General features: G+C 35.1%; 3 protein-coding genes across 8 annotated transcripts; 2 read left to right on the top strand and 1 right to left on the bottom strand.

The window, feature by feature from the left end:
• The first annotated feature begins 97,366 nt into the window (after positions 1-97,366).
• On the top strand, positions 97,367-111,397 carry LOC124353223. Its single transcript, XM_046803126.1, has 5 exons — positions 97,367-97,602; positions 103,843-103,985; positions 108,936-109,009; positions 110,905-110,994; positions 111,196-111,397. Exons 1-5 carry the CDS (start codon positions 97,453-97,455, stop codon positions 111,348-111,350), a joined length of 612 nt encoding a protein of 203 aa, XP_046659082.1. The 5' UTR covers positions 97,367-97,452; the 3' UTR covers positions 111,351-111,397.
• Positions 111,398-116,439: 5,042 nt separating this feature from the next.
• On the top strand, positions 116,440-249,785 carry LOC124353222. Of its 5 annotated transcripts, XM_046803121.1 has the most exons (3): positions 189,961-190,081; positions 197,227-197,364; positions 247,852-249,785. In XM_046803121.1, exons 2-3 carry the CDS (start codon positions 197,315-197,317, stop codon positions 249,086-249,088), a joined length of 1,287 nt encoding a protein of 428 aa, XP_046659077.1. In that variant the 5' UTR covers positions 189,961-190,081; positions 197,227-197,314; the 3' UTR covers positions 249,089-249,785. The 5 variants fall into 5 exon arrangements, with proteins under 5 accessions (XP_046659080.1, XP_046659078.1, XP_046659077.1 ...); XM_046803124.1 differs by lacking the exons at positions 189,961-190,081; positions 197,227-197,364 and adding an exon at positions 116,440-116,661; XM_046803122.1 differs by lacking the exon at positions 197,227-197,364 and having other exon boundaries at positions 189,930-190,081.
• On the bottom strand, positions 135,439-207,987 carry LOC124353221 (orexin/Hypocretin receptor type 1-like). Of its 2 annotated transcripts, XM_046803120.1 has the most exons (8): positions 207,627-207,987; positions 199,993-200,361; positions 160,229-160,402; positions 158,924-159,018; positions 156,306-156,443; positions 140,576-140,716; positions 137,768-137,902; positions 135,439-135,771 (listed from the first exon to the last, which is right to left on the bottom strand). In XM_046803120.1, the coding sequence occupies exons 2-8, from the start codon at positions 200,356-200,358 to the stop codon at positions 135,525-135,527; spliced, it is 1,296 nt and encodes a 431-aa protein (XP_046659076.1). In that variant the 5' UTR covers positions 200,359-200,361; positions 207,627-207,987; the 3' UTR covers positions 135,439-135,524. The 2 variants fall into 2 exon arrangements, 1 of the variants encoding a protein (XP_046659076.1); XR_006921582.1 differs by lacking the exon at positions 207,627-207,987 and having other exon boundaries at positions 135,637-135,771; positions 137,697-137,902; positions 199,993-201,660.
• Positions 249,786-288,358: the final 38,573 nt, after the last annotated feature.

The raw sequence follows: 288,358 nt of genomic DNA, 5'->3' as shown, positions 1-288,358 counted from the left end.
AATAGCTTTTCAAAAATTTTGCTTATCACTGGCAAAATTGAGACAGGCCGATAGTTAGTAATTGAAGCTGGGTCGTCTTTCTTAAAAATAGGAATAACTTTAGCAATTTTCAGGAGAGAGGGGAAACCACTCCTTTTTGGAATGAATAATTTACTAATTGGGTTAAGGGTCTCACTAAATGCTTGCAGCATTTTTTTATGAGCCATGGAGACATTATATTGAGGTCGTTTGATTTTTTGGCTGGGAGCTGCTGAATAATTCGGTGAAGCTCATCCTCAGCGACGGGCGCCAACACCATTGACGATGTGGGGCTTTGTCTTTGCAAGGGGCGTACTTGAGGTTCAGATGGCCGGGGACCCCGCCCATCAGCAACGGTTGCAAAAAAGTTATTAAACTGATCGGCAATCTCCGTTTCATCGTCCACAAGCCTAGACCCAATTTTAATTTTGACTGATTTATGAGTTTTCGTTTTATTATTAATGATGCCCCAAGTTGTTTTTGAAACATTTTTGGAAGAGAAGAGAGACTTTGAGACATCATGTGCTTTTGCAGCTTGGATCACTTTCCTGTATGTTTTTTTGTAATTCTTGAAAAAAGTTTTAAATTGTTCGTTTGAAGTGGTTTTGTAAATTTCGGAGAAAAATTTTAGTTTTTCTCTAGAAACTAAGATACCCGCTGTGATCCAGTTGTTTTTGGAAGTTTTTTTCGCAAACATTGATCATTTTTGTAGGGCAGCAAATGTTAATGTGGAAATTTAGAGTGTCGTTAAACAATCTAAACTGCTGCTCTACAGGTTGGAATGAATTTAGAAAATCCCATCTTTCTTTAGAAAGAGAAGTGTTGAGGTGAGCGATGTTTTCTGGCCTTATGTCTCTTACTGTTTGTTTAATTTTGGGCTCCCTTTTGAGTTGTACCCCACTAACGACGGCTTCTTGGCCATAGTGGTCTGAGACAGCTGTATTCACTACAGACACCGCGACACTTGAGTGGTTGGTGATGATGTTGTCGATAGCAGATTGTGTTGTAGCCGTCACTCTCGTCGGAGTTCTGACTAGTAACTCCAGGTCAAATGACCTAAGTAAATCGACTAATCGAATTGTGGAATGTTGAGTGTTGTCCAACGCGTCAATGTTGAAATCCCCCATCACGACAAATTCCTGACGTTGGTTAGTCAGGCATGTCAATAATTTTTCGAATTTAGAAAAAAAGGTGTCTACATTCCCACTAGGAGACCTATAAATTCCGATCACGACTAATTTTGATTGATGCGTTTGAAAGTTTGATCCCGACTGCTTCAAAATCTTTTTCGATTAATTCTTGGATCGGAAAGGGGGTAAACAAGAAATTTTGTTTAAGAAAAATACTAACGCCTCCTCCTTTGGAGTGAGTTCGACAAAACGCGGAAGCCAACAATGATGTTGTTTTTATTCTTTTGTTTCTACCAATGAGTTCGTCAGCGATGAATTATGCATGAAATGTCACAAACTACTTCATTAAATGCCAGGAAACTTTTTATACTAATTAAGTGTACCAATTAAGTACTCATTAAGAATCTCTTTTCTTCCCAGAGACTTTACGCTTCCCCCACATAAGAAATTACAGAGCCAAACACCCTGATATGCTGCGACAATGCATTATACTGCCTCAAGATTCGGTTGTGCTCTTCAAATTCAGGAATCCAACCCTAAGGTAGTCTATTTTAATTTAGAAACTAATACAATTTCAGAAGTTACAGAAGTAGTGACTTAGTTATTTTGTAAGTATTTTTATAATATCTGGCAAACCTTATGACTGCTAATGAAATATTTTAATTTTAAGACTGTACTGTAGTTAGAAGAATAAAATTAATATGAAATGTCACAGAAACATTTTAAATCTAATCCATACAAAATACTTGGTAAACTTTTAACACGTAATTTCAATACAAAATAAGTAATTCCAAAATAAATGTATTGCGCAAAATAAATAAATTCTTGTAATTTTTTTTAAATATGTTATATTATTTTCATTTAGTTGCTATAAAATTATTAAGTTTACAACATAATTTATAATTTTTATTAGTAAAAAAATTTTAAAAAGCCACCTACTGTGTTTTTTAGAAATGAGAAAACATGACTAGCTACTGTAAAAAACCTCACTTCTTCGACAAGTTCCTCTATATCAACGATAGATGACGTTCTTAAACCGCACCGTGCGCGTCAAAATTTAAACCTAAACTAGCGATGTCGGAGCAGACATGTTTGGACTTGCACGTTCACTAGCGCGTTGCAATTCTTTCATCGTATGGCGCCCGAACTGGGGCAATTCAAGTGTTGGGCGCGGCGCGGGTGTATATATTTTAGAATACGCTATAACGAAATCACCTATTTCGGTCTTAGAGACGGATTATTTTGAATTATATAAATTAAATTACGTCTTAAAACGTACTAGAATTCATAAAATAACTTTTAAAAATACCTGAGGACCATCAGTGGACACAGACATACACTGCACAAAGCCGCCATGGCGCCCAGGCACTGCTGCAACAGCTTCTCCCTCGTTATCTGACTTTCCTGGTACCTTCTTTCCTGCAGTGTGATGTCTCTGTTAACTCGTCCGCTGGAAAGTAGCAGAATATTATAATAATTAAAATCAAATAAGCCGTTGTAACTGATCAAAAAAATAAGGGGAAAAGTATTAAATAAATATTTATAAATTAAGGTAATCTGTAAAATACTGTTAAATTTGTAAATTTTGACCCTCAAACGTTGGTTACTAAATTTCCTCAATTAAAAAAAATTAATATACCGTAATATTTTTATGGCTTTAATTTTAAAAATTATAGTTGTAAAATTATTATAAATTGGTAAAACTCTCGTGGGATAGAGAATTAAATATTTTTCCGTGACAGTAATGACCACAGCAATACTAATGACGTGCTTGTTCTTTTTTGTAGCAATGAGGTATTAAATAACTCTCTATAAAATGTAATTTTAAATTATAAAAGCCTAAATTTGTAGTATCTAAGATTAACTATATCTAAATCTATATAAATATAATATTTTTTTATTAAAAATATCTAACTTGCTTAATATGGTTTATTCAATACATCTGTTCCAGTTTTCAATTAAAAGTAAATGTGACAATTAACTCTCCTCGTTTTCGGACTAGTACAAATTAAAATTAAATTACCAACGTTTAATATAAATTATTAACGAAAATTATTGATAGCATTTTTGGGAAATAAATCTGTTGAAACGTATTCAAGTGCAGTGCCTAATTCAAAGCACTTTCTCACTGTGCATCAATTCAAATTTCTTCCCAGAAACTATGTAATATTACACCAATCTTTACTTGCTACAGTTGATAAGAAAAGGTAATACTAAATGCAATGTGCTCCTGGATAAAAAAATGAAAAGGCAGTCGCGGGACTGACCGACAGAAATGACTACTTCTTATACGGCCTGTGAATATATATCTTACAAAAGTACGTTTGTTAATTATTAAATGGTTATTTTTGTAATGTAAAATAATATGAGAAACAATCAATCATAATTGTAATATTTATCACACTTTAATATATTAAAATTGATCGACTTCTAAATATTACAGTAATAAATATTTATATATTTTTATTACTATCGCTTATATTAGTTTCTAAAATTTTGGTTACTATCATTTTCACTACAATCTTGTATTTCCGAAATAATTACTTCATTTTCATCTGTCATTAAATTCTAAAAATTAAATTACGTGTTTATAATAAATGAAATAAGAAATAAAAGAATCTGGAATAAAAACTGGCTAAACATCTTGTAAACACATCATATATTGTTGTTCCATATCCCGCTGTACTTACGTTTTTATAGTTTGAAATTGTTAGATTCATCTTTTAAAAAAGTCAATTAATGGTTTATTCAGCAATATTTGTAATGTAAAAAATGTTTTTACGTAATTTATTTTTTAAGTGCACTATAAGGTAAGGCCCAATGTAATTGATTAAAGGTTATAATTACAAGCAACAGAAAGAATAATTTTCTTCCAGGATTAAATATTATATTACGGCTTTGATAGCTATAAAAAATCCAAATCAATTGTTTTAAATCCTTTTTAAAGTCTCATTAGGACGAAACCAGTATTGAACTGGAATAGGAATTAGTATTAATCGTGCTGACATTCAATTTAGAATCTGATGAGCTTTAAATACTGCTATTAAATTATTCAGTAATAAGTTCATCAAATAATTGAAATTGAGCCTGTTAAATTTAATTAGCTGTTCCTGCAATCTGTTGAGGCACAGGGTAAGAAAATATCCAGATAAAAAAATTAAAAGTTTTAAAAAATATCTACTTTTAACTGTACACTTTAGCAAATATTAAGTACGCAGTGCCTCATCAGTACTATAATGCACACTCAAAGTCAAAGTTACTATCTAAATTTTAATATAAATTTAAAGACCGTTATAAATCTATAATAAGAAGACAGGAGTAAGCTTCTCAGACCTCTGTATTTAATTCCATTTTCTTGACCAGAGAAACGAGGCAGATTCAACTGTGGCACAAAAAAATTGATTACTAATTTATATATCTTGTTTGTGACTAACCAAAATCAAATTTAGCGTTAGAAGAATAATTCACTCCAACGAGAATTGCTCCTACATGTACAAAGACATTTGCATTGCGTGTGAAGCCGCGGGTAACTGCTGTTATTTCAATACGAAAACAACTAGTGCATAATGTATTGCCAATTTTCAATACCTATTCATGTAATATATATTTATTAGTGCATTTACTTGAATTAGTGTCCTCCAGTACGACCCGATAAGACGTACACTTAACGAACTACCATTCGTCCAATAATAGTTTTAATTTAGCTAAATATTCTGTAATAAATTTATCCTCTTGACAATTCATTATTTTTAACTCTTTTAAATCAAACTATTCCTAATCGACTGTTACAACAAGTTTTATCACCGTTACTAATGGGATTATTAACATTACTGGATATTCGACTGAGTGAGTATTCAATTACGCTACCGAAGGGTGTGAGTGTCAACGCTCGAGGGAGTGCACTAACGATTTCTAACATTCTCTGCTATACAACATATGGATCGACGTCTAACATTTGAAAATATATATTAATTACTTGTATTTGCTTACCTGAAAAATATAAATATTATATATATATATATATATATATATATATATATATATATATATATATATATACAGGGTGTCAATTAAGTCTGGAACCTCTTTTTTAATTTTTAAACCACAATAGAAAGAAATACCAAAGTTCACATGTGCTTACTGGTGATAGTAACGCACACATCTGCTCAATTACCGACCGGATAATCCCTTTGGGGGACGGTCCACAAGGAGTCAGACAAAATTCTTAAATAGCAGCATAGGTCAAGTTTGGCAAGCATAGTATCAAATTAAAGTTCTTACTTAGCAGAGTACAATGCCGCAAACCGGACTTCAAAAGGTGGATTCATTCAGTAGTTATAGCTATTTGAATTTTAAAACAATTGAACAATGTAAATTATTAAGTATTACAAGTAAACACCAATTTTTAAGTACCTGTGATCAAAGTAAGTGTTAAAAATGTTCCCCTCCCATCATCTGAAAATGTAGTAATCGAAGCCAGGAATCAATAATTATTACCAATAACACAACTACTGTTAGAATGTGAAAGTGGCAGATAGTGTCATACACAGCATCCACAGAAACTTAACGTTTGGGCAGGTATTACAGGAAATCAAATTATGGGCCCATTATTTATCAATGGTAATTTAAATGGTGACTCGTATGTAGCAATGCTCCAAAATGAGATAATTACTGCACTACAAGCTGCTCTTGGTCGACAATTTCAAAGAATTTATTTCCAACAAGATGGCGCGCCACCACACTTTGCTCTCCTTGTTAGAGAATACTTGGATACAATATTCCTTCGCAGATGGATTGGAAGACATGGTGCAGTAGAGTGGCCTGCTCGTTCCCCTGATTTATCTCCGCTGGATTTTTTTCTTTGGGGCTACCTCAAAGATAAAGTTTATCGTACTAAGCCTCGAGATTTGGCGCACCTAAGAAATCTCATAGTCCAAGAAGCTCAAGATATTCCTCGTGACTACCTTCAAAATGCAGTGGATGGCTTTTACAACCGCCTAGGACATTGCCAGACGATGGGAGGGGAACATTTTGAACACTTACTTTGATCACAGGTACTTAAAAATTGGTGTTTACTTGTAATACTTAATAATTTACATTGTTCAATTGTTTTAAAATTCAAATAGCTATAACTACTGAATGAATCTACCTTTTGAAGTCCGGTTTGCGGCATTGTACTCTGCTAAGTAGGACCTTTAATTTGATATCAAACTTGACCTATGCTGCTATTTAAGAATTTTGTCTGACTCCTTGTGGACCGTCCCCCAAAGGGATTATCCGGTCGGTAATTGGGCAGATGTATGTGTTACTATCACCAGTAAGCACGTGTGAACTTTGGTATTTTTTTTATATTGTGGTTTAAAAATTAAAAAAGAGGTTCCAGACTTAATTGACACCTTGTATATATTTAAAAAAAAAACATCAATGCTTGTAGTGCAAACAAGTAAAGACTTGAATCCACTATATTTCGGTAGAAAACAATAATAGGAGAATTATTATTTTTATAACTCAAGTTAACTTACAACAGCTATAAAGTTTTCATAAATGTAATTGAAAGATAAATACAAGTTTTGTTTAAAATAAATTAAAACCTTGAAGATGATGAATCCAAGATAACCAAAAAACAAAACAGTACTCAAACTTAAATTAACCTGACTTACATATATTTGATACTAGCAGTTACCCGCGGCTTCGCTCGCCATGCCTTTTGCTTTGCACGTCTATAAGTGCTTTGCACTTTTGTTTCGAGTGAAATATATTTCCGTCGTCAATGTTGAATTTTCCTTGTTTCCTGATCAATGAAATGTGTTAAAATTCTATATTTGTTATTTGTATATGGGTATTGTAATTTATTTATTCCGATCTTAGTATTTTTACGTCATAGTTAATTTTACCTTGTTTTCCCGGTGAAGGAAATGTATGTATATACATATACTAATATATACATAATACTAATATATATATATATATATATATATATATATATATTAGTTAAAAGTATATTTTAACAACACTTTTTACTGGATTCGTTAACTGGATAATTCTTTACTCTGTGCTTAACAGTGGTTGCATAAAAGGTTGAAATAAGAAATTGTGCTTTTAAGACTACAAGTTAAATTAATTTAAAATAGTGGCTAAGTTAATGAAACACATGGTTATGCTGTAAACCAGGTTTAACAGGCTCTTTCAATCTATACTATTATATACTAATCTTCTTTTTACCTGATTTTTCGTGGACTTTTATGTTATACTGATACTTATTATCCTATTCCCGATAAAGACAAATCCAAAAAACATAAACATGAAAACCGGTCCAGCCGTTCTCGAGTTATAAATTATGTAACGCGAATTTCTTTTGTATGCATTTAACTTAAGGTTTTATTTTTCAGCACACGACATTAAATGGCCAGGTAGATTTGGGCTCTTAGTGCGGGAGTCAGAAGTAAGTTATTATCAGAGTTATGTACCCTATTTATTAATCAACCATGAATAAGAAACTATGTTCAACAATGACTGGCAGTGTAGCGGGTACAACGGTTATCGCAAGATGGCCGGATCGAGCAACGTCGAGCGTGGCTGCTACTTGGATGGGTGACCGCTGAGCGATCCTATCCTTGCAAGCAGCCCGCCTGCCCGGCCATTGGTGGTGGTTTTGAACTTACCTTTAAGCCGTTGGTCCCCACGTTGAGTGTTAAAGAGAGCTTCTTAGCCCTAACTTCGCCTGGTAAAAGAAGACATCTTTACTTTTACTTAATCTCTTTAATGTTGGAATGACAGTAGGAATGTCATTAACAACATTCACTTATTAACAAGGATGTAAAGGCTAATGACTTTTTCAAGAATACACTATCCCGGAAATACACATTTTTTGACCATTGTTGCCAACACATAAGAACTAATTTATCGCATCAATGAAGAAACTCCGGAAATACCTCTGGATATGTTAAGAAACTTTAAAACGCCGCCATTTTGTAACCCTTTGAGGTCCGGTTTGCGGTATTGTGTTCTACTATAGTACTGTACATCTCGACCTGTGCTCTAATTTAAGATGTTCTTCTGACTCCTTGCGAGCCATCCCTGTCATGACATAACAACCCTGACAACTGCATAAAAATTAAATTTTTAAGGCTAATATTTATATACCACGTTTCATTGCTTTAAATTTTTCAAGCACATTGTATATATACTTTGTTACGGTTTAGTAATCAAATTTGACGTATATATATATGAAAATTTTTAAGTGACAGTTTCAATGTGTCATTTACATGAATATACTTATACATATTTCAAATTAAAATTAAAATTGTATCTGTGTTTTTTGTTTATAATTGTAGCATGTTAACATTTCCATAACAACTTTTATTCCATCAGTAGAGTACTTTTTAAATCAAAATAAATTGAATAACAAAATCGAACTTATATTGAAAGGGTTGTATAGAAGTAAACCAATCGTCAGAATCAAATTCATATTGAAACAGTGGAATACAAATCAAATATCTAAACTTCTCTCAGTCTCGAACATGAATAAACTTTTTTGGAACATACTTTTTAATATTGTATTTGTGTCAAAGATACTGAATTTGCCGAACCCCTTAGATTTCAATAACATTTTCTTTAGCAGCCTGCCCTAGTGTGTCAACTTTTACGGTAATTTCAGAGTTAGACTTTATAAAATTATTGTTTTCTTGCTGCAAATGTCAATATCTGCAACAGTTTTAATTAACACATTGCTCAATTCTTCCATTTTTCTACCATTCTCAACAATCCATTCGTCATTTATTCGTTGACGTAGTAATCTCAGCGTTAGACTGTTTAATCTCACTTCGCAAATTAGAAATTTCAATAAACAGCTGAACATCACCCAGGCCTAAACAGAGCGCAGGTAGTAGGACTCTTGATATCTTATCTACAGTTCCAGCATGCGTAAAACTCTACTATCTTATCTACAGTTCCAGCATGCGTAAAACTCTACTATCTTATCTACAGTTCTAGACCGGTTTATTTTTGTATGAGCTTCAGCGCCTGTCGTTATCTTATCAATATTAAAGGATAAAGCAGGCGGACTGAGCTCATTGGACTGATTGGTACTATCACAAAAGCTTCTGTCAATGCAGGAAAGACAACCCCACTGAGATTGCTGTTTTAAATAATCATCTTTAGTGATATTGGCACAGTTAAATTGATTCCCTTCACATTTACAACAAATAGCTCTACGAGAGTTAAATAAAACCCCTATATGCACTTAATACAGACAATTTTTTAATTGTTACTTTTGTTTGTGGGGGAGGGAGAGAGGGAGAGAGAGGGAGAAGGAGAGGTGAGAAGGTGAGGGGAGAGGGTGAGGGATATGGAAGTGCGATGAAGAGGTATAGTGGGGGGGGGGGGGTTGGAGGGAGGATTATCTGATTTGATTTTCAAATACTCATTCTAAGTTTTTTAACCATATTTGAACAAAAAGAAGTAAAATTTTATAACATTCATCCAACTTCTAAGACTCACAAATTTACGCTCGAAGAAAGATTATGGTTTGGCATTTGTGTCGAAACGTGTGTATGAAAAGTTTGGATAATTTTATCATCTTCGAGAAAACCAGTTTATCTAACTAATCGGTAGTAAAAAAATTCATCCATCATTCACTGTTGAAAGATCTTTATCACACTCTGATGTGCGAAACCCCGGTTACGGAGTACAATGGGAGAAGACGTAAGGCTTTCTTTGTTCAGTATTCACAGGAATAGGAAAGGTCTGGATTGGCTTCGTAGAAAAGGTTATACTTCTCTGCTCGACATGAAATACACTACACAGTTTGAATGTTCACAAATAGTTACGGCACAGTACAGTACAAGTTTTCTTATTATATATACTTTAGTTATTTAAAATTGAACAATTACACAACTATCAATTATTGCAATTATTGTAACTAAAACATTTTAAGATAATATTGTTTTTCGATTTCAACTATACATGTTTTTTACAAAAAAATATGAACAATACAATGAATATGAGGAAGAAAAGATTGGTTAAGTATTTAATTAATTATCCCTATAATACGCGTTGATTATAAAGTCTGTGCTCATCAGCAATCCATACAAAATTGAAATAAAAAGTTTTGTTTCCATCAAGTTTAATCTTTGCTTTCAAGTCTAAAATGTAAACAAATAATAATAATAGTTAAATTGATTGAACAAGTACTTGTGCTGTCATAAAACAATATTCACACAGAAAATTTGATTACATTTAACAGGATCTTTAAACTTTAGGGACCAGTGGGGCGTAGCCCTCAGGGATTTTCGAAAGAGTAATAGGCCTGTATGTTAACCAAGGGCCTTAATAACGTCCATGTAACATCTCAATACAAGCGGTCCAGTGATTTCTACTTGATAGAGAAACACTCACACAAACACCACTATATTTTTATACTGCAACAATATAGATTAAAAACACAGCGCTTGATCAGTATTGCAATGCAGATAGCAAAGACAAATCTGACATCTAACTTTTGTTCCAGATTATGCGAGGGACGAATTATCCCTTAACGAGCCATTCTTTCCTATACTACAGTCCGAAAAGCAATAAGACCGAAAACAAAACATGTTAAACAATTATTTTGAAATGTTCATGAACTTAGTAATGGTTTCCCCTTTTTACCGGGAGTAAATAATGTTTTTGACCATAGTATGCTTCTCAGTCTTACGTATGAATCGTATGAATTTACAACAAGAAGATATTATGTAAGGGCACATGGATTATTTTAGGAAGATACTATTAAATTAAATATTACCTTATGAATAAAAATCACATTTAAACATAAAATGGAAATGAATTGTATTTGTAGTGAACTATAGGCTTGAAATGTTGATCTTCGATAAAGCCTCTAACAATACACTTCCGAATGTTCAGTACACTTAAACCGTTAAAATAAGTATATTAAATTTACTTAATTGTTTCTGAAACCCGCTCCTGTTTATAAGGGAACGTAGGTGTAAAGATGTCAGACACGAGTTTCATAAATACGTTTCTTGTTGCGGTCAGGTAGAGCTTTCAATCCTTGCTGTACAGACCCTGATTAAACAGGTTTAAGCCCAACTGACAAGTTAATTAACTAACCAGAGCTGAGCTAATTCTCGCCGTTCGAAATGCGAAAGCAGTGTATTTGAGGTCCACTTAACATTTACAATTTAAATACAACACTTTTAAATAAAAAAGTGTGCACCCAACGCCTCAGTAGGATTTAAAGGTCAAGTTCCGTTATTTCACCCCATGTTTTTAAATCGCTACTATAGCCACGGAATTGATTGTTTGAGGTGAACTAATCATTTCAACTTATATTTCTGATCAGCCCCTCTAGAATTTTATATTTTACTGATAGGTACTATCTCGAGGGATGTTTTTCTTTTATTGACATCAGCGCTGATGGCCGGAGGCACTCGTCTCATTTCGATAACAAGAACAGTCTGGGCATGCCTGATGCTGATAAGATAAGACGTCGTCAAGGAAAACAAACAGTGTCTATCTAGTTTAGTACCTCCGTACTCATCTATGATCGTAAATAGTTAAAACTATCAATTCCGTGGCTATAGTAGCGATTTAAAAACATGGGGTGAAATAACGGAACCTGACCGGATTTAATGTGGGAGCAAATGCACATTAAAATTTTTAGAGTAATGTGTTTTGGGAGTGCCGATGGCCGAGCGGTCTAGGACGTTGGACTTCGGGTCTTAGTTAGAGTTAGCGCAGGTTCGACTCCTGTCTGAGACCGTTGCACTTTTTATCAGCACCATAGACCTTGTACTGTATCGACTCTCCCCCTTACTGTTTGATAAGATCCTTACACAGGCCAGGAGGACGGGCAGAATAAGGATTAAAAGGGAATCGGCTTCTCCTTAAAACAATAATAATGTCTAATATCTTATTTAAGGCACTGGATAGTTTATTAGTAGTTTCCTTAGCGGTGCCCAATACTTAATTAAATTTTAACTCAGCTTCAAGAATATTCACCTATTTTAATTTTCTATAACTTTAACACTGCAGTAATTCCAACACGCTTTGAGATGAAAATACAGCCTTTGCAAACAATGGTGCGTATACAATGTACCCAATCGAAATAAGCATTGAAAAACCCGCCTTAATGATAAATATTCTAGACATAAAATTCGCTAATAATGTCTTAATAATGAAACTTAATTTTGAGCAGGCTTCGGCCTGGATGGTATTTAAATACTTAGAACTACTTAAGGGATGAAATTGTAGGAATTTATTGCAGTGTTTCAGTGTTAAATCTGACAGACTTTGTGATGAAAACAACTTTGATCCCCAAACAATTTCAAACCTAGACGCCATAACTGAGATTAAAGACTAGGGCCAGTAATAACATTTCAAAAGTGTCCTACCAGTGTAGTTTCATAAATTGCACTTTGAACATCTGCAGTAGTCCCCGTGCAATATGTTCCTAGTTCCCGCAGACCTACGATATCGCTGTGAACAATGTTCCAGTGAGGGTTCTGTGTTTATCACCGTCTTGTATGAGCTAAAGCAACGACGAATATTTTAACACTACTTTTTAACTTACAAAAATTCTAAAAGTAATTTAACAAATTAATTATTGGAGTGTAACTCTGATGCAAGCGACGAAAGGGAAAACCATTTCATGAAATATTCATGTGAGTGCATAATGTATTTATTCATTGTCAGAATGAACGATTAGGTTAGGTAGGTAGGACGATTGTGATACAATGTGTGCATTGTCTGTTCACAATAAAGTTTATTATTATTGCCATGGCTAACAATTTTAAAATGTTTACTATTAAGCCCACCTGTCAGATACGGTGAATTGAAACGTTTCAAAGTGCAGTGAATACGTAGAAACCCTTACACCCTTTTACTCGTAAATATTTTTAAAATCTAATGGAGTATGTAGGGTATTGATTTTACACTTTGTTGCTTCAATATTTAACCCTATTTAAAGCTTTATTGATTTAAGTATTCGGTAAACTTAAAGCCTATCTGTTGAAATGCTTAAGAGCAGTCTTCATCGTTTTAACCCGTTGATAGAATATTACAGAAATTTTGTTCCGTATGTTGTAACAATTTAGTTTTTACAATGAAAATATATTGTTTTTTTTGTTTAGTAATAATTTGAAATGTTATAGCCGTCAATTAATTGATTTAAAACATCATGTGTATGTCTGACACAGTTTTATCACACCTTCTCTTGCAGAAGCTTTCAATTTGAACATAGTATCTATCATTGGGAAAATTAAATTACTGTATAAAGTTTTATCTCTTAAATTCATTATATATTTTTTAAAGAATGTAACAAACAAACAATTATATATATATATATATATATATATATATATATATATATATATATATATATATATATATAATAAAAATAATATTAAGAACAAGGTTATACAAAACTATGGTTAATTCGCAGCTAAGTAACAGGTAGAGTTTTGCGTACAAGTTTTTGTCGTTTTAGTCATCATTGCAAACATACTACTCGTATTGTTGAAAAAGAGTTAAATAGTTTATTAGATTCAGTCATGGATGAGAGATGAGTGTTTTCAGGATAAAACTTTGTTTAATCTGCTCATCCTAATTATTAAATGTTGGATGGAAGTTTTTCCAACAACTTTATCTTGGGTCTTGCCTTAATTGGAATGTCCTCACTCAGAAACGAAGAAAGCGTAAAAATTTCAATTTTTCCAATAAACTTTTAATGAATTGTAATCTATTAGATTTGCATGGAATATAATATAACATTTTATAAGGTTACGAATTAAAAGGCTAACACAACAAGGTATTCAGTATTTTTTTTTAATTCGTTCAAAAGACAAGATTAGTTTTGCATGGTTTTAATATGTAGATAGGATGCGGCATTTCCTTAGTCCTAAAAAAATCTTCTAGTTTGTCTGGTTCATTTAAGTTCATATTCGTGTTCATTCATTATTTGCCTTATTTCGGCAAAATTCGTGTTCCTTTATATATACTCGTATAATCAATGCGAACGTTTGTGAGCATGTTTGGATGTTTGATACTCACTCATCAAACCCCTAGTGGACAGATTTGGCACATTAATTATACATCAGAATCTAACCTAGGTATATTTAAAATCCAAATTATCACCCAAAATTCCAAGCAGTATTCCAGTACTTGAATTTTGGATTAATAAGTATCAAATGTCGTAGTGGATGTAAGTACGAGTATAAGAAAGCTAGAGCGACAGTATCAGTGTAAACGATAGCCTCGGCCGTTTTACTGTATGCTATGTTATTCTATACTCAAGATCGTAGCAACCTTTCGGCCAGCCTCCTAGAAATGTATTTACAGAATATTAGTAACCGTTCTGTATAAAATCTGTAATTTTGTCAATGGAGCAGTGTAGCGGGTACAACGGTTACGACAACATAACCAGATCAAGCAACGCCGAGCGTAGCTGCTGCTTGGATGGGTGACCGCTGAGCGATTCTGTCCTTGCAAGCAGCCCGCCTGCCCGGCCGTTGCTGGTGGTTCGGAAGTCACGTTTAAGCCGTTGGTCCTCAGGTTAAGTGTTAGAGAGGGCTTCTTAGCCCTAACTTCGCCTGGTAAAATAAGACATCTTTACTTTAACAGGTCAAGTTCGATGGTCGTTAATAGATCTTGTCGAAGAAACGATAGTTAATTTTAATTATTTTATTTATATGTATTATTATATAAATGATTAACGAAACTATTTTATACAATCCTTGTAATAAGAATTAAAAGTGCTACATTTTAATTAGTATTAGTTTATAATTTGATTGGCCTGCTAATTATTTGTAAGATATGCAATGCATGTGACGATTGGTTATTCTTGTTTTCACTGTTATATTTACGATTGAAAAATAAATAAAGCCAAAAAATGAAAGGCCCAAGAGCTTGATGATTACTTACTTGCCGTGACTGACGGAGTCACAGCAAAAAGCAGTTTAATACCTTTCAATACAGAAACAGTCCTTTGTAGCCCAACCTTGTAGTGAATTTCGTGCATTTATTTAATACCACATTTAACACACTGTGTGTCACATATTATGTTAACTCTATGTAATTCTAACTACAGTTTGAAATTTTGTTTTTTAAAATTCAGGCTTAGCTAAAAAATTACGTTAGATTTCAAACAGCTGCTCCTCTTCACACTTGAAAAAAACGTAGAAGTTGAAATAACGCTATTTTGTTTGGAAATCCGCTCAAAATAACGTTTAATAAAATCCAGATAATCGCCCTGGGACATGTGGAATTCTTTGAATTTTATCGTGTTCTGTTATAACAGAATATTTTGGCCCCAAGCAAAGGCGATAATCTTATTCTTGCCGGCAAATAAAAAGAACTTGAAAAAATATTACATGGTTTTGTTTTGTGATTTCAAATCTGGCAATATGTCGTATTATTTTTGACATTTTCTTCGTATACGTGTCAGAGCAACAACAAACTGGCCATTTGTAAAGGAAGTTTAACATTATATTTTTAGAATTGTCCCTTTTTTGTATATTTTACGTTTCTGAATGCACTGAAATATTTACTGTGAGAAACTAAACTACATTATAATATTATCTTTCCTCTTAAGGTAAAGGTATTTCAATTTACTATTGACAATGTGTAGCTGTAATTTGTTTTGTCTCATATTATTATTATACAGGGTGTAACTGAAATACACCGACAAACTTCAGGATGTTGTTCCTGGGGTCTAAACAAACCAAAAAGTTCCTACAAATGTGTGTCCTAAAATGCATCGTTTTCCGTCTGTTTGTGTTTTTTCACATTAAAATTGTTTTGCTAATCTAGTAAAGATCATCAATTTTTTAATTGAAAATATTTAGTCAACAAATTGAAAACGGCATCTTATTTAAATCTTTGGTGCCGAATTTCTTAAAATTACTATATAAAATTTCTTCCTATATAAAAATGTACTAGAATCAAAACATTTTATTCTAAAACAAACGGTACCTCATTTATTCAAGAAATAAATATGTTGTGGCATTTTTATCAACCAAGTCACATATATTATTTGCAAGCTTTTCCAAGTTTTAGAAAATTAAAGTATTTTTCTTGTTTCAAAAGTTGATTTAGGTTTGTACTTAGGCAATATAGAAGTAAAGTTATTTTGTGTTAAAAAAGTACTAAACAAGAAAATTAACATTAAATTTTAAAAACGTCATTGTAACAAACAATTTGCATGACTAAACTTTCATGGTGTAAACATGGTGCTGTCATATTAAGGTACAGTTGATTAGAACAACAATAAAGTCAGATAAGTAAGTTATTTCCTTGTTTATTTTTGACAAGATATCAACTGTTACTTTCACTTGTAGAAACATTATCAGTCAATTGTGCTTTTATTCTATTTAAGATGGCAGAAAACTTCTTGGTTTGTTATTATTGCTGTCATTTCAATGCAATCATGGCAATTTGTTTATGCAATGGTTTAAAATGAGTTTTTTCCTAATTTAAAGTTTTCTAGTTATGAATGAAATATAATTCTCTCTACTTCAATAAAGTTACATTATTAGGAGTTCTAAATAATGTTTGTCATCAAGCATGTAATGACAAAAATTTTATGAAAAAAAAAATTAGTAACTAGGTCTAGGTTACCTTAGAATTGTGTATTTAACTAATTGGTTAGATATATAGTAATAGTAAAGCTGAAAAAGTATTGTAACCTCAGTTTTCTCGATATAAATATTTTGAATTAGGTATAAGGAAATTATGGATAAGTTGCTACCAACTTGGTTAGTTTTTGTTCCATGTCCTACTCCTATTAAAATACAAGCACAACATTACCATTGATTGTAAACTTAATTATTTGATAAATTACGTTTTTATTTTATTACGTTTTTCCTATTATTATAACATTACTGAAAGTTTTAAATTTATATCTTTATACTATAATACAAGTGTTTTAAATTGTAAAAATTAATACAGTAACCATACAACTAAAAGTAAGTCGATTCTGAAGGACTTTTACCTAAAATAGTAGAACGTTCACATTCTGTCTGAGTAAACGAAGAACATAAACTTGCTTAAAGCTCACCTGCAAGTTGTTGGACTGGACACGGAATCCAAACTAGTCCTCGTCTCGTACACCACGTCCCAGTACATTCTGTCTGAGTAAAAGAAGAACATAAACTTGCTTAAAGCTCACCTGCAAGTTGTTGGACTGGACAAGGAATCCAAACTAGTCCTCGTCTCGTACACCACGTCCCAGTACATTCTGTCTGAGTAAAAGAAGAACATAAAGTTGCTTAAAAGCTCACCTGCAAGTTGTTGGACTGGACACGGAATCCAAACTAGTCCTCGTCTCGTACACCACGTCCCAGTACATTCTGTCTGAGTAATATAAGAACATAAAGTTGCTTAAAAACTCACCTGCAAGTTGTTGGACTGGACACGGAATCCAAACTAGTCCTCGTCTCGTACACCACGTCCCAGTACATTCTGTCTGAGTAATATAAGAACATAAAGTTGCTTAAAAACTCACCTGCAAGTTGTTGGACTGGACACGGAATCCAAACTAGTCCTCGTCTCGTACACCACGTCCCAGTACATTCTGTCTGAGTAAAAGAAGAACATAAAGTTGCTTAAAAGCTCACCTGCAAGTTGTTGGACTGGACACGGAATCCAAACTAGTCCTCGTCTCGTACACCACGTCCCAGTACATTCTGTCTGAGTAAAAGAAGAACATAAAGTTGCTTAAAAACTCACCTGCAAGTTGTTGGACTGGACACGGAATCCAAACTAGTCCTCGTCTCGTACACCACGTCCCAGTACATTCTGTCTGAGTAATATAAGAACATAAAGTTGCTTAAAAGCTCACCTGCAAGTTGTTGGACTGGACACGGAATCCAAACTAGTCCTCGTCTCGTACACCACGTCCCAGTACATTCTGTCTGAGTAATAAGAAGAACATAAACTTGCTTAAAAACTCACCTGCAAGTTGTTGGACTGGACACGGAATCCAAACTAGTCCTCGTCTCGTACACCACGTCCCAGTACATTCTGTCTGAGTAAAAGAAGAACATAAACTTGCTTAAAAACTCACCTGCAAGTTGTTGGACTGGACACGGAATCCAAACTAGTCCTCGTCTCGTACACCACGTCCCAGTACATTCTGTCTGAGTAAAAGAAGAACATAAACTTGCTTAAAAGCTCACCTGCAAGTTGTTGGACTGGACACGGAATCCAAACTAGTCCTCGTCTCGTACACCACGTCCCAGTACATTCTGTCTGAGTAAAAGAAGAACATAAACTTGCTTAAAAGCTCACCTGCAAGTTGTTGGACTGGACACGGAATCCAAACTAGTCCTCGTCTCGTACACCACGTCCCAGTACATTCTGTCTGAGTAAAAGAAAAACATAAACTTGCTTAAAAACTCACCTGCAAGTTGTTGGACTGGACACGGAATCCAAACTAGTCCTCGTCTCGTACACCACGTCCCAGTACATTCTGTCTGAGTAAAAGAAGAACATAAACTTGCTTAAAAGCTCACCTGCAAGTTGTTGGACTGGACACGGAATCCAAACTAGTCCTCGTCTCGTACACCACGTCCCAGTACATTCTGTCTGAGTAAAAGAAGAACATAAACTTGCTTAAAAGCTCACCTGCAAGTTGTTGGACTGGACACGGAATCCAAACTAGTCCTCGTCTCGTACACCACGTCCCAGTACATTCTGTCTGAGTAAAAGGAAAACATAAACTTGCTTAAAGCTCTGCAATGTTGGACTGAATAAACTATGAAAGACTTCTGTCTGAGTAAAGAAGAACATAAACTTGCTTAAAGCTCACCTGCAAGTTTGTTGGACTGGACACGATATCCAAACTAGTCCTCGTCTCGTACACCACGTCCCAGTACATTCTGTCTGAGTAAAAGAAAAACATAAACTTGCTTAAAAGCTCACCTGCAAGTTGTTGGACTGGACACGGAATCCAAACTAGTCCCTCGTCTCGTACACCACGTCCCAGTACATTCTGTCTGAGTAATATAAGAACATAAAGTTGCTTAAAAACTCACCTGCAAGTTGTTGGACTGGACACGGAATCCAAACTAGTCCTCGTCTCGTACACCACGTCCCAGTACATTCTGTCTGAGTAATATAAGAACATAAAGTTGCTTAAAAACTCACCTGCAAGTTGTTGGACTGGACACGGAATCCAAACTAGTCCTCGTCTCGTACACCACGTCCCAGTACATTCTGTCTGAGTAAAAGAAGAACATAAAGTTGCTTAAAAGCTCACCTGCAAGTTGTTGGACTGGACACGGAATCCAAACTAGTCCTCGTCTCGTACACCACGTCCCAGTACATTCTGTCTGAGTAATATAAGAACATAAAGTTGCTTAAAAACTCACCTGCAAGTTGTTGGACTGGACACGGAATCCAAACTAGTCCTCGTCTCGTACACCACGTCCCAGTACATTCTGTCTGAGTAAAAGAAGAACATAAACTTGCTTAAAAGCTCACCTGCAAGTTGTTGGACTGGACACGGAATCCAAACTAGTCCTCGTCTCGTACACCACGTCCCAGTACATTCTGTCTGAGTAAAAGAAGAACATAAACTTGCTTAAAAGCTCACCTGCAAGTTGTTGGACTGGACACGGAATCCAAACTAGTCCTCGTCTCGTACACCACGTCCCAGTACATTCTGTCTGAGTAAAAGAAGAACATAAACTTGCTTAAAGCTCACCTGCAAGTTGTTGGACTGGACACGGAATCCAAACTAGTCCTCGTCTCGTACACCACGTCCCAGTACATTCTGTCTGAGTAAAAGAAGAACATAAACTTGCTTAAAAGCTCACCTGCAAGTTGTTGGACTGGACACGGAATCCAAACTAGTCCTCGTCTCGTACACCACGTCCCAGTACATTCTGTCTGAGTAAAATAAGAACATAAACTTGCTTAAAAACTCACCTGCAAGTTGTTGGACTGGACACGGAATCCAAACTAGTCCTCGTCTCGTACACCACGTCCCAGTACATTCTGTCTGAGTAATATAAGAACATAAACTTGCTTAAAAACTCACCTGCAAGTTGTTGGACTGGACACGGAATCCAAACTAGTCCTCGTCTCGTACACCACGTCCCAGTACATTCTGTCTGAGTAAAAGAAGAACATAAACTTGCTTAAAAGCTCACCTGCAAGTTGTTGGACTGGACACGGAATCCAAACTAGTCCTCGTCTCGTACACCACGTCCCAGTACATTCTGTCTGAGTAAAAGAAAAAACATAAACTTGCTTAAAAGCTCACCTGCAAGTTGTTGGACTGGACACGGAATCCAAACTAGTCCTCGTCTCGTACACCACGTCCCAGTACATTCTGTCTGAGTAAAAGAAAAACATAAACTTGCTTAAAGCTCACCTGCAAGTTGTTGGACTGGACACGGAATCCAAACTAGTCCTCGTCTCGTACACCACGTCCCAGTACATTCTGTCTGAGTAAAAGAAGAACATAAACTTGCTTAAAGCTCACCTGCAAGTTGTTGGACTGGACACGGAATCCAAACTAGTCCTCGTCTCGTACACCACGTCCCAGTACATTCTGTCTGAGTAAGGAAGAACATAAACTTGCTTAAAAGCTCACCTGCAAGTTGTTGGACTGGACACGGAATCCAAACTAGTCCTCGTCTCGTACACCACGTCCCAGTACATTCTGTCTGAGTAAAAGAAGAACATAAACTTGCTTAAAAGCTCACCTGCAAGTTGTTGGACTGGACACGGAATCCAAACTAGTCCTCGTCTCGTACACCACGTCCCAGTACATTCTGTCTGAGTAATATAAGAACATAAAGTTGCTTAAAAACTCACCTGCAAGTTGTTGGACTGGACACGGAATCCAAACTAGTCCTCGTCTCGTACACCACGTCCCAGTACATTCTGTCTGAGTAAAAGAAGAACATAAACTTGCTTAAAAGCTCACCTGCAAGTTGTTGGACTGGACACGGAATCCAAACTAGTCCTCGTCTCGTACACCACGTCCCAGTACATTCTGTCTGAGTAAAAGAAGAACATAAACTTGCTTAAAAGCTCACCTGCAAGTTGTTGGACTGGACACGGAATCCAAACTAGTCCTCGTCTCGTACACCACGTCCCAGTACATTCTGTCTGAGTAAAAGAAGAACATAAACTTGCTTAAAAGCTCACCTGCAAGTTGTTGGACTGGACACGGAATCCAAACTAGTCCTCGTCTCGTACACCACGTCCCAGTACATTCTGTCTGAGTAAAAGAAGAACATAAACTTGCTTAAAAGCTCACCTGCAAGTTGTTGGACTGGACACGGAATCCAAACTAGTCCTCGTCTCGTACACCACGTCCCAGTACATTCTGTCTGAGTAAAAGAAGAACATAAACTTGCTTAAAAGCTCACCTGCAAGTTGTTGGACTGGACACGGAATCCAAACTAGTCCTCGTCTCGTACACCACGTCCCAGTACATTCTGTCTGAGTAAAAGAAGAACATAAAGTTGCTTAAAAAGCTCACCTGCAAGTTGTTGGACTGGACACGGAATCCAAACTAGTCCTCGTCTCGTACACCACGTCCCAGTACATTCTGTCTGAGTAATATAAGAACATAAACTTGCTTAAAAACTCACCTGCAAGTTGTTGGACTGGACTGGACACGGAATCCAAACTAGTCCTCGTCTCGTACACCACGTCCCAGTACATTCTGTCTGAGTAATATAAGAACATAAACTTGCTTAAAGCTCACCTGCAAGTTGTTGGACTGGACACGGAATCCAAACTAGTCCTCGTCTCGTACACCACGTCCCAGTACATTCTGTCTGAGTAAAAGAAAGAACATAAACTTGCTTAAAAAGCTCACCTGCAAGTTGTTGGACTGGACACGGAATCCAAACTAGTCCTCGTCTCGTACACCACGTCCCAGTACATTCTGTCTGAGTAAAAAGAAGAACATAAACTTGCTTAAAGCTCACCTGCAAGTTGTTGGACTGGACACGGAATCCAAACTAGTCCTCGTCTCGTACACCACGTCCCAGTACATTCTGTCTGAGTAAAAGAAGAACATAAACTTGCTTAAAAGCTCACCTGCAAGTTGTTGGACTGGACACGGAATCCAAACTAGTCCTCGTCTCGTACACCACGTCCCAGTACATTCTGTCTGAGTAAAAGAAGAACATAAACTTGCTTAAAGCTCACCTGCAAGTTGTTGGACTGGACACGGAATCCAAACTAGTCCTCGTCTCGTACACCACGTCCCAGTACATTCTGTCTGAGTAAAAGAAAAAGAACATAAACTTGCTTAAAAGCTCACCTGCAAGTTGTTGGACTGGACACGGAATCCAAACTAGTCCTCGTCTCGTACACCACGTCCCAGTACATTCTGTCTGAGTAATATAAGAACATAAACTTGCTTAAAAACTCACCTGCAAGTTGTTGGACTGGACACGGAATCCAAACTAGTCCTCGTCTCGTACACCACGTCCCAGTACATTCTGTCTGAGTAATATAAGAACATAAAGTTGCTTAAAAACTCACCTGCAAGTTGTTGGACTGGACACGGAATCCAAACTAGTCCTCGTCTCGTACACCACGTCCCAGTACATTCTGTCTGAGTAATATAAGAACATAAAGTTGCTTAAAAACTCACCTGCAAGTTGTTGGACTGGACACGGAATCCAAACTAGTCCTCGTCTCGTACACCACGTCCCAGTACATTCTGTCTGAGTAATATAAGAACATAAAGTTGCTTAAAAACTCACCTGCAAGTTGTTGGACTGGACACGGAATCCAAACTAGTCCTCGTCTCGTACACCACGTCCCAGTACATTCTGTCTGAGTAAAAGAAGAACATAAAGTTGCTTAAAAACTCACCTGCAAGTTGTTGGACTGGACACGGAATCCAAACTAGTCCTCGTCTCGTACACCACGTCCCAGTACATTCTGTCTGAGTAAAAGAAGAACATAAACTTGCTTAAAAACTCACCTGCAAGTTGTTGGACTGGACACGGAATCCAAACTAGTCCTCGTCTCGTACACCACGTCCCAGTACATTCTGTCTGAGTAAAAGAAAAACATAAACTTGCTTAAAAGCTCACCTGCAAGTTGTTGGACTGGACACGGAATCCAAACTAGTCCTCGTCTCGTACACCACGTCCCAGTACATTCTGTCTGAGTAAATAGAAAACATAAACTTGCTTAAAAGCTCACCTGCAAGTTGTTGGACTGGACACGGAATCCAAACTAGTCCTCGTCTCGTACACCACGTCCCAGTACATTCTGTCTGAGTAAAAGAAAGAACATAAACTTGCTTAAAGCTCACCTGCAAGTTGTTGGACTGGACACGGAATCCAAACTAGTCCTCGTCTCGTACACCACGTCCCAGTACATTCTGTCTGAGTAAAAGAAGAACATAAACTTGCTTAAAAGCTCACCTGCAAGTTGTTGGACTGGACACGGAAATCCAAACTAGTCCTCGTCTCGTACACCACGTCCCAGTACATTCTGTCTGAGTAAAAGAAGAACATAAACTTGCTTAAAAGCTCACCTGCAAGTTGTTGGACTGGACACGGAATCCAAACTAGTCCTCGTCTCGTACACCACGTCCCAGTACATTCTGTCTGAGTAAAAGAAAAACATAAACTTGCTTAAAAGCTCACCTGCAAGTTGTTGGACTGGACACGGAATCCAAACTAGTCCTCGTCTCGTACACCACGTCCCAGTACATTCTGTCTGAGTAAAAGAAGAACATAAACTTGCTTAAAAGCTCACCTGCAAGTTGTTGGACTGGACACGGAATCCAAACTAGTCCTCGTCTCGTACACCACGTCCCAGTACATTCTGTCTGAGTAAAAGAAACATAAACTTGCTTAAAAGCTCACCTGCAAGTTGTTGGACTGGACACGGAATCCAAACTAGTCCTCGTCTCGTACACCACGTCCCAGTACATTCTGTCTGAGTAAAAGAACATAAACTTGCTTAAAAGCTCACCTGCAAGTTGTTGGACTGGACACGGAATCCAAACTAGTCCTCGTCTCGTACACCACGTCCCAGTACATTCTGTCTGAGTAATATAAGAACATAAACTTGCTTAAAAGCTCACCTGCAAGTTGTTGGACTGGACACGGAATCCAAACTAGTCCTCGTCTCGTACACCACGTCCCAGTACATTCTGTCTGAGTAAAAGAAGAACATAAAGTTGCTTAAAAGCTCACCTGCAAGTTGTTGGACTGGACACGGAATCCAAACTAGTCCTCGTCTCGTACACCACGTCCCAGTACATTCTGTCTGAGTAAAAGAAGAAACATAAACTTGCTTAAAAGCTCACCTGCAAGTTGTTGGACTGGACACGGAATCCAAACTAGTCCTCGTCTCGTACACCACGTCCCAGTACATTCTGTCTGAGTAAAAGAAGAACATAAACTTGCTTAAAGCTCACCTGCAAGTTGTTGGACTGGACACGGAATCCAAACTAGTCCTCGTCTCGTACACCACGTCCCAGTACATTCTGTCTGAGTAAAATAAGAACATAAACTTGCTTAAAAGCTCACCTGCAAGTTGTTGGACTGGACACGGAATCCAAACTAGTCCTCGTCTCGTACACCACGTCCCAGTACATTCTGTCTGAGTAAAAGAAAAACATAAACTTGCTTAAAAACTCACCTGCAAGTTGTTGGACTGGACACGGAATCCAAACTAGTCCTCGTCTCGTACACCACGTCCCAGTACATTCTGTCTGAGTAAAAGAAGAACATAAACTTGCTTAAAGCTCACCTGCAAGTTGTTGGACTGGACACGGAATCCAAACTAGTCCTCGTCTCGTACACCACGTCCCAGTACATTCTGTCTGAGTAAAAGAAGAACATAAACTTGCTTAAAAGCTCACCTGCAAGTTGTTGGACTGGACACGGAATCCAAACTAGTCCTCGTCTCGTACACCACGTCCCAGTACATTCTGTCTGAGTAAAAGAAGAACATAAACTTGCTTAAAAGCTCACCTGCAAGTTGTTGGACTGGACACGGAATCCAAACTAGTCCTCGTCTCGTACACCACGTCCCAGTACATTCTGTCTGAGTAAAAGAAGAACATAAACTTGCTTAAAAGCTCACCTGCAAGTTGTTGGACTGGACACGGAATCCAAACTAGTCCTCGTCTCGTACACCACGTCCCAGTACATTCTGTCTGAGTAAAAGAAAAACATAAACTTGCTTAAAGCTCACCTGCAAGTTGTTGGACTGGACACGGAATCCAAACTAGTCCTCGTCTCGTACACCACGTCCCAGTACATTCTGTCTGAGTAATATAAGAACATAAAGTTGCTTAAAAGCTCACCTGCAAGTTGTTGGACTGGACACGGAATCCAAACTAGTCCTCGTCTCGTACACCACGTCCCAGTACATTCTGTCTGAGTAAAAGAAGAACATAAACTTGCTTAAAAACTCACCTGCAAGTTGTTGGACTGGACACGGAATCCAAACTAGTCCTCGTCTCGTACACCACGTCCCAGTACATTCTGTCTGAGTAAAAGAAGAACATAAACTTGCTTAAAAACTCACCTGCAAGTTGTTGGACTGGACACGGAATCCAAACTAGTCCTCGTCTCGTACACCACGTCCCAGTACATTCTGTCTGAGTAAAAGAAGAACATAAACTTGCTTAAAAGCTCACCTGCAAGTTGTTGGACTGGACACGGAATCCAAACTAGTCCTCGTCTCGTACACCACGTCCCAGTACATTCTGTCTGAGTAAAAGAAAAACATAAACTTGCTTAAAAACTCACCTGCAAGTTGTTGGACTGGACACGGAATCCAAACTAGTCCTCGTCTCGTACACCACGTCCCAGTACATTCTGTCTGAGTAATAGAAGAACATAAAGTTGCTTAAAAACTCACCTGCAAGTTGTTGGACTGGACACGGAATCCAAACTAGTCCTCGTCTCGTACACCACGTCCCAGTACATTCTGTCTGAGTAAAAGAAAAACATAAACTTGCTTAAAAGCTCACCTGCAAGTTGTTGGACTGGACACGGAATCCAAACTAGTCCTCGTCTCGTACACCACGTCCCAGTACATTCTGTCTGAGTAAAAGAAAAACATAAACTTGCTTAAAGCTCACCTGCAAGTTGTTGGACTGGACACGGAATCCAAACTAGTCCTCGTCTCGTACACCACGTCCCAGTACATTCTGTCTGAGTAAAAGAAAAACATAAACTTGCTTAAAAGCTCACCTGCAAGTTGTTGGACTGGACACGGAATCCAAACTAGTCCTCGTCTCGTACACCACGTCCCAGTACATTCTGTCTGAGTAAAAGAAGAACATAAACTTGCTTAAAGCTCACCTGCAAGTTGTTGGACTGGACACGGAATCCAAACTAGTCCTCGTCTCGTACACCACGTCCCAGTACATTCTGTCTGAGTAAAAGAAGAAACATAAACTTGCTTAAAGCTCACCTGCAAGTTGTTGGACTGGACACGGAATCCAAACTAGTCCTCGTCTCGTACACCACGTCCCAGTACATTCTGTCTGAGTAAAAGAAGAACATAAACTTGCTTAAAAGCTCACCTGCAAGTTGTTGGACTGGACACGGAATCCAAACTAGTCCTCGTCTCGTACACCACGTCCCAGTACATTCTGTCTGAGTAAAAGAAGAACATAAACTTGCTTAAAAGCTCACCTGCAAGTTGTTGGACTGGACACGGAATCCAAACTAGTCCTCGTCTCGTACACCACGTCCCAGTACATTCTGTCTGAGTAAAAGAAGAACATAAACTTGCTTAAAAGCTCACCTGCAAGTTGTTGGACTGGACACGGAATCCAAACTAGTCCTCGTCTCGTACACCACGTCCCAGTACATTCTGTCTGAGTAAAAGAAGAACATAAACTTGCTTAAAAGCTCACCTGCAAGTTGTTGGACTGGACACGGAATCCAAACTAGTCCTCGTCTCGTACACCACGTCCCAGTACATTCTGTCTGAGTAAAAGAAGAACATAAACTTGCTTAAAGCTCACCTGCAAGTTGTTGGACTGGACACGGAATCCAAACTAGTCCTCGTCTCGTACACCACGTCCCAGTACATTCTGTCTGAGTAAAAGAAGAAACATAAACTTGCTTAAAGCTCACCTGCAAGTTGTTGGACTGGACACGGAATCCAAACTAGTCCTCGTCTCGTACACCACGTCCCAGTACATTCTGTCTGAGTAAAAGAAGAACATAAACTTGCTTAAAAGCTCACCTGCAAGTTGTTGGACTGGACACGGAATCCAAACTAGTCCTCGTCTCGTACACCACGTCCCAGTACATTCTGTCTGAGTAAAAGAAGAACATAAACTTGCTTAAAAGCTCACCTGCAAGTTGTTGGACTGGACACGGAATCCAAACTAGTCCTCGTCTCGTACACCACGTCCCAGTACATTCTGTCTGAGTAAAAGAAGAACATAAACTTGCTTAAAAACTCACCTGCAAGTTGTTGGACTGGACACGGAATCCAAACTAGTCCTCGTCTCGTACACCACGTCCCAGTACATTCTGTCTGAGTAATATAAGAACATAAAGTTGCTTAAAAGCTCACCTGCAAGTTGTTGGACTGGACACGGAATCCAAACTAGTCCTCGTCTCGTACACCACGTCCCAGTACATTCTGTCTGAGTAATATAAGAACATAAAGTTGCTTAAAAACTCACCTGCAAGTTGTTGGACTGGACACGGAATCCAAACTAGTCCTCGTCTCGTACACCACGTCCCAGTACATTCTGTCTGAGTAAAAGAAGAACATAAAGTTGCTTAAAAACTCACCTGCAAGTTGTTGGACTGGACACGGAATCCAAACTAGTCCTCGTCTCGTACACCACGTCCCAGTACATTCTGTCTGAGTAAAATAAGAACATAAAGTTGCTTAAAAACTCACCTGCAAGTTGTTGGACTGGACACGGAAATTCCAAACTAGTCCTCGTCTCGTACACCACGTCCCAGTACATTCTGTCTGAGTAAAAGAAGAACATAAACTTGCTTAAAGCTCACCTGCAAGTTGTTGGACTGGACACGGAATCCAAACTAGTCCTCGTCTCGTACACCACGTCCCAGTACATTCTGTCTGAGTAATATAAGAACATAAAGTTGCTTAAAAACTCACCTGCAAGTTGTTGGACTGGACACGGAATCCAAACTAGTCCTCGTCTCGTACACCACGTCCCAGTACATTCTGTCTGAGTAATATAAGAACATAAAGTTGCTTAAAAACTCACCTGCAAGTTGTTGGACTGGACACGGAATCCAAACTAGTCCTCGTCTCGTACACCACGTCCCAGTACATTCTGTCTGAGTAATAGAGAACATAAAGTTGCTTAAAAGCTCACCTGCAAGTTGTTGGACTGGACACGGAATCCAAACTAGTCCTCGTCTCGTACACCACGTCCCAGTACATTCTGTCTGAGTAATATAAGAACATAAAGTTGCTTAAAAACTCACCTGCAAGTTGTTGGACTGGACACGGAATCCAAACTAGTCCTCGTCTCGTACACCACGTCCCAGTACATTCTGTCTGAGTAATATAAGAACATAAAGTTGCTTAAAAACTCACCTGCAAGTTGTTGGACTGGACACGGAAATCCAAACTAGTCCTCGTCTCGTACACCACGTCCCAGTACATTCTGTCTGAGTAATATAAGAACATAAAGTTGCTTAAAAACTCACCTGCAAGTTGTTGGACTGGACACGGAATCCAAACTAGTCCTCGTCTCGTACACCACGTCCCAGTACATTCTGTCTGAGTAATATAAGAACATAAAGTTGCTTAAAAACTCACCTGCAAGTTGTTGGACTGGACACGGAATCCAAACTAGTCCTCGTCTCGTACACCACGTCCCAGTACATTCTGTCTGAGTAAAAGAAGAACATAAACTTGCTTAAAGCTCACCTGCAAGTTGTTGGACTGGACACGGAATCCAAACTAGTCCTCGTCTCGTACACCACGTCCCAGTACATTCTGTCTGAGTAAAAGAAGAACATAAACTTGCTTAAAGCTCACCTGCAAGTTGTTGGACTGGACACGGAATCCAAACTAGTCCTCGTCTCGTACACCACGTCCCAGTACATTCTGTCTGAGTAAAAGAAGAACATAAACTTGCTTAAAGCTCACCTGCAAGTTGTTGGACTGGACACGGAATCCAAACTAGTCCTCGTCTCGTACACCACGTCCCAGTACATTCTGTCTGAGTAAAAGAAGAACATAAACTTGCTTAAAGCTCACCTGCAAGTTGTTGGACTGGACACGGAATCCAAACTAGTCCTCGTCTCGTACACCACGTCCCAGTACATTCTTCTGCGCTGTAGATCTCTGTGCATGCGAAGATATAGACAAGACATCATACACACTGGAGCGAAATACCTATAACATAACATATCGTTTGGCAAAAAACAAGCTAAGGTCAGGAAGCTGCTACACAGCTCGAACTTATTGATAAAATTTACTCGGTTTCCAAGTTTATACGAGTTTAATTACTAGAAAAAGTGTAATTCATTACTGTATCTTATATTCAGGGTGACTGTTTTCAAACTGACTTAAATAACAGTTTTAAATTACAGCGTGTTCATATGTTAAACTATCTTACTTTGGTAAAAGGGAGTCCACGTAACAGTCGTGTTTCAAGAGACATCAGGAAGGAGATAAAAATACTTTTCTTCGTATCGTGAGTCATTGTATTACTTAATCTGTTCGCTGCTACCTTGTCTCTTACTTTATGTCGTCACCATACTTTTATATATTTTTCCCGTTCTAACCAACTTCAACAAGGAGTTTTTATACAATTCTTCCTGTCTCTATGTCTTTTTTTTTGTATTTCCGAAACCAGAGAACCGATTTCGATTGTACTTTTTAAATGAAAGAGGACTACCCCAGTGTGGTCCTATTTATCTGCATTGAAGAATTATTGAACCAGAGCATGAATTACTTTGGAAATTTTGCATAAACATTATGAAGAAATACATTTCGGAGATTCTAGACGGAATATTGTGCCGAGATGTTTGTATCTTCAACGCCTCTTCTGATACGCTGGCATACCTTGACGCGCGTCAGTGTTTATTAGGCATGTCCGCTGGCATACTGGGCGGATGTATAGGGTGTTCCACAAGTAATCCGACAAACTTCTCAAGTGGTGTCCCCTCATCCAAATAATGAAAAAAATTCATATTAACATATGTCCGGAGACGCTTTGTTAGCGAGCTACGGCCAGCGAAAGGAAATAAAGCAAAACTGATATTTTTATGGAGTAGAGATAGTTAGTTCTTAAATTTATTGAAATTTATGTTGAAATTACTGAGCGATTGAATAAAATATGTCTCAGACCTGTAAGACCACCCATTTCTGAGATATCAGACAAAATATGCAAAATTCGGTCTTGAAAAACATGCTTTGTTTAGATTTGAAGTACATTAACTTCATTAAATTGGTATTAAACATTCAAACTTAATAACCAAAACTCGCAAATAATGTATGTTTATATGAACGTGTTTCAAGTGAATAGTGACTGATTTGTAACTGTCCTACTCCTACATACACACCTAATATTTTACGGATGAATAAGTTGCTGAAGTCTTGAACAACCGAAAGCAGCAACGCAGAGTTCCTGTTGGATACTGAGACCCAAATACGGATGAATTCTCGATTCTCCGTGCGAAGTGCACAAGAGAAGTTTCCTCATGAGGAATGTGCACAATAACACTGTGATTACCACAAGAGATAAGGATGACCGGCTAGAGATAATGATGCTGCTCTGGATTGGTGAGCACGGCTGACTAGCAACTAAGAACGTTGAAGTTGTAGTTACATGAACATGAAGAAAGGTTACCGACATCAAATTCAGGTAGGATACCCGAACTATAGAGTTAATACCATTATTTTGAGCAGTCTAAAGGAAAACATCGGCGGCAAGTTAGGTCTGTCCCGCACTACGTTCTGTGATAAGAACGGTATATATACAGAATGTCGCCAGTGCAGTGGAAAGGTACTTTCCTTATAGTGAATGCTGACCGGAAAGTATCTGAACCGACTTTCCTTATGGTTATCCACATGGATTGAGATGGATTTATTCTATATTCCCATCAGTTATTACTGCTTCTAGAAGAGACAGACTTAGGAGACAACAATGAGCGCTCAATCCCGCTCTAGTACTACCCTGCACCATGAAGAATTGGCAACAAGAAGAAGCAGACTGACAGGCTGCTTGGGGAGCTGCAATGTGGTGTAGGTAAATCATGGGGGCCGTTTGAAAAATATAGAACAAGAATTAGAACTATTCATAAATTAAAACACAGCAATCAATCAATGTGTATTGCAGAGACATGTTTTACATGTATAGCAAACGTTAATACAAAAATAGTCAGAGCAAAAATATTATACATTATCACGACATCTAGATTAGATACAAACATAAAATTCAATATTCATAAATCTTTCAACCATTTTCTAGCTTTCTAACTAGAGTGCCGAAGTCAATCTTGATGGAATCTCCAATTGTGCGATCTTCAAAGTCAAATTCCAAAATCTTGGAAATTTTATAAACTGTTTCTGACGCTAAAAGGCGGGGAGTTTTTGAGCACCTTGGGTGCTGCTGCATTCTTTATCCCACTGGGCAGCTTGTCGATGATGTAAGGGCAGATGTTCATAAACTATCTAAGGTTTCTCTACAAGAATCTTTCAAATTCATAGGAGGGATCACTCGAATCACTTGCCTCTGCAATTTGAACACTCTTCATCAACTGGTTGTTTACACAGGGACCCCACAATACCACTCCGTAGATAACGTTGGGGTAAATTAATCCATAATAAGGTAATATTGTCAAATATTGGGTTTTTGAGTCTTTATAAAATAAGGTACCATACTTATGATATAACTAAGAATGTGGTTAATACTTACATCACTTGCACCAGAGCGCGGGTGTATTGTTTCACATAACCTGTGATTGAGGCTGTGCATATTCCTACATGGTGAAACTGAGTTCCAAGGTACTTCTGGAACACATCAATATCTCAGTTAATGTTTCTGTTCTCTTAACCTCTTCATGCATGACGATGTCATTTGACACCACTGAATAAATAAATATATATAAAATGTAAGATGTACTCCAAACTGTCTCTATCTCTCTTTATGAAGACTTTAAGCATGGATTTAATAGGTCTTCAAATTTCTGCTTAACCCAAATTTCTGTCCTTAATCTACGTTTATATTTCACCCAGTAGACTAGTGGGTTTAATCTATAATTGAAAACTTAAATACATGAATTATGTTTCATTGGATCATTCACACTGTTTCTACGTCAAGAGCTTTAAATTACCCTGCTGTGTAAAAGTTCCTTCTGGTGATAGATCATAGATTAGTTACGGATTAGTTTCTAAGAAATTATAGAGTTTTACATTATTTCATTAAGCCATAAACCATAAACTTGGTACTTGGTATTTTAAGTAGCAATTTTAAATTTATTACAATAAATCAACATAAACAGTACACTGAATTGGTTTCCTAGAATGTGTTGTAAAAATTCCGTCCAAACATTTCTCCTTATTATAAATCCTATTCAATAAATATTTTACTATGAATATAAATACATCCACTTCCATCCATCTCGCTCTCTAACTTTTCTGAAACATTTTATCAATTATAGTAAGTAAAGTCTTACACACAAGGGCACCATTAACCATTTCTAATGATTTTATAGTATGCTCTTTATAATTTGATCCTACAGTAAATTTTTCATTTGCCACTATATAATATATTTGCAAGTGTTAAATAATATTTATTTATTATTATATTTATATTTTATTTAATATTACTTATTGATATTATTTATTTAATATCAAGCCAGCCAAATTAAATAAATATCATATTTTTGATCTTGCAAAGATTTTGGTGACAAATTTTAGGAATCATTACGAATTAAAGATGAAGTGTAAAACTGGATGCAATATAGTATACTTATTAGCGTTTTCGGTCAGACATTACTATTAAATGGTAACAAATCATCAAAAACCTATAATATAGTGATAGTTTTAATTTATTTCTATCACTACTAAGTACAACTGCTCTGAATTCATTAGTTTTTGACTATTTTATGATAATGTTCAAAATCTGTTCCAACTAAAAAGTACTTGACTAATAGAGAGCAACATCATTATGGGTGGTAAACTGACATAGCTAAAGACAGCGCCTACCTCCAGGTCGATGTAGCTGATGTAGGGTTGGTAGGGTAGAACCAGGAACAGGGACAGCGTCCAGACGCCGAAGGATGTCACAAGGGTGGATATTCTGGACAGTCCTTGCATCAAACGGTATCGGTCAACAATGATCATCAGATGAGTCAATATCATCACGTAGATGAACATATCCTGCAAACAAACCATATATAGCCGGGCAAGCTGTACCATGTGTCTTAAGATTCAATTAATTAATAGACATGAGTTATTGATTATATTTCATTTTAAATTCATTTCAGTTTTTGTAGTCTTCAGTCTAGACGAAATTTGATATCGCTAATTTATTTGTTTACACTTGTTAGAAATGAAGTTAAGGTTCCGTCTTCTATACGACAAATTCGTTTTCATGTTCCCGGAATTGAAACCAGAATCCACCATCTGTTTGCTATACCTTTTTCTAGAACTAATATATCAGCCAACTCTCCTATTGCCTTAATGATGCGGCTTTACAATTCAGTGGCTCAACATTTAGATATTTTTAACAATAGTTTAAGTGAGTTTAGAACTGTGCTTGATACATAAATATTTATAAGCATAATTATATAACCCATAGTTTGGCATAACTTATATACAGTAGTTTTTTCATTCTATTTAATAAGTGATTGTATTCTTATTCATTTCGAGTTAATTTTTTATTAATTTTTATGTATACTATTTGTATATGTTGCTTTGAGTGTAATAGTTTTTGTTATGAATACTTTTTACTTGGAAAATTTAGTTATCTTTATGTAAAGTTCATGGTCGATTCAAAACCGAAGAAGGTAGGCGGACACAAACCCTAGAGACTATCTTGATAGGATGATGAAGGTCGTTTAAAATCCTAACAATGCTCTAAGATTTTACGTCCTTTTCCCATAAGCCTTTATCTCAATATTTTGCTTGATAAAGTAATATTAGACAAGGTCATATCTCTTGAGGCTTCAGTACATCTGCCAAATTCTTCCGCGTTTGTAGACTAGTCCGTTTTCCTCCTCTTTGATTTTTGGCACAACCTCTGCTTCGATGTTTGGCATAACCCCTGTTTTGGTGTTTGGCATAACCCCTGTTTTGGTGTCTGGCATAACCCCTGTTTTGGTGTTTGGCATAACCCCTGTTTTGGTGTTTGGCATAACCCCTGTTTTGGTGTTTGGCATAACCCCTGTTTTGGTGTTTGGCATAACCCCTGTTTTGGTGTCTGGCATAACCCCTGTTTTGGTGTTTGGCATAACCCCTGTTTTGGTGTTTGGCATAACCCCTGTTTTGGTGTTTGGCATAACCCCTGTTTTGGTGTTTGGCATAACCCCTGTTTTGGTGTTTGGCATAACCCCTGTTTTGGTGTTTGGCATAACCCCTGTTTTTGGTGTTTGGCATAACCCCTGTTTTGGTGTTTGGCATAACCCCTGTTTTGGTGTTTGGCATAAACCCCTGTTTTTGGTGTTTGGCATAACCCCTGTTTTGGTGTTTGGCATAACCCCTGTTTTGGTGTTTGGCATAACCCCTGTTTTGGTGTTTGGCATAACCCCTGTTTTTGGTGTTTGGCATAATCTTTGCTTTGATTTTGGTCATAGATTCTGTTTTGGGGTTTGACAAAAACCCATGTATTGATGTTTGGCGTAACCTCTGCTTTGATGTTTGGCAGTTATCATCTTCGGTCATTACAGCGTGTTCTTATTCCATCAGATTTAAGAAGTGAGTTGCTTGTGAGTTGGAATGTCCGATCTACAGACAACTGAAGAACAATTCATTTATAAACTACCCGCGGAAGAAGAGCAAGAACACTCCAAAGGTCGACGAATAGCTGTCTGTGACATCGTGCGTGGGATATCAATCGTGCGGCGGTTTGCACGATGATTTCATCGTAAGTAGATAAGCTTAGTCGCAGATGTCGAGTCATCTTTCATTAGTAGGCGTGGCGTAATATAATATACTGTACTATAATTTACAGTATCCAGTATAAGAATAGTTATCCTTCCACAGCAGGAGCGGAAAGGATATCTTTTTTCATACACTATAGCCTGCCTTATGGCCCTATCTTTTCTATGTTTTAATGGTTTCGTTGTAATAATCACTTTCTTTTGAACTTTAAAATTAACCCTTTGTTTATTTATAATTTAATTTGCCTTATCTTATATATTATATTCCAGAATTTCCTCAATTTGCCCCTCAACAATATCTTCCACAAAGGGCGATTACATATAGCCCTTTTAAGCTCGTATGTAAACCCAGGCCTAAATGAGAATCGGTTCTGGGAACCAGAGGCTATTAAACGATCGATTGTATATCCTGTCTCTCCGTCACTGACACTTTTATTGCTGGCAATATCAAATAAATAGCTTTTAGGTAGATTTTGCGTACGAAGCAAAACAACCTCATGTTGCAGTTATCCTCGTGGTATTTTTTTGTCCTAACGAAATTGTTCCTTCCTAACTTCATCTAAAATATTATTCCCAGAGCCCAAAACACCTACCGTTCAGAGTATAAGCGTGTGTATGTTTATGTTTGTGTGTATCGTTTACAAGTCAAATGCTGAAAACGAGTTGAGACTAGGAAATAAAATGTATCCTATATGTCTCACCTAAGTTCGTTGGACAGGTTAGTATACAATTTCGTTTCAATATGGCAACCGTTACAAATTTAACATAACCTTTTTTATCTTAACAGTTTTTGAGATATTGAATGCATAACATTTACAATAACAATAACAATTACAATACCACTCTGACTTCCTATTTCAATGATAATCATTATTATAAATTCTTATCTGTATTGACCTACTCACACTATAGGCCTCAGAATGCTTTCTACAGCAAACTTTCATTGCTACTAGTAAACTTTCATTGGCCACGTACCACAAAGCATTGCTGAGTCACTCAGATACCATCGTGCTGAAGATTTCTGGTGGTCCACTAAAGCAATCTTATTTCCTAAAATTAGGTTTAGACACTTGGTATCTGAAAAGGGGGTTTAATTCGAAACCTTATCTTGAATGTAGGTGGTTTGGAAATACATTTCCAAGATCTATTTTAGAATAGTACAAGGTTTACCGACCTATGTAAATAAGGTATGAGCCTTATTTAGGAAATGTGAGCAATTTTTGAGGAATTTCTGCGGAAAGAGCTGGCACTAGAATATACGATACCGTACCAAAGCAATTCGCGATGTCACCCCTGACGACTCAAGTGCCTTCGCACTTGAATATTAATAACTAATTACTCTCAAAACCAAAACCCCAACTCCGATAAAACAACGATATTAGCAAAGTGATTAATTCTGTTAAAAAATTTAATAACTAAACTTACCATAATATATGACATTAAAACATTACAAATAATTTCTATTTATTATTTAAAATTGTAATTACCAAGACCAACACTGACCGTTCTGTGTTCAATCAAAATTATAAAAACATGTCTTTTTATAAAAACAGTTTTTATAAAATCGTTAGATAACATCTAATTACAATAAAAGTAGTTAAATCAGATAAGACTTTTTCAATTATTTGTTCTCAGCGCCGTAAACCAAATTCATATTCTACTTCTTAATGATAAAAATTACTACGTTCATATAGATGTAAATGATAAGACGCTGATTTGCAAACAATATTATTTTAATCAGTTTTCAATTCAATTTATTCTTTTGAGGAAAATATTTACGAACACATACTACTGAGTCAGCTCAATATAACGTACTTTTGTCTGTTATTTGATTAGTAAATGAAACGACTTTGATTTAATCGTGGCTCTGTTATTCCAGAAAACTCAAAGTTCCAAAGAATAAACATCGTGTATTTGGAACTTAAATATAATACACACTAAGATAATCCATTAGCGGTTTTACGGCAATTATTTGGTTTGGTTATTGCAATTATCATCTCCAAGTAAAGTACACACACATTAACCATCATTACATAGCTTTTGCACCATACGCAAATATTTTATAGTTATAACAATGTCGTAGTATGTTTGAAGATACAGCCTTTAAGGCTGTGTACTTTATTCTAACACATGGTCTCTTTAATGTTCTCTTCTGTAAAACATTATTATTATTATTATTTATTTATTTATTTACGGTAACACCATTAGTACATGGAAAAAACAATAAGATATTCTTATATCCAACATTGTAACTTATGCAGATACTTATTGCAAACTGTACAAAATCTATAGGGAGTACATTATGTGCGGTCTCGTTATAGTGTTTCCAAACTTTCGGATTGGTTGAACTAATAATCACGACGAGGAAAATTAGTATCTGAGGAACAGCTATATTTGTCCATAGTCGAGTCCATTACATTGATGATAAGGAATAATATTTCTGAGAAAGACGTTGGAAGCACTGAGCGTTTTCTCAGAAATCAGTTTGGTATTGTGGGGCTTCCTTATCACTTGTTTGAGGCAGACACTAGATTCTAGGTATCTCTCAGGCAATATGAAATTATATTGTTATTTGGTACACGCTACCTAGTCTGCAGCTGTTATAAGTGATTTAATGTTATTACGAGTACAAATTAAATAGAACATTATGGGATGGCTTTACATTTAGTTGGTAATTAAATTGAGTTACTTTTTCTTCTTAACATAAGTTGTACGTTTGTGTCGTACAACCATGACTGAAAAGAAACGCGTAATATTGAATTTAATAGGTAGCGTAAAATAAAAGAGTAAAATAAAACAATTGTGATATCAGGATTTCGGATATTTGCCATCGTTGTAGGTTTTAAAAGGTATAACACAACGTTTCAAGGATTAGCATTTATCCTCTTCGTCAGGTGGGAGAGGTATTAGTACATACAAAAATAACGAACAGAAAGAAGTGAAGGGAAATAAAAGGGTTTAAACATATATAAAAGCTTTTTTCTATTATTTCACAAAAGAAAACTCACAATTATCCAATAATTAGTGTATTTTTCACGAGGCCTTTCGACATCGAAGATGCCATCATCAGGTGTGAATCAACAATTTAAAAACAAATATCAGCTGAGTAAAACTATCAACATTTATATGGTTAAAATTAAAATAAAATGAAATAAATATTAGTATATGTATAAAAGTTTGGGTCAAAAAGAGAATTTAGTTATATTTTAAGAATGGTGAATTTTGAATCGGTCCAAAATCATTGTTTAAAATTGTATCTTTGTGTTTTGTTATGTACAATGTTTCATATGCGTCGAGTTCTTCTTGTTTGTGGACTTCTTTTAATAATGTAAAGTTTTTAAATGTGTGGTTTGTTTCAAAAGCATGTTTGGCGATAGCAGATTTATCAGTTTGTCCATATTTATAATATCTTTCGTGTTCTTTAAATCTTTTTTTAATAGTTCTTTTTGTTTGGCCAATATAAATTTTATCACAATCTTCACAGTTAATTTTGTAAATGCCACTTTTATTTTCATCTAAAATTTTATCTTTAGGATTTCCAATTAGGTTATTTATCTTATATGGTGTGTAAAATGTTATGTTTATGTCTTGATGTTTTCTAAATACTTTTTTAATTTCTTTATAAAATGGACCATAACTCATGGATTGCCAGTTTCGTTTTTCTTTTTGTTCACTTTTTAAAGTTGTCTTCGATGTTTTTGATAAATTCTTCTTTTGTTTCTTTAATAAACTGTCAATTAATTTAGTTGAGTATCCATTGAAAGCTGCTATACTTTTTATGTTTATTATTTCCTTCATGTATTCATCGTGTTTTAAAGGTGTTGTAAGTAATCTATTAATCATTGTGTGGAAAGCAGCTCTTTTTTGGGAGGGTGGATGGTTCGAATCGTGTGGTATGTATCTGTTGTTGCAAGTGGGTTTTCTGTAAATGTCATATTCTATGTCGCCATTATTCCTTTTCACTAATATATAAAAGCTGTTTGGAGGTCCCGAACACAAATCACAAGTACGAGGATAATCACACATCACAGAAGCAAAGGCTACAGTGGGATACTAACAAGAATGGCGATATCGGCTCTTTCATCGGCACCGTGTAGTGGTATGTTCGAACCCTTTTCTTCGCTGTTTCTGTTCGTTATTTTTGTATGTACTAATACCTCTCCCACCTGATGAAGAGGATAGATTCCAATCCTTGAAACGTTGTGTTATACCTTTTATAACCTATAATGATGGCAAATTTCCGAAATCCTGTTATCCTTTCAAACCTTCCATCGTCAATAATAAACTTTAAACAAAGAATTTTGGTGTATGTGTAAATTTAGTTACTTGAGTTTTAAACACAACTTTGCCTCATTGTAACTTCAATGCCTCTTTCAGCAGTTAATAAATAAACAAAATCAAACATAGAGGCATTACTTCGTTCCTGGTTCCACTGTACATTATTCGATATGCATTATGTAAAACTTAATCAACTCATTCACGTATACCATCCAATAGAGTGCCCCTGATATAAATATTGTATTAATTTTCGAGGATTAGTAGTGACAATCGTATTATGTGACATTGATAATTAGTAACTAATTGACAGGTAATTGAAGTGAATGAAACTGTCCGCTGTAAACTTACCATTGCGGCGCACCGATGATTGTAGTAAGCCTGGAAATTGGGTTAGACTCCAATCAATTAAGAACATCACATATTATTGCCCTCGAATATTCCCGATTTTATATCCAACTTCAATGTATATACCGACATAACCTACGTGTTCATGTATACAGAGTGTAAATTGAGTAATTAAGTCCTGACACAAATGGATACACTCCAAACAGATTAAGATGTCGATTTAAAATCTTCACCATGCCTATTAAAATATGTTTTGGACTTCATGGACGGTAAAATATTTCCTCCCCCCTTTTACAAAAGGAGGGTCACTTGAAATTTTCAAATTTCGACGTCTATCTTGTGACATGTTATTTGAAAGGTAAATTCAAAATAAACACAATGACAAGAACACAACATCTCTACGACTGTCCTAGTAAAAGTTGTGGGCAAACAATCCCTTACATCTAAGTAAATTAAGTCTTGATACGCCTGGATATATTCCAAACAGATTGCGATATCGATGTAAAAACTTCACCATACCATACTTTTATGAACTTTTGAAGCATGAAAATACTTCCCCTCCCTTTTTCAAAGGGGAGTAGAGGGGGATCACTTTAAGGGATTATTTGCCCATAACTGTTGCTACGATCGCCGTAAAGATGTTTTGTTCGTGTCATTATGTTTATTTTGAACTTGCCTTTCAAACGATATGTCACAAGATAGGGGTTTGCAATTTTAAAGTTTCAAATGAGCCCTTTCCCCCCTTTGAAAAAGGAGGGGGGATATTTTATCCTTCATAAACATTGCATGTTTTAGCTACATTGTTTCTAAATTACATTTTTTCCACTTTTTCACGCAGAAAAATCCCAATGCTGTCAGATAAAACTATCCAAACTACTTTATAGCAGTATTTTACTATAACAATACTGTTGTTTGGTCAGTTTTAAATACGCTTTTATTCTAGATCTCTAGAAACCTCACTATCTGTTACACAAAAACTATTTACTTATATTATATTTTGTCTTTACACCTAAAGTACAGCAGGTTGAAATCTTTATACTCTACAGAGCATGTTCCCATGTAAATAAATAGATCGTAAGCCTTTAATGTAACTGTATTTATACTATTATAGGCACTAAGTTTGTTTCAAACATTTGAACCAAAATACACAACAAAGCCAACCAACATTTATGATATTTGATTGGTTATGGTTGGGTTGGTCGGTTGTGTGAATGTTCGTTAATTGTTAGATCGGCAATGTTCGGTGTTACAGAACCTCACGAGTACAACTAGACCGAGTTTTCCTCAATTAACGATAATTGTTAATTATGCTTAATATTCAGCGATTTGTTAACATCAAGATGGTAACGTGTGTGTGTATCTTGGAGATAAACATGTTAATCATTAAGGAGGATAATTGCCGTAAAATCGCTAATGGATTATTTTACTCTGGATTATATTTAAGTTCCAAATACACGATGTTTATTCTTTGGAACTTTGAGTTTTCTGGAATAACAGAGCCACGATTAAATCAAAGTCGTTTCATTTACTAATCAAATAACAGACAAAAGTACGTTATATTGAGCTGACTCAGTAATATGTGTTCGTAAATATTTTCCTCAAAAGAATAAATTGAATTGAAAACTGATTAAAATAATATTGTTTGCAAATCAGCGTCTTATCATTTATATCTATATGAACGTAGTAATTTTTATCATTAAGAAGTAGAATATGAATTTGGTTTACGGCGCTGAGAACAAATAATTGAAAAAGTCTTATCTGATTTAACTACTTTTATTGTAATTAGATGTTATCTAACGATTTTATATTATATTTAAGTTCCAAATACACGATGTTTATTCTTTGGAACTTTGAGTTTTCTGGAATAACAGAGCCACGATTAAATCAAAGTCGTTTCATTTACTAATCAAATAACAGACAAAAGTACGTTATATTGAGCTGACTCAGTAATATGTGTTCGTAAATATTTTCCTCAAAAGAATAAATTGAATTGAAAACTGATTAAAATAATATTGTTTGCAAATCAGCGTCTTATCATTTATATCTATATGAACGTAGTAATTTTTATCATTAAGAAGTAGAATATGAATTTGGTTTACGGCGCTGAGAACAAATAATTGAAAAAGTCTTATCTGATTTAACTACTTTTATTGTAATTAGATGTTATCTAACGATTTTATAAAAACTGTTTTTATAAAAAGACATGTTTTTATAATTTTGATTGAACACAGAACGGTCAGTGTTGGTCTTGGTAATTACAAGTTTTAAATAATAAATAGAAATTATTTGTAATGTTTTAATGTCATATATTATGGTAAGTTTAGTTATTAAATTTTTAACAGAATTAATCACTTTGCTAACATCGTTGTTTTATCGGAGTTGGGGTTTTGGTTTTGAGAGTAATTAGTTATTAATATTCAAGTGCGAAGGCACTTGAGTCGTCAGGGGTGACATCGCGAATTGCTTTGGTACGGTATCGTATATTCTAGTGCCGCGTACGCACACGATGGTTATCTTTGGAACTTTGAGATTAATTCAAAGTCGCTTAATTTACTAACGGTTTCATTTACTAATTCAATAACAGATAAAAGGATGTTATATTGAGCTGACTAAGTAATATGTGTCCATAAATATTTCCCTCAAAAGCAATAAATTGATTAAAATATTATTAATTGCAAATCAGTGTTTAATTATTTATATCGATATAAACGCAGCAATTGCTGTTATTGAGACGTAGAATTTGAATTTGGTTTACGACGTGTACAGTTATTTAGTTGATTTTAATAATACACATTTTCGCAACGCTGTTGCTCGTTAAAGGTCAGTAGAAGTTACATTCGATGTTCTTGGAACTAAATTCTTGGCGAATTAATAACCTAATTGGCACGCGTATTACTTTGTTCTCTCGTGAACGTTGTAGTTGCCGTTCCTGCTGCCGAGCAGCACCTCGCGCGCCTTGTCCGCGAGTTTAACTTCGAGTTTCTGAGTTTGACTATGAGTACAACTTCGAATGCTTCTAGCAGCCATGTTCTAGACTCCTAGTCTACTAATCTTCTCTTTTTTCCGACTACAGCTCCAATGTCAAGCCAAGATGGTGACGCCCGCGCTCATGAGTCCACCTCTTCGTAGGGAAGTCAATTTTAAAGTTTTATTTATTAAGTTCGTACGCAACATTCCCATTGAACTTTGGAACCATTAGGCCCACTCCTATGATATCATTTAGTTCATTATCACTATATTTGGTAGCAATGTGGCAATACATTGTTTTTTTAACATCTAGAAGCGGTGATTTTATGTTTATTTGCCACGATTAAACATATAAATAAACTTTGCAAATCGAGTATTCATTACTACGACCTCAGCTGTATCCAACCACATGTGTATTGTCCATTCGGTACAGACGTAACTACTTGTTGTAACAACTAATTACAAATTTTAGTATTAACTGACTTAACTACTTTTACTGTAATAATTCGATGTTATCTAGACTACTATTTACTAATTTAGATTCAAGAAGTCCGCCTTTAATAAATAAATCCATTCATACAAAGGATTACGAGGCTAGTACAAAACATAAAACTCTTGCTTGACTAATGCAAGAACAGTTTCGTGCGATATTTCACATATCCTCAGTGCAGTATCACGTTATTTAATAGATTCATAGTTCCCACAAAGTGACATTATAAAGTAATAACATTGCAATTATACGGATATATATTTCCAGTCGGACATTTACCACATTTAAGATCTAGCACGTTATTGGTTACGTGATATTCACAGTTTTATAGTAAATGATCGCATGGGATGCACCTCAGGCCGCAGCACGAACGTCTGCTAGCTGAACTTTTGTTGGAGAGCGTGAAGAGACTGGACACGACCCCTTCGCCCTGTATGTTCATAAAAAATGTAAAAACAAGGTAGACGCAGAACTAAAAATCAAAACAAAAACCAAAAACCAAATTCCAAATTCAACCCAAAATTTATCGGTGGTGCACCAAAATGCACAGTGTGCCACCAATAAAGCTGACGAGTTGTCACTTATGACAGGTCCTGAGTTGAGTCCTGATGTTTTTGTAATTACAGAGCACAGTTTCAGATCTGAAGCAGTCAGAAATTTCAGGGTTGACAACTATGAATTGGCAACATCTTTTAATCGAGCACTTTTTAAAGGAGGAGGTGTGGCAATTTTCGTAAAATTTGGTATGGAATTCCTTCCCTTCAGGAACGATCGTATTTGTGATTTAGATTTTGAAGTGGTTGGAGTAAAATTTAACCTAAATCCCGAAAACAAAATTATCATAATTGGTTTATATCGCTCTCCAAATGGATGCAGCAACACCTTTTTTGAAAAATTTGAAATTCTTCTAAATTCTCTCGGTTCAAAGTCGACCAAGTTTATAACTTGCGATTTTAACATCGATGTTTTGGACCACACTGACCCCTTAACCCAGTGGCTACGTGATATTCTTAATTCTTTTGGTATAATCTGGTCAGTAAACACACCAACACGAGTGACCACCACATCAAGCACAGCCATCGACAACGTCATCACAAACATTCCAAACGCCTCAATCTCTGTACTGGATGTAGCCATATCTGACCACTATGCTCAGGAGACCATAATTAATAATTTCAGGCCCAAAATTATAACTCATTTATCCTAAATGAAAAGGGGTTTGGGTTCAAAAAACATCGCCCTTATGAATTCATTTTAAAAAAATGAGTCATGGGCGTTTATAGATAAAATTGAAAATGTTGATAAAGCTTTTACCGCTTTTCACGAACGTTTTGTTTTTCGTTTGGACATAGCTTGTCCGTTTAAAACACTTTAGAGAGCGAAAAAAGGCAAAATCGAATTCGTGGATGACTCAATATATCTTGAAATTACGTGAACGTTTGAAATTTTACAATTCCATCTACGTGCAAACAAAGAACGAACAATTCAAAGCTTTTTATATAAATTTCAAGACCAATGATCGAAAAGCAATAAAAGCAGCAAAAGCACGTGAAATCGAAAAGAAGCTATCAAATTCTGAAATCTTTCCCAAAACTGCTTGGAGCATCATAAAAAGTTTAAACGACACAGCCCAATGAATCAAAACAGCATAAAATTCCAAAACTCATAATACAGAATGAATTAATTACAGGTGCATTAAAAGTAGCAGGTGAATTCAACGCTTTTTTTCGTCGGTTACGTTATCCGATCCATCTATCAAATGCTCCAACCAAATGTCATTGATGGGACCGTATCTTCCATGGCACTGTCTCCAGTGAGTGAGGAGGAGGTGTCCCGTCTGATACAGAGATGCAAACCAAAACATTCATGCGACATTAACGGCATGTCTATGTGGCTGCTCAAATGCTGCTTTCAGCACATTTTGACTCCACTGAAAAATGTGATCAACATGTCTTTCGATTAAGGCATTTTTCCTTCCACCCTGAAAACAGCGAGTCACGCCAAAGACGATCCTTGCCTTGAAAGCAACTATCGTCCTATTTCAATCCTTCCGGTAATAAGCAAAATGTTTGAAAAGCTTTTTCTGTCAAGTTTAGAAGGGTTCTTTGAACGTTTTGATGTTCTTTATTCTCATCAATTCGGCTTCAGAAAAACAAATCCACTATCGATGCCGTCACAAATTTAATCGAAACAGTTGTCGATGGACTGGAGAGACGGGAACATGTGCTAAGCATATTCTTTGATTTGTCCAAAGCATTCAACTATGTATATCATGAGACATTGTTGTGCCAGTTGAAGACATGTGGTGTTCGAGGTCTGCCGCACAAATGGCTTTCGTCTTATCTCAGAGATAGAAGCCAGTGTGTGCAGATTGCGAATTCCCTGTCAGAAAAAGTAAAAATGGCCTATGGTGTCCCGTAGGGACCTGTCCTTGGACCAGTACTATTTCTTGTGTACGCCAACGGGTTGAGATCGTCGCTCCTAACAGGTAAAATGGTTCAATACGCTGATGATACAACGCTCTGTTTCAAAGCTAAAACAAAGAACCAATTAGAAATCAATCCTTTTTTGGAACTGAATGTATGTATTCAGTATTTCTCAAAAATGAACCTGAGAGCGAACAGTTCTAAATCAAATGTGTTAAATTTTTTCCTTCGGCAATGTGAGCCCGAGGATTGCGTTGCTGTGATGGTGGATGATGTCCTCCTAGAGGAAAATGATTCTACCAAGTTCCTAGGGATGTGCCCTGATCGAGGCCTGACATGAGACGATCACATGGAAAGCATCTGTTTAAAGATTTCTTCGGGCATTTATGCTTTACGAAATCTCTCCACTTACTCCTTGGACTTACTAAGAACGGCCTATTTTGGCCTTGTATATCCTCGTATAACATACGGGCTGAGACTGTGGAACAGATGTTCTAAATAATACAAATTTGAAAAAGTATTTAGAATTCAAAAGAAAGCGGTCCGAATAATTTCAAAATTGAAATTCAGAGATTCATGTAAAAAATTCCTTCAGGGAGCTTGAATTGCTGACTTTGCCCTGTCTCTATATCCTTGAGGTTGCTCTGTACTGCCGATTCAAGTGTGAGTTGGTCCAATGCAGGGACGTTCACCAATACGGGACTAGAGGCCGGGACAACTTCCGTATTCAACAGCACAGAACTGCCACGTTCGAACGTTTAGCATCCGATGTTGGCGTAAGATTCATAAATAAGCTCCCTGATGAGGTAAAAAATTTAAATGTTCCTAAAAAATTCAAAGCTCGATTGAGAAACCTATTGGTGTCGAGGGTGTTCTACTCTGTTGAAGAGATTATGATGAGCCGCTGGGACTAGATTTCAAGTTAATTGAAATGAATTGGTCAAATCCTTTAGTTCTGTTCTAAATTGTAATCAGCATAGCTGAAAACGTTTTAATGACTGAAATGACTTTCATTTAAATCGATTTATAAAGTTTTAATTCATTTTAATACATGTACGAGTATATTGACGATTGTATACAAGTTGCTTAAATTGTGAACACAATAAAGATTTATTATTATTATTTTAAGAATATAAAATGAAACCATATTCAATTAAGAATGTTAAGTTCAGCTTCATTTCACATTCCACTAAATCAACATCCATCTGAAGAGATCCAAAACAGTGACTGGATTCCAGATTCCAGGAGTGAAATCTGTCACAGCGTTAGACTTCAGACGCTGCGCTAAGTGGAATGTTAACTGGAGCTGAACTTAACATTCTTATTGAATCAACCCTTCCCACCATTGTTCTACGTTATGTGTAGAAAACTCGGTTGCTCCATCTTCATTTGGTAATCCTTTTAATTCTAATACTTTTTACTGGAAAGTAACGAACCTTTCACATGATTTGTTATATTGATCTATAAATATCTATTAATATGATTTTTCTATCTGCAAGTTTTCCAAAATTTGCAGCGGGAGAGATTACTCAGTTGTGCCCCCTAATCGAATGCAAAGTTTAATTTTTAACGAACTATGATTTAATTAACCGTTTAAAAATAGTTTGAGAAAGTAGTTTACTGTCCATCTTCACCAATAGTTGGCATTAATTAATTTTAGAACTAGAAACAGCAGTACAGATAAACTAATCGAAATATTTTGTACCGGGGGTTGTGTTGGTTTTCTGAATCAATTACTGTAATAATACTCGTACTTTATAAGTAGTATCAAGATCTTGAACTATTTATTTGCTAATTAAAATTATTCTACTATAAAAAATAACGACAAATAAAAAATAGCGCACGCGATGCCGTGAGTACTGGTGTATGCCAGCTGGACAAGAGGGCAGTTTGATTTTAGTCCCATATGAGAAATTTGGGGTCTTTTTCGTTTAAGGACCAGCACCTTACAAACATACTATACCTGACTGACAGTGCATTTAATAGTTTTTTGGTGTTATTAGTTCGTAGCGCAGTAGTAGTCCAGGTACTACTTCTAGTATAAACTCGTCTTATCTTATCAGTGATAAAAGCTCGATTTAATTTCTTTTTCTAAAAGAGCAAGCAGCGCAAAGCGCTGCGCAGCGGGCAAGCATCGCGTGATCTGAGTTTTGAATAGGCAAGCTAGGGTCTTTTGTGCTGGCCCTTAAACGAAAAAGACCCAAAATATAATTACAGACAACCCTCTCAGTTGTACTGTACATTGCGAAAGTGGAGCTTCTCTCATAATATTGTAAGATTTAATAGTAAATTTAGTAGTAAACCTCTGCCATGGCAAGCTGCTTGATATGTCTCTTTGAGAACTCGGTTAACTGCTCGAATGAGGTCGGGCCGCGCACGAGATGTAGCAACATCCTAAGATAAAACACTCTGAATGAGAACAATTATACCGTAGACTCTTCCTAAAGCGACCCCATTTTTATGCCTGGATGGCCAACTACATCCTCACCACGCCTCCTTCTGAATTTACCCCTTGTTTGGTATTGTGGATCTTCGTGGCACAGAAGTGACTTTGCGAATCCATCTTCATTACTGAGCATAAAGAAAGCCAGCAAAGTAGTGTTACCTGAGTTTTGGGCCACTTGTTCAGCAGTTGAAAAAAAAAATACACCCTTTGGCCGTTTTCTAAGTGGACGCCTAACTGCCAGACTACCAATCGTGGATAGGAAATTCTAATATTCGCCAAACGGCTTCTTATGTACTTATATACCGGCCATTCACGTAGTTGTCCACTTCATAATTTGGGATTCTGACATTAAAAGACGCTTGGTCAGATCCTTTATGGAGATCTTTACAAATGTACTCGATGGCTTGAACTGAGTGCCGGTATTAGACATTTATGTGACCGTTCTACGTCCTACACAATAGTAGAGCATAAAGGACAATCCATCTATTATCTATATTTCATCTACTTCCTCTAATCGACAATAAAACTGGATATCCGTCTTCTGCGTTTTGGGTATGTTACGTCGATCGTTCTTTTTGTACGATCTTTAGCTACGATATCGTACAAAATTGGGTCGTTTTGTTGGTTGGAAAGTTCTGCAACTAATACACTATCAATTTCGTCTGGCCGGATTTTCCTTTTTGGCCAAAATTACAAATGACAGTGTGGTAAACCTCGCTTTTACCACCACACTTGCTATGTAAAGTTTCACTGTGTCGAATGTTTCATCTTTTGTGAATAATCTTATGAATTTATTCATCTTTAAGCGAAATACCCTTGAAATTATATCATAGCAGATAATAGGTCCGCTGTAATTACGGGCCACTCGGGGTTACGTGTAAAAGTAACAAATAACCCCGGTCTCTTATAGTTTCGGACATATGCCATTGCATATTGGTGTTTTTGTCACGAATACAACACGTAGAACCTGAAAGTGAAGAAGGAAAGGTTATGTGTTGACTGATATTTGATGGGTCAACATTTGCGTCTTTATTTAAATCGTCTATTGGTGATGAATATATTTATTCATCAGGTCTCAGTCTCTGTTGATCACTACATATGTAATGTAATCTTTCTGAATCATTTTGTCTACATTATATTGACTAAATTGAGTGGATTAAAACAGTTAGCTCTAACCGTGAACCTAAACTGCATAAAACTGCATGCACCTCACAGTTTTGTTACACGCTGTACCTTGCTGAGGTATGGCCAAATAATAACCGTCTTCTCCCAGTTCGAAAATTAAGGGATGCTGAAGTGGAGGTGGATTGTTCCAAATTCCTTGGAATATTCTTAGATAGGTTATTGACTTGGAATGCCCATATTGGCAATGTTTGCTCCAGACTGTCCTCGGGCATTTATGTCTTGAGGTCATTGACCAAATATTGCTCTATTCGGTTCTGAGGACGGCATATTACGGTTTGATTTACCCACACCTTACCTACGGTTTGGTGTTGTGGGGGGGGGGGGGCAGCGCTAATTGTCAGTTCTCAAGAGTGTTTCAAACGAAAAAGGAAGCAATTCGGATATTTGTGCAACTGAAGTTCAGAGTATCTTGCAAGGAAGCCTTCATAAAGTTACAACTGGTGACTGCCTAGTCTGTACATTTCAGAGACTACGTTATTTCGTATACCATTTGTGCCCTGACAAGAGGCAGAGACGCCTATCGAACTGGGAGACATCAACAAGTTGTAAAATTCAGCAAGGAATGTGCCATCGCCCAAGGCGTTAAATACTCGTTTGAAACGTGTTTTAGCGTCCAAAGCATTTTATAGCGCTGGCGAGTTTATCGCATAGGACTGGGAGACCGCTCAATCAGTAGACTGACAAGCGGTAAGTGGGAATATTGGCAGGAGTGAGTGGGGTATGAGAGCATATAGTGTACATGTATGTTTAAGTAGTACCTCATTGTTGTGCGTTTCTAAGAAATTTTAAACAACTAATAAATTGTGATGATGCCATACATTTTTAATGTCTACGACAAAAAAGAAATTTGAATTTGAATCATAGGATCGGTGTAACCCAGAAACTCTTGTAAGGTGGCAGTCTCTGCCTTGCAGCACCGATCTCTGGAGCCTTTTCTTCGTCAACCAAGACAACGGCTGCATTATATCTGCCCGGATGTGCTCTGTGCGGTGGGTGGTCGGAGTTAATATTTAACTTTTAAATATCCGAGTTTAAAACTAAGAACATGACTCGTTGTTTTAAAACTTCGGGCGTATAGATTTTGGCTGTTCAATGTGATCTGTAGCTCGTTAATTAAATAAATGTTTAGCGTTTGCGCTATGTTTGACCGCACTGATAGTTTATCAGCGTCTGAAATGGAATCTATCAGCACATCTTATGGATGTTGGCGAGATGGAGGTAAATGACTACCTTTAACACGACATAACATTTTCTTCTCTTATTTCTTTCACAACAAACGAAGTAATTTGAGAAAGCCTGTACGGGGCAGAAGTTAAAAATTAATAATCGGAGGACCAATTATGAGAATAAAAATAAAACAATGTGCAGAATGGCGGGAAAGTGGGCAGGTAACAAGAGGTGAGAGGAGAATACAACACAAGTGATGGAGTTTTAACTGTACCTTGGAAAACTCGCTGTGTGTAGAGATCCACAGGGGGAAGCAGCAACGACAGGAGTGCTTAGGCGCGACGTAATTGGGCGCGTAGCGAACGGGCGTCACCGCTGGCGGCCGCGGTTTAGAACGACGAATAATCCGCACTGGACACTGTCTTCTCCACTAATACCCTGAAATTACCTCCAAAGGAGTGTGGGAGGAGGATGGTAATGCACATTAAAGAAAAACACTTGAAAACAAAGTCAATACGAAAGGGTCGAGCACAAAGAGTGACCCACGAACTGTAGAGCTACATGGTCTCCGGCCGATGATTCCACTCAGAATGCCGGGAAGCGGCTCGCTCCAGGGGACGCTATCGCCCTGGTTGGTTAGAGGGGTATCTGCTATTCGCCGAACGGGCAGCAGTCGCAAAGCGGAAGAGCGCCCAGAATACTTCAAGGACAGGACCCTTTAAGATATCAGGGGGTGTGGCGCTGATTGGAACAGCGGACGACTGATTTGGGACCACGCTCCCTCTCTCTCTTATACCTAAATGCGTCTGGGCTAGATTATGCTTATCTATATTAAATTAAATATTGAACATACCGGCGGCTTTGAATCATCAGGATTCAACAAATCAAAGTGGCATGATCGAGAAAGAACATGAGAAATAAAGCTAAAGACTAACATCTTAAACTAGGTCTTAACTATCTATCCTAAAGTGTTGAGATGGACTTAAGCTATTGGTGACAAGAACGGCAGCAGGAACACTTTGACTGCCGGGCGTGTGAAGGTACCTTGGGGGGTCTTGAGTTCTACCACACGCACTACACTGTCACGTCCAGGGAAAAGCTTAGTTATTCTAGCGAGGGGCCAACACAGCGAGGGAGAGTCTTGTTGGACCAATACTAGATCGCCAACTTGTAAATTTCGGGAGGGCCGCTCCCACTTAAGTCTTTGCTGGAGGGAATGGAGGTACTCCCTGCTCCAGCGTTTCCACACTCGCTGGGAGCAAGCCTGCACTAGCTGCCAATGAGCCAGCCTGTTATCCGGCAAATCTGCAAGGTTGCGTTCGGGCACAGCCACTAGCGGCGCTCCAATCAGGAAGTGCCCCGGAGTGAGAGGTTGTAAATCGTTGGGGTCACTGGAGAGCGCAGTAAGCGGGCGGGAATTCAACATTGCTTCCACCTGGCAAGTGAGGGTGGTAAATTGGGCAAGAGTGGGAACATAGGTGCCCAGAACTCTTTTCAAGTGAAATTTGGCGCTCTTAATGGCGCTTTCCCAGAGGCCGCCATGGTGGGGAGCTGCAGGGGGGTTAAAATGAAAGTTAATTTTCTGGCCGAGGGAAAAATTGGTGAATTTGGAGCTTGCCAGAGGAAGTGATTAGTTGCTGTAAAGAGTTTCTCGCACCAACAAAGTTTGTACCACAGTCACTATAGATGTCGGTGCATAGGCCTCTACGTGAAACAAAACGTGTGAGTGCGGCTATAAATGCGTCCGTGGACAGATCAGTGGCGACTTCTATATGTACAGACTTAGTCACTAGGCACACAAAGAGACAGATGTAAGCTTTAGTGTGTCGGATAGAGCGGAGGTTGTGAATCTTGACGTTGAAGGGACCACCATAGTCAATGCCTGTCGACAAGAAAGGTCGAGCGGGAATTATGCGGGCTTTGGGTAGATCACCCATGAGAGGGAACAAAGGCTTGGGTCTTTGTTTAAAGCAAGGGAGGCATTGAAAAATGCGCGAGCGCACCACACTACGAGCAGAGAGAATCCAGACATGCTGGGCTAAAAGGGACATGGTTAATTGAACCCCTGAATGTAAGTTTTGTAGGTGAGTGTGGTCTATTAGTAAGTTAACAACATGGTGAGATTTTAGGCAAAATACAGGGGTGGCGCACTTCTTCCGTCAAGTCAGCAAGCTTTAGTCGACCACCAACACGGAGGAGTCCTTCAGCATCAATGAAGGGAGCAAGGCGCTGTAGCTTGATGGAGCAGTTCTTGTTGTCTCGAAGGGCTGCCAGGTCATCAGGAAAAGATTCTCGTTGAACTAATTGGAAGAGGCGAAGTTGAGCAGCTCGCACCTCGACGACAGAAAGAGGACCCACATGATGTTCTTGCCGGCGGCTATGAGAGACGAACCGGAGGAGGAGATACGCCAACACATGGAGCAGCTTGGTCCAGGAGGAGAAACGAGTGAGTAGATCCCAAGGAGGCTGGGAGGCTGCAACGAAGACGGACAGCGGAACGGGCTTCAACTCGTCCAAGGAAGAATCATCGAGCGGAGAAAAACTGGAAGTGGGCCAATCTGGAGGAGGTAGTTGCAGCCACAAGGGTCCGTGCCACCAAAGAGTGTGATGAACAAGTTCCGAAGGGAGGATCCCACGAGAAGCACAGTCTGCAGGGTTGTCAGCACTAGACACATGACGCCAAGAAGAGGGAGGAGGAATGAGCTCTTGGATTTGAGCTACACGATTCGCTACATACGTTTTGAGGCGGTAAGGGAGAGTATGTATCCAGGACAGAGTCACAGTCGAATCACACCACAAAGTTGTAGAGTCAATACTTAATACACTGGAATACTGAGACTGTACATAATGAAACTAAATTAGCCAGGAGGTGAGCCGCGCACAACTCTAATCGCGGGCAAAGTTACTCGTTTTAGCGGGGCAGCACGAGTTTTTGAAATTATTTGGGTCACACTCACTTCACTATCAGTGTTTATGCACCTTATATACACAACAGCGGCGTAACCGGTCTCGGATGCGTCCGAGAAACCATGTAGTTCACATGAGCTAGAGGGGGTGGCCATTATCGGCCGAGGGATCGACACTTCAACAATGTTTTTTAAGTCGATCACAAAGTCTCGCCATTTTAGCGCGAGGTCCGGAGACAAGGGTTCATCCCAAGATACACCGGAAGTCCACAACACTTGCATGAAGCGCTTTGCTATCATTATGCAAGGGGACAAAAAACCGCACGGGTCGTAAATCCGAGCGATCAGACTTAGCACTTTCCGCTTAGTCGGGGCATCACATGTGAAGTTGAGGTTATATTTAAAACAGTCTGTCACAGGTGACCAATGGATACCTAAGATGGAGAACAGAGGGTCCGACGAAGGTTGAAGAAACACAGGGGATTCTTGATGAGAGGCAGGCAATGGTTGAAGTAATTTTGGGCAATTAGAAACCCATTTCCTCAGTTCAAAGCCGCCTAAGCGGAGAAGCTCGATCAGCTGATGTTGAAGTTGGAGAGCTTCGTCTTCAGTGGACGCTCCGGCTATCAAATCGTCCACATAGCTATGGTGTTTCAGAATGTGAGCTGCCTGAGGGAAATTGGAACCTTCATCTTGTGTCAATTGTCGGAGTGTTTTTATGGCGAGGTAGGGTGAACAGTTCATACCATACGTCACCGTGGTCAGCTGGTAAGTAGAGAGCGGAAGGGAGGGGTTTTCACGCCAAAGGATGAGCTGAAACCTTTGGTCGTCTGGATGAATCTTAATTTGGCGGTACATCTGCCGGATGTCGCACGAAAAAACAAAAATTTTTCAGCCGGAAGTGGAGAAGGATATCACAAATATTATTTTGTAACTTTGGACCGGTGAGAAGTACGTCGTTGAGGGATAGGCCTGAGCCGGTCTTGGCACTGGCGTCAAAAACAACACGAAGCTTGGTAGTGCTACTATACTCTTTCACTACCCCATGATGTGGGAGAAAATAATGCGGAGCAGATAAATCAGGATGGGGAAGACATTTCATGTGTCCGAGCGCCTCGTACTCGGTCATGAACTCGATATAGAGCGCCTTCAGGGGGGAGTTATTTCTGGCGTGGATCCGCCTCTCCATAGACTCCAGGCGATGAGCGGCGGTTGACCTTGACGTTCCCAATTTAGTGTGGGCGAGGTTGTCAACAAAGGGAAGCTTGACTACATAGCGACCTTCCGAGTCACGTGTATGCGATGTCTCAAACAGTTTATCACACGCGATTTCTTCTTCCGATTTTTTACTACAGATCGGAAGTTCTTCCTGTGTCCAAAAATCGTTGAAGGGAGGAGTGGAGGTCAGTATCTGTGGTCGAGAGGAGAGATGGCGAGATTAGAGGTTCTTTGCGCGGTAGAGAGACACGGCGCACTTCCAACAATCACATATCCAAAAATAGTGCCAAGAGCAGAAGGCATATTCGCCCCGAGAGAGTGTCGCTCATTGGTAAGCAGTTGAGGGAAGAGAGAGTTGCCGATGAGGACATCGATTGGACCAGGCTTGCCAAAGGTCGGGTCCGCGAGAACAAAAGATTTTGTTCGCATGAGTACTTCCGGGTTAAGTTCTACCCGCGGAAGTTCGAGAGAGATTTTTTCCAGTACATGGAAGGAATGGTTTTGGGCAATTAAGTGTCCCGATAATGTTTCAAGATTGAGATCTAGTGACCCTCTGGTGTTAGTCATGTTTTGGGCTAACCCAATGACAGTGAGGTTAGAAGGCTGGCGACGTGAGCCTAACAGCTGAGCAGCACGCTCAGAAACAAAGTCGGACATACTGCCAGAATCCAATAAGGCGCGGAAAATATATGACTGGCCATTGTGGGCAGTGAGTTTGACCAGTGCTGTACAGAGCAGCACGGTGCTTGTTTCAGTGAGAGAGGTGGAGCGCGCGGCACAAGTCAGTGTTGTGTTGACAGCTAGCGGGGGGGGGGGGGGGTGGGTAGAGGCGCAGTGGCGGAAGAGCTAGGCCTATCGGCGCTGTTATTAAAGTGCAGAAGCGAATGGTGTTTCCTGTGGCAAGTCGAACATGTGTTCTTGGATCTGCACTCTTTAATCGGATGATTTCCCAAGCATGAAATGCACCGCTGGTTACCTTTAACGAGGTTGTACCGCTCATTAGGAGACTTGTCCTTAAACAGAGGACATTGGTAAATTTTGTGCCCAGATTTCCGGCAACAAAAACAAAGAGCTTCGTAGTTTGAATTAATTTTAGCGTCAGTAGCTAACAAATTCATTTGCTTGGGGGAGGCGAACTGAACACGCTTTTCAACCCTCGGTCTGGAAGAGGTAGACAGTATTTTCGTCTCAGAGTGGGTGTGAAGGCTAGCGTCTTCAATCTGGGAGCATTCCAGATTTAAAAATGTTATAATCTCCGTGACCTTGGGGAGGGAATGCGGAGCGGCGCCAGGCTCTCTTTGGGACTCACGATACTGTTCCAATTTCTGGACAGTTTTGCTGTCAAGTTTGCGCAACAAGTGAGCTGACAATAGAGGATTATCAGAGGCGATATCACAGTCCAGGGCTTTCAAGGACTCTGAATGTTCATAAAATGTTGTTATGAACGCTCTAAGTTGTTTAGCATTGTTGCTAGCGACTGCGGGCATGTCAAGTATATAATTTAGATGGAGAGTAGTGAGGCGGCGTATGTTATGATATCTGTCCCGCAACAACTGATAAGCAATGAGGTAATTGGCGGGGGTGAGATTGAGCGACTTCACTAAGTTCAGAGGTTCGCCTTCCAATATGCTCAGTAAATACTGGAACTTAGCGACGTTAGAGAGTGAAGCACTGCGGTGTACTGTAGTGTCAAACAGGTTGATAAATGAAATCCATTTCATAGGAGAACCATCAAACGTCTGTAAGTTTAATTTAGGCAACTTGACTCCAGTTACCGTCGTGGGGAACAACGCGGGATGATCAGAATGTGATGAGGACGCGGGAGTTGTGGGTTCAGTGACAAGATGAACCTCGATCAAGCTAGAAATAGCGACATATAGGTCGTTAACCTCATCCTGATCTTTGGAAAGAGTATCTTGATCCGCTGCTTCACTGTCACCTTCGATGACACGTTGAAGGTTAAGTTCAAAGTCCGCGCGTTTCTTCTTTAGTTCCGCGAACACTGTGTGTTTAATTGTCTGATTTGAACTGGTGTCAAAGGTGGAGCGCTGGTAATGATTTTCGTGACGGTTTCGTTAAGAGAAGCAAAACGAGATTTGATAAGATCTGTTGATTTACGATAAGTTTCGTATTTGAATTCCTTGGGAGCCATTGTGATATCGAAAGGGGCAAAGCAGTTTTACAAATGAGAATTACCAAAGGTTTCCCGATAGTGCCACAAAACAATAAAATGAGACAATTAACAAAGATAATTTAAAAAACAATGGAGGGATACCGTAATGTAAACAAATCAATGTAAGCGAAAGGGGGGAACAAGTTAAGTTGAGATAAGACAAAATTAGATTACATTAAGTGCCGGTATGTCCACCTAAGCTACCTTAATAGCTAATCTAAGTACCAATGTTATGTAACCCTAAGGCGAGAAAATATTTTAAATGGAGCAATTATTAGTAAAAATAATATAAGAGAGACAGTGATAATTGTTATTAAACAATTAAGTAACCCGTGAGAGATATCCTAAGTTAATCAGGTTGATAAAGAGACACAATGTAGAGAACGGTGAATGAACCTTTTAAAATAAAATTGACAAAATACAATGGAGTGTAGAGAAATAAGTAGCTAATATGTAGGTTAGAGATAAGAAATGTTGCTTTCAATAATTTGGCAAGAGTACACCATAGAATTGACCTACAATCACCAATACTATCGATCAGAGAGTTAATCTAACACTTCTTAACATTAATTTACGCTAGAACATGAAACAACAATGATATAATTGAAATGAAAAGGAGAGCAAATCAGTTCAAGTTAAATCTTAAATTGACATGAGAACTTAGAATGGCAATTAATTGGTTGCTTATTTAACAAGTAAATTACAATGGAACAAAGCGAAATGTTATTCAATAGCAAATTGAATAGTGAGCAATATATTGCTTTAGAAACAATTACAAGGAACAATTAAATTTCCACTAGCACAAAGTTACATTAATGGAATGGAGAATTATTGTGAGTTAATTAATACTATCAAAGAAAGAGTGGTCAATTAACTAAACCAGATATTGCCCTGTTGTTAACTAAATACATTACTAGTATATTACTAATGTGAGAGAGAGTATGGGTGGACTCGTGTCCGAGTCTCTATTCAGAGATATAAACAGAGTTCCGTTACGGCGAGAGAAATGCAGTATCAAAAACCGGTACAGCTGACTGCAGCGGAGGCCGTGCATTCAAGTATCGATCGGGCCATCAGCTGTTGAGGGGCGGTCGTAAAATTAGACTGCCTACGGACAATTACGTAATAGTTGTTGACGTCAACGATCCAGTTGCGCGAGAGAAGAAACAATGTTACCAGTACAACACGTTCGCAGCGCCACCATACAAGCCGGTAGCGTCGGTACGGCAGATTCAAAATGGCGTAACGACGCCTGTTACAATTAATTAATTACAACACAAATTACTGTAATCTACAGGACTGATTCACAATAATCCGGCCCGGAGGACCAAAAATGTACGGGGCAGAAGTTAAAAATTAATAATCGGAGGACCAATTATGAGAATAAAAATAAAACAATGTGCAGAATGGCGGGAAAGTGGGCAGGTAACAAGAGGTGAGAGGAGAATACAACACAAGTGATGGAGTTTTAACTGTACCTTGGAAAAACTCGCTGTGTGTAGAGATCCACAGGGGGAAGCAGAGCAACGACAGGAGTGCTTAGGCGCGACGTAATTGGCGCGTAGCGAACGGGCGTCACCGCTGGCGGCCGCGGTAGAACGACGAATAATCCGCACTGGACACTGTCTTCTCCACTAATACCCTGAAATTACCTCCAAAGGAGTGTGGGAGGAGGATGGTAATGCACATTAAAGAAAAACACTTGAAAACAAAGTCAATACGAAAGGGTCGAGCACAAAGAGTGACCCACGAACTGTAGAGCTACATGGTCTCCGGCCGATGATTCCACTCAGAATGCCGGGAAAGCGGCTCGCTCCAGGGGACGCTATCGCCCTGGTTGGTTAGAGGGGTATCTGCTATTCGCCGAACGGGCAGCAGTCGCAAAGCGGAAGAGCGCCCAGAATACTTCAAGGACAGGACCCTTTAAGATATCAGGGGGTGTGTGGCGCTGATTGGAACAGCGGACGACTGATTTGGGACCACGCTCCCTCTCTCTCTTATACCTAAATGCGTCTGGGCTAGATTATGCTTATCTATATTAAATTAAATATTGAACAAAGCCTATTGTACTTAAGTATTTAAAAAAATGTCCGGATAGTGAATGATTATTTTTTAGAAGATTTTATTGGCTATGGCGGCTCCTGAATACTGAGGAGGCCAACTTTTCTAGAAGCACAACACATATAAATGCTTAACTGGCTCATCTTTTGGCAAAACACAGAGCAGAAAACTTATTCGTGGCTCCGATTTGTTGTTGCCATGAAATGTATCAGTGCCCTAGTGACTTTTTCAAAATTAGCTTTAACTTATCTTAACATAAATGTTAGCCTAATGGTAGTAATAATAAGACAATTTTATAATAACCTTTAAATTATATCTACGAATACTTCTAGTATAATTAGTAATGTTTATAATATTTGATGATACCACCTGTTACTGCAGCACTGCTACAGCGTGTAACGTTTTGTGACAAATAAACATTTAAATTTGAATTTGAATTTTTCAAATCGGTCCAGTAGTTTTGGGAGATTATTCAATGCAAACAAACAATCAAATCTTTTCTGTTTATAATTTTAGTATAGATCTGTATCCAGAGGCATCTTTAGATTGCTTAATATTGTTATTATAGTTTCAGAAAAAAAAAACTGAAACTGTATTTACTTACACTAGAAAAAACTTTACAAGAGAGAAAGAAAAAAGGTTCGGATACGTATTAGTCATAACTTTAAAACGATAGGTCTTGTAAAATTCTACAATCAGAAATTAAAGATTTAAGACTGATCTTATGAGGTAAAAATAAAGGGAGTTTCACTACTGCACCCCCTTAAGAGGCAAGGCTATGGATATTGCAATATTTGTTGATTATCTGATGATGTCTAATCTGAATGTGTCAGTTACAAAGAAATTGTACAACTACTGAGAATAGTGTTCAATTTACTATGCCTGAAATTCAAATCTATTAAATGATCTGATAGGATAGCAACTGAGATCTTTTAGTATTTTTGGGACGCGGCGGCGTAGCTTACCTCTTTACATATATACTAACCCTGACAATTAATTACTATATTCTATAATGGCTTCCTTTTTAAATCATAACATTCAACCAATACAATGAACCTGACCAATGACGGACCTGACTTTCGGACCTTGCCTTTGACCTTTTTCTATTTTATACATTTATTTTTTACTTCATAACATTTCCTCAAGACGTCTGCTAGTAGTATCTTAGGTTGTACTGCGTGTTGACTTTTTTATCCTTAAAATACATCATTCCTGACTTTTTTCACCTCTTTAAATCTTTCCTTCAAATTATTTGTAGTATTTACGCCAAATGAATTTCAATACTGTACTATCTATATACGGGTTTTTGGCGCGCGCGCGCGCGCGCGTGTGTGTGTGTGTGTGTGTGTGTGTGTATGTGTGTTGATGTTATATGATAATTAATCACGAAAATTCAATTCGTCCAAAATCTCCAGGGAAGCAACTCGAGCCTACGCGCAGGCTTTTCTGCCCATGTAGGCTAATTTCCTAGGCCACTTTAAATTCATGTAAACATTTAACCAGTATAGTAATAAGATGATGGAAATTTAATACTAAATTAATGTCCAATTAGTTACATAATTTAATAAATAAAACGTACAGTAACTAAATCTATAATTACTTATTGTGGATTTGTTGCTACATTTCATTTACATTTTTCTTAAGAAGTTCTATCTTATTTTACATACTGCACGCATGTAAATATTTTGGAAATAAACTATGATTCAATTCAATAACAATTCATATAGGGCCCGACACCATTGTGTTATAAAAACGATATGTATATTGGTATATAATGAGGAAATAATGCAAATCGCTAACTTAGGCGAGTTCAAGGGTTTATCAAAGTGATGAGAGAGCAAAGATATTAACAGCGGGTGGATTATTTACGATCATACGTTACACAACGGCTAATGACGTGCACACAGACGTAACTAGAGGAACTGGAAAAGTAACTTGTAGTAGAGTCCCTTCATCGTTATTTACGATCATATGTTACACAACGGCTAATGACGTGCACACAGACGTAACTAGAGGAACTGGAAAAGTAACTTGTAGTAGAGTCCCTTCATCGTTATTTACGATCATATGTTACACAACGGCTAATGACGTGCACACAGACGTAACTAGAGGAACTGGAAAAGTAACTTGTAGTAGAGTCCCTTCATCGTTATTTACGATCATATGTTACACAACGGCTAATGACGTGCACACAGACGTAACTAGAGGAACTGGAAAAGTAACTTGTAGTAGAGTCCCTCCATCGTTATTTACGATCATATGTTACACAACGGCTAATGACGTGCACACAGACGTAACTAGAGGAACTGGAAAAGTAACTTGTAGTAGAGTCCCTCCATCGTTATTTACGATCATATGTTACACAACGGCTAATGACGTGCACACAGACGTAACTAGAGGAACTGGAAAAGTAACTTGTAGTAGAGTCCCTCCATCGTTATTTACGATCATATGTTACACAACGGCTAATGACGTGCACACAGACGTAACTAGAGGAACTGGAAAAGTAACTTGTAGTAGAGTCCCTCCATCGTTATTTACGATCATATGTTACACAACGGCTAATGACGTGCACACAGACGTAACTAGAGGAACTGGAAAAGTAACTTGTAGTAGAGTCCCTCCATCGTTATTTACGATCATATGTTACACAACGGCTAATGACGTGCACACAGACGTAACTAGAGGAACTGGAAAAGTAACTTGTAGTAGAGTCCCTCCATCGTTATTTACGATCATATGTTACACAACGGCTAATGACGTGCACACAGACGTAACTAGAGGAACTGGAAAAGTAACTTGTAGTAGAGTCCCTTCATCGTTATTTACGATCATATGTTACACAACGGCTAATGACGTGCACACAGACGTAACTAGAGGAACTGGAAAAGTAACTTGTAGTAGAGTCCCTTCATCGTTATTTACGATCATATGTTACACAACGGCTAATGACGTGCACACAGACGTAACTAGAGGAACTGGAAAAGTAACTTGTAGTAGAGTCCCTTCATCGTTATTTATGGTCAGTGTTGCGTTAGGTCTTCAATGATCCGTGAATGGTGAAAACGTATTCTTACCATAGAGGAAATCGAATATGACATGACAGTATTGTACCGCTAAGTATCGGCAATGATAGTTGTAAACCAAGCAAACCCTCTTTTGTTTTTAAAGGGTATTGTATTTTTTGGAAAATATATTAAAAATATTACAGAATAAAACGTGGAGAACGAATCCTTACACGAAATCGAGAGCGGGACTTGTATAAATTTATCCCGTACTTACATCAAAAAGTGAGTTCCACTAGAACGTGAAATTAGGTCATAACCGCCATCTTTAATTGTGTGATCAATTAAAGTGGTCAATTATGTGACAAGAAGTTTTTTCCATGAAAATAAAATAAGGTTATAATTTAAAAAACGCACTAGGAGTGCTCGCTCACACAGGAGTGTTCGTTCCTATAAAAAGTTGATTTAGATATGAATCGGTCACCAACTTTGATCACGTGACCAAAAGTGGCCAATTCGATCACTAATTTTTATATAAATTCTCAGGGGATAGTATCCCTCATTACGAAGAAGAAACTCCAAAAGCGCTAAGAAAATACGGGAAATACGTCTCCTAGTTATCACACGAGGTGAGTTACCGAGACATCTTATAGGACAAAGAGGTTTTAGTTCTCAGATACTATAACTAAAGTCCGGCCCTGATTCAGTTATAGACGTTTAGTAATTAAAACAAGCAAATAGTTTTCATTGGTGTTGCGGGCCAAATGTTTTCTCAACGAAAATTAATTACATTTAATCACAATAAAAATGAAATACACTACATTAAAAAACACTGGATGAACTAAATTCCAAGTCAAATTTTAGAGCATGTGGGCTAAACTTGACGCTCTTTTAGCTGAGTTGTTTTTATCACATAATATACCAAAATCTGTAGAACTTTCGAAAGTTTGGCCTGAACAGCCAGCAAGTACTTATGAACACACACCGCAATATAGTCTTAGACTACTTACTTAAATATTGCTGCAAACTATAGAGTAAGAGTGCTAGTATTAATTATCTATATTTAAGTTAGTATGACACAAGTTAAATTAACAGCTACGCAGTTCATAGCAGTTTATCTATTTGGTTATTTAACGACTTGAGGTAATTTACTCCATTTTTTTGTTGTATACTGGTCGCATAATTACACAATAGATCCTTTCATCAACAAATTCAATTTTTATTCATCGCTAGGATCTATAAAGGATGTAAAAATCTGTTATTGGCACGAGGAGTAAATGATTCACTAGGGATAGTTATTTGTGGCTAAATATTAGAGTACGGATGTTTGCTTTATATTCTTTAACTAAAACTCAAACACCAGTAACTTCCAGCTGTAAATAACTTATCCTAATCATGTCAGGGTTTGACAAAAATTAAATTCTTTTGTACTGTCTTTAGCAGATATAAATAACGACTGCGCCATACACGATGAAGGGCGTGTCATTTAGGAGTGGTATGGCAAAACGACGCAACCGTTATCCGTAACAGGTACTGAGCGGTAACTTTAAAGGAGTTAAACTGTTAGGCAGAACAAACAGTTATAATACCGATACTGCTGTGAAGACTTAGGGAACATTGTTATGCACTGTGTTATGTTGTACAAAATTCAAGTCAAAGGTTTTTAACCACTGCTAATGCATTGTTGTGTAATAAATAATATGATCTTTCTTTGTATTTTTCTATATCCCTAAACCAAATACGATTCTTGTATTTCTACATTATGGAGTTACAAGTAATTGTAACATTTATATTAATCTTTTCTATTTTTGAGATTTTACTTTCTGTTGGCAATCGTTAGGAAGAAGATAACAGGAACAACTCTCACAACTAATCAAAGGCTCAGTCATAACCGTTATCAATAACAGTTTAATCTGGGCTGGTATATTCGAGTGAAGGAGATTGGCGACTACATGCTGCGCACGTAACTGCTCAGTGATATCGTTATCGACAACTGTTATCGCAGTTTATACTCGTCTCCAGTCAGGAGCAGCGGAACAGGTAGGCGCTGGTCATCCAGCTCAGTCTTGGCGACGTCCAAGGTCATGCAGCAGTCCAGTGCACTTTTCAAACCATATTGACTGCTCGGAATATTATTGGATCTATTATCAAGGTAATCTCTTCTGTATGCAATATTTGTTCATACTGATAACATCATTTAAGTTTTACTACTAAGAAATAAAATTATTTTGACAAACAGTTGTGGCCAGAAGTGATTTATTTATTGTGTTTTGTTTGCACTGCCAACTCGCTTGCTGCGGAGAGCAGAACTGGAATTATTGCTGTGCCACTCTATTTTAAAACGCCGCCAAAAACTGGCGGTTTGAATATTAAACACGTTCTTCGTTGACATGTTTCCGTGTAATTAGATCACGCTGGCCCATTATCGTTGATCATAAAATAATCATAGGTGGTTAAATATTAGTTGGAGAGTTTCACAACCTTGAGTATATTATAAATCGAAATTAACTAAATACAGTGTCTTTAGATTGATTACCAACATGAACCAACTATTTAGACACTAACCTGTTATAAAAAAGTTAAAAATTAAACTGAAAATAAAGCACTATATGACTAATTTAGAGAATAAACTTTCAGGACATGTTTGGTTTTGTCAGTTTTTTAGAAATTAAAATGCTTTGCTAATATTTTAGTTAAAATATAAAATGTTACAAGAGTAACCATTTTTTCCGAGTACAGTAACACATCATCAAACCAACAACGCTTTACTTCTTTTACAAAATAATGTTTGAAGATACTATTTAGTTTTTTCTAGATAAATTTCGTCCAGCCTTTCAGTTCGTTTGCTCTCTAGGGTGTTGTTTCCTGTAAGGCCCCCCATCCACTTACAGTTCGAACTGCAGTTCTTGACTGCAGTCAGAACTGTGAACGGTGGACTGTGGACTGTTGAAAAATGTTCACGTCAGTACGGACTGCAGTCGCGGACCGCAGTCCGTTCGGTGGCGTGGTTGTCGTGGTCAGTCTTTCCGGTTGTTTTGCCGTAGGTGTGTACTTTGTAGTTATTATTCGTTATATTATTTATTATATTTTTAGTTATATTATTCGTTTTGTGGCTGTAGGAAAAGTGCATTCTAAGTTCTTATCGTATGTGAAGTTAAAGTGCAATGTCTACGTTTGAAGATTTGGCAGCATACGCGTGTAATAGCGGTAGCTATTAAAAAACGCAAGAAAAAACGAAGGCATCAAATGTGGAAAAAAGAATGGCTTCAGAGGAAGAGATTTAACCACGTTCACCTTCTTAGGGAGCTTGAAGCATATCCTAGAGACTGGAAAAAAACTACTTAATAATGGACGAGAAAACGTACTTTGATTTTTTACGTATAGTAACACCATTGATTACCAAACAAGATACAAAAATGAGGGAAGCCATTACACCACATGAAAAACTGACTGCGACATTGCGGTATCTAAGCACTGGCAGAACAATGGAAGATTTAAAGTTTTTCAACGAGAATTTCCCCCCAAACATTAGGAAGAATAATTCCAGAGACCTGCTCAGCTATTGTCAAGGCCTTGAATGACTATTGCAAGGTTAGTAGCCTAATGTGTGTTTCAAGTAGTTTTGAAAAATCCAAAATATGAAACCAGATAAAAGTTAGAAAAAGAAATAAAGTAGGTTCTTTGTTGTTTTCGAATGCCAACATACTGTTAAGAAATTTGCTAATCTGCTTATGGATTTGTTAAGGTACATAGCCTACACATTGTATTATGTCACTACTTTTTGCTAATTTTAAATTACAACTCCAGTATCTCTAACGATTACGAGTTCATTTCAGTGTGCACACAACATTTAACCATTTTTATAAAGTAGTAAAAGGTAATGAAACTCATACAAAATTATTGTAAACATTATATATCCATACTTGTATTTGTTGCGTTGTACAAACAACACATTTACTTTTTATAACTAAGGAAGAAAAAGTAAAAAATCAATTTAATTAATGTAAGTATAAAGATAAAAAGTAATACGTACCTATGGTGTATGTTTAACCACAAATGAGTAAAGTAATAATTATAAAAACTATGACACACTGTCAAACATAACATTGCAATCTAGTATTACAAACACATGGCAGCTCACAACAGTACCGCATATGAATAAAGATTAAAGTGTAATTTTAATTGAGTGCAAATTATTTTTCACCACAAACAAAAAAAAAATAATAAATGTAATTTGTTCAACATATAACTCTCAATGTACTCAACTACTGGAGTAGGCCTACTAAAAAACCGCACAGCTTGGGTTGTGAAAAGTTTACAGGTTTAAGCCTACTTGTTAATAATAGAACACTTAATTTAGATTTGTATAGTTGACACTGAAAGCCAGACATTGCTGTATCATCATACATTGGTTCATAGGTTGATCTACCTCCTGAACTTGTGGGGTAACACTAGCTGCCGATGGTGTTGTGGAACTTGAGTAAAGAATACCTGGGTTAACTGTAGCAAATCGTGTTAGTCCACCTAGTTCTGCTTCAAACAGGGCATCATTAATGATTTTCTGCGCATAAATCCTTTGCTCATTGTTCAGCAATCTCAGCTTTTGAGCAACGTTCTTCCCAAAGGCGTCGTAGTGATCTTCTTCTTTTGTTGTTGCCAGTCGTTGTCCAATATTAACCAAGACTTGATCACACGGGGACAATTTTTTTTTTGCCGTTTTAAAAGAATCTTTAGGTTCAGGTGTTGCAGAGGTAATATTGGAAGCGGTTCGAGCAACTTGAGGAGGATTCTGTAGAGATTGGGGCGCTGGTACATTTTCCTCAGCATCTAATGGTTCTTTTGTGAATCGTCCAGCATCTCCTGTAAAAAAAAAATGTTTGAAAAAAATGTCAAAATCCGTGACTTTTCGCGGATTTCCTTTATTTCCGTGCCCGGTAGACACCCTGTCATTACTTAATAATGAACCACAATATCAATAATGATTCAGTTATCACCACAGTACATTCTTAACTACTTATTTATTACTTTCTCAAAATATTATATTGAAAAAATTACAGAGGGGGTTGGCGAAACGGAAAACGAGGGGTGGATACGGTTCTCGATGGGTTTTGATTTCATTAAAATTTGTTCCCGTACAAAACGCTGGTCTGAAATATGACAGCTGACAGTTTATGAATTGTTTTCAGGTACCGAATACAGCCGAGGAGTGGAAACAAATTGCACAGGAGTACGGGGAAAAATGGAATTTCCCCAACTGCCTAGGCAGCATGGATGGAAAGCATATAGCCATAACACCACCACCTGGAAGTGGTTCTTACTTCTATAACTATAAGGGTTTCCATAGTCAGGTACTTTTCTGCATTGCTAGTGCAAACTATGAAATAATTTATTTTCATTTTGGTGTTAATGGGCCGGGTATCTGATGGGAGGAGTTCTGAAAAGAGACAGACTTCAACAAGAAACTAACAGATAAAAGCCTCAATTTACCTGAAGAGGGCATTGTAGACGGCGAAGCTCTTCCATACGTATTCATTGCAGATGACGCCTTCCCCCTAACTGAGGTCATAATGAAACCCTTTTCCTATAGGGTTGCAAACAAACCTAGAAAGGTATATAACTACCGACTCTCAAGAGCACGGCCGAATGGTCGAAAGTGTTTTTTGGGATTCTCGCTGAGAGATTTCAGGTTCTACAAAAACCAATCACCTTCATTGACTTGAAGAAAGTGAATAGTGTTGTTGTTGCGTGCTGCTACCTGCACAACTATTTGCGTAGGACAATCCCTCAAAGGTACTCCACCTAAAGACTGGTTGGATTTAGATGACGACGAAGTTGGTGTGTCTAAGCCTGGACCAAGAACCAGCGATCACATGGCATTACAAGTAAGACAAACCGATCGCCCAATGGCTAGTGCAAAAGAAGTAAGAAATAAATTTGTTCATTATTTTAGCAACAAAGGAAAAGTGGAATGGCAAGACAGATACATCTCTTAGTTTATAATGATTATTTGAAAACAAAATACCTCCGATGACAAACTGTAAGTTAGTTGTAGCATTGTGAATACATTATTTAACCGCAAAACTAGTAATTTAATTCTCTTACCTCGTCTTCACTGACTCTTCCTTCTCCTAAGTTGGAAGTCCCTCCTAGACATTCTTCCTGGTCAATAAGAAACAAAAAGTTCTCTGTAGTACCACAGCTTTGGTACATATATATCGTCTGTACCACTGGCCAGAACGTTGAGAGGCTGTATACCTTTCTTTGTTCCTTACGAAATGCACTTCTGATATTGTTTATCTTCTTCAACACATCGCTTTTTTGTTGCAGTACTGTCAAACCCTTTCACTACTAATAGTAAACTACGGTGGGCTGCTTCCTTCTTTTCCCTATTGTGATAGTCTTTTGACTTAACCTTCCATACACATTCATGTTTCCTAAACTCCTCTATAAACTGTAAAAGATTATCCTTCGACCAACTGGCCATGATTGCCGCGTCACAAACAAAACAATGCGCAACCACCAAACGCTCACCACTCAAATGACGCATGAGGCCGACACGGAGCAGCTGAGCTAGCGCATGCGCATATCTCGCAGCTTGGACTGTCGACTGTGGCCTGTCACGGGAGCCTCCACTAACTAGCAGTTCCGCCTGCAGTCCGATCGTTGAACTGTCGCACCGTGCGACAGTTGACAGTCCAACGATTCGCCTGCCGGATTCCCCATCCACTTACAGTTCTAACTGCAGTCCCGGACTGTCTCAGTCCAGGACTGCAGTTAGAACTGTAAGTGGATGGGGGGCCTAAGTCAAGACTTGACGAATATTTTTAATTCCCATTATAAACTTATTACCTTATTAATATATTGTTTCAAACAGTTTTATAAATATTTCAAGAATGGATTTGCTTCGATCGTCAGTTTTGTATTATATAAACAAACAAATTTTAATTTTTTTAAAATATAATCATATCAGTTATGTTTCTTTTAGTACGTATATTTTAATATAGTGTCTGAGTAGTTAAAAACTAATTTCGATATAAAATATATGTAGGAGGGGTGTATTCATAGGATTAGTTATAATCACTAATAGAGTCCACACTGTATTTGACATGTATTTTGGCAACATTTTGATTTGTCCAATAATTAACAACAGACCTCATTAAAAGTCTCAAAAAAGTAGAACAGGGGTGACCTCAATAACTTTCCGTGATCGGCTACTGCAATGAACGAAGGGGGTGGGGAAAACTCAACCTTAGTCTCCCCACTGTCAAATGTGTTCTGGCATTCAGATCACTGGCCAGCTTGCCAAACTATGTATTTGCGAACAGTTCGGTAAATACAATATGGAACTGGCGCACACGGTTCTACTTCCTTGTGGAACGTCAACTAAATGTCGATATTGTAAACAGTTAGCTCTATACTCGGTTTGGATACAATCAGATCGCCAGTAACTGAAATAATTATTTATTCTCCAATTATTTTACAATTCCATGTTAAGAAGATTATTTAGGACTTATTATAGTAAGTTCAGTATTTTAACTTTGGAACTATAAAGCTCTATGCCTGCTTCTTGCGCATGCGTGAGTCCAAAATATAATCCAGTTTACAATTTATATAAATACGGAGTGTTTCAAAAAGAGTGGCACAAAGTACTGTGGGTGATAGTACTCATCATATCAAGCAAAAAATGTCAAATAAACATAGGTCGAGAAATGTCTTGTCTTCGCCGATAGTCGCCATTTTGTATTTTTTATAAAAAACATATCTCTAAATATAGATAAGCTGAGGAAACCAAATTTGGCGCATAGTTTTGATTTAAAAAATTATCTCTAAATCTAGATAAGCTAAGGAAACCAAATTTGGCGCATAGTTTTGATAAAAAATCTCTAAATCTAGATAAGGTAAGGAAACCAATTTTGGCACATAGTTTTGATTGAGTAAATAAGATAAAAACAACAAAGTGTGTTGTTTTCTTTAATATTAACAAAATAGTGCCTGTTGAAAAGTTTCAAAGTAAAATGACAAAAAACCTGTATAGTTGCCAAAACGTACTTGATTCCAACTGTTTGAAACACTTTTATTACAATTCTTAGGGGACTTATTTCAACAAAATCCGCCAATGCAAAAGCGAGTCGACCACTTTAAAGGTAGGCTTGCACGAGCCAGGAGTAGCAAATATTTTGTATGTTGATAGGCATCAGCTGTTTTACATCAGTTATAAAAAAGATAACATTTTGATAAGAATTCCAACGGTACTTTTTATAACGAAATCCATCCAACTCATAAGCGAGTACGACCGCTAAAGATACGCTTGCACAAGCCAGGAGCAACAAACTGATACCTCTCAACTGTGACATGTTTGGCTCTCCTAGCTTGTGCAAGTTTTGTTTAAAGTGCTCGCTTACGCGTTGACGGATTTCTTTGTAAAAGTGCAGTTGGAATTTGTGTAACTTTTCAAAATAGTTGGTATCATAAATTTTGTTATAACTATCCAGATTTTTTGTTATTTTACTTTATTTTATTTCAACAGACACTGCTATGTTAATAGAAAAGAAAATAACAAAATTATTTGTTATTTATTTATCTCTTATCTATTCCAACCTATGTGCCAAATTTTATTTCTTTATCTTTACTAGTTTTAGAGAAAATATATTTTCCTATAGAAAATACAAAATGGCAGCTAAAGAAAATATTCTTCAACCTATGTTATATGACATTTTTTTGTTTGAAATTATGAGTAGACCTACTATGACTCATAGAAGTTTGTGAACACCCTGTAAATACAAAATATTTTTATCAATATTTTGTAAATTTCACTGTAACTGGTGTAATTTTATTTTTTACTCCTAAAGTTAATTAGTTATTATTTACAAGATACTCCAGCAGTAAAGAGCAATCAACCCCGTTATTAACTGAGATAAGGTAAACAAGATATCGGTTATTCTCAGTAAAGTAAACTTTTATTTACTATCTAATCTCTGCTTATCGGAATTTGGTGACCAGTTCGTTTCTACAGGTGTCCTATATTATACTTTAGAGTACCACTTATACACAAATTAATTAATTAACACTCTTTCAGTGTTTATGAAGGTTTACTATCACTGGTAAAGTAATACAAATTTTCCAATATTTATTTCTTTATTGCAAGGCCTTTCGGAATCAATTATTCCGAAGAAAAAATACTTGTGAAGTGCCGGATGATGGAATTATTGATTCCGGAAGGCCTTGCAATAAATAAATAAATATTGGAAAATTGTTATTTATATCCCAGTGATAGTAACACGTTTTTCCAATGCTCCCAGATTCTTCATTTTTGAAGGGTGTCCACATGAGTAGTGACTTGGGCTGTAATTAATTAAAACAAAAAGTTCAAATTTAGCACGAAGAGTCCCGGGTTCCAATCCCGATTCGAACATCATATTTTTGCACATTAACAGTAAACTCGACAGTCTTAAAATTCCATGCAAAACTTTTTGTGTTACTTCACGAATCAACATATGAAAGACCTAGTTAGGAGAAATAGGTCCTTCCATTGGTATTGTACAATGTTGAAAAATATACTAACTGCGGCTCTGAAAAACGGTTGAAATATATATAAAGGAATATTTTCTTATGTATTATGCCACTTTGTGTAATAAAAACCTAATTTTGGAGCAATATATTCTACATTCTTCTTAGTTCAAGAACTCATTTTAGTTTGTATCGTCCGAATTTCATTTGTAACCGTACAAAACTTGATACGGTAACGAATACGGTTATGCTTAGCTAAATCAAATTCAAATTTGCTCCAGCGTTTGTTACCTTTTAACACTATGATACTGTGTCTTCAGTTTTGAGTGTTTTCGTAATTTTAAAAATATATTTAGGATTTATATGCAGAAATACATATTACAAAGTGGAATTTCAATATAGCAAGTTTAGATAAGTGGTTTAATTTTATTTTTAGACCCTACAGCATTATATCAAAATACCTAGAACTTCTAACGCGTTCCTGTAAAATATACGTTTGTTGTTTTTCCAGAAAAATTACGAGTACTGTGACACGCCTGTTTGTTTATAACCTCCTGAAATGCTGTTTAGAATGTTCCTTGGTGACGTAAATTTAATGTTGCATTACAAAATTCTTCGAACCTTTGTAAATAATTGTATTTACGTGTTGAATGATTCAAGAAAACTGGAGTCCAGTTGGATAGAATTGTCGTCAGACGTTCTGATAAGCTTGTGAATTCTTGGAATTTGTGGTGTGTTTCAAATAGTGAAAACATTTCACCGTTACAAAACATAAGTGACAACTTTTGGATGTTTTTTCGTATTACAAAAATTATTTTTCACATGAAGCAAATAATAATTTATTTGTATGAGTTATTTGAATTATTTCTGTTAAATAAATATCTTTAGCATTAATTTAGAATTCGGTTATTTTGTAGTTTATAAGAGTATTGTCAAATGGTATGTGATATTTGTCTTACAGGCGTTCTCAGATTACCAAGACTTAATATTGTTGATAACACAATATCACTTAGATAAGTTAAATTGCCGTGGTAAAAGTTGATGTACTGATGAACAGTCTGCTCTATCGCTTAGACGTCTCTCACCGACTGATACGCAGGTACAAATATTACTTAAATATCTAACTTATCATATCACTTTAAATAAAATACCCGAAGCACTTGTCACAAGGTCACATAAAATAAGCTAAGGTAAGTTTGTATTAGAAATTTAACCAGAGGGGAATTTATTTTCAGGATAAATCGAAAGAACTTGGATATTTGCAAGATCATAAATATTTGATTCATGAAGTTAACGTATGAGGTTTTGATTGCATAGTTCGGTTTGCGGTGAAACCTTATTAATGTTAGCGATCTGAAGTTCTAGCAGAAACCATCTATCACATTACTTCAAGCTTGACTTAGGTAATTATTTTATGCAAGAAAAAATGCCTTGCCCGAGTCGGGATTCAAAACTCGGATACCTAGAGTATAGGACTCTAACTACCCTGCAGTTTTAGTTTAATTATAGATTTTATATAAAATATCATCCTAAAATGTTATTTTTGCATCTCTCTTCATCATTTATTATTATAACGGAACGGAAAATTATCGAAATAAATAATAACATGGATATTTCTATCTGGTATAGTTTCAAGTGTAATTTTACACGGTAATTCTACGAGGAGTGAAAAAATATGCTGTGTTCTTTTTTTTATTTTGTTGAAGGGATCTCAAAGCATTTTTACTTAAGTAGTTAACATTCCTGGTGATTTTGAGTAATTTGCATGTATCGAAATTGGCCATATATCGAGATAACCCATTACTAATGTGGGGCTGATGTGGAAAAATACCAGTTTTTAGTCTACGACGTCGTTGTGTAACTTATGCTTTGGTGTTTAATCAGCCCTTATCAAAGTGCAGGATTCTTCGTAGATGTGGATGCGCTCTTCTTCAACGCTCCTTAAGGCAATTACTCGAAGAATAATAGCTTTTAATAGTCGAAATGTTTTTTTTGTTATGTAACAATAAAGCTTAAAGAAGGGAGATAAACGTTTTAATCGATTCAATTATTACGTAAAATATATTTAATCTGATTTTTGGAATTTTTATGATTTTTTTACAATTTGCTAGTTTTTAAAACTGTCGAATCCTGGCAAACTCAACGATTAAAGGAAAGTAAAAAACTTGCTTAAGACCTCTTACATGGCCATTTGAATCTTTTATGTGTAACCTGGAAGGAAAATGTAAATATAATATTTTCAACGTGTGAAATCTAAAAATATTAAACTATATAGCAATATATAATCTTATATCTAACACATAACATCTGCTGCAAAGGTGTTTGTGGTCGCACTCCTCCCAAACGGCTTAACCGATTTTTGTTAACAAGAAATTTTGCTAAAACATTTAATTACTGAAGGATGAAGTACACCGACACCTGACATTTAAAATGTCAGTATTTAACACTAAAAGAGTGTAAATAAAGCAAATTATAGTATTTGTTACGGTATTATAAGGGTTTGAAAACCTTGATAAATATTCAAAAACAGAATGATGACCGTCTACATGTTGCAATTCCCCTTAGGCGAAAAGTCCCAGAGATTTACCGCACTCACTGTAAAAGGATGAGCACAAAAAGTTTACATTATGTACGGTACCCGTCCATATATCTTTGGAAAGAGCAACAACACAAGTATCGAATAGAAATAGTTGATAGAGCTAATTATTTAGGATTATCGATCGACCGAAATTTAAATGGAACTATTACGTTGATTTGTTAATACTAAATTGAGAAAAATCAATTATGCTTTATGTTATATGAGAAATTAGATATTGAATTATACATTTCGCCGGCACTATCAGACTACTTTACAACCTGTAATAATGAACCAAAGATTTTCTGTTAGAAATCTTTATAAATTAAGGAAGTGTGATCCAGTAACACATTTATTTGAACAAGAATGTATATTTAACCTAAAACAGTTTATACATTTTTGTACACTTAATCATATTTTCAAAACACATCCAAAATTATGGTTTCAGACTAGCTAAAAAATACACGTTCTTCAAATATAATAACTCTAAGCGTTCAAAATTACTCTAAGGAAATGTGTAGAAAAACAGTTATCTTATGTAGACATACTTCAGTTTAATAGACTCTCAGTTGAATTTGGTAGTGATTTATTGTTTGAAAGTAAACAAAAATTCAAAATGAAGGCAAAATCATTTGTTGTAACCACTCCTCAATGTAAATGAGCTACATTTGATGTGAAAAGTATTGTTTGAATCGTTACAACAACTGTTTTATCTGTTATATTTTTTTTATTATATAAATGTTATAAATTGTTGTTGAATTGTTGTTAGTCATTATTAAGTTTTTTGTTGTTATTTATTTATTATTTATTATTATTACACCGTTATGAGATCAGAAGTATTGTATATTTGTTATTATTTAAAAAAATTATTTTTTATTAATATTGAATTATTTAATCGAATGCTAGGTATTTATAAAACGTTTTGAATGGAGATATACAACAGGATTAACACGAGATGGACTGATAAAATAGTTGATGAATTATTGACTAACTGCCAACTGTAGGATAGCCTTGTAAATTAATGTATTAAATAAAATATATTTAAATTTTCCAAACGTTCTGTGCCAAGCACTTGGAAATGTACGTTTTTTGTCAATTTATGGGAATTAATGGATTTTTGAAGTGTGTGAACTGTGAACCGTGAAACGTGTTAAGGAACGTGGTGTGTTCTTACCTGGACCAACGGGAGGAGAATGGCAAAGAACCCGCCCAAGCAGCCAGTTGTGCAGGATCAGCACGGCGACAGTGGGTGGCAGCACGAAGCAGCTCAGCAGCAGATTGCTGATGGCCAGACTCAGCAGAAGGCCCAGGTTGTACAGTCTGTGTCGCAGCACAGTGTAGATGAGCGCACCGTTGAGGATGGCCGCCCTGGGGTGGGGGGGGGGGGGGGTGGGGGGGGGGGGGGGTGGGGGGGGGGGGGGGTGGGGGGGGGGGGGGGTGGGGGGGGGGGGGGGTGGGGGGGGGGGGGGGCCAATATGCACTGTTATCGGAGTAGAGGGATGGATGACAGTGTTGCTGGTGGTACACAAGTATCAGATTGGTCAGAAATAGCGGCAGGCCGATATTTTTGGCGTATCGACTATCGAGTTTGCCTAAGTTGTGGCGTTTTTTTTGGGGAATGCCGGGCAGGGAGTTAGGGGAATTACTACATTCAGTGGCGCGCCCAGAAATCTTCTCTGGGGGATTTTCAGAACTCTGGGGAGTCGGGGGTATGAAAACCCCTCCAGATAATTAGAGAGGTTTAGTTACCCCCCCCACTTGGAAATGTTTGAAATATTACACCGTAAATCGTTACTTTATAGTACTCCTGGACTAATAAAAGGAAGGCAAAGATCAGGACAGAGTGTATAAAATTTGCAGTAAAACCACTCTACCACCAGTCATCGTGAAATGTACACAGAGATAATTAAAATTTTCTGAAACAAGTTTTATATCAAGTGCAATTAATTTAAAACAAACTTGAATCATAAAGTAACTAAATAGTTTAGTTTAAATCTCAAATCAAGACCAAAGTTAAATCTTGATGTATGTTATCGGATTAAACGTATAGCTATCCGAATTTGAAAGTTGACCATGAACTAACTACTATAACTACAATAATGTGATTTATATTAAAATGTTTCTTCTTTATTTCTGTGATCCGATATATAAAAGAGTTTTACTACAATAACATCCAGTGTTTATATCGATAACAACGAATAAATACCGGCTTTTCAACCAAACTGAAACTTTGGAAATTCATAACTTGAAAACTTCAATAATTAAGACTTAATTCTTATACATGATAGATACAAGTGTACTGTAATTCAACTGTAATGTAATGTTAGAATTGTATGAAAATAATTTTGTTAGTTAATTACCATCTTACATTTTTTCATGAATAAGTGGCCCACAACATTCTGTATTGGTAACATAATAAGCTCTTTGGTGTCTAATTTTTTAAATCACTATTTAAAACTTTTAGTTTATTAAAACGGTCAAATTGAGCAGGTTTTGTTAGTTTACCGTAACGACCAACTGCTCGTTATATTGGACGGTGTTGCCTCGTAGTGACAACAAATGAAAGTAAACTATCACAGTAAAGACCGCTCAGAGTTCGGCAACCCACTCACTACTGTGACAACTGGTCACGCCAGGAGTACTGTAACAGATACTTTGAACCACGTACTCCTCTGTCCTAAAATGCCACAAACAAGCAACGAAAGTACCCGGTACATGTTACTGTTACAGGTACATTTGTACCACGTACTCGTCTGTCCTGAGAGTACAAGTTGCCACAAACAGCAACGAAAGTACCCGGTACATGTTACTGTTACAGGTACTTTGTACCACGTACTCGTCTGTCCTGAGAGTACAAGTTACCACAAATCAGCAACGAAAGTACCCGGTACATGTTACTGTTTACAGGTACTTTGTACCACGTACTCGTCTGTCCTGAGAGTACAAGTTTACCACAAACAGCAACGAAAGTACCCGGTACATGTTACTGTTACAGGTACATTGTACCACGTACTCGTCTGTCCTGAGAGTACAAGTTGCCACAAACTGCAACGAAAGTACCCGGTACATGTTACTGTTACAGGTACATTGTACCACGTACTCGTCTGTCCTGAGAGTACAAGTTGCCACAAACAGCAACGAAAGTACCCGGTACATGTTACTGTTACAGGTACTTTGTACCACGTACTCGTCTGTCCTGAGAGTACAAGTTGCCACAAACAGCAACGAAAGTACCCGGTACATGTTACTGTTACAGATACACGTAGAACCCCTCATATCCGGCCACCACGGGACCGAGCCCCTGGCCGGATAACGATTCGGCCGGATAAACCAACCTACAGTACACAGCACTTGACGAAACAAAACAATTGTACTGTACTAACCGCACTGGAAATAATCAACGAACTGTTTACAGGTTAAACCTATTAGCTTAACTGAGGACAACACAGGAAAATGTAAACAAATAGATACACCAAAATAACGCAAGAGTCGTGGGAGACTAGTGCGTGCAACTGCGCGTCTGCAAGCCGTGGTAAATAAATTTCGATATTGGCTTCCGGGAAGTGGCCGGATAAACCGAGGTGCGGTAAAAACCGAGGCCGGATATGAGGGGTTCTACTACTTTGTACCACGTACTCGTCTGTCCTGAGAGTACAAGTTGCCACACAACAGCAACGAAAGTACCCGGTACATGTTACTGTTACAGGTACTTTGTACCACGTACTCGTCTGTCCTGAGAGTACAAGTTGCCACAAACAGCAACGAAAGTACCCGGTACATGTTACTGTTACAGGTACATTTGTACCACGTACTCGTCTGTCCTGAGAGTACAAGTTGCCACACACAGCAACGAAAGTACCCGGTACATGTTACTGTTACAGGTACTTTTACGACACAAATTCTTTACATTTTCACTGTCGTTCCAGGTACAAAGTACTCGGACTCTTTTACCAGTGACAGCAACGGGAATATATATATATATATATATTTATATATATATATATATATATATAACTGTACCAGTTTAGGAGCACTCTGTAACGTATTATTGTAAATCAATACGATTTTGTACCTGGTTACTTAAAGTATCCAATGGAGTCACACGCCCAACATATAACTCTGAGTTGCATGTATAGAAATGAAGCTTCATGCAAAATTAAAAGTCTACACATAGTTCATTCCTGAGAATACAGACAGACAGTAAATAAATATTTTCAACCATACGAGTTATAAGCTTCGCTAACGCTCAGCCAATGACATGCTTAGAATATCAAAATATGATGTATGAAAATTAGATGTTCATTTATTGTTCTTCTATTTCATAAATGCTTCAGAAATTGTTTTTATTAAGGATAGAGTTAGTTATGGTCTGATGTTTTTAATAATCTTTTTGTTGACGTACTATACCAGACTATTTCTAAATATACCGCAGCTATGGTAAATTAGAAAAACTCGCTAGCTCCGCCGTGCTGTGGGATCGAGCCCAAAACATCGCAGTGCATTGAATTGTGCAATATATGAGACAAAAAGTTCACAGTTTCATATGGATTACGTTTATGGGTTCTGGATAAACCATACAGACCTCTTTTGTAGTCTAGATGTCTTTGTTGTCAAAACGACGTAAAGAGTTCGCTTTGTACGTTTTCGTCGCCGACTATTTTTGGATCCCTTCAGACGTCAATAAGTCACTTGACTGTGTCAGGTTTCAGACGCTGCTTGCACTAAGTGAATTGTGAAATCAAGCTGAACTCAATATTCGCTTTTAGACTATTTGTTATCAGGAGGAACAATTGCAGTTGATAAGAATACACGAGCGTGACTGTATTACATAAACTTGCACGTTTTCTGTGCACGTTACAACCTCACACTAAAACTATAAATGCTGTTTATGGAACACCAGACACAAAATAATATCAAAATAAAACTGTACAATTAAGTCAATCTTTTGGAAGCCAAAATTGATTGGACAGTCAATATTGTAATAACTAATAGTACCATGAAAATGTCAGTACTAACTCACTGATGCACAGTGCAATTTTAAGCGAAAAACATATTACAAAAAAATTTTAATGATTCAAATTTGTACCCTCTTTTCTGTCACACATACGGCTTTAAATCTCACCTATCTATTGGTAACCTTTATGCACTTGTCTATCTACAGTACGGATGCAATTTTGTGTACACCTTAAAAATAAAACTCATCTTCATGAACATTTTAATTGTGCTAACTTAAAATTTGCAGTCCGTAACCATAGCAAACATAATTAAAAAACAATAAACCCGACATAAAATTAAACTTTTAATTTCAGAACAAGGTCGAGGGTACATCACTTTTACATTTCACTGATACTGATGAGGTAAATATTGATATGATTCTTGGTTTGAACCAACGAAATGGATTATATAGCATAAAAGTATTAGGAAGTAAGAGCATATAAAAATATTCATACTTTCGAAAAACTAACACCGAGGGTGCAGATAAAATCAGCACGCTGGGTGCTCTACACAAATTAGAAGTACATTGTATTTTAAGGAATGAAAATAATCGTAAATAGTATTAGTGAGTCGATACACATTGAAAAAATAAAAAAATATTTGCTCGTAACCGTTAGAAGTACAGAGAAGAGATTTAGCATCAATGTAGGAGAACTGAAGAGCAAGGCACAGCCTGAAGTTAGGACCTTCCACTCTACTCACCATACCCGAAGTGCTGTTACAGGCACCGTGAGTAGACAATTTGTGTCTGTAGTAGGATCTCAGTATGCATTCCTGTAAATAGCGTAAACCTGTAATATTAAGTGACTTGGTATTATGGCTTCTACAAGTGACCAATCACTCCTGAACCAGTGAAACAGAATAAGGTTTGGATATTGCGGATTCTGTAGTGACCAATCACTCCTGAATCAGTGAGACGGAATGGGGTTTGGATATTGCGGATTCTGTAATGACCAATCACTCCTGAATCAGTGAGACGGAATGGGGTTTGGATATTGTGGATTCTGTAATGACCAATCACTCCTGAATCAGTGAGACGGAATGGGGTTTGGATATTGCGGATTCTGTAGTGACCAATCACTCCTGAACCAGTGAAACAGAATAAGATTTGGATACTGCGGATTCTGTAGTGACTAATCACTCCTGAACCAGTGAAACAGAATAAGATTTGGATACTGCGGATTCTGTAGTGACCAATCACTCCTGAACCAGTGAAACAGAATAAGATTTGGATACTGCGGATTCTGTAGTGACTAATCACTCCTGAACCAGTGAAACAGAATAAGATTTGGATACTGCGGATTCTGTAGTGACTAATCACTCCTGAATCAGTGAGACAGAATAAGATTTGGATATTGCGGATTCTGTAGTGACCAATCACTCCTGAAACCAGTGAAACAGAATAAGATTTGGATACTGCGGATTCTGTAGTGACCAATCACTCCTGAATCAGTGAGACAGAATGGGGTTTGGATATTGCGGATTCTGTAGTGACCAATCACTCCTGAATCAGTGAAACAGAATGGGGTTTGGATACTGCGGATTCTGTAGTGACCAATCACTCCTGAATCAGTGAGACAGAATGGGGTTTGGATATTGTGGATTCTGTAGTGACCAATCACTCCTGAATCAGTGAGACAGAATGGGGTTTGGATATTGTGGATTCTGTAATGACCAATCACTCCTGAATCAGTGAGACGGAATGGGGTTTGGATATTGTGGATTCTGTAGTGACCAATCACTCCTGAACCAGTGAAACAGAATGGGGATTTGGATATTGTGGATTCTGTAGTGACCAATCACTCCTGAATCAGTGAAACAGAATAAGATTTGGATATTGTGGATTCTGTAGTGACCAATCACTCCTGAACCAGTGAAACAGAATAAGATTTGGATATTGTGGATTCTGTAGTGACCAATCACTCCTGAATCAGTGGGACAGAATGGGGTTTGGATATTGTGGATTCTGTAGTGACCAATCACTCCTGAATCAGTGAAACAGAATGGGGTTTGGATATTGTGGATTCTGTAGTGACCAATCACTCCTGAATCAGTGAGACAGAATGGGGTTTGGATATTGTGGATTCTGTAGTGACCAATCACTCCTGAATCAGTGAGACAGAATGGGGTTTGGATATTGTGGATTCTGTAGTGACCAATCACTCCTGAATCAGTGGGACAGAATGGGGTTTGGATATTGTGGATTCTGTAGTGACCAATCACTCCTGAATCAGTGAGACAGAATGGGGTTTGGATATTGTGGATTCTGTAGTGACCAATCACTCCTGAATCAGTGGGACAGAATGGGGTTTGGATATTGTGGATTCTGTAGTGACCAATCACTCCTGAATCAGTGAGGACAGAATGGGGTTTGGATATTGTGGATTCTGTAGTGACCAATCACTCCTGAATCAGTGAGACAGAATGGGGTTTGGATATTGTGGATTCTGTAGTGACCAATCACTCCTGAATCAGTGAGACAGAATGGGGTTTGGATATTGTGGATTCTGTAGTGACCAATCACTCCTGAATCAGTGAGACAGAATGGGGTTTGGATATTGTGGATTCTGTAGTGACCAATCACTCCTGAATCAGTGAGACAGAATGGGGTTTGGATATTGTGGATTCTGTAGTGACCAATCACTCCTGAATCAGTGAGACAGAATGGGGTTTGGATATTGTGGATTCTGTAGTGACCAATCACTCCTGAATCAGTGAGACAGAATGGGGTTTGGATATTGTGGATTCTGTAGTGACCAATCACTCCTGAATCAGTGTAGACAGAATGGGGTTTGGATATTGTGGATTCTGTAGTGACCAATCACTCCTGAATCAGTGAGACAGAATGGGGTTTGGATATTGTGGATTCTGTAGTGACCAATCACTCCTGAATCAGTGAGACAGAATGGGGTTTGGATATTGTGGATTCTGTAGTGACCAATCACTCCTGAATCAGTGAGACAGAATGGGGTTTGGATATTGTGGATTCTGTAGTGACCAATCACTCCTGAATCAGTGAGACAGAATGGGGTTTGGATATTGTGGATTCTGTAGTGACCAATCACTCCTGAATCAGTGAGACAGAATGGGGTTTGGATATTGTGGATTCTGTAGTGACCAATCACTCCTGAATCAGTGAGACAGAATGGGGTTTGGATATTGTGGATTCTGTAGTGACCAATCACTCCTGAATCAGTGAGACAGAATGGGGTTGGATATTGTGGATTCTGTAGTGACCAATCACTCCTGAATCAGTGAGACAGAATGGGGTTTGGATATTGTGGATTCTGTAGTGACCAATCACTCCTGAATCAGTGAGACAGAATGGGGTTTGGATATTGTGGATTCTGTAGTGACCAATCACTCCTGAATCAGTGACAGAATAGGGTTTCGCTAATCTAAATTTTGGTTGGAATACAACCAATATAATGGCAAATCTATAAATAAAGTTTTGACATATTCATAATATTAATATAATATTTATACTATATTATAATTTACATATCTGTTGATCTTAACGCACACCCTTGCCTTTGTTGAATTCACAAGGTGTCCCCTAATAACCTGATAATTATTTATTTATACTTTAACTTATTAAAAATGTTTGTTATATTGTTCTTTTTAACACGCTATTAATTATTACATCTTGCAGCACACTTGAATGACACCGTGATTGACAGTTGTTCTGCATTGTTGTTGCTGTGTTGATGTGTTGCTATGTTGTGGTGTTGAAATTAATTCAGCAAAGCCAGCGCAATGTGCACTTGTTCAGTTGGTTCTGCGAAAACAGGAAATGTCTCCTCTACTGCACCTCTGCGCTAATTGGTCTACTTCTCTTACTAACAAGCTGTTTTCATTTTCGAACGGATTTATCTAAAAGCTAATTGTGTCCATAACCAACATGTATTTAACGTTTTTTAGCTTGGTAAATTGTATAGTCGTTTAGAATAATTGTTTATCAACATAAATTGGGAAGTCATTGAAATGTTGAAAGTGATAGTAAATTAAAACGTAACAATAGTCTATCTCAGTTATAGACACTTTAATAGTAGGCTACCAACTTAAACTACATTACAATCATAAAACATAATTTATTATATGGTAAATCTTTGTAATAATGCAATTACAACTAACAATAATATGTCTGACAACACTAAACACCCAAAGTTATGGAGTTCGATTAGCTAAGGGGCTAAATTGCGATTGTTTATGAATAAAAAGTCTATCAAAAGAACACACGCATAAGAACACAAGCGCAATAGTAATTTGAAGGCAGTGGCAGTTTACATATTTTCAAATAATGACTAGGACAAATAGTTTTTAGCTTAGCATAAAAGTTTTAGTCGTTCAAAACTGTATAAGTGCTTTTTAGAAGTATAATAAGTGTTGTTTTATTTTATGGTAATGTTAAGAGGATGGAGTAAGTACAGCAGTTTGAGTTAGGAAAGCAAGTGAAACCCCTGTAATGTACACCTTTACGTCAGCTTCTCTTAATCAAAGAGGATTTTCTTATAACTTCCTTTGTTATAAACGGGAGTTTATTTTCATTTGGTATCCATAATAATGAGTTTATATATATATAAATTTAGAATAAATTTCAAACTAAAATACCTAACAATCGTTCAGTTACACTTGAGCACATTCGATATGGCTGACAATTAATAACTAGCATTAGAATAAATTTCGCACCTCTACTAACGATCGAATACCATCGTCACAATCACGGGTAATTAGCAAAGCGATTCTTTCGTGCTCGCTTAGTGAAATATGACAAAAAGCGTAATTAGGCAATTAGCCGAGGTACAGCTGACTAAGCTCAATTCTGCTGAAAAGCAACTGAACCAGCAGCTTTATTCTTGACATGGGGAAACCCGTAACTATATTGTTATTATTCTACTAATGGGCAGAGTTCAACTCATAGAGAAAACAAAAAATATCTGAGAACTTTTCCTTAAATATTGCAATGCTAGGAATTCTTAAATTATATAATAATAAAGGATGCTCTTTAAATGAATATGACATTGGTTATTTCCTTGTTGTTGATATTTTAGGATAAACATACAGACGGGAAAGCTTTTTAAAATAATGCCTTGCTGTAATTCCTTATAAGGAACCAGTTTTTAACGGTTAAAGCTTTTGAAGTGCGGGTTGCTGCATTATTTTTGCTTGACTGATTAGCCATCGACTTATACTTACATTTAAGATTTCCCACCGACTCCTTACGGGCCATCCTCCTGAGGTGGTGAAGATTCCTTAGCATAGGGTTCCCTTATAATTGGGCTTTATGCCTGTAAGGGCTACCTGTTGCGGGAATTTACATATTTATAGTATATATTTTAGTAGTAATTATTGTTAGTTGTAAGTAATTATTGTTTATTTATGAACTGTTTTAATCATGTGTCATTTGTTTGATTTCATTTGAAATTGAGTTTGTATATTCCTGTAATAAAGAGAGTTTTCTATTCTATTCTATTCTAAAGATCTACTGATTGCATCGACAAGTTCAATTTTACGCGCTCTGTCACTTATGTCACAGTTTTATGTTTGTACACGAGTACAGAAGATATTGGACCGTTTAAAAACACTTTCAGCCCTGCATATAAGTTATTAGAACAAACTTAGTTTTTCGTGAAATAAAGGAAGAAATTAAATTAATAAAGGAATCGTTTATCATTCGAACTAGTTTTGGAAATGGTAAAATGAAAATAAGACGGAAGGTTAAAATGATGAATTTTGGACTTCTTATTTAGCTTCATATAAATGGATTGACAGTGGGGAGTTTATATGTCTTCGACTTAATTTTAATTCACTTCAGGTAATCCGAAATGCAAAATTACAGGCCAAAACAAAGCTTGTCGTACAATCCAAGATAATATCAGAGGACAACAACACACCAGAAACTATACTTCTAATATATTATCAAGACGAGGTCGAATAATAGATCAATTTGTTAAATCAGGTAGTAAGAATGTCCTTGATCCTATGTAGAACAACTGGTAAACCTTTCAGAAAGCGATTAAATAAGCACAAACCTGACATAATGACAACCAAACAAGTTTCTAACATCGTGTCATTCATTGAATAAAACTGATATCAAACCAATTGCATCAAAATTGAGAAACTACAGTTTAAGTTTAAGTCTATACCCAATGAAAATAATGTATGGATCCAGAGGTAAATTAAATTTGATTTGGTTTCCTTTCCAATTTTAACTAGTTTAAAAGTTTTTGAAGTCGTGCCAGTGATTTTAGTCTACTTGGGTAAATGTTCCTGGCCAATGCAGTAATATTTTATGGGGAATTATCAATTGTGGATCAACAGGTTTATTTGGGTTTAAGGGATTGTATAGTTATAATCTTGTACGTTATATGAGGAATGATATTTAGCAAAAATATTATATACCAATTTTAATACTGTTACAGGTTCTGCCTTTTAAGAGTATGCAATAAAACCTGTTATAGTCAACAGAATTTTAGAAAATTAGTTTGTAACTGAATACTTGTAAATAGTATTTATAGCATTGCTAAATGTTTTTACTGTAATATAGCTATCTAATTTATAAAATGTTGGTAGATTCTATTCTTTACAGAGATATAAAAATTCTATATTTCTCTTAGTACTGTAGATGTTAGATGCTACTAAACTGTATGCATGGTCAGTTATTATCATAGTCTATTTGGTTGTTATTTTGTCCATACTTGATTCCGTTACTATTTACCCAAAACTATTGCCCTATCTCAATTCTGCCTTCCTTCAGAAAAAAGGTGTTTTACGAGGGGTGCCCTTTTGAGAAAAACATAACTAAAGTTTGTTGTTGACGATGGAAAGTTTTACAGGATAACAGAATTTCGGACATTTGCCATCGTTATATGTTACAAAAGGTATATCACAACGTTTCGAGGATTGGAATCTATCCTTTTCGTTAGGTGAGGGAGTTATTAATACAGGGTGGTGCAGAGAAACGGGAAATTTTGAAGTTGTTGTTGGTACACCTGCAAGTCTCGTAAGAGTGGGGGACGGAAGTCATGATGCCAAGTAGTAACGGTCATTTAGTTGAGATGGAGCAGTGGAGTGGTACGGAGCGTGCCTTACCCGTGAGAGCGTATAACAAAAATGGCGATAGTTTAACAGTTGCCAACGAGTGTTCCGACGTCATTATGATATTCCTCCCCTCAGTTGAGTTCCTTCTTCACATGCCATATCATCATGGGTTCGGAATTTTGAAGAGACTGGTTCTGCCTTCAAGAAAAAACCTCCTGGGCGTATAGTGACTGTTCGAACCCCAGAAAATGTTGATGCAGTGCGAGTCACAGTGAAAAGGAGTCCGCTTCGTTCTGTACGAAAAGTCGCCTCATCATTGCGACTTGAGCATCCGAGTGTGCAAAGAATATTGCACGGCCTGCAGTTTCATCCTTACAAGCTTCGGATTTTTCAAGCTCTAAAACGAAATGACGGTGAATTACGTTTACAATTTTGTGAACAGCTACTGACTAAAATTAATGAGGACGCAAATTTCCTTGAAAATCTTTGGGTGTCTGATGAGGCCCACTTTCATTTAAATGGACATGTCAATAAGCAGAACATGCGTTACACAGAAATCCCTGTGTACTTCATCAACGTCCGTTACACAGCCTTAAAGTTACTGTATGGTGTGCAGTGTCTTTTCGAGGGATAATTACTTCTTTGAGGATGGTAATCGTTCAACTGTAACTGACACATCTAAACGTTTCATTCATATGCTGGAGACATTCTTTACTCCACGGCTTCATGGTTTTCCAGATATTGACATTCAGAAAACCTGGTTTCAACAGGATGGAACCACCTCACACACTGCCCATCTGTCAATGACAGCACTGAGGCGTTTGTTTGGGGAGCGCATAATTTCAAGGAACGCTAACGTCACTTAACCTCTAAGATCTCCAGACCTCTCAGTATGCTACTTCTTTCTATGGGGACATTCAAAGAGCGTTGTGTACCAGACTAGGCCAAGGAATCTTCTTGAGCTTAATACTCATATTGAAGAACATGCCGCCAACATCCCAGAGAACACATTGCGTCGCACAATGATAAGTTTTCGAAATCGATTGAATGAATGAGTTAGGCACTTAACTCATGAGGAATGACAGCACTTAACTGATGTTATTTAAAAAAGTGACTTTAGATTTATTGTTATTTCCAACATTTCTCATGTAATTTACACTGCCTAACACATTTTAAGCGTCAAAAAGCTGTTTGTACAATTCATTGCTTTATTATGATTATTTCAAAATTTCCCGTCTCTCTGCGCCACCCTGTACATACAAAAATAATGAACAGAAAGAGGAAAAGAAGGGGATCAAACATTCCCAAAAGCTGCTTGGAGTCTAGGTTGTCACTGCAGAGAATGCAAGTCCCGAGTACGAGAAACACAATCACACGTCATTAAGGCATATTGTGTAATAATATTCCCAAACCTCTCTTACGGATTGGTAATGTGGAGGTTGCTCGAACGTAAACTTTACAAGAATTTATATTCTAAAAAAGGTTTGATCAGTTAAAAACTGCAGCAGATTGATTCGTGTAGGCAAGCATTCAATTTGAAATTATTGATACTATCCGATGATGTCTCTTTGTTTAGGTTGAAATGCAATATCACAAGAGGGAGAACTACGAATGGAAGACATGGGAAGTGACACATGAACGTTTATACCCTCTATGGTAATTTGACAATTTATTAACAAATTTGATTAAAAGTGACCCACTGTTTACAGGGTATTCAAAACTTGCCTAAAAAAACGTTAGTCAGCACAAACGAGATTATGTTCAACATTGACAGAACTGAAAGACCACGGCCAGTATGGGAGGATTCAAATGATTGAAATGAATAAGTGTCCAAATTGTATGTTTGATAGGAATTTATATGGTAGAGTTTATGGATCATTACATATTTATAAATATATGACTATTGGTATAGAATGTAAGAAACTGTAAATGCAATAAACATTTATCATTATTACTTAACATTTTTGAAACAAAGAACAGCTTGCCAGTTATAAGTATAGTGCATATTGTAACTATGTTTGATTTAAAATGCTTTTTATATTTTTTTATTATGTTTTATTGTTTAAAATAGTTTTATACTTCAATAAACTTACTTGACTAGAATAATGAGATGTCGATGCCTTGAATACAAAATGACAATATATGAGATCCGATTTGACTTATAAACAGTTCCAAGAAAGGAATAAAAAATAAGGAAAATACTGGCATGCTATTTCCGTTTTGTGTTAACTCTTCTTGACAGTAAAATAAACCTCGGGATAACGGTTTGAGCCCCCTGAATACAAAACCTCAGGCAACAACTTGTTAAACAATACCTTGCACTTCTTAGTAGCAGACAACGCCTAATATATATTTTAAAGAACGGTTTCCTCATTCAGAACAATGTTTTCACGGGTTTTTACGAAAAGCTGTCAAGTAGTGTAAAATAAATTTCCTACCATTTTCAACCTCCGTATATTTGGCCTCTTTGTTTAGTTCATATAACTATTGTTCATATGTAGTAGAAGAGCGTGTCAAGAAATGTATGCATGAAATGTTATCATTTACTATTTTGAACCCTTAATATTTTTAATCATCTACCGTAGCTTTTGATCTCCGCAAAATTTTAGCGCAAATTATCATTGATTTCTTTATGATTGGAAAGTCCTCTAGCGATTAAAAAAATACGTCGATTAAAGTAGTGTGTTTATTCATTCATGAATATACGTGTACTGTTTACTGTACTCGGTAGAGGTGGGGTAATTGACAAACTTTATTAATCAAAACTTCGTAGTTAGTTATAAATGACCAGTTTCAAATCCAAATCAGAAATAATAGTTTATATTTGAAATAATAATCAACCGTTTACACAATCTTTCCATTAGAAAACGTATAAAAATAAAATTCTAAGAAAGTAAAAACAGTAGGGGAAATATGGTAATTGATTACTTGAGGTACCAATTATTTTGTAATGGATAATAGAGAATCAATCAATAAACCAGTCAATAAGGTAAAGTGTATAAGTGCAATAATATTACAAAGACAAGTAAGACCATGTAATAGCAAGTTTAAAATTCAGTGGGGTATTTCTTACCATACAGAAATAATAAAATGTGACCTCAAGATAAACGATGCACATTATCTGTACATTGTTAACTCTTGACAATATGAAAAATCCATAGGGAGACAAATTATTATTCAAAACTATTAGCAGAAACATTTTCTAATATTTCGATTAAGTTTGAAGGAATCATGGAACACAATGTAAACCGGAAAGCACAAACACGTGTAATTCGGGTATTCTATCACCAACTTCAGGCAGCACTGTTTTTGCATAATTTAGTGTTCCATGGGCACACAACCAAAATACTCACTTGGCCGCGGCTCTGTTACGTGTTCTATGGGAAAATATGTAGTGCACACCTATTTTAATTTTTTAATTTGGGTGGTTTACAGTGTACCAACATAATTAATGATGATAATTAAACATTTTATAAAATGTAGAATTCATGTAATGCATTGGGGGGAAACCGTCCAGGATTTCACTTACATTGCATGCTCAAAAACTGTGTCAAGAATAATTGTAACAAACTACTGTGTAATTAATTGGAAGTTATATTCAACTATTTAATATTAAAATGAACATATTCTGATATAGCGCAATATAAAGGATGCAATAACCAACTTTGTCAGATTAATAGGCTAAACTTTGTTCCTGCACAAAATTTTGTAGTTTATTTCGTACTACAGATGAGATGAGTGTTTCATGTATTACATTTCACCCGTATTCTGAATTCATAAATACTTAGAAACATGCTTGGGCAATGGTATTAATGAGTTATATTTATAAGAAGGTTAGATTTTCCTCATCAAATATTACGCTTAATTGACAGGTTAAATCAAAACATAAAAACAGAAAAAAAGAAAGTAACTACAAATACTAACTACCCTTTAACATTGTATAGTGAAATATAAAATCCATTATTCAACCTTTATCGTTGTTCAATCAAAATCAAATAAAACAACTGTACCTTTTTTAAACTGAATTTTGCTTATTTTATTTTACAATTAGTAAACCCTAGTTCACTTATATCAACGTTTAATTATATTATAAAATATATATTTGCAAATTTAAATGTGCTTTGAAATAGGGTCCTACATAGTAAATGATTAGGTGAAAATCTAAAATGCCTTAGCGTTTATTCGAAAAATAAATATACCAAATTATACATTTGATAAATTAAAAAAAGGCTTTAAATTTGAAATTGTAGAGAAAATAAATATGTTAGAAAATGAAAAAATAATGCACTGATTTAAAGTATAAGCTTTTCTTTGTTTGAAGGTTATTTTTGACGACGGAAGGATTGTGAAGGAAACAGGATTTTTCCGGACATTTGCCATCGTTCAGTGAAACAAGAAATCAGTAACACTACGTTTCGAGATCTGCAATCTGATCTCTTCTTCAGGTAAAGAACTAACCTAATACATAATTACAAACTAGGTTAAAATAAACAAATCTTACCAAAGCGTTGTGGCACGCCTAAGTCAGGAATCACAACCTACATGTTGTTTGTCAACTTCACTAACTCTATAAACATGCACTTAATAAAAAACTATACAAAACACTAATCATTAAAACTGATGACTAACCACCTAGTCAGTCGTAGGTGGTTAGTAGACGAATGAAGACGTATTGTTACCTGTTATTCCGTAGTTCAGTTTTAATTAACAGTTGAAAAATACATCACTTGTCTGTTAATGCGTAATAAATTTAAGAGATTTCAGATTTTATATGCTGTTTCTTGTAATAACATTTAATTTTAGAATGTGTGATGAAGGGACAGTTGATTTGATTATTATCAAACAAGTAACCTATATGAAATAATTAATTTGTGTGTCATTCAATGATATTAAATCTAATACATTTTTATTAATTAAGAATGCTTAAACAGATTATTATTCTTTTATAAAATCAATTAATTAGAGGTAAGAAGGTATCTGCACATTATTTTCAAAGTATTATCAATTTTAAATTATATATTATGGATAATTGCTATCAATACGCTCCATACGCGTAATGATTTTAATACAGGATAAGATAGTCAAATATTGTAATAATTTATCGTAAAATTATTAGTCTGAAAACTATTAGACTTCATATAATGTGAAAGTTTCATAGATTGAATATTATAAAGTTTTAACTTTTCGAATATAAAAGACTACTTTTTAATATGGACAAATAATAAATCCATGAAACCAATGTTGACAAAAACATCTGCGTTCTTTGTAATATCAACGTCACATAACTTTATATTTCTTTATTGCATTTTTAATTAAATTTTACAGTTAGTTTTTAGCCCAGTTGCAGTATTTTAATTTAACTCTTTCAGCTCTTTGAGATACCTACAATAAATAGATAAAACAGAAACAGTTTTTAATTGCTCCACACGGGATTTTGACTATGTAACGTAGTGTATTGAGTTTTATTGAAATCGAAATGTTAGCAAACATAAGAATATTAACCTATGAAATACTGCAAGCTATGTTCATAAACGGCAAATACCATTCATTAATCCATCAAGAAGTATGGAAAACCGTAGAAAGGATCCGTTTAAAAACTTTATACGCTTGATCGCCTCACCGAGGAAATCTTTGAAAAATATTCAAACAATACTCTTAGTAACAACTTTTATCATATTATTTAGAATTGATAATTTTTTAAATTTTGTATCTGTACCTAATACAAAATTTATAATTCAGAAAAAAAACTCAATATGATTTGCCTACCTGAAATACCATCTTGATAGTACAGGTATTTTTAAATAATATGTATAGCTTAAAGGTAACTGTGAAAATAGCATTGCTCCGATCACTTCAAACAATGTTTTAAATGTGTATTTCTATAAAACTCTCGACCATTGCAGAGAAAGCTCACGACTTTTAAGAGCTCTCAGCCTCTGATAGGTCCCAGCGTTTGGGGTGCTCTCGGTTTTTGGCATTTTTAGGGATTTTGCAATGTCCACCTTTTCTACCAGCTTCATACGAGAATACCACCGTTTACTCTTTACGATTTCCCAGCCTCTGAGATATTACCTCTGCTCTATGGAACATAACAGTTCTATGTTATCATTTATTCCATAGAACTTTCTTGTGGCTAAACTTTAGAAAATGAAAAATGTTTACAAAATTTGTAAAAAAAAATATTTACAAAGCGTCTGCACTACTTCTATATAAAACTGTTTTGGCCAGGAACTCATCCTCTTTGCTCTGGATCTGGTTATGGTCCATCCCTAATCAGTATGCTATAGGACATTAATGTAAATGTTGACTAAAATCTAGCCGACTACAAGGCGTACAGCCTAATTATCTAAATATAGTATGAATCCTACGGCTTTGACATTTTGTCTTAAAGTGTGCTGAAACCCAATCCTGAGTCAACATTTATTGAATTGTATATCCAATCACATTTTGGTTAAAAATAATCCAACCGCAAGGAGTATTTGTGTATAAATATTGTGACCCAGGGGCTCGTACTCTAATCAGTCCGATTGGCCCCAACAACGAACTTCATATTACCATACACTTTTAGAATGTCCCTATTAAGTCTCGTAAATGTACGCTAAGAACTGTGCTTGTAATCGTGACGAGACATATGTAGAGAGAGTTATTTTTACACATTGCAATAGGTAGATTCAAAATCAACCTAATCAAGGACCCAGTCAGGAAAACAAAATTTTGGAGGGGTCAAGACGAAATTAGAGCGCTCCCTCCGAAACATTCTTAATTGTTAAACTTTAAAATTTTATAAGCAAAATAGACAATGTTTCACAAAGTTTTTACGTCTTTTAATAGGTTGTATTAGCGATCGATATTCATAATAGTGGAAGCACTGCTTTAGTAGGCTGTGTAGGATTAATGAATGACATTGATTAGATTTATGTAGTAATGTAATTACAAAAAAATTATTTGCTGTCTGCAAAACACAGAACGTAGTCTGAGAAATGATAATATGTAAAAGATTTTTTACAAAATTAAAATTTTTCTTGGCGTCTCAGCCACTGTATTTAGTAATTGCTCTGGAGAAACTGATACTGTCCTGTAGTGGTCACAGAGTAAGGCAAGTGCAGTCTACTGCTTGATATTGTCCTGTAGTGGTCACAGAGTAAGGCAAGTGCAGTCTACTGCTCATAACTATTATTTTCCTTAAAAAGTCTTAACCCACTTCAATGTTGAGAACGATCTTTCAGCAGTACATGTCGATACAGGAAGTGTCCCTAACACTTTCAACACACAAATTAAATGTAGGAAAATCTGATTGTCACACCTGTGGAGACACTCAGCAAGTAGAGCTCGTAATGGCGGTCATAATACACCGTAGTCGGGCTTTAAGAGGCTGCATAGTAGAATGAGCTTAAGCCGATTTGTTAACAAAGTTACATAACTGTCATTAAAGTAATACTGAATTATTTAAATAATAATAATCGTTTGCTAAAAAAGTAATTGAAACAAAATTGGGGGGGGGGTTGGACCCCTTTGCTCCCTTGCTGACTACGTCCTTGAACCTAATACAACAGGTACTCGATTATTTTAAGCTGCATAAATATATTTTCAAGCAATTTCGGAGCATTTATATATTCACGGACTGCAACATAATGGTTTTAAAATGTATTGTATAACTCGAGATAAACACAAAACATTAGGACAAACCAGTTAAGGTAAATTGGAGCAGAACTTAAGCACCCAAGTTTACCAACGACACAAGTTTGCTCGTTTCACTTCAGTCTTCTCGAGAAATAACGCTTCCATAAAAGTGTAAATTAGATGCATCAGTCAAGACTTGAATCTCTTTCGTAAATATCACATGAGTATATGTATCCCTTTTAGTTTTAAATCTTTTTAAATCACTCACTAAAGAAAAATAAATTGTTTGCTTGAAGATTGATACCACTAGTACAAGTGAAATTTCTACAAATTGTGAGTTAATTTTAACTAGCGAGTAAGTTAAACTAAAATAACTTTTCATTTGGTGAAGAAATCTTTAATGTAGGTACAGTGGAAAATAATGTAGTATTGTAGTGGTTTGTGTATTGATAAAAATGATGTTTGTGTATTATCAATGAACACACACATATTGAAATTATACTAGTGCCTAAATAAACTGATGTAATTATTTCTGTAACAGGAAAACTAGCAATTGTTTAAAATAAAATACGAGTTTGCTTTATTAGATTTTACAACCAATTTATCTTCTGCTGAAATATATTGGAAATGTTGATACTGTCATGTTATGAAGTATTGTTCTCAGAATGTCTAATACTACGAGGACGAACACAAACGCTCATTCAATAATTCGCTAATAACAGTTCTCGGAAAGTGGATGTGGCACTGTAGTGAAATATATTGTAAATGTTGATACTGTCATGTTATGAAGTATTGTTCTCCAGAATGTCTAATACTACGAGGACGAACACAAACGCTCATTCAATAATTCGCTAATAACAGTTCTCGGAAAAGTGGATGTGGCACTGTAAGTGAAATATATTGGAAATGTTGATACTGTCATGTTATGGAAGTATTGTTCTCAGAATGTCTAATACTACGATCACGAACACAAACGCTCATTCAATAATTCGCTAATAACAGTTCTCGGAAAGTGGATGTTGGCACTGTAGTGAAATATATTGTAAATGTTGATACTGTCATGTTATGAAGTATCGTTCTCAGAATGTCTAATACTACGAGGACGAACACAAACGCTCATTCAATAATTCGCTAATAACAGTTCTCGGAAAGTGGATGTGGCACTGTAGTGAAATATATTGTAAATGTTGATACTGTCATGTTATGAAGTATTGTTCTCAGAATGTCTAATACTACGAGGACGAACACAAACGCTCATTCAATAATTCGCTAATAACAGTTTCTCGGGAAAGTGGATGTGGCACTGTAGTGAATATATTTGGAAATGTTGATACTGTCATGTTATGAAGTTCGTTCTCAGAATGTCTAATACTACGAGGACGAACACAAACGCTCATTTCAATAATTCGCTAATAACAGTTCTCGAAAGTGGATGTGGCACTGTAGTGAAATATATTGTAAATGTTGATACTGTCATGTTATGAAGTATCGTTCTCAGAATGTCTAATACTACGAGGACGAACACAAACGCTCATTCAATAATTCGCTAATAAAGTTCTCGGAAAGTGGATGTGCACTGTAGTGAAATATATTGTGAAATGTTGATACTGTCATGTTATGAAGTATCGTTCTCAGAATGTCTAATACTACGAGGACGAACACAAACGCTCATTCAATAATTCGCTAATAAACAGTTCTCGGAAAGTGGATGTAGCACTGTAGTGGAAATATATTGGAAATGTTGATACTGTCATGTTATGAAGTATCGTTTCTCAGAATGTCTAATACTACGAGACGAACACAAACGCTCATTCAATAATTCGCTAATAACAGTTCTCGGAAAGTGGATGTGGCACTGTATGAAATATATTGTAAATGTTGATACTGTCATTATGAAGTATCGTTCTCAGAAATGTCTAATACTACGAGGACGAACACAAACGCTCATTCAATAATTCGCTAATAACAGTTTCTCGGAAAGTGGATGTGGCACTGTAGTGAAATATATTGTAAATGTTGATACTGTCATGTTATGAAGTATCGTTTCAGAATGTCTAATACTACGAGGACGAACACAAACGCTCATTCAATAATTCGCTAATAACAGTTCTCGGAAAGTGGATGTGGCACTGTAGTGAAATATATTGTAAATGTTGATACTGTCATGTTATGAAGTATCGTTCTCAGAATGTCTAATACTACGAGGACGAACACAAACGCTCATTCAATAATTCGCTAATAACAGTTCTCGGAAAGTGGATGTGGCACTGTAGTGAAATATATTGTAAATGTTGATACTGGTCATGTTATGAAGTATCGTTCTCAGAATGTCTAATACTACGAGGACGAACACAAACGCTCATTCAATAATTCGCTAAGAACAGTTCTCGGAAAGTGGATGTGGCACTGTAGTGAAATATATTGTAAATGTTGATACTGTCATGTTATGAAGTATTGTTTCTCAGAATGTCTAATACTACGAGGACGAACAACAAACGCTCATTCAATAATTCGCTAATAACAGTTCTCGGAAAGTGGATGTGGCACTGTAGTGAAATATATTGTAAATGTTGATACTGTCATGTTATGAAGTATCGTTCTCAGAATGTCTAATACTACGAGGACGAACACAAACGCTCATTCAATAATTCGCTAATAACAGTTCTCGGAAAGTGGATGTGGCACTGTAGTGAAATATATTGTAAATGTTGATACTGTCATGTTATGAAGTATCGTTCTCAGAATGTCTAATACTACGAGGACGAACACAAACGCTCATTCAATAATTCGCTAATAACAGTTCTCGGAAAGTGGATGTGGCACTGTAGTGAAATATATTGTAAATGTTGATACTGTCATGTTATGAAGTATCGTTCTCAGAATGTCTAATACTACGAGGACGAACACAAACGCTCATTCAATAATTCGCTAATAACAGTTCTCGGAAAGTGGATGTGGCACTGTAGTGAAAATATATTGTAATGTTGATACTGTCATGTTATGAAGTATCGTTCTCAGAATGTCTAATACTACGAGGACGAACACAAACGCTCATTCAATAATTCGCTAATAACAGTTCTCGGAAAGTGGATGTGGCACTGTAGTGAAATATATTGTAAATGTTGATACTGTCATGTTATGAAGTATCGTTCTCAGAATGTCTAATACTACGAGGACGAACACAAACGCTCATTTCAATAATTCGCTAATAACAGTTTCTCGGAAAGTGGATGTGGCACTGTAGTGAAATATATTGTAAATGTTGATTACTGTCATGTTATGAAGTATCGTTCTCAGAATGTCTAATACTACGAGGACGAACACAAACGCTCATTCAATAATTCGCTAATAACAGTTCTCGGAAAGTGGATGTGGCACTGTAGTGAAATATATTGGAAATGTTGATACTGTCATGTTATGAAGTATCGTTCTCAGAATGTCTAATACTACGAGGACGAACACAAACGCTCATTCAATAATTCGCTAATAACAGTTCTCGGAAAGTGGATGTGGCACAGTAGTGTAATATATTGTAAATGTTGATACTGTCATGTTATGAAGTATCAGTTCTCAGAATGTCTAATACTACGAGGACGAACGCAAACGCTCATTCAATAATTCGCTAATAACAGTTCTCGGAAAGTGGATGTGGCACTGTAGTGAAATTAATTTGAACGAAGCGACACGAGCGTGACAAAATACGTTACGATAAACGTTATAAATTTTCTCAGTGTAATAAGCGTAAAGCTGTTGTAATCGTTGTCAGCTCAGAAAAGCGTAATACTTGTGTCACACACAACGGGTGCAAAGCGTGTTGTTAAAGTAGCGAATTATGAGTGCGTACCGATCAGATCAGTGTGTGATGTTGCGTGTGTGTGTTGTGTTGGTACTGGCGCTGGCCACGCTCTCTACCGCCTCTGATGTTAACATGGGCTTGTGTAACTGTAACATCTCACCTGATACCGACACCTGCTTCAGCGACGTATGCAATAATTACATACCTATTACAGAGTATTGGACAGTTTAGAGCTATTATTTAATAAAATGATCATAGATGTTACTACACAGCATTAGTTGCATGGATCAGGCACTTTACTAATCACATTTCTTATATAGATATGTTCATTAAATGAAAATTTCTTCAAAGACTGGTGGTAATACGAATAGCACTTCTAGAATAATATTACAATAATTCATAAAACAGATGTGTAAACATGAACTAATACAATTAGCTAAACATTCTAACTGATAAAATCATACATACAATCTTGCATTCGAATAACACAATACTACGCACAACATGGAATATTTGTTTCAAATAGCTTTTATCTTGATTTTGAACTAAAATTGTTACGCCTTAATAGTGTATCGGAACATTTAAAACTCGTTAAAATGATGCTGCAAGCACATTATTATTCTGACGTAAATACCATTAGGGGTGGAAATTTTTAAATACAATATTGTGTGGTTTGCAAAGACAATTATGTCCAAAGTGTCATGCTTGAATTTAAAATTTTTGAAATACAATAATTTTAATATTTTCAAAATGTGCACTCAGACCGCAAGGGAAATTTAAAAAAATGTTATAATGGTGCAAACCAAAATCACAGTTTCTGTAAAAGTGTAAATGAAAATCTGTTTTGAATCCTCCCACCTGTACCCATTATGGTGTAATACATAAATTATTACATTCCCTACATTTCTCAGTGTTTTGATTGCCATTGTATAATGAAAAAGTTAGTATAGTTTCGTTTTCACTAATGGCTCTGGTATAAAAATACCTCAGAAATCGTGTATAAAATTACATATTTTATTGTAGTAGTAATACTAATACTTTTTTTAATTTTGAAAAAAAACCTACTTCAATCGCATGTAATGCAAGGTACTTAAATTTAAAAAAAATAATTTTTATTTGAGAAAGCTAAAGTAACTGAAAGCAGTTGAATATAGATAGGTACACTGTATTAGGCGTTACATACATTCACTGAAACATTAAGAATGGTAGATGCAAGCAGAGAAATTGGTCTAAAATTATTGTTATCACACGCCATTACCGTTTGTAAAGTGGAAATACTTTAGATATCTCAACATTATCAGGAAAGCCAATAGACATTAAATGCAAAGGTGGTAATGTTGATTAAATGCAAAATGGGTTTGGAAATGGCGTATACATTTACTTTAAGAACTTCAACTTTAACACCATCATAACCGGGTACAGAACTCCCGCGTTATTAATTTAAGTAAACAAAGTTCAAACTAATTTCATACACATCCCCTAACGTCACTTGTTTAATAGACGCTAAAAGACTTATTAACGTAAACAATAACACTGTCACTCCTGCGCTTTGTGCTTAAGTCTTGACATACCCTTGATGTCAACTCCCACCTCCACATCACCCAACCAACACTCCGTGAATACTATAATATCCAGCTCAGTACTCAGTGGTTCCACATAAACTAGAAATTCGTCGACGCTTTTAAAATAACTCTATTATAGTGAAACATTTTAAAGCAAAAACCACTGTTATTGCTACTAAAAATGTCAAATACTGATTTAATTTATTCAATTCTGAACAGTCATTTGTAGAAAACATGTCATCGTTGCCATCGTAAATAAGCTGCCACCAGCCCAACAGCAATCTCTTAATGTGCATTAGCTTCATGTATATACATATTGTACCAAAAATAGCATAAAAATATTTTTTTTTACAGAATATAGAACAAACAGGTTCATGCTAAAAAGTAAAACAGGATTTTAAGCCCAAGTAATCTAAATTTCTGCAATTGTATTGTAAATATTAAAATTATAAAAGTTGTAATTTTAAAACAAAACCAACAACTTCACAAAGTGTAAAAGTAATTTAAATTCATATTCTAGAAATAATCGACAACAGGGTTTTTAAAATATCAAAGGGTCAATTCTGAAGGCAACAGGATTTTTGAGACATTTTCCATTGTTTAGCGATACAAAAACTATGCTTTCGTCACCGAACAATGGAAAATGTCTGAAAATTCACGTTTACTTCACAATCTTCCACCTTCACAAACAAACCAAGCGGTTAATTCTACTGGGGTACCTGCAATTAATCTGATGATTAATTAATTTTATGATGGTCTCTATTATGCTACCTGATAGTTATAAAGTATACAATTTAATTATAAAGGGTATTTCATATAAAGCGTCTCAAATCGACTCTATAGAACAGATTATCATATAATTTTATTGTAAACTAAAATATTTTCTTTAAGATCAATTCTTGAGAGCAGTTATCATGCATTTTAAGGACAGAGTGTGCCAAAATCGATGACTGAAGGTTGGTTCTCGACTTTTAGTATGTAACACCTCTTTATTATAATAATAAAAATCGCACAATCGTGTTACAGTAATATAATAATTATATTACACGTGTCTCTACACAATTTAGCAGTTCGTATTATGTATTGTTTTAAAACTTTGAATGTAAAAAGAAGATTCAGTTACGTCACACTTGCAAGGAAAAATACAAAGGCCCGTGGTAAAAAGCTAAATCATGTTTAAAGTATTAATCCTTTAATATACAATAACAAATTTCGGCGATAAAAATATCACACTTATCGCTTGTTTTTGTTTTTTAAGACCTTGTATTTTATTTAATACCATCCCTAAACATTTGTTGTAAAAACGAACGACCATTAAGTTAAAACAATTGATTTAATAAATGTGTATACTAACTAAACGGTTTGAAAATAGAGATGGAATATCGTGTACTTAAGAAAACATTATGTTTTTTAAAGACAATGTGTCCGCTTTATTTGTTTCGGAATGACGAGGTTACAGTTAGCAGCAAGGAGCAGTTTAACAGGTAAGACACGTCTCATTGTCATAGCACTTGGATAATGGAAGGTGACAGTGAGAACTATAGAACTGTAAACTGAGCTGATGTTATGTCCTGTAAGAGAGAAAGTTATTGTTACAAACTGTTTGGAACCCACGCTGAATATCAACATCTACAGCAGCATTTTAAGCCACTCTTACTAAACTTTATTCTTATTCTCTATGGAAATAGAGATTTATCTGTAGTCTATTTAATGTTAAGAAATATGAATGTTTGTAATAAGTTTTATTTTATATAATACTCTAGATTAACAAAATGTATTTAAATACAATGTATCCACAAAGTCGTGCCACACTTTTAAATAACTAAATTTAAAAAGTATATACAGCCCAAGGTTGATATAGAATTAAAGAGTGTTTTAAACAGTTTTACTTCATTGTATCTGAGCTCGACATCAGCACCATAAATCACCCTGTAGAGACGTCCCAGCGAACTTTGATCCTCCCATATTTTGATCAGGACTTCTGGGTTAGTTGATTTGATTGCAGCTCTGATCCGTTGCTTTAAGTGTTCAATACACAAGCGTTATGACGACGCACATTTCCTCCAGACAAGTGAAAGTTTAGCCTGAAAACTAAAAACAATTCGGTTTATAAAATGTTGATCCAGTTTATTTTTATACAGAATAACTGTAGAGATATCCATAAGTTTCACAAAAACCAAATCATTTTCTTATTACTTTAACTGCACTTAATTATCTAGTTTAACAGTTATTTAATTATATTCGTTAGGGTAGATAGGCAGGAGAATACTTCCTCAAATCACTTTAAAATCTGTTTATTAACCTGCAATTCATTAATTTGGACTTCAAACAATCCTTTACCTGTTAGATATTTAAAATTAATCCCCAAAAGCTTACACAAGCACTTTCGTTGTAAAAGTTTTCTTAAGAAAAGGTTTTCTTATTTCAAATAAAATAAACTAAACTGACCTTAACTTCTTGTTTCAAAAATAAAATCGAACTAAAAATTTAACTTTTTTATAAAAGTAAAATAAAATAACATTTATAATTTAATACAAAAAGTTAATAGAATAAGTTTTTAAAAAGTGGTTTATAAAATTTCGCGCCCCAAAATAGATATATTAGGGCTACATAACGTGACCAATGCCGAATATTTTAACCACCTGATCAAGAATAAAAATAAAAATCTAATTTAATAACACATTTTTTACGTAATTTTAAATTGTTTACTCAAAAGCAGTACATTTACATCTTTTATAAAAATTGTATCTTAATTAGATGAAAAGTTTCCGGATTATAGTTTTCAAAATGCAGTAAGGTTGAAAGCGGGTGTCTCCCACCATTTACAGAACTGGGAGTTATTGTTTTTTAATTATTTCCTTTATATTGAAAAACAAACAAAAAAACAAGCCAAATAATGCAATAAATAAAGTTAATGTAACTTCAGTTATTGTCACTTTACTAGTTAGTTTGTGGTTAGCTTTGAAACTACTGTAGTGCATAAACTTTCAACAGTTGAGGTAACCGATACACCGCTATCCCTGAGTAACTAACTAACCTCAGTTACACGGCTGAGGTTGTATTGCCTTTGTTTTATACCTTCACTCTGTTTTAAACAGATATAATGAAACACTATAGAAATATCTCTGAAAATAAAATGTTCCAAACTATTTAATTTACAATGTATTGTTACGTACTCTACCCCTTTCAATACGTTAGGAAGTGTTTAAGCGCTTTCATAACTACGTTTTAACCATTTACCTTTTTTAGATAATGTTGCTTACTTCGAAGCAATTCAAAGCTTATAAATCGTTGGGAATTTTATTCAACGAATGGATTTTGCTTTTCTACGAAACAATTAAAAAAAAAAATGTTTTCCCCTAAGATGTGTCAAATTTTGTTTTTGATCTTGAGCTACACCATACATAACTGTGTACCAAAAATATTACTATTTTATTATTAGCAGGTAAATGAAAGGTAATTACTGTACTTGAAAATAAAATAAAATGAAGCTTTAAAGTAAATTCAGTAACATGTTTGGGTGATAATATAAGTTAAGACGAATATAAACAATAAACTGAAAAATTCTGTAGTAAACCAATTATTTATAAAATACAAGAATGAAATATTTCATTACTTCATGCTGATATTTGTTGTTTGGGTAAAAAACAATGTCAAAAAGTCCATTGGTAGAAAAATTAGAGTCATTATCTGTGTCACCTTGGAATAAATTATCACTTTCACTGTCACTTAAAAACCTGAGTAACTCTTCTCGCACATGATTGCCTTCAATACTATCATGATTCATATTATTTATCCACAAAACAATCGCTGTAAACTAAAGAAATAGCAAGCAAAACAATAACAATGCAGACAACGAATAGCAGAACGACAAAAAACGGCCGCCGCGCCGCAACGACGAGTTTGTAAACAAACCACTTTTTCCGATATTCCAGATGACTGCCAACAATTCATAGAGTAAGAAATAAAAAATGAATAGAAATAGCTAATGACCATCAAGTCTAAATACCTTAAAATGCAATTTTATTACTGTAAAAGTCGACGCCGTCAAAGACGTTGTCGGCAATCTAAAGAATTCCATGCGCGACGTCAAATGACGTTGTCGGCAATCTAAAAAATTCAAATGACGTTGTCGGCAGTGAAAGTTTTAATGAGGTATGAACATTCAATCTAAGCAGTTATGAACAACAATTTTAATTATTTTTTAATAACATATATTCTTTATTTAATTTTGTTACTTCTCAGTGCGTATCAAATATATAATTTATTTAAGAGAAAACAAAAATTAAACGTTGTATACCTCAAAGAGAACTGATGGAGATCACTTCCACACTTGGGGACGAAGAAATTTCCATGTCGCGGAATCAGTGTACTTTTTCGAACAGCATTTGTATAATAACTTCAAATCGAGTTGTCATATCCGAATTAAGTCACTCTATTTCTTCAATGATATTTCTCTTTGATCTTGATAAAGAAACCCTCAGAACGGTGTATTACATATTCTCCTACTTACACATGTGTTCTGGTTTCGGAGAACAGCATTAGTCATTCTTTGAGACAGTTTCCACACAGTAAAATATGTCGATCAAGGCAGGTTTTTCATATAGGTTAATATAAAATTTTCTATGCCGTAAAGGTTTCTTCTTCACAAATATGACATTTTCTCCGAGCTCACTTCACAATTATTAAGCAAGCAATAAAATTGACCTTGCTGACTGCGTTTCAATTAAAAATTGTTAACCATGAATATAAAAATGTACAGGTTTTTGTAGACTTCATATGTTGTTCATGTACTTCTTTCTAAACGCTTTATTACTTTGCAGTATAGTAGCAGAATATGTTGACTCAGTTTATGATATTCCAGATCGCGCTGGAGAACATTGGCAGATGGGAGTGGAAATGGATTACGAAAACCAACAACACCAAGCACTGGGGAATGGCTCACTCTATAACCAGACCGACTGGCATGAAGGATGGGGAGTTCAGCTGTGTTGTCTACTACACATCGTACGTGTTATTGTACGATAGACGTACGCTTGCCTCGGTTATTGTGATTTCGGATGCAAATAGTGTTATACAGTAAAGGAAATTAGTTTACGGTTATAGTAAAACTATACAGAACATAAAGTCGAACTAAAAAGTATAAAAATTAAAAAAAATCTATTACGTATGTTCAAATATCTCTAGTACACTAGATTGAATGCTAAATTGTTATTTCAAATTTAATTTCACGTCACTACGTAGAACCGCATGCTAATAGCGAATGCTGTTGTTGTTTGACATGTAGTTCATGTGTGGCTTGATCATACAGTAATCCCTTTCGGCACATATTTTGACGTTTTGTTCATCATTGCTGTATATTTTGTTTTAATGATTGAGTATAAAGGAAAGCTTAATATAGTGTCTTATTGAATAACTCACAAATGCCTGTAGAGTATTGAGACAAACATGACACAGTAATACACGATACCAGGGTGTCTTATGTACGAGTCTGTACATGCAGGATAATCAGGGGTAAGCTATTCTCGGAAAGAGACGGTTTACCTAACATAGACGTAATCATATTATACTGTAGGCTTGAGATATGGTTTTCAGCATATGAATGAATAAATTTGCATAATTGAATATTTAAATGATGCACTCCCTTGTTTTCCCGGAGAGAACGCCTTATCAAACATTTCATTAAATAAAATTATTATCTTATCAATCATTTTAATAAACGAAATTCTTAGCTCATCAAACATTTCAGTAAATAAAATTCTAACTTTATCAAACATTTCATTAATTGAATTTCATAGCTCATAGACATTTCTTTAAATGAAATTCGTACCTCATCAAACATTTAAGTAAACGAAATTCTTAGTTCTTCAAACATTTCATTAAATTATGTTATTAGCTCATCAAGCATTTCATTAAATTATGTTATTAGCTCATCAAAACATTTCATTAATGATATTATTAGCTCATCAAACATTTCAGTAAACGAAATACTTAGCTCATCAAACATTTCATTAAATTGTATTATTAGATCATCAAACATTTCAGTAAACGAAATTCTTAGCTCATCAAACATTTCAGTAAACGAAATTCTTAGCTCATCAAACATTTCATTAAATGGTATTATTAGCTCATCAAACATTTCACTAAACGAAATTCTTAGCTCATCAAACATTTCACTAAACGAAATTCTTAGCTCATCAAACATTTCACTAAACGAAATTCTTAGCTCATCAAACATTTCAGTAGACGAAATTCTTAGCTCATCAAACATTTCACTAAACGAAATTCTTAGCTCATCAAACATTTCAGTAAAGGAAATTCTTAGCTCATAAAACATTTCACTAAACGAAATTCTTAGCTCATCAAACATTTCATTAAATGGTATTATTAGCTTATTAAACATTTCAGTAAACGAAAGTCTTAGCTCATCAAACATTTCAGTAAACGAAATTCTTAGGTCATCAAACATTTCAGTAAACGAAATTCTTAGCTCATCAAACATTTCACTAATCGAAATTCTTTGCTCATCAAACATTTCATTAAATTGTATTATTAGATCATCAAACATTTCAGTAAACGAAATTCTTAGCTCATCAAACATTTCAGTAAACGAAATTCTTAGCTCATCAAACATTTCATTAAATGGTATTATTAGCTCATCAAACATTCACTAAACGAAATTCTTAGCTCATCAAGCATTTCAGTAAACGAAATTCTTAGCTCATCAAACATTTCACTAAACGAAATTCTTAGTTCATCAAACATTTTCAGTAAACGATATACTTAGCTCATAAAAAATTTCACTAAACGAAATTCTTAGCTCATCAAACATTTCATTAAATGGTATTATTAGCTCATTAAACATTTCAGTAAACGAAATTCTTAGCTCATCAAACATTTCAGTAAACGAAATTCTTAGCTCATCAAACATTTCAGTAAACGAAATTTTTAGCTCATCAAACATTTCATTAAAAGGTATTATTAGATCATCAAACATTTCATTAAATTATGTTATTAGCTCATCAAACATTTCATTAAATGATATTATTAGATCATCAAACATTTCACTAAACGAATTTCTTAGCTCATCAAGCATTTCAGTAAACGAAATTCTTAGCTCATCAAACATTTCACTAAACGAAATTCTTAGCTCATCAAACATTTCAGTAAACGATATTCTTAGCTCATAAAACATTTCACTAAACGAAATTCTTAGCTCATCAAACATTTCATTAAATGGTATTATTAGCTCATTAAACATTTCAGTAAACGAAATTCTTAGCTCATCAAACATTTCAGTAAACGAAATTCTTAGCTCATAAAACATTTCACTAAACGAAATTCTTAGCTCATCAAACATTTCATTAAATGGTATTATTAGCTCATTAAACATTTCAGTAAACGAAATTCTTAGCTCATCAAACATTTCAGTAAACGAAATTCTTAGCTCATCAAACATTTCATTAAAAGGTATTATTAGATCATCAAACATTTCATTAAATTATGTTATTAGCTCATCAAACATTTCATTAAATGATATTATTAGCTCATAAAACATTTCATTAAATGATATTATTAGCTCATAAAACATTTCATTAAATGATATTATTAGCTCATCAAACATTTCATTAAATGAAATCTTAGCTCATCAATTATTTCAGTAAATGAAATTCTTAGCTCATCAAATATTCCATTAAATTAAATTAGGAGGGAATGGCTAGTTGCTAGTTACAATGCCATTAGTGCACTTTGCACTGCATACATTAACAACCCCGTCCCCTCAGTCTTTGTAAACATGTCACGGCACAACGCCAAAGCAATTTTGGGAACTCTACATGCAAGCATGTGCCATCTACATCAATTACAGCACGGTACACTAAACTAGTATTATTACTTTCAAAAATTTAAATTAAACAATGGTTAATATATAAAAATTTTTTTTACCAATTTTTATAACTCTATGTTCCTAAATGTAACACAAAAATGCCAAGGAAGGAGATACAAATAGTAGTACCTAAACGTAATAGATGTATGCGTTTGACTAATTTCATAAATTCCCCAACAATCGGTAAAGTAATGTTCACGCGATATAAGGACAATCATACGTTATGCAATCCTTTACACTCATTTATAGTATTAGTTGGTATTGGAAATATTCTCATTAATCCATTTATACGTTTTGAGTAAAAACATCAAGTGATTTTTTTACATTGACGAAAATTATTGTTGTCGATTTCATACGTAGATTCATTTGTAACCAGCAACAACGCAATAGGTTTACAAATTTGAATAAATATGAGTTACAGACTGTATATGTATTAAACCATAAAATTGTTTAAATTGTAAGTATGAAAAGAGTCATCATAGGACAATAACCCGTTGTTACATATGGACACACACAAACACTTCCCCCTTTAACCATCGACTCAGGTTTACCTAAAGGAAATCCAATAATACGGTTCAGGTTTCTCTTGCACTGATCCTGTTCCCACATAAAACAGAACTCAATGGTATGTTACGGGTTAGATGTAACGCACGATTAATTACAGAAGCTAGATTTATGTGAAGTTTTAAGTCTGTGCATTTTCTTTGTTTTATAACTGTGTTTATGTAATTTATGTTATAAGATCCTCATTTAAAATAAATTAACGATTTTCATTTATCTTTTATATCATTTGCAACTTTAAGACGATCATCGGATTTAAAAGGTAGACTGAAAAACACTATAAATCAAGATCACAAATTTGAATTATGAAAATTGAATTTTGCAGCGTTTTTAAAGCTACATTGGTTTATTTTTTTAAATTAAAGGGACATTTTGGGAAAGAAATATTGGGATTTAATTTTAAATTAGATTGTGAGAAGTTAGGATAAAAACGATTATGTAATCCTTTGGCAAGTTAGTACTGGTAGTTTTTAAATTATTAGGAAGGCGGTTCACCGCCTTGAATTTATCAGAACTTGTCTTGTTCTGCAGTTAAGTTACATCTGACAAGGCTATTGTTCTTGACTTGGATTCGGCTGGGCCAATGAGATAACGCCGCGGATGTCCATCAGAATTGGTGGGAAGGGGAAGTATAAAACGGCCAGGTCATAATTCACGTACTTCAAATTAATATTTTTATATTATAAATAAAGCAATTGTATGAATACAATTTGTCTTAAATACTCGCCATTGACAAGTATTGATGGAAATATACGATGGTCGTTTTTTCAACCTCCGATCTCACGACGACCGGATACGTAGCAGGATCGTCGTTTTGAGCATTAGTCGATCCTCCAAGCAGAAGGGAATATAGGAGCAGAAATACATCGGAGAATTTACAGTGTTTACGGGGAAAACATGACAAGCGATGGTGTTGTGCGTGAATCGCGTAAAAGTTAAAAATGGCCGAATGTCAAATTTAAGGATCGATTCGAGAAATATCAAAGCTGAACCCATTTGGTAATTTTTGTGGGTCTCACTCAACATATTTGTATTTCTACACCACTCACGTACAGCACCATCACTCATAATGTTTATCCGTAAAACACGGCACATTCTACAAGGGTCTCTGCTGCACTCTTCCCTTCTTCTTGCAGGAAACGAATAAAACCCTTAATTCACATTTGGTGGGAGAATCAGTAGAGGTGGCCACGTTTATGCGACTGCTGCTCAGCGCAAACTGCAAACTCGAACTTGAACTCGGCAGTGACCAAAGTTGTAGCGGGGAATATGCGCAGTCGACCACTGCGCACACCGCAGACATGGCACGTGTCTGGCCGTCATGGCGTGAGATCGGTGGTTGAAAAATAGTCCCTTCTAATACAAAAGTACTTATAATAGATTGCAAAATAAAAGTTTTCCTTTAGATTGTAATATTCCTCTTAGTTATTACTTATTTATATAGATAAAAAACAAAACATGTAAATTAAAACTCTGCATTTATGGTTGTTTTAAATTTATCTATGTTTCAGAAAGTTTGGTTATTATAAAATCTACTCACAATATCTAATCTACGACTTGGGATACGGAAGAGCTTATGGGAAAGGTAAACAAATTGAGTCATATATGGGCTGTTTAAATTCAATAATGTCCTGAATCATAAACAGATCGTCATTTAAACCATTCAAACTGCTTTCATATTTATATTTTTAGTTTTTGGTTCACATGTCATGGACTTAAAGTAAATTTTAGATAAGTTTCACTATTTTATCATACTTTAATTTACTGATAAACAAGTTTTATTCATCTTTATTATTTAATTATGAGTTAATTTAAGATTAACAGTATTAAATAGCACCTCACCAGAAGAATTTTATTGCAATTGTTAGATATATATACATAGTACCATTTAATATTTATAATTTTAAATTTATGTCGCTGAATATTCTAGGATATAATTAAAAATATTAATTAAGACTAACCGAAGGGCTCACTTACAGTACCCTCAACAATAGAAATTATTCTATTCATCGAGGCCTGTTAATTAAATAAAGATTAGATAGCCAGTTTAAAGTGGAAGTGTTCTGAATTATTCTAACTTTTCTTTCCGAGCGTGGAGCTGTTGAATTTGTATCGAATCCTAGCGTTTGTAGTTACCAGCTCTCGGATTTTAGATTAAATATCTATATTGGTTTAACAAAAAAATATGAAATATTTATCTCAAGCTTTGGAAATTTACTTTAATATCCAATGAATGAACTAAGCACGACTTTAGTGACGGTAGTCCCCAGACAGTGGGTCAACTCGAGTCGTGTAAGGGCTTAGCTCTGTTAGCTAGATTACGTACAAATCTGCTTATTGCAATTACACTTACGATAATCCGGATTTATACAATACAACGTGGGACTGTCAACACGATATCTTCCGTAATTTCTAACCGATCCAGACCAATCCATAATTGGTGTTATGTCATGCAATACGGAAATATAACGTCCTATTTCATGGACCAACATATCAACAATACCAGTATCATTACAAAATAATTGATAAAGTCGGCCGTTTACATTTTTGAAAATTGCCAATCAGGACGGCAGTTGTGTACAATTTTGAGAGGTATTTTATGAACAGCTGATTGAAACCAAAACCTTACCAGTTTATATTTAAGTGGTACTTAAAGGAATTGAATATACGTGGCCTCAATAAGTTTAAGTATATTAAAAAGTTCTTGGTAATTTCGCAACACAGACTATTTGTGATACGCTTAAAATATTAACAGTTCAAACATTTGACGAATCAAAGTTAACACTGATAGTAAAAACTTAAAATCATTAACAAATTTTGTTGGATGAAGTTTCGCAAGTTTGTGTTACAGGTTTGGTTTCAAGTAAAATCTTGTTTCAAAATTGGTAGACGAACTAAACATTTTTTGAGAGCTTTGACTTACATGTGTCTTCATTGCCATGTTTACGAATTGTTTTCTTTTTAACACTTAAATTTGTTTAGTTTTTGTCACCTGAAAAAGATAGAAGAGTAGATTCTCGAAACGTCGCGTCGTTTCTATGTTGTAGAATCACAAAATATTGGCAAATGACCGCAGTCTTTTATTTTTCCAAATATTCATATTTAAAATTGGTCATACAATATTATTCTTAATTCTAGGTGTTCTATCTAAAGCCTTATAGATAATGCAGATTCTAGACAAAGTATCCATGCTATGGTAAAGAAATTAGAAATATTTATGATAAACTTTTTAACTTGCACTTTATATAAATATATATATATATATATATATAAAGTAAGTTAAAAATTTATATAAATATAATTTCTTTACCATATATATATATATATATACATAAGTCAAAGTTAAGAAAGTGTGTAGAGAAGTGTAAATACACAGAGCAGCACTAAACATATCAATTATAAAGAGATCATAACAATTTATTATGTTATAATAGAGTACATTCTCTTTCAGTTTTCAAAATCGTTATTTCTGTTTTCCAGCGTTTGGCTCGAACATGGATGTGGAAATATACGTCCTAAAGCATGTACCTCATAAATATGTCTGCCTTTACTTCTGCAGTCATAATGGAAGTAAGTATAAGTCTTTATGTGCTAACCTTTCGATATTTTCAAATATTCACTTGAATAATTTGCAAACTAGATCATTTTATTGACGTTAAGTTCCGCTATTTACTCAAGTATTAACTAGTAAACAGCATAAATTAACGTAAATTAATTAAAAAACTACTATTAATTAGGTTAAACTATTATAAGTTTCATGTTGTGTTTCAGATGATGTTATTCTAGACTACCGCGTGGTGCTCACCCACAAGAACTGTCTTACGTCGGCGGAATTATTGGAAATTGAGGCAATTGAAAAGTATTATAACTTTGATGGAGAGCTAATGGAGCTTGAGACAGATGATTTAGGAAAAGCTTATTTGTAGACACGATAGACTTATGGACAAAAACTAATTATACGAATTGCAAAACATTTTATTCCACACATTTATCCCCATGTAGTTTTGTAAAAATATGCAGTTAAAAGTACTGTAGGTATTCACAGGTTGTTCTGTGTGTAAGGTGGTAAAAATAAAAAAACAATATTGCTTCTTTTATTTAAAAATTGAGTAAATTGTTGCGTGACGTAAGGTGGTGAAAATGTAACGTAAAAGTGTTCAGCACTCGTGCAGAATTCAATACACATTGTCACTGTAAATGTTCGTACATAACTTTTATTGAAGAAGAAAGAGAAAGAAAGGCATTTTTTATTCAGACAGCTAAAAACTCTAAATAATAGCATTATATCTTACAAATTAAACAATTATATCACTTTTAATATATTCAACATATAGTTGCTCAAATAAACTATATTTCACTCTTCATAGTATAGTTGGCTTTTTGCCATCATATAAAAATATTTATACTGCACTCGACCTGAAAAGCCTACTGTAGTCATAGGTACTTCGACCTTAATCCTTTTCCTGTCTAAGATATTTGCATATTAAAGTGACTTTGTATTGTTGCCCAAATCAAGAAAATATTTACAGACATAGTTCTGATGTCTTCTTCGGTCAAAAAGAGTCTACTTCCATTTAATACTTCTTTTTTTCCAAGATATTTCAGGCGCCTTCATAGCGCCTTAATTGTTGTACTAATCAAAAAAGTACATACTTAAAAAAGACCTGAAAAGTCTACTTCGGTCGAAAAGCAGCTATTTCAGGCCATTCATTGTAATCTACTGTCGGTCTGAGGTATGTTTGATGCCTTTGTAGCGTTTTCATTGTTGCCCCGATCAATAAAATATATAAATAAATAGGTCTAGAAAGCCTTTTGCTGTAAAAAGCGTCTACTTCTGGTCATTGTCAAACATTTCCAGTCTAAGGTATTCCCGACACCTTAGTAGCGTTTGGCTTGTTAATACAATCAGGAAAGTAGATACATACGGTGGTATGAATGGTCTACTTCGGTCAAAAAACAACTATTTCTTCTATTGCAATCTGGTTCAGGTATAATTCATTTCCGGTATGGGTATTCCGTTAAGTCCATAAGACGTGTATTTCTAATTTCATAGTTCTAGGCCATCGAGAATTAAACAAATATGTGGTTTTCCTTGGGGTTGCAACCCTTTTTGGGTTATTGATCTTTATGAAAATGCTTTTGTTTATCTGTTGAGAGCATTAGATACGTGTGTCACGTTATTCTGAAATTTTAGTAGCATAGAAATCAAGTAGGCCATAGCTGAAAAACAAAATATAGTTGTTTTAGGTGTTGAAATCCCGTAGAGAAATGACGTTTATTCAGTTTTTTTTATTGTTGGCTATTCACTGAAAACCTCAATGTGCGTCGTGTCTTGTCACAGTAAATCTGCTCTAAATCAATTATTTATTATTCGATTTAAATAATGTTGGTGTCATTAGATTTGTGATAATATCCTCTAAAAAGTGTTATCCGTGTAATGCTTGAGAAAAACTGCTGGGTTTTAAGATATTTAAAGTTTAAAAGTTTTAATGACCGCCATTTCGAAACTACTAAAGATAATTTCATGATACTTTTTTCAGTAATTGGCCTTCTTATCATAAACATTTGAACCAAGTTTGGTAAAATTAAACTTAGTTTTTAAGATATTACTTTTTCTGAAAAACACATACAGACAGTTGGGAAACTAAGCATCATAGACCTATGTTCATATGGTGAAATATGTTTGTCTTGACCTGAGCAATAACGTGGTATACCTTTGTCCAGAGAGTTACGGGACACCCTGTATATTTTTATATCGTACCCTAGCTTACAAATGTAATTATAGGACTTTAACAATTGAGGTTGTCCTGCAACCAACATGGCAGACACACTGAACTTCCTGAATGTAAAGTTCTGCTTAAGTGATACTCAATAGGTTTCTCTCAGAGTACCGTTACCTAATAATGGACAATCCATTAATGCCCAATTGTAGTAACCGCTTAAAAACATATCATTATAAATATTACACCTAGTACGTTTTAATCGAAGGAAATAACAGAGAACCAAATTTTCCATTTATTTTTCCTGACTTCATAGTCTATTTTGAATAACTTTTATTTTTAATATACATAGACAGAATAGTAAATACGTTATGTTTTCTTTTCTTTACTACATAAACACGGGTATGTAATTACTTAGTTTTCTTCATAGAAATGGTTAAAATTATTTTCTTATTTTTATGAAGTATCCACAAATCATTTTTAAGAAAGTTTAAATGTCGATCATTTTCATTTCCCACTATTCAAAAAAAGTTCATTTCATGTTAAGTACTCAAATTCCACACGTTAGTGCAACACACATTTCCTGTATAAATTAATAGTTGTATCTAAATGACACTACAAGGTTTATACTCAACTAATAATAGATACTAATGATAGGTTTTTTGTATCATTCTAGTGTGGTATTTATACTTGAAAATAACAGAGAATCGCTGATTTTAAATTATGTTAAAATGATTCTTAAAAGCAAAAATAATGGAAGATAAACTAAACATAGAGTTGTCTAACATACTTTAAACTGATCGATTTACTTTTGTATAGTTCATCGTGGTTAGCCCAGGATCGATTTTAATGACAAAATAAAATAGGTTTTATATCATACCGTAAATTTAATCCAAACCCATGTGGTTTTAATGGCTATGGTTACATGTTTCGAAGGTTAACCTTCATCGTCATACCTCAGCAGCCGTGGTGGTGGATGGCTTTTAAAATTACACGTCAAAACACAATATACATATAAATAAGTATCATTTGAGGTAACTAATTTATACACTAATGTCCCCGTCGCAGGAACACTTGAGATAATAAAAAAAAAAACCACTTGACCAATAATTCAAAGCCTACTCCTGCAAGCCAGTAATGAAATATTACTCTTGCTAAGGGAAGTTACTCAAACAAAAGTATTTTTCTTTTGAATGTGAATATTATACAGAACATGACTCGCTATGGGCTCACCACTCTCAGGTTTGTTAGTTGACGTATATGTAAACCATATCGAAAATGAACACATTTTCTCAGAACACAATACACGACGACACCTTGGTATTACTTAATGGTTCAGATCGGCAGTTAAACGTATTGCATAGTTAATGGAACAATATTACACAAAACATAAAATTCACCGTTGAAATAGAAGAAAACAACAAGCTAAATTTTTGGATGCAACATTACAGAAGCACAAAAAATACTTGATTATATCATGTACAGAGTGTAACGAAAAGGTTTGGCTGGCTATGTATATTCAAATTCTGTGTGTAATTCTAAACTAAAAAATGAAGAATAACTTTTTTTACAATTTCCACTTTGCTTAGCCGCTAGACGCCATTTTGCATTTTTTATGAACTAATTACTACCTCTAAGACTAGTAAAGCTGAAGAAACCAAATTTGTCTAATGCGTTTGAATAAGTACGGGAACAATAAAACATAATCGTGCTATTTTCTTTAATATTAAAAAAAATTGCGACTGTTGAATATTTTAAAAGTCAAATAACAAAAAACCAGTGAAGTTATAAGAAATGTACTAGACACCAACTATTTGGACAATTTTATTGCAATTGTAACGGTATTACTTTCAACGGAATCCGTCATGGCATAAGCGAGGGCGACCGCTTAAAAGACACGCTTGTACAATCCGGGAGAGCTAAACATGTAATAGTTGAGAGTTGTCACTTGTTTGTTGCTCCTGGCTTCTACAAAAGTATCTTTAAAGTGGTCGACCTAGCTTATATATTAGTGAATTTCATTGAAATAAGTACCATTTGAATTGTAACAACTTGTCCAAATAGTTGATGCCTTGCATTTTTTTATAACTGATGTAATACAGCTAATGCCTATCAGAAGACAAAATGCAAAATGTTTGCTACTTCTGGCTTGTGCAAGAGTACCTTTAAAGTGGTTGTGCCCGCTTATGCCTTGAAGGATTACGTTGAAACCAGTACCATTGGAATTGCAATAAGTTTTTTTAAACAGTTCATGTCCAGTATATTTGTTATAATTATTCTGGGTTATGTATATGTTGTTTGACTTTAAAATTTTTCATCAGACGCCATTTTGTTAGTATTAAAGAAAATAAAACATTTATTTTTTAAACTTTCCTCTTACTTATTCAAACCTATTTGCCAAATCTGGTTTCTTTAGCTTTACTTGTTTTAGAGATAATTCTTCATTTTTAGCTTAGGATCACACACAAAATTTGAAAATGCATAGCTAGCCCAAAGTCTTTTTTCACCATATACAGGAAACCAACAATATCAAGCCAAACAATCCATTCAACTTCATACCATCCAATATCTCAAAAATACGATGCCTACAACTCTATGATATACTGATTATTAAATGTACTTTTAAGCCCAGAAAACTAAGCCGAGGAAATCAAAACAATAAAATGTGTCGCAAAATCCAACGGCTTCCTCACAATATGGGTGATAAATTGGTGAAGAAACACAACAAAAATTGCAAAATTGAATTCAACACATAAAACGAGAAAAAATATGTGTGTATTGAATTCAACCACTCTGTACAGTATTATTGCTAAAGAAAAAAATCTTAAACAGAATATTGAAGACTAATAAGGAGGTTTGTGGGCAAGACTGGGTTGTATAAAACAAAATGCAAATACTGTCCCAAAAATTACATAGGGCAAACCGGTTGTTAATTAAAGCAAAGATACAAGGAATACCGTCCCAATGTAAAAATTAAATAAACAAAGATCTACTTGCGCAACATCCACTGGACGAAAACCACAACATGGATGAGATAGAAAATGGTCTAGATGTAATACATTGCTGTAATAAGTGCAGTTTAATATCAACATTGGAAGAATACGAAATTTATGCAGTTTTGAAGTGACGACGGTATTAAGCTGTTGAATGGAAAACTACAGTTCAAATCTAATCTCCAACAACGTTATCAACACTGTGGAAAGGACAAAGTCCTAATCAGAACAGCTGATCGAGGTGATAACACGAGGGACAGAACAAGAGATTGGCTTAACCTAATTCCAGTCGTCCACCGACCACCTGTCTTTATGCACTGCAGCTTGCAGGAAACACCGCCGCGATCGTGTTTGTGTATGTGTTAGTGGTGTTTATTTATATTGTATGTATATTGTGTTGAGTATTTTTAATTTTATGAGAAATCCATCCACCACCACGGCTACTGAGGTCTGACGATGAAGGTTAATCCTCGAAACATGTCACCATAACCGTTAAGACCACTTGAATTTGGATTGAATTGACGGTAGGATATAACCTATTTTATTTGTAGTAATTGTTTAAAGGTTTGTGATATTGAAATTGAATATTATTTATTGCAATTACTTTACAAATTGAAATTATTTCCTATTTTAAGAGAAATAGTGACTGCTGTCAATAGACTATTGATGATAATGACTAAAATTTTGAATATATTTCTATGAAGCAATCCTTTAATAGGCTAAATTCTAATTTTGAAGCTCTAGGTGCGTAAAATATTGAACTATAATTGATGTTCAATTTTCTTCTGATGTTCAATTGATGTTCAATAGTTCTGTTTGTGTTGTTGTTATGTGTTCATTGATTTGAAAAAAGTAAGCAGGTTTCATTACAGTTATGCGAATTTATTTGGATGCCACACTAGAACATTTGGAAACGGTCTAACCGGTGTCGGAAAAGTTATACTTCCCAAGTAACAGAAATCAATGATGGTGACAAAACTGTTACAAACTTCAATGTAAAACTCTTCAATCTTTTTATGCTGAGTAAATTCCTTGAATTTACAATCATCTGAATAAAACAATGCGCCAAACATTTTCATTGTATCGACCAAAGCTATACGGTAAAGTCTACCATTAAGAATCTAATAACTAATTCGTGTTGTGACATTGATGGCATTCCTGCGATTACAATCCCCTCTATCGCCGCTTCTTAAGAGCAAATTCCCAGTATTTGAACTTTATCCTTGCTTTATTCACAGGGTAAAATCCTAACGTATAAAAAGAAATTTCAGGTATTAATTATTTAGTGAATCGAGATCTCTCTATTGATCACTAAGGCTTTGTAACAGCTATTAGTGTAAATTGATGAAGCAGAACCTCAGTTTTTTTATTCGGAATAATCAATCCTTCCTTTTATATCTACGTTGGAAGTTTTAAGATCAAAGGAATGCATATGTTTGTATTCGCACTTTAACATCAAAATAAGTTTTGGTTAATAAGTTTCATATGTTTGGTTGAGCAGTGCCTAGGATAGTGACTGTGGTTACAGAGATGTAGGTTGGTGATTGAATGGTTGCGAAAGAAACTTTGCCTTTCTGCTCTGTAAAAATCATACTTTGGTTAAAGTTCCTAATCCGCATAAATAATGCTCAATTTAATGTAATAAGTCGCAATAAAATTTAAATCTTCCAGTGTGGTCCGATGGCAAAAATAAATATAAATCTTTCAATATTTTTTACGACGTTAAAGATGAAAATTATTTTTAGTCAGTAATATAACTTCAGAAAAGTTATTTTACTGTACAAATTTATTATATATCATTAGTTTAAGCAAAAAAAATATAAGTAAGATAGTTAAACATTTCAAAAAGATAATTATTAATAAAGCTAGGAGGTTACGAGTTGTAAAATCAAAGGACAGCTATAATGTGTACTAGCAAGATTCATAGATATAAATACTCACTTTTATCTAGTGATTATATTTGTATAAAAATATTCCAAATATTTATAAAACAATTTCCAAACTGTATTACGTACATCGAGAGTGGCGAACTCCTGTAGGTCAGCAAGATACTTGCAGTTGCTAACCAGTTAGGTATATTCTCATCCTAGAAACGACGCGGTACGAGATCCGGTATTTTTGTAACGTTCGAACCAGTCACTGAAGATTTCAATTCGCATGGCTTTGGCTTATGAATTTTTCTGGAACTGAAATCGTGGAATTTTCTGTTCCAGCAACTCAGCTACGACTGTCTTACTTATACTGTATGTACTTCCCGATTCACGAGAGCTTCTAACGAGGTTGAAGTCGACAATAGTCAGGGAGCGGAGAGCTAATTTGCATTATATAAGCACACAACTTGAATTTTCTTAAAATCGTCAGAGGATTTTCTCCTAAGAAAGAAATTTTTCGTCAGCTGAGATAGATTTGGTCGAGACCAAAATGATAGGTATCATAAGGGTTAGATATACGAAATTATGATGTTTTTTTTCTAATCATTCATCGTCAGCTAACTATACATAGACCCTTAAAGTGCTTAGAAACATTCAGTCTGTTGTTTCTAGTTTTTTATGTTTTATACATATACATATATACACATACATATAGTGTTATTAACTCCTCAATACAGGGTTATCTTTATACTAGAAATAAATGGTCAATTAAAACCCTTTTTAAAAATTATTTTATTTTTTTATTATTTTAAATAAAAGGTTTTAGTTAACCACTCATTTCTAATATATATAGAAATATATATATATATATATATATATATATATATATTTCTAATATTATCCCCTATAGTTTAGGGGATAATACAACTTTACAAAACAATATAACACATATAACGGGATGCTTGTGAATAAATATGCCTTATCTGTAGAGCATTATTGTTAAAATGGAGGTTGTTATCTCAACAAGCTGAAAGTAGGACGATATACTTCTAAAGTTTGGCTAGTTTAGGGGATAATATAACTTTACAAAACAATACAAAAAGATGTAACGGGATACTTGTGAATAAATATGTCTAATCTAGTTGAGTATTACTTGTTAAAATGGTGGTTGTTATCTATATATATATATATATATATATATATATATATATATAAATGTGTGTGTGTGTGTGTGTGTGCGTGTGTGCGTGTGTGTGTGTGTGTGTGTGTGTGTGTGTGTGTGTGTGTGTGTGTGTCGGTTTTAAGCGAATTTACCAGTAACAGCTCAATGGTGACATTCATAAACACCAGTATGTACAGTATTTACTAGCGTATGTGGTGTTCTCAATTCATAACCTAGGCTAATAAAGGATGAGAGTTAGTATAATCTGAGAAAAACTTTTCCATTTCGACCGCTACCAAAGTTAACGCGGTTACCGAAAATCCTTTTTAGGAGAAATTCTCCTCTATTGATTTAAAGAAACCAAGCCGTGTTATCGGATCCTGGACTCTCTTAATTAAGTTAGGAAGCGAATTGTACGATTATACTCGTATATTACAATATTTATGTGATTGATTGTAAACATTGTTATTTGTAAATTACAATAACTTAACTGATACTACTGGCTAATAGACAAGATAATGATTTAGCAGAAAACTAGTTTTTTAAAACGCCCTTTATAAATGACGACAGCATGCGTGAATATTTTACGATAAACATATGTTATTTAATATCTCAATTAGATAACAGGTAGGCTGATATCCTTCCACGCTTGGCTATTATAGGGGATAATACATCTCTACAGACCAATATAAAAGATGTAACGGGATACTTGTGAATAAATGTGTCTAATCTAGTTGAGTATTACTTGTTAAAAATGGAGGTTGTTATCTCAACAAGCTGACAGTAGGACGATATACTTCTAAAGTTTGGCTAGTTTAGGGGATAATACAACTTTACAAAATAATATATAACAGATATAACGGGATGCTTGTGAATAAATATGCCTTATCTGTAGAGCATTATTGTTAAAATGGAGGTTGTTATCTCAACAATCTGACAGTAGGACGATATACTTCTAAAGTTTGGCTAGTTTAGGGGATAATACATCTTTACAAAACAATACAAAAAGATGTAACGGGATACTTGTGAATAAATATGTCTAATCTAGTTGAGTATTACTTGTTAAAATGGTGGTTGTTATCTCAACAAGCTGACAGTAGGACGATATACTTCTAAAGTTTGGCTAGTTTAGGGGATAATACAACTTTACAAAACAATATAACAGATATAACGGGATGCTTGTGAATAAATATGCCTAATCTGTAGAGCATTACTGTTAAAATGGAAGTTGTTATCTCAACAAGCTGACAGTAGGACGACATACTTCTAAAGTTTGGCTAGTTTAGGGGATAATACATATTTACAGAACAATATAACAGATATAACGTGATGCTTGTGAATAAATATGTCTAATCTAGTTGAGTATTACTTGTTAAAATGGAGGTTGTTATCTCAATAAGCTAACAATAGGACGATATCCTTGTAAAGTTTGGCTAGTTTAGGGGATAATACAACTTTACAAAACAATATAACAGATATAACGGGATACTTGTGAATAAATATGCCTCTATCTGTAGAGCATTATTGTTAAAATGGAGGTTGTTATCTCAACAAGCTGACAGTAGGACGATATACCTTCTAAAGTTTGGCTAGTTTTAGGGGATAATACAACTTTACAAAACAATATAACAGATATAACGTGATGCTTGTGAATAAATATGCCTAATCTGTAGAGCATTACTGTTAAAATGGAGGTTGTTATCTCAACAAGCTGACAGTAGGACGATATACTTCTAAAGTTTGGCTAGTTTTAGGGGATAATACATCTTTACAAAACAATACAAAAAGATGTAACGGGATACTTGTGAATAAATATGTCTAATCTAGTTGAGTATTACTTGTTAAAATGGTGGTTGTTATCTCAACAAGCTGACAGTTAGGACGATATCCTTGTAAAGTTTGGCTATTTTAGGGGATAATACAACTTTACAAAACAATATAACAGATATAACGGGATGCTTGTGAATAAATATGTCTAATCTGTAGAGCATTACTTGTTAAAATGGAGGTTGTCATCTCAATAAGCTAACAATAGGACGATATCCTTGTAAAGTTTGGCTATTTTAGGGGATAATACATATTTACAGAACAATATAACAGATATAACGGGATGCTTGTGAATAAATATATCTGATCTAGTTGAGTATTACTTGTTAAAATTGAGATTTTCATCTCAATAAGCTAACAATAGGACGATATCCTTGTAAAGTTTGGCTATTTTAGGGGATAATACATATTTACAGAACAATATAACAGGTATAACGGGATGCTTGTGGATAAATATATCTGATCTAGTTGAGTATTACTTGTTAAAATTGGAGATTTTTCATCTCAATAAGCTAACAATAGGACGATATCCTTGTAAAGTTTGGCTATTTTAGGGGATAATACATATTTACAGAACAATATAACAGATATAACGGGATGCTTGTGAATAAATGTGTATAATCTGTAGAGCATTACTTGTGAAAATGGAGGTTGTCATCTCAATAAGCTAACAATAGGACGATATCCTTGTAAAGTTTGGCTATTTTAGGGGATAATACATATTTACAGAACAATATAACAGATATAACGGGATGCTTGTGAATAAATGTGTCTAATCTGTAGAGCATTACTTGTGAAAATGGAGGTTGTCATCTCAATTAAGGTAACAATAGGACGATATCCTTGTAAAGTATGGCTATTTTAAGGGGATAATACATATTTACAGAACAATATAACAGATATAACGGGATGCTTGTGGATAAATATATCTGATCTAGTTGAGTATTACTTGTTAAAATTGAGATTTTTATCTCAATAAGCCAACAATAGGACGATATCCTTGTAAAGTTTGGCTATTTTAAGGATAATACATCTTTACAGAACAATATAACAGATATAACGGGATGCTTGTGGATAAATGTGTATAATCTGTAGAGCAGTATTACTTGTTAAAATGGAGGTTGTCATCTCATAAGGTAACAATAGGACGATATCCTTGTAAATTATGGCTATTTTAAGGGATAATACATATTTACAGAACAATATAACAGATATAACGGGATGCTTGTCGATAAATATATCTGATGTAATTGACCATTACTTGCAAAAATGTCAGATACTATTTCATCAACGTAATGTTTTTTTTTTTTTTATTTGAACACGAAACTATTTTATCTAAATATTAGTTATTACTTCAACGGCAGTTCCAAAAGGAACTAACTATGTAACAGGTAACTGTTGCACGCTTTGCGGACCAACCTTGTATAGCTGAGTTTAACATTGTACAAAATACCTATTAAAATTTATATTCCGATATTTTCTCATTTGGAGACCAGCTTAAATGTAAATTTGTTTACAGTCACCAAACACAAGCCCATTCAGAGTGTGCTAAGGTTCACTTTACAGTAACTGCTAGAGTGTGCTTCTGAAATGAACAGAGAGACTGAACTTTTGTTTTTCCGTCCAAACTAAATATCTAGCAGCGATCCGTCTGTATTGTATCTATTCTTCGTTTGTTTTTCTTCTCTCCTTTTTTCAAAGTATAATTGTTCTACTCGTAATTTTTACTTTGGTTTTCCCGTTCCATGTCTCAGTGTGTTTAATCTACTTATATTTTTAATAATCTAATAATTGTTTCACTATCTAATACTGTAATAATATTATTTTTTACATTATTCATATAAACAATTTACATTGTTCTTTAATGTTTTATCGCCACTGGTCCTAACGCTTAGTTGATTTAGTCTGAAATTGTTTATGCACTAGATTTAATCAAATTTGAGTAATTTATACTACACAGTTATAAATTAATTCCCATCTTTTCAACAAGTGCTCTAACGCATACTGCCTATCAAGTTCCTGCATCATAATGGACTACACTATTATTAGAATTCATTGAGTGATGTTTGATACACATGTTTGACTACACACTCTACAGAGATACTACACGGGAGACTGTGTTGCATTTCTTACTCTTGGGTACTATTTCATATTCAAATAATATGCGTTAAACTATTTTATGTAATAAGAGCTAACCGCTTTTACTAAAACGATCACAGGCATTTCTGCGACAATATATCGACATTGGCTTTTAGTGATATGTCACTCCTGGACAACCATATGTTGCTCAGATATACAGATAACACAAGGAGCTTTTCTATACTCAGTGTAAGTTCAACTGGAAGTGACGTCATACATTCTCCAGACGGATATTACTGCGAGAGATATAATCCTTTTCGTTCTGTTCATCTTCTAGCAACATCTCTTTATCCAATGATGTTGGTAGTTAATTTATAAAACAACTTACTCTACCAACTTTGATTATAAATATTTTGCACTCAGTCCTAATAATATTAGTTCGCTTACAACTAAATATTGAATATATTTAGTAGTAAAAACTAATCTGATCTACATGTGATAACTGTTATTATATTGTGTTATTGCGTTAATACTCAAAGCAATTAAGTTTAAATAATCTTGATTTATATATAAATTATAACTAAATTTAAGATATACTTAAATATCTGTATAAAATTCTAAAGAATTGTATATATTTATAGACTGTTTTCTGTGACAAGTGCGCAATGAGATATTTTTGCAATAATTATGTTAAACTGGGATTATAGCAGCTTCATTCTGTCTTGGTTGACACCAAAACAACAACCAACTTGCTTTGGAGTAGATCTTAATTAGAATTGTTAATTACTTGAATACAGCGTTTGAAATGTAGATTGGAGTTAGACCTTCGTGCTCTAATTATTATAAAATAGTTCAAGTATATTACTTGATATTATATACATGTATTTATATATTTTAGGATGTATATCAATTATGGAACGCTGAGCATATTATATATACTTCAGTAACGTTTATTATATAAATTGCATGTAACTTAAGTGATAGTTCCATCATACAAGTATGTATTTAGAATTTAAAATTAAAATAAATAGCACAACATTGAAAGGTAAAAATATAGCCTGCTGTAATCTCGTGAAGATTAACAAGAATTTTGAATACTTGTGTACTTGTTGCGATTAACTTTTGCCATCATTGCTATACATTAAAATCAAAATTCTACCTATATATTAATTTGACGACTACTGTATCTGTTGTTAGACTGTACTAACATTCTTGGTTTTTGTTCTCTTAGGACAAGTGCAATTTCTAGTACATAAGTCCTAAAAGAAGCTTTGCGATGCTTCCAGAGTGACACGATATTCTGTATGGGTAAGGTTGGGGGTTTGGACAACCTCTTGTCGAGATCCATGAGGAAGAATTCAGGGCACTAATCTCAGTCATGTGTTCCCGGAAGAAGGAGAAGCCGGATATGAACCAGCCTCTCCAGTCAAAGCAGGCAGGGGGTGACATACCTTTACGTTGAGGCTAACTTTTGGCACTTAGGTAACGAACCCCACCAACTCCAACAGTCGTCTCCCGCAATAAACTAGACCTAACGATCTACCTTCCCCTTGCATCCCAGAATCTCGACATTTGCGGTTAGTGATGTGCCGCTCCTGGACATCCATAAGGTTTCCCAGATTTAAGTGACACATCGGTATTTGCCGTGACCAGTGTGGGTCCAACTGGAAGGTATAAACCAGGCAGAAGTGAACCCTTCTGGGGTTAGGTCCGAAGTTGTTATCATAGATACTCGCTCGACTTTAATATAAGTTATAGAAAGTGGGAGACTTCCTTTTTTTGTAGCACATATACTTGTCTCATTCACTAGACAATTTCGTGCTTATTAATTGTCCCAAAAAATCCTGTCCGAATTTTAATCCTTCGTTATGTAAATGAGAAATTGTTTCAAAAAAGTACTTTCTCCGCGGGGGCCGAACACACAGATATTTAGTTACCCATGCGAGCACGTTTTTACCACAACATAGACCCTCACTTTTTAATATATGTTTTGTATTTGGCCGTATATGTTACACGCCCACGTAAATAACTAGAGTAACTCATGATCGGAAGACGAAATGCCTGTCAAGAGACTCTGATTAAGAGCCTAACAGAGCTTTCTAAAAGTTGTGTCTCTTCTGTCCTGAGCGGTACCTCTTGATAGAAAGGTCCTAGATACTTCAAACTTGACGTATAGGTTCCTCTTAGTCCATGAAGAATCCAATTTATTATATGGTCAATAGGTCAAAGGGCAGTCCTCTGTCTGTCTCTGCCTGTCATTGCCCGTCTGTGCGATAACTCTTGATAGAAAGGTCCTAGATTCTTCAAACTTGACGTATAGGTTCCTCTTAGTCCATGAAGAATCCAATTTATTATATGGTCAATAGGTCAAAGGGCAGTCCTCTGTCTGCCTGTCATTGCCCGTCTGTGCGATAACTCTTGATAGAAAGGTCCTAGATACTTCAAACTTGACGTATAGGTTCCTCTTAGTCCATGGAGAATCCAATTTATTATATGGTCAATAGGTCAAAGGGCAGTCCTCTGTCTGTCTCTGCCTGTCATTGCCCGTCTGTGCGATAACTCTTGATAGAAAGGTCCTAGATACTTCAAACTTGACGTATAGGTTCCTCTTAGTCCATGGAGAATCCAATTTATTATATGGTCAATAGGTAAAAGGGCAGTCCTCTGTCTGTCTCTGCTTGTCATTGCCCGTCTGTGCGATAACTCTTGATAGAAAGGTCCTAGATTCTTCAAACTTGACGTATAGGTTCCTCTTAGTCCATGAAGAATCCAATTTATTATATGGTCAATAGGTCAAAGGGCAGTCCTCTGTCTGTCTCTGCCTGTCATTGCCCGTCTGTGCGATAACTCTTGATAGAAAGGTCCTAGATACTTCAAACTTGACGTATAGGTTCCTCTTAGTCCATGGAGAATCCAATTTATTATATGGTCAATAGGTCAAAGGGCAGTCCTCTGTCTGTCTCTGCCTGTCATTGCCCGTCTGTGCGATAACTCTTGATAGAAAGGTCCTAGATACTTCAAACTTGACGTATAGGTTCCTCTTAGTCCATGAAGAATCCAATTTATTATATGGTCAATAGGTCAAAGGGCAGTCCTCTGTCTGTCTCTGCCTGTCATTGCCCGTCTGTGCGATAACTCTTGAGGTAAAGTTTCTAGAAACTGAAACTTGGTATTATGAGCCTTCTTGGTTTAGGAAAGAACCCAATTTATTTTAGAAGTAAAATATCAAATGGCAGTCCAACCGTCTGTATGTTCGTCTATGCTATAACTCTCGCTAGAAAGATCAAAGAGACTTGAAATTAGGTCTCTCTTGTTCCAGGAACTAAGTGTATTGATTGATCTTGTGGTTAAAAGGTAACAAGCCGTACTGTCTGTCAATCTATTCAATAACTATTTCATTTCGTTATATCGAGTCTAATACTCCCATACCAAATACCAATACCAATACAAATTCTACGTTGTATTGAACATTATTAACTATATTTGAGTATAAATTAATATGTATATAAATTACTAATGTAAATACATATTTGGTATCACATATGGATTACGTAAGACAACGTTGGTGCCTTATGTACTGACTAATAAAACAGCTGTTCAGGAAGAGTGTTTTGATTATAGCTCTAATATATTGTTTTGTTTACTGTGTTTTAGATCGTATAATGGCTATATCATATATGTTTAAAAAATACGCCATAGATTTGAATTTGATTTTCAATCATTGATTCACATATACGTAACATGTTTGACACAAAGGTAACCGTAAAATCTAATAACGTTTATTGAACTTGGAACAAGCGCAATTAATCAAATTACGGTATTTACAATAGGTGAAGCAGTAATTTATCGATCAGGATTTCTAGGAACTGTCTTTTGAAGTGAACTCTCAGGCTAACGTTACCAACATTAACGACTGGGAATGTGAATAGAAAGACTACGAGTATTCACGATACTTTGTTTGAAGCATTTTTGACGATGGAAGGATTGTGAAGGAAACAGGATTTTTCCGGACATTTGCATCGTTCGTGAAACAAAAAAATCAGTAACACTACGTTTCGAGATCTGCAATCTGATCTCTTCTTCAGGTATATAACTAACCTAATAAATAACTAAAAACTAGGTTTAAATAAGCAAATCATACCAAAGCGTTGTAGCACGGCTATGTCAGGAATCACAACCGCCATGTTGTGTGTCAACTTCACTAACTCTAAAACATGCACTTAATAAAAACTATACACAATACTAATCATTAAAATTGAACTACAGACGTAAAATTGATACGTCTGTATTCGTCTACCAACCACCTACGACTGACCAGAGGCCAATAGCAAATGGTAATCGTCACGGCAGAAAGAAGCAAGATGGCGGAAATAAGAAGGAAGGGTGAGAGGAATGGGCCTTATTTATTATTATTATTGGTTCATTCTAGATGAACTTCTTAAAACCATATTATGATACCGCATTGGTTTATTACAAATATCTGATCCGTTTGATACTTTTGGTTTTCTTTTTAGTTCATTTTTTTAGAATTGGTAACCAAAGCGGCCTAACCTCGACTGATGATTGACTGATTGGTTGGTCTGCAAATTTAATGTAGGTTGCCTCTATTAATTTCCTTTTGAAAAATTAAAAAAAACATTTTTTTCTATTAAAAAAAGTCCTATTCACGATAGCTTAAATACAGCAAAATGTATTTTACTGCATTAATGATTAATAGATAGGAAACGTTGTAATTTAAAATGCAGAGTACACTCAATTACAACCACGACCATACGTGGATGCTATTAATTTGTAATTAGATCATATTTTTATTATACGCTAGTTTTTCCTCATTAAAATAGTTTGTGTGTTCGCTGCATTACAATAACTATCAAGTAGTTCGTAGTAGGATATTCAATGGCTCACGCGTTACATGGTATGAATTAACAATAGAAACAATTCCTTAAAAGAGTCAATTAAGAGTCCGTTTCTTTGGCCACTTAGTCTACGACATCGGCATGGCTAATTCAACGAACCTGGAAATTCCCTTAGTTCGTGCCTAGAGACAGCACAGTTGTGTTCTGTGCACTACTGATACAACCACGAAATCATTATATGTTATTAGGATTCCTGAATATTGTTCTTGGTCTTTCTTCAAATGTTTCGGTTGGGTAGATTGCATCTTCGATCCAAATTGCCTGAATTATTCTGGTCCAAAATTAACCATGGAGTTGATCAATGGTGGGAAGGGTTGATTCAATACTAATGTTAAGTTCAGCTCCAGTTCACCTTCCACTTAGTGCAGCGTCTGAAGTCTAACGCTGTGACAGATTTGACTCCTGTAAACTGGAATCTACATCCATCTGAAGAGACCTAAAAACAGTCGGCGACGAAGAAGCTCATAACGGACCCTCTACATTATTTCGTCATTAGAGAAACTTAGACTACAAACATACGTAATCTAGGTGAAGTGGTGTTGCCTCATCATATGCAGGCGTTTGTTTTTAGTAAACCCCAGCTCATATATAATTTCGCTGGGGTTTACTGAAAATCTCTTTTCCTATTGAGAGTGTAAAAAGCTTGTATGAATACGATAATGTCCGCCCCGTTTAAATACAATAAAATATGTGTTGCATTACACGATAATTAAATCAGCCTTCAGTTTTACTCATAGATACTTGTACTAACTATCAAAATAGATGTATATGTGAGCATCTTGAAAAATTTACAGAACTTAAAAAAACTTTCGATTCCCTTAAGGTTAAAAAAGACTGTCATCTTGGAATATCAATTCGAGCGTTAATAACTTTGAAATTTAACTTGTAAAAAGTTATTGCTGTAACTATACTAAATAATTAATATTTTTGGAATAACAGAGAAAACGTTTCCCAAATTAATACAAAGAGCCGCCATACTGAAACTTGTGACTGAGTGTATGTATTTCACTAACTCACTCAGGTCAAAACTTCCTACGGCTGCGAACTTGGAACTTTTCTAGATATCGGATAATATCTTGAATTCTTTATTGAATTAGTCTTCCTTACAGACTTATGTATAAGGTTAGTGACCACTTATACAAAAAGAGATTAGTTTTCTGTACAAAATCCTAATATTAATATCTTATAAATTAATGAATTTTATAAAAACACTAGATACACATTGCTTCAAAATAAAGTTGGCCCGGCATAGCTTTTTAAAGCTCTTTGATCTAGGGAGGCATTATTACAGCGTCGAAAAAGGTAGCTGCGCAATTAGATTGCACGCAAGTAATTTGAAACGTAGAACCAATAATGGCAGCATCAAGCGTATTATCAATAAATTAAATCTTGCTACAGTTAACTTTCTACAGTTATAGTGTTCATAAGCCCCAACATGTAATATAAACTACTATATTCGAATGGGATAGTCTAAAATTCTGGAAAAAAGTGCCAAATAAAATAACAATACTAATTATAGACTGCTTACAATAAGTAGCCAATGCCTGATTTTTTTGTTTGGGTCCTGGGACTTTATCGAAACTAACGAGATCTCATCCTAACGAAAAGTTTTGTAGGAGCCTGTTTTCAGTTGGAATTATTAAGAACCCTTTTAGCTAATCGTTTTCCAGAACGAATGTTAGTTACTGAATAATTCCTATGTGTTGACGCCATTATATATGCCGAACATGTAAGTTATTAGTGGTTTTTATTGTTTTTTTAATGGGGTTTTGTCATGGGGTTTGCTGATTACAAACCTCTTAAACTATCAGGTTGTCCAAAAAGTCAATTTAGAACACCTGAAATGGACACACGTACATTAAAAAAAATTAAATTAAATTTGATCATACACATCAATGTTTAAGTAATATCCCTTTTAATTAATTGTGTGAATTCAACACTGAGAAATGCTGTTCAGCGTAATGTAGTCAAATAAGAGAACTAAAAATGTAAAGTGTTAAAATTGTGATTAAAACTCAGACATTTTTAATTGCAACCAAACCCATTGTTATTATTATTCTTTTACATGTATATCTATTGTAACATAAATGTAAATCTCGTGCAGTTTTAAAGTCATCTAAGAGTTATAAGTGTAAGATGTAAATGGAAACGAACGGTACTAAAATATCCATATTGCGTGATATCGTCTAACTTGAAACTGACGCAAGTACAGTATTCAAGTTATGAACACTTACGTAAGGCAACTTAGATCGTGGTTTGAATTCGAAACCCACAACAATCAACTTAGCTGTTGTAAGGCTCCTTACGTAATGTAAATCAGTTACTTTAACCTAGTGATAATGTACTGTTACACAAGTATGTTAAATATGGTTTTAATATATATTAACATTTACTATAATCTTATTAGATTTAAATTAAAAAATCAATATTTAATACTTTTATTTTTGTGAGACCTTTCGATAGCAAGGCTATCTTCGTCAGATACATCACAAAAGTTTTATTACATTTGTGTTTAAATGCAATAAGTTAACTGTAGCCAATATAAGCTCCATCTTCAACATTTACTATAATGTGGACATGTCATGTTATTTTAGTATTATTGATTTTCTATATTGTGGAAACGTTTTGCCATAGCATTGTATAAAAAAAGATGTAGTTATACTTGCTTTGTCCGTCACGATTGTATCTTTATCTCCAAGAATATCTGTGAATCTGTGATCTTGTATACACATACATAACTGTATATGCACATGTATTACAAAGCTACACACTCTTCATTTGCATCGTAATCGCTAGTTCTTCCGTAGAGCAAGAGCTTGCAGTGGCTCAGCGGTAAATTACACCTCCTGGAGTCCTGGAGATGAAAGAGTCCAGAATATTCTAGAGTTCTTTGTTTGCGATTTATTAACAATATAGATAATTTAAAAGGAGCATAAGATTTAGGACATTTGCTATCATTATGTATTATAAGAATTTCGAGGATTTGAATGCTGAATAGTCTCTATATTCAAGTGCCAGAAGTCGGGAGTTCTTAGAGTCACGAAACTTCCAGAGGAAGGCATTTTCCATGATCGAGATCCCTTAAAGACCACAAGCCAAGGACTAACAGAGAAAGGAAGCTCAGTGAGTTCTTAAACTCAAAGCCTTCCAGGACCTTTGAGACCGTGATTTTCCATAGTCAGAAGTTTCCTACTAAAATTATTATGAGTTCGGATGCTCCAGAGGCTGAGACCTCCCAGAGGGCTGGAGTTCTTTGAAACTGGGCACTCCCACGCGTAGGAACTTCCAGAGTACGAAAGCTTCTACAGGGCATTACTCTCTAGAGGCTGGGATCTTTAAGTTAAAGTTCAAATTCCAGAATTTCCATGGGGTAAGGATTCTCAGAGGTCGGAAAACAGAATAAAAAACCCGGAAAAATTACGCTAATATTTTGAGTTTATTTGGGTTTTTAAGACGAGAAACACACCTATCAGTTATAACAATGATTAAAATATAAGAAATTACTATAATATTTGTTATTATTTACAATATTGTTAGTATTGACACTCCTTGTCTATATATCTATATTTACGAACTAAACTGGTATATGTTTTGCGCAACATCGAAATATTGCAATGTTAATGTCTGTCTACTATAATATCAATTACTAAATCTTCAATAAACTCATTGCCAAAGTAATGACTTTTAAGAAACGCATTTGGAATTTCAAAATGATTGTTTTATACATTTTGACAGAATGGATAAAACCTACATTAAATGTGTTTCGCAGATTGCGTGTATCATTCGGTTGAACCTTTTACATGGTATTCAGAACTTAACAAAACAGCCAAACAAAATTGTGATACGGAAATAATATGATGTATTTTATTTTTCAATGCAAAACTAAACGGTACTTGTCAAAAAGCTGACTGCTTAAAATCGTGTGCTATAGAGTAATAATGTAAAACACTGTTATGTGTCTGGTATCAAGTTAAACTGTTTCTATTTCAATTGTGTAGACAATTACGGGTACCATAGCTAGTATATATATTTGAGTGATGGTAACCGTAATTTTTGGGACATCGCTCAGCAGATGATTTCCGTTGTATTTCTTAAGACATTGTACTTTAAACGAGCACTGAGCCACTTGAAAGTACATAAAGCACACCTCCTCACAAACAGCCAGGGCTCTGACAGCCTTGACGTTGCTTGTTATACTTCCAAATATGAAATATTCACTGAAGCATTTATAAAGCATTATTTATATGTGTGATGTTGGCCAAACAATAATTATTATTAATCCGATCACTAATGGTGTTCATAATTATGATAATACTGTACTCTAAATGCGGAATAATAATGGGTTATTACAATATTTCACATGAAACAAAACCTTCAAAATGTTAACAGTTCTACTCATATATACGTATGTAACACATTTGTGTTATAAAGGACCCCCTACAGGGTCTTCTAATTGTATCCTTATTCGTTTGTCTGTGTGATAACTCTTGGTAAACAGGTCCTAGGTTCTTGAAATTTGAGATGTAGGTTCCTTGTGGTCCAAGAGAGAATCTTATTGATTTCATGGTTAAAAGGTTTTTAGATTCTTTAAACTTGATACATAGGTTGTTCTTGATCCAAGTAAGATCATTTTGGATTTTTAGGTCAGAAGTTCAAAGGGCATATTGTCAATGCATATGTCACGTCTGTAACTACGTTCTATATAGTCCTTCCACATCCCAATGTATTTATTATAACAATAATTATTGTTTTCTTCAAATGATGTGCGCCTGACAATGTTTGAAATCTAGAGAATTAAAAGTAAGAGAATTTTGAACTGAGTTGTTTTATATTCATAGGCAAGTATATAAAAATATAAAAGGAGAAATATATTATTGGGTGAACGTTAATGAAATGTATTTTTCTGGGACAGGGTCTGGAAAAACTTCACTTCTGTCCTTTCTGATATGTCGAAAACTAATTGAAGTATAAACTTGAAATTTTGCATTAAGCTTCATTTCTATCTAGTCTAGATGTTCTAGGTCTATAGAATTTGTAAATGGCTAATTTATGATTCTTTGTAGCATTACACTCATTACTCATATTTTAAGAAAAAACTGATAGAGAATTTAACGTTCCAGACGATAATGAGCACATTTTAATATTAAATACTTACAATAATATCAAAATATAACAATTATTATCAGAAGCAGTCGACGAAATCCGATGGAATCATTAGTAAACTCGTAATGCAAATGCTTGTTAACGCAAACACAGATCCTAGTAACGAGTTGAAATGAGCTTATTTGTGCACAACCAATTATTTATCTGCTTTTAACAACTCTTAAACGATTATTAATACTTCAAATGTTGTGATCATACTAATGTTTCATGTTTGAACTATATTACAATAAAATGTATGGATGAACTAGCATTACGCGTAAGTTATATGTTACTTCGTATACACGAGCTTCAAAATATCATCCAGGGTGTCGTAGCAAAACTATACCGGATCGCATATTTGAAGCAATTAATAAATGGACACGATATCAGTGAAATATACTGCCGTGAATAAAATCCACGGATAATGTTAGTAAAGATGTAAAAGCCTTCTTCTATCATTATCGGCTGTAAGAGAATGGATGGGGTCTAGACGTTAGATAGTTTAGTTTAACATTTAACAATTTAATCTCACTCCCCCCTCTCACCCCTCACTCTACACTCTCTCTTTCTCCCTCTCTCTCTCTCTCTCTCTCTCTCTCTCTCTCTCTCTCTCTCTCTCTCTCACACACACACACACGCACACGCACCCACACACACACACACACACACACACACACACACACACACACACACACACACACACACACACACACACACGGTCTATCTCCCCCCTCTCTATCTCCTTCACCCTCCCCCCTCAAACCTTCCCAACCTCCCCACACCATCCTTTCTCTTCCTCACATCTCCTCTCACACTCCCTCTCCCTGTCTCTCTTCCCCCCGTGAAGTGTTTCATACGTCATAAAAGAAACCAAGTTGATGTAATAAAATAAAAATCCCTTTATTAGTCGAGTGTTTCTCTTTAAAACAGCTTTAAACTCCAGTGAACTAAAACTGATAGCAATTCATTCATTTAACTTAACTATATCAAATATATTAACTTAATTGTCATTTGCCAATATTTCTCTTACCTTGATTTTATTGGCAGCCACCTAGAGTGATTTCAGATCACAAAAGTGGGAGTTGTACAACTTGGGGGCAAAGTACGAAAAACCTCTCCTCCCTATCTCGAGCCTTACTCGAGGGAAGTGAAGCTGATCGTCATGTCAGGTTCTGCGATCAGCAACCTCGCCACGGTACAGGAGTCTTTCTACAAGTACCGCGGTCCCTGAAGAGACAGGACGCGGTGGATTAGGTAGGAGGTCAGCAGCCTGCATATGGTTTCCACAGACAACACTCCTGCAGCCCATCCCTTCGATGGCTAGATAAGTGATAGTATTTACATAAATTGTAAATAAAACGGACATCCGTGTTCTGAACTTTTTGAATTCTGTCAATATCTACCCTAAAAATGCTGTTTCCGTATGTAGGATAACAATAATAAGAACAGACATTGGAGCTTCGCCTCTCCAGAAACTAGAGATAACACTCGTCATCGTACACGAACACTCGGACTCGAATCTGTCATCTCAGATCGCAGAGTTCGTAATCAGTTTCGGTCCAGTGGTATTATAATCTGTATAAGTACAGGAAACTTGAAGCAACTTATTTTGAAAACTCAGAGGTATATAACTGAAATAAAAATACATAAAAGGAGAAAACGACAAAATGAACACTTTGTGCGATATGAGTGAATATTACTGAAATATATGAATATCCAACGTGTTTATGGAATAGACACTCCAACAATATCCAAAACGTATGAATGCTCCGTAATAAGTGCGGTGTAACACATTTCGCTAAGCTTCAGTGTAATATTTCTAGTCTACAGCTCACTTCTGTACACATTCCGTTCATCTTGGAAAACTCCATTTTTCACAATTCTTATATTAAGTATGTAAAAAAATATATATTTATATTATTTAACACAACTATAAAATTAAAAAACTTGTATTTTTGTTTATTTATATTTTGTTTATATTATGTAACCGTTGAGTACATATATGTACACGATGTACTAATTGTCTTTTCATCTAACAAAAAGAACAGATTTTAATGCTCGAAACGCTGTGTTTATACATCACGTAACATATAACGATGGCAAATGTGTAAAATAATATTATTCCTTTAAACTTTCCACCGTCAATAACATATTGTATACAAATAATTCTGCTCTTGTCTGACTCCATGTTTCATCAAGGTTACAGCCTGACTTCACATTAATAACTCATTATCTTCGCTAATATAACTCATAACGTGTAACCCAGAGACAGTAAATGTAGGTAGAAGAAATCAGACAGTGAAATATATGCATGTACATTTAATTAGTAAAATGTATTGTACAAACGTTGACAAAGTCGTAACAAACATATATGTTAATTTGTGACCCTCTTACTTACATAAAATGACAAAAATATACTGCGTACAGTCGAATAAGTGCACATCATCACATATAAGCACATGACACGTAAGAGCATATGTAAGAACACTTATTGTATACAAGTCTCTCTGATCATGTTCTCCGGGCAGGACATCAACTCGCTCGCCCGCACCTTCTCGCGACCTGTCACATCTGCCACAGTCAGCATTCAACCACTGCCTGGGACTCAGCCGATGTTGGAAATTGCTCCTTCCAGTGCTATAACATAGATTGGCAAACCTAGCATTTAATTTTCGAGAGTGAAAAATACATATCAACATTAAATTCAGAAATTGAAAAATTATTCTAAAGTATTGAATTTTTTAAACTAGATCCCATGACATATTTTGGCTCTCAGTTCTAAAAAAAATATTACTTTTTTTATTAAAAGTAACATATTTAATCTCAAGAACAAACCTGAAATTAGTACTTAATTGACTACAACAGCTGAGATTTAAAAATGGCAATTTTTAGTTTTTTAATTATAGAATTGTTTCATTTTTGACATTCAAATTTAATTATTTCCGTTTACGATATTTTATTTATTTTTGTAAACTTCTTTCAGATACCTTTCAAGCTTGAGAAACTTCTGTACCAACACACAATTTTTCCTTTAAAGTAACTTTCCGAAGAAGATATTAAGAGCAGAAATGTCTTAAGAAACCATTCATTAAATAACAAACATTTTCAGAATATCAGTTTTTAATTTGTTTTGATTTTATAAACGTTTTTGAGTTAAAATTAAATGGTGTATAATTTAAAATTTATCTAGGTTTTATGATTTAACCACTTTAAAATTAATCTGATAAATGCTGCGTATTTTGGCTGAAAACTTGTGCTCTTTTTTTCTTAAAGGACAACTCCAAACCAATACAACTAAGTACTATATTCACAAGTCGTTAAACTAAGGGAGAAAACTCTGTTATATCGATTAGAAGTTTATAGCGTGAATTTGAAAACAACGATCGTGAAATAATCTTAAACCGGCTACAATTTTATAAATACACCGTTGTGTTAGGGAGGGGGGGGATAGTAACAGGTTAAAATGAAAATTTTTAGTAAGTATCAACTCAAAAATAATATTAAAACTATTTCTCAGCCACTAATTTATAAATAATTTAATGAACTCGAGTTTTTACTTATTTCAATTAAATAGTAACAATAAAAACAAGTAAAATTCGTTAGGCTTGAAAGTTCAGTAGACAGGCTGGTGTTCTATCAGCTTATAAAACATATTATACGAGGTATATCCAGAAAGTAAGTGTACCAAGGTTGTCATGGCCGGAAGGAATTTTTTCCGACATGTTGGCTGCCGTGTAGCCTGATTTCCCCCCTCCGCAAAGAGAGTCGGTGCGATAATACTTTCGTAAAAATTTTAAACCAATCTCCATCCAAGTGCGAAATACGGTTGTTTCACCCGTTATCTCGTTTGGAAAGGAAAAGTTCCGTTTGAGGTTTATAACGAGATGAAAACTACATCATTCCAAACGATGGAGTAGAAAAATTGATCTCTGTGGAGTTTTAGCGTCTCAAAAACTCTCGCCCGGCCTCCAGTCGATTCAACTTTTTTTGGTCTGTCAGCTGTTTTTAGACCTGTCTGAAAATTTCCGATATTCAAGGATTCATAAGATGGTTTCGTGCAGCAGAGATTTGGATATTTGTGACAATATCGCTGAAAGTTCATCCACAGTCAATCTGTGATCTCTACGGAGGGCATTTTCAATTCTTTTTTCCAGAATTTCAGTCACAGCTGAAGGTCTTCCGCTCATCTGATCATCATGCAAAGACGTAAAACCGTTTTTAAACACTCGCGACACCACTTGAACACACTCGTACAACTCATAACTTTATCACCAAATGCAGTTTTTACCTCATTATAAACTTTAACCCTGAGTTATTCCCTTCCAAACGAGATAACGGATGAAACCATGTATTTCTCACTTGGAGAGAGATTGGATACACATTTGTCATGAAACGCACTGTCGTATCGACAGTTCTCTACATATTGACCTCGTATTGGTATAGTTGTGGAGGGGAGGAATCAGGCTACACAGCAGTGTAGCCAACATGTCGAGAAAAAATCTTTCCTGTCATGAGAGTATATGTATTAATGTACAATTCTCTGTTTTGTATTCATTGCTTACTAGTAATTCATCATCAGCGATTCTCCTAGACCGAGGTCTTCTACTTGACTTAATGATGAGTTTATCCTTACCCCTCCATGAACCAATAGAGGAAGGTGAGCGGCGAGGCCACCGTGGGAACGAAAGCCAGCAGGACGAACACGGAGTACAGGATGTCGAAGTGCCCGCTGTTGTCATGGCTCTCCAACACGCTTGTTTTGGCTAGCCTGGACAGAACTTGTTAGATCACAAAACATGTTTGGCACACACTGTCATGTTGGTAACAACCCTAGAGATGAAACTGCAATTGAGATGTGTCATACAATTGGATTTGCTTGTTGAATGACCAATACCATACATATCATACATTCCTGAACAGAATTTGTTAGATCACAAAACATATTTGGCACACACTGTCATGTTGGTAACAACCCTAGAGATGAAACTGCAATTGAGATATGTCATACAATTGGATTTGCTTGTTGAATGACCAATACCATACATATCATACATTCCTGAACAGAATTTGTTAGATCACAAAACATATTTGGCACACACTGTCATGTTGGTAACAACCCTAGAGATGAAACTGCAATTGAGATATGTCATACAATTGGATTTGCTTGTTGAATGTCCAATACCATACATATCATACATTCCTGAACAGAATTTGTTAGATCACAAAACATGTTTGGCACACACTGTCATGTTGGTAACAACCCTAGAGATGAAACTGCAATTGAGATATGTCATACAATTGGATTTGCTTGTTGAATGTCCAATACCATACATATCATACATTCCTGAACAGAATTTGTTAGATCACAAAACATGTTTGGCACACACTGTCATGTTGGTAACAACCCTAGAGATGAAACTGCAATTGAGATATGTCATACAATTGGATTTGCTTGTTGAATGTCCATTACCATACATATCATACATTCCTGAACAGAATTTGTTAGATCACAAAACATGTTTGGCACACACTGTCATGTTGGTAACAACCCTAGAGATGAAACTGCAATTGAGATATGTCATACAATTGGATTTGCTTGTTGAATGTCCAATACCATACATATCATACATTCCTGAACAGAATTTGTTAGATCACAAAACATGTTTGGCACACACTGTCATGTTGGTAACAACCCTAGAGATGAAACTGCAATTGAGATATGTCATACAATTGGATTTGCTTGTTGAATGTCCGATAGCATACATACCATACATTCCTGAACAGAATTTGTTAGATCACAAAACATGTTTGGCACACACTGTCATGTTGGTAACAACCCTAGAGATGAAACTGCAATTGAGATATGTCATACAATTGGATTTGCTTGTTGAATGTCCGATAGCATACATACCATACATCCCTACATACACTACAAGTACCCCGGTAAGCTTTGTCAGTTACAAAGCTATTGACGTGTCTGTCAGTACGATAGCTATCCAAACGTACGCTGAGTCTTTGTTTTTTGTTTATGTCTGTATTTATATTTGTCCCCTGTATGTTAATATTTCATCCTAACAATAGTTAACATTAATCTTCTAGCCAGTAACTGTTTTTGTATATAAATATATAACAATATATATATATATATATATATATATATATATATATATATATATATATATTATATATACAATAAATAATGTTTATTTATTTCTGATTAGAACAAAAACATGTAATTAAACATTTAAAATCTTGCTTTCACTCATCACGTGGTTATTGTTTTAGTATAATAATGAACACAGCAATAACAATGATGTTGTTTTTATTCTTTTGTTTCTACCAATGAGTTCGTCAGCGATGAATTATGCATGAAATGTCACAAACTACTTCATTAAATGCCAGGAAACTTTTTATACTAATTAAGTGTACCAATTAAGTACTCATTAAGAATCTCTTTTCTTCCCAGAGACTTTACGCTTCCCCCACATAAGAAATTACAGAGCCAAACACCCTGATATGCTGCGACAATGCATTATACTACCTCAAGATTCGGTTGTGCTCTTCAAATTCAGGAATCCAACCCTAAGGTAGTCTATTTTAATTTAGAAACTAATACAATTTCAGAAGTTACAGAAGTAGTGACTTAGTTATTTTGTAAGTATTTTTATAATATCTGGAAAAACACAGTAAAATTTGTAAAATGTATACTAGAATATGTTTTTTGTACTCGCAAACCTTATGACTGCTAATGAAATATTTTAATTTTAAGACTGTACTGTAGTTAGAAGAATAAAATTAATATGAAATGTCACAGAAACATTTTAAATCTAATCCATACAAAATACTTGGTAAACTTTTAACACGTAATTTCAATACAAAATAAGTAATTCCAAAATAAATGTATTGCGCAAAATAAATAAATTCTTGTTATTTTTTTTAAAAAATATGTTATATTATTTTCATTTAGTTGCTATAAAATTACTAAGTTTACAACATAATTTATAATTTTTATTAGTAAAAAAATTTTAAAAAGCCACCTACTGTGTTTTTTTAGAAATGAGAAAACATGACTAGCTACTGAAAAAATACCTCTTTCTCACTTCTTCAGTAAGTTTCTCTATATCCACGATAGATGACGTTCGTAGACCGCACCGTGCGCGTCAAAATTTAAATCGAAACTAGCGATGTCGGTGCGGACATGTTTGGACTTGCACGTTCAATAGCGCGTTGCAATTCTTTCATCGTTTGGCGCCCGAACTGGGGCAATTCAAGTGTTGGGCGCGGCGCGTGTGTGTCCCGACTTTATTGCCGGGGTGAATATTTTAGAATTCGCTATAACGAAATCACCTATTTCGATCTTAGAGACGGATTATTTTGAATTATATAAATTAAATTACGTCTTAAAACGTACTAGAATTCATAAAATAACTTTTAAAAATACCTGAGGACCATCAGTGGACACAGACATACACTGCACAAAGCCGCCATGGCGCCCAGGCACTGCTGCAACAGCTTCTCCCTCGTTATCTGACTTTCCTGGTACCTTCTTTCCTGCAGTGTGATGTCTCTGTTAACTCGTCCGCTGGAAAGTAGCAGAATATTATAATAATTAAATCAAATAAGCCGTTGTAACTGATCAAAAAATAAGGAAAGTATTAAATAAATATTTATAAATTAAGGTAATCTGTAAAATACTGTTAAATTTGTAAATTTGACCCTCAAACGTTGGGTACTAAATTTCCTCAATTAAAAAAAATTAATATACCGTAATATTTTTATGGCTTTAATTGTAAAAATTATAGTTGTAAAATTATTATAAATTGATACTGTAAAACGTACACTCGTGGGATAGAGAATTAAATATTTTTCCGTGACAGTAATGACCACAGCAATACTAATGACGTGCTTGTTCTTTTTTGTAGCAATGAGGTATTAAATAACTTCTCTATAAAATGTAATTTTAAATTATAAAAGCCTAAATTTGTAGTATCTAAGATTAACTATATCTAAATCTATATAAATATAATATTTTTTATTAAAAAATATCTAACTCGCTTAATATGGTTTATTCAATACATCTGTTCCAGTTTTCAATTAAAAGTAAATGTGACAATTAACTCTCCTCGTTTTCGGACTAGTACAAATTAAAATTTAATTACCAACGTTTAATATAAATTATTAACGAAAATTATTGATAGCATTTTTGGGAAATAAATCTGTTGAAACGTATTCAAGTGCAGTGCCTAATTCAAAGCACTTTCTCACTGTGCATCAATTCAAATTTCTTCCCAGAAACTATATAGGAATTACACCAATCTTTACTTAATAGAGTTTATAAGACAATTTAATACTGAATGCATGTGTGCTCTTGGAATAAAAAAACGGAAAGGCAGCCGCGGGACTGGCCGACAGAAGTGACTACTTCTTATAACGGGCTGTGAATATATATCTTGAAAAAGTACTTAATCTAATTGTTAAATAGTTATTTTTAGTATTTTAAAATAATTTGAAATAGTAAATTCCCTATTATAAAAAGTATAAATGGCAATAGCCTTATTTAATTTCAATAAACATTGAATCACAAAAAAGTACTTGCTCCGCCGGGAGTCAAACCCGGATCTCTCACTTGCCGGGTGAATGTGCTACCATTACACCACAGAGCGCTTACTTTTTCTGATTCAATTATTTTGTATTTGGCCGTATTTGTCACATATGTGTTTAAATAAGCAAACTAACATATGATCGGAAGACCAAATACCATTTATACAATTTAATGTAAATAAAAGTCGTTTGACAGGTATTTGGTCTTCCGATCATATGTTAGTTTGCTTATTTAAACACATATGTGACAGATACGGCCAAATAAAAAATAATTGAATCAGAAAAGGTAAGCGCTCTGTGGTGTAATTATAGCACATTCACCCGGCAAGTGAGAGATCCGGGTTCGACTCCCGGCGGAGCAAGTACTATTATAAAAAGTGTTATACTTTTTATTAATTTTATAGACATTTTTGTAATATTTATTACATTTAATACATTAAAATGATCATCGACTTCTAAATATCAAAGTAATACATATTTGAACATTTTCATTACTATCGTTTATATTAGTTCCTACAATTTGGTCAATATCATTTTCACTACAATCTTATTTTTCCGAAATAATTATTTCATTTTCATTGCCATTATTTTCTCAAAATGAAATTATGGGTTTATAACTCAAATAAAAAATAAAAATCTGGAATTAAATCTCGTTAAATATCTTGGGAACACATAATCTATTGTTGTTCCGTAATTTATTAAGTATTATAATCAACAGAAAGAATAATTTTCTTCCAGGATTATATTATATTACGGCTTTGATAGCTAGAAAAAATCTAAATCAATTGTTTTATCCTTTTTAAGTCTCATTAGGACGAAACCAGTAGTGAACTGGAATAGGAATTAGTATTAATCGTGCTGACATTCAATTTAGAATCCGAAGAGCTTTAAATACTGCTATTATAAATTGTTCAGTAAATTCATCAAATAATTGAAATTGAGCCTGTTAAATTTAATTAGCTGTTCCTGCAATCGCTGTTGAGCACAGGGTAAGAAAATATCCAGATAAAAAAATTAAGTTTTAATAAAAATCTACTTTTAACTGTACACTTTAGCAAATATTAAGTATGCAGTGCCTGATCAGTACTATAATGTACCCATAAAAGTCAAAGTTACTATCTAAATTTTGCTATAAATTTAAAGACCTTTATAAACCCATAATAAGAAGACAGGAGTAAGCTTCTCAGACCTATGTATGTAATTCCATTTTCTTGACCAGAGAAACGAGGCAGATTCAACTGTGGCACAAAAAATTGATTACTAATTTATATATCTTGTTTGTGACTAACCAAAATCAAATTTAGCGTTAGAAGAATAATTCACTCCAACGAGAATTGCTCCTACATGTACAAAGACATTTGCATTGCGTGTGAAGCCGCGGGTAACTGCTGTTATTTCAATACGAAACAACTAGTGCATAATGTATTGCCAATTTTCAATACCTATTCATGTAATATATATTTATTAGTGCATTTACTTGAATTAGTGTCCTCCAGTACGACCCGATAAGACGTACACTTAACGAACTACCATTCGTCCAATAATAGTTTTAATTTAGCTAAATATTCTGTAATAAATTTATCCTCTTGACAATTCATTATTTTTAACTCTTTTAAATCAAACTATTCCTAATCGACTGTTACAACAAGTTTTATCACCGTTACTAATGGGATTATTAACATTACTGGATATTCGACTGAGTGAGTATTCAATTACGCTACCGAAGGGTGTGAGTGTCAACGCTCGAGGGAGTGCATTAACGATTTCTAACATTCTCTGCTATACAACATATGGATCGACGTCTAACATTTGAAATATATATTAATTACTTGTATTTGCTTACCTGAAAAATATAAATATTATATATATATATATATATATATATATATATATATATATATATATATACAGGGTGTCAATTAAGTCTGGAACCTCTTTTTTAATTTTTAAACCACAATAGAAAGAAATACCAAAGTTCACATGTGCTTACTGGTGATAGTAACGCACACATCTGCTCAATTACCGACCGGATAATCCCTTTGGGGGACGGTCCACAAGGAGTCAGACAAAATTCTTAAATAGCAGCATAGGTCAAGTTTGGCAAGCATAGTATCAAATTAAAGTTCTTACTTAGCAGAGTACAATGCCGCAAACCGGACTTCAAATGGTGGATTCATTCAGTAGTTATAGCTATTTGAATTTTAAAACAATTGAACAATGTAAATTATTAAGTATTACAAGTAAACACCAATTTTTAAGTACCTGTGATCAAAGTAAGTGTTCAAAATGTTCCCCTCCCATCATCTGACAATGTAGTAATCGAAGCCAGGAATCAATAATTATTACCAATAACACAACTACTGTTAGAATGTGAAAGTGGCACATAGTGTCATACACAGCATCCACAGAAACTTAACGTTTGGGCAGGTATTACAGGAAATCAAATTATGGACCCATTATTTATCAATGGTAATTTAAATGGTGACTCGTATGTAGCAATGCTCCAAAATGAGATAATTACTGCACTACAAGCTGCTCTTGGTCGACAATTTCAAAGAATTTATTTCCAACAAGATGGCGCGCCACCACACTTTGCTCTCCTTGTTAGAGAATACTTGGATACAATATTCCTTCGCAGATGGATTGGAAGACTTGGTGCAGTAGAGTGGCCTGCTCGTTCCCCTGATTTATCTCCGCTGGATTTTTTTTCTTTGGGGCTACCTCAAAGATAAAGTTTATCGTACTAAGCCTCGAGATTTGGAGCACCTAAGAAATCTCATAGTCCAAGAAGCTCAAGATATTCCTCGTGACTACCTTCAAAATGCAGTGGATGGCTTTTACAACCGCCTAGGACATTGCCAGACGATGGGAGGGGAACATTTTGAACACTTACTTTGATCACAGGTACTTAAAAATTGGTGTTTACTTGTAATACTTAATAATTTACATTGTTCAATTGTTTTAAAATTCAAATAGCTATAACTACTGAATGAATCTACCTTTTGAAGTCCGGTTTGCGGCATTGTACTCTGCTAAGTAAGACCTTTAATTTGATATCAAACTTGACCTATGCTGCTATTTAAGAATTTTGTCTGACTCCTTGTGGACCGTCCCCTAAAGGGATTATCCGGTCGGTAATTGGGCAGATGTATGTGTTACTATCACCAGTAAGCACGTCTGAACTTTGGTATTTTTTTTATATTGTTGTTTAAAAATTAAAAAAGAGGTTCCAGACTTAATTGACACCCTGTATATTTAAAACAAAAACATCAATGCTTGTAGTGCTAACAAGTAAAGACTTGAATCCACTATATTTCGGTAGAAAACAATAATAGGAGAATTATTATTTTTATAACTCAAGTTAACTTACAACAGCTATAAAGTTTTCATAAATGTAATTGAAAGATAAATACAAGTTTTGTTTAAAATAAATTAAAACCTTGAAGATGATGAATCCAAGATAACCAAAAAACAAAACAGTACTCAAACTTAAATTAACCTGACTTGCATATATTTGATACTAGCAGTTACCCGCGGCTTCGCTCGCCATGCCTTTTGCTTTGCACGTCTATAAGTGCTTTGCACTTTTGTTTCGAGTGAAATATATTTCCGTCGTCAATGTTGAATTTTCCTTGTTTCCTGATCAATGAAATGTGTTAAAATTCTATATTTGTTATTTGTATATGGGTATTGTAATTTATTTATTCCGATCTTAGTATGTTTACGTCATAGTTAATTTTACCTTGTTTTCCCCGGTGAAGGAAATGTATGTATATACATATACTAATATATACATAATACTAATATATATATATATATATATATATATATATATATATAAGTTAAAAGTATATTTTTAACAACACTTTTTACTGGATTCGTTAACTGGATAATTCTTTACTCTGTGCTTAACAGTGGTTGCATAAAAGGTTGAAATAAGAAATTGTGCTTTTAAGACTACAAGTTAAATTAATTTAAAATAGTGGCTAAGTTAATGAAACACATGGTTATGCTGTATACAAGGTATACAATGTTTAACAGGCTCTTTCAATCTATACTATTATATACTAATCTTCTTTTTACCTGATTTTTCGTGGACTTTTATGATATACTGATACTTATTATCCTATTCCCGATAAAGACAAATCCAAAAACATAAACATGAAAACCGGTCCAGCCGTTCTCGAGTTATAAATTATGTAACGCGAATTTCTTTTGTATGCATTTAACTTAAGGTTTTATTTTTCAGCACACGACATTAAATGGCCAGGTAGATTTGGGCTCTTAGTGCGGGAGTCAGAAGTAAGTTATTATCAGAGTTATGTACCCTATTTATTAATCAACCATGAATAAGAAACTATGTTCAACAATGACTGGCAGTGTAGCGGGTACAACGGTTATCGCAAGATGGCCGGATCGAGCAACGTCGAGCGTGGCTGCTACTTGGATGGGTGACCGCTGAGCGATCCTATCCTTGCAAGCAGCCCGCCTGCCCGGCCATTGGTGGTGGTTTTGAACTTACCTTTAAGCCGTTGGTCCCCACGTTGAGTGTTAAAGAGAGCTTCTTAGCCCTAACTTCGCCTGGTAAAAGAAGACATCTTTACTTTTACTTAATCTCTTTAATGTTGGAATGACAGTAGGAATGTCATTAACAACATTCACTTATTAACAAGGATGTAAAGGCTAATGACTTTTCAAGAATACACTATCCCGGAAATACACATTTTTTGACCATTGTTGCCAACACATAAGAACTAATTTATCGCATCAATGAAGAAACTCCGGAAATACCTCTGGATATGTTAAGAAACTTTAAAACGCCGCCATTTTGTAACCCTTTGAGGTCCGGTTTGCGGTATTGTGTTCTACTATAGTACTGTACATCTCGACCTGTGCTCTAATTTAAGATGTTCTTCTGACTCCTTGCGAGCCATCCCTGTCATGACATAACAACCCTGACAACTGCATAAAAATTAAATTTTTAAGGCTAATATTTATATACCACGTTTCATTGCTTTAAATTTTTCAAGCACATTGTATATATACTTTGTTACGGTTTAGTAATCAAATTTGACGTATATATATGAAAATTTTTAAGTGACAGTTTCAATGTGTCATTTACATGAATATACTTATACATATTTCAAATTAAAATTAAAATTACAATTGTAACTGTGTTTTTTGTTTATAATTGTAGCATGTTAACATTTCCATAACAACTTTTATTCCATCAGTAGAGTACTTTTTAAATCAAAATAAATTGGATAACAAAATCGAACTTATATTGAAAGGGTTGTATAGAAGTAAACCAATCGTCAGAATCAAATTCATATTGAAACAGTGGAATACAAATCAAATATCTAAACTTCTCTCAGTCTCGAACATGAATAAACTTTTTTGGAACATACTTTTTAATATTGTATTTGTGTCAAAGATACTGAATTTGCCGAACCCCGTAGATTTCAATAACATTTTCTTTAGCAGCCTGCCCTAGTGTGTCAACTTTTACGGTAATTTCAGAGTTAGACTTTATAAAATTATTGTTTTCTTGCTGCAAATGTCAATATCTGCAGCAGTTTTAATTAACACATTGCTCAATTCTTCCATTTTTCTACCATTCTCAACAATCCATTCACCATTTATTCATTGACGTAGTAATCTCAGCGTTAGACTGTTTAATCTCACTTCGCAAATTAGAAATTTCAATAAACAGCTGAACATCACCCAGGCCTAAACAGAGCGCAGGTGGTAGGACTCTTGATATCTTATCTACAGTTCCAGCATGCGTAAAACTCTACTATCTTATCTACAGTTCTAGGCTGGTTTATTTTTGTATGAGCTTCAGCGCCTGTCAGAGCGCAGGTGGTAGGACTCTTGATATCTTATCTACAGTTCCAGCATGCGTAAAACTCTACTATCTTATCTACAGTTCTAGACTGGTTTATTTTTGTATGAGGTTCAGCGCCTGTCAGAGCGCAGGTGGTAGGACTCTTGATATCTTATCTACAGTTCCAGCATGCGTAAAACTCTACTATCTTATCTGCAGTTCTAGACTGGTTTATTTTTGTATGAGCTTCAGCGCCTGTCGTTATCTTATCAACATTAAAGGATAAAGTAGGCGGACTGAGCTCATTGGACTGATTGGTACTATCACAAAAGTTTCTGTCAATGCAGGAAAGACAACCCCACTGAGATTGCTGTTTTAAATAATCATCTTTAGTGATATTGGCACAGTTAAAATGATAATTCCCTTCACATTTACAACAAATAGCTCTACGAGAGTTAAATAAAACCCCTCTATGCACTTAATACAGACCATTTTTTAATTGTTACTTTTGTTTGTGGGGGAGGGAGAGAGAGGGAGTAGGAGAGAGAGGGAGAAGGAGAGGTGAGAAGGTGAGGGGAGAGAGGGTGAGGGATATGGAAGTGCGATGAAGAGGTAGAGTGGGGGGGGGTTGGAGGGAGGATTATCTGATTTGATTTTCAAATACTCATTCTAAGTTTTTTAACCATATTTGAACAAAAAGAAGTAAAATTTTATAAAATTCATCCAACTTCTAAGACTCACAAATTTACGCTCGAAGAAAGATTATGGTTTGGCATTTGTGTCGAAACGTGTGTATGAAAAGTTTGGATCATTTTATCATCTTCGAGAAAACCAGTTTATCTAACTAATCGACTACCAGTAGGCCTAGTAAAAAATTCATCCATCATTCACTGTTGAAAGATCTTTACCACACTCTGATGTGCGAAACCCCGGTTACGGAGTACAATGGGAGAAGACGTAAGGCTTTCTTTGTTCAGTATTCACAGGAATAGGAAAGGTCTGGATTGGCTTCGTAGAAAAGGTTATACTTCTCTGCTCGACATGAAATACACTACACAGTTTGAATGTTCACAAATAGTTACGGCACAGTACAGTACAAGTTTTCTTATTATATATACTTTAGTTATTTAAAATTGAACAATTACACAACTATCAAGCAATTATTGTAACTAAAACATTTTAAGATAATATTGTTTTTCGATTTCAACTATACATGTTTTTTACAAAAAAATATGAACAATACAATGAATATGAGGAAGAAAAGATTGGTTAAGTATTTAATTAATTATCCCTAGAATACGCGTTGATTATAAAGTCTGTGCTCATCAGCAATCCATACAAAATTGAAATAAAAAGTTTTGTTTCCATCAAGTTTAATCTTTGCTTTCAAGTCTATAAATATGTAAACAAATTAATAATAATAGTTAAATTGATTGAACAAGTACTTGTGCTGTCATAAAACAATATTCACACAGAAAAGTTGATTACATTTAACAGGATCTTTAAAATTTAGGGACCAGTGGGGCGTAGCCCTCAGGGATTTTCGAAAGAGTAATAGGCCTGTATGTTAACCAAGGGCCTTAATAACGTTTATATAACATTTCAATACAATCGGTCCAGTGATTTCTACTTGATAGAGAAACACTCACACAAACACCACTATATTTTTATCCTGCAACAATATAGATTAAAAACACAGCGCTTGTTCATTATTGCAATGCAGATAGCAAAGACAAATCTGACATCTAACTTTTGTTCCAGATTATGCCAGGTACGAATTATCCTTCAACGAGCCATTCTTTCCTATACTACAGTCCGAAAAGCAATAAGACCGAAAACAAAACATGTTAAACAATTATTTTGAAATGTTCATGAACTTAGTGATGGTTTCCCCTTTTTACCGGGAGTAAATAATGTTTTTGACCATAGTATGCTTCTCAGTCCTACGTATGAATCGTATGAATTTACAACAAGAAGATATTATGTAAGGGCACATGGATTATTTTAGGAAGATACTATTAAATTAAATATTACCTTATGAATAAAGATCACATTTAAACATAAAATGGAAATGAATTGTATTTGTAGTGAACTTATAGGCTTGAAATGTTGATCTTCGATAAAGCCTGTAACAATACACTTCTGAATGTTCAGTACACTTAAACCGTTAAAATAAGTATATTACATTTACTTAATTGTTTCTGAAACCCGCTCCTGTTTATAAGGGAACGTAGGTGTAAAGATGTCAGACACAAGTTTCATAAATACGTTTCTTGTTGCGGTCAGACAGAGCTTTCAATCCTTGTTGTACAGACCCTGATTAAACAGGTCTAAGCCCAACTGACAAGTTAATTAACTAACCAGAGCTGAGCTAATTCTCGCCGTTCGAAATGCGAAAGCAGTGTATTTGAGGTCCACATAACATTTACAATTTAAATACAACACTTTTAAATAAAAAAGTGTGCACCCAACGCCTCAGTAGGATTTAAAGGTCAAGTTCCGTTATTTCACCCCATGTTTTTAAATCGCTACTATAGCCACGGAATTGATTGTTTGAGGTGAACTAATCATTTCAACTTATATTTCTGATCAGCCCCTCTAGAATTTTATATTTTACTGATAGGTACTATCTCGAGGGATGTTTTTCTTTTATTGACATCAGCGCGGGCTTCGCTGCCGAAGCCCGCGCTGATGGCCGGAGGCACTCGTCTCATTTCAATAACAAGAACAGTCTGGGCATGCCTGATGCTGATAAGATAAGACGTCGTCAAGGAAAACAAACAGTGTCTATCTAGTTTAGTACCTCCGTACTCATCTATAATCGTAAATAGTTAAAACTATCAATTCCGTGGCTATAGTAGCGATTTAAAAACATGAAATGAAATGAAATGAAATATGCCTTTATTCAAGAGGCGGAGTTAGGGCTATTTAGCCCTCTCTACCACTCAACCTCACATAATATACCGTACAGATATATATATATACATATTTACATTTAATGACCTTAAAACTATAACAAATTCCATTTTAAATTTAAATTTAACCAAAATATAAAAACATGGGGTGAAATAACGGAACCTGGCCGGATTTAATGTGGGAGCAAATGCACATTAAAATTTTTAGAGTAATGTGTTTTGGGAGTGCCGATGGCCGAGCGGTCTAGGACGTTGGACTTCGGGTCTTAGTTAGAGTTAGCGCAGGTTCGACTCCTGTCTGAGACCGTTGCACTTTTTATCAGCACCATCGACCTTGTACTGTATCGACTCTCCCCCTTATTCTGTTTGATAAGATCCTTACACAGGCCAGTGGCCCATGAGGACGGGCAGAATAAGGATTAAAAGGGAATCGGCTTCTCCTTAAAACAATAATAATGTCTAATATCTTATTTAAGGCACTGGATAGTTTATTAGTAGTTTCCTTAGCGGTGCCCAATACTTAATTAAATTTTAACTCAGCTTCAAGAATATTCACCTATTTTAATTTTCTATAACTTTAACACTGCAGTAATTCCAACACGCTTTGAGATTAAAATACAGCCTTTGCAAACAATGGTGCGTATACAATGTACAGAATCGAAATAAGCATTGAAAAACCCGCCTTAATGATAAATATTCTAGACATAAAATTCGCTAATAATGTCTTAATAATGAAACTTAATTTTGAGCAGGCTTCGGCCTGCTGTCGATGGTATTTAAATACTTAGAACTACTTAAGGGATGAAATTGTAGGAATTTATTGCAATGTTTCAGTGTTAAATCTGACAGACTTTGTGATGAAAACAACTTTGATCCCCAAAAAAATTCAAACCTAGACGCCAGTAACTGAGATTAAAGACTAGGGCCAGTAATAACATTTCAAAAGTGTCCCACCAAAATTGTAGTTCATAAATTGCACTTTGAACATCTGCAGTAGTCCCCGTGCAATATGTTCCTAGTTCCCGCAGACCTACGATATCGCTGTGAACAATGTTCCAGTGAGGGTTTAGTGTTTATCACCGTCTTGTATGAGCTAAAGCAACGACGAATATTTTAACACTACTTTTTAACTTACAAAAATTCTAAAAGTAATTTAACAAATTAGTTATTGGAGTTTAAATCTGATGCAAGCGACGAAAGGGAAAACCATTTCATAAAATATTCACGTGAGTGCATAATGTGTTTATTCATTGTCAGAATGAACGATTAGGTTAGGTAGGTAGGACGATTGTGTGCATTGTCTGTTCACAATAAAGTTTATTATTATTGCCATGGCTAACAATTTTAAAATGTTTACTATTAAGCCCACCTGTCAGATACGGTGAATTGAAACGTTTCAAAGTGCAGAGAATACGTAGAAACCCTTACACCCTTTTACTCGTAAATATTTTTTAAATCTAATGGAGTATGTAGGGTATTGATTTTACACTTTGTTGCTTCAATATTTAACCCTATTTAAAGCTGAATTGATTTAAGTATTACAGATAAACTTAAAGCCTATCTGTTGAAATGTTTAAGAGCAGTCTACATCGTTTTAACCCGTTGATAGAATATTACAGAAATTTTGTTCTGTGTGTTTTAACAATTTAGTGTATACAATGGAAATATATTGTTTTATTTGTATAGTAATAATTTTAGATGTTATTATAACCGTAATTAATTATTTTAAAACATCAAGTGTAGGTCTGACACAGATTTATCTGACCTTCTCCAAATGCTCTTGCATAAGCTTCAATTTTGAACATAATCTATCATGGGGAAAATTAGATTCCTGTAGCTTAAATTCATTATATTTTTTTAAATACTCTAACACACAGGCAAAAAATATAATTCATGTAATATTAATCACAAGTTAATACAAAACTATGATTAATTAATAGCTAACCAAAATTTAGAGTTTTGCGTACACGTTTTAGTCATTATTGTAAACATACTATGGTTTGAAAAAGATAAGTAGTTTATTATATTCAGTAATGGATGAGTGATGGTTGTCAGGATAAAACTTTGTTTGATTTGCTCATCCTAATTATTAATAATGTAGAATAGAAGTTTAAGACAACTTTATCTTGGGTCTTGCCTTAATTGGAATGTTCTCGCTCAGAAACGAAGAAAGCGTAAAAATTTCAACTTTTCCAATAAAGTTTTAATGAATATTGTAATCTATTAGATTTGCATGGAATATAATATAACATTTTATAAGGTTACGAATTAAAAGGCTAACACAACAAGGTATTCAGTAATTTTTTTTAATTCGTTCAAAAGACAAGATTAGTTTTGCATGGTTTTAATATGTAGATAGGATGCGGCATTTCCTCAGTCCTAAAAAAATCTTCTAGTTTGTCTGGTTCATTTAAGTTCGTATTCGTGTTCATTCATTATTTGCCTTATTTCGGCAAAATTCGTGTTCCTTTATATATACTCGTATAATCAATGCGAACGTTCGTGAGCATGTTTGGATGTTTGATACTCACTCATCAAACCCCTAGTGGACAGATTTGGCACATTAATTATACATCAGAATCTAACCTAGGTATATTTAAAATCCAAATTATCACCCAAACTTCCAAGCAGTATTCCAGTACTTTAGTTAGTAAGTATCAAATGTCGTAGTGGATGTAAGTACAAGAAAGCTAGAGCGACAGTATCAGTGTAAACGATAGCCTCGGCCGTTTTACTGTATGCTATGTTATTCTATACTTAAGACCGTAGCAACCTTTCGTCCAGCCTCCTAGAAATGTATTTACAGAATATTAGTAACCGTTCTGTATAAAATCTGTAATTTTGTCAATGGAGCAGTGTAGCGGGTACAACGGTTACAACATAACCAGATCAAGCAACGCCGAGCGTAGCTGCTGCTTGGATGAGTGACCGCTGAGCGAACCTGTCCTTGCAAGCAGCCCGCCTGCTCGGCCGTTGGTGGTGGTTCGGAAGCCACCTTTAAGCCGTTGGTCCTCAGGTTAAGTGTTAGGAGGGCTTCTTAGCCCTAACTTCGCCTGGTAAAATAAGACATCTTTACTTTAACAGGTCAAGTTCGATTGTTAATAGATCTTGTCGAAGAAACGATAGTTAATTTTAATTATTTTATTTATATGTATTATTATATAAATGATTAACGAAACTATTTTATACAATCCTTGTAATAAGAATTAAAAGTGCTACATTTTAATTAGTATTAGTTTATAATTTGATTGGCCTGCTAATTATTTGTAAGGTATGCAATGCATGTGACGATTGGTTGTACTTGTTTTTACTGTTATATTTACGATTGAAAAGTAAATAAAGCCAAAAAATGAAAGGCCCAAGAGCTTGATGATTACTTGCCGTGACTGACGGAGTCACAGCAAAAAGCAGTTTAATACCTTTCAATACAGAACAGTCCTTTGTAGCCCAAACCTTGTAGTGAATTTCGTGCATTTAATACCACATTTAACACACTGTGTGTCACATATTATGTTAACTCTATGTAATTCTAACTACAGTTTGAAATTTTGTTTTTAAAATTCAGGCTTAGCTAAAAAATTACGTTAGATTTCAAACAGCTGCTCCTCTTCACACTTGAAAAAAAACGTAGAAGTTGAAATAACGCTATTTTCTTTGGAAATCCGCTCAAAATAACGTTTAATAAAATCCAGATAATCGCCCTGGGACATGTGGAATTCTTTGAATTTTATCGTGTTCTGTTATAACAGAATATTTTGGCCCCAAGCAAAGGCGATAATCTTATTCTTTCCGGCAAATAAAAAGAACTTGAAAAAATATCACATGTTTTTGTTTTGTGATTTCAAATCTGGCAATATGTCGAATTATTTTTGACATTTTCTTCGTATACGTGTCAGAGCAACAACGAACTGGCCATTTGTAAAGGAAGTTTAACATTATATTTTTAGAATTGTCCCTTTTTTGTATATTTTACGTTTCTGAAGGCACTGAAATATTTACTGTGAGAAACTAAACTACATTATAATATTATCTTTCCTCTTAAGGTAAAGGTATTTCAATTTACTATTGACAATGTGTAGCTGTAATTTGGTTTGTCTCATATTATTATTATACAGGGTGTAACTGAAATACACCGACAAACTTCAGGATGTTGTTCCTGGGGTCTAAACAAACCAAAAAGTTCCTACAAATGTGTGTCCTAAAATGCATCGTTTTCCGTCTGCATTTTTATCAACCAAGTCACATATATTATTTGCAAGCTTTTCCAAGTTTTAGAAAATTAAAGTATTTTTCTTGTTTCAAAAGTTGATTTAGGTTTGTACTTAGGCAATATAGAAGTAAAGTTATTTTGTGTTAAAAAAGTACTAAACAAGAAAATTATCATTAAATTTTAAAAAACGTCATTGTAACAAACAATTTGCATGACTAAACTTTCATGGTGTAAACATGGTGCTGTCATATTAAGGTACAGTTGATTAGAACAACAATAAAGTCAGGTAAGTAAGTTATTTCCTTGTTTATTTTTTACAAGATATCAACTGTTACTTTCACTTGTAGAAACATTATCAGTCAATTGTGCTTTTATTCTATTTAAGATGGCAGGAGATTTCTTGGTTTGTTATTATTGCTGTCATTTCAATACAATCATGGCAATTTGTTTATGCAATGGTTTAAAATGAGTTTTTTTCCTAATTTAAAGTTTTCTAGTTATGAATGAAATATAATTCTCTCTACTTCAATAAAGTTACATTATTAGGAGTTCTAAATAATGTTTGTCATCAAGCATGTAATGACAAAAATGTTATGAAAAAAAAATTTAGTAACTAGGTCTAGGTTACCTTAGAATTGTGTATTTAACTGATTGGTTGGATATATATTAATAGTAAAGCTGAAAAAGTATTGTAACCTCAGTTTTCTTGAAATAAATATTTTGAATTGGGTATAAGGAAATTATGGATAAGTTGCTACCAACTTGGTTAGTTTTTGTTCCATGTCCTACTCCTATTAAAATACAAGCACAACATTACCATTGTAACTTAATTATTTGATTATTTACGTTTTTCTTCTATTAAGTTTTTCCTATTATTATAACATTACTGAAGTTTTAAATTTATATCTTTATACTATAATACAAGTGTTTTAAATTGTAAAAATTAATACAGTAACCATACAACTAAAAGTAAGTCGATTCTGAAGGACTTTTACCTAAAATAGTAGAACTTTCACATTCTGTCTGAGTAAACGAAGAACATAAACTTGCTTAAAGCTCACCTGCAAGTTGTTGGGCTCGACAAGGAGTCTTAACTAGTCCTCGTCTCGTACACCACGTCCCAGTACATTCTGTCTGAGTAAAAGAAGAACATAAACTTGCTTAAAGCTCACCTGCAAGTTGTTGGGCTCGACACAGAATCCAAACTAGACCTCGTCTCGTACACCACGTCCCAGTACATTCTGTCTGAGTAAAAGAGAACATAAACTTGCTTAAATCTCACCTACAAGTTGTTGGGCTCGACACAGAATCCAAACTAGACCTCGTCTCGTACACCACGTCCCAGTACATTCTGTCTGAGTAAAAGAAGAACATACATAAACTTGCTTAAAGCTCACCTGCAAGTTGTTGGGCTCGACACAGAATCCAAACTAGACCTCGTCTCGTACACCACGTCCCAGTACATTCTGTCTGAGTAAAAGAGAACATAAACTTGCTTAAAGCTCACCTGCAAGTTGTTGGGCTCGACAAGGAGTCTTAACTAGACCTCGTCTCGTACACCACGTCCCAGTACATTCTGTCTGAGTAAAAGAGAACATAAACTTGCTTAAAATCTCACCTGCAAGTTGTTGGACTGGACACGGAATCCAAACTAGTCCTCGTCTCGTACACCACGTCCCAGTACATTCTTCTGCGCTGTAGATCTCTGTGCATACGAAGATATAGACAAGACATCATACACACTGGAGCGAAATACCTATAACATAACATATCGTTTGGCAAAAACAAGCTTATTGATAAAATTTACTCAGTTTCCAAGTTTATATGACTTTAATTACTAGAAAAAGTGTAATTCATTACTGTATCTTATATTCGGGGTGACTGTTTTCAAACTGACTTAAATAACAGTTTTAAATTATAGCATGTTCATATGTTAAACTATATTACTTTGGTAAAAGGGAGTCCACGTAACAATCGTGTTTCAAGAGACATCAGGAAGGAGATCAAAATACTTTTCTTCGTATTGTGAGTCATTGTATTACTTAATCTGTTCGCTGCTACCTTGTCTCTTACTTTATGTCGTCACCATACTTTTATATATTTTCCCTTTCTAACCAACTTCAACAAGGAGTTTTTATACAATTCTTCCTGTCTCTATGTCTTTTTTTTGTGTATTTCCGAAACCAGAGAACCGATTTCGATTGTACTTTTTAAATGAAAGAGGACTACCCCAGTGTGGTCCTATTTATCTGCATTGAAGAGTTATTGAACCAGAGCATGAATTACTTTGGAAATTTTGCATAAACCATATGAAGAAATACATTTCGGAGATTCTAGACGGAATATTGTGCCGAGATGTTTGTATCTTCAACGCCTCTTCTGGTAGGCTGGCATACCTTGACGCGCGTCAGTGTTTATTAGGCATGTCCGCTGACATACTGGGCGGATGTACAGGGTGTTCCACAAGTAATCCGACAAACTTCTCAAGTGGTTCCCATCATCCAAATAATGAAAAAAATCATATTAACATATGTCCGAAGACGCTTTGTTAGCGAGCTACGGCCAGCGAAAGGAAATAAAGCAAAACTGATATTTTTATGGAGTAAAGATAGTTAGTTCTTAAATTTATTGAAATTTATGTTAAAATTACTGAGCGATTGAATAAAATATGTCTCAGACCTGTAAGACCACCCATTTCTGAGATATCAGACAAAATATGCAAAATTCGGTCTCGAAAAACATGCTTTGTTTAGATTTGAAGTACATTAACTTCATTAAATTGGTATTAAACATTCAAACTTAATAACCAAAACTCGTAGATAATGTATGTTTATATGAACGCGTTTCAAGTGAATAGTGACTGATTTGTACATGTCCTACTCCTACATACACACCTACTTTACGGACGAATAAGTTGCTGAAGTCTTGGACAACCGAAAGCAGTAACGCAGAGTTCCTGTTGGATACTGAGACCCAAATACGGATGAATTCTCGATTCTCCGTGCGAAGTGCACAAGAGAAGTTTCCTCATGAGGAATGTGCACAATAACACTGTGATTACCACAAGAGATAAGGATGACCGGCTAGAGATAATGATGCTGCTCTGGATTGGTGAGCACGGCTGACTAGCAACTAAGAACGTTGAAGTTGTAGTTACATGAACATGAAGAAAGGTTACCGACATCAAATTCAGGTAGGATACCCGAACTATAGAGTTAATACCATTATTTTGAGCAGTCTAAAGGAAAACATCCGCGGCAAGTTAGGTCTGTCCCGCACTACGTTCTGTGATAGGAGCGGTATATATACAGAATGTCGCCAGTGCAGTGGAAAGGTACTTTCCGTATAGTGAATGCTGACCGGAAAGTATCTGAACCGACTTTCCTTATGGTTATCCACATGGATTGAGATGGATTTATTCTATATTCCCATCAGTTATTACTGCTTCTAGAAGAAACAGACTTAGGAGACAACAATGAGCGCTCAATCCCGCTCTAGTACTACCCTGCACCATGAAGAATTGGCAACAAGAAGAAGCAGACTGACAGGCTGCTTGGGGAGCTGCAATGTGGTGTAGGTAAATCATGGGGGCCGTTTGAAAAATATAGAACAAGAATATTACTATTCATAAATTAAAACACAACAATCAATCAATGTGTATTGCAGAGACATGTTTTACATGTATAGCAAACGTTAATACAAAAATAGTCAGAGCAAAAATATTATACATTATCACAACATCTAGATCAGATACAAACATACAATTCAATATTCATAAATCTTTCAACCATTTTCTAGCTTTCTAACTAGAGTGCCGAAGTCAATCTTGATGGAATCTCCAATTGGGCGATCTTCAAAGTCAAATCTTGGAAATTTTATAAACTGTTTCTGACGCTAAAAGGTGGGGAGTTTTGAGCACCTTGGGTGCTGCGGCATTCTTTATCCCACTGGGCAGATTGTCGATGATGTAAGGGCAGATGTTCATAAACTATCTAAGGTTTCTCTACAAGACTCTTTCAAATTCAGAGGAGCGTTCATTCGAATCGCTTGCTTCAGCAATTTTAACACTCTTCATCAACTGGTTGTTTACACAGGGACCCCACAATACCACTCCGTAGATAACGTTGGGGTAAATTAATCCATAATAAGGCAATATTGTCAAATATTAGTTTTTGAATCCTTATAAAAACAAGGTACCATCCTTATGATATAACTAAGAATGTGGTTAATACTTACATCACTTGTACCAGAGCGCGGGTGTATTGTTTCACATAACCTGTGATTGAGGCTGTGCATATTCCTACATGGTGAAACTGAGTTCCAAGGTACTTCTGGAACACATCAATATCTCAGTTAATGTTTCTGTTCTCTTAACCTCTTCATGCATGACGATGTCATTTGACACCACTGAATAAATAAATATATATAAAATTTAAGATGTACTCCAAACTGCCTCTATCTCTCTTAATGAAGACTTTAAGCATGGATTTAATAGGTCTTCAAATTTCTGCTTAACTCAAATTTCTGTCCTTAATCTACGTTATATTTCACCCAGTAGACTCGTTGTCTTGTTTAATCTATAATAATTGAAAACTTAAATACATTAATTATGTTTCACTGGATCATTCACACTGTTTCTACGTCAAGAACTTTAAATTACCCTTATGTGTCAAAATTCCTTCTGGTGACAGAACATAGATTGGTTACGGATTAGTTTCTAAGAAATTATAGAGTTTTACATTATTTCATTAAGCCATAAACCATAAACTTAGGTATTGTAAGTAGTCATATTTAAATTGATTACAATAAATCAACATAAACATTACACTGAATTGGTATCCTAGAATGTGTTGTAAAAAAACCCGTCCAAACATTTCTCCGTATCATAAATCCTATTCAATAAATATTTTACTATCAATATAAATCTTCCTTCCATCTCTCTCTCTCTAACTTTTCTAAAAAGATCATATCAATTATAGTAAGTAAAGTCTTATACACAAGGGCACCATTAACGATTTCTAATGATTTTATAGTATGCTCTTTATAATTTGATCCTACAGTTAATTTTTCATTTGCAATATATATAATATATTTGCAAGTGCTAAATAATATTTATTTATTTAATTTTATTTAATATTATTTAATATTACTTATTGATATTATTTATTTAATATCAAGCCAGCCAAATTACGAGATAAATATAATATTTTTTTATCTTCCAGACAACCAAAGATTTTGGTGACAAATTTTAGGAATCACCACGAATAAAAGATGAAGTGTGAAGTAGGTGCAATACAATATACTTGTTAGAGTTTCGGTCAGACATTTCTGTTGAATGGTAACAAGTCATCAAAAACCTGTAATATAGTGATAGTTTTAGTTTATTTCTATCACTACTCAAGTACAACTGCTCTGAATTCTGAATTAATCCACTACTCATGGTGGACTATTTTAAGATCCTTTTCAACTAAAACGTACTTGACTAATAGAAAGCAAAATAATTATCGGTGGTAAACTGACATAGCTAAAGACAGCGCCTACCTCCAGGTCGATGTAGCTGATGTAGGGTTGGTAAGGTAGAACCAGGAATAGGGACAGCATCCAGACGCCCAAGGATGTCAAAAGGGTGGATATTCTGGACAATCCTTGCATCAAACGGTATCGATCAACAATGATCATCAGATGAGTCAATATCATCACGTAGATGAACATATCCTGCAAACAAACCATATATAGCCAGGCAAGCTGTACCATGAGTCTTAGATTCAATTAATTCATAGACATGAGTTATTGATTATATTTCATTTTAAATTCATTTCAGTTTTTCTAGTCTTTATTCCAGACGTAATTTGTTATTGCTAATTTATTTGTTTAAACTTGTTAGAAATGAAGTTCAGGAACCGTCTTCTCTACAAAAAATTCGTTTTCATGTTTCCGGAATTAAAACTAGAATCCACCATCTGTTTGCTATACCTTTTTCTAGAACTAATATATCAGTCAACTCTCCTATTGTCTCAATGATGCGGCTTTACAATTCAGTGGCTCAATATTTAGATATTTTAACAACAGTTTATGTGAGTTTAGAAGGGTATTTTTAACTGTGCTTGATATATAAATATTTATAAGCATAATTATATAAACCATAGTCTGACATAAGTTAGATACCGTAGTCTTTCATTCTATTAGTAAGTGATTGTATCCTTGTTTATTGCTAGTTTATTTTTGATTAATATTTATGTATACTACTTGTATATGTTGTTTTGAGTTTAATAGTTTTTCATGAATACTTTTTTCTTGCATACAAGTGGTAGTTTTTGTTTAATTTTTAGTACTGCTCTGTTGTAATTAGGTTTTTTACCTGTAACAGTGCATGTACATAAATAAAATGTGGCTTGTACAAACAAATACTATAATATCTCTAAGTCTATAATAATAATATTGTAAGGAAAATTTCGTTATCTTTATGTAAAGTTCATGGTCGATTCAAAACCGAAGAAGCTGGGTGGTGATAATTCCTAGAAACTATCTTGATAGGATGATGAAGGTCGTTTATGATCCTAACACTGCTCTAAGATTTTACGACCCTTTCCCACAAGCCTTTATCACAATATTTTGCTTAATAAAGTAATATCAGACAAGTTCATATCTCTTGAGACTCCAGTACATCTGCCAAATTCTTCCGCGTTTGTAGACTAGTCGTTTCCTCTTTGATGTTTGGCACAACCTCTGCTTCGATGTTTGGCGTAACCTCTGTCTAGATGTTTGGCATAATCTTTGCTTTGATGTTTGGAAAAAACTCTGCTTGGATGTTTGGCACGACCTCTGCCTCGATGTTTGGCATAACCGCTGTTTTGGTGATTGGAATCACCTCTGTTTTGGTTTTTGGCATAATCTTTGCTTTGATGTTGAGCATAACACCTGTTTTGGGTTTTGAAAAAAACCCATGTATTGGTGTTTGGCATAACCTCTGCTTTGATGTTTGGTAGTTATCATATCCAGTCATTGCAGCGTGTTCTTATTCCGTATTATTTAACAAGTACGTTGCTTGGGGTTGGAATGTCCGATCTACAGACAACTGAAGAACGACTCATTTATAAACTACCCACGGAAGAAGAAGAGCAAGAACACTCCAAAGATCGACGAATTGCTGTTTGTGAAATCGTGCGATATCAAACGTACGGTGGTTTGCACGATAATTCCATAGTGTGTAGAGGAGCTTAGTCGCAGATGTCGTCATATTTCATTAGTAGACGTGACGTAATATAATATACTGTACAATAATTTACAATATACAGTATAAGAATAGTTATCCTTCCACAAGAGCGGAAAGGATATCTTTTTCATACTACCCTATCTTTGCCATGATTTTAAAGGTTAATGCATTTATCTCTTTATTTCGAACTTTAATATTTATCTTTTGTTTATTTATAATTTAATTTGTCTCATCTTATATATTATATTCCAGAATTTCCTCAATTTGCCCCTCAACAATATCTTCCACAAAGGGCGATTACATATAGCCCTTTTAAGCTCGTATGTAAACCCAGACCTAAATGAGAATCGGTTCTGGGAACCAGAGGCTATTAAACGATTGATTGTATATCCTGTCTCTCCGTCACTGACACTTTTATTGCTGGCAATATCAAATAAATAGCTTTTAGGTAGATTTTGCGTACGAAGCAAAACAACCTCATGTTGCAGTTATCCTCGTGGTATTTTTTGTCCTAACGAAATTGTTCCTTCCTAACTTCATCTAAAATATTATTCCCAGAGCCCAAAACACCTACCGTTCAAAAGAGTATAAGCCTGTGTATGTGTGTATCGTTTACAAGTCAAATGCTGAAACGAGTTGAGACTAGGAAATAAAATGTATCCTATAAATGTCTCACCTTAGTTCGTTGGCCAGGTTAGTATACAATTTCGTTTCAATATGGCAACCGTTACAAATTTAACAAAACCGTTAACAAAACCCTTTTTATCTTAACAGTTTTTGAGATATTGAATGCATAACATTTACAATTACAATTACAATTACAATACCACTCTGACTTCCTATTTCAATGATAATCATTATTATAAATTCTTATCTGTATTGACCTACTCACACTATAGGCCTCAGAATGCTTCCTACAGCAAACTTTCATTGCTACTAGTAAACTTTCATTGCTACTAGTAAACTTTCATTGCTACTAGCAAACTTTCATTGCTACTAGTAAACTTTCATTGCTACTAGCAAACTTTCATTGCTACTAGCAAACTTTCATTGCTACTAGCAAACTTTCATTGCTACTAGTAAACTTTCATTGCTACTAGCAAACTTTCATTGCTACTAGTAAACTTTCATTGCTACTAGCAAACTTTCATTGCTACTAGTAAACTTTCATTGCTACTAGTAAACTTTCATTGCTACTAGCAAACTTTCATTGCTACTAGTAAACTTTCATTGCTACTAGCAAACTTTCATTGCTACTAGTAAACTTTCATTGCTACTAGCAAACTTTCATTGCTACTAGTAAACTTTCATTGCTACTAGCAAACTTTCATTGCTACTAGTAAACTTTCATTGTTACTAGTAAACTTTCATTGCTACTAGCAAACTTTCATTGCTACTAGTAAACTTTCATTGCTACTAGCAAACTTTCATTGCTACTAGTAAACTTTCATTGGCCACGTACCACAAAGCATTGCTGAGTCAGTCAGATACCATCGTGCTGAAGATTTCTGGTGGTCCACTAAAGCAATCTTATTTCCTAAAATTAGGTTTAGACACTTGGTATCTGAAAAGGGGGTTTAATTCGAAACATTTTCTTGAATGTAGGTGGTTTGGAATACATTTCCAAGATCTATTTTAGAATAGTACAAGGTTTACCGACCTATGTAAATAAGGGATGAGTCTTATTTAGGAAATCTGAGCAATTTTTGAGGAATTCTGCGGGAAGAGCTGGCACTAGAATTATACGATACCGTACCAAAGCAATTCCCGATGTCACCCCTGACGACTCAAGTGCCTCCGCACTTGAATATTAATAACTAATTACTCTCAAAACCAAAACCCCAACTCCGATAAAACAACGATGTTAGCAAAATGATTAATTCTGTTAAAAAAATTTAATAACTAAACTTACCATAATATATGACATTAAAACATTACAGATAATTTCTATTTATTATTTAAAATTGTAATTACCAAGACCAACACTGACCGTTCTGTGTTCAATCAAAATTATACAAACATGTCTTTTTATAAAAGCAGTTTTTATATAAAATCGTTAGATAACATCTAATTACAATAAAAGTAGTTAAATCAGATAAGACTTTTTCAATTATTTGTTCTCAGCGCCGTAAACCAAATTCATATTCTACTTCTCAATGATAAAAATCAATACGTTCATATAGATGTAAATGATAAGACGCTGATTTGCAAACAATGTTATTTTAATCAGTTTTCAATTCAATTTATTCTTTTTTACGATATTTACGAACACATATTACTGAGTCAGCTCAATATAACGTACTTTTGTCTGTTATTTTATTAGTAAATGAAACGACTTTGATTTAATCGTGGCTCTGTTATTCCAGAAAACTCAAAGTTCCAAAGAATAAACATCGTGTATTTGGAACTTAAATATAAAACACACTAAGATAATCCATTACCGGTTTTACGGCAGTTATGTGGTTTAGTTATTGCAATTATCATCTCCAAGTAAAGTACACACACGTTAACCATCATTACATAGCTTTTGCACCATACGCAAATATGTTATAGTTATAACAATGTCGTAGTATGTTTGAAGATCCTTTAAGGCTGTGTACTTTATTCTAACATATGGTCTCTTTAATGTTCTCTTCTGTAAAACATTATTATTATTATTTATTTATTTATTTATTTACGGTAACACCATTAGTACATGGAAAAAACAATAAGATATTCTTATATCCAACATTGTAACTTATGCAGATACTTATTGCAAACTGTACAAAATCTATAGGGGGTACATTATGTGCGGTCTCGTTATAGTGTTTCCAAACTTTCGGATTGGTTGAACTAATAATCACGACGAGGAAAATTAGTATCTGAGGAACAGCTATATTTGTCCATAGTCGAGTCCATTACATTGATGATAAGGAATAATATTTCTGAGAAAGACGTTGGAAGCACTGAGCGTTTTCTCAGAAACCAGTTTGGTATTGTGGGGCTTCCTTACCACTTGTTTGAGGCAGACACTAGATTCTAGGTATCTCTCAGGCAATATGAAATTATATTATTTGGTACACACTACCTAGTCTGCAGCTGTTATAAGTGATTTAATGTTATTACGAGTACAAATTAAATAGAACATTATGGGATGGCTTTACATTTAGTTGGTAATTAAATTGAGTTACTTTTTCTTTTTAACACAAGTTGTACGTTTGTGTCGTACAACCATGACTGAAAAGAAACGCGTAATATTGATGTAATTTAATAGGTAGCGTAAAAGAAAAGAGTAAAATAAAACAATTGTGATGTCAGGATTTCGGACATTTGCCGTCGTTGTAGGTTTTAAAAGGTATAACACACCGTTTCAAGGATTGGAATCTATCCTCTTCATCAGGTGGGAGAGGTATTAGTACATACAAAAATAATGAACAGAAAGAAGTGAAGGGAAATAAAAGGGTTTAAACATATATAAAAGCTCTTTGGAGGTCCCGAACACAAATCACAAGTACGAGGATAATCACACATCACAGAAGCACAGGCTATAGTGGGATACTAACAAGAATGGCGATATCGGCTCTTTCATCGGCACCGTGTAGTGGTATGTTCGAACCCTTTTCTTCGCTGTTTCTGTTCGTTATTTTTGTATGTACTAATACCTCTCCCACCTGATGAAGAGGATAGATTCCAATCCTTGAAACGTTGTGTTATACCTTTTATAACCTATAATGATGGCAAATTTCCGAAATCCTGTTATCCTTTCAAACCTTCCATCGTCAATAACAAACTTTAAACAAAGAATGTTGGCGTATGTGTAAATTTAGTTACTTGAGTTTTAAACACAACGTTGCCTCATTGTAACCGCAATGCCTCTTTCAGCAGTTAATAAATTAACCAAATCAAACATAGAGGCATTACTTCGTTCCTGACTCCACTGTACATTATTCGATATGCATTATGTAAAACTTAATCAACTCATTCACGTATACCATCCAATAGAGTGCCCATGACATAAATATTGTATTAATTTTCGAGGATTAGTAGTGACAATCGTATTATGTGACATTGATAATTAGTAACTAATTGATAGCTAATTGAAGTGAATGAAACTGTCCGCTGTAACTTGCCATTGCGGCGCACAGATGATTGTAGTAAGCCTGGAAATTGGGTTAGATTCCAATCAATTAAGAACATCACATATTATTGCCCTCGAATATTCCCGATTTTATATCCAACTTCAATGTATATACCGACACAACCTACGTGTTCATGTATACAGAGTGTAAATTAAGTAATTAAGTCCTGGCACAAATGGATACACTCCAAACAGATAAGATGTCGATTTAAAATCTTCACCATACCTATTAAAATATGTTTTGGACTTCATGGACGGTAAAATATTTCCTCCCCCCTTTTACTTTTGTAACCCTCCTTTTGGAGGGTCACTTGAAATTTTCAAATTTCGACGTCTATCTTGTGACATGTTATTTGAAAGGTAAATTCAAAATAAACACAATGACAAGAACACAACATCTCTACGACTGTCCTAGTAAAAGTTATGGGCAAACGATCCCTTACATCTAAGTAAATTAAGTCTTGATACGCCTGGATATATTCCAAACAGATTGCGATATCGATGTAAAAACTTCACCATACCTATTCAAATACTTTTTTTATGAACTTTTGAAGGATGAAAATACTTCCCCCCCTTTTTCAAAGGGGAGTAGAGGGGGGTCACTTTAAGGGATTATTTGCCCATAACTGTTGCTAGGATCGCCGTAAAGATGTTTTGTTCGTGTCATTATGTTTATTTTGAATTTGCCTTTCAAACGATATGTCACAAGATAGGGGTTTGCAATTTTAAAGTTTCAAATGAGCCCTTTCCCCCCTTTGAAAAAGGAGGGGGGATATTTTTATCCTTCATAAACATTGCATGTTTTAGTTACATTTTTCTACTTTTTTACGCAGAAAAATCCCAAGCTGTTAGATAATTCTATTCAAACTACTTTATAGCAGTATTTTAATATAGCAATACTGTTGTTTAGTCAGTTTTCAATACATTTTAAATTCTAAATCTGGAGAAACCTGACTATCCGTTACACAAATACTATTTACTTATATTATATTTTGTCTTTTACACCTAAAGTACGGCAGGTTGAAATCTTTATACTCTACAGAGCATGTTCCCATGTAAATGAATAGATCGTAAGCCTTTAATGTAACTGTATTTATACTATTATAGGCACTAAGTTTGTTTCAAACGTTTGAACCAAAATACACAACAAAGCCAACCAACATTTATGATATTTGATTGGTTATGGTTGGGTTGGTCGGTTGTGTGAATACTCGTTAATTGTTAAGTCGGCAATGTTCGGTGTTACAGAACCTCATGAGTACAACTAGACCGAATTTTCCTCAATTAACGATAATTGTTAATTAAGCTTAATTTTCAGCGATTTGTTAACATCAAGATGGTAACGTGTGTGTACCTTGGAGATAAAAATTGCAATCATTAAGCAGGATAATTGCCGTAAAATCGCTAATGGATTATCTTACTGTGGATTATACTCTTTCTAACGCGTACGCATACGATGGTTATTCTTTGGAACTTTGAGATTAATTCAAAGTCGTTTAATTTACTAACGGTTTCATTTACTAATTGAATAACAGATAAAAGGATGTTATATTGAGGAATATGTGTCCATAAATATTTCCCTCAAAAGCAATAAATTGATTAAAATATTATTATTTGCAAATCAGTGTTTAATCATTTATGTCGATATAAACGCAGCAATTGCTGTTATTGAGACGTAGAATATGAATTTGGTTTACGACGTGTACAGTTATTTAGTTGATTTTAATAATAAACATTTTCGCAACGCTGGTGCTCGTTAAAGGTCAGTAGAAGTTACATTCGATGTTCTTGGAACTAAATTCTTGGCGAATTAATAACCTAATTGGCACGCGTATTACTTTGTTCTCTCGTGAACGTTGTAGTTGCCGTTCCTGCTGCCGAGCAGCACCTCGCGCGCCTTGTCCGCGAGTTTAACTTCGAGTTTCTGAGTTTGACTATGAGTACAACTTCGAGTGCTTCTAGCAGCCATGTTCTAGACTCCTAGTCTACTAATCTTCTCTTTTTCCGACTACAGCTCCAATGTCAAGCCAAGATGGTGACGCCCGCGCTCGTGAGTCCACCTCTTCGTAGGGAAGTCAATTTTAAAGTTTTACTTATTAAGTTCGTACGCAATATTCCCATTGAACTTTGGAACCAGTAGGCCCACTCCCATGATATCATTTAGTTCATTATCACTATATTTGGTAGCAACGTGGCAATACATTGTTTTTTTAACATCTAGAAGCGGTGATTTTATGTTTATTTGCCACAATTAAACATATAAGTAAACTTTGCAAATCGAGTATTCATTACTACGACCTCAGCTGTATCCAACCACATGTGTATTGTCCATTCGGTACAGACGTAACTAATTGTTGAGAACTAATTGAAAATTGTTAGTCTTAACTGATTTAGTTACTTTTACTATAATAATTAGAGTTATATAGACTACTATTTACTAATTTAGATCCGAGAAGTCCGCCTTTAATAAATAAATCCATTCATATAAAGGATTACGAGGCTAGTACAAAACATAAAACTCTTGCTTGACTAATGCAAGAACAGTTTCGTGCGATATTTCACATATCCTCAGTGCAGCATCACGTTATTTAATAGATTCATAGTTACCACAAAGTGACATTATAAAGTAATAAAATTGCAATTATACGTATATATATTTCCAGTCGGACATTTACCACATTTAAGATCTAGCACGTTATTGGTTACGTGATATTCACATTTTTATAGGAAATGATCGCATGGGATGCACCTCAGGCCGCAGCACGAACGTCTGCTAGCCGATCTTTTGCTTGAGAGCGTGAAGAGACTGGACACACCCTTCGCCCGCTGCTGTCTGTGAGTCGCCGCCGCTACTGTCGCCGCCACCGCCAGTCTCATCGACAGTTCCGACTGAGCCTCACACCTTGGCCTTTGAAACTTATACTGAGGCACTACAAAGCCAACACATAGTAAACACTGACATTCCTGAACAAAAAAACTGTATGTTCATAAAAAATGTAAAAAAGGTAGACGCAGAACTAGTGCCAAAATCAAAACTAAAACCAAATTAACAAAATTCCAAATTCAACCCAAAATTTATCGGTGGTGCACCAAATTGCACAGTGTGCCACCAATAAAGCTGACGAGTTGTCACTTATGGCAGGCGAGTTGAGTCCTGATGTTTTTGTAATTACAGAGCACAATTTCAGATCTGAAACAGTCGGAAATTTCAGGATTCACAACTATGAATTGGCAACATCTTTTAATCGAGCACTTTTTAAAGGAGGAGGTGTGGAAATTTTCGTAAAATTTGGTATGGAATTCCTTCCCTTCAGGAACGATCGTAGTTGTGATTTAGATTTTGAAGTGGTTGGAGTAAAATTTAACCTAAATCCCGAAAACTAAATTATCATAATTGGTTTATATCGCTCTCCAAATGAATGCAGCAACACCTTTAAAAAAAAAATTGAAATTCTTCTAAATTCTCTCGGTTTAAAGTCGACCAAGTTTATAACTGGCGATTTCAACATCGATGTTTTGGACCACACTGACCCCTTAACCCAGCGGCTACGTGATATTCTTAATTCTTTTGGTATAATCTGGTCAGTAAACACGCCAACACGAGTGACCACCACATCGAGCACAGCCATCGACAACGTCATCACAAACATTCCAAACGCCACAATCTCTGAACTGGATGTAGCCATATCTGACCACTTTGCTCAGGAGACCATAATTAATAATTTCAAGCCCAAAATTATAACTCATTCATCCAAAATGAAAAGGGATTGAGTTCGGAAAACATCGCCCTTATGAATTCATTTTAAAAAATTGAGTCATGGGCGTTTTTAGATAAAATTGAAAATGTTGATAAAGCTTTTACCGCGTTCCACGAACGTTTTGTTTTTCGTTTGAACATAGCTTGCCCGTTTAAACACTTTACAGAGCGAAAAAAGGCAAAATCGAATTCGTGGATGACTCAATATATCTTGAAATTACGTGAACGTTTGAAATTTTAAAATTCTATCTTCGTGCAAACAAAGAACGAACAATTCAAAGCTTTTTATATAAATTTCAAGACCAATTATCGAAAAGCAATAAAAACAGCAAAAGCACGTGAAATCGAAAAAAAGCTATCAAATTCTGATTTTTTTCCCAAAACTGCTTGGAGCATCATAAAAAGTTTAACGATACAGCCCAATGAATCAAAACAGCATAAAATTCCAAAACTCATAATACAGAATGAATTAATTACAGGTGCATTAAAAGTAGCAGGTGAATTCAACGCTTTTTTCGTCGGTTACGTTATCCGATCCATCTCTCAAATGTTCCAACCAAATGTCATTGATGGGACCGGTATCTTCCATGGCACTGTCTCCAGTGAGTGAGGAGGAGGTTTCTCGTCTGATACAGAGATGCAAACCAAAACATTCATGTGACATTAACGGCAAGTCTATGTGGCTGCTCAAACGCTGCTTTCAGCACGTTTTGACTCCACTGAAAAATGTGATCAACATGTTTTTCGCTTACCAAGTCAAAAAACGCTTTTCAAAAAAGACGATCCTTGCCTTGCAAGCAACTATCGTCCTATTTCAATCCTTCCAGTCATAAGCAAAATTTTTGAAAAGCTTTTTCTGTCAAGATTATAAGGGTTCTTTGAACGTTTTGATGTTCTTTGTTCTCATCAATTCGGCTTCAGAAAAACAAATCCACTATCGATGCCGTCACAAATGTAATCGAAACACTTGTCGATGGACTGGAGAGACGGGAACATGCGCTAAGCATATTCTTTGATTTGTCCAAAGCATTCAACTGTGTATATCATGAGACATTGTTGTGCCAGTTGAAGACATGTGGTGTTCGAGGTCTGCCGCACAAATGGCTTTCATCTTATCTCAGAGATAGAAGCCAGTGTGTGCAGATTGCGAATTCCCTGTCAGAAAAAGTAAAAATGGCCTATGGTGTCCCGTAGGGATCTCTCCTTGGACCAGTACTATTTCTTGTGTACGCCAACAGGTTGAGTCCGTCGCTCCTAACAGGTAAAATGGTTCAATACGCTGACGATACAACGCTCTGTTTCAAAGCTAAAACAAAGAACCAATTAGAAATCAATACTTTTTTGGAACTGAATTCATGTATTCAGTATTTCACAACAACGAACCTGAGAGCGAACAGTTCTAAATCAAATGTGTTAAATTTTTGCCTTCGGCAATGTGAGCCCGATGATTCCGTTGCTGTGATGGTGGATGATGTCCTCCTAGAGGAAAATGATTCTACCAAGTTCCTAGGGATGTGCCCTGATCGAGGCCCGACATGAGACGATCAAATGGAAAGCATCTGTTTAAAGATTTCTTCGGGCATTTATGCTTTACGAAATCTCTCCACTTACTCCTTGGACTTACTAAGAACGGCCTATTTTGGCCTTGTATATCCTCATATAACATACGGGCTGAGACTGTGGAACAGCTGTTCTAAATACAAATTTTAAAAAGTATTTAGAATTCAAAAGAAAGCGGTCCGATTAATTTCAAAATTGAAATTCAGAGATTCATGTAAAAATTCTTCAGGGAGCTTGAATTTCTGACTTTGCCCTGTCTCTAGATCCTTGAGGTTGCTCTGTACTGCCGATTCAAGTGTAAGTTGGTCCAAGGCAGGGACAACTTCCGTATTCAACAGCACAGAACTGCCACGTTCGAACGTTTACCATCCGATGTTGGCGTAAGATTCATAAATAAGCTCCCTGATGAGATAAAAAATTTCAATGTTCCTAAAAAATTCAAAGCTCGATTGAGAAACCTATTTGGTGTCGAGGGTGTTCTACTCTGTTGAAGAGTTTATGATGAGCCGTTGGGATTAAATTTGAAGTTAATTGAAATAAATTGGTCAAGTCCTTTAGTTCTGTTCTAAATTGTAATCAGCATAGCTGGAAACGTTTTAATGACTGAAATGACTTGCATTTAAATTGATTTATACAGTTTAATTCATTTTAATACATGTATATTGACGATTGTATACAATTTGCTTAAATTGTGAACACAATAAAGATTTATTATTATTATTATTATTATTTTAAGAATATAAAATGAAACCATATTCATTTAAGAATGTTAAGTTCAGCTCCATTTCACATTCCCCTAAATCAACATCCATCTGAAGAGATCCAAAACAGTGACTGGATTCCAGATTCCAGGAGTGAAATCTGTCACAGCGTTAGACTTCAGACGCTGGGCTAAGTGGAATGTTAACTGGAGCTGAATTTAACATTCTTATTGAATCAACCCTTCCCACCATTGTTCTACGTTATGTGCAGAAAACTCGGTTGCTCCATCTTCATTTGGTAATCCTTTTAATTCTAATACCTTTTACTGGAAAGTAACGAATTTCTCACATGATTTGTTATATTGATCTTTAAATATCTATTAATATGATTTTTCTATCTGCAAGTTTTCCAAAATTTGCAGCGGGAGAGACTACTCAGTTGTGCCCCCTAATCGAATGCAAAGTTTCATTTTTAATGAACTATGATTTAATTAACCGTTTAAAAAATAACTTTAATTTTGATTTTGAGAAAGTAGTTTACTGTCCATCTTCACCAATAGTTGGTATTAAATAATTTTAGAACTAGAAACAGCAGTACAGATAAACTAATCGAAATATTTTGTACCGGGGGTTGTGTTGGTTTTCTGAATCAATTAATTGTAATAATGCTTTATAAGTAGTATCAAGATCTTGAACTATTTATTTGCTAATTAAAATTATTCTACTATAGTGTTTACGACAAATAAAAAAATAGCGCACGCGATGCCGTGAGTACTGGTGTATGCCAGCTGGACAAGCGGGCAGTTTGATTTTAGTCCCATATGAGAAATTTGGGGTCTTTTTCGTTTAAGGACCAGCACCTTACAAACATACTATACCTGACTGACAGTGCATTTAATAGTTTTTTTGGTGTTATTAGTTCGTAGCGCAGTAGTAGTCCAGGTAATACTTCTAGTATAAACTCGTCTTATCTTATCAGTGATAAACGCGCGCCGCTTATCTTTTGCCCGTAATAAAACCTGCGTTAGTTCTGTCTGAGTTTTGGGTTCAATAAAGCGTCGTGAGTTGATCTGGGCTTGGACTTTGCAAGCTCGAGTTAATTTTTTTTTTCTAAAAGAGCAAGCAGCGCAAGGTGCTGCGCAGCGGGCAAGCATCGCGTGATCTGAGTTTTGAATAGGCAAGCTAGGGCCTTTGTGACCCGAAATTTGAAACCCCAAACACTTTTACGCCCTTATTTCTTTTTTCAAAGAGAGTCGTGTAAAGTAGCATCCGGGGAGCTTGGATTGCTGACTTTGCCCAGCCTCTACATTCTCGACGTCGTGCTATACTGCCGATTCAAGTGCGTCTCACTTCGGGGTAGCGACGTACACCAATACGGAACTAGAGACCGGGACAACTTTCGTATGGCACAGCACAGAACTACTGTTTTTGAATATTTTCCATCTCAAGTTGGTGTAAGGCTAATCAATAGGCTCGCTGCAGAGATCCCACGCGTCAATAACCACAAACAATTTAAATCTCGATTAAAACGCTTCCTAGGTGTAGGGTATTTTACTCAGTTGACGAGATCGCGATGGGCCGCTAGGATAGTCTTCAGCAATATTTAAAATACAATTTCTTCTAACTCCCTTACTGATATTAAAATATATTTTGCCACAATCGGGGAACCGGCGACATGTGTCACGTACCCAAAATGTAATTTTAATTTGATATTTATCTATTATTTACTTAAAATTCAATTGGGTGAGTTATTACATTAGGACCTTTATTTGTATATAACGCTTGCCATATAATTATATTATTGTTCATTGTTTCCTGCAATAAAGATTACTATTGTTATTATTATTACTATTCGAATTTTAAAGAATATATAGTTTTAAAGACATAATTAACTCAAGGGCATTTAATAAAAATTAGAAAAAATATAAATTCTAACACATATATACCCTTCTTTAAGCGTCGGGGGTTACTAAAAAAAGTACATTAAGACAAAGTTTGGATATAATTTTATAATAATTATATATCATAATTTTAATAAATTGTTTTGTTAATATTTTTGTTTTGGATTTTTTAATATTTTAATTATTTTATTTCTAATATTAGTAACATATAATATTTTCAAAACACAAACCATGAAATTGATTGGGTCACAGCTTCCCTATAAATTATACTTGATGGTTTATTTTCTAGCAGTAAAATAAATTAATTTTCAGGATCTACGACCCGCGATAGGCCAACAACAACATACAGGCCAAGAGTCAAACATTCTTGCTTCAATCGAAGTTTTGGTCTTGGGACTTGTTAAAAGTTAACTCTAAAGATTTATTTTACAGGAAATTGAAGTCGTTGAAATATATTTGGCAGATCAGTTGGAATCTTTGGTATATGAGCTATAGGTGACCAACGGTTGGGCCGGTGATAATGGTTGCTACAATTACACTGTCCTTTAATTCCGTAATAAACAGCCTCGTGTCATTGCAAATCCTCAGAGGGCTTAATGTATCAAAATCATGATTGGAATTCCGATTATTAGTACGATTGGACAGTAGTTTACAGTTTCTGCCTGTCGATTGTGGAATGCTTTACCTGTAAACATCAGAGCCATCGATAAGCGCGCTCGCTTTGGGGCGGAGGTCAGGGCCTTGATGCTGGGGACCTGGCTTGGGGGTATAGCGGTTGGCGGCTTTGGAGTATGGTACTTAGGGCAATGAAATGTAAGTTGCATGAATGAGAGTGTGTCTTGTTATAGTATTGTTAATATGTATAAAGATACATTAATTATTGACTTTTTTTTAAGCTAAGTTTGATTTAATATATAATGTAAATAAATAGATTTATATATAGTTATAAATATATATATATATATATATATATATATATACCACTTATTTATATATTAGTTTCATTGTTTATGAGGTTTAGTGGTAGAGAGGACTTTATAGTCCTAACTTCGCTTCTAATAAAGACATTTTTCATTTCATTTCATTATTAACTCTCGTGGTGGCAGTCTAAAAGGGTTCAGCGAATATAAAAACTCAAATAGATAATGGTTGCGTCTTTAATATTAGTGAAGAGTTGATTAATGTGTAATTGTTTATTTGATCGGGGACTTTTTGAACAATCAAATAGTTTATTTCGTCCACACTGATTACTATCCTTTAAGAGGAGTTTCAATTCGTGACAAAGCAACTGCTATCGCTCGCTATCTTCCCTGATTGTCATATCTTATCAAATTAGCAACAAACGTATTTCCACGTGCCACCACCTGGCGCATCCAAACAAAATTCTGTTTCTATTATTAACGCTATCGAATATAATCTCAAAAGCATGTCTTTGATCTGGGACTAATTTTGGCAGGTTTTAATTGTCAAAAGCGGTTTAAAATTTTGTATTACAGTGATGTGGCATTATATATGTCTGTATATGTCTGTGCGAACTGAAGAAGGTAGTCTAAAATCATTTAGTCTTATATAATGCTTAATTTATGAACAAACGCTCCAATAAATGACAAATTTTTATTTTTGTGAGGCCTTTCGTGTTCAATGAACACATCGTCAGACCCACATAACTGAAATAAAAATAAAGTAATAATACAAACAATTTAGACTTAAATAAAAACACATGTCTTTAAAAAATACAAAGAGATAAAATTTTAAAGGCTAGAAAGTATGTCAACTTGTTTGGTATTGTGGAACTTCGTACTACCGAAGTGTCTTTGCGAATTCATATTCATTACCCAGCTTAAAGAAAGCCAGCAAAGTTGTATTACCCGAGTTTTGGGCCACTTGTTCAGCAGTTGAAAAAATACACCCTTTGGCCGTTTTCTAAGTGGACGGCTAACTGCCAGACTAAAGGATACCAATCGTGGATAGGAAATTCTAATATTCGCCAAACGGCTTCTTATGTACTTATATACCGGCCATTCACGTAGTTGTCCACTTATTTGGGATTCTGACGCTAAAAGTCGCTTGGTCAGATCCTTTATGGAGATCTTTACAAAATAATGTACTCGATGGCTTGAACTGAGTGCCGGTATTCGACGTTTATGTGAGCTTTCAACGTCCTACACAATAGTGGAGAATAAAGGACAATCCATCTATTATCAATGTTCCATCTACTTCCTCTAATCGACAATAAAACTGGATATCCGTCTTCTGCGTTTTGGGTATAGTTACGTCGAGGGTTCTTTTTTGTACGATAGTTAGCTACGACATCGTACAATATGGAGCCGTTTTGTTGGTTGGGCAGTTCTGCAACTAATACACTATCAATTTCGTCTGGCTGGATTTTCCTTTTTGGCCAAAATTACAAATGACAGTGTGGTAAACCTCGCTTTTACCACCACACTTGCTATGTAAAATTTCACTGTGCCGAATTTTTAATCTTTTGTGAATAATCTTGTGAATTTATTCATCTTTAAGCGAAATACCCTTGAAATTATGTCATGACAGATAATAGGTCCGCTTTAATTACAGGCCACTCGGGGTACGTGTAAAAGTAACAAATAACCCCGGTCTCTTATAGTTTCGGACACAAGTCATCGTACATTGGGTTTTTTTTTTACGAATATAACGCGCAAAAACCTGTGAGTGAAGATGGAAAGGTTATGTGTTGACCGATATTTGATGGGTCAACATTTGCGTCTTTATTTAAACCGTCTATTGGTGATGAATATATTTATTATATTTAAACAGTCTCTGTTGGTTACGACATATGTAATGTAATCTTTCTGAATCATTTTGTCTACATTTATTGACTAAATTGAGTGGATTAAAAACAGTTAGCTCTAACCGTGAACCTAAACTGCATAAAACTGCATGCACCTTACAATTTTGTTACACGCTGTACCTCGCTGAGGTATGGCCAAATAATAACAGTCTTCTCCCAGTTCGAAAACTAAGGGATGCTGAAGTGGAAGTGGATTGTTCCAAATTCCTTGGAATATTGCTAGATTGGTTATTGACTTTGCATATTTTTAGATCGGTTATTGACTTGGAATATTCTTAGCTCGGTTATTGACTTGGAATATTCTTAGCTCGGTTATTGACTTGGAATATTCTTAGCTCGGTTATTGACTTGGAATATTCTTAGCTCGGTTATTGACTTGGAATATTCTTAGCTCGGTTATTGACTTGGAATATTCTTAGCTCGGTTATTGACATGGAATATTCTTAGCTCGGTTATTGCCTTGGAATATTCTTAGCTCGGTTATTGACTTGGAATATTCTTAGCTCAGTTATTGACTTGGAATATTCTTAGCTCGGTTATTGACGTGGAATATTCTTAGCTCGGTTATTGACTTGGAATATTCTTAGCTCGGTTATTGACTTGGAATATTCTTAGCTCGGTTATTGACTTGGAATATTCTTAGCTCGGTTATTGACTTGGAATATTCTTAGCTCGGTTATCGACTTGGAATATTCTTAGCTCGGTTATTGACTTGGAATATTCTTAGCTCGGTTATTGACTTGGAATATTCTTAGCTCGGTTATTGACTTGGAATATTCTTAGCTCGGTTATTGACTTGGAATATTCTTAGCTCGGTTATTGACTTGGAATATTCTTAGCTCGGTTATTGACTTGGAATATTCTTAGCTCGGTTATTGACTTGGAATATTCTTAGCTCGGTTATTGACTTGGAATATTCTTAGCTCGGTTATTGACTTGGAATATTCTTAGCTCGGTTATTGACTTGGAATATTCTTAGCTCGGTTATTGACGTGGAATATTCTTAGCTCGGTTATTGACTTGGAATATTCTTAGCTCGGTTATTGACTTGGAATATTCTTAGCTCGGTTATTGACTTGGAATATTCTTAGCTCGGTTATTGAATTGGAATATTCTTAGCTCGGTTATTGACTTGGAATATTCTTAGCTCGGTTATTGACTTGGAATGCCCATATTGACAATGTTTGCTCCAAACTGTCCTCGGACATTTATGTCTTGAGGTCATTGGCCAAATATTGCCCTATTCTGTTCTGAGGACGGCATATTACGGTTTGATTTACCTACACCTTACCTACGGTTTGTTGTTAGGAGGGGGGGGCAGCGCTAATTGTCAGTTCCCAAGAGTGTTTCAAACGAAAAAGGAAGCAATTCGGATATTTTTGCAACTGAAGTTCAGAGAATCTTGCAAGGAAGCCTTTATAAAGTTACAACTGGTGACTGCCTAGTCTGTACATTTCAGATACTACGTTATTTCGTATGTCATTATGTGCCCTGACAAGGGGCCGAGACATACATGGATATGGGACAAGAGGCCGAGACGCCTATCGAACTGGGAGACATCAACAAGTTGTAAAATTCAGCAAGGAATGTGCTAACGCCCAAGGCGTTAAATACTCGTTTGAAACGTGTTTTTTACAGCGCTGGCGAGTTTATCGCATAGGACTGGGAGATCACTCAATCAGCACACTTACAACCGGCGCTGTAAGTGGGAATATTGGCAGGAGTGAGTGGGGAATGAGAGCATTTAGTGTACATGTATGTTTGAGTAGTACCTGATTGTTGTGCGTTTCTAAGAAATTTTAAACAACTAATTCTGACGATGCCATACATTTTGTAATGTCTACGGCAATAAAGAAATTTGAATTTGAATCATAGGATCGGTTGTAACTCAGACACTCTTGTAAGGTGGCAGTCTCTGCCTTGTAGCACCGATTTCTGAGCCTTTTCTTCGTCAACCAAGACAACGGCTGCATTATATCTGCCCGGATGTGCTCTCTGCGGTGGGTGGTCTGAGTTAAGGGGAGCGGGAAGGCCCTATACCGACCATGTTAAATTCTACAAATTCTTCAATTCATATAGGGCCTGACACCATCGTGTTATAAAAAACGACATGCATATTGTAATATATAATGAGGAAATAATGCATATCGCTAACTTAGGCGAGTTCAAGGGTTTATCAGAAGTAATGAGAGAGCAGAGATATTAACAGCGTGTGGATTATTTACGATCATACGTTACACAACGGCTAATGACTTGTACACAGAACTAACTAGAGGAACACGAAAAGTAACTTGTAGTGGAGTCCCTCCATCGTTATTTACGATAATACGTTACACAACGGCTAATGACTTGTACACAGAACTAACTAGAGGAACACGAAAAGTAACTTTTAGTAGAGTCCCTCCATCGTTATTTACGATAATACGTTACACAACGGCTAATGACTTGTACACAGAACTAACTAGAGGAACACGAAAAGTAACTTGTAGTAGAGTCCCTCCATCGTTATTTACGATAATACGTTACACAACGGCTAATGACTTGTACACAGAACTAACTAGAGGAACACGAAAAGTAACTTTTAGAAGAGTCCCTCCATCGTTATTTACGATAATACGTTACACAACGGCTAATGACTTGTACACAGAACTAACTACAGGAACACGAAAAGTAACTTGTAGTGGAGTCCCTCCATCGTTATTTACGATCATACGTTACACAACGGCTAATGACTTGTACACAGAACTAACTAGAGGAACACGAAAAGTAACTTTTAGTAGAGTCCCTCCATCGTTATTTACGATCATACGTTACACAACGGCTAATGACTTTTACACAGAACTAACTAGAGGAACACGAAAAGTAACTTGTAGTAGAGTCCCTCCATCGTTATTGACGATCATACGTTACACAACGGCTAATGACTTTTACACAGAACTAACTAGAGGAACACGAAAAGTAACTTGTAGTAGAGTCCCTCCATCGTTATTTACGATCATACGTTACACAACGGCTAATGACTTTTACACAGAACTAACTAGAGGAACACGAAAAGTAACTTGTAGTAGAGTCCCTCCATCGTTATTTACGATAATACGTTACACAACGGCTAATGATTTGTACACAGAACTAACTAGAGGAACACGAAAAGTAACTTGTAGTAGAGTCCCTCCATCGTTATTTACGATCATACGTTACACAACGGCTAATGACTTGTACACAGAACTAACTAAAGGAACACGAAAAGTAACTTGTAGTAGAGTCCCTCCATCGTTATTTACGATCATACGTTACACAACGGCTAATGATTTGTACACAGAACTAACTAGAGAAACACGAAAAGTAACTTGTAGTAGAGTCCCTCCATCGTTATTTACGATAATACGTTACACAACGGCTAATGACTTGTACACAGAACTAACTAGAGGAACACGAAAAGTAACGTGTAGTAGAGTCCCTCCATCGTTATTTACGATCATACGTTACACAACGGCTAATGGCTTGTACACAGAACTAACTACAGGAACACGAAAAGTAACTTGTAGTAGAGTCCCTCCATCGTTATTTACGATCATACGTTACACAACGGCTAATGACTTGTACACAGAACTAACTAGAGGAACACGAAAAGTAACTTGTAGTAGAGTCCCTCCATCGTTATTTACGATAATACGTTACACAACGGCTAATGACTTGTACACAGAACTAACTAGAGGAACACGAAAAGTAACTTGTAGTAGAGTCCCTCCATCGTTATTTACGATAATACGTTACACAACGGCTAATGACTTGTACACAGAACTAACTAGAGGAACACGAAAAGTAACTTGTAGTAGAGTCCCTCCATCGTTATTTACGATAATACGTTACACAACGGCTAATGACTTGTACACAGAACTAACTAGAGGAACACGAAAAGTAACTTGTAGTAGAGTCCCTCCATCGTTATTTACGATAATACGTTACACAACGGCTAATGACTTGTACACAGAACTAACTAGAGGAACACGAAAAGTAACTTGTAGTAGAGTCCCTCCATCGTTATTTACGATAATACGTTACACAACGGCTAATGACTTGTACACAGAACTAACTAGAGGAACACGAAAAGTAACTTGTAGTAGAGTCCCTCCATCGTTATTTACGATAATACGTTACACAACGGCTAATGACTTGTACACAGAACTAACTAGAGGAACACGAAAAGTAACTTGTAGTAGAGTCCCTCCATCGTTATTTACGATAATACGTTACACAACGGCTAATGACTTGTACACAGAACTAACTAGAGGAACACGAAAAGTAACTTGTAGTAGAGTCCCTCCATCGTTATTTACGATAATACGTTACACAACGGCTAATGACTTGTACACAGAACTAACTAGAGGAACACGAAAAGTAACTTGTAGTAGAGTCCCTCCATCGTTATTTACGATCATACGTTACACAACGGCTAATGACTTGTACACAGAACTAACTAGAGGAACACGAAAAGTAACTTGTAGTAGAGTCCCTCCATCGTTATTTACGATCATACGTTACACAACGGCTAATGACTTGTACACAGAACTAACTAGAGGAACACGAAAAGTAACTTGTAGTAGAGTCCCTCCATCGTTATTTACGATAATACGTTACACAACGGCTAATGACTTGTACACAGAACTAACTAGAGGAACACGAAAAGTAACTTGTAGTAGAGTCCCTCCATCGTTATTTACGATAATACGTTACACAACGGCTAATGACTTGTACACAGAACTAACTAGAGGAACACGAAAAGTAACTTGTAGTAGAGTCCCTCCATCGTTATTTACGATAATACGTTACACAACGGCTAATGACTTGTACACAGAACTAACTAGAGGAACACGAAAAGTAACTTGTAGTAGAGTCCCTCCATCGTTATTTACGATCATACGTTACACAACGGCTAATGACTTGTACACAGAACTAACTAGAGGAACACGAAAAGTAACTTGTAGTAGAGTCCCTCCATCGTTATTTACGATCATACGTTACACAACGGCTAATGACTTTTACACAGAACTAACTAGAGGAACACGAAAAGTAACTTGTAGTAGAGTCCCTCCATCGTTATTTACGATCATACGTTACACAACGGCTAATGACTTGTACACAGAACTAACTAGAGGAACACGAAAAGTAACTTGTAGTAGAGTCCCTCCATCGTTATTTACGATCATACGTTACACAACGGCTAATGACTTTTACACAGAACTAACTAGAGGAACACGAAAAGTAACTTGTAGTAGAGTCCCTCCATCGTTATTTACGATCATACGTTACACAACGGCTAATGACTTGTACACAGAACTAACTAGAGGAACACGAAAAGTAACTTGTAGTAGAGTCCCTCCATCGTTATTTACGATCATACGTTACACAACGGCTAATGATTTGTACACAGAACTAACTAGAGGAACACGAAAAGTAACTTGTAGTAGAGTCCCTCCATCGTTATTTACGATAATACGTTACACAACGGCTAATGACTTGTACACAGAACTAACTAGAGGAACACGAAAAGTAACGTGTAGTAGAGTCCCTCCATCGTTATTTACGATCATACGTTACACAACGGCTAATGGCTTGTACACAGAACTAACTACAGGAACACGAAAAGTAACTTGTAGTAGAGTCCCTCCATCGTTATTTACGATAATACGTTACACAACGGCTAATGACTTTTACACAGAACTAACTAGAGGAACACGAAAAGTAACTTGTAGTAGAGTCCCTTCATCGTTATTTACTATAATACGTTACACAACGGCTAATGACTTGTACACAGAACTAACTACAGGAACACGAAAAGTAACTTGTAGTAGAGTCCCTTCATCGTTATTTACTATAATACGTTACACAACGGCTAATGACTTGTACACAGAACTAACTAGAGGAACACGAAAAGTAACTTGTAGTAGAGTCCCTCCATCGTTATTTACGATAATATGTTACACAAAGGCTATTGACTTGTACACAGAACTAACTAGAGGAACACGAAAAGTAACGTGTAGTAGAGTCCCTCCATCGTTATTTACGATAGTACGTTACACAACGGCTATTGACTTGTACACAGAACTAACTAGAGTAACACGAAAAGTAACTTGTAGTAGAGTCCCTCCATCGTTATTTACGATAATACGTTACACAACGGCTAATGACTTGTACACAGAACTAACTAGAGTAACACGAAAAGTAACGTGTAGTAGAGTCCCTCCATCGTTATTTACGATCATACGTTACACAACGGCTAATGACTTTTACACAGAACTAACTAGAGGAACACGAAAAGTAACTTGTAGTAGAGTCCCTCCATCGTTATTAACGATCATACGTTACACAACGGCTAATGACTTGTACACAGAACTAACTAGAGGAACACGAAAAGTAACTTGTAGTAGAGTCCCTCCATCGTTATTTACGATCATACGTTACACAACGGCTAATGACTTTTACACAGAACTAACTAGAGGAACACGAAAAGTAACTTGTAGTAGAGTCCCTCCATCGTTATTTACGATAATACGTTACACAACGGCTAATGATTTGTACACAGAACTAACTAGAGGAACACGAAAAGTAACTTGTAGTAGAGTCCCTCCATCGTTATTTACGATCATACGTTACACAACGGCTAATGACTTGTACACAGAACTAACTAAAGGAACACGAAAAGTAACTTGTAGTAGAGTCCCTCTATCGTTATTTACGATCATACGTTACACAACGGCTAATGATTTGTACACAGAACTAACTAGAGGAACACGAAAAGTAACTTGTAGTAGAGTCCCTCCATCGTTATTTACGATAATACGTTACACAACGGCTAATGACTTGTACACAGAACTAACTAGAGGAACACGAAAAGTAACGTGTAGTAGAGTCCCTCCATCGTTATTTACGATCATACGTTACACAACGGCTAATGGCTTGTACACAGAACTAACTACAGGAACACGAAAAGTAACTTGTAGTAGAGTCCCTCCATCGTTATTTACGATAATACGTTACACAACGGCTAATGACTTTTACACAGAACTAACTAGAGGAACACGAAAAGTAACTTGTAGTAGAGTCCCTTCATCGTTATTTACTATAATACGTTACACAACGGCTAATGACTTGTACACAGAACTAACTACAGGAACACGAAAAGTAACTTGTAGTAGAGTCCCTTCATCGTTATTTACTATAATACGTTACACAACGGCTAATGACTTGTACACAGAACTAACTAGAGGAACACGAAAAGTAACTTGTAGTAGAGTCCCTCCATCGTTATTTACGATAATATGTTACACAAAGGCTATTGACTTGTACACAGAACTAACTAGAGGAACACGAAAAGTAACTTGTAGTAGAGTCCCTCCATCGTTATTTACGATAGTACGTTACACAACGGCTATTGACTTGTACACAGAACTAACTAGAGTAACACGAAAAGTAACTTGTAGTAGAGTCCCTCCATCGTTATTTACGATAATACGTTACACAACGGCTAATGTATTGTACACAGAACTAACTAGAGTAACACGAAAAGTAACTTGTAGTAGAGTCCCTCCATCGTTATTTACGATAATACGTTTCACAACGGCTAATGACTTGTACACAGAACTAACTAGAGGAACACGAAAAGTAACTTGTAGTAGAGTCCCTCCATCGTTATTTACGGTCAGTGTTGCGTTAGGTCTTCACTGATTAGAGCTCTGAGTCCGTGTATGGTGAAAACATATTCTTCTCATTGAGGTAATCGAATATGACATGACAGTATTGTACCGCTAAATATCGGCAATGATAGTTGTAAATCAAGCAAACCCTCTTTTGTTTTAAAAGGGTATTGTATTTTTAGAAAATGCATTAAAAATATTATAGAATAAAACATGGAGAACAAATTCGTGTAACGAAATCGAGACTGGGGAAAAATGTATAAATTTATCCCGTACTTAGATTAAAAAGTGAGTTCCACTAGAACGTGAAATTAGGTGATATCTTTAATCTTGTGATCAAATAAAGTGGTCAAAAATGTGACAAGAAGTTTGTTTCTCCATGAAAATAAAATAAGGTTACAATTTTTCAAACGTAAAAAACGCACTCTGAATGCTCGTAAATGAGTTCTCGTTCCTATAAAAAGTCGGTTTAGATATGAATCGGTCACCAACTTTGATTATATGACCAAAAGTGGCCATCATTAATCGTGTGATCAAATAAAGTGGTAAAAAAATGGGACAACAAGTTTGTTTTTCTATGAAAATAAAATAAGGGTATAATTTTAAACACTTAAGAAACGCACTCTAAGACACCAACTTTGATCACATGACCAAAAGTGGCCAATCCGATCACTAGATTTAGCTTCAAACTCTAATGTAACAAATATTAGGCCTACACCTACTCCATCACCTAGTTCATCTAAGAATAAATTAGATGGACAATCTGAAGCTTACAAAACGTTTGAAGGCAAGGATACCAACATTATAATTAGTTTGAATTTACTATCAGAAGCTTTCTTACAGTTTACAGTTTGCAGGGTATGTGGTGGAAATCTTAGTTTGACCGAACTAGAGGAGCAAAGAGATGGTTTAGCATGCAAGCTTTCATTATTGTGTTTGGTATGTAACAAGGAGAATCTATTTTGGAACTCTAAACAGTGTAACAATAACTTATATGAAGTCAACTTGAGAATGTTTTATGGGTTGAGATGTATCGGTAAGGGAGGGGAAGGCGGTAAGGTCCTTTTCGGAGTACTAAATTTACCTAAGCCTAGTACTTCCTACACTAAGTATACTAAAATACTGAGAGAATGTATAAGTACAGTATCAGAAAGATCAATGATTGATGCTACAAAAGAAGCTCTACATGAAAATGCTGGTGATATAGATATATGTAAGTATTGCGTTCGATGGAACCTGGCAGGAACGGGGTTAAAAACGGATGTTGTACTGTTACAAGTGTAGACACTGGTAAAGTCCTAGATGTGGAAGTTTTAACTAAGTTTTGTAGTGGTTGTACCAAGAGTGGCAATGACCCAATAAAAATAGAAGCACACAAGCCAAATTACTTAAAAATTATCAAGGTTCAAGTGGCGTGATGGAACCCGTGTCTGCTGTTGCACTCTTCAACCGTTCTATCAACAAGCGAGGTGTTAGGTATAAGGAGATGTTGAGTGATGGAGACTCCAAGGCTTATTTAGCTGTTGGAGATAGTAATCCTTATCCTGATTTAGTAGTGTCTAAGTTAGAGTGCATAAACCATGTAGCAAAGTGTATGGGATCAAGACTGCGAAACACAAAAGCTTCCTACAAACGTAAAGAGTTGTCCGATGGAAAGTCGATAAGAAGTAGGCTATCTGACAAAAAAATTGATGAGTTGCAAACTTATTACAGCAATGCCATAAGAGGTCATTGCACAGATCTAAATCAAATGAAAAGAGCTGTATGGGCAATTTATTATCATACGATTTCGACAGGTGAGAATCCAAGTCATGGCCTTTGCCCTCCACCGCCCAAAACATGGTGCAAGTACAGGCTAGCTGAAGATAAGAAGGAGCTCTCAACATTCAGCCATAAGAACTCCATTCCTATACCTGTAATGGAAGTTTTTAAACCGGATTTTAGACATCTAGCCAACCCAGACTTACTAAGAAGATGTGTCCATGGAAAAACTCAGAACGTCAATGAGGCTTTTAACAACGTCGAATGGACTAGAATACCAAAAACACATTTGTAGGAAGGCTAACACTAGAGTTAGGAGTGTATGAAGCTGTCAGTACATTCAATGATGGCAATATTACTAGGCTAAAGGTATTACATGAACTTGGACTTAATGACTGTGGGAAGAACACGGTAGAAACGATGAAAAAATTTGACGAGGAGCGACTGCGAAAAGCTGAAAAAACTGTACTAGATGCGACAAAAGAAGCAAGACTAGCCAAGAAAAGGTCAAACCTTGTTACAGAGGCCCCAAAACTACAGGATTATAACCCTGGAGCTTTTTAAGGTAGGGCAGTTTTTACTTTTCTGTATCAATATATGTTATACTTTGTTTAAATCCAATTTACCGAAAACTATGTTTTTACGTATAAATGCCCCATTATCTCAGAAAGTACTTGACATATCTTGATGATATTTTTACCATGTTCTCAGTATTATTGGGTGATGATATGGAACTAGAATTATCTCAATATGTTAACAAATAAAATTTTAAAAAATATATATTAAAAATTTTTTTATAAAAAATATACTATTTAAAAGAAAATTTTATAATTCATGAAAATATTTTCATAATATATTTATTCTAGTTCAGCAATTTTATATTGGTATAAGAAACAATCTGTGAAATTTTGAAACCTGTACAGTACGCGCGCTGAAGGTTCGGCTCCGAGTCAACCGAGCAGACTATGGCGGGGGACGGGTGGATTGCCCGATATAACAACTGTTCTGCAGACATCCGCCAATGTTTGGCCCGCTGCAGTCTGAATATTTATTGTCCCTGTTCTCAGGATTCTTTATACATCAGTGTTTCGTATTCATTCATCTGTCATAAAATTAGTGTATAAACAATACACCCCAAAACACTTTCTATTCGAATATAATACAATGAAATTCAACATAATTTCATTAAAGTTTAAACTTTTAGTTTATCACAGATCACCACTATGGCCAAAAGTGTTTTTTTTTTCAGAAATAAACTATTGCAAAGTGATTCAATGTTAAACTTTCAAATGGTATTGCCGTGTTGCATTTACGTGAATGAGCCATAAACTGTAGGGCAGCGGTGTCGGTGATACATTCCACTTCAGACTAAGTTACGGCTAACCTAAACTATGTATCTGAAAAAAGTTAAATCTAAAATTAAATTCAGTTCATTCAGAAAAACTTTCCCGCTGGTGAAAGATTCCTGACCAAATAATAAAAAAATCCTCACATACAAACTTTTTTGTATCACAATTTTGGCACAGTTAATTTTAAAATATATTTTATTGAAGAAAAGTAATAAAACATTGAAACTTAATACATCTATTAGCATTGGCATACACAGGAAAATAGATCTGCGAAATTTCAGAATTTTATTTGTACAGGAAGTTGGTCTAACCATAAATTGATTGTCGAGCGAGAATTAAACATTGCCGTCCGTGACGGATCATTGCAGAGTCAATGTTTTTATTTGGTTAGTAGGGCAACGACAGGGCCGAACCTTCAGCGCGCGTACTGTACCATTGTTGGTTTCTGAGGAAACAGGTCATCAAGTAGACTAATTTAACATGGGCGGTATAGGGCCGTTTAACTCACCTTGTTAGTATGACACAAGTTAAATTAACAGCTACGCAGTTCATAGGAATTTATCTATTGGTTATTTAACGACTTGAGGTAATTTACTCCATTTTGTTGTTGTTGTATAGTGGTCGCATAATTACACAATAGATCCTTTCAACAAATTCAATTTTTATTCATCGCTAGGATCTATAAAGGATGTAAAAATCTGTTATTGGCACGAGGAGTAAATGATCCACTAGGGATAGTTATTTGTGGCTAAAGGCCATGTCACACTGCCGTGGCGTCGCGTCCGTCCATCTGCGGATGGATTTTTAAAATAATCGCTGACCATGTTGTCAGATAGGACAAGTCACACTGACATAACCGACGTGGCGCAACGTTCGTCGCGTCGGCCACCGTCTGCTGCGCTATGCGGCTGGAGCGATCCTTGGCCGACGTCGGCGATGCTACGAAGGCTCGCGCATGCGCATAAAGCACCTCCCCAACCCCCTCACCGGGGCACCGCGCGCTCTTGCCACTGCCTACTCCTTTTATTTTATATTTTTAATAATTTGTTTAAAAAACCCTTGCGCGAAGCTCTAAAACAGCCCGACACTCCAGGATGAAATGACCGCTAGTTCTAGGGTTAATGAATACTCTGGTGTCATGTTTATATGCAATCATTTTATTTGTTATTTTTCATATTATGTTTGATCTATAACAAAATTAAATAGGCCTTATTTTAAAAAACATAAAGACTTATTACAAAAATGAAAACACCAACACAAAAATTACAAAATAATCCTTTCAAGTGCATCTTATATATAAAACCAATAGTTTTAAAGAGGTATATCAAAGTATTGAATGCCCTAATTACTAAGTTCATAATAGAAAATAGTATTGCATATTGTAATAATGAAAATATAATTTTGATAATAATAATTAATAATGAATACGCTTCAGAACAATAAATTAATTTTGTACAGCTATAACAAACTGTTAATTCCACTATCAGTGTATAACTAAACAAATTCAAAGTAGGTGAAATGCATAAGCAACTCCTAGAAAGACGTGGCGTTGGCCGCGGACGCGGACGCGTGTCTGGTAGTTTGACGGGATTCGAGACCGTCGCGGCATACGCGGACGTACATACTATGGATGGACGGACGCGACGCCACGGCAGTGTGACATGGCCTTTAATATATGAGTACGGATGTTTGCTTTATATTCTTTAACTAAAACTCAAACAGCAGTAACTTCCAGCTGTAAATAACTTATCCTAATCATGTCAGGGTTTGAAAAAAATTAAATTCTTTTGTACTGTCTTTAGCAGATATAAATAACGACTGCGCCATACACGATGAAGGGCGTGTCGTTTAGGAGTGGTATGGCAAAACGACGCAACAGTTATCCGTAACAGGTACTGAGCGGCAACTTTAAAGGAGTTAAACTGTTATGCAGAACAAACAGTTATAATACCGATACTGCTGTGAAGACTTAGGGAACATTGTTATGCACTGTGTTATGTTGTACAAAATTCAAGTCAAAGGTTTTTAACCACTGCTAATGCATTGTTGTGTAATAAATAATATGATCTTTCTTTGTATTTTTCTATATCCCTAAACCAAATACGATTCTTGTATTTCTACATTATGGAGTTACAAGTAATTGTAACATTTATATTAATCTTTTCTATTTTTGAGATTTTACTTTCTGTTGGCAATCGTTAGGAAGAAGATAACAGGAGCAACTCTCACAACTAATCAAAGGCTCAGTCATAACCGTTATCAATAACAGTTTAATCTGGGCTGGTATATTCGAGTGAAGGAGATTGGCGACTACATGCTGCGCACGTAACTGCTCAGTGATATCGTTATCGACAACTGTTATCGCAGTTTATACTCGTCTCCAGTCAGGAGCGGCGGAACAGGTAGGCGCTGGTCATCCAGCTCAGTCTTGGCGACGTCCAAGGTCATGCAGCAGTCCAGTGCACTTTTCAAACCATATTGACTGCTCGGAATGTTATTGGATCTATTATCAAGGTAATCTCTTCTGTATGCAATATTTGTTCATACTGATAACATCATTTAAGTTTTACTACTAAGAAATAAAATTATTTTGACAAACAGTTGTGGCCAGAAGTGATTTATTTATTGTGTTTTGTTTGCACTGCCAACTCGCTTGCTGCGGAGAGCAGAACTGGAATTATTGCTGTGCCACTCTATTTTAAAACGCCGCCAAAAACTGGCGGTTTGAATATTAAACACGTTCTTCGTTGTCATGTTTCCGTGCAATTAGATCACGCTGGCCCATTATCGTTGATCATAATGAAAGGTGGTTAAATATTAGTTGGAGAGTTTCACAACCTTGAGTAAATTATAAATCGAAATTAACGAAAATACAGTGTCTTTAGATTGATTACCAACACGAACCAACTATTTAGACACTAACCTGTTATAAAAAAGTTAAAAATTAAACTGAAAATAAAGCAATATTTATTTGACTAATTTAGAGAATAAATTTTTCAGGACATTTTTAGGATGTTTGGTTTTGTCAGTTTTTAGAAATTAAAATGCTTTGCTAATATTTTAGTTAAAATTTAAAACGTTACAAGAGTAACCATTTTTTCCGAGTACAGTAACACATTATCAAACCAACAACGCTTTACTTCTTTTACAAAATAATGTTTGAAGATACTATTTAATTTTTTTCTAGATAAATTTCGTCCAGCCTTTCAGTTCGTTTGCTCTCTAGGGTGTTGTTTCCTGTATCAATGTTCTAAAATAAGTCAAGAGTTGACGAATATTTTTAATTTCCATTATAAACTTATTACCTTATTAATATATTGTTTCAAACAGTTTTATAAATATTTCAAGAATGGATTTGCTTCAATCGTCAGTTTTTTATTATATAAACAAACAAATTTTAATTTTTTTTAATATAATCATATCATTTATGTTTCTTTTAGTACGTAAATTTTAATATAGTGTCTGAGTAATTAAAAACTAATTTCGATATAAAATGTATGTAGGAGAAGTGTATTCATAGGATTAGTTATAATCACTAATAGAGTCCACACTGTATTTACATTTGACATGTGTTTTGGCAACATTTTGATTTGTCCAATAATTAACAACAGACCTCATTAAAACTCTCAAAACAGTAGAACAGGGGTGACCTCAATAACTTTCCGTGATCGGCTACTGCAATGAACGAAGGGGGTGGGGAAAACTCAACCTTAGTCACCCCACTGTCAAATGTGTTCTGGCATTCAGATCGCTGGCCAGCTTGCCAAACTATGTATTTGCGAACAGTTCGGTAAATACAATATGGAACTGGCGCACACGGTTCTACTTCCTTGTGGAACGTCAACTAAATGTCGATATTGTAAACAGTTTACTCTATACTCGGTTTGGATATAATCAGATCGCCAGTAACTGAAATAATTATTTATCCTCCAATTATTTTACAATTCCACATCAAGAGGATTATTTAGGACTTATTATAGTAAGTTTAGTATTTTAACTTTAGAAATATAAAGCTTTAAGCCTGTCTCCTGGCGCATGCGTGAGTCCAAACTATAATCCAGTTTACAATTTATATAAATACAGAGTGTTCAAAAATAGTGTCACAATCTAATGTGGGTGATAGTACTCATCATGTCAAGCAAAAAATGTCAAATAAACATAGGTCGAAAAATGTCTTGTCTTCGCCGATAGTCGTCATTTTGTATTTTTTATAAAAAAACATATCTTTTAAATATAGATAAGCTAAGGAAACCAAATTTGGCGCATAGTTTTTATTTAAAAAATTATCTCTAAATCTAAATAAGCTAAGGAAACCAAATTTGGCGCATAGTTTTGATTTAAAAAATTATCTCTAAATCTAAATAAGCTAAGGAAACCAAATTTGGCGCATAGTTTTGATTTAAAAAATTATCTCTAAATCTAAATAAGCTAAGGAAACCAAATTTGGCGCATAGTTTTGATTTAAAAAATTATCTCTAAATCTAAATAAGCTAAGGAAACCAAATTTTGGCGCATAGTTTTTATTGAGTAAATAAGATAAAAACAACAAAGTGTGTTATTTTCTTTTAATATTAACAAAAATAGTACCTGTTGAAAAGTTTCAAAGTAAAAATAACAAGAAACCTGTATAGTTACCAAAACGTACTTGATACTGATGAAACTGTTAGAACACTTTTTATTACAATTCCAACAGTACTTGTTTCAACAAAATCCGTCAATGTATAAGCGAGCACAACCACTTTAAAGGTACGCTTGCACGAGCCAGGGAGTACCAAATATTTTGTATGTTGATAGGCATCAGTTGTGTTACATGAGTTATAAAAAAAGATACAATTTTGATAAGAATTCCAACGGTACTTTTTATAAGGAAATCCATCAAACTCATAAGCGAGAACGACCGCTTTAAAGATACGCTTGCACAAGGAGCAACAAAACTGATACCTCTGAACTGAGACATGTTGGGCTCTCCTAGCTTGTGCAAGTTTTTGTTTAAAGTGCTCGCTTATGCGTTGACGGATTTCTTTGTAAAAGATCAGTTGGAATTTGTATAAAATTTCAAAATAGTTGGTATCATAAGTTTTGTTATAACTATCCTGATTTTTTGTTATTTTACTTTTTTTTATTCCAACAGACACTATTATGTTAATAGAAAAGAAAATAAACACAACTATTCGTTATTTATTTATCTCCTATCTATTCCAACCTATGTGCCAAATTTGGTTTCTTTATCTTAACTAGTTTTCGAGATAATCTATTTTCTTATAAAAAATGGCAGCTAAAGAAAACATTCTTCAAACCTATGTTCAAACCTATGACATTTTTTGTTTGAAATTATGAGTACTATGACTCATAGAGGTTTGTGAACACCCTGTATCAACATTTTGTAAATGTCACTGTAACTGGTGTAAATTTATCTTTTACTCCTAAAGTTAAATTATTATTATTTATAAGACACTCCAGCAGTAAAGAGCAATCAAACCCGTTATCAACTGAGATAAGGTAAACAAGCTATCGGATTTTCTCAGTAAAGTAAGCGGTTATTTACTATCTAATCTCTGCTTATCGGAATGTGGTGACCAGTTTCGTTTTCTACAGGTGTGCTACATTATACCTTAGAGTACCACTTATAGACAAATTAATTAATTGACACTCTTTCAGTGTTTATGAAGGGTTACTATCACTGGTAAATAAATAAAAATTTTTCGGGTCTTTTTCGTTTAAGGGCCAGCACCTTACAAACATACTATACCTGACTGACAGTGCATTTAATCGTTTTTTTTTTTTTGTGTTATTAGTTCGTAGGGCAGTTAGTAGTCCAGGTACTACTTCTAGTATAAACTCGTCTTATCTTATCAGTTATAAACACGCGCCGCTTATCTTTTTGCCTGTAATGAAACCCGCGTTAGTTTCTGTCTAGTTTTTCTTGTTCAATAAAGCGTGGTGAGTTGATCTGGGCTTGGACTTTGCAAGCTCGAGTTAATTTTTTTTCTAAAAGAGCAAGCAGCGCAAAGCGCTGCGCAGCGGGCAAGCATCGCGTGATCTGAGTTTTGAATAGGCAAGCTAGGGTCTTTTGTGCTGGCCCTTAAACGAAAAAAAGACCCAAACTTTCCAATATTCACTATTCCGAAAAAATACTTTTGATGTGCCGGATCATGGAATTATTGATTCCGAAAGGCCTTGCAATAAAGAAATAAATATTGTAAAATTTGTATTTATTTCCCAGTGATAGTAAAACTTTTTTCCGGTGCTCCCAATTCTTCATTTATGAAGGGTGTCCACTCATACAATAACTTGGGCTTTAATTGAAACAAAGAGTTCAAATTTAGCACGAAAAGACTTTCATAACTATTCCGCAATTTTACTTCTCGCAATGGTACACTGATAGTGTTTCAGCTTTCAGCTTTAAATCTGAGAGTCCCGGGCTCCAATCCCGATTCGGACATCATATTTCTCTAAAATTCGGAAAAAAATTATCTCTAAAATCTAAATAAGCTAAGGAAACCAAATTTGGCGCATAGTTTTGATTTAAAAAATTATCTCTAAATCTAAATAAGCTAAGGAAACCAAATTTGGCGCATAGTTTTGATTTAAAAAATTATCTCTAAATCTAAATAAGCTAAGGAAACCAAATTTGGCGCATAGTTTTTATTGAGTAAATAAGATAAAAACAACAAAGTGTGTTATTTTCTTTAATATTAACAAAATAGTACCTGTTGAAAAGTTTCAAAGTAAAATAACAAAAAACCTGTATAGTTACCAAAACGTACTTGATACTGATGAACTGTTTGAACACTTTTATTACAATTCCAACAGTACTTGTTTCAACAAAATCCGTCAATGCATAAGCGAGCACGACCACTTTAAAGGTAGGCTTGCACGAGCCAGGAGTACCAAATATTTTGTATGTTGATAGGCATCAGCTGTGTTACATCAGTTATAAAAAAAGATACAATTTTGATAAGAATTCCAACGGTACTTTTTATAAGGAAATCCATCAAACTCATAAGCGAGAACGACCGCTTTAAAGATACGCTTTGCACAAGCCAGGAGCAACAAACTGATACCTCTGAACTGAGACATGTTGGGCTCTCCTAGCTTGTGCAAGTTTTGTTTAAAGTGCTCGCTTATGCGTTGACGGATTTCTTTGTAAAAGATCAGTTGGAATTTGTATAAAATTTCAAAATAGTTGGTATCATAAATTTTGTTATAACTATCCAGATTTTTTGTTATTTTACTTTTTTTTATTCCAACAGACACTATTATGTTAATAGAAAAGAAAATAACAAAACTATTTGTTATTTATTTATCTCTTATCTATTCCAACCTATGTGCCAAATTTGGTTTCTTTATCTTTACTAGTTTTAGAGATAATATATTTTCCTATACAAAATACAAAATGGCAGCTAAAGAAAATATTCTTCAACCTATGTTCAAACCTATGACATTTTTTGTTTGAAATTATGAGTACTACTATGACTCATAGAGGTTTGTGAACACCCTGTATCAACATTTTGTAAATTTCACTGTAACTGGTGTAAATTTATTTTTTACTCCTAAAGTTAAATTATTATTATTTACAAGATACTCCAGCAGTAAAGAGCAATCAAACCCGTTATTAACTGAGATAAGGTAAACAAGATATCGGTTTTTCTCAGTAAAGTAAGCGGTTATTTACTATCTAATCTCTGCTTATCGGAATGTGGTGACCAGTTCGTTTCTACAGGTGTCCTATATTATACTTTAGAGTACCACTTATAGACAAATTAATTAATTAACACTCTTTCAGTGTTTATGAAGGGTTACTATCACTGGTAAATAAATAAAAATTTTCGGGTCTTTTTCGTTTAAGGGCCAGCACCTTACAAACATACTATACCTGACTGACAGTGCATTTAATCGTTTTTTTTTTTTTTGTGTTATTAGTTCGTAGGGCAGTTAGTAGTCCAGGTACTACTTCTAGTATAAACTCGTCTTATCTTATCAGTTATAAACACGCGCCGCTTATCTTTTGCCTGTAATGAAACCCGCGTTAGTTCTGTCTAGTTTTTCTTGTTCAATAAAGCGTGGTGAGTTGATCTGGGCTTGGACTTTGCAAGCTCGAGTTAATTTTTTTTCTAAAAGAGCAAGCAGCGCAAAGCGCTGCGCAGCGGGCAAGCATCGCGTGATCTGAGTTTTGAATAGGCAAGCTAGGGTCTTTTGTGCTGGCCCTTAAACGAAAAAGACCCAAACTTTCCAATATTCACTATTCCGAAGAAAAAATACTTTTGAAGTGCCGGATGATGGAATTATTGATTCCGAAAGGCCTTGCAATAAATAAATAAATATTGGAAAATTTGTATTTATTTCCCAGTGATAGTAACACTTTTTTCCAATGCTCCCAGATTCTTCATTTATGAAGGGTGTCCACATGAGTAGTGACTTGGGCTGTAATTAATTAAAACAAAAAGTTCAAATTTAGCACGAAAAGACTTTCATAACTATTCCGCAATTTTACTTCTCGCAATGGTACACTGATAGTGTTTCAGCTTTAAATCTGAGAGTCCCGGGTTCCAATCCCGATTCGAACATCATATTTTTGCACATTAAGTGTAAAACAACTCGACAGTCTTAAAATTCCATGCAAAACTGATTTTATTTTTTTTTTTTTATCAAGATTTAAAATAAAATATCACGAATCAATGCATTAAAGACCTAGTTAGGAGAAATAGGTCCTTCCATTGGTATTGTACAATGTTGAAAAATTACAATACTAACTGCGGCTCTGAAAACAGTTGAAATATATATAAAGGAATATTTTTTTATGTATTATGCCACTTTGTCTAATAAAAACCTAATTTTGGAGCAATATATTCTGTATTCTTCTTAGTTCAAGAACTCATTTTAGTTTCTATCGTCCGAATTTCATTTGTAACCGTACAAAACTTGATACGGTAATGAATACGGTTATGCTTAGCTAAATTAAATTCAAATTTGCTCCAGCGTTTGTTACTTTTTAACACTATGATGTCATGTCTTCAGTTTGTAGTGTTTTCGTAATTTTAAAAATATATTTAGGATTTATATGCAGAAATACATATTACAAAGTGGAATTTCAATATACCATGTTTAGATAAGTGGTTTAATTTTATATTTAGACCCTACAGCATTATATCAAAATACCTAGAACTTTTAACGCGTTCCTGTAAAATATACGTTTGTTGTTTTTCCAGAAAAATTACGAGTACTGTGACACGCCTGTTTGTTTATAACCTCCTGAAATGTTGTTTAGAATGTTCTTTGGTGACGTAAATTTAATGTTGCATTACAAAATTCTTCGAACCTTTGTAAATAATTGTATTTACGTGTTGAATGATTCCAAGAAAACTGGAGTCCAGTTGGATAGAATTGTCGTCAGACGTTCTGATAAGCTTGTGAATTCTTGGAATTTGTGGTGTGTTTCAAATAGTGAAAACATTTCACCGTTACAAAACATAAGTGACAACTTTTGGATGTTTTTCGTATTACGAAAATTATTTTTCACATGAAGCAAATAATCATTTATTTGTATGAGTTATTTGAATTATTTCTGTTAAATAAATATCTTTAGCATTAATTTAGAATTCGGTTATTTTGTAGTATATAAGAGTATTGTCAAATGGTATGTGATATTAGTCTTACAGGCGTTCTCAGATTACCAAGTCTTAATATTGTTGATAACACAATATCACTTAGATAAGTTAAAGTGCCGTGGTAAAAGTTGATGTACTGATGAACAGTCTGCTCTATCGCTTAGACGTCTCTCACCGACTGATACGCAGGTACAAATATTACTTAAATATCTAACTTATCATATCACTTTAAATAAAACACCCGAAGCACTTGTCACAAGGTCACATAAAATAAACTAAGGTAAGTTTGTAATTAGAAATTTAACCAGAGGGGAATTTATTTTCAGGATAAATCGAAAGAACTTGGATGTTTGCAAGATCATAAATATTTGATACATGAAGTTAACGTATGAGGTTTTGATTGCATAGTTCGGTTTGCGGTGAAACCTTATTAATGTTAGCGATCTGAAGTTCTAGCAGAAACCATCTATCACATTACTTCAAGCTTGACTTAGGTAATTATTTTATGCAAGAAAAAATGCCTTGCCCGAGTCGGGATTCAAACTCGGATACCTAGAGTATAGGACTCTAACTACCCTGCAGTTTGGTTTAATTATAGATTTTATAAAAATATCATCCTAAAATGTTATTTTTGCATCTCTCTTCATCATTTATTATTATAACGGAACGGAAAGTTATCGAAATAAATAATAACATGGATATTTCTATCTGGTATAGTTCAAAGTGTAATTTTACACGGTAATTCTACGAGGAGTGAAAAAATATGCTGTGTTCTTTTTTATTTTGTTGAAGGGATCTCAAAGCATTTTTGCTTAAGTAGTTAAGATTCCTGGTGATTTTGAGTAACTTGCATGTATCGAAATTGACCAGATATCGAGATGACCCGTTACTAATGTGGGGCTCATGTGAAGAATACAGTTTTTAGTCTACGACATCGTTGTGTAACTTGTGATTTGGTGTTTATCAGCCCTTATTAAAGTGCAGGATTCTTCGTAGATGTGGATGCTTCAACACTCCTTAAGGCAATTACTCGAAGAATAATAGCTTTTAATAGTCGAGACATTTTGTTATGTAATAATAAAGCTTGAAGAAGGGAGATAAACGTTTTAATCGATTCAATTATTACGTAAAATATATTTAATCTGATTTTTGGAATTTTTATGATTTTTTACAATTTGCTAGTTTTTAAAACTGTCGAATCCTTCCAAACTCAACGATTAAAGGAAAGTAAAAACTTGCTTAAGACCTCTTACATGGCCATTTGAATCTTTTATGTGTAACCTGGAAGGAAAATGTAAATATAATATTTTCAACATGTGAAATCTAAAAATATTAAACTATATAGCAATATATAATCTTATATCTAACACATAACATCTGCTGCAAAGGTGTTTGTGGTCGCACTCCTCCCAAACGGCTTAACCGATTTTTGTTAACAAGAAATTTTGCTAAAACATTTAATTACTGAAGGATGGAGTACACCGACACCTGACAGCATTTAAAATGTCAGTATTTAACACTAAAAGAGTGTAAATAAAGCAAATTATAGTATGTGTTACGGTATTATAAGGGTTTGAAAACCTTGATAAATATTCAAAAACAGAAATGATGACCGTCTACATGTTGCAATTCCCCTTAGGCGAAAAGTCCCAGAGATTTACCGCACTCACTGTAAAAGGATGAGCACAAAAGTTTACATTATGTACGGTACCCGTCCATATATCTTTGGAAAGAGCAACAACACAAGTATCGAATAGAAATAGTTGATAGAGCTAATTATTTAGGATTGTAGATCGACCGGAATTTAAAATGGTACTATTATGTTGATTTGTTAATACTAAATTGAGAAAAATCAATTATGCTTTATGTTATATGAGAAATTAGATATTGAATTATACATTTCGCCGGCACTATCAGACTATTTTACAACCTGTAATAATGAACCAAAGATTTTCTGTTAGAAATATTTATAAATTAAGGAAGTGTGATCCAGTAACGCATTTATTTGAAGAAGAATGTATATTTAACCTAAAACAGTTATACATTTTTGTACACTTAATCATATTTTCAAACACATCCAAAATTATGGTTTCAGAGTAGCTAAAAAATACACGTTCTTCAAATATAATAACTTTAAGCGTTCAAAATTACTCTAAGGAATTGTGTAGAAAACAGTTATCTTGTGTAGGCATACTTCGGTTTAACAGATTCTTAGTTGAGTTTGGTAGTGATTTATTGTTTGAAAGTAAACAAAAATCAAAATGAAGGCAAAATAATTTGTTGTAACCACTCTTTAATGTAAATGAGCTAAATTTGATGTAAAAATTATTTTTGAATCGTTACAACATTGATCTGTTATATTTTTTTTATTATATAAATGTTAGACACTGTTGTTGATATTGTAGTTAGTCTTGCTGTTAAGTTTGTTGCCGTTATTTATTTATTATCTATTATTGTTGTACCGTTATGAGATCAGAAGTATTGTATATTCGTTATTATTTAAAAATGTTATTTTATATTAATATTGAATTATTTAATCGAATGCTTGGTATTTATAAAACGTTTTGAATGGAGAGATACAACAGGATTAACACGAGATGGACTGATAAAATAGTTGATGAATTATGGAATAACTGCCAAATGTAGGATAGCCTTGTATATTAATGTATTAAATAAAATATATTTAAATTTGTCCACACGTTCTGTGCCAAGCACTTGGAAATGTACGATTTTTGTCAATTTATGGGAAATAAAATGGATTGTTCAACTGTGTGAACTGTGAACCGTAAACGTGTTAAGGAACGTGTGTGTTCTTACCTGGACCAACGGAAGGAGATGGCAAAGAACCCGCCCAAGCAGCCAGTTGTGCAGGATCAGCACGGCGACAGTGGGTGGCAGCACGAAGCAGCTCAGCAGCAGATTGCTGATGGCCAGACTCAGCAGAAGGCCCAGGTTGTACAGTCTGTGTCGCAGCACAGTGTAGATGAGCGCACCGTTGAGGATGGCCGCCCCTACCAGCACCAGACTGTACAGGACTACCAGACCCGGGTACAGGCCGGTCATGGAAGCCTTCACCTGGGGCGCTCGGAGATCCGCTGAGTCGTTCTTCCATCCTTCCAGCCACCTCAGGACCACCGCCATCTCCTCCTGAGACATCTGCCTCACCCCCGGATGTTCCTTCATGTGCTTCTCGATGGACCGCAATGTGATTGAGTTTAAGACATCAGTCAGGAGATTTTCTCACACAACAACTTTACTTACATTACAAAATTGTGGACGCATACAGATAAATTCTTGTACGGCAAACATTTTTTCTGAAAAAAAAAACATTAATATCCACCTCTAAAATTGCTCAGTAAAAACTACCAGAATTATAAAATATAACACCTTTATTTATGAGGTACGAGATATCCCTAAAGGCTTTAATCAGCAGTTAACTAAACAAAATATTTTGTTCTCATTTTACACCTTGTGTTAATACCCCACTTTGGATGAATATTGAATATTTATTCAGTATTAATTTCAACTTAGACAACATTCCAAATCCCTTCTGTTTATTTATTACTGTAGGCGAATATTGTGCACCAGATAAAAAACATAACAACAGTAATAGCGTCACTAGATAAACGCTTTTCTTGCATTCACGAACACATTTTTATTTCATAATATCCGTGCCACATTTAGGTAGGACATGAAACTTCTTTTTCCAACTCACACAGGAGATTGAATCTAGTACGTTGCCCACTGAGCTGTTCTGGATAGTGGAACTATTTGTTTTATTCATTATTAACTGATCTATATTGTGCTTAAGGAACTTTTTTAGGGTATTGTTTTAAAAGTTTTACAAAAGGCTTACAAGTTTGGTCTTGATGCCTTATATTAGTTATTACTTACTGTGATCTGGAAACAGTAATTAAATCACTTTATTCATAATTTAAAACAGAGTATGTGTGCTTGTGACACAACAAGCTGCAGTTGCATGCAAGATTTTAAGCCCAAAACTCATTTCATTCCTGAGGTATCTGGAAAACAGAAAATGTATACCAGCACCGGTCAGACGGTTACGATAACATTTACCAGCCGAACGAATCCCATGGAGGCACCACGATCGAACTCATTCTTGACTTTGTGAAATGAAGATTAATGCAAAATTGAAGGTTTGCAGATGGAAATGTGCTCGAGGTATCCTGCAGATGGTTAGGCTACGCGACAGTCAGTCACGTGCAAGAAGGGACACGCAAATTAGTTACAAAGTTTCAATTCCACGATACAATGATTCTTCGATGTTTCTGCACAAAACATACAGACTGGTAGAAGACAAATGAGAATATCAAATATTTTGCATTTAAAGCCTGACTCTTAGTCTATAGTCTTGAGATATCCGGTGGAAAGTTAAGCTTCGCTAACGCTCAGCCAAATCCCGTGCACGGTCATCAAACACGATATTGCCTATAGAAATGAAGTTTCATGTAAAATTTCAGCTTTATAGGTCTATTCATTCCCAACATACCGCACGGACACATAGACAAAAGATAATTTTGAAATTCCCTTGAGAGATAAATTTAGATATAATTCAAAAATTTCTGTTTCAGAAGGACCTCACGCCTCCTTTTCTTGAGGTTTATACTCCTCAGTGCCCTTATAAACACTAAAAATAATGCTGTTAAGTAAAATCCTCATATTGTGAAATCACTGTTGTAATCTCAGTTTTAAAATGCTGCACCATTTATAAGCTCTACTAATCTATCTATTATATTGGATTGAAGCACTGTGAGATGCAAACAACACAGCGAGACCTGACTAAACAATGATGCTTTGTCAACGTATTCCCTTCTTTGTTTACATTTATGTAGAGTTCTAGACAAAGGTTTCGAGGATATGTTATATTTAAGTGGGAAATGCAGTTTTTAATTCCAAAGGACCAGTAAAAGCATACAGAGTGCAAATAAAGCCATGATACGCCTGTATATCTTCCAAACGGATTGAGATATCCATGTACAACCTTCACCATACTTATTAAAATACTTTTTATTGATGTTTTGAATGATAAAAAGGAATCCCCCTTTTTTATAGGAGGGTACAGGGGGTAACTTTTTTTCGAATTGCCACCCCTATCTTGTGAAATAACATTTTAATGGTCTATTTAATAGAAACACAATGTCATAAATAAAAAACATATCTATGACGATCCTAGCAAAAATTATTTTGTTTCGTTTTGACTTTTGAAATGAAATGTCGTAAGATAGGGGTCGCAATTTGAAACTTTAAAAGTAACCCCTCCAGTACCCCACTTTGAAAAGGAGATGAGGATTTTTTTATCATTCAAAACACCCAAAACAGTATTTTAATAAGTACGGTGAGGGTTGTACATCGATATATCAATCCGTTTGGAATGTATCCAGGCGTATCAGGACGTAATTGACAACCTGTACATGAGCCAATTCGCTACTAGCAAAACTGCCGCACAGAGTCTCCAAGGATGGCCGTTACACATTTATAAAGTGAATAGCTATAAAACATAGAGACTTTTGTTATTATAGATCTAGTAACGCTGCAATATGGGGGGTATATACAACGTTGAGAAGTATAAAATAACACTAAGTAGTAATTATTCAAGTAATCATTACCACAATCTCTCCTCTTCTATCTCCTCCCTCTCTCCACTCTCCTCCCTCTTCCCCCTCCCTCCTCTCTCCACTCTCCTCTCTCCACCCTCCTCCCATTCACTCTCTCCTCCTCTCTCCTCTGTCCTGTCTTCTCCCTTTCCCTCCCTCCTCCCTTCACTCTCCTCCCTTTCCCTCTCATTCTTTCCTCCTCCTTCTCTCTCCTCTCTCCACTCTTCACTCTCCACTTTCCTCCCTCTTCCTCTCCCATCCTCTCTCCGCTCTCCTCACTCTCCCTCTCTCTTTCTCTCTCCTCACTCCACTCTCCTGCTCTCACCTCCTCCCTCCCTCTCTCTCCCCTCCTGTCTCCTCTCTGCTCTCCCCTCTCCCCCTTCCCATCTCGTTTAAATTATTCCATAAAAATTATTCACAACCGACTAACTACCGCCATTTTGAAACCAATAAAACGATTTTGTTAGTATTTTAAAAATGTCTACCAAAGATTAGTGCAATTATTACATTTCATAATTTTTTCTTAACTGGTTCAATATATATATATATATATATATATATATATATATATATATATATATATATATATTAATAAAAACACATAAAGACAGATTGACGGAAAACTAACGGTTTTAGGACATAACTTCATATTATTCTTTTTGCTCATTTTTATGTGTATGACATAATTCCAAAGTATTAGAAAATTCCGAACATCCTTTATTAGCATAGGTCGTATAATGTTTCGTGTGGCCACCATCCACCATTGTTTTGTTTTTTGTTTTTTTTTTTTTTAAGTTATTTCGTAAACTAGTTAAACTGAAGAAACCAAATTGGACATATACGTTTGAATATACAGGAGACCATGAAAAAGAATTGTGTTATTTTCTTTAATATTAACAAACTGTAGTATTTTGAACATTTCTTTAAATCTAATGACAAAAAATCTGTTTGGTTATAACAAAGTTACTAAACTTTTCACGATGTGAAAAACGTTATTTCAATTCCAACAGCAGCTGTTTCTACGAAATCTGTCAAAGCAGAAGCGCGCACAACCACTTTAAAGATACGCTTGCACAAGCCGCAAGTGCCACACATGCCACTGAGGTGTCAGTTGTTTGTTGCTCTTGGCTTTCAAAATATTAGTATCTTGTGTAACCAATAAAACATAGTAAAAATGTAATAGAACAGTTAAATGTGGTTTTATTAAATCGCTGATATAATTTTATCGTTGAGAATTTAGTTATACTATAAAAAAACAATTAATATGCTTTTGCAGTACTTATTTGAATAGTTAAGTTTTTAATAAGAAATAAAACGAAAAGTAATTTGAGTTATAATTGTATAAGTTGATAGCTTGCATGCAATATAACGTTACGTAACTATAGAACACTCACGAACGTAGTCAAATTGATACAGTTTATTTTGTGTATTAAATATAAATTACACTAGGCCTTTATACAAATTTTAACAAGCTGATACTGTGGAGCTATATATACATTCTGGCAATGAAATAACTGGTCTCATTTTAACTATTGTCCCCTATAACTCCCGTTGTTCAAATAACAGCTGAAGAGTTTCGAGTCTGCCGCTTTTTACTGTTAACAGCTCGAGCTAACCGTTGCCGGCAATGAAACGAACGATGTTGTCATCCTGTTGCCAAAATGACAGGAGTTTCACGCAACACATTGCGGGAAAAACTGTTGCCACGCGACAAAACTGTTGTTTTCATGTTACGTTAAAAAGCCCATCAATAGAGATATCGCCTCTTGTATGTCGCACTAGCATCGTTTACTAAAACAACAGAGAAGAATATATCTTTCTCTGTGTCTATAGCTAGAACAACACAGAATTATATAAATTACACTACGACGACGGCAAAGTGAGACGGCGATACACGGCGTGACTGCGGCGTGGTGAGACACGATACACGGCGTGAGACAGCGACGCGGTACCCGGCGTGACTACGGCGCGGTAAGACGGCGGCAAAGTGAGACGGTGATACATGGCGTGAGACAGCGACGCGGTACACGGTTTGATTACGGCGATACCCGGCGTGACTACGGCGCGGTAAGACGGCGGCAAAGTGAGACGGTGATTCATGGCGTGAGACAGCGACGCGGTACACGGTTTGATTACGGCGATACCCTGCATGACTGTGGCGCGCCGAAAAAAGGTTCTAACCAAACTATGAAACCGGGTTTAAAAGTAAAAATTTCAAAATTCATACAAATGTATTTTGTAACAATGGCTACCAGCGCATTTTCATTTTTAAATTGTTAATATAAGTTCTATAAAATAATTTTATGAATATGAATAAAAATGTATTACGTTTGTATAAATAAAATTATATCATTATCCCGTTTAAAAATCAGTCGAAAATTGAGAAAAACTGAAAAGTAAGTTTATTTTATTTCTATGCTCTTGCGTGGTGATTCAGTTTGGAACTAGTCCCGCCACGTTTAGACTGAAAAGGAGTTACCTGAGTTGAGGAGCTAAGACAGAGTACTGTAAGGGCTAAAATCTCATCCCCTCATGAGATATCATACAGGTGGCACAGCTACAACCATAAGTCTGTTTGGGAATATCCATATCCACGAACTCATCTCTTTTGAAAATCCTGGGTATAACACTGCATCCAATTGTCTAATTATTTACACAGAAATACTTCTGAGTTAGTTTCCTTTTGATTTGCTACACTATTTCGTAGGGTGTGTTTTTCCATCCCAAAGATACTTCCATTTAATTATATCTTTTGTATTTTTATTAATGTATTGGTATACTAGCCCAAACTTCCTTTCGATAAATAAAATGATACAAGTTTTATCGTATCTCTTTATACCAACATGAAACAAAAATCACTGAAATACTAAAAGTACAACACTTTCAAATATTTTTACTTCAAAGTTATTACTTTATACGGCAGTTGTCATTTAGTGCAAGAAATACAGTTACTCAAAATAAAACTGTTTTATTATTAATAAAATTAATGGCTATTATTAATAACCAAATAAATACAATTGGCTCTCTGAAATTCTACTAAATTGCAGTTAAGTATAATTTCAGTAGTTTTATTATTATTTTTATGGTTTAACATGTATATAGTACTCATGTAATTTTAAAATCCAAAATAAACTAACAATTTATTATTTCCTGTTAAATAGGACATGTTTGATTGTAAACCTACATCTAGATTATAACTCATAACTATTTTATATTAAATACCAAGCAGTTAAGTCATTATCGTAAGTTTTCTTTACGGGTATTAATTTTGAACTGTTGCATATTGTATCACATCACATTTCGTATAACTAAAATACTGCACATGACTACGTTCACTTATAAACACGGAAAAAACCGAGGGTACTGTCTCACGGGGTGGTGCGGCGTGGACTGGAGTAGAGGACAGCTGTGGGAACGCGGCAAGGGGTGGTGGGTTGTTGCAGGGGGGTAGTGGGTAGGGGGTGGAACTGTTGCTCTTTATTAGTAGTAGTCGAGTGTACTTCACTTCAATTTCTGCGTCATGTGCTACAACAATACAGCTGTGTGGTTAAACACTGTAGGTGACTAATATGAGTAGTAATGAACTTTGACACTTAAACTAAAACTGTAAAAGGTAAGCTTTTAGCCTGTCATCTTCTGAGCATTTGTCTCAGAACATAGAGGAACTACTCCAATTGTGATAAACCTGTTTTCTTTTTTTTTTAATTAAAACAGAAGCTAAGCATTCCTCTAACACCTTTGAGAACCTCTGCCCTGCTTTCAGAGTGACAGTGTATTCTGAAAGGATAACAGGGTTTCGAACATTTGCCATCGTTATAGGTTATAAGAGGTATAACACAACGTTTCGAGGATTGGAATCTATACTCTTCATCAAGTGGGGAAGTATTAATACCTACAAAAATAAAGAACACCTCTCCCAACTTGACAAATAGGATAGATTCCAATCCTCGAAACGTTGTGTTATACCTTTTATAACCTATAACGATGGCAAATGTCCGAAATCCTGTTATCCTTTCAAACCTTCCATCATCAATCACAAACTTTAAACAAAACAAAGTGTATTCTGCTTTAGACCACAACGGTGACAGATAAACTATGTCTGGATAGATTTGACCATGAACCACTATATGGTGAAATCAATTAAAACGCTCTGTCCTTATCTACTATTGCCGCTTCGCTAACGCTTAGCCACATCCCATCGAGAGACGTTTACCTCATTTAAACATTAAAACGTAGTAACGATTTCCGAGCAAAATGTCAAGTCCGCAAGTTTATTACGTTCTTGATACATTCTACGTTGATAAGTTCTACGGAAAATATATAGACACAATTATTTACTAACAGATGGTTATATCGACAATAAAAAACGTAGACATGTCACTCGTGTACGTAATGATACAAGCTAGATCCTGGACCGGATCGAATCACACAAATTGTAAAGACAGATAAATTTTACAGCCATAAAATTGCCAATACGTCAATACTCTGCAGTGACAGAGAACTGTAAGAAGGTTATTGCATCGATGCATTCACTGAAAAAAATGCAGAGGTTTTTGCCACTTCACATAAAACTTTTGTTGGTTAAAGTACTCATACTGCCTCATTTTTCTTACTGTGTGTAGAACCTCTTTACAAGATGTGTGCCTCACTTTAATGCTAAAAGTCTTTATTAATAGAATTCAGTTTATTTTACTTAATTTATCAAAATTCCACATCTGAAAAATTTGAGAGAGCACAAATAAAATTAAAATGGATAACAGTTACATCCGAAGATGTAATGGCAAGTGAAATATAAGTTAGAAAGGGTGCACTTAATAAGGATATAGGCCAACTCACCGATGTTGATATAGGTTCTTGCCTCGCTTCTCCGAGGGGGGGGGGGTTGGAATTACAGCTTGTCCAGGGCTGCAGTGGGAACCATGGAAGAACGGATCACTTGTAACACCTTCCTGTTGTCACTAAGAACAATCACTGGAATCGGGGTAGAAAACAAGTTCCATCGCACATGAGATAGTTCAGTGAGGCACTCACTACTTCGGCAACCGCATTCACAAAGGCCATAGAGACCCTAGGGCGGCCAAGAGAGAAAAAAGCGCGAGACCAGTTGAGCGACCGCTACCTGACCATGTCATCTCGGACGTTACCGACGATACAACTGAACTGATTGCTCGAGAAGGGAAGCTCCTGGACAGCGAACAGACGGAAAGGACCACGCGATCTGTCCACCAATGAGAGGCGGCCTTTAGATCGGATGATAAGCCGAATGGTCAAAGATAAGCTTATCAGTTTATTGATTTGGCATAGGAATTCCCCGAACTACTGTCCAAGAGTCTTCTACTCAATATTAAAAACGAAAATCTACTCTACTGGGTATTGCAAATATTATACAATGTTGAAAAAGACGTTTCTAGATTTGACGAGGTTATATTGTACGACTTGAAATGTATAAATTCAGTTTTTACTCTGATGAGTGACCTGATTTTAGAAATCTATTCGGAAGCTTCATTGATATAGAGTAACAGATAAACTAACTCTCTGGACAAAGGTATACCACGTAATTGCTCATGTCAAGACAAACATATCACCATAAAGACATGGGTCTCTGATGCTTAGTTTCCCATCTGTCTGTCGTCTGTATGTGTTTATATATATATATATATATATATATATATATATATATATATATATATATATATAACTGGTCTTTGGTAACAAGACCAGTTACCGAAAGAAATATTATGAAATTATCTGATATATTCGTGATGTTCTAGTTTCTTTCAATCTAAATTGGTCCGTGAATTCACCGACACGAGTGACCGCTACAACGAGTACTGCCATCGACAATGTTGTCACCAACATTCCTGACCTGACAGTCTCTGTTTTGAACACTGCAATCTCTGACCACTTTGCGCAGGAGGCCGTGGTTCATGGGTGCAAACTGGAAAGTCAAAATTCTAAATTTAAAGTTGCCAGGACAATTCGGCCCAAAATGTTCACCACTTGAATGAGATTTTGGAAGTCGAGCCTTGGCAGTTTTTAGACAAGTTTGGTAATGTCGATGACATGTATGCAGCATTCAGTGATGGTTTCAACTATTACCTGGATGTTGCTTGTCCGTTCAGGAGGACCAAAGTCAATCGCAAACCACAAAAAAAGGTACGTGGATGACTAAGGGAATTCTTGTGTCTCGAGAGAAGCTAAAATTTTTTCACACAACATTTTCATTGGAACCCAAAACGAAAATTTCAAAACTTTTTTCAGAAATTACCGAAGGATCTATAAAAAAGTTATACGAGCAGCTAAAGCGTATGATGTAAATAGAGCTTGGGTAACTGCGAAAAACTTCTCAAAAACTGCTTGGAAAATCATAAACGACCTTATCTCGAGATACAAATTTTGAGCAAAAACACCAAAGAAATTGCAATCAGAATTGAAGACAAAATTGTTGAAAATCAAGCTCAAGTAGCAGGACGAATTCAATAAGTACTTCTCTTCCGTTGCTACAGTGAACTCGGCGTTCACTGAACCTCGGTTCGGCGGGGGAGATGCTGTTGAACCAGTTGCATCCATGGCTTTGGCTCCTGTGTGTGAGGGGGAGGTAGCACGTGTGTGATACAAGGACTCTGAACTCAAAAAAAAAACGTGTGATGCCAGCGGGATGTCAGTGTGGCTTCTCAAACGTTGCTTCAGGCACATAGTGAGACCACTCACAAAACTGATAAACTTTTCTTTGGGAAAAGGGAACTTTTCCCTCTCTCCTGAAGACGGCCAAAGTCATCCCGATCTTCAAAAAGGACGATCCTTGCCTTGCAAGCAACTATCGCCAATCTCAATTCTGCCTGTGTTTAGCAAAAATTTTCGAAAAGATTTTTTATGAAAGACTTGCAAGCTTTTTAGAAAATAACAAAATTCTGAATCCAGAACAATTTGGATTTAGGAAAAAACAGATCTACAGTGGATGCTGTGAACAACCTCCTGGACAATGTTGTCGATGGAATGGAAGGACGAGAACATGTGCTTTAGCATATTCCTCGACCTATCCAAAGCTTTTGACTGTGTGCATCATGAGACACTGTTGCACCAGTTGGAGAAATGCGGCGTGTGCGGGGGGCTCTCGCACTTGTGGCTCGCTTCTTACCTCAAGGATCGAGACCAGTGCGTGGAGATCTCGAACGTTGTTTCAAAACAAAATTAAAATGACCCACGGTGTCCCTCAGGGCTCCATCCTTGGGCCTCTATTGTTTCTAGTTTACGTCTGTAGATTGAAATTCAGTGATCCAGCATGGAACGCTGGTTCAGTATGCTGACGACACTACTCTCTGTCTCAAAAAACAAATCAACCCAAGATCTGGAAATCAATTCTTTCATAGAATTGAATGCATGCATTCAGTATTTTGCTGAAATAAACCTGAAAAACAAATCAGTCTAAAACAAATGTCATACATTTTAGCCTTCGACAAAATGATCACACAGCGCACCCTGCTGTGTTTGTGGATGATGTTCGTTTAGAGGAAACTGATTCCACAAAGTTTTTGGGAATGTTCCTAGATAGAGGACTGACCTGGGCTGATCATGTGGACAATGTATGTGCTAGAGTAGCTCAGGCATATATGCCTTGCGGCATTTAGCAAAGTTTTGTTCCCTCAGAGTTTTAAAAAAAATGGCCTATTTCGGCTTAATCCACCCACACTTTGCGTATGGAGTGAGACTCTGGGGAGGTTGTGCCAGAAACAAAATGGAAAGAGTTTTCAAGCTCCAAAAAAAAGCAATCAGAATCATTGCAAAGCTGAATTATAGAGAGTCGGTGTAGGGAATCTTTCAGGGAGCTGGGGTTGCTGACTTTGCCCTGCCTCTACATTCTTGAGGTGATTCACGTACTGCAAATCAAAGTGTGATTTGGTTCGTGGCGGTGACGTTCACCAATATGGGACAAGAGGCAGGGACAATTTTCGAAACTAGTCAATACAGATTGACGTTATCACAACAACACCTCCCGCAACAAGTAGGTGGTTGTCAGGACTCATCAACAAGCTCCCTGAGAGTATAAAAAATTCCATCAATCAAAATCAATTAAAAACTCGTCTCAAATGCCTTTTGGTGTCAAAAGCGTTTTATTCTGTCGATGAATTCATGATGAGCCGCTGGGAGGTCTAAATTTGCACAGTATTTAAATAATCAGTTTGTATGTGTTTGCTCTGGATCTGGAGTCGGTATGTATATGTTTGCTTTGGATCTGGAGTCAGTTTGAATGTGCCTGAGCGAATGTATGAATTGTAAGTGTGAATGTGTATGAAGGTATAGTTGGGGACTATTTATTTTTTTTGTTTATGACGATTGCGATACAATGTTAAATTGTTTTAAAATGCAATAAAGAGATTATTATTATTATTATTATTATTATTATTATTATCTGTAGTATTTTCAAAATGGCGGCAATAAAAGCTTTTAAACTTTGAATATCTTACAAACTAGCAATTTTTCTCAAGAATTACATGCATAGTTTTTAGAGGATATTATCACAAATCTAATGACACCTAAATTGTTTAAATCTAATAATAAATAACTAATTTGGAGCAGATTTACTGTGACAAGACGTGGCCCACATTGAAAGCTGCCGTTTATTGTTGGCTATTCACTGAGATTCGCAGTATCCGTTCAGCATATGTTGACATTAGGAAGTCAGTTCCTTTCAATTAACAAGTAAACAATTTGCTGGAATTGAAACCGAAATTTTACAAACACGCCAATTCCCAAATACCCCTTTCCCTGTTATCGCAATTGGTTCGTTACACCATTTATTTTAAAAACACACAAATGAGTGTTAGTGGTAAATATAACAAAATGAATGTAGTGCATCCCAAGTTTACTCTCTCTATGGAAACCATTCAATGCTAGTTCTTAAGAGTATGATAGACAACAACTTTACTATTAATACGAGATCTAATTTGTCATTTACATTCACCGGTTGCTCCGTAAAACCAAAAAGATACCTAAAAATGTTTAGTATATTCCAACATTTGTATTTCAGTAGCCTACTATGGGTTCGTAAAAGCATGTTGAGCATAATCATCGAAGTGTTAAAACTGGATAGCAGGGGATAAAAATAGATAAGTAGCCCATAATTAGATTTTTTAGTCTTATTGTCAAAGTACCAGTGTGAATTTGAGCGAACCATTCCAAAACAGAATCAGGATCACTCAAAAATCTTCATCTTTGGCGGCAGCCAGGAACTGTTATCGACCCTCAGATTATGTTGTCGAGAAATTTTTCAAGGCTTTGGAACCCATCCTGTAACCTGAGTATGGAGTATTAGGAAAACCATGTCACGAAAACTATCTTATAAATAAAGCTTACAGAAACCGCGCAACAAGATTTTGTATAAACAAAGTAGAACTGAACATTTGACAGGCTCAACAGTTATCGCCTTGTTTTGACAGACAATTCAACAATGGATAAATGTAACTTTGGATTACAAACAATGATTACAGCTCCGATGTTTGTTTTGCCCCACTATCTCCCCTCTTGCCGCACATTTTTCCTGTCTACTAATATTTTTCAGTGCGTGACAGAATGAAGTAATGAAGGTCTATTGGAACGTCATCTCGGTGTTCGGAGTGAGGGAGTGGAGATGCTCGACATTAGCCGCATCGGGCGACAGTTATTCACCTCTCACGGCCAGCATCTTCGCGAGAGTGGGAAGCGACTACTGACGTGCCTCATGATTGCGCACCTGGCCACCATGGCACCAGACCTTCGCCGCCACAAACCTCCGCTTGTCGCTGCACCTAGCCACTCACTGCCCACTGCTATGTCGAGAACCGAAGGAGGACCGGACCCCGATCTTCAGGAGACACCAAAGCAGCCAAGGGTGTTGCTTTTTTGAATCATTCGCTGACGCCGTTAAGAGCACAGGGACACCAGCAGCATGGCAATATATTAGAAAAACAAAATTTTTTTAGGGAACCCACTACTAGTCACCAAAACAAATTGACTGACCTCAAATCGAAATCGAAATTTAAAAAAAACAAATTCGAAAAACAAATTTTCAGATAGCTTGACATTTTTGCATCAAAATGCACAAATGGCTACAAACAAGAGAATGGAACTTTCCCTCTTGTGCGAAGAGCTTCTTCCCGACGTGCTAGTCATATCCGAACACGGATTTAACAGCAGCAAACATTGAACACTTCAACATTCAAAATTACCAATTGGCTAACAAATGCTGTCGCTCCTCAGCCAAAGGTGGGGGTGTTTGCGGTTTTTGCTCGGGAACAATCTTTCGTTTACCCCTGTTTCTGTCGAAAGCACAACTGGACAAAGACTTAGAAGTCACAGTGGGTAAAACATTCACAGAAACAACAGCACAATCCAAGTAATTGGAGTATACAGGTCCCCAAACGGAGATGAAAAACAATTCTTTTCCAAATTTGAAAAACTTCTGACTGACATGGACAAGGAGGGATCGAAAATTTATCGTCATGGGAGATTTTAACATTGATGTCCTAGATATCGATAGTCCCTTGACGAAACATTTCGCTGACTTGTTGGGGTCCTTCGGTCTTGTCTGTTCAATAGACCACACCAAACAAGGATTACCGGCACTTCAGCGACTGCGATAGATAACATCATATCAAACTTGACTGACCTCCGTGGTGTCTGTGATCAACACAGCCATCTCAGACCACTATGGCCAACAGGGCCATTGTCAGTGGTCTCAAACCAGCACGGGACCCAAATCATACAAACAACAATCAGAAGAAAACACAAAGCCCTCAAACATTGCTCTTCTAAAACTCTTTTCTTTCGAGAGAGAGTTGGAACTGCCTAAATTTTAGAGATCCCGTTGAATTACAATTCAAAAACTTTTGAAGACACTTTTATTTTCCATCTGAACGTGAGCTGTCCCCTAAAAACAATCCATCAAAAGGCTACAATACAAAAATGTGAATGGATTACAAGAGGCATTTTGGTTTCAAGGGAGAAATTACGATTTTACTCTGAAATCAACAAGCACTCGAGTGACGAGGCTTTCAAAATTTTTTTTTTACAAATTACAAGCGGATTTATAAAAAGGTGATCAGAGCTGCAAAAGCATATGACGTCACCAAAAAATTGCTCACGTCAAACAATTTTTTCAAAAACGGCATGGGCTATCATTAAAAATAAAAGTCCACCAACTGAAAGACAAATTGAGCTTCAGATTGGAAACGATCAAGTCAGCGATGCAGCCAAAGTCGCGGACGCTTTCAATAATTTTTTTTGCCTCGGTTGGTGCTGACCAAGGATTCAGTCCAAAGCAGCATCAGCCACATTCCACTTTGGTACGGAGCCCAGCAGCTTCTATGGCTCTGGCTCCTACTACAGAAGAGGAAATTGCCAGAGTGATGAGAGATCTTCCTTTCAAAAAAATCAAACGATTTAAATCATGTTTCAATGTGGCTTCTTAAGCAATGTGCCACAGCACCTGTTCAGGGCCGCTTGAACATTTGATAAATATCTCTCTCTCCGCTCAGGAATATTTCCATCCTCTCTGAAAAAAGCCAAAATCACCCGATATTCAAAAAAGGTGACCCCAAATTAGTTCAAAATTATCGTCCCATCTCAATTTTACCAGTTTTCAGTAAAGTTTTTGAAAAGATCTTCCTCAGTCGGACTCTTGAATTTTTTGGAAAAACACAACTTACTATCATCAAACCAGTTCGGTTTCCGAAGTGGGAAGTCGACAATAGACGCAGTCGTTGGGCTGGTCGAGATGATAGTAGAAGGAATTGAAAGTCATAGAGACACAATTAGTGTGTTTCTTGACTTATCTAAAGCATTTGACTGCGTTGATCACAACACCCTAATTCACAGACTGGAGTATTACGGGATACGAGGAGTGCCACTCTTGTGGCTTGAATCGTATCTCAGTAATAGAACACAATTCGTAAAAATTTCTGACGTACGGTCGGAGGGGGGTGAGCTGGGTTGTGGTGTTCCTCAGGGCTCCATTCTCAGTCCGCTACTCTTCTATTGTATGTCAACGATGCTGGCTCATCTTTGCACCAAGGACGAATAGTCCAGTATGCCGATGACACGACTCTCTGTTTCAAAGAAAAATCAAACACACAACTTGAAATGACAACATTCACTGAGCTCAACAACTTAATTCAACATTTCAATGAGCTCAATCTTAAAACAAACCGTCAAAATCGGTGTTTGTTCAATTTCGTTTGCGGCCGACCGTCTCTGATCAAAGTCCTATAGTGATGTTGGAGGAGACTGAGATCGAAGAAGTCTACTCGACTAAATTCCTTGGGAATACACCTTGATCGAGGGTTGACATGGGATAGTCCATGTAGACAACGTTTGTTCAAAATTGTCCTCAGGCATTTATGTTTTTGAGGCAGCTATCCAAATACTGCCCCAATCAGGTACTGATGACGGCGTACTATGGATTGATATACCCCCACCTGTCATACGGAGTGGTCTTGTGGGGAGGCTGTGCAAATACACATTTCTCTAGAGTGTTTACACTCCAAAAAAAAAGCCGTTCGAACAATTGCAAAACTACAATGGAGAGGGTCGTGCAGACCAGCATTCAGAAAACTGAAACTGTTGACATTACCCTGCCTCTACATTCTAGAGACGTCTATGTTTTTCAAGTCAAAATGCAATCTCATCAGAGGTAGTGATATACACTCATATGAGACTAGAGGCAGGGACAACTACCGAACTGGGAGACACAGGACGGTAGTACATGAGCGCTTGCCTTCTCAGGCAGGAGCTCAGTTTGTCAACAAACTGCCAAATTTCATAAAAAGTGCCGCAATGCCTAAGGCATTTAAAACTCGTCTGAAAAGTGCATTGCTCTCAGAAGCTTTTTACAATACAGACGAGTTCATGGCACATGTTTGGGTGACCACATAATTGGCTGGACTGACGCTGGTGCTAGAGTGGGGAAATTCGAATAAATGAGCAGTAGGATGGATGGAATAAATTGTATGTACGAAAGTAACCTAGATGTAATGTATGAATCCAAAATTTTAGCTTATTTTCTTCTTTGACAATTGCTATAACATGTACATGTTCTAAAGCAATAAAATTATTATTATTATTATTATTATTATCTAGTTTTTGCACTTTGTAAGTATACAGACAGTACATATATATATATATATATATTTTCTTTTTTTTTTCAAAAAAGTATATATATTAACAATACATAAATAGAAAATATATATGTTCTATGAAACCTATTCGGAAAGTGCACCAAAATTCAAATTCAATCCATCTCAGAAAACCAGAACACACACACACACACACACACACACACACACACACACACACACACACACACGCACACGCACACGCACACGCACACGCACACGCACACGCACACGCACACGCACACACGCACACGCACACGCACACGAACACGCACACGCACACGCACACGCACACGCACACGCACACGCGCACTCACACACGCACACGCACGCACGCACGGACGCACGGACGCACGCACGCACGCACGCACGCACGCACGCACACACACACACACCTATTGGTATTACAGAGAAAAATTCCACATAAACTCCACTCCAAGTAGCTTGGATAAAAAAGTAAAAATGTTTTTAACAACATCTGGAACAAATGTTTAGTTGTGTCATCTGTATTTCTATTGTTTATTCGCTGCTGATTTACTTTTGTTTCTGTTATTTTATTTTCTATTTTATACGCTTTATGCACCTGAATACAAGATTTTCACAAATATAAATCCAATGGTTTAAAAAATGTATCTTTATTAAAAATAATATATTTATATTATCTACTAACTTTTATAAATCTGTCAATATTTATTGGCACTACACTAATTGTTCGGGTAAAACCTATTACCAACTGTGCACCGAATGTTTTATGGATAATAATTATAGAACAAATGTAATTATATATGTCACAGGTAAGCAAATGAATGAACCCTTTAGGTGCCTTGTTACGTACATGTCTTAGATAAATTAACACATTAAATACGAAGACACCATAGTGTGCGTGTTACATCGTGAGACTCTTGACACTCAGTATCGATAGAGCTGGACTGAAGGTGTCAACAGGAGTGTTTTAACTATCATATAATTTTGGGTTGTTAATAATTTATTACATTTCATTTTGCTCCATGAATTACTCTCTTTACGGAAACCATTCAATGCTAGTTCTTAAGAGTATGATAGACAACAACTATAATTATATAACTATAATTACATGTTTCCAAACTTTTCTATCTTCAGATTTATTTTTATTTGCAATATAATTTTCGTTCAAAGTTACGATTTTCATACTTGTCATAATATTCATAGTATGATAAACGTTGCATTTTTAACAATACAGACGGGTCAAAAATCATAATCAAAATACTTTTTCGTCAAATCGTGTAGAGCAAATGTGATTGCTTACACTATTGTAAAGAGAAGATTCGATAAGAGTCTTTTGCCGATTACGCTACATTTATTGTGTTAAGTTATATTTAAAATGTTTGGAATCGGTCTATATGTAAACCAGGGACCCTAATAATGTACATGTAAAATTTTAGTACAATCGGTGCTGTAGTTTTTAGGTGATTGGGTAAAACACGTACACGCGCGCGCGGTGTGACAAAGAGGTGGTGTGTGTAGGGGGAAGGGAGGGAGAGGATGGAAAGTAAGGGGGATGGAGGGATTGGTATGGGTGGAGGGAAGAGGAAGTGAGGGAGGGAGAGAAAGAGTGAGTGAGAGAGAGTGAGAGGGGGGAGAGAGAAGGATAAATCAATTTATTTCTTATGATGCTTTCTAAGGTTTATATCGATAACGTCCTAGGGATTTTTCAAATTAACTGATCATGATTTATATGGGCCATTTCGCCATTTAAATCAACTTTCATGTGACGATGTCTTGATGACAATTATAGGAGACAATTCACTTTCTTATAACTTTCGTTAGAGACTGTATAAAACGCACATTTTCGGCTATAAATACTTATTTATCTGCTAAAATATAACTAAGCGACTATGTAAACCTGTATCTATACTCTTTCCGTAAAAGTCAGTTTTAATTTTGAAGCTTGAAGTGTGTTTTAATGTATTATATTATGTCATCAAAACGTTAGACTTTTCAAGGTTTCCAACCACATTATTCCTTTTTCTCTTATTTATACAATAAATCTTTTCATTTTCTCTCATATGTGTAATAACGAGGCATAATATTTACATAGATAAAAAAATTCTATTTAACTGAATTTTAAATGCACGTTTTAAGAGAATTTATTCACCAATACAAAGTTAAGTCAATAAAACAGGTGGTTGTGTGAAGAAAGAAGCAAACGTCGCACAAAAATATAAATGGTGTTCACCAGTGAACAGAATATAAGCAGACTGAGAAGCCAGCTATGTGTTAAAAGCACATGCTTCTTGGAAATTCTCTTAGTGCTGATATTTATTTCAGTCACGAATCGAAGGATTTCGTATAATGGTTACTGCGTTATTCAGACAAGTCAGTCACAGTTTTAGTCTGCAGATATATTCATCGTACAAGATGATGTTTTCTGTAAAAAATGCGGTAATTCAAAGGTAATATCATATTTTAGCTCACTCTGTACATTCTTCTGTATAATAATCGATACTATTAAAGCAATACTTTACGTTTCGCGCGGGTATTTAAGTACCTCATTATTTTATATACGTACTTCGTATATAAATCTAAGGTTCGTGTATACAATATCATTTTAAAAGAAAACTACAATTATTAATTTCAAAGTAATATGATGTGAATATATCACAAGTCACAACAAGAGTGCGTGCGGGGAAATTAATACATTTTTATAAATACGTTATTCATTAATTTCTGACAGTCTTGTGAAAATTCTTAGATATACACTTTGTAACAGCCCGGGTCCCAGTCGGTAGCATAGGCGGGGTTGAAGTAGTAAAGTCACCAGGCAGTGTTATGGTTACTACCAATACCAAGTGTAGGCTGAATGTAGGTTTTTATCAGGGCGCCACCCCGTGGCGGGTTACTTCTTTTAGGGACAATACGGGGACCTGTCCCTCCCGTAGTTAGTATAGCTCTCACTGGTAAGGTAGACTTAGTTTAAACAAGTAACCATTCATGCATGCGAACCTCGACAACAAAATCACTTAAGTTATGGACCTGAACAAATTTGAAGACCAATAGCTTTCTCAATTAGAATTAAATTAGGCCTAGGCTTGGTTTTTATAACAAATAAAGAAAATGTTCTAAGTATCTGGCAGTTCCTATACCACACGTTCCGAGTAGTTGTTATCTATTCTCAGTACTTTAATACTATCGGCATGCGCCAACTATAGTTAAACTATATATGTAATTATAAGAAAAGGTTAACTTCAGTGACAGCCAAGTTCCAATTATCAATAACTTGAATTTATTAAACACATTAAGATTATGATGTAATTTAGCACATGATTTTAAGACCCGATTTTTATTTTTATATAAACTAAGTAATGTGAATCTGAAAATTTCACCCGAAATAGTAAAATAATTAGCTAGCTCTCAACAAGTAATATATTTAACAGGTACGTTCTGGAAGTGCCAAACTTCACTTAGTTTTGTTATACAAATAAACACAAAACAATTGTGTAAATATTAAAGTTTCAGTTAAACCATCCAATTCTTGGTAAAATATTTTATAAATAAGAGGCATGAAAATTAAGACGTAGGTGGCCACCGTGCTAGACATACAATTAAACATAGACAATACACAGATAAATAGATGTACAAACTTTACACATAAATGTTAAGGCAAACTAAACTAAAAGACGAAAGCAAAATATCCTAGCTGGTGTGAAGACACTCCACTGGCGAGCGAGTCACGCAACCGTCCACAAAGTCCACAGCTGCTTTCAAATAACGTGTACACAAGTTCAATATTTAAGTATGGCCATACAAGAATTTAAAAAAAGTTTGACTTATCGTGTCGCAGTCACTTCTCAGGCCCGTGACTCCACAACCATTCAAGTCGTGACGCAAGGAAGTGAGGTGTGCGTACTCCTCACAGTCAGCGAAACTCACAGTAGACCCCGCGTACAGTCTGTGCCGCTCAATGTCCAGGCGCGTGCAGTTTGCCTGACGTACAGTCCGGAACGAAACCAGAACCCTCTTCAAAAATATAGAAACTTAGGGAAATCCTCCCACGGAGCTGAAGAGGGTCGATCACCTATCTCAACTCTGCACTCCGCTAAAACAGACCAGGAACTCCGAAGCTCAACGTTCCGTTCGTGACTCATCACTCACAGCGCTAGGTGGACGAACCTTGAACTCCAGCTTTCGTCATCCGGTAGCCTACTTTATTGTATCCGATAACAACTATCAAGTTATCTATCTGGTAATGGTCGGGGTGGACACACTCCGTTTCCTTGGTGGTCGACGAATTTTGCGTTGGCGCGCCACTACGCAAATATAACTTTGTTTAGCTGATCAGACTAAACTTTCGTCCAGTAGACCAAGAAACGAGCGTTTCAACTTTGCACTAATACTACATTGAAACTATTTTATACTTATTGACAACGATACATTTTAAGTGAGTGATGAGTCTCTTTAAATTTATATTAACTAATTTATTAAAAAAATGTAATTACGTATTATAAACTATATAAAAAAGCAATAAAATATAAAGAGAGTAACGTGCAATAAACTATAAACAAACAAACAATAAAATGTAAATACGTATCAAGCCATAAATAATTAAATATAACAGAAATTAACAATAAATAATGTATAATTTACCAGCTATCACAAGACTAAAAGCAAATAAATATATAATAAATACTGTGCGCAAATAAATAAACACTCAGATAATATGCACTTCTGCCATCTATGGTTTGAATGTTCAAACCGCGCATTGCACTGCGTCACCAGGCGGCTCACCAGGCGTTTCCAGGAATGGAATCTGTTATCTTCGTCAGGTGGGGAAGGTATTAATACATACAAGAATAGAAACAAGGAAATAAATAATAAAAATAATAAAAGTTCCGGGGAGCTACGGACAATACTAGAATGTAAGCGCTCGCTGAGGTCAAAGTAAAGAAATTTGTTATTGACTTTCAACTTTATAAATGTTGCATGTTAATATCTCATATGATAACATTGAGTTTGATTGCGAATTTTTTTATTGTACTATATTATGGTTACCATCATGCTTCTACATGCCTGTAAGACCAATTGGAAATATTTACTCACGTACCATTATCAAACACAGTTTTCCCTATGTATAAAATTGTTTCTAAAGGTATGTAAATTTTTTGATATCGTGCTGACAGACATATAGACAGCTGGGTGAAAATTAAACTTGGCCAGCCCCTAAAATGACGGGCTTCGCTAACGCTCAGCCAATAAGAATGTTTTGAACCATCCGTATTGCATACAATTATCAATGAAGCAATAAAGTAACAGACTGAATAGTGCCTCCCTGACAACAAGAGATAAGGACTATTTGTAACCATATTGCCAACCTTGCCAACTTATTTGTCTGCCAACCTTGCCAACATTTTATCTTCTTAGTCGGGTATGCAGCAACAATAACAACACCTGCCTCTGCACGATACAGGAAGTAAAGTGACTTTGAACATGTTAGTAAGTTTCCATATTTATAAATACTCCCACCCAACATATCTCCACAATTTAACAAAAATTAATGTATTTAACTCACGTTCTTGAATCTGTAGTTTTTAACTGTAATGATAATTGTGTAACACTTATATTCATTTCATTTAAAACAGTTTAAATTAGTTAACAGCTTGATTTCGATGTCTTTTAAACAAATAAATTTTCATAGTTGTGATTTAATATAATAACATCTTTTTTTTTTAAACAAGTTACTTCTGAATAATTATCAATGCAAATTTTACAAATTTCGAAAAATTTTTATTCGTAAAAAGGAGACCTTTATAATTAAGTTTCATTAATATGTATAAATAACTTATTGATATTTTACTACTTTTCATCACTCATATGTATATATTCTGTTTGGTAATATCTTTATTACTTTTACTTCATTTCCGATTAAAGCTAAAACAAGGTGACATGCATCCCCATTTCTTAGCCAACCCGTGGTACTGTTTTGTCAATGGTCCGTGATCAAACGCTTGAATTGAATTCTCTAGAGGCTTAGGAACAGAGAGGGATAGGAAACGGAAGTTAATTCTTTTTTATTTTTATAAAAGTTCTTATATATGAGGACCCCACATTCACAAGGAAATGGTTAAACATGTCAGTTGGTATCACTGGTGCGTATAAATCATTAGTATTTAAGTATTTAAAGTTTTAGTCAGCTCTTGACAACAGTCAAATTAAATGTATAAGCCCTCTTTATTGAAGTGAAAACTTCTTTAGGCGCGTTGAGCGTTTTGGTAGAGGGTAAAATCCTCGGTTCGCGTCACCGACATGCTAATGATACTAACCTGCATGAAAAAGTCTGTCTCGCTGTGTTTTTTAACCGTAGACTTGGCCGCGGACTACTAACCTGCATGAAAAAGTCAGTCTCGCTGTGTTAAAACTGTCCCGGCGGAGTATGAAAACAGACTGCGAAAATCAGTGACCTTTACGGCTTCCTCTCGCGATTTAAAAGTGAAGCCAATGTCGTACAATTCTGTAAGATGCGTCAAATTAAAGCTCTTAATATTGGCAATCTATTGGTTACATTTTTAAATATTAAAAAAATTTCGAAATAATTTTGATTATTGTTTACATTTTACATAGCGTTTACAATGACAAGAAAAAAAGTAGTAAGCGAGGATTTTTTTTTATTTTTTGGTCAGACAAAATTTGTCAGCGAGAAAGTTGTGTGAAAATAGATGAATATTTTTTTTGTAATTTATCATTTTTTTATTGGAAGTTTAGTTTAGCCTGTAGTAGCGTATGAAGTGATGAGTGAACGTTTCTGCCGGAACTGTACTTGGCGCATTGGCTCACTGATACCGTATTAACTCAATAAATTAGTTTATTGTGCAATAAAAATACCTTTACGAAAGAACAAAGTTAATTTAACTAATTTATTAGTTTTAAAAATATTGTGGGTTTAATTGTTATTGCAATTATATACTTTATCCGTAGCAATAACTGTATTATTTACAACGGTGTTCAACTCACTGTTGTTCACTCGGTGTTTACTCACTTGTATTCTATGTTTATTAATATTTAACCTCTTCATCATGAAATGAGTATTATTACGGTATAAGATTTATCTTACTAGCGTGGTAAAATAGATTTCTAGTTATTTGATAATATTTTTTCGTGGATTTTAAAATTGGAAAATTAAAAAAAATGTTATAATAATTTTAGATTTTATGAAATATGTTCATTTATTGTTTTTATTAAGATATTGTTGTATATTAATTATTTTTTCAACCACTTTGTATTTATATTTTGTTCATGATTTGTTTAACCCATCATATGTAACTAATAAATAAAACATAAAACATTTCAAATAATTTTTGCATATAGTTTTAATTACTCTCAACTTAATAGTTCCGTTTTCACTTCTATCGGCAGTCCCACGACTGCTACTGTTTTTCTTAATATGGGCGACAATGTTTAACGTGTGATGTGTTTTTCTACAGATAAGAATTTTCAGAACTTGACAGTTACATCCAATACTGTGACCTGAAAAGTTAACCTGTATGAGTTGCAACATGTAATTTGCATATTTCATGATTAGATTCGTTTTCCTCTCCTATATTGAATTATGAATTAGGCTATGTTCTAAACGAAAACGTTTTATGTCGTTGTCTAATCAGTGAAAACTCTAAATGATAGTGCGACTTTAGATTTACAACCGCCAAAAGCTAACAACTAAAATGGCCTAAGGTTGATTATAATAGGTGCCTTGTATTATGAAAATCGGGAGATAAAGAATAGCATAAAGAAATTAACAAGAACCAGATTAATCATAAACAATAATTTTATAAATGTAGAAGATAGTATATACTAGGAGCAAGATAGTAATCAAAAGATAAAAGTCTTTATTCATAACATTGAAGGATAAGATTACTTTCATTTTGGTATCAGCTGTTATTTCAACATGATCTATAAAGGGTGTCTTATCATGCGTTCTGTAAAGTTACTCAACCTGGAATTGTCATCGCTTTCAATGTATTGGATAGCGTTGTTAGATGGTTAATTTTTTTTTAAACTTTTTCCAAAAAATCAGATTTACAATTCGTACTCGTGAAAACTATTTAAAAAGTAAAAAAGTAAAGAATGTCTTATTTTACCAGGCGAAGTTAGGGCTAAGAAGCCCTCTCTAACACTTAACCTGGACTTAACATTTATTAGGCAGCGATTTACATCCATCAACATTTACATTACCAATACTTCCCACACCTGATGAAGAGGATAGATTCCTGTCCTCGAAACCTTGTGTTATACCTTTTATAACCTGTAACGATGGTAAATTTCCGACATCCAGTTATCATGTCAACCCTTCCATCGTCAATAACAAACTTTAAACAAAGAATATGAACATGTCAACATGTTATCGTTAATAGATAGCTTGAATTACAGTAAAAAAGGTGTTAAGAGGTATATTTTGTATGTCGTCATCCTACAGTACTGAATATAAATTACCATCTTAAAAGTTTTAACAAGCGGACAGAAATTAAATTTCTTCCAAAGTTTCATATATTTCCACTAAGAGCAAAATAAATAAAATTATTTATTACAGGTGTATTTGAATAATTTAATGAATTCTAGCAACATTAATGGAGAGACAGCCGTATATAATAATTCAGCGCTGTAGTTAAATTAAAATACTACAAAATTGTTAACTAAGTATCAGATGTTTATAAACTTCTTTGGAAAGAACCGCCAACACAGTTAGTTACCTGTATTGCAGGTGTTATACCATCGAAAGGCAATCAGAGTGATATAAAAACAATACATTACTCTGTAAGAACATTGAGGAAAATGTGTCCCATAATTATGCATATTTAAACTTCGGTTCGTTATAGGCATATTAGGTAACGAAATTTGTTTCGATAATGAGAAGCGTTTTACAAGAAATACATTTTAAATTTCATTTATTATGCACATAGTCCAATAACTTACATAAACCACTGAATAAAATCAATATGAGCTATTTTCCTTGGTGACTTGCGAATGTAGGTCATGTAAATATTTTACAAACAGACGTTCACTTTTATCTACATGTACGGTATATGTGTATTTTATAACTACATTTGAAATACAACACATGAAGGTTACTCATAAACACACCATATAAACACACACACACACACACACACACACACACACACACACACACACACGCACGCACGCACGCACGCACGCACGCACACGCACAATCATATAATATATATTATATATACAGGGTGTAAAAATGTAAATCTACTTTTTGAAGTAACTACAACTTTTTGTCATGTCTGGGGGATGGTCTGCAAGGAGTCAGAAGAAAATCTTAACGAGAGCATAGGTCGAGTAATACATAAAATTAAAGATCTCTATTAGAAGAGTACAATGCCGCAAATCCGACCTGAAAGGGTTCACTCTTTAAAAAATTACGCTGGATTAAAGTTTGAAACATTTACAAAGTAGGTGCTGTACGAGGTGGTTTACTATTCTTGTATAGTTGTGAAAGTTAAACTTAGTAAATGAACACTGGACTTATGAAATAGTTTTTAAGGTGGTTATTGACTCTTCACATACAATGTAGGATGGTCTTCAAGGTGTTCGGCAAAAGAATTTAACATGAGCATAACTCAACATGTATGTTATTTTAAACTAACAATATTTCATAATAACACAAAGTACAGAAAATATAAAATATTGTTTGACAAGCACGTGGACGTTTCCACTACGCCAAGTTTAGTAACAAGCAATTATAGAGAATCTGAGTAAACTCAAATGAGGAAAACATAGTTGAGGGCGTGAGGAATACAATTAAACTAAACTCAATCATTAAGTAAATTTAAAAAATTTCACTGGTACTATTTGAAAATTATATACTATTATGGAATACTAACATGGGTAGGAGTTTTGCAGTAACTTGTAGTGTTTTGAGAACTGATGGCTTTGAGATAAAGGTTACTTCGTGATCAAAAGTAGTTATTGATCTGAAAACCCATTCCTTAACGACGAGAATTCAAATTTAAGGCAAAGTTTCAATTATGACGTGAAATTGACAGAATTGCAAAAATTGAACAGACGAAAACATAATGATTCCTTTTTGCTATAAATTTGGTTCGATCAGTTATTTTCAACCAACGTTAGTTGAACTTGAGATAGCTGGTTGTATCATATTAAAAAAACTGCAAATATTCCGCAAAAAGAGCACCATAAAATATGTAAATTGATATTACGATGGATAACATTGCAATTAATTAATGTCGTCAGTGAACGGGATGCTAAATTATGAGGGATATACCAACTGCTCCCACGTCTCTTTATATCCGAGTACTGTTATTAAGTTCTAATAAGAGAATTTTGATAGACTATAGGAACTGTATGGTGTAGGATGATAAGTTTATAGATCGCGGAGTAACTTGAAATCCGATAATTACTTAAATATTACAGCTGAAACCCTTAATTATTATTAAAAGGCTATGGCTTCAAATTGCAATAATTAATAGTTAAATTAGTCTTCAAACTGGCGGAATTCCAAAAACTGGAAAAGCTAGGAAAGCGCCTTTTTTCGTGACGATTAAAATTGCTCAATAATCATTTATTAATACGAGATTGACATTTATATTCTTTTAAATGTACTGTGAAAGAGCCATTTCTAGTTGAACTAGTTAAATGGTAACAACCTAAGAACTAAAGTACTCTATACCAATAATATACTGTTGGGGTATATTTAATCATTAGTTGATTACTATTTGACGTTTTATTATAAAAGCTAGACTTACTGTTGCTGTATTTCAAATTACTACTGTGCAAGTGTCTTGGACACCGTGTACAAGCTCTGTCTGCATTTCTTTGTTTGAAGTTTGTTTTTGACGATGGAAGGATTGTGAAGGAAACATGATGTTTCCGGACACTTGTCAACGTCCAGTGATACCAGAAATCAGTAACACTACGTTTCGCGATCTGCAATCTGATCTCTTCTTCAGGTAAATAACTAACCTGACACATAATTACAAACTAGGTTAAAATAAGCCAATCATACCAGAGCGATGTGACACGCGTAAGTCAGGAATCACAACCACCATTGCAGATCTATTGTGACCTGTATTCTGTTGGTTTTAGTTAATGTTGTGTTTAGTTTTTTATTAAGTACATGTTTTAGAGTTAGTGAAGTTGACACACAACACGGTTGAAGAACACACATGTAAAGAAGAGATCAGATTGCAGATTATATAACGTAGTGTTACTGATTGTTTGTACTGAAGAAGGCAAATGTCTGGAAAATCCTGTTTCCTTCACTGTCTGCATACCGTGAGATGGACTAAAAGTCCGACTGTGAGATGGATCAAAAGTCCGTCTGTGAGATGGACCACAAGCCCGTCTGTGAAATGGACTAAAAGTCCTTCTGTGAGATGCACTTCAAGTCAGTGATATGGACTACAAGTCCATCTGTGAGATGGACTACAATGTAGTCTGTCTGTGAAATGGACTACAAGTCCATCTGTGAGATGGACTACAATGTAGTCTGTCTGTGAAATGGACTACAAGTCCTTCTGAGGGATGGACTACAAGTCCGTCTGTGAGATGGACTACAAGTCCGTCTGTGAGGTGAACTACAAAGATTCAATCATTGGCTGTCTCAACAATCACTCTTTCCCTTTGGTAAGTCATAACTCTTTGCACCCGATCTTATGTAAGTAATTACTTCCTTTGGCTTAATTATTCCTTAGAGTGGAATCAACAGGATCATCTTGTTGTTTTCTGGTCCTCCATTATTATATTTTATTAGTACCCACTACCATTAATATTGTTCTAATTAGCTACCGGAACCTCGGTCAAAATCTTCTACCAGACTACCGTACAGTTGTATTTCATTATTATAAATCCACTATTTAGACAGACCATGAGTAGACCACATTTGTAGGCTTCAATGACATCCTCGGACAGAGAATACGAGAACTGTCTGAACGCGTAGGGCTGATTTTCTGTTGTATAGTTGTAGTTTTTTTTTTAATGGAAAAGGATGAAAAATAGGAGAGTAAAAATTAGGAAGGAGAACCAAATTAAACTCCTGGTTAAAATTAATGCACACCGGTATATTTTAGTAAATGAGACAATATGAACAAAAATTTAGTATTGGTTTGCTTTCATTTGTTTATTGTAGCTTCCAGGAACAACAGATAAGACATATAAGAGATAAGGAAATAACATTCAACCCAGATAAAGCCAAAACCAGTCACTGGGGAATTTTATCCTTATTAAATACACCTTTTTCCAGCTTATCTAATCTCTATTTTCGACTTCGTAAGTGAGGCTTTCTCGATCATTATTATCCAACTGACGTGTGAGAGGTTAGTTTACACCCCTTTCACTTCACCTATATCTCAAATAAGGGGTTTGTTTGACGGACCAAGTTTATTCGTTCCAACTTTTGATATAATGTAAACAATAAAACATAATCTAACCTCCACTCATATCATAGACTGCTATATAAGTTCCAGTTATTTACTATTGGATATTGACAAATACTGTATCACGCTGTTCCATTACACTTTGTGTCCCTTTCGTGATTTTCCTTGTTTGTTAGATTTCAATTTCAAATATATCTTTTTTAAATGGATGAGCATTTTCACTGAGTTATTTATCGATTATCATGCCTGATTTCTACATTTTAAACGTGTACTATAGATTAAATAGTATTTGATTTTTTTTATTTAAAATGTAATTGAATTTAAATGTAAAACTTATTTGTATGTACACCGTTAAGTAAAGGTGTTACAGAACTAATAAAAGACTTTGAGTACAGTTTTTAATATTGTCCTCCATGTAGTTTGTGCTGTTCTAAAAAACCTTGATACGAGGGTTCGTTAAGAAATGATGAAGTAAAAACTCGCATGTTTCAAGGATGGTTACGAAGCTTGTTGGTTTGATTACAGAAACGCAGTAATTAATCTTATCACACTAATTGCTACATCATTGTTTTACGGATATAATCAGCTTTAGATACTGTTCTATCTAGGAAGTTAGCAAATATCGTATACTTGCTCAACCTTCCTTAATAAGCTTCAACATTCTGGATGTGTCTTGCTGTCGTTCAGTTAGTTCCTATTTAATCCAGACTTGGCATCGATTTGTCACACCTTAAATAGTGTAAGTATTTGTAAACAAATTAAATTTCATTTTACATTTTCTTTCAAATGTCTTCATTTTATTATTATACTTGGGTAATTAATTTATGTTATAGTCTAAATATTCTTCGGATAATTTGATAATTAGGGACTAAAGCTTGATGTTCGAGATAATTAGTTAAAAACTTTTTTTGAATAAAATTGGGATTCAGCACAAAGTTGGCATTATAATTTTTAAATCATCTACTTTCAGACTTTTTAGTTTAATATTAAATTTTAGTTTTAAACATTATTTTAAACCATTCAATAAACTTTGATGTATTCTAAGAAGAAGTAGCTCAAAAAACGACCATAGAAAAAATTTTTACAAAATCCATACATTTTAGTAAGTACTGATCGTAATTTATAATATGAAATTGTACGTATGTAACTATTATAAATTCGCTCTATGTACTAGAGTATGTGTTTAATACATCAAAACACTTTGCATGTAAAATTTCAAAAATCAACTTTAGTGCTATGTAAATGTACTATAAAATTGGCAACACGAGTAAATTTTCCTGAATCTCAATATAAATTTAGTTTTGAATAACTGCAAGTATCGTTTCATTGGTATTTGTATTCATGAGGTATTTATAAATCCAATAACACTTTCCTATCTCCACCTTCACTTATAGCTAAGAATACAATTCAGATCGTATTTCGTATTCACAATCAACGAGTCTAAGTCTTGTAGTTTGATCAATTTTACAGTTTTTTTGCGTGTATATTCTTTCCTTTATAAGGAGATAATAAAGGAATACCTCTTGATCATCTTCAGATATATAAAGAAATAACGCTTGATACTCTTGAGAGATATAAAGGAATACCTCTTAATCCTCTTGAGAGATATAAAGGAATAACTCTTGATCCTCTTGAGAGATATAAAGGAATACCTCTTAATCCTCTTGAGAGATATAAGGAATACCTGTTGATCCTCTTGAAAGATTTAAAGGAATACATTTTGATCCTCTTGAGAGATTTAAAGGAATACATTTTGATCCTCTTGAGAGATTTAAAGGAATACCTCTTGATTATCTTGAGAGATATAAAGGAATACCTCTTGATCCTCTTGACAGATTTAAAGGAATACCTCTTGATTATCTTGAGAGATATAAAGGAATACCTCTTGATCCTCTTGAGAGATTTAAAGGAATACCTCTTGAGAGATATAAAGGAATGCATCTTGAGAGATATAAAGGCATAATAGAATACTTGTAACAAGATGCGATTTCTCGTATAACAAAAAACTAAAACACTAATTCGTAATATCAGTATTTTTGTGCAAAAATTTATATTCAAAAAACAGTTCTCTCGGGTTAAACTATTTTAGAGCATTAAAAATATAGAACCGGGTATTATTGTGCTATTTCGGATCTTACCAAATTTGTATAGCAGTTTTTTAACTAAAAGTCAATGCTTCACTGTATTTCAATTACTAAGGCGATTGGAAGTTTTGAACAACTAACACAGAACAATGTTGACATCAGGACCACTAATTGGCAACTAATTTGTCTTCTTCTGTTTCAAAACATTTCCAGTTAGTCGTTGAAAAGTCTAAATTATGCAGGTTTGATTGTGTCTGTAGCGTGTTTCATAATACCATCAACTTGAACAAAACAAAGTGAAAAATGTATAGAGAGAATGGCCAATAAGCTTATTGCTGGGAATTTCAAGATTCGTCATCTAGTGAGACATGTGTAGGCGAATTCTTCGCAGCTCTGCTGGTTCTTAGATTAATGAGACTGTATCAGATACTCATTTGTTTAGAAAAAAACATAGCCAATTGTCATGATTTGTCCAAATTCACGGTGTAAATCTTCTGAAAACAAACAGACTACTAGTTTACATGTTTCTGGTTCTGAAAGCTAAACTCCCTTATCTCATAAATTACTTTTGCGTCCATAAACGTTTGCACAGAGATTAATGTATGCGTCAGGAAACTTGTATTATCAAACTTCATGGCCGCTCTAAAGTTGCTTTAATTGTTTCAATAGCAACTACTGAAATCGTATGAGTGTTATGAACTTTGCGTATGTATCCACTTTACTTCAAAGGACTCGCTTCAACAAACTTTAAAGCTCTGGTGTACTGGCCCTTTAAGTGAGACAATCAATTTCTTAAGTTCTGGCGATGAGAATACCTTTTATCTCAATTACCATTTATTTCAGGGACACATCGTATTCAAAACAGAGTTGCCTTATGTGAGTAATTATAGTATATACTTCTAAGCTGGGGAATTCGTTATTTTTCGATTCACTTCGTATTTTAGTATTAAATTGTCCTTACTCTTTTGTTTTTCTGAGATTTTTATGAATCAATGATTTACTAACAGTTAAAATTCCGTTAACTTTGATATATCCAATACATAAGGTCACATTTTTGTATAGGAAACTCCATAGGTGCTAAAAATTAGGTGATATGTTCAACATCAGGTAGGCAGTGTGAAACACAAACCAATTCGTGTTGTAAAAACCGATAAAAAAAGATTAAGAAATTTGTTCCGACTAAACAATCCTTAATCTACCATTACTTGCAATGTTACTATATTAGGTGGAAAAAGCTAATATTGCATTATCGAAAGAAAAATGTAGTATCAAGAATAATAGATCTGACCAAAACCACCCAATAACAATGTTTTTTGGTGATTTACTGTTAATTTGGTATTTACTGTGAGTTATTACTTATCGTTAATGAAGGCGTTGTTTTCAGCAAAATATAAGTCCAGATGGAGGAATCCTGGTTGAACAGTTCGTTCCTCGCCCAGGTCTTGAGATCGGTGGAAGGAACCCAAGAGGAAGTAGAAGTGATCAAGTTCCAGTCGTCCTCTGTTGTCCCGTCGGGTGCAAACTACTGCAGTCTACTGTTCAGAGTCCACGTCAACTACAGGTTGGATGAAGAGAGTGCGGTTAAATCTACGTCATTAATTGTGAAAACCCCTCTGGTGTCCGGACAGATTAAGCAATTTCTCGAGAGAGCCGGGGTTTACGAAGTAGAATGTGTGGTTTACAACGAAATACTACCGAAGATGTACAAATTAAAAAAGTTGCAGTGTACAGCGAAATCCTTTTTCTGTCCTCTTGAAAAATCGCTGGTGCTGGAGGACTTGAAGCTCAGTGGTTTCCTGATGGCGGATCGACTGAAGCAGCTAGACTTCCATCACTGCCAGCTTGTGCTGGAGCGGATGGCCATGCTTCACGCACTGTCGGTAGGGGTTCACCAAAAAATACCCGGAGTTACTGCCGAGCACCGGTGTCCATCTGATCTACAACGACACCTTGCCGGAACCGGACAAGAAGCAGCTGAGAAGCATAAACAACGCTATGTTGACAGCGCTGGTGGAAGAAGTAGAGGAAATCGATGGTTGCAGCAAATACGCCGACAAGATACGTGACGGCATTACGACCCAGTACGATAGAGCATTGAAGTTCCTAGTGCCAAACGATAAAGGCATGAACGTGATGAATCTCGGCGATAACTGGACCAACAACATGATGTTCAAGTACAACGACGACGGTGAGGTAGTCGACGTCAAGTTCATCGACTTCCAAAACGCTCTGTTCGGCACGTACGCCGTCGACCTGAATTACTTCTGGTGGTCGAGTGCTAACGAGAGTGTGCGGGAAAATCACAGAGAAGACCTGTTCGAGGTTTACCGTCAGACTCTGAACAGGACCCTCGATGAGATCGGATGTTCTGAGCATCTAACAAAGGAAGACTTTGATCGACAGATGAAATCGTCTGGACCTTACGTAGTTTACGTTCTGTCCGGAGTTCTGCCGCTCGCGATGGCCCAACCGGACGACCACGTGGACTACAACGCCGTCAAGCCAGACGATTACGTCGACGCTCCCAATAGGAAAAACTTACAGAGTAAGTATTTCAAGAGAGTTATAGTGAAAATGCTCCAACAAATCGATAAGAATGGGCTACTGGATTCAAGTACATGAAGAATATAGAACAAAAACTTCATATAAACGGTTTTCTTATGTGTAAATTATGTAAAATATACTCAATGACATCAGTACTATGTTGTATTTCTACTGTTCGCATTGTACTATTCGAATGGTTGGTAATCCTGATTAATATTTCACTGCACATAGTATTGGAACCAACTGTTTAGTAACTGTTTTATATTTATAAGATTCTACTTTTTTAATAGGTAATTTATCAAGATTTGTTATAAATCTATGTATTCGGTTTTCTGTGAATTTAAATTTAACTTGTTTTTGAAGCTAGTTTCGAATTTTAGTTTTAGTTCCAAGTCTTCGTTTGTATTTTTATAAAATTCTTTGACTTTAAAAATCAAGGCTGTGTTATCTGCGAAAAGTACTAATTCACAGCTAAAATTTAAATTTGATATTCTGTTTATTTAAATTAAAAACAAAACAGGAGCAAGACACCCTGTGGAACTCCATAAGTGATTTTTTTTAATTTCAAACGTTGTTTTTATTTTTTAATTACGTGTTATCAAGATAGCTCCTAAGTAAATCTAAAGTTTTACCTTTAATTCCTGGTTTTTCTAGTTTTCAAAGTAGTATTTTCAGATCTACTGCATTAAAGGTTTTCTTAAGACATATAAATATAATTGTGAATTTGTTTTATCAGTGCTACTTACGACTAAATTGATTGTCTCCTCTGTGCTTTTTTTAATTATAAAACCATATTGTTTTCCTAGTAACAGACTTTATTTTTTAATTATATAATCTTTTATTTAAACATTTCTTAACTTGCCAATTATTGGCAAAAGACTAATTGGACGGAAATGATATGGATCTGATAAACTTCCCTCACTTTTGTAAAATTGGACAAATTGTTACTTTTATAAGTATTAGGAAAACATTCCACTTGGAATACGTAAGTTGAAATATATGCTAAGATATACAGGGTGTTCAGTAAAAGTGTGTTCTAATACTTTTGGATTTTTTCTACACGTAAATAAAGAGTTTAATTACTTTAATTGAAGTTTTATCTAATCTACATAAAATTTATCGTAAAGTGATAAAACAGTGTGTTTTTCGAGTTCAGTTCTCAATCGAGGTTAGCGGAACCTATCCTAGAGGTCTGTCGTCATTAATCCTAGTCTGTATGTCTGTCTGCACTTTATATCGGAAACGAACTGACTTATAGACATGAAATGTTGCATAAACTTAATTTCTATACAAGAAACATTCGAAGACGTCACTCTATGGGATTTATCTGAGCGTTAGCGAATATTTTCACATTGGTCTTATGGGTAACTATGATGTAAACGAAAAAATTTTAAAATAAAGAAATTTGTAAACAGACTTTGCCTCTTCACATTACATTTTAAAATGTGATATGTCGTAGATTGTTTGGTAAGGTTTTACATTTCGGCGTTACATTCCACCAGGTTCTTCAATTTCTATTGTAGCCCATAAGATTATATGTAGATTTTAAATTTTGCACGAAACATTATTCCTACATAAACAAAGATGAGTTCAACAATGGTGCATGTCCAATCATGGAATTTGTATGATCGTCATTTTTTGGATAAGGAATAATACATCACAGTTTTTATTCATTGTAAAGAAAAAGAAGCAAGTGCTTTAGAATTCTCAACGTTTCTTACATGTATTTACTGTTGTAGAGTTTTTTTTTAGATTACGGCAGTAACAGAATAATATACAGCAATATTGAGGGAATAAAGGTGAACCCAAGATTGCCTTGTTTTCCAGCCACTTAAACTGAACTTACTTCCTACTTGGATGAGTTCTTTAGCTAGGTCAGTCAATAGAAAGTTTCAGGGTGGCGGCCTGATATTTAACAAAAATCAGAAACAATACAAAACTTGCAAGCAGTTTAAAGCTACTGCTAGTCTTACTAGTCTTTATAGCTCTTGAGGTTGTATGAAATGCTGACGTTGAGAAGTTTTAGAAGTAGCCCATACAAGAAAATTGAATTGTAAGTAACAGCCACTTGTGAAATCGATCTGCCTTTGAACTAATCCAAGAGAGAAATAGGTGTATAGATATGAAAAGATTATATTTCAGTTTTTATTTTGTTAAGTTGTATAAAACAATATTTAATAACATTTTCCTATCTAAATTACTCATAAAGGCATTAAAATATATGTATGTATATTTATGTGTATGTATGTGTAGGGGATTGGCTTCTCCTTAAAAAAAAATAAAAAAAATAAAAAATTAGTATATAAATCAACCTGAGAATGTTATCAGGACAGCAAGTAATTGATGGATTGAGTATAAAAACTTTAAGAATAAAGAATTCTTGAAAAATATGAAATAGCTCCCTGCCACTAAAGAAATGTATAATTGCCAGGTCTAGGGTCAAGGAGAGAGAGAGAGATAGAAAGGGGGACAAAGATAACCATTTCCCGTTATTCGGAGTAGAGGGGGAAAGCGCCAACTGGCTGCATTATCGCTGCAACGGTCAAAGAGGAAAAGGTCATGCTTATGTGACCTAGCGGTCTGATTGTGTATTGCTGACATAGACAACGTTGGGGGCATACCTTCTGCTACCTGACAATCAATAGATGTTTTCACTAGATAATGCAATTTTTATTATGCAAGGGAATTTCGTTCTAGCTTGTGTACAGAAGATGAAAAGGAAATGTTAAAGTATATTTATTAATTGAAAAATCTAGGCTAGAGGCCTTAAAACTTATTCATAGCACATTTAAAGTCTCCACGGTGTTTAGTGTGCCTGAGTGTTTGGGGCAGTGTCTTCCCACCAATTGATACCGAAAGCAAATTTCTTTGTGTGGCTCGCCTGTATAAACGATAACTTCGAGTTAACTAGGAGAGTTAAATGTGGTATGAAACGTAATTCTTGAGAGTTTATTGAGTTTTTAAAATCTTACACAATATGAAATACAAACATAATTTTAGAAATCGTGTTCAGCCAAAAACTTTCATAAGAAAAGCTTAATTGGATAGTTTTTAATGAGAAACTGTAAAATATTTATATTTACTTTCAAAATAAATCAGGCATATTTGGTATGCAGCGTGATAACTCTCTCAAGGAACTTGAACAAATATATATATATATACTAGGACCAACCAAATCAAATTGAGTTTTTATTAATATAAGAGTATATTCTTTTTTTGTATATATAATCTCGGCACTTGTGGGTCCTGCAGCGACACTTGCAGATCATCCCGCCACATGCTGGTCTGACCTGGTAAGTGTTTATCCGTAAATGTGTCATCCGTAATTCTACTAGGGGCAGAACCAGTAAGTTTCGATATTCTGTATAGAGCGCATAATATGCTGTACCAGCAACTGCCACTTGCTTGTAAAGGTCATCTTCTTTTACATTAGCTCACCTAGCGTGAGTATAAAGAATTAAATACTTAATTGTAAACATTGAAATGAATGGTTTGGGTTTCAGTTTGAGTCCCCCGATTGGTTCCGACAGTAAGATTGACTGGAATCTTTACGCTGTTGTCCCAAACTCGCTAAAATCTAGTATAGTTATTAGTCGCCATGTTTGCACCCTAACTCTTCTTACTGCACTCGTCGGTTCAAATTATGAATATATTTGTTGGCTCTATCAACAACCACCCCTTACCTTTGATAAGTCATAACTCTTTGCACCCGAATCTTATGTAAGTAATGACTTCCTTTGGCTTAATTATTCCTTAGAGTGGAATCAACAGGATCATCTTGTTGTTTTCTGGTCCTCCATTATTATATTTTATTAGTACCCACTACCATTAATTACCTACCGGAACCTCGGTCAAAATCTTCTACCAGACTACCGTACAGTTGTATTTCATTATTCTAAATCCGCTATTTAGACATACCATGAGTAGATCACATTGGTAGGCTTCAATGACATCCTCGGACAGAGAATATGAGAACTGTCTGAACGCGTAGGGCTGATTTTCTGTTGTATTGTTGTAGTTTTTGTTTTACTGGAAAAGGATGAAAAATAGGAGAGTAAAAATTAGGAAGGGGAACCAAATTAAACTCCTGGTTAAAATTAATGCGCACCAGTATATTTTAGCAAATGAGACAATATAAACAAAAAGTTAGTATTGGTTTGCTTTTATTTGTTTATTGCAGCTTCCAGGAACAACAAATAAGACATATAAGAGATAGGGAAACAACATTCAACCCAGATAAAGCCCAAACCAGTCACTGGGGAGTTTTACCCTTATCAAATACACCTTTGTCCAGCTTATCTACAGTAATCTCTATTTTCGACTCCGTAAGGGAGGCTTCCTTGATGATTTGTATTTAACTGACGTGTGGAGAGGTCAGTTTACACCCCTTCCACTTCACCTATATCTCAAATATTTCAATTTCAAATATACCTTTTTTGAATGGATTAGTATTTTCACTGAGTTATTTATCGATTATCATGCTTGATTTCTACATTTTAAACGTGTACTATATATTAAATAATATTTTAATTTGTTTTATTTAAAATGTAATTCAATTTTAATGTAAAACTTCTTAGTATGTACACCGTTAGTTAAAACTGTTACAAAACTTATAACTGACTTTGCGTACAGTATGTAACAAATATTGTCCTCCATTTAATTTGTGCTGTTCTAAAAATCTTGATACGAGGGTTCGTTAAAAAATGATGAAGTAAAAACTCGCATGTTTCAAGGATGGTTATGAAGCTTGTTGGTTTGATTACAGAAACGCAGAAATTAATATTATCACACACTAATTGCTGCTACATCATTGTTTTACTATCTAGGAAGTTAGTAAATTTCGTATACTTTCCTCGAAAAGTTTCAACATTCTGGATGTATTTTGCTGTCGTTCAGTTAGTTCCTATTTAATCCAGACTTGGTATCGATTTGTCACACCTTAAATATTGTAAGTATTTGTAAACAAATGATATTTCATTTTACAGTTTCTTTCAAATGTGTTCATTTAATTATTATATTTATTTAACACAAATAAATTTATTCCAACTAAAAAGAGTATAATTAATAGCTTAACTAATCTATGTAATCGGAATAAAATCTTAAAGACTTAGTTCTTAAGTAGCTTTGAATTTACAAAACGTTTTCAATATGGCGCCTTTTCTGCATCACGCTCATCCTATACGATTTCAACACTGGGTGTTGCTCTGTGAGTATAGGACTTTGTTATATAGCAAATTTGTACCCCAAAAATCCAAGTCACGTGATCGTACAGCCCAGCGGACATTTATATTTAGAGTAAAAACGTTTTCGTCCAAAATTTAATTAGGTTGTTTTTCGAGTTAACTAGGAGAGTTAAATGTGGATGAAACTTAATTCTTGAGAGTTTATTGAGTTTTAAAAATGTTACACAATATGAAATACAAAAATAATTTTTGAAATCGTCTTCAGTCCAAATCTTTCATAAGAAAAACTTAATTGGAATATTTTTAATAGTATGTCGGTTACTTGGAAAATATTTATATTTACTTTCAAAATAAATCAGGATTATTTTGTATACAGCGTTCTCAAGAAACTTGAACAAATATATATATACTAGGACCAACCAAATCAAATTGAGTTTTTATTGATATAAGAGTATATTTTTTTGTTTATATAATCTCGGCACTTGTGGGTCCAGGAGCGACACTTGCAGATCATCCCGGCATATGATGGCCATGTTTGTACCCTAACTCTTCCTACTGCACTCGTCGGTTAAAATAAATAATATGATATTAACTATAATAACTATTGCATGATATTACATTGTTAGGAAACTTTAACAATCCAAGTATCAAGCCTCAAGTTAATGTACAGACGTATTTTGTACAGAAGAAGTATAATATTAGTTATAGTAGAATAATAACGGTAAGCATTATTTTTCGCCCACGCTGAACAATGCGGTTGTCTATTTAGTTTTCAAGAGATGTACATTTTTAAATTCATATTTCTATCACACTATTTCTATGTTGAATAATCTATCCTGTTGTAACATAGTAGACTTCCTCCCATTCTGAAATATGTTGCAGTGCCATCATTACACAGATCCTACAACTGCATAATAACTCAAATATAAAATGTTTATTTATAATATAAAGTTTTGAAATTTACCATGGCGTACAATGGTCCTTGTACGAGATAAATGAAGCGATTCTGAAGCCAATATACCAAACAAAATTAGAACCCCTTCTCACCATTTGATAACTATTTTCATTTATAACTATTATGATTTATGGCATCCATTAGACCTATTCTCTTAGTGAAGCTATATTCATAAAGATAAGACGTGAACTGTTCAAACAAATTGAGATAAATGCAAACAATAAAGGTCCTTCCAGGAAAGAACTATCTTAAACCTCTCTTATCGTTAAAAGTTTGTCGTACAATGCAGTGTGCAAATGGACTACCTGTACTTAGGGATGGACTAATCCAGTACATCCCTGTAATCGTTACTCGGCGATACTGAGTACAAATACTGGTTACTTGAAATTAGTATTTCCGTACAGGAAACGTTTTAAATACTCTAATCAGTATCTGAGTATGTGTAACTTTTCAAATACTAGAAGACTTTAATCAGTATTTTCGCACGTGTAGCACTTGAAATACTGAGTATTGTCCCCAATAAACACACAGTTTTGTAAATACTTAGATGTAATTAACAGTATTCTAAACTACAACGCAATTATGTAAAACATGCATAAACATAATTTATTATTATTAAAAAGTTTATACTTTTTGAGATTTAGTTTTGATATATTTTAGATTCTTACAGATAAATTGAAACTCTGTTTCTTTGAATGGACTATTGGGACTAGTTACACTGGATATTCTTTAAGGTTATGAAAATAAAATTCTATTTTTAAGTAATTTGAATTTTCTTTGGTGTATTTTTGGTACATTAACACAGTATTGTATGACAAAACGATTAAATAAGCTCTCATTTGAAGTAAAAACATAAAATATCTAATCATAGTTGACACAATTAAACACTTTTAACTCAATGTATTATATAAACTATTTAGTTTTCTATAAAACAATATATTTATTACTCAATAACTAATTCAAGAATATCACACCGACACCGGGGTTGGTAAGTGATTTACATTGTGTAGAGCAATATTTTCCAGTTGGAACTTTACGATCGCGGTATTTATTTTGTATTTGTCAGCCTTAGATCATTATTTCAGTATCCGGTATCAGTGAGGTTATGAGTACTTTAGGACTATTAAAGTAAACAGTACGAGAAAGTATCTGTATCTGGCAACCATATGGAGTGCCAGATACAAAGTATCTGCCATCAGTATTTTTGGTTCTCAGTAACCGTTACAGATACTGGAGAAAAGTAACCGTTACAATGTACTGATTACTGAAATACCGTCTCACCTCTACCTGTACTGACATGGCCGCCATACAAATATATATGACTCTATTCTACAAGTTTCTTTATTCATGTAAGCTGTCTAAATGTAAAATTAAACATTGTTGTTTTAGATACCATAACAAATTAAGGCTTAACAATCTTTCGAATACATTTATGCTTTATTTTTACAACTAAGCCAAATCTCTTATAAATATAATAAATTTTCATTTTTTTAACAAACGTATTGAAGAATTTTTCCTTACATTAGCGTAGCATTTAAAAATGTCCTCGATAATGATAAATGTTAACGATTATCCTAATAAAATTGTAAATGTGAAAGTGCCTTTGCTTATTTTGCTTTCACGCGTAAACTACTCAAACCATTGTACTGAAATTCTATATGGCCATACTTACGATTGATGATTGTACGCCTATTCTTATTTCTTAAATCCCTCCGGCCTACGTCTCATTAGTCTTTAAAGTAGCGAAAATCCCATCTTGGTCTCTAAAGTTGTGAAATATTAATTAAAAAAGCATGTAGAATGTAATCAACCGTTCTGCGTAAACACTGTTCATTATTTTCAATTTGTTTACATTTGTAGTGAATACATTCTTTAAGGAATTACAAATATTTGTAACGCCATTTTACATTTCAACGTTCAGGTAAGTTCTGAAACAACATAAGCTGGTCCGAATTTTACACCGAAAACTCCCATTGAAGCAGTCTGTAAGAACTATGCTACTTGAAACTTCGCTGGACTGTCCCTTTGTACTAATGTATCAGTTTCAGCTCTAATTGTTCTAATATATTGAAAATATTTATCAGTTAAAAAAGAAACAAACGCGTAGTGGCATTGTACAGATGGATGTATCAAATATAAAGTATTAGATCTAGGGGGGGAGAGAGGGAGGGGGAGAGAAAGAGAGACCATTTTAAAAGATAACATTACAAAAGTACCTTTTCAAAACCAAGTTAACAGGTTGCTTTAATAAAATTTTTGAGTGAAAACATATCAGACAAGCAGTAGTTATGACACAGACCTATTTTTGACGGCACAAAAGCACAAGAATTCAACGGTTTTTGCATTTCTATCACGCACAAGATCCTCGGAGCCATTTATGAGGGAACTGAAGTAGACTACGTGTTCCCTTAATCAAACGAAGAAAGGCAGGGTGAAATAGAATACAAGCAAACAGCTGACAGACCAGGAAGTGCAAGGCCACACTGATAAGCCGATAAGCTGGCTTCCGGGAAGAAAGGCATACACACGTATTATGACAATGTTATGGCCCAACTGTGTAACAAAAGTTATCAATAAAGTTTTAAACTAGACATTCCTTGGATATCGTGTGTGATATCCCGCTGAGTTTCAATTCACCCATCTCACGTTTAGATGACGAAGATTATAAATTACAATTGGTGATAATGTTTCAGGTTGCCCTCAAAGGGTTGCCACCAGCAACAATCAAGCCCTGGGAAATGGTTGAATATTGCTCTAGAAATGTTTCATTTCAAACATCTTTAATTTATAATAACTATTAATCTGTTGTTGCATTGATCTGTAAAAAATATGAGTATTGACGTTCTTGGCTTCTTATAAACTGGTATTGCTTGGTGAATTAAAGGGAACACTTTTTTAAACTGTCTTTAATTATGTATAAATAAGAAAATAATGTTTTGTCTTTCAACATCTATTTCATTGAACACTCTATCCAAACTTTCATGTTGCGATGTGTTTCTTACTAAAAATTACTAGTTTTACTTTTTTTAGGACTAGCGTACTTCTAAGTAAAAGGTTAATTTTGGTATGTGAAATATTAACAAACATTTTGTCTAAACCGTGACTTCTCTGTCAGATCTCATTTCGATGCCTGTAATAGTTTTGTCTAAAACTGTAAAATTAATCTTTTATGGCATTAGTCTTTGTTATGTAGACATAAAATGATATTTATATTCGTGTACTTTCATTTTATTACAATAGTCACTTACCAATGTCTATAACGTGTCTATCGCACTTTGTGTATTAGAGTCTTTGTTTTTGGCTAGTAGGGTAACATAAAAATTAGACAACCAAAGTAACGAAATATCTTGCTTTAACTCGAATTTCATATTTTTCTATGTTTTTTATGTTTATCGCCGAGTGTCTGCCGCGTCTATGCGCAATGCTCGCAGTAGACGTCAATCGCTCAGCTGCGGTAGAAGCAATTATTAATTTCATATCTCAAAAATTTGTGTAGTTCTAAATATACAATAAACATGTCCTCTATACAAATACACGTTAAATTATATTCCAATATTTTTATCAGGGATGATAGAAATGGTTCGAAATTAAAAGACATTTAAATGTAAAATATACATTTATTTACGTAATACAAATACACGCCTATATTTTCAAGTAAAATCATGTATAATGGAAGCTCATTTTTATAACGTATAAATACTAGGTAAAATGTGGAGGATATTTCTTGTAGTTCTTAGGATATAGCCATTTTCCCGAGCTTCTGTTATTCTGTTTAATACAGCGTTCGTTTTCTTGAAGCTCTTATGTGTTATAAGGCGGTATCGAATAAGTTAAATTTTCGCTTATGTAGCATTAAATAAGAATAATAATAATGCTCTAAGGCGGCTGTCAAACTTAGAATTTGTAATATTATTAGCATTTACATATTCCAGAGGAGGGGGGGGGGAGTTTTCTCTCACACCTTCTTGGGGATACGGAAAAATGTCTTAGTGGTAACCCCCCCCCCTTCACCACATTTAGGTCATCCTAAGATACGCCTATGCTTGTGACCACCAACACTGATTCGAAGTCATTACATTTCAAAAGCTATATTTTCAATAATATAAGTAAGTGTCTCAAAGCATTATTGACGTCAGTGATTACCGTTGATAGATGCCATCACCCAAACAATGTCCATTTAGCTTCGTCAAACCCGAAAACCCCCTCAGTTTCCAACGGAATTCTAAACGAAACGAAAACCTATTTTCAGATTTTAAGATGTTCTGAGAGAAGATTTTAAACCTCAGTCTGTATGTCTTGTACTGTATCGACTCTTCCCCTTGTTCTGTTTGATAAGATCCTCGCAAAGGCCAATGGCCCATGAGGACGGGCAGAAAAATTATTAAAAGGAGGCCGGCCTCTCCATGGGAAATGAACGTCTAATTCTTGAGATTAATATTAAAATGTTCATTATGCATTCGTAAAATTTTTTACCACAAATCCAATGTGTAAAAATAAATTTATAAATTACATTCCTGAGATTAATATTACAATTTTCATTATGCATTCATATAATTTTATCTTTACCACAAACCCAATGTCTAAAAATAAATTTAGAAATTACATTCCTGAGATTAATATTACAATTTTCATTATGCATTCATATAATTTTATCTTTACCACAAACCCAATGTGTAAAAATAAATTTAGAAATTACATTGCTTCAAAATAACGGTCGGGTTATTAAATTAAACTTAAATTAAGTTAAAACTCTATGACATTATTGTTTTGAATGCAAGAAAGAAAATACGTAGCAAGAGCTACATATCGGGTGGTGCGAATAAAATAAAGTAATTGCTCCCACTTTGGTGTTTTCCTGCAATTTTTTTATTTTAACTTAATAAAACAGTAACACTTTGTTTGCTGAGCAATCTCCATAACGTGTTATAATATGTCTTCATCCATCCAACACTTTCGTCCTGAATCAAACACTCGTTTATTCACCTGAAAATAAGAATATTCTAAGGCTCAGGTCTAGTTCTTCATAAAAGTAGCTTCATTTTATTCACACCACACATTATGAATACATAAACACAATAAATTGTAGTAATCAATGTGGTTTTCATTTTGTCCTAGTACGTAAGTTTCATGTTTAAAAAATATCCAAGAGAACATAAAATTAAGATCCATAATTTAACTGTAATATAACTCAATAAACAGTATAGAGCTAATAATGGTTAAAAGGTGTGTTCAGGAATGGAATTGATCTATGGGGAATAACCAGTGATACAATTACCGAAGTAAGAGATAAGCTTTGTACTAATAGAATTTGAAGTTATATACAATTTAGGAGTTTATATTTATATGCGTCTACAAAAGGGCTAGGATTATAGTCAATGTAAGTGTAAGTAAACTACAGAATATTTGATAGTGTGGACATCTGGTGTGAAACTTTAAAAACAGGTTTTATTTAATACTAAAATTTAATTAAATTAATATGTAAATCATAGAGTAAACCACCCCTCTCATGATAGTCTACTTTAATTTCACTAAATGCATAAGATATTAAGTGCGTTTCGATCTTCCATAAATTCATTGATGCTAGACTCTGTAATAGGGAATACAGAATTTATAATTGGACACAAATTTAGTTGTCATGGCCTTAATTTTAATTGGAATGCTGAATATTGTATAGCACATTTAACAGACGAGGTGAGCAAAAACTTGCACAGTATGAGAAACATATTTTTATGGATAAAGTGGTTTATACAATCGGCACTAATTCATAATCATTAAAAAGATATGATTATTTGTATAATTTATTTAAATAATACAGCTAACACTATAACGTCCTGCTTGAAATATCAGTCAACCTTAATTACGAATATGTTATGTCACTGGTAGCGCAGTAATAGATAAATACAATCTTTACTTGTTTATGTAAAAAAGTATGTTAATTTTATATTTTTCCATTATTTATATTTTTTATCAGTATTCATAAAATTTGATTTTAAATTTGCATGTTTTAAAAATTTGCAATTTTGGAACATATTAGTTTTGTTGTAAAACGATAACCTCAGAAATACAAGCAATCACTAAAACTTTAATGGATGTAATATGTTATAATCAGAATTTTGTTATAAAATGTTATAGAGATTGGCATACGACAAACTTGTCATTATAATATGTGTATTTTATAATTGTTCGCATATAAACACAACAAGAGTTATCCAACTTGATTTCTCCAACATTCTAAACAAGTTCATTCATCAAACTATACATCGTTGAAAGTCGCATTCTTGGGTAATAATGTTTTAATAACTTGTGCCAAACGTCAAACTCCATAAAATGTGTAACTAACGCTTCTAACTGTAGTTATAACTGTTTATTTTGTAACAATTATTTATTTTCACAAGATGTTGTAGAATATGGAACCTGAGGAATCTTACAATATTAGGTTTGTAGCATACAATACAATTCTCGATAAATTATTAAAAAAATCGGGTTAAATGTAACATAATATATTGCAAAAGTTTTCCGTTTTGTTTAAGCTACTATAACAATTTATTATGTATGTTTTCCAAAGATTAGATTATAACGTCTTGTTGAAAGTGACTTCTCTGATTAATAAGAAATCGGTAAAAATGTATTGAAATTGCGCAAACGTTGTTAGACTTTCTCATACTTGTCTTATACGTTTAGGAATAATTATAATAATATAATATGTTTGGTTACATATGAAATTACTTATGATTTATATCGACCTTGTAATATAAGTAATGATAAAAACCAATATGTCATCTCATTATAGCATTTATAAATACTAATACTGACATATTAGTACACGCTGCGACTAATATGTCTATCATTAAACTTTTGTATTTCATATAGATTTGATTTACTTTATAAGCTATTAAATATTTTCTACGTGCATTAGTACCTAAAGAACAACACTAAAATAACGCGTTAACTTGAATACTAAACAAGTAAAATATTGTCCTACAAGCTACAAGAGAACCTAGGAGTCAGCGACTGAAGTAGTGGACTAATCGACCCTCTGCCCGCTTAAGCGAGCTAATGCAGCAGCGTAGGTCGTTGGGCCAACGCCCGGTTGTGTAATCGACCCTCTTTTGAACATGGTAGGATTTATTTCATTTAGGTTCTTAGGCCCAACGACCCATTTAAATTATTATTGCCTAATATGAATTCGTGTTTCAAGTACACCACTGATCGTTGGCCCAACGAACTTACACAAGTAAATTAAATCTACAAGGGTCGTTGGGCCAACGAGCCAGTGGAGTAATCGAACCTATATATCTTTATAATGTGGGTCCTTGGGTCAACGATCCTCTGTACAAATTAAATTTATTTCAGGAGGGTCGTTGGTTCAACGATCAGTTGAGAAATCGAGCCGCTCCCCATTTCTATCCAACTTTTCCGAGAACCTTTCCAAGTACCCCCTCCCACCACCCATTTTTGCTATTCCGTGGAGACCCAAGTTTACTCTAACTTAGTGTCAACAGTTTTTTTTTTTTTTTTCCAACAAAAAGCAGCCAATTTACAAAGACAAGCATAGATAGTAAATGAATAGTTAATGCTATCAGTCTATACCGCCTCTCAATATTTCAAATCTTGGTCTAAATTGCGTTGTATTTAAAAGATAACACTCACTCTTTTACACACTCACAACACACAACACTCACAAAGAAAACACACTCACTTAATAAATAGTTAAGTCATAGTAATTGTTAACACTAAATATTCCATGTATCGTGAAACCGTTTATTTTGAAGAAATCTCTTCTGCACAGTAAAATAGTAATTGTAATAACAGTTCGGAATAAATTTAGGTCACAATTTGTTTTAACGCTAACACTAATGATAGATAAGAGTCAGCTGTAGTGAAACGATATTCCCTATAAGAACAATGTTATGTCTCATGTAGTTTTACACGGGTACGTTTTAATCGTTGCGTTATGGGTAGCGTCTCATTTTGAAGATCTTATTAATATGTATACATATTCTTGGGCTTTCTTGTAAAGTTTTTTATATTACAGTTTTTAAATCATGAAGTACTTAAAAGTTTGAGATTGTTCTGAATAACCAATAGAGATATCGAAAAACTACAAATACTGTGATAATTATGTGGTAATGAGACATTTTCCATAATTTTACGACTCAAAATAGGGTCGTAAAGGTGCATGAGGCTTAATATTGTTCATAAGTATAAGGATACAAAAAATGCAAAAACTGGCTATACTGAATGTTCGCATTTTAAATGAACAGCAGTAATTATTTGTATCTGTTCCAATAGTGCGTATTATCCCATATTGGGTCTCTGAAAGGGTTAAAATAGTATATAACGGAGTTTAGCTTGTATTTAGACATTTGGACAAGTATTAAAACTATTAAGTGATCCAAGAGACGAGTAAAACGCTTCCAATGGTCAAGAGCTCCAACAGGGATAATCTCCCAATGGTCGGTGGTTTCAGGTGCTAAAGTATGGTGTGTCTAGAGGCCAGCTATCTCAAAGAACCAAGAGCTTGAAGAGAGTCTCGTTTGATAGCAGTTTCCAGATACTCAATTAGTGATTTAGTGATTATGAAATAAAACATCATATTTTATTTTATTTACAGGCATAACTGATTTCTGATTAAAATACCACACTATTTAAATAATACTGTGAAACTAAATATTGTTTTTTTTTTTTACAACCAACTATGCATCTTTATTGCTGATCGCCTACTTTAAATTATAACTTATTAATGGAGACTTTGTTTTAGCAATAAATCAACCAAGATGGAGGAGTCCTGGATGACCAGTTCGTTCCTCGCCCAGGTCTTGCAGTCCGTGGAGGAAACCCAAGAGGAAGTGGAAGTGATCAAGGTCCAGTCGTCTTCTGTAGTTCCTTCCGGTGCAAACTACTGTAGTCTGCTGTCCAGAGTCCATGTCAACTACAAATTGGGTCAAGAAAATGTAGTTAAGTCCACATCATTGATCGTGAAAACCCCTCTTGTATCTGGAGAAATGAAGAACTTCCTCGAGAGAGCTGGAGTGTACCGAACGGAATGTGTGGTTTACAACGAGATATTACCAAAAATGTACGAACTTAAAGACTTGAAGTGCACAGCGAAATCCTTCCACTGTCCTCTTGAAAAATCACTAGTGTTGGAGGACCTGAAACTCAGTGGCTTTGTCATGGCGGATCGACTGAAGCAACTAGACTTCCAACACTGCCAGCTTGTGCTGGAGCGGATGGCTATGTTTCACGCTCTATCGGTAGGGGTTCACCACAGATACCCGGATTTACTGCCGAACACCGGTGTCCATCTATTATACAACGACACCTTGCCGGAACTGTACAAGAAGCAGCTGAGAGGTATGAGCCAGACAAATTTGACATCGCTGATCGAAGAATTAGAGGGAATCGATGGCTGCAAAAAGTACGCTGATGCAATTCGTGATATCGCTCCCTCACACTATAATAAGGCGTTGGAGTTCTTGGTACCAGGTGATAAAGGCCTAAACGTTTACAACTTCGGTGATGTCTGGATCAACAACATGATGTTCAAGTACAACGACGACGGTGAGGTAGTCGAAGTCAAGTTCATCGACTTCCAAAACGCTCTGTTCGGCACGTACGCCGTCGACCTGAACTACTTCTGGTGGTCGAGTGCTAACGAGAGTGTGCGGGAAAATCACAGAGAGGAACTGTTCGAGGTTTACCGTCGGACTCTGAACAGGACCCTCGATGAGATCGGATGTTCTGAGCATCTAACAAAGGAAGACTTTGATCGACAGATGAAATCGTCTGGACCTTACGTAGTTTACGTCCTGTACGGTATCCTTCCAGTCGTAATGGCCCAACCCAATGACCACGTAGAATTCAGTAATCTCAGTTCGGATCAGTTTGTGGACGCCCCCAACAGGAAGAACCTACGGAGTCTTTATTACAGGAAAAATATACTGAAAGTATTGCAACAGCTTGATAAGTGTGGAGTGCTAAAGTCAAACACATGAATATTATAGTACGGAAACCCTTACTATGTTTTAGTATTTAAAGTATTATTTCATTACAATAATAGCTAATGTGCAGTTTGTACTTTAGGACTTTCTTCGCATAACAATGAGCAAACCTCTAAATAAAAGACACGCATAAGAAAACAATTGTACTAAAAACCCTAGTAGAAAAATATGAACGTTCTTTTCACATATATGAACATTGCAGTAAGAATGGAAACTGCTGTTTTCAAGTTTCACTCGGGGGAGGTCTCTGTTACGTAGTATACTATAGAATAGAGCATTGATAAATATTAGAGGAGTCAAGGGCACCCAATTGTACTTATTATCAATATTTGCCGTTCCATGTTAAATGCTGTGGAATGGAACGATATGTCATCATATAGAAGTTTCTAATTTTTGGTCCCAATTTAAATTTTTCTTCAAATCAAAATGTTACTTTTACAGCTTTTCCTGTTAGTTAAACGCACACCTGTTATTTCAATCAATGCAATTGTTATTGAGCTACTAGTATTTTTAGTGTAAATACGTTTATATCAATTGTTTTTATTTTGATACAATTTTGTATCGTTACATTTTATTATTTCATCTAATAATACAGGTTTATGTAATATTTTAAGTTTAATATTATATTTTAAGACAGCGGTTATGCCTACATGATGTACAGAGAAAATAAAAGCTATCAGTATTAAACAAAATAATTGGACGTGTTTTAATTTGTTCTAAATGCCTTATTATATTAACTTATTGATATTAATAATATTTTACAGAATGGACGAAACACATAGGGTGGCAATGTCTGAGGTCATAGTAATAAGTACTCGGTATTGCAAAGTTTACACGCAAGTTTCAATGTGGCAAGAAACGTATATGCACTACTTTTAGGTATTAGATAAAAATATGACTTTGCCACGATACTAGCAAAATAGAGTAAGAATGAACTTAAATTTTATATGGGCGGTGGGAATAGTTATTCCAATGTTCTTTGGTATACTACTTAGGAAAGTATCTCCTTACACGTTAGTCTCAACTCACACTACGGTGTCAGCTTACTTCGCTCGACATTGTAGCTTTAGTCGCAAAAAGGGAAAAAGGAATCAAAGTAGAAGAAGAAACAAAGGAGTCGAAGTAGAAGTCGACCTCGCCTAATACAAAATCGTGACGGGATTAACCATTTTCGAGACGACTTAACAAAAAAACGACGTCTCGTCAGAAGGACATCACCAAAATTTATACCCATTCCAATCTGGCAAATAAAATATTGTCACAGGTAACCTTTTTTGTTCTTTTAGGACAAGTAGCTTATACATTGCACTTAGTCCTATAAAGACCTTAGCGCTGCTTCCGGAGTGACAGGATATTCAGGATGGGTAAGGTTAGGGGGTAGGGGGTAGGGGCCGCCTCCTATCGAGATCCATGAGGAAGAGTTAGGACACTAATCTCAAAGTCATGTCCCCTCGGAAGAAGGGGAGGCCAGCTCTGAACCAGCCTCTTCAGTCAAAACAGACGGGGTGGCACGCCCTTGTTGAGGCTAGCAAGAATCTCTGATACTTAAGAAACGAACTCCAACAGTCATCTCCCGCAGTAGAATCGAATTACCCTTGCACTCCAGAATCTCGACATTCACGGTTAGTGATGTTCCGCTCCTGGACATCCATAAGGTTTATCATAGTTTAGTGTTTTTTTAGAATAAACTTAAGTATTTTGTCCAAATACGATAGTTTTTGTAGAGCAATTAAAATCATAATTATTGCTTGAATTTAATGTACAGTTTTAAGTTGTTTCATCGTTTTTTCTTCTCACTTCTTTGAAAATAATGAACCAATAAGAAATAAATAATCCAATGTCTACTTTACTTTGCAGTTTGGACACTGTAGGAATCGATGGGGATTAAAAACTGCAGTATGTCAATTCCGAGTCTATTTTAAAATTCATTTCATTCCTACTCAATTTAACAATTATAAAGTTTCATTGTTAACAAAAATCATTACATTTTCTCTGACTTCTTTGAATAAACGCTCGAGAGCGTAAGAATTGCCGGAAACTCTAATGTGGGAGTGAGTGCAAATAAATTGAAGAAGCATGCACCATGATAACTTCATTCGGTAGTCATAAATGCTATTACTAAAAATGTTTTAGTTGGATAGGTCAAGTAATTCATTACATCTGTAAGTTTCTACATGATTGGGAGTGTGTAGAAGAGCTATGGCTCCAAAAGAGAGTATCTTAAATAGGGGGTTCACCTTGAAGACGGCAGAATGACGTCATAGCTTGCACAGGAAGTTGAATCAGTATTCACTTGAGAGAATTTTAGCCATGCACGTTTGGTGTATTAGGTTTGATGGATAAAAAAACAATTCATTGAAATCTAAGAGTTCAAAAAAATATCAATGGGTATGAGTGAAAAAAATCTTGGTTAAGTTAATGACTTGTATTCTAGTACTGTACACGCACACAAACTAAGTAAAGGCATTTATTTCCGTTTACGCAGAATGTTGATACAAAAACGTCGTTTTAACATTGCCATGGCTCTTATAGGAGATGTCATTAAACCGACTGTGGTTCTTAATACCGCACTGAATCTATCAAGGAATCCAGACAGATTGTTGACAAGATTAACAAATTTATTTTATATGAAGTACTTACATCTTTATATCAGCAATCTCAGAACCAGATCGAAATAGAAATAAAAAATGGGTTACTGGATTCAAGCTCATGGATTCATAAATAATAGCATAATTCCATTGTATAATAAATAAATTTTTCATTGTGTAAAGTATATTTATGTAGAGACATGTATATTTAATTTTAATAAAGTAGTCACAGTTGTATTACTTCGTATTAACATGGAACACATGTTTTACGTATTAACACTTCTGTTTCCTTTAACATGGAAGCAGTAAGTCCTTAGGGCATGTAACAAAATTGTCTGCACACAAAGGCCAGTTACTTTTTACATACAAACAAACGAACTACCATATACCGAAACAAAACCAACATTTATTTATGTATTATAAAATTATTGCTATATCATTACTGTAACTCCACAATAATGCATTTTCTTAGAGGATTACGAGTTTCTATTCTTTTTGTTCCTTGTAAAAAAATACAAAGTTATACAAAAATCTAAAACGTGCGTTATTTCTTTTGTCATTCCAACTCTAATAAAAACGCACTTACGCGTGGCTCGTAAGCAAACGCATAGGGGAAATTCATTTAAATATTCAATAACATATAAATAAAATTCAACCGTTTAATATAAATTCCTGGAGCACATATGGTTCAAGAATAAATGTAAATATGTTTAATGTTATCTTAATAATATATCTGTGTATGTTTAGGAACACGAAGGAGAATAGACAAAAGTTGTTTAATATCTCTTGAGCACTCGTTAAAAACCATGGTGACATGGGGTTTTTTTAATTAATATAAATTTAGTTACTTTAAAACTGTATTTTAAACATGTTACAAAATAAATGTTACATCTCAAAGTTTTTATATGAGATAATACACAAAATGAAAACCCGATAATGTTTGTACATGAGACTTTTCAAATTCAAAGACAAACCTAAAGAGAATCTATTAAAAATGTACGAAATTTATTTTTTTTGTTTTAGCGTTTTTTTCTTAGATTATAAATGAAGTGTTTTAAATAAAACTAGATATTGATAAGTGACATGCGTGTATACATACACTCTTTGACTTATACACGTAGATATCAAAAACACCTTCACTACCAGTAATACAAAACAAAAATCAGTAACACTACGTTTCGAGATCTGCTATCTGATCTCTTCTTCAGGTGGAAAACTAACCTAACACATAACCACAATCTGGGTTAAAATTAACAAATCGTATCACAGCAGACCAACCGATCAGTCAACCATCAATCAAAATTAGGCCGCTTTGGTTGCCAATTCTTAAAAAGGAGTAACAAGGAAACCTGAAGTATAAAACAGATTAGATATTTGTAATAAACCAAAGTGAAGTCACAGTGATGAACCAATAATAAAACAGGCTAACTCTTTTTGTCGCCATCTTTTTTTCTGCCGTGACGATATACTATTGGCCTCATTTCAGTTGTTTGTGGTTGGTAGTTCAGTGCAGACCTATTTTTGATGTGTATTCATTAGTTCGGGTTTAATAATTAGTGTTTTATTTTTATTGATTGTATGTTTTAGATATAGTGTGCATAAACAATTTTAATATACGATTAAAACTAAACCAACTTCATTACTTCAAGGAACTGAAAATTCAAACTTTGAAAGGGGCGCCAAATTTTATGGGACACGTGTATGATTCTACAGTTAGAAGTTGTAAACATTACCTTCTTATTGCAGTCCTTCTAAATATAATATGTAATGTTTATAAGTAACGAAAGGAGACTTTCAGGTTTAGAATTTTACATCGTAATAAAAACTGATACTAGTACATTCGTTAGTTGAATAGTGATAAGTACAATGCAATTACCTGTATGTTCAATGAATGTAAAATACATATTATTATACTATCTGTTCGGGTGTATAAGAGGTTGTATCCTCTCTTAAAGTATGTATAATAAGTACAGGTATGTAATCTGCCTTATCAGCGAAGTAATTCAACGAAATAATGTAATCCATAAGACAGTGTGTTAAGATTATATCTTTTTAAATGTGTTTTACATGACACGTTCTAGTTATAAAATAACATCTTTTTGTATCAAATAATTACTTTTTAATACATTTAAAATTTGGCTCCACCTTAAAATATCGCATGGCATTGGCATTGAGTAGCTTTTATTTTATTAAACTTAAATTTTATTTTACTTTTCAATTACTTGAATTATGTACAAGAATTAAAGTCGGTTTATTTTTATTTTCAGTAACTGTTGTGTATTCCCTAATGTAATTAAAATATAGATGAAGATTTTCATATAGTACAACATAACATTTTATGACTTCACTTATTGTTGAAGATATGTTATTTTCTCAAAGAACATTATCTCATTCCATTTTGTTATACTGAAATACTGTTTGGCATCCATGAGATATGAGATAAATGATATTAATATTTAGAAAGGTACATTTGGGCAACATATTACAAGTCGTTGCTCTGTCATTTTTCAAAGGCCTCGGAGGAATTCTGGTACAAGTAGAAATATTTCCCAAGTGCCTGTGAGGTAAGCTATATTTATATCAAAGTGTTACATGTTGGACTCTCTCCTATGCTACTGTTCTAAGACATATCCCACATTGCTTTTAGTAGAAATGTTACTCATAATAAGTTGTGTATGAACGAAGGTGTATTCTCTGAGGTTATGGTCGTTAAAGGAAATACACATCTCAGCAACTTACTCCGTCTCCGCTACTTGCCCTGATTCGTAGGATCCTAAAGGAACGTCATTTGGAATCCTGATGTTACCTGAGAAGCTTCCTATAGCAACTCTGATGTATCAAATGGTGATTTGAAAATTTTCTATCTCTCAGCCCCTTTCATTGCTCCAGGTGCATTCTACATTGGCTCTAACAGGAAAATTATAAAGTTTAAATTATTACATGAAATACCCAAGATAAAAATGTTTTCCAAATGCTAAGGACCACAATCTTGAATATTTTAAGAACTACGGAAGTTATCGTGTTCATAATTATACCCACAATGTTGTTCACTATCTACAACTCTGTGCGCCTACTATGTGGAAATCTTGTAAGATTACAAAAGAAACACGTAAGAATAAACATTATTGTATATAACCTGTAAATTCTAAAATGTTTTCCGCTAATTATAACTTATAAATAATCATCTTTTTCCAATCTTTGAATGATATTGATATAACCCTGAAAGATAAAGAAAAGAGTGAAGAAATAAGATTAGTTTAAAATTATGTAAAATATACTAAAAATCATTTAATTTTAGTTTATATTGGCAATTGGTTAATAAACATTATGCGCGAATCAACATTTCGTAAACTGGCCGCCATCTTGAAATATTTTACTAGTTAAGACTCAAGTTCAAGATTTTTATTCTTGTAGATTGTACAGCATAACAATGGACAAAGGTCACTAAGGCTAGAATATTTTCCAGTTATAGTTTTCAAAATACTCATAGACCTCATATAAACAGTTTTCGACTAGGAAGCTCTTAACTGCTGATTTAAATTTATTGTACGGCAATTTCTTGATATTATTTGGTAAAACATTGGACATTTTTATACCCATATATTCAAAATTATTTTGTGTACTAGTATACATACATCTTTTCGTGTTTAAATTATTTTTATATCTTGTGTTAAAGCCGTGAATACTGGTTGAGTCATTAAATTTATTAATATTTTCTTTAATATGCAACAAGGTTGAGAAGACGTACAGTGATTAAATTACTCTTAGGCACATGAATAAAGGTTTACAGTGGGTTTGATCCGGAGCGCCACATATTAACCTGACTGCCCTCTTAAGTAACGTAAAAACATTTTTACACTATCCGGAAGTACCCCATAAGGAGATACCGTAGCTGAGATGGCTTTGAATGTAAGCATAGTATATGCTCAGAAGGATGTCAGGAGTAACACTACTCTTTAGAGATCTCAACAAAAAGAGCCCCTTTGCTAGTTTGGTGGCTACATTGTCAATATGATTACCCCATTTTAAGTCAGTTTGTAAAAATATGCCCAGGAACTTCAAAGCACAGATTTCTTTCCTTTTTGATGACAAACTAAGTGCTAAGCCCTGCACCTTCCCAGCATTCAGACTTTACTTATTAGCACAGCATCAGTCTACAACTATTTTTGTCTTATCTTCTAGGGTGTCATGGACCTCCATAGTTTCCGTTTTATGTTGCATAAGCCAATAAATACATATACAGTACATACATACATTTTCTGATTATGGTAGTTTTGGATTCTGCAGCTCATGCTCGAAGACAATGATAAAAATATCCTGGAAATTTCGTTATGAAGACGATTGTAATAGGTAGATTTTTATGAAATATACCTAAATCTATATGATATGTCTCTATCCAAATCTACCTAGAATTACATACAAAATAGTGGATTTTATTCCGGACTTATCCATGTCATAACGCTCTGGTATTATTTCTTTATTCTAACCTAGATGTTAGTTATGTGTGAGGTAGCTAGCTATCCACCTGAGGAAGAGATCAGCTTCCAGCTCTCGAAACGTTACTGGTTTGTTGTACCACTAAACCATTTCAAAATTCCAGAAAAATGTTTTTTTCCTGCACAATCCTCCCATTGTCAAAAACAAACTTAAATTTTAACATTTATGAAAACAATTGATTTAACTTATTTTAAGGTAGAATCAAAATTCTGTACTAGTATATTCTATCCTTCAGATTTTTCAAAAAAGATTTTGTCATACATATATGCTGTATTTTGTACTTTCTTATCTCGAGTCTACTAAAACCCTGAGTGATATTTTTCACAGCAACTTATTCAATATGTTTTATGATATGTCACTATTATAAACTAAATGGAGTATAACAATTTCTTTCAGTCAGGAAGGATTGTTCTTCACAGGAGAAATGGCAAAGAAGTAAGTGACGAGTTTGTTCATCACCTAAAACAGTCAAAGAGATCAATGTTAAATACATAATAACACTAGAATTACAACATAGTTATTATCATTATACAGGGTGCCTTTTTCAATTAGCCTCCATTTTTATCTTGGAAACTATAAACCTGACAGAAACGTTTTAATTGGTGAACCTTTCCTGGTTTTTAGAGGCATTAAAAATGTCTTTTTCGAAAATAATACTGTACAAAAAAGCTGCTACAATTTTTCAATGTGGCGGTCAGAGACACTTATAAATAGATGAAGTGATAGTCTCATTGTCTCATCAAGTGTACCTATCTCTGATGTCGAAACGTTGTACATGTTTCGTTTTGATCTTTTCCGTCGTAGACTTTCTTTGGATCTCTCCAGACGAACATGACTTCAGATTCCAGGAGTCAAATCTGAGGCAGTGTTAGATACCAGACGCTGCGATAAAGAGAAAGGTGAACTGGAGCTAAATTCAAAATTCAATTGTCCTCTTAACTTGTTCCCTCCTAAATGACAGGAGGAATCTTGAAATGTGACTTGGCTCTTGGCTTTTACCGTCCATAGTTTTATTCTTGGCAAGTTGATGCTGAACGTTGTCACAGTGAGAGTTTTGACGGGTGTTCTTCCTAAACGCTGGTCGGGAAATGTTGTAAAAGTTCACTCTGGCAATTTTCACTGCTGCTCTATATTAATATCATCAAAACCAGTTAACTCATATGGTTTAAACTAGCCCGCCATCTAGCGGCAGCAAAGTCTAAAAATAGCGAGTTATTTTATTTACTTCTGGGCAACAATTATTACACTTCTCACAATAAAACTGCAATCAGTAGTTACTCACTAACATTAACTAAATGAGTGCATATACTGTATAGAGCATTTACTTACGGTCAACACCAGATAAAAATTGAAGTTGATACTTCTGAACGCTGAGAATTGAACAGTTGTTGGATTTAGTCTCTTTTCGAAACAATGCACCTGGAAACAAAATGACGACCAAAATAGTTGTTAAAACTCGCTCGAATACAACAAGCCTCCGTATGACTATACTAGTAGTCCTGAAAATTACTAAATAATTGGGGTGGTTATTCAGCCACCCCTTTAAAAAGTTGAAAATATCTAATATATTGAGTCACTTGCACGATTACTAATTAATATTTAATCCGGGCAAGTGATGCCAAAGTGAAGAAGGTCAGGAGACCGAAGTTATCTGTATAGGTGCGAGACCTAGGGAGGTGTGTTCATTTCCCAGACGTCTAGTTTTGGAAGATGGCGTTACCTCGGTCTTTATTTCAAAGTCGAGTAGGTGGGTTATATTCATTAATGTTTTGACCGAAAGCATCCTCTTAAGCCCTAGCAACGCCTGGGCAGCTGTGCACTTGATGAAGTAACGCTACAAAAGTTGAGATCGTTGGATCACTATAATGCTAAACAGTGGACTTGGCTCCCCTCTCTGGCTTTCAACATCCTTAGTTAACATCCTTAACATGCATCTAGCTTGCCTCGAAAAGTCTTCGTGTATTCATCAACCTATAATAACCACAGTTTCTAGTTCCGCATGAGCTAAGAAATGGATTTCTAGGGCTCGCAATGCTCTTCGTTTGACAAATTTACTAAGAGCCTGCAAAAGAGTGGGTAGACGGACTGCTGTAAATCCGTGGAGAGCCCAAATGTCACCCTGGATGGATCCTTCCTAATCTCGGTGCGGGATATACTTACGAATGCACAGTCTCTCTACAATATTACGCTCTCTGAAGGAAAGATTTTATTTTGAAAGCCAAGTGCCATATGGGACTGTAGCTCGCATAACACAAAGTTCCTCAGAATGAACTGTGATCGTATCAAGGATCGTGATGCTGTAAGTGACACAATGATGCAGCTGTTCACCTGTGTGTGATGTCTTGTGAGTGAAATTCCTGCACTACACGATAACCAGTCATTGAGATGCTCTGAGGCAGATATATGATCTATGGAAGTTAGTAAATGTTAAAACAGGATTATTGTTCCTATTACTATTCCTATTATTCCTCCTGTAATGAATGAAGTATCAGCGGCGTTCCTTTCGACTCCTATTCTTCCTTTCTTTGCTGTTTCCATCTCCTTTCGTGGTACTGGCAATTAGAATATCAGGATAAAATACACGGATATAAGAAATCTTAAAAACCATTGTCATTTCATCGAGTTTCATGATTTAAATGGAAACATCTTGCATGTTACTTATCCTCTTAGTATTTTTTTTTAATTTACCACTATGCAGTAGTTATACAAATAATATCCACGAGTTTACTAAGAAACTCCGCTTTCTAATTGTTATTTAATTATTAGATACTAATTTTATGGCACAAGTGTTGTAATGGTTAGTTTGAAAGTATTGATCTTTATGATAGAAAATGTAATTAAATACAAAGCTTTATACTTTCATATTTTGGTCAGTTTATATGTGGACGTACTCATAGTCTTTACAATTTGTATACCATAATAACAATTTTGCGCAAAACTTTTCTCAAAATCAACCTAACACACGGAAAATATAAAAGTGATGCCGTTTTAATAAAGCAAACATCTTTCTCTTTATATTTTCAAAAACAGAATAGGAGAAGTCAAATTTGTAATAAAATTGTTGAATTTGAGTTATGGGTGAATTACATGAGAGATTTGCCATGTAGAGATTTATGACTCTTGATTCGAAATTAGCCAAAAGATGTGGATTTTGAACTAGAGTGGTAGAGTTCTCATGTAAAACACTGATCTTTATATTCCTACGACCTAAAGTAATTTGATACTTCTACGAGATTTCATGGTACCTATAAATAGGCTTTTTACATATAGAAATCTCAATTACACCTAAACGTGTCTAGTTCATTACTTAATCATAATATTAATAATAATCTATAGTTTAAAACATACTATTTCCTGTATTCTTAGTTAAAACTTTGATATGTTACTTACCATCTGTAGTGTATGATTATTCATAGGTATTTTGGCTTGAATTTCTTGAAGACTCCTTTTTAGGGTTTGTACCTGAAAATTAATAGCAAAAATGTTTCATAATCACCCTAACTGTTAGTGTTTTTATAAAAAGATTAAGATGCAGATGGCAAATTCAGATGTACGGCGTAAGAAAAACACGATTATTTGCGTTTTTTGTATCAACACCTTTTTTGTGTACAACTTGTTTTTACGAAGAGTTATAAATGTAAATCCACATTGCCGCAAAGGAAAAATCGTCAAACCACACAACTTTCGAAAAGTATTATTTTATGCTAATATATTTTTCAAGCTTGATGGTTTCTTGCACATACATTTTATATTCCAACGCTTAGGTATTCTAAACCGAAACACCAAACGTGTCTTTTTCAGTCTTCCTAACAAATTTCCGTAAGGTTTAATTGCCTTTTCTGATAATATCCTAAAATATGTTCTGTTTGCTCTCTAAAAATCCTTTCAAAAGCAGTTGAGAAATAAAATCTAAATCGACTCATAATTGTTTCAAATTGTTATTTTAATAATGTTGTAGCATCAGAACTGACTAAAATAATTTATAGATTGACAACATTCAAAATGAAGGTCAATTAATTTAGTTTTAACAGATTAAAGTTGGAGACAAAACTTAATTTTACGTTTGTTACAATGCCAATGGTACGTTTAAGGGAGAAAGCTCCTTGTTAGGAATCCCCAATCTTAAAGTGTGTAAGCTACAAGCTACGAGTCTAGAAGCTATGAGTCTACAAGCTACGGCTCTACAAGCTACGGGTCTACAAGCTACGGCTCTACAAGCTACGAGTCTATAAGCTACGGGTCTACAAGCTACGAGTCTACAAGCTACGGTCTACAAGCTACGGGTCTACAAGCTACGGGTCTACAAGCTACGGGTCTACAAGCTACGGTCTACAAGCTACGGCTCTACAAGCTACGAGTCTACAAGCTACGGGTCTACAAGCTACGGGTCTACAAGCTACGGCTCTACAAGCTACGGGTCTACAAGCTACGGCTCTACAAGCTACGAGTCTACAAGCTACGGGTCTACAAGCTACGAGGTCTACAAGCTACGGGTCTACAAGCTACGGGTCTGCAAGCTACGGCTCTACAAGCTACGGTCTGCAAGCTACGGCTCTACAAGCTACGAGTCTACAAGCTACGGGTCTACAAGCTACGAGTCTACAAGCTACGGGTCTACCAAGCTACGGGTCTACAAGCTACGGCTCTACAAGCTACGGGTCTGCAAGCTACGGCTCTACAAGCTACGAGTCTACAAGCTACGGGTCTACAAGCTACGAGTCTACAAGCTACGGGTCTACAAGCTACGGGTCTGCAAGCTACGGCTCTACAAGCTACGGGTCTGCAAGCTACGGCTCTACAAGCTACGAGTCTACAAGCTACGGGTCTACAAGCTACGGGTCTACAAGCTACGGGTCTACAAGCTACGGGTCCTGCAAGCTACGGCTCTACAAGCTACGGGCCTACAAGCTACGGCTCTACAAGCTACGGGTCTGCAAGCTACGGCCTCTACAAGCTAACGAGTCTACAAGCTACGAGTCTACAAGCTACGGATCTACAAGCTACGGCTCTACAAGCTACGGGTCTGCAAGCTACGGCTCTACAAGCTACGAGTCTACAAGCTACGGGTCTACAAGCTACGGGTCTGCAAGCTACGGCTCTACAAGCTACGGGTTCTACAAGCTACGGCTCTACAAGCTACGGGTCTGCAAGCTACGGGGTCTACAAGCTACGGCTCTACAAGCTACGAGTCTACAAGCTACGGGTCTACAAGCTACGAGTCTACAAGCTACGGGTCTACAAGCTACGGGTTCTGCAAGCTACGGCTCTACAAGCTACGGGTCTGCAAGCTACGGCTCTACAAGCTACGGGTCTGCAAGCTACGGCTCTACAAGCTACGAGTCTACAAGCTACGGGTCTACAAGCTACGGGTCTACAAGCTACGGGTCTACAAGCTACGGGTCTGCAAGCTACGGGGTCTGCAAGCTACGGCTCTACAAGCTACGGGTCTGCAAGCTACGGCTCTACAAGCTACGAGTCTACAAGCTAACGGGTCTACAAGCTACGGGTCTAACAAGCTACGAGTCTACAAGCTACGGGTCCTACAAGCTACGGGTCTGCAAGCTACGGCTCTACAAGCTACGGGTCTGCAAGCTACGGCTCTACAAGCTACGGGTCTACAAGCTACGGGTCTACAAGCTACGAGTCTACAAGCTACGGGTCTACAAGCTCTACGGGTCTGCAAGCTACGGCTCTACAAGCTACGGGTCTACAAGCTACGGCTCTACAAAGCTACGGGTTCCTGCAAGCTACGGCTCTACAAGCTACGAGTCTACAAGCTACGAGTCTACAAGCTACGGGTCTACAAGCTACGGCTCTACAAGCTACGGTCTGCAAGCTACGGCTCTACAAGCTACGAGTCTACAAGCTACGGGTCTACAAGCTACGGGTCTACAAGCTACGGGTCTGCAAGCTACGGCTCTACAAGCTACGGTCTACAAGCTACGGGTCTGCAAGCTACGGCTCTACAAGCTACGGGTCTGCAAGCTACGGCTCTACAAGCTACGAGTCTACAAGCTACGGGTCTACAAGCTACGGGTCTGCAAGCTACGGCTCTACAAGCTACGGGTCTACAAGCTACGGCTCTACAAGCTACGGGTCTGCAAGCTACGGCTCTACAAGCTACGAGTCTACAAGCTACGAGTCTACAAGCTACGGGTCCTACAAGCTACGGGTCTACAAGCTAACGGCTCTACAAGCTACGGGTCTACAAGCTACGGGTCTACAAGCTACGGCTCTACAAGCTACGGCTCTACAAGCTACGGGTCTACAAGCTACGGCTCTTTCTACAAGCTACGGGTCTGCAAGCTACGGCTTCTACAAGCTACGGGTCTACAAGCTACGGCTCTACAAGCTACGGGTCTGCAAGCTACGGGTCTGCAAGCTACGGCTCTACAAGCTACGGGTCTACAAGCTACGGGTCTACAAGCTACGGGTCTGCAAGCTACGGGTCTACAAGCTACGGCTCTACAAGCTACGGCTCTACAAGCTACGGGTCTGCAAGCTACGGCTCTACAAGCTGCGAGTCTACAAGCTACAGGTCTACAAGCTAACGGCTCTACAAGCTACGGGTCTACAAGCTACGGGTCTGCAAGCTACGGTCTACAAGCTACGGCTCTACAAGCTACGCCTCTACAAGCCAGGAGTCTACAAGCTAGCCACACGGATTAGTAGTCGTACAATCGTAATGAATTATTAGTCGTAATGGATTACAAACATATGACTATCACTCATAAAAACACTTTTTTTCTTGTATAGTGTATAATTTTTGAGTATTTAAACAACAAAGTAAACACAGGTTGGGACTATTTGATGAAAACTGTTCGTATGAGAACTGATTATATCTTTAACACTTTCTTACGGCGCTAAAATGAAGATGACCACCAGTACAGCCGGCTCTTAGAGTGGTACAATCGATTTTGGGTTGGGTATGATTTTAAATTTTACTGTAATAATATTTCAAGGTACCGTTCTTGAATGCAGAGAGAGAAAGAAAAATATTTTGGTTCACTTCACGAGGAATTGTAGACATTTGAAGTAGTCATTTTGGGTTATTTTATAATCAAACACAATTGAAAACTGCTGATGATAAAGATTTCCAATTTTTACAGTAAGTACTCGTATGTGATGACGTGAGCTGAGGGATTGACATAATTTTTATTTTGATGTATAATAATATATTTATTAGTTTATATTAATACATCTTTCTTTACTGAAGTACTGTTAATATGTTTAACGACATTTTTCTGTAGAATAACTCTTTCCTAATAAAAAATAGTCCATTTTCGTTTCGTAGAGGTAAAGGTGGTAATATGAGCCCCTACTTTCTTTTTTGTAAATAATAATTTTATTTTTTTTATTTTTACCAAATTATTTGTGTTGGACTTCAACTAGAACATTTGGTGAATATATTTATAAATAATGCAGTCAATTAATTAAACATAAAGTGAAATAAAAAATAAAAAATCAAAACAAGTCGTATTGTTAAAAAAAATTTCTGTGCTGGAATTATGAGCCCCTAAAGTAAATACATGGAAAAGAGTGTTAAAAATGACAGTCATACAAAAATATCCTATATGAAAATTGTATTTTATAATTACAAAACTTTAACAGTGTAAAAAAGGTGTAAAACAAACAAAAAATATTTTATGGTCTGCAAAAGTCACAAACATACACATCCTTTTCAGCCCCAGCACAATCATTGTGTGCCCACATTTTCACACATCATGCACTGGATCCACAGTTCTCCTCGATGATCGGCTGAGTAAAGTCCTTCACAAAACATACAGGGCGTATGTATGCTCATCTCCGGGATTATCAACTCCCACAGGCATTTCCAAAACTGACTCTCCGGAATTGACGGAGCAGTCCGATTCATCTGAGTCCTTGTCTCCGAAAATTTTCCGTTTTAACAGACTTGACAGTGTTTTTTGTCTTTGTTGCAGACTGGATTTTTTTCCTTTTTCCTTTTCTCTGATTCTTCTTTTTTTAGTGTCAGTCAATTTCTTTTTTTCCGCTGCTTCTAGCAGAGCATTTTTGTAGGGTGATGATGTGACCAGAGCAGCTTTTGACGGTTTCGGTCCTTTGTTTGAAACTTTTTTCTTAGGTTTGGGTACAGGCCATATATCCTTTGGTGACACAGCAGTTGTCGAATTGTTGTTGTTTTCCACATTCACCGGATGGACCTGCAAGGTCTAGGTCTTCAGTGGACGGTCGAAATAAGGTGGATGTGATGGGTTGTAGGTGGGCTTTCGGTCTCGGGCGGGTTATCCTCACTTAGGACTTTGGATAATCTCTTCAGGATCATCGACGTCCTCCTCTGAGTGTTCAAAGTTGTGTACCATTTGAGGCTGTGTCGGCTTTCTCTTTCTTGCTTGCAGTAGGGTTTCCATGTCGAATGTCTCTTCAGATGATGGTGCAAAGTCTGCAGCAGTGAAGACATTCCTGTTGCATGGATACAATCCGTTGTTTTAAAACCCATTTCACAGCTATCGACCCTGTCTGGCAAGCTAGGTACGCTTGTCCTAGAAGCTCTGCAATGTCATAGGGTCCCACTCGTTTTTTCGCCATGTCGAATATACCGGCGTATTTGTTCACTGTAGTGGTGTTTTAGTGGCCCCAGGAATGACTTGTCTAACGTTGTAGCTTATGTGACGTGTGTGGGGGCAAACTAATGATTGATATGAAGTTATCCCTCGCAAGATTCACAATATCTATGTTTTTTGTGTGAGAGTTGTGACCATCTAGGATCAGAAGTACAGGATCTTCTTTTGTTGGCTTAGTCTTCTCAATAAAAATGGCGTAGCCAGTCTGTAAACAGGTTTGATTGTATCCACCCTGAAGGGTGGCACCTACCAATCGCCCCTGGTGGAGCACCTTTCATAAGCAGATCTGTCATGTTTTTTCTTGGGAAAATTAACATGGGCGGAATGAAAGTGCCCCCTGCGCTCATGCAACAGGATGACAGTCACAAGAGAGCCTCTTTTCAGCTGAGCTAAGAGCTCCCACTTGTCTCTTCCCCCGTAAACCAATCACTCTGGGAATTTTACTCTGAACCACAGATATCCCTGTCTCGTCGACATTGAAAACTCTGTCGGCTGGGTATTTGTGTTTTCCTATACTCAGCTTCTAAGATGTCGAAGAAATTGTTTACTGCCTCTTCATTGAATCCATTTGCCCTTGAAAATGAAGTTGCTGAAGGTTTCAATACAGATAATACATCCTTGTGCCGCCTCATAAAATGGTTCGAACCAAGCCCTACCAGCTAACCCCTCTGTTTTGAACGGATTTTTTATCCCGTTTCTTACACAAAGTTGGTAAGCTATTCTGCGAACATCTTGTCTGGTGAGACCGTAAAACTTGCTCTCCATCTGAAGCAGGTACTCAACAAGCTCCATTTCCAGCTGGTCTCCCATTATAGTTTTTCCTTCCCAGACGAGTGGCAGCTGCTTCTTCTGGTGGCTTGTCACCTCGAGCAAGTCTTTTGCAGAGTCGGTCTTGGGACAGAAAATTTCTGAGAAGCCTTTTTCAATCCCATTTCTTTGTTCCTAATCGCATTTTATTGCCATGACCATATCATCGGTATTCCAATTTTTTCTTTTAGGTTTAGGTGCCTTGCTTAAACTCTTTCGTGGCATCTGAAAACAATAAAAGTAGGGAACACAAGTTGTAGTGCATGTAATATGAGCCCCTTAAAGATGGGGCTCATATAAACAGGCACAGAAGGGGGCTCATATTACCGACATCGCCATATTGAATTTCCTTCATCCATAATCTATCTTTGTTACTGTCTGAATTATTTATCACCCACAATAAATCAAAGCTTAAAACCTACTCTATTAGATTACTTAGCCTATTAGAGTTACTGCAATCGAATAGTAATCATAATTAATGGCTAAAAAGTACCTTTTTAAAGTTTCTTAGTTGAAGAAAATACGAACACACCTGTTGCAAACCAACCAACTATCATCAATAACTGAACCAGAGTGCTCTAGCGGCCTAAACAGGAACTTAATACAGTGTTTCCATCGATCCCCACTAGATTGCGTGCGCTGTATGACCAGATATATTGGGGGCTCATAATACCTACAGGGCTCATATTACCACCTTTACCTCTACATGTTAAGGATAAATATAAAATAGTTGTTTCACTCGCTAACATTTTAAAATAAAAATCAACGGTACCTGCAAGTATATTCTGTGACTCCTGTAGTAATTAAACATCATAAAGTACATGGGGAAGTACCATTCGACCAAGTGTACCAGACCTATCGCACAAGACCGTTTGTCGGTTTCCCAGTTTTGCAGATCAGACGCGAAAGTGATGACGAAATCTCTGGAGTACAGCACAACCGAGGGGATCGCCACGAGGGACATTGTCAGGTAAATGAACCCAAAAGATGCCGATATGTCACTGATATACGCTTCTATATGTAACGCGTGTATCATGAAACTCGCCAGGTCACTGTCGGAAAGCACGGAGCGTTTCGATCTAAGCTCACAATTTAGATCTAAATATAGTTTTTCGCCACATAAAAGCCAAATATATATCAAACCATGGAACGAAATGGTGTATACAATTTGAAACACGACCAAACTGTGGAGCAAGGGCATGAATACGATCCACTCAAAATCAACGAAGATTTTGAAAGGATAAATTAATAACGGTAGAAATGGCACAACCACATCTTTATATCTGACGTTAAAACTGTAACTGTTCCGGATCAATTTATAAAGAGCGTTCATAATTTTAGGATAAGAGTTTCCCAGAAAAATAATGCAAGCTATGAAGTAAATATTGACGCTGATAATAATTGCCACAACTCCAAACATAATGTTTGGATAAAAATTATAAACGTAATACAACACGCGAAATGTAATACACCAATACAGAAGCCACACAAAACCACGATACACGAACTTGTGTCGAGATTCCTCAAACGGTCCACCTGAAAAAATAGAAATCTCGTCAAAACAGTTTTATTTTTAAATCAAACAAAACTATATTAATATACCTAGAATTTAAACAAATTTATTTATATACTTGGTCTAAACACATCATACAGCTTATTATGTAGTATAAAGTTTTAAAATATTTGAAAATAATAATTTACTCGTATTATAGCCTATAAATAATAAAATGAAAATCTTTGTTTTGATTTGTCTCTGTGGGCTTTAATGTTTGCCCATTTATTCAATAATGTAATTTACTTAATACAAACGCTAATATGATATAATATGTATTGGTTTTGCAAGTATATAGGCTATGTGTATACTTTTAAAAGCAATAAAGACAATTCGAAATCTTTTTGTTCTGCTGATGCAGGAATTGATTGAGTGATTATCTCATAGCATCTTATAATGCCAGATATATCGTGCATCCATAAATTAGAGTTATCTTAACTTTTCACTAATTTATTATATAAATTTTTACTGCAATAGATGTACGTGGTACTTAACACAATACTTCTCGTATTATTTGAGACATTATTGCCCCATTTTCGAAATTGTGTTAAACTTTTAAATGTACATTTTCCTCTTGCAATATCTTTTTAAAGGTCCTGGAAGGCTCCTTCCTTATACATCGAGGTTTTGTAGATATTCTAAAATAAATTTCAAAACAATACTCGTATTCTATATTTTTTATCATGTACAATTATAATGGCGGCCTATTACAGTTGACCTAGAAACTAAATGATTCTATTCTAATTATTAGTTACATAAATGCGATAATTAAATAATAATGAGCTTATCTCTTCAGAGGGCTTAGACTCATTTTAATTACATAAAACTCTAACTAGCAGAACATTCATGTAACTCATATTTCAATTAGCTTCTACGTTTATCAGTGACCCTATGTCCTTCATAATCAGAACGAATATGAAGTAAACGGATACTATGTCTTATTTAAATTAATTGAATTATTCAATTAACATTTACAAATATACATTTTGATTAATTAAGTAATTTATGAAACTTTAAAGAGAGATATAAGAATGCTTATTACTCTTTTAGTACTTCTCCATACAATTAAATTATAAGGGTAATCAACTTTAATAGACTGCCACTTTGGACGTGTATTTTAAGTTTTCAACGTTCTTCATTCATCAGACTTGATAAAATAATGTATAGGAAGTGAAGGATTTATATTTAAAAACTTTGAGTTCTTCACGTCCACCTCTTTTTCATTTTTTTACAAAAACCGGAAATAGTTCTGACCTCCAAACCCACTAGCGTTGTGTCGAGGGTGAGAAAACATAATCGTTGCAAATGTAAACACAATGAACACAAAACATCTGCAGCGTAAAAACAAATTAATGTCACAAAAGTACTGTGGTTCAAATATCAGTTGAATTTTGTATCCCCGAAACAAACAAAAGAACACTACAATAAAACTTATGTTATGGAATTTTCTCAAAACTTACCTTCTGTATTCAATTTTGAAGGGATATATAATACAGATAATAGTCCAGTCATGTTACCTATTCGTATTAGTGCAAGTAATCCAGAAATTTGATGTAACTTTGAAGATTTCTTATTTTTCATTTTTTCACCCAAACAAAAGGTAAAATAGAGCGAAACCTATGTACAGTGTGTAGACGATGAGTGTATGATCCACATATGAAATAGGTTTTCACATAAGTACGTGGGCACTATATAGAAATGATGTTGACACAGCTCTGGCAGTTGACTGTTTGTCAGTGTTATCCCATGCCTATTTCATGAGACCTATTTCTTTCTTCAAGTAAAGCACTAACCTAAACAATAATCATGTTAGAATTATAGTTAAATGAGATAAATTAATAAAATTAAAAATGAGTAATACCTTAATAAAGTTTTAGATTCGCACGAAAAAACATCATTATTAAACATCATCCGTGCTATACCTTAACAACATTGTTAAAAAACTACAGGGCTTTAGTGATATTTAGTGTCTTTGATGTTTACCGCATAACAACAATATAAATTCTCAATCCTTAGGTTCATCATAAAATAATGAGGGAATGTGGAGGAAACAGGATTTTCCCGGACATTTTCCATCGTTCAGTGATACGAAAAAAATCAATAACACTGTCTCGAGATCTGAAATCTGATTTCTTCTTCAGATAAATAACTAACCTAACACATTATTACAAACTAGGTTAAAATAAACGAATCTTGCCAGAGCGTTGTGACACGCCTAAGTCAGGAATGACAACCACCGTGTTGTGTGTCAACTTCACTAACTCTAAAACATGCACTTAATAAAGAACTAAAACCAACACTAAGTATTAAAACTGAACTACAGTAAACAGGTCACAGTAGGTCTGCCGACCAACCACCTACGACTGACCAGAGGCCAATAACAAAACTTCTGTTTCCTTCACAATCATTTCATCGTCAAAACCAAACTTCAAACAAAGGAATGGGGATGTCTCACTTTTAAGACATGGTCATAACCCATTCGACCACTTGTTAATTTACGATTTTGAATTTTTAAACTACGAAGTAGGAATAAATTTGAGCTTTTTTATAAGGAATAACACTATTAAATAAACTAAAATTGCGTATTGACAAGTATAATCATATATTTAAAATAAGACATCTCTGAAAGTTCTACGAACAAAATAATTGCTTAAGGATCCTTCAGGTTTGACCTTGTGGGGCTTAATATTAAGATGGCCGCCAGTATATACATCTCTTAAGATCCAGTGATGTCGAGCAAACATTGTCACAGATATTTCACAGCTACTTTCTCACAAGCGTGGATAAAGGAAAAAGTACATTGCTATTCTTTAAAGAAAGTACAACATTTATTTTATATAATTTTCAAGAAGAATTGGTACAAGCCACTCTAGGTTATGTACTTTAATCGGTTATCTTTCCACCGCGGAATTATATATACTTTCAACCTCTCATTCTGTGTAGATGGGTAGATGGGTTCAAAAGTCACTCGATGTAGATGGACATTGTCCGATTTACGGTGTATTTAATGTTTCCACAAACAACGATGAGTGTGAGAAACGGATAATAACGTGTAATATATAAGTACCCAACAACCGTGCACTATTTTTATTTTTATTGTTCAATATTATTTCGATATCTATAAAAATGTATGATTACCAATAACACTTGTTATAGTCTAAATGGGATTGTGAATCTGTATGCGCTAGGAAAAATATTTTACTCCTTTGAAACGTGTATTTATAATCTGTTTTATTACTTAAATTCTTAAATTGTTTTTTACGCTAACTCACGAGTATTACGTTTTAACGAGCATTTCAGTTGAAAAGATTATATATATATAGTCTATATAGACTGAAAATGGAATAGTAGATGATGAATCAGCAGGTAGTAATCATCTAAAGATAATACAAGGAATGCAAAGGAAATGTCTAACAATTCTGTCTGTACGGGAACATTAATCTAAATCTGTAATGGCAAATTGAGGAGGGTGAAAACTGTGAAGCAGAGTTTGACAGACTAAAGAGAACATAATTAAGACCGAAACTCTAGAGGCGCTGTGAAACACGTAACACCGATAATGAACACGTGTTTGTTACATATGTTACACAATATGTTAAGTTTGCGTTTGATTATTTTGAGAACTGATAATTATTTCAGTTATGGTATTCAAAATTTGGATAGAATTAAAAGGAGTTATAGATAAAACTTAAATATTAACTCATTGTTAGTGTCCTTGTTTAATTTCAGGATTTCATTCAAAGTTTAACATACTTTTGAAATTCAAACAGTGAGGTTTTATGGAGCAATTATGAGATCATTTTGAAGGAACCATACATTTTGAATCTAAATTCAAAGAAAGTTTTTGCATTTGTATTTTAAAGATTTTTACTTAGTTTTAAGAAATAAATACTATAATATGAATAATCGGCATTAATGAATTATACCACTGCACTCTCGCAAGTCCAGAGTATTTCGGACTGGAAAAGTTACAGTAGTCCAACTATTTACGAAATTTAATATTTTATTCACCTGTTTATTTTATTCCAACAAAATAAAACCACATATAAATAATTTTTCAGTTTGTTGATTGATTAATATCTCACAGGAAATTAAGTTTCATTTATTCCAAATTGCATTACAAATTTTTTAAACATTAAAAGTCAAAATCATTTTACTTACTTAACAATTACAGTTTATTTTATCAACAGTTGTGTAACTTATTGATAGAAAAAAATCGTTCGATTTGTAGTAGTGATTGTGAGAAGCGAAACAAAAAAGAATTTCTTTATAACTAATCATTACAGGTATGAAGGAAAGTACAAATGATTATATAAACACAAGATAGGGAATAGTGATAAAAATATCTTATAAACAGTTAGTGAACATTAAAAAAGTACGATATTCTTAATAAAAATATCTGTATACAAAATAAAATAGACACAACGGTACCTAAAGTTGAATGTCTAACTAATTAAGATTAGGAAAAACACAGTGTCATTATTAGGCTAGTTGCTGATTATTTAAATACTGCAGTTATCAAAGTTTTAGCTTTAAGTTGGTTGTCTCTACTGTAGGGAGCTCAAGAGTTGTGTATCGAAGGGAAATGGGGGAGCGGGGTAGATAAAAGCGAATTCCTTGAACTAGCTATTCCAAAAATAGGCCATTACACTACCCCCCCCCCCACACTATCTCAGTGCCTGCCTACCCCAGGGCTAGTGATGGGAGAATCGAATACTTTTAAGAATCGAATACAGTGAATTCGAATTCACCCCTGTATTCGAATATGTATTCGAATACTTGTATTCGAATACTTTTGCTCAGCTGAGCGTTTTTAATAGACAGGTCTAGACCTGTCTTACTTGTTTGTCACGAATTCATCACTGTATTCGAATATGTATTCGAATACTTTGGCTTTTGGTGCCTCGTATAAACAAGTCATACCCATAATATACGAACTTCAGAAGAAATATCTTTGTTTACCTGCTACTTCAGTTCCGTCTGAAAGGCTATTTTCCACTGAAGCCAGAAAACCTCAATAATATTTTGTTTTTACACAACTATATAAAATAAATATTCATATTTGTTTTTATTACTTAGAACTGTAACTCAGTTATAATATATCATTGCAATAATATATCATATATATTATTTATATAATATATATGATATATAATATAATATGTATTTTTAAATTTAATAATTATACAATTAATTATACTTTTTTTAAAGTATTAAAATTTGTAATTATTTTTTCAAATTATGAATCTCCCCTAAATTATTCATTTCAAAGTCTCCATATATGTATTCATTTTAAACCTCATGTGAATACGAATACAGCTCTTGGATATTTTATTTGAATACTATTTGTCAGAATAAACGAATACTCCAGGTTTGAATTCAATTCATCCAGAGAAATTGTATCCATTTCAAAAGTATTCGAATCCATTTGGATGGATATTTTATTTGAATACTATTTGTCAGAATAAACGAATACTCCAGGTTTGAATTCAATTCATCCAGAGAAATTGTATTCATTTCAAAAGTATTCGAATCCATTTTGATGTATTCGAATATGTGAATACTCTGGCTGTATTCGAATACTATTCGATTCTGTATTCGATTCTCCCATCACTACCCAGGGCTCAGTGTCATCTCGTTGTCCTTCCTGTGTCATCCAGCTTATTCAACGAGTGTCATTTTAGTAGTGCAAACTGTGTATAATTATCCCAATGCAATATTTAATCAGTACTCATAATTTAGGAATTATCATATTTTATTGATAATTGTCGAACTTTTAACATCTGTAGATTGCCTATTTAAATATAGTCTATTTATTATTTAACTAAATGTTCTATTTTATAGTCACTATAACAAGTCAGCTGTCTCTTTTGTGTTTTTATTTAGCAATCTTTTTTAATGCATGTAGTGTAAGTATAAAATAAATTGATAACTGCAAAAGGAGCAATACAATTAATAATAGTAAACAATGTTACAACCAGATTAAAGCAATTCCATACATTAGAATCTCTAACCCAATTGTTCCTGTTAAAGTCTAATTATAACGATTTATTGTAATTACAAATTAAATAAATAGTGTTATTTTACTGCAAAAAGAATCTGATACAGTACTTGGAAACTTAATCACTGACTACTCATCAATAGACTTTTAAACAAACCTATCATATAATATAACTGGGCATTGATACATTTATTATTATTAATACTAACTTTACGTTTGCATTTTGCTCAAAAAATAATGTTGTCACACCTACAGTTAATATTAGCTAGAAATTAAAGTTGATATTGCTAAAGATAAAAAGTATGCTTACTCTGCATTAAGCTTTTCGAAATACAATACCTGAAACAAAAAATAGTAGTCATGTGTCTTGAATGTTTCATACAGACTATAATATTGGTACTTTAAAATATTGTGCAATTTACTGTAGTTACTTACCATATGTAATGAATTTTTACTAATATACCCTTTATGTTCAATCTGCTGAATACTCTTTTTTTAATTTTGTACCTAAATGGAAACATTTATTCTTTACCCTGAATTCTTTTTAACTTTAGTTCGTTTTTATACAAATTGTTTTAGCAATTTTCATCTACCCGTCTCTTTTATTCTTTTTTACTGACAAAGTGAAATTTTACCTCAATAATTAATCATCTATGTTTCTTTAGAACTCGATATTAATTTTGAAAGAAGTTATAATTTGGTACTACACTTTTAAAACCCATGTAGAACACAGAAGACAACGTAGAATCTCTTTCACCTAATATTTTTTTATATTTACTGTCCTTACAGCGTGAAACATAAGAAAATCGAAATCTGTCTCCAATTGACTATGTGTTTCCAATTCAATCTGTTTAGGCATTAAATAAATAGGATATTAATCACCGTTTCTTTTAACAGATATATTTTCTTTATGTTGGTTTTTGTAAAGACCAGTACCGTATATGATGTTTACACTGCATACACATGTAATTCGTTTTTATAAAAATGACTTTATTGTGAGCCTTTCTCAGTTACTGTTCGTTTCACAGAACTCAAGTCACTTCAATATAATAATATCGTTGCTCACTACGCTACAAGTTCCCTTAACCTGAGTCTAAAATATCTTTCGAACCTTTTGAGGCACCCAGGGAGTTCATTATATATCACTCTTCCTAAAAATATATAATTATATACTGGGTATAATATCTCGATAAATTCTCAATCTTAATATTAAATATGGCAGGTCCACGGCATATTGTGCATGGAAGTTCATTTATAATAAACTACGGCACCTATATCGTGATAATTGTCACCCTGATATACAAATAGCAGTGTGGCTCTGTTTAGTTACCACTGGGCTAATCATTACGATGTTCCTAGAACCAATAGGTTTGCGCTTACACAAAGGATTATCTCAATGATGTTATACGTTCATCATACTAACGATGCGGTATCATAATTCTCGTTCATCCACAACATGTATCGTTTCAACCCTTCGTTTATTTACGAATTAATATTATGATTTTGGTTCCATTGTTGAGATTAACTTTGTAAGTAAATTACCAGCAAATTATTTCAGTATTACAACACGTTTCGAACTTTTTATTAAACCGGAAACAAATATAGATAATCTATAAAGTAAAGTCTTATAAACCGCCAACTTTGCTGAGGGACATCGTTGTTAGCATTTCAAACTGCTGTTTTTAAATACAATTCTAGTGCCTTCTTTGAATTTAGTAACAAACTTTTAAATATAAAGTCCTAACGAGCTCTGCAATACTGAGGGCGAAAAAAACTACCAAAAGGAACCGCTATTGCTCTTCAAAAAAAAAAAATCTATTTATACACTAAGGCCTGAATTAACTAACCTATGTTCTGTTTCAATGCACTGTCATTACCTGTACGTTTACCTGGTGGCTTTTATAGTAGATAGACATCATAAAGTATAGCGGGAAATGCCACTCAACCAAATGTATCAGTTCTTGTAAAAGTTTTAAATAGTCTACGCCCCCACTTGTGTTCTCCATGGTGTTTATGAAATCAGCGAAGTACTCTCTGGTGTAAAGAACATCTGCTGATACAGCCAAGATGGACAAGAAGAGATAAATGCCTCCAAATAGTTTAGATATCTCGCTGATGTAATCCTCAAGTTCCAGAGAATGTAACAACAGTTCTTTGAGGTTACGCGAGGAAAGACTACAACGCATTTGCTGTAACCGTTTGATCAGAATCAAATACATTTTTTCACCACATAACAGCCAAGTGAACATCAAACCGTTAAAGAGAACCACAAACAACATTTGAACTACAACAAGTGAATGCATGAATGGAGTCAGCGTGATCCACTCTAGCTCTATAAAGATTTTGAATGGATAAATTGTTAACGGTAAGTACGGAGCAAACAGGTCCACAATTTCAACACTGAAATCTTCACTTCTCTTGAGTACGTGGGAAAGTTGATTTAGAATCTTAGGAAACGAATCCTTTGACACAATTAAGAAAATTATAAAATAAATGTTCACACTGATGATGATTCCCACTACGGCCAGTAGTACACGAGGATATAATAGGGAAAACTTGTGGTAGACCCGTAGGCTGACGCACCAACACAAAACCCACGTCAAGTAGCAGTACATCAGTCGATATTTGGATGCTCCAAATGGTCCATCTAGAAAAAAAGAGCATGTTTTAGATACAGTGAGTGAAATATCATATAATAGATTTTTGTGAATGAAGAAAAGAGATACCCTTTCACTTTAGTTATCCTGGCATGTGCATGTAGAGCATGTTTTAAAAAAATTAAGTAGAATTGTATTTTTGTTAAGACATTTAAGACCGTTGGTTTCTAAAGACCATTTAAAAATGGTATATCACGCTTTATTTCAAAGTATCTTCTGATATGGTTTGCTTTTGTGGGGGAATTCTTGTAGAGTAAACAGTATTTTGTTAGTACAAAAGAAAGCTATCAGAATTATTGCAAAGGCTGATTTCAGATCTCACTGCAGACCACTATTTATCCAAGAGGGTATTCTGACTATCGTTAATATGTTTATTTTTCTCTGCTTGCAGCATGTAAAGAAAAACCTGCCCTACACCACACTAAACAGTAATGTACATAAACATAACACAAGAAACAGTAGCCAAATTGCTAGACATTTCACAAGGCTCTCTAAAGTACTAAATGCTCATGAGGTTGTAAGTATAAAGCTTTTTAACTGTTTGTCTCAGAGTGCTCAGCATGTTAGTTTTATAAGATTTAAGAAAATAATGCATGCCTGGTTGATTGCAAATCCGTTCTATAGGCTGTGCGAGTTTTATGAATCAAATGTTGCAGATGTAGACTTTGTGTAAATATCCTCTTTTTTAGATTTTTTAGATGTTTTAATGCTTGTACAGTTTGACTTGTTTTACATAAACATTGTTGTTATTTTATATATTATTTGCTTGTATTTTTTTACTTGCTTTGCATGCAATGAAATGCACTATTGTTTTATGATGTTTATCTTTATTATAGTAGTTGTTTTATGACTGACAAGATCTGATGCATGTTTATGTCCTTGAGATCAATAAAGTTATTCTATTCTATTCTATTCTATTCACTCTAACCCAGAAGTTTGTCAGCTTGAAGCGGAACTGAAAGCTGCAGTATTATTTCATCCTATGACATATATTCAATTTTCTTTCCCAACTATATACTTTTAATACATAAAGTTAACATTTATGCAAATATTTAGGTTGAATATTTCTAGTTTCGATTATAACTCATTAGCAATTGCAAAAACTCAGTAGACCTGCCAAAAAGTAATAACTGCGACAAAATCTTTTAACATCTTGTGGCAATTCTTATTCATCAAAACCTACTTAGGATACATCAAAACACAAAAATTACTTGTATGTCATCTACCAAATCAAATAAATGTAGGTGGTAAACCACACATACGACTGTATATTATTTCCACCGACGATCATAAATTTAATTAGGGTAGGTTTATAGCCAAACAGAGAGAGCAAACTACGTAAGTGGTGGTAGATTCTGTGCTTACTAAGGAAGAGGTTGTTACATAGGCAGAGAGTAAACCCTTCTCTCCTACGCGCACAGAGTTGATTAATGATTATCCAGCTCAGAGCAATGCTGGTTAATGAATCGACGAAGATCGCGTACCAATATTACTCTATAAGTGACAGGCATTTAGTGTACAGGGCTTATAGTTCAGAATTCTTACTCCAATTTACAATTTAGTCTAAATTTAATTTAATAATAACAATATCAATGATATAGATAATTTATAGTCCTAACAAACTAAAGCTTAATCATTTTAGTTTGGTAGAACTGTAACTTATTCCTTTCACAATTGTTTGTTATAATAATAATTAATTTAAAACTAGCTGATAATCGTTATTAAATTATTTTCTATGATATGTCAGCTTTACCCTCACGTTTAGTTTCCGAGGGGGTTAAAATGATGCAAAGTATAGAAGGTCAGATCAGTACAGTCTGATGCATCATAAACAAACTAATTTGCGCTTAACCTCGCGACTGTGTCAAACTTTTCACACTGCCTACTGTTGTTAGCATCTAACATTGAGATATAGTATTAGATTAAATAACTCATTGACTAATTTTATTTTGTAATTTAAAATAAAATTACTATATCACTCTATAGAGAAAGACAAATTGTTTAATAGAGAATAAAGGGTGTGAATCTGTTATAACAGTGTGGGTGATAATTATGGACTTCCAAGGTATTGTATCCAGTTAAATGTGGTTGTTTTTAATATGGATAGTAAATTATGACACATCATTATTGGATGTACGGTATTTGTTTTGGTGGATTATTCAGTGTCATTCACGGAGATATACAGAAACTGTAAGAGCTCATTCTACATGTAAAAATAATAAATAAGTTTATATAAACATAGGTCCGAAAATGCTTCGTTAGCAATTTATTGCTAGCGAAATATTTCACCCGGATTTCAGCTCACCATGTAAAACGAGGTCTTCCTGAAATTTTTGTAAGATAGATTAAGGGGCAAACTCAATAGTTTTGTATGGTTTTGGACCTTATAAATTTAATAAAAACAGGTCACAGAACTGTAAGCTAAATAGTTTTTGAGAATATCCGTGTTAAATGCAAAAAAGAGTGAAAAAACACATTTTTTCATCTTTAGGTAACAATAACTTTGTTATTTCACCAAGAAACAGATAAAAAATTTTAATAAAACTTGTAGAAAGTTTTATTTTAAACAAAACTGTGTAAATGACGTACACAGAAAGTGAATAGATATTTGATTAAATTGGTTTTTACTCATATCAGTACAACAACCCTTTTACATTTGACTAACAATAACTTTGTTAATTACTCATTAAACAAATAAAATTTCTACTAATAAATTTCAAATTTCAGTTCTTAAATGAAAATTATTTTATAGAGAACATTGATTTTAGCAGCGCATTCAGGTGGCTATATGGCTTGATTTCATTTCATTTTAAAACACAAAATTATGGTTTATGGGCAATTTTTATTTCATACGTTAGCAATACAACAACGAGCTGTTCAACAATGATATGAATTCAATTGTAGATGCTAATAATTTTGAGAGCTAGCAACTGAGTTTCAGTCCATGTGCGTATTGTTCTGTTCGTAGTAATGGAGTATCAGTATTGAAAGTTTTGATTGTAGAAAACTAGTGTCAAAATAAAAAAAGGAGTGAAAAACACATGTTTCACCTTTGGCATTAATAATAACTTTGTTATTTCACTAAGAAATAGATCAAAATGTTTAATACAACTTGTAGAAATTTTATTCTGAACAAAACAGTGTACATAAAGTACACAGAAAGCGAATATGTTTGACTAAATGCATTTTTATTCATAACAGTTCAAAGTAAAATTAACCGGAAAACAATAATTTAAACCTATTTAATCAAATTACAGTACATTTTCAAGTCTGCACTGACTTCAATGCATTTTTCTGCTCGTTTAAGGATAGCACTTGTTGCTTTCCATAGTTTTACAGGACTTTCGTTCAACTGCGTAAATGCTTTTGTTAATACATCTAAGTAGCGCCTCACAAGAATTAACTTTGATCTCGTAAACTCTTCTCCTTCATCCATCCTCATATGCAAAATCCAACGGCGTATGATATGGTGACGTGGGTGGCCACTGTATACGACCTCCACGACGATCAATTTATTTGGAAACTGTTGTTTCAAGTAGGTGGAAACACTATTTGAAAGATGTGGCGATGTGCCATCATGTGGGAAGTACAGCTGGCGTCCCGTTGCAAGAGGAACAGCTTCAAACAATTCTTCTTGAAGAAACTGTAAGTATGCCAGAACTGGTAAGCGCTCTTGAAATATAAACGGTTCAATCAGCTGATCATGAACAATATCACACCATACGTTATTGCTAAAACGTTGTTGAAAGTTATATTCAATTATTGTTGCATGAGGGTTCACTTCTGCCCATGGATATTAGTTTCGTAAATTGTTGATACCATCACATCACGAGTGAAACGTTACTCATTGGTTAATAAATATACTTAAAGATTCGATTATGTGTATTTAATCAAACGAAGTACTCAAAGCAATGGGCATCGTCTTCAGGAAGTAAATTCTGTATTTTTTGTGTCTACCATAGGGATAGAGCTTTACTTTATTGAGTGTTCTCCATACACGACTTTGCGCAATCCTAAACCGGTTTGAAATATGTCTTGCACTAATACCTGGACTATGTTCAACAGCAGCAACAATGTTTTCCTCTACAACAACATCATATTAGCAAGAGCAGTCATTCTTCAACTCTGCGCTAGGAACTGATCCTGTTTCCCGTAACGTAAGAAATGTACCACTACTTGTTCTAGCATTTGGAATTTTGGGGTAAGGATAACGTTGTCTATATTCTTCTATACGGTAGGAAGGGTTGATTCAACTTAAATGTTGAATTTAACTCTAGTGCGACCTTCTTTTTATTGCAGCGTCTGGTATCTGACGCTGTCTCAGACTTGATTCTTGGAATCTGGAGTCATATTCGTCTGAAGACATCCAAAACCGATTTGTTTTTAATCTCTTCAGACGCTCTGACTCCAGAAGTCTGAGACAGTGTCAGATACCAGACGCTGCAATAAAAAGAAGGTGAACTGGAGCTAAACTCAACAGAAGTAAATTGTCACCTTTTCCAACAATACTTGCAATTTTAAACTAAACAGTAGTAGGATGTATGTGTTCAAGCATTTTCCCAATTTAGTGAAGTTACCTACAGAAATTACATAAGGTATCAGAATATATTTATAATATATAAAAAATGTGTTATTTTTAGAATAATAACTTACCATCAGTACACATTTTCTTGGGATTATACTTTACAGACAGTACACCACCAATTATTCCAATGTTAATCAAAGTCTTTACACCAAGAACTTGTTCCATTTTAAATTTGTTTCACTACTGCAAAACAGAGATGGAAAAAATACATCTATTTTCAAATACATTGCGTGATATACTACTACAAATAGTTATTCATATATTGTTTAGAAAGCAAGTATGGAATTGATGTGGACGAGGGAGGGATTGAGCAAACACAATTTGTGTAATGTCCGTACTATATCTAATGGTATTGCCTTTATATTATATTGTACAAATAAAAGCTAATGGAAATTTTCATAGATCATGAAATGATGCCTGATTTTTTTAGTAAAAATAAACTGTCTTCAAAAGCCTAAAATAAAATCCAGAAACTAGAGCGTATAAAATAGTTTTTACTTCAGAAAACGAAAGTAACTCAAAATCGATACTACACAATCTTTGAAGGAGGTGACATATTTTAAGAATTGTGTGATATACATGTGTTATACAACTAATTGTGTGATATACATGTGTTATACAACTAATTGTGTAATATACATGTGTTATACAACTAATTGTGTGGTATACATGTGTTATACAACTAATTGTGTGATATACATGTGTTATACAACTAATTGTGTGATATACATGTGTTATACAACTAATTGTGTGATATACATGTGTTATACAACTAATTCCACAGTTTTACATTGAACAGACACTTTTCCGTTATTGTAATTCTAAATAACGTTACATAAACAACAAAACGATATATTCATGAGGTTTAGTACTTTACATTACGTCAGTAAAGAATGTAATGGTTGAATATCTGTGAAAACTAATACCTACAAGGGTTGTATTAGCCCTTATGTATAATTTATAATGTACGATTACATTCGTACACTAAGGCTGTTTACATGAGGATATGAATCATAAATACAGGTATTTAATCTGCTCTGCCAGACAAATAATTCAATGACGGCAGTTAATTCACAACACTTTGAATTAAGAAACTTATGTTAATTAAACTTGTTTTACGTGACCACGCTCTATCATGAAATTGCATCCAATTTCTTTTTATATTGCATCATTACTTTTAAGTCTATTTAAGATTTGGCTCCGTCTTCAAAAATTGGGTAGTATTGGCTTTTAAGTTCAATTTGTTTCTTAAAATAAAAATTATTTTATACTTTTTAGTTCCTTGATTTTTTTATTTTTGGAGACAGTTTATTTTTTGTTTTAAAATGTTGTTTTAATTGTAAGTGGCTAATGTCGGACACCCTCCCCTAATTATTAATACAGATGAAGATTTTCAGGGGCTAGAATCTAACATTTAGTGACTCTATTTAGTAGATAGCTATTTTGTAGGAGAAGATATCAATTTCTTAGTGGGACATTCATTTCATCAAGGCAATGAAACGACTATTTCGTACTGTTATTCCACGTTATATCAAACCGTGTCTAATGGGCTGCCAGTATCTAATGGTAATGTCTGTACTGCATTCTATCTACCAGTTCCATTAAATATATTTTTAAGTTTGACCATACCTTTTGCTAAGATCGTTGAGATGTAGAGATGTTTTGTTCATGTCATTGTGCTTCTTTTGAATTTACCTTTCAAATGACATGTCACAAGACAGGGGTAGCAATTCGAAAATTTAGTGACCCCCCTCTACCCCCTTTGAGAAAGGGTGCGAAACATTTTTACACTCCAAAAAAGTATTTCAATAGGTATGATGAACATTTGACATCGTTATCTCAATCCGTTTGGAATATATCCCAGCGTATCAGGGCTTAATTTACACCCTGTATATGTTCCCTAGCATCTTTGATAAGTTATGGTCATTAGAAGAAAATTACTTTTCTGCATCTTATTTCGTCTTGTTGCTCTCTATGTTATGCTTCAAAGGAATCGTACATAAGCGATTTCTGGAACCTCATTATGTTACATCGGGAACCTCATTTTTTCAAAAGTAAATTAATTGAGGCCTCATATATTAAACTGGCAAACGAACCAAATAGTCAACCATCAGTTAAAATTGGGCCCATTGGGTTGCCTGTTCTGAAAAAAAATAACTTAAAATAAATCCTAAAGTATTAAACAAAGTATGGGAGTGCCGATGGCCGAGCGGTGTAAGTCGTTGGACTTTGGGTCTGAGTTAGAGATAGCACAGGTTCAAATCCTGTCTGTGACAGTAGCACTTTTTATTAGTACAATCAACCTCGTACTGTATCAATTGTCCCCCTTATTCTGTTCGTTAAGATCCTCGCACAGGCCAGTGGCCCATGAGGACGGACAGAATAAGGCTTAAAAGGGGGTCGGCCTCTCCTTTTTTTTGTAAATATTAGATTTGTAATGAACCAATGCGGAGTCACAGTATGATTTTAAGAAGTTCATCTAGCATGAACCAATAATAAAAAAAGGCCCACTCCGGTCCCTCCTTTTTGTCGCCATTTTGTTTCTGCCGTGACGATCGCCATTTATTATTAGCCTCTAGTCAGTTCTATTTGGTTGGTAGTTGAGTGGAGATCTAATGTGACCCGTAGTCTGTAAACAAAATGCATTAGTTATTCACATAGATGCCTACACAATTCAAACTGGTTGTTTATATAATAATAATAATTTGTATTTACTCAAATATGTACAAACAAAATTACTTAGAAATCAGGTATCATGATTTAAGGAGATGTTAAACTATTTCTTGCCGTATTCAGTGACCACCCTGATTTAGATTACATCAATAAGGATTTTTGGGGTAGATTAGAATAAACATAATACTACTGTTTTTTTTTTTTTTTTTTTTTTTTTTCAGGTTGTTTCAGTTCAATGATAAACTGCAAGTGCTTCAGTTTCACTAATCATCATTTGAAGTTATGTTTAAAACATCAGACAACATCGGATTATAACAGAGTACACAATCGTTCCGAATCAACATCACGAATTTCATACAAATAACTAACTGAAATTTTCAGTTTTAGGGCTTATGTAAACACCAGGCTTAAATTTAAAATATACCTTTTGGTAACGTGATATCCAATTACTATGCAGATAGCTAAATCCCTGGTGTTTGTTTCTTTCAATAAATAATACAAAAGGTTACATAGCCTGATTTAATGTGAGTGTAGCCTTAACTTTAGATACCAAAAGTTCACAAAACAAACTGTAATTGTGTTCTCGAAAAAGGAATTTGTATATTACATGATCTCACTAAATTGATAATACCGTATAGCCTTCCCATATATTGCTTCTGCCTCCACCAGTGAGAAGGTGCAGAAAGATATGTTCAAACAACACTGATCGCATGCAAGGTGCAAAAACAGAAATTATCTCTTCAGTGTAAGGATTTACAAGATACCAAATGGTAGTCTCTATATCAGCATTTGAAGGCCAAATTAAATTTAAAGTACAGGTGGACACTATAAAATACTTATTAAATTTATAATGGTTTACTGAATTCCAAAGACAAGACAGTTGGCAATTTCCAAGGCAACAGAGCAAATTTCCTCAGAGAGGGTATTTCATTTGACAAGGATAACATATTGCTCCCACAACACAGTAACAAAGGACTTTACCTTCAGTCCTGACATCACACAACTTTTGAGCACATTAGTGCTTTATTTGATTTTCAGTTCCGCAACCTATTGTAAGGAGCTGATTTTCTCCAACATTCTTTAACCCATGGGTTTTTCTGGACGTATAGACCACATCAGTAGCAAAGCAAACAAGATGCTTGGTTTCATAACAAGATTCTCCAGAGGCATCGACAACCCTTCTGCTCTTCGCTCTCTGTATTGTTCCCTTGTGAGACAGCTTGTGGAATATGCAAGTCCCGTGTGGTCGCCTTACACTGTTGGCAATAGACTGGAGGCTCTACAAAGGCGTTTTCTTCGCTTGATTGGTGTCCGGCTGGGTTTTGCCTATCTTGATGTGCCTGTGGAGGAACTGTCCAGCAATCTGAACTTGTCACCTCTTGCCCTGCGACGTGACGTGGCTGATGTTGTTCTTCTCTGGAAGATAGTGAATGGTCACATGAACTGTCCAGATCTCCTAGCTGAAATCGACCTCAGAGTTCCTGCAAACACAAGATCTCGAGATCTGCTGGGTCGAAGATACCACTCAACCAACTTCGACTTTAACAGTCCTTTCGCTAGGTTTATTCGCCTGGGAAATCGGGTTGCGTCTGGGTGTGACCTGTTCTTCAATGGACTTCACCAGGTTCGTCGGCAGGCCTCCTCTCTTCTTCTTTCTGTGAAAGACTAGAAATTAAGACCTAGTTAGCTTTAAGCTGTGTTAAGTGCATGTGCATTGTATTATATGTTGTATTTATTTAATTTCTACTGTTATTTGTTAAATGTTATATATTATATTTTAATTTATTAGCACTATTTATTTATGTTCGCTCTTATCAATCTTATAATTTCGTTAGCTAGTTGATTGCTTGTTCCTGTTGCACAAAAAGTTTTTATAAATACTTTTTCCTTTACGTAATTATTTATTATTCTACTTTTGTTGATATCTACCTATACTTTAGTTGTTTTTTATTGTTTTTTATGTAAAGTACAATTTATTTAAATCAATTTTCTGAGTTGTTTCCATACTTGAGTAATTATTGTTGTTTGTTAATCTTTATTTTTATTTTTTGTTATGTTTTGGATATTTATAACTTGTTATATCTTTGGATACTTATTATTTATTATCAAATTTTTGTTTACCTATTTTGTTACTTTATGTAGATTTTTCATCTGATTGTATTAATTTTTTCCGCTGTATTCTACCATATATGCTTGTCTTTGTAAATTGGCTGCTGCCGTTGGAAATAAATAAACCCATTGCAGACAAAAGGATTAACGTGTCTACTGCCAAGAAGACCAGAAGCCAAAAGGCACATGCTGCCCTTTGTTCTGCATTTAGCAGTAATCTAGGTTAAATATTTATTTTTCACAGTAATACAATAAATATCTGGTAGAATAAGCTCAGAGTAACTTTAAGCATTGTTATTGAAGCAGACAGTTTTGAATAAGATAAAAACTTACATGGACAACCTTATGATGGTGTTTAGATCCCTCTTTTCAAAATTTCATTTTTTTTGAAACTATTACTTATTTTAAGCTTTAATCATAACATTAAGCAAATTTCTATAGGTTTTTGAATTGGCCAAAGTTATTTATTCTCGTAAAACCAATGGTAATCCTATTGGTTTGTGCTTTATGCCATTCGCTGTATACCATTTTGGTTTACAGTACCATGTTGGATATGTTATAACAGATTTTACAAGCAGAACACCCATCATGAATATCTTTCTCACAAGGTTCTTTCCAACACTCATGTCTATACATACAATCACTCGCTTGGCCCTATATAGAACCCAAACAATTATTTTAACAATTTAATATAGTGGCCAGTTTCAAACTCGTTCAAGTACTCATATTGTTTCTTAGATGCAGACTATTTATCTTCTGTATGTCCATCTATATGTGAAGTTCAGATATAAACAAAAACAGGCCACGGTTACAGCTGTATATCACGTGACTTGCGTCTGCCGTGGTTTATTTCTCGCTGTGCATGATCGGTGACGGTTATTGTTGTTCTTTACAATGTATATGTTGCTATAAGTAAAAATCTTTTCAGGAATGTGCCTTTTTGTGTGAAATAGGTTTGTGAAAATAAACAATTTATGTAAAATTACCACACTCTCAAAACATACAGATAATTTTGGAAAATTTGTATTTCCCACAGTTTAGGACTATTCAAGATGTTTCAAAGAGTAACAGGAATTTTTAAGTTTCACGGGTTTGGAAAGTCTGATTTTCAAGATTGTTGTATTATGTTAGTACTTTATGATACTGAAGTATAATAACATTTCCAGCACTGTATTCATTGTTTAGTTTTTCAGTGGCAGCTGCTAGGTTCACACGTTTTTTTATGAACTTAGTAATTTTTGTTTGCTAAAAAAATCATTAAAAAATTTGTATCAAATTGTGTATGAAAAGTGTCACAAAGTGTGGGAAATGTTAAGAAAAGGCGAATGGTGAGTCTGTTATGAATAAAACAAGGTTTTTCAAGTGGTATAAATGTTTCAAAGATGACTGTTAAGACATTGTAGATGACAAACGTTGCGGACGTCCCAACAAATCAACAACCAATGAAAACGTGAAAAAGTGGAAGAAATGGTTATGAACTATCGCCATATTACAATCCAAGAAGTTACTGGTGATGTTGGCATATTGATTGGCTCATGTCATGAAGTTTTTTAATGTTTCGGGTACAACTACACAAATTGTGGTAGTAAAATTTGTTCCAAAATTGTTGAGTTTTAGCAAAAACCGTGGCAAATGGTACTCGCTTTGCAATAAATGGAGTCAACGACGATGCAGAATTACTGAAATTTGTTATAACAGGTGATGAAACATGGGTTTAGGAATATGATGATGAAACTCTCAACCATTACAGTGCAGGCATTCTGACTCACCAAGAGCAGTCGAATGTGAAGGTTTTGCTCACTGTGTTCTTTGATTTTAATGGCACATTAATTCTTGTCAGAAAGTCAAATGGTCAATAACTAATAATACCTGCAAGTTCAACGCTATTTGTGTGAAGCAATTCAAAAAAACAACCGGATATATGGTAAAACAATTCATAGTTTTTGCACCATGATAATGCACCTACTTGCTTTATAATGACATTTTTGCCAAAAACAGTACTTTGACGATGCCCCAACTTCCATATTCTCCATATTTCTATTTTATTACATTTTTGTTATTTTTTATGCCGTCATTTTACAAGCACAGATGACATTAAAAGTGCACCGTTGAAAGAACTAAAGGCTATCCCAAAGATCGAATTTGAGAATGTTTCAAGGATTGGAAGAAGCGCTGGCACAAGTACATAATATCTAGTGGTGGCTTTGAAGGTGATAACATTAATGTAGTTGAATAAATATTCAAAAATAAAAATTTCCGTTACTTTTTGAACAAATCTCGTATAGTAAACATGGAGATCACTCGTAAAATCAAAGATCACCCATGGAGTCCCGCAGGGATCTATCCTTGGGCCAGTTCTTTTTCTGCTTTACATAAACGATCTGAACCCATCGATCCAGAATGGAAAGGTGGTTCAGTATGCTGACGACACGACTCTCTGTGTTAAAGCCAAAACACTTCAAAACTTGGAAATAATTACTTTTTCTGAGTTGAATTCCTGCATTCAATTTTTTTTCTGAAATAAACCTGAAAACAAATGAATCAAAATCAAATTTCATGAAATTTTCGCTAAACAAACGAGAATCTGAAACAAGACCTTCAGTATTTGTGGATGATCTCCCGCTCGATGAAACGGAATCAACAAAATTCCTAGGAATGTTCCTAGATCGAGGACTAACCTGGGACATTCACGTGGATCATGTCTGTGCCAAGGTTGCATCGGGCATCTATGCCCTTCGCAATTTGGCAAAGCACTGCCCTATTACGGTATTAAAAACGGCCTATTATGGTTTAATTTATCCCCACTTGGGATATGGAATCAGACTTTGGGGCAGTTGTGCACAGCAGAAGCTGGAGCGAGTCTTCAGGCTCCAAAAAATGGCCGTAAGAGTAATTTTGAATTTAAACAATAGAGAGTCGTGTAGAAGCGCGTTTAGGGAGCTGGGATTTCTGACTTTGCCCTGTCTCTACATTCTCGAGGTGATCCTCTACTCCGTGTCAAGGTGTGCTTTGGTTAGGGGACGGGATGTTCACCAACACGGGACGAGAGGCAGGGACAACTTGCGCGTCCAACAGCACAGGACAAATGCGTTTAGAAATTTACCATCCCAGGTTGGTGTCAGATTGATCAATAGTCTCCCTGAACACATCAAACAACAAAATGGAAAACATTTCAAAACTCAGTTGAAAACT

The sequence above is a fragment of the Homalodisca vitripennis genome, chromosome 1, assembly GCF_021130785.1.
Source record: "Homalodisca vitripennis isolate AUS2020 chromosome 1, UT_GWSS_2.1, whole genome shotgun sequence".
In the NCBI taxonomy this organism is placed as follows: Eukaryota; Metazoa; Arthropoda; class Insecta; order Hemiptera; family Cicadellidae; genus Homalodisca; species Homalodisca vitripennis.
Note: the sequence above shows the minus strand (reverse complement) of the source record. Positions and strands in the feature narration are given on the sequence as shown.

Excerpts from the sequence above, each read along its gene's own strand:
- LOC124353221 (XM_046803120.1), bottom strand. The coding sequence starts at position 200,358 with ATGAAGGAACATCCGGGGGTGAGGCAGATGTCTCAGGAGGAGATGGCG. Across the intron at positions 140,717-156,305 it reads TCCAGTCCAACAACTTGCAG|CGGACGAGTTAACAGAGACA; the intron begins GTGAGATTTTAA and ends GCTACTTTCCAG. Across the intron at positions 135,772-137,767 it reads CTCTATTGGTTCATGGAGGG|CACTGGAAGGAGCAATTTCC; the intron begins GTAAGGATAAAC and ends TCTATGTTATAG.
- LOC124353222 (XM_046803121.1), top strand. The coding sequence starts at position 197,315 with ATGAACAGTCTGCTCTATCGCTTAGACGTCTCTCACCGACTGATACGC. Across the intron at positions 197,365-247,851 it reads TCTCACCGACTGATACGCAG|CAATAAATCAACCAAGATGG; the intron begins GTACAAATATTA and ends ACTTTGTTTTAG.
- LOC124353223 (XM_046803126.1), top strand. The coding sequence starts at position 97,453 with ATGAGTGCGTACCGATCAGATCAGTGTGTGATGTTGCGTGTGTGTGTT. Across the intron at positions 103,986-108,935 it reads TGTGTTGTCTACTACACATC|AAAGTTTGGTTATTATAAAA; the intron begins GTACGTGTTATT and ends TCTATGTTTCAG. Across the intron at positions 110,995-111,195 it reads CTTCTGCAGTCATAATGGAA|ATGATGTTATTCTAGACTAC; the intron begins GTAAGTATAAGT and ends GTTGTGTTTCAG.